Source organism: Rana temporaria, chromosome 7 (genome assembly GCF_905171775.1).
Source record: "Rana temporaria chromosome 7, aRanTem1.1, whole genome shotgun sequence".
Taxonomy (NCBI): Eukaryota; Metazoa; Chordata; class Amphibia; order Anura; family Ranidae; genus Rana; species Rana temporaria.
Window position 1 is genome coordinate 194,647,353 of NC_053495.1, and position 266,108 is coordinate 194,913,460.

The 266,108-nt window shown below is 46.2% G+C and overlaps 1 protein-coding gene across 3 annotated transcripts; it reads left to right on the forward strand.

Moving 5' to 3' along the window:
* Positions 1-59,437: 59,437 nt before the first annotated feature.
* On the forward strand, positions 59,438-243,571 carry GNG12 (G protein subunit gamma 12). 3 transcript variants are annotated; one of them, XM_040360734.1, is made up of 5 exons: positions 59,438-59,575; positions 94,403-94,483; positions 151,337-151,394; positions 241,255-241,359; positions 242,812-243,571. In XM_040360734.1, the coding sequence occupies exons 4-5, from the start codon at positions 241,267-241,269 to the stop codon at positions 242,935-242,937; spliced, it is 219 nt and encodes a 72-aa protein (XP_040216668.1). In that variant the 5' UTR covers positions 59,438-59,575; positions 94,403-94,483; positions 151,337-151,394; positions 241,255-241,266; the 3' UTR covers positions 242,938-243,571. The 3 variants fall into 3 exon arrangements, with proteins under 3 accessions (XP_040216668.1, XP_040216669.1, XP_040216670.1); XM_040360735.1 differs by lacking the exon at positions 94,403-94,483; XM_040360736.1 differs by lacking the exons at positions 59,438-59,575; positions 94,403-94,483; positions 151,337-151,394 and adding an exon at positions 224,543-224,625.
* Positions 243,572-266,108: the final 22,537 nt, after the last annotated feature.

Here is a 266,108-nt window from a genome sequence, read left to right on the forward strand (position 1 = left end):
TGCAGTATGGGGGCAGATGTGTATATTCGTGCAGTATGGGGGCAGATGTGTATAATCTTACAGCATGGGGGCAAATGTGTATATTCTTGCGTTAATTAATCAAAATTAGTCGATTAATCGATTAAAAAAAAAACGATTAATCGAACACAAAAATTTTAATCAGTAACAGCCCTAATAAAGACCCAATAATGTGGAAGATTTCAAATGGTATGAATACTTTTACAAGGCACGGTATGCAATAATAAAAAAAAAACCTCCTGCATGCAGTACCCCTCCCCAGCCCAATCTAAATACTTACCTGAGCCTGATTTTGATCCAGCAACGTACACATGAGCAACATCTCTCTCGTCTCTCTCCCTCTCCTCATTGGACAGAGAGACAGCAGGAGCCTTTGGCTGCTGCCACTGTCAATCACAGCTAGTGTAAAGAGGTAGAGGGATGGGGCCAAGCTGTTCTCTGTGTGTCAATAGACACGTAGAGCCGGTTCAGGAGCGAGCCCACACTAGTGCCCCCATACTAAGTGGCTTGCTATGGGACTGGGAGCACTCGGCAGGGGTGAGGGGCTAGAAAGAACAGGATCAAGGCTGCTCTGTGCAAAACTATTGACAAAAGTATGACATGTTTGTTGTTTAACCACTTAAGCCCAGGACCATTTTGTAGCTAAAGGACCTGGCCCCTTTTTGTGATTCTGCACTGCGTTGCTTAAACTAACAATTGCGCGGTCGTGCGACGTGGCTCCCAAACAAAATTGGCGTCCTTTTTTTCCCACAAATAGAGCTTTCTTTTGGTGGTATTTGATCACCTCTGTGGGTTTTATTTTTTGCGCTATAAACAAAAATAGAGCGGCAATTTTGAAAAAAATTCTATATTTTTTACTTTTTGCTATAATAAATATCACCAAAAAATATATACAGTAAAGATATTTTTTTTCCACAGTTTAGGCCGAAACGTATTCTTCTACATAGTTTTGGTAAAAAAATAAATCGCAATAAGCTTTAATTGATTGGTTTGGGCAAAAGTTATAGCGTCTACAAAATAGGGGATAGTTTTGTCATTTTTATTAATATTTTTTTTTTACTAGTAATGGCGGCGACCAGCGATTTTTATTGTGACTGTGACATTATGGCGGACACATCGGACACTTTCTGACACTATTTTGGGGCCATTGTCATTTATACAGCGATCAGTGCTATAAAAATGCACTGGTTACTGTGAAAATGACAATGACGGTGAAGGGGGTTAACCTGTAGGGGGTCAAAAAAGAAAAGACAAAGTGCGCCAATCTGAGTGCAGTAAGCCCAAATTTAATGACTGAAATAAAATCAAATGAATATACATATGAAAAATGCCTACTCACAAACTAGAAGTGGATTGTAGGCAAAAATGGAGAGATGTAGGCAATCAGGAGGTGCCTGGAGTCCTGCAGTGGTCTTGGCTGGCGGGCATCCAGAGTGTAGGCTGTGGCAGACTGTTGGAGATCAGTGTCGGGGGACAGGAGCACCGGAGAGCCACAGAGGATGCGGCGTGCGCTTCACCGTGGAGCGCAGCGTGCCATCGTCGCGCCGGAAGTGACGTGCAGGTCCGAGTCGGCCAATAGGATTACGCGTTTCACAGCGTCAGCTGTTTCGTCAGATCAGGCATTTTTCATATGTATATTCATTTGATTTTATTTCAGTCATTAAATTTGGGCTTACTGCACTCAGATTGGCGCACTTTGTCTTTTCTTTTTTGATCGTTTCAGAGCAATGCTTCTGCTTTAAGGTGCTGCCGCTAAGTGTTATCCACAGCCACTTGTACTACATTTTATTGATCCAGGACTTTCATGGACATTTTTATTGGACTTTAGTACTAGATTTTTATATACCTCAGTTTAATTTGTGCTCTGCTGGATCGTGCGCCACATATCCTCTTTTCTGCATACTAACCTGTAGGGGGCACTGAAGGGGTTAAGTATTTCCTAGGGAGTGATTACTACTGTGTGGGGGCGAGGCTTGGTGTGTGACGTCACTGATCGTTGTTCCCTATGACTGGGAATAGACGATCAGTGACACTCTCACTAGGAAGAACGGGGAGAGGTTTGTTTACACTTACCTCTCCCCGTTCTTCAGATCTGTGACCCGATCGTTCGACCCACGGCTGGGCTCTTAACCACTTAAGCCCCGGACCTTTAGGCAGCTAAATGCCCAGGCCAGGTTTTGCGATTCGGCACTGCGTCGCTTTAACAGACAATTGCGCGGTCGTGCGACGTTGCTCCCAAACAAAATTGGCTTCCTTTTTTCCCCACAAATAGAGCTTTCATTTGGTGGTATTTGATCACCTCTGCGGTTTTTATTTTTTGCGCTATAAACAAAAATAGAGCGACAATTTTGAACATGTTGGGTATCATTTTACTCGGCGTAACATTATCTTTCACAATATATAAAGAAATTGGGCCAAATTTATTGTTGTCTTATTTTTCTAATTAAAAAAAGTGTTTTTTTTCCGAAAAAATTGCGCTTGTAAGACCGCTGCGCAAATAAGGTGTGACAAAAAGTATTGCAATGACCGCCATTTTATTCTCTAGGGTGTTAGGAAGAAAATATATATAATGTTTGGGGGATTTAAGTAATTTTCTAGCAAAAAAAAAATGTTTCAGTCTTGTAAACACCAATTCTGAAAAACACCTTCTGTCCTTAAGTGGTTAAAAAAATATAAATTGTGCCTTTAGGATCACTTTAAAGCAGGGGTCACAAACTGGCGACCCTCCAGCTGTTGCAAAACTACAAGTCCCATGAAGCATTGCAAGGCTGACAGTTACAAGCATGACTCCCCCATGCATAGGCATGATGGAACAGTTTGAGATCCCTGCTTTGTGGTAACATGGAGGAAACTAGCTGGGTCTGAACTAACTAGCACTAAACAGGAGGGGAGGACAGAGGGACATGATAAGAAAACAAGTTGTAATGCCTGAAAACCACCACTGGATGTCAGCATATAATTGAACAATAATAACCTGATGCAATTGAGTATAACGCAAGGAAAATACATATAAGGGGCACAGAACAGCAAAGATGGAAGAACTTATCCACTATGCCCAGGATAGGCTGACCAAATATAATAAGACATAGGCATGCTGGATATACTACAAATACAGTCCAGAATTTCAGAATGTAATGTTACATCCCATGTAATTCTGCTGACCCTGGAGCTCACAGATTTTAAACCACATCCTGAATAACCACCTAAACCCCCCGGCTGACCCTGGGGGGCCACCATGGTCGTCTGCTCCAAAGGGCAAGGGGGGGCAATTGACCCCCCCCTGAAAAATTGAGAAGGTGTTGAAGAGTCTCGCAGCTGTCTGAGCAGTCCCGGGCCTGGTGTCACACAGGCACAGCATGCAGAGTGAAGCCGCCTCCCCCTCCAGTGTTTATGTGTACACAGGGGGAGGGAACCTGCTGCCTGTGCCGCGCTGATGGCTGATCTGAGGTACTGAATGGGAGGGGGGTCCGTCTGTGCTGAAGGGGTTTTTTTGCTCAATGGGGGGTCCATCTGTGCTGAGGGGGTTCTGTACTGAAGGAGGGGTATGTGCTGAAGGGGAGGTCCATCTGTGCTGAAGGTAGGGTGACCACATGTCCTGGATTGCCCAGGACAGTCCCACATATTGCAGGTCTGTCCCGGGCACATTCATTCCAGGACAATACAGTGTCCCGGAATGAAACTTATACAGCCACCCCTCAGGCAAATCTGATGCCCCCAAAAAAGGCCGCCACATCACCGCTTTACTCACTGACAGTACTTGTCCTGGCCGGGAATACCTGGAGGAGCACAATCCCCGCCCCCTGCTTGTGATTGGAGAAATCATAAATCATGCCTCTTATGTCCAGTCATTGTGCTGTGATTCGTTACAGCACAAGCTGATTTTTGGGAAGGGAGGGGTGTCCCTGAATTGTAGTTTGGAAATGTGGTCACCCTAGCTGAAGGGGGGTCTTTACTGAAGGAGGGGTATGTGCTGAAGGGGGGGGTCCATCTGTGCTGAAGGAGGGTCTGTACTGAAGGAGGGGTATGTGCTAAAGGGGGGGGTCCTTCTGTGCTGAAGGGGTGGTCTGTGCTTAAACAGGGTCCATCTGTGCTGAATGGAGGGGTCTGTGAGGAATGGGGGGGTCTGTGCTAAAGGAGGGGTCCATCTGTGCTGAATTGAGGAGTCTGTGCAGAATGGGGGGTCTGTGCTAAAGGGGGGTCCATCTGTGCTGAATGGAGGGGTATGTGAGGAATGGGGGGGTCCATCTGTGCTGAAGGGGGGTCTGTACATTCTCTAGGCTATAGTTATATGGGCATGGAGTGAAGCTGAATTATCTCAAGAGCTATTTCACACTGCCAGCTGGCCGCGTTATCGGTAAAGAGCCGCTAAAAAGCGGCGCTTTACCATCGTTTTAGCTGCGCTTTTAACCCCCGCTAGCGTTTGAAGAAATGCCCTCCCCTGAAAAAATTTCAGTGGATGAAAATGTTCGATAAAAATTATTATGGGAAAAAAAATCCTCTTTCTTTCTATCTAATACAAAAATGGTTTTGATCCGGAGCTCCGCTTTAAGCATATGGATCTGGTTTATGTATCACAAAATATTCAGAGGCTCACACAGCTGCTTTATAATCCCTATATACTTGTTGAAGGTATTCATTTAGTTTGTACCGATGTGCTGTCTGTTTATGATGAATTTATTTCTAAAAGTCTAATTTATGTCCATTATTGCAGGCCTATTCTGTATCTTTAGTGAGAAATTGTGCTCTTTACTGCCATCTGCTGTCACAATATCTTATTACCTCTCTCATTGATGACACTTATATTGTTTGAACTGAACATTAGCAATCCTTTTTTCAATTAAAGCGGGAGTTCACCCGAAAAGTAAATTTTTACCCTTAGATTGAGGCTCATTTTGTGAAGGGGAATCGGGTAGTTTTTTTAAAATAGAAGCCGTACTTACTGTTTTAGAGAGCGATCTTCTCCGCCGCTTCCGGGTATGGGCTGCGGGACTGGGCGTTCCTACTTGATTGACAGTCTTCCGACGGTCGCATACATCACGTCACGATTTTCTGAAAGTAGTTGAACATCGGTGCGCAGGCGCCGTATAGAGCCGCACCGACGTTCGGCTTCTTTCGGCTACTCGTGACGCGATGTATGCGACCGTCGGAAGCCTGTCGGAAGACTGTCAATCAAATAGGAACGCCCAGTCCCGAAGACCATACCCGGAAGCGGCGGAGAAGATCGTTCTCTAAAACGGTAAGTACGGCCTCGATTTAAAAAAAACTACCCGATTCCCCTAGACAAAATGAGCCTCAATCTAAGGGTAAAAAAAAAATTTCGGGTGAACTCCCGCTTTAAGGTAGGAATACCTTAGAAGAGTTATGCCGCGTACACACGATCATTTATCGGAATGAAAAAAACGTTGTTTTAAAAAAATGTAATTTAACCACTTAACCCCTGGACCATATTGCTGGTCAAAGACCAGAGCACTTTTTGCGATTCGGCACTGCGTTGCTTTAACTGACAATTGCGCGGTCGTGCAACGTGGCTCCCAAACAAAATTGACGTCCCTTTTTTTGAAAAAAATGAATATTGTTTACTTTTTGCTATAATAAATATCCCCCAAAAATATATAAAAAAAAATTTTTTTTACTCAGTTTTGGCCGATTCTTCTACACATTTTTCGTAAAAAAAAATCGCAATAAGCGTTTATTGATTGGTTTGCGCAAAAGTTATAGCGTTTACAAAATAGGGGGTATTTTTATGGCATTTTTATTAATATTTTTTTTTTTACTAGTAATGGCGGTGATCAGCGATTTTTTTTTCGGTACTTGCGACATTATTGGCGGACACTTCAGACACTTTTGACACATTTTGGACCATTGGCATTTTTATAGCGATCAGTGCTATAGAAGAATGCATTGATTACTATAAAAATTGCCAAGGGCAGGTGAAGGGGTTAACACTAGGGTACGGTCCTCGCGCTGTAACGAGCGATCGCGTGTGCCCGGCGGCGATCGCGCCCGCCGGGCATGCGCACAGTGGAGGCGTCGGGGAGCGACTAGTGGCCTGCGCGAGACCCCGACTTATAGCTTACGGGCTCTCGCCGCCAGGGGAGCTGACCTGCCGCCGTAAAAACGACGGCGTCTGGGTCGGCAACTAGTTAAAATGATGGTCATTTTTCGGCTTCTGAAAAACGACAAAAAAAAAATCCAACATGCTGCATTTTTTAACGACGTTTTAAATGATGTCGTTTTTCGGGTTCTAAAAAATGATCGTTTGTCGGCTAAAACGATGTTAAAAACCCGCGCATGCTCAGAAGCAAGTTATGAGACGGGAGCGCTCGTTTTTGGTAAAACTAGCGTTCGTAATGGAGTAAGCACATTCATCACGATGTAACAGACAGAAAAGCGCGAATCGTCTTTTACTAACAAGGATTCAGCTAAAGCAGCCCCAAGGGTGGCGTCATCCACATGGAACTTCCCCTTTATAGTGCCGTCGCACGTATTGTACGTCACCGCGCTTTGCTAGAGCATTTTTTAAAAATGATGGTGTGTGGGCAACGTCGTTTTAAGTTGGAAAAACTTGCCGAAAAACATTGGTTTTTTTTCATGCCGAAAAATTATCGTGTGTACGCGGCATAAGACCCCTTTCACACTGGTGCGCTTCTTATGCCGCGTACACACGACCATGTTTAATAGTCTTGAAAAAAAACGAAGTTTTTTTCAACACGATTCTTGTTAAACCTGCCTTGCCTACACACGATCGTGAAAAAAAAAAATGCTTGAGCAAAGCGCGGTGACGTACAACACATACAACGGCACTATAAAGGGGAAGTTCCATTCAGGTGGCGCCCCCTTTTGGGCTGCTTTTGCTGATTTTGTGTTAGTAAAAGTTTGGTGAGAGACGATTCGTGCTTTTCAGTCTGTTACAGCGTGATGAATGTGCTATCTCCATTACGAACGCTAGTTTTACCAGAACGAGCGCTCCGTCTCATAACTTGCTTCTGAGCATGCGCGTTTGTTTCACGTCATTAAAGCCTACACACGACCATTTTTTACAATGTTAAAAACGACGACGTGAAAAACGACGCGGAAATTTAGAGCATGTTCTAAATTTTTAATGGCCATTTTTAACGTTGCGAAAAATGCTCTGGAGCCCACACACGATCGTTTTTAATGACATTAAACACATAGGTTGGACTTGTGTCTTTTTTCAACCTCACCTACTAAGTAATAAGTGATGCAGAGGTCAGTAGTAAGTAAGGCCCCGTACACACGTCCGAGAAACTCGACATATGCACTGGGACCCCATCTCATGACTCCATTCTGGAACCCCCAAACCCCAGGAGAGGAAAGATACAATGCTGCACACATAAGTACCCGTGGAGTGGTGGAACGCACCTTTGGCCTCCTGAAGTTCCGTTTCCGATGCCTGGATAAGTCTGGGGGTACCCTGTTGTATTCCCCAGACTTTGTGTGCCAGATCATCGGTGCATGTTGCATTCTGTACAACTTCGCCGTGAGAAAGGGCCTGCAGATTGAGCTACGTGATGACCTGACCCCCCAACCAGACATTCCCCCCTGACCGAGGGTACCCCGTCTGCTGAGGGATCAGCAATCAGGAGATGCCTCGTTGAACGTCTCTTTGAACGTTAAACACACACCTTAATCATGGCACAATGAGAATGCATGCATGCACACCACTGTGGTCCCTAGCACACACACCCCACATGCACATCGAATTGGATTAGACCCAAGTAAACCACATGGTTTTAGGGAGCAGCAACGCCACGCCAAGGCTCCAATTATGTCACTGCACATTCATACACCTTTCACACGGCAGAGGGTGACACCCCTTTGCTGGCAGGAGTGTCACCCCCCCCCCCCCATTCACACACCAGTCACACTATTCTGCACGCCTCACCGTATGCTTTTTGAAACAAAAATAAATAAAAAAACTCTTTACCAGAGCAAGAACAAAAATAAATAAAAAGCTCTTTACCAGAGCAAGAACAAAAATAAATAAAACAAATTGCCCTGGCTGCTGCCCCCGGCCCCGGCTCCTCAACTGCCTGGTTGAGGGGGGGGGTTGCACCAGGCGGAGGAGCAACCACCGGGGCTGGAGGCCTGCCCTCTAATGCCACCACTATCCTCCTCAGGAGGTTATTGGTCTCTGTTTGTACACCGACAATGGCAGCTGTGTGCCCCTGGACGGACTCATTTAGGGTCCGCACCTCTTCCACAAGGCTTGCCGTGGTGTTTTGTAGATCCCATAAACATGTTATTGGTGCAGTAGTGTTGCCTGCAACGTCCTGAAGAACATCGGTGACATGTCCCCTCTCCCCAAGGCTGTCAGCCACTCGACTGATGTCCTGGGCCATCGCACCCATAAGGCGGGTCTGGTTTTCCTGCCCAGTGGTCAGGGTCACAGGCAGCAACTCGGAAACCCCACTGCTTTTCTTCGCTGCCTTCCTGGGTCCACGAGAGGCTTCAGGCCTGGCATAGGGGGAGGGATTAGATGGAGGGGGTGGGTTGGGGATGGATACAGAGGGAGTGGCTGGGTTGGAGATAGAGTCAGAGGAAATGGTGGATCGTGGGCTTGAGGTCCGGGATGGACCAGCCAAGGTCGACAAATCCTCCAGGAAAAGTGACAGGGACACCTCCTCCCCCAAATGCTCGGCATCCTGAAGAACCTCCTCAATGGAGGTGTGGGCACCACTCTCCTCCACCAATGCCGCTTGCCTTCCCTGGGGGTCAGGGGCATCTTCATCAGATGAAGAGGGTGTGTGACGGGCAGGGGCATCAGCATCAGGGGATGGTGTGGGACGGGCAGGGGCATCAGCATCAGGGGATGGTGTGGGACGGGCAGGGGCATCAGCATCAGGGGATGGTGTGGGACGGGCAGGGGCATCAGCATCAGGGGATGGTGTGGGACGGGCAGGGGCATCGGCATCAGGGGATGGTGTGGGACGGGCAGGGGCACGAGACGGCCCAGCTACATCCTGGACATCTGTGGATGACACAAAACATTAACATGTTGGTGAACCCACACACTTGTCACATATTCCCCCCCCCCACACACATGCTACACACCAGATAGTAGAAATAAACACTTACCTGTCCTCAAGGGCGGATGAACAGAATCATAGCCCGGCATTCCCTCAATTTGCACCCTGGTAAGGCACCGGGCAACAACCTCCTCATCAGGTGTCAGACGGACCCTTGAGGCAGGTCCCCCACCAGTGCCCCTGGCATGCCTCGCCATGAGGGCCATCTTGTCCTTGACCCTCCGGCGAAGATCATTTATCTTTTTGGCTATGTCTTTGGGCCTCCTTGCCTCATAGCCCACAGCATTCACCTGATCTGTGATCCTCTGCAGGATCTCGTCCCTTTTCCCCTTACTTGTGGTTTTGCTGCGGGACCCATGGAGGCGGTCATAGTGCCTCTCCATGCCAGCAAGAATGATGGCCCTCTCATCTGCAGAGACATTTTTTGAACGCTCAGCAGACATTTCTCAAAGCACAGCAAAAGTTAGATCACCAAACCAAAACTAGACAGGTGTACTTTTGCACTCGATGGGCGCATGTCTGGGCGTATTTATGCACTGGGCGTAATCAATTGGTCGGCGCTACTCACCAATCACGTTGTGCGCATGCGCATAGGGGCGGGGGACACCCGATCACGTGACGGCGCATGCGCCGTCCGTTCAGACCTTCATTTGCATAAGGTCACGGTTCATTTAAATGTATCACGCCCACTTCCTTCCTACTGTCACTTACGCCCACTTACGCCCACGAATTTGCGCTACGCCGGCGCAAAAATGTACGCCTGTGATTCGAGAATACGGAGCTTGCCTCTCTAAGTTATGACGGCGTAGCGCATCTTGGATGCGCTACGCCCGCATAAAGATGCGACAATGTACGAGAATCTGGGCCTATAACTTTTGCGCAAACCAATCAATATACGCTTATTGCTATTTTTATTAACAAAAATATGTAGAAGAATACGTACAGTATCGGCCTAAACTGAGGAACAAAATCGCTTTTTTGAAAAAAAATATGGATATTTATTATAGCAAAAAGTACAAATATTGTGTTTTTTTCAAAATTGTTGCTTTTTTTTTTTTTTTTGATTATAACCGCAAAGGTAATCAAATTGCAAGACAAAAGAAAGAATTCTTCTGGACAGCCACACTACCGGCAGAGCTGACGCGTTTCACACTACACTTAGGGCCAGATTCACAGAAGAGATACTACGGCGTATCTCTCATACAGACGACCGGATCTATCCGCTGGGATTGATCCCGGGATCAGTTCCAGCAGATAGATCCGGTCGTGTGTACGTCCGAGCGGACATTTCCCGGCGGATAAAAATCCAGCCGACGGATTCCCAGCGGATAAAAATTTCTTAGCATGCTAAGAAATCTATCCGCTGGAATCCAGTCCAGCAGACTGATCCGGTCGTCTGTACAGACTCACCGGATCAGTCCGTCCGCTCCCCTCCCTCGCATGCGTCGTAATGATTCAACGCATGCGTGGAAGTATTTACCTTCCAGCGTCGCGCACGTCGCCGCGTCATCATCGCGGCGACGGCGCGACACGTCACCGCGGATGTATTCCGCGCGGATTTCGATCTGATGGTGTGTACAGCCATCAGATCCAAATCCGGCAGAGGATTTATCCGCTGGAAATGGTCCGGCGGATCGTTTCCAGCGGATATCCTCTCATGTGTACGGGGCCTGAGAGTATCTATGCGGCGGATTCATAGAATCAGTTACGCATAGATAGCCCTAAGATCCGACAGGTGTAATTGACTTACACCGTCGGATCTTAGGATGCAATACTTCGGCCGCCGCTGGGTGGAGTTTGCGTCGTTTTCCAGCGTCGGGTATGCAAATGAGGTTTTACGGCGATCCACGAAGGTTTTCGCGTTCGTTACGTCGTCGCTAGTAATTTTTTCCCGACGCAAAGTTAAGCCTGCTTTAACATGGCTTAACCTTAGAGGAGCCATGTTAAAGTATGGCCGTCGTTCCCGGGTCGAATTTCACATTTTTTTTTTTTTGCGTAAGACGTCCGGGAATACGAAAGTAAGTTACGCACGTCGCCGTTCAAAAAAATGACGTCACTTCGCGCAAAGCACAACGGGAATTTCAAAACAGAGCATGCGCAGTACGTCCGGCGCGGGAGCGCGCCTAATTTAAATGGTACACGCCCCATTTGAATTAGGCGGGCTTGCGCCGGACGCCTTTACGTTACACAGCCGTAAGTTTACACGTTATATGTGAATCTGGCCCTTAGTGTTTAGTCAAAGGTAATCAAATACCGCCAAAAGAAAGCTCTATTTGTGGGGGGAAAAAGGACATCAATTTTGTTTGAGAGCCACGTCGCACGACCGCGCAAATTGTCACTTAAAGCGACACAGTGCCGAATCGCAAAAAAAATGGCCTGGTCATTGAGCAGCCAACTCTTCCGGGGCTGAAGTGGTTAAGCCCCACTTAACAATCAGCGCAATTAGGAATACAGCCACTGTTTGCTGGGGCACACTGCTTGGCCCGTATTATAATTTTGCACACCGGCCCACTGCTTTAAGAAAACGCTCCTTGTCCTTTTCCCATGTTAGGCTGCAAGCACATTTTGAATCGCAGGGATTCTGCCCAAGATTTCAAAATGCTTTGGTAAAATGACGAATCGCACAATGCGCATTTCAGATGCCGTTCATTTTAATGGCACATAAAAACGTGGTGCAGTTCTGCCGTGATTGTTGCTTGATAAATCATGCTGCAATCACGTGAAGCTTGTCGCCCCAAAAGAAGCTCCTGAACTTTTCCTGGGAAACAAGTTTCAAGCCGATGCGGTTTGCCACAGTTGTAGCACGATTTATAATGCGAAAAATCGTGGAAGAACTGCACTGCGTTTTTAGGTGCCATTAAAATGAATGACTAAGGACTAACGTCCGAAACGCATGGACTGTTTTACAGTTTTGTACATGCGTTTTAAAAAAAAAATACTATTTTGGATGTCATCCTGAGTGCCGACCATCACTTGCCATTAAAATGAAAGGCATCTGAAATGCGCGTTGTGCGATTTGTCATTTTACAAGAGAGTCCCACAAGCCCAGGTATGAATGCAGCCTTAGGGAGAGTCAGGACCGCTCTCTACGTTGCAGATAGAGAAAGGAGATGTGTGTTAGAGGGCGTCCTGAATCTCCTGTAGTCCAAGGGAGGGGGCGAGCAGGACACTCCACACCAGGGAGAAAGCCTCGCATTACTGTGTGGAGTTACAGACAGAAGTGAGGATTTCTCAGAAGAAATAAGGACATTTAAAAGCAAAATGGAAGGATGAGGTAAGTAAAGGAGGACTGCACTGAGGTAAAGGAAGCCATTTAGGAAAAACATTTTTTACCTTTACAACCCCTTTAAGAAGTAATGGCATCGCAAACACTTTTTGCGTTTTTCCACGATTTCGGATCACTCCGGATCACTGAGGTGTGAATGTAGCCGCAATTGCACCCCAATCACGATGCGACTTTGCCACGATTTTCGCACGAGTAATCACAGCGAAGTCGCTCAAACAAAAAAATTGTGAGACGCGTGTCGCACTGCGATTGGGGAGCCATTAAGAAGTAACCCGGGATGCGGATCACTCAGGTGTGAACGTAGCCTCAATGGCACCCCTATCGCAATGCAATTTTGCAGCGATTGTCACGCGAGTAATAACAGCGAAATCGCGCAAACAAAATTGTGGGGCCGTGTCTCACCGGGATTGGGGAGCCATTAATGGCATCGCAAACATGTCCAGCATTTTGCCACGATTTTTCAATGGTGGGCAGAATAGTGGCAATTCCGCACGCGATTGAAATTGCCTAGGTGTAAATGGAGCCAAAGGGCTGGCGGGAAGGGGTTAAGGTAAAAAAAAACAAAAAAAACAAGCCTTTTTATTACTACTTTAATAGCCACTTGTTTTTGTATTTTTTTTTTTCTTTTCATTTTTTTATATCTTTCACTATATAATGAATACAAGTCTGAACATTTTGATCAGTTTCCCTTACTTTCTCGTACAAAACAGCAAACAAAAATACCAGGACACCTGAAAATGACCCTTTACTTGGAGAATAGACTACCATTCGCATATATTGTATGAAAGGGTTCCGTGCTTAAGCAGTAAATTAAAAATATGGCGCTCTTTGTACTTTTCATCGCTGTACTGCGACATGCATGCGGTCATCCGTGGTACCCAGGTGGACAAGCCATCGTCTCCTCAATCCAGATCTCTGTGTCCCACGTCTAGCGTATCATTTCTTCGTATCTCAAGATGAATACAGAGTGCTGTAATCCACTTGTGCGGATGCTCATTTACTTTCAATTACGGAGATAATTGCCTGTTTTGTTCTGGAATAAAAAAAAAATTTCCTCCGCCACTCAATGATCTGACTACAGATGTGGCGTGTTCTGTCCACCCGCCCGGAGATCCGCTTGTCCGGGGGCTAGAAATACGGAGGAAGGAAAATAAAAAAATAAAATTGTCTGCCAAATGAATTCAGGGAGTTGGATAATAGAAAATGATTTTCACATTCTAAATTCTGAAGTTCTTTTTTTCCGGGTGGTCACGGTACGGCTAACATTGTTGCCAGATAAATTATGATGGACAAGCACATCCTAGGAAGGTGGCTGCTAGTTACATGTGACCTTGAAGGGTGTGCAAAGACACAGTTACTGGCTATAGAAGCCAGGCTTGGTTGGGTGACTCAGACGCATAACTACCGTGTTTCCCCGAAAATAAGACTGGGTCTTATATTAATTTTGGCTACAAAAATCACACTAGGGCTTATTTTCAGGGGATGTCTTATTTCTTTATGGTATGTACAATAATCTACATTTATTCAAATACAGTCATGTCATTGTGACGATCTTAGAGTGGTTGTAACCCCAAAAAGAAAAAAAAATATCCTGATCCTTTAAAAGCATGATAGCCAGCACAGTGACCCGCCGTAGCTCTTCTCCACTCTGAGCACTGCAGAGGAAGGGACCACTGACGTTGGAGAGGAGAAGATCTCCAACCGGTCACGTGAGCGCCCAGCGGCTCTGTAAGTAATGTATTTTCTAAAACAAAGTTACAAAAAGGAGACACACTGCACATTATATAATCTTTTTACAAAACGGATTATGTTTTTACAATGACTTTAACTAGGGTTTATTTTCGGGGTAGGGCTTATATTGCAGCCATCCCCCAAAATAACGCTAGGTCTTATTTTCGGGGTAGGGCTTATTTTCAGGGGAAACAGGGTAGAACCTTCAGGGTGCAAGAAACCTTGAAGGGCCCCCCTGACTGCTGAGACCGTCCATCGGTCTTGGGGCCCCTTCCATCAGTCTCGAGGCCCATTCTATTGGTCTTGGGCATATTCCAATGGTCTCTGGCCCTTTTAATCGGTCTTGAGGCCCATTCCATTGGTGTTGGGCACTTTCAATTGGTCTCTGGCCCTTTCCATTGGTCTCGGGCCATTCCATTGGTCTTGGGGCCCTTTCCATCAGTCTCTAGGCCAATTCCATTGGTCTTGGGCCCTTTCCATTGGTCTCTGACCCTTTCCATCGGTCTCAGGGCAATTTCTTCAGTCTTGGGGGCCCTTTCCATTGGTCTAGGGGCCCTTTCTATCGGTTCTGGGGTCCTTTTTCTCCGAGCCTGGGGCCCTTCCCTCCAAGCCCAGGGCCTTCTCCCTGATCCTGGGGCCCTTTCTCCCATTGTGGGACACAATGTGACTGAAGTTGCAATGTTAAAAGAGTGCAATGTTAAATCACAAAAGTCAGGAAATTACAAGCAAGTTGCACCACTTTGGGCTTGCAGCAGTGTGAGTCGAGCCCTTTCACATGTTCAGGACCCCTTCCTGCCTTCTCAGGGCCCTTTCCATTAACTAATGATTAATTTTTTTTTTGCTAATTCCCTTAGCATTCTTCAGCATTATGGCCATTAGATGGAGCTGAGGAGCATAATACATATCCATGTCTTAATAACTTTAACTAGAGATACAATGTAGCAATTTCATAGAATGCAACAGGAAATTAGCACATACATGTAGCCAATGGCTACATTTTATTTCACAAATTTCCTTAATGTTCTCTAGAATTGTTACATTGTATCTCTTTTTACAAAGATGTATGTATTTTCTATGTTGCTCAGCTCCCTCTAGTGGCCATAATGCAGTATTTCACTGCTGCCCATTCTAGACATTCATTCAGCAGAGAAAATAGCCCAATAACATTTGTTTTTGCCAAACTCTCACAGAATTAATGTACATACACCCAGTACTTAATAGGCCCCCTAAGTGAAAGGGCTCATATAGACTTGCAGTTGAGGTGAGGGGGTGTTTAAACCGTGTGGTTGAGCCGCATTTTGCCCCCCCAAATGCACCTCCTTAAGCTGTAAAAGCAGCAGACAGGGTGTTCACATACCACAATGTTGATGTTTTGTGCCTGCGGAAAAAAATATCGCTCCTGACGTGTTCGACGAGCAGTACCGCCTCCGAATGCGACCCATTTAGGCTTAAATGGGTACGCTCCACAAACGCATGGCAGTCAGGGGCAGTGCCGGGACAAGGTCATCTGGATCCCAGGGCTAACATGTCAAACTGAGCCCCCCCCCCCCCCCCCCCAAGATGTATGAGCATTATGCAACAGCAAGAATCTCCCTCCAAAAAACTGAGCACTAATCTCCATGCTTACCCCCTAAGCATAAATTCCCCCAAAATAAATCCGCCCCCTGCTAAAATCCCACCTCCCAGCACAAATCTTTGCCCCCCCATCCCCCCCGCACAAATACCTCTCGTCCAAAAAAGTCACCCCAAGTAACACAAATTCTCTACCCCTCCAATTTCCCCTCCGAGTACACATCCTCTCCCCTCCACTCCAAATCCCCCCTCCTAGCACAAACCCACCTCCTAAAATTTCCCCTCCTAGCACAAACCCTTCCCCCCCAACCAAAATTTCCCCTCCTAGCTCAAACTCCCCCCCCCCCCAAACAAAAACTTTACCTCATAGCAAAAATTCCCCCTAAACAAAAATGTCCCCTTCTAGCACAAATCCCCTTCCCCCAAACAAAAATGTCCCCATCCTAGCACAATTTTCCTCCCCCTTCGCAATATCACCTCTTTAAACCAAACCCCCGATATCCCCCCTCCTAGCACCAGGCCCGTCGGAACCCGACAGGCAAAGCAAGCAATTGCCTGGGGCCCCCGAGCTGGCCAGGGGCCCCAGCAGGGAGGGCCCTTGCCGCACCGCTGCATCCTCCTGCAGTCCGGTCGGCCATGTACCATAACCGCGCGGTACAGGAGATTCAGGTTCCTGTTCCCGGCCGGACTGACAGGAAGTGCACACACTGAGTGGGGTGTTCACTTCCTTTCAGTCCGGCCCCGGGAACAGCAAACTGAATCCCCTGTACCGCACGGTTATGGTACACGGCCGACCGGACTGCAGGAGGACGCAGCGATGCGGCAAGGGCCCTCCCTGCTGGGGCCGCTGTGCGGACACCAACATATACCGACGTGTGTGTAGTGTGAGGCGGAGGATAGAGGTAAGCCGCCAACACCAAGCCCCCCCCCCTTTTCTACTCTACTTGAAAAGTCACTTTTTTTTTTTTGCTTGGGGCCCCCCAAATGTCATCAAACGGCCCTGCCTAGCACCAATCCTCTTCACCCAGCCCAACACAAATACCCCACTCCTAGAAATTCTTACTCCATCCTGCCCCTCCCCTGCGGTGCCCCCCCCCCTCACCCACCTCACATGAAACCACAGTGCCCAGGGCAGCTTCTCCACCTGCCCGCCCCTTGTCCCGCTCCCTGGTCAAGGGGCACATCCAGAAAATGGAAAGGTTTTATTTAAAATCTACCTGGTGTGTTGATGAGGGGAACAGAAGGAACCAAGGAAGGCAAAATAGAAGCAGATTTAATTTCAAAGTTAAAGAAAAGCCAATAAATTCTTGGAAAATCCAGCCTTGTTCTTAGGAAGCTCATTGATAGCAGTGTCCAAATGACGCCCGGGGGTCCTTGACTTCACAGGCGGGAATCAGGCGGGAAGCATGTGGTTGGAAATGTCCGTTCTCGGGTAATAGTGGGATGAAGATGCTTTAATGACTGTGATTTGCAAACAAACTGTTTCCTTTCAGGATGTAGGATGAGCTCAAATTTCCTTAAACTGGCAACTTAGATTAAGACTGCGATGTTATTTCTGTTTTAGCCATTAAACAAGATCGCCAAGTAAATTTAGAAACTTCCATTAACCACTCAGCCCCGGAAGGATTTACCCCCTTTAATGACCAGGTCATTTTTGCGATACGGCAGCCATCGTTTTTAACTGACAATTGCACACATGGGGCTAGATTCAGAAAGAATTTAGATACGCAGCGTAAATTCAAATCTGCGGCCGGCGTATCTTCTTTCTGTATTCAGAAAGCAAGATACGCCGAAATTAGCTAAGATCCGACTGGCGTAAGGTCTCTTACGCCGTCGTATCTTAGGGTTGCATATTTACGCTGGCCGCTAGGTGGCGCTGCCGTCGATTTCAGCGTAGAATATGCAAATGAGCTGGATACGCCGGTTCAGAAACGTACGTGCGCCCGGCGTATTTTTTTACGTCGTTTGCGTAAGGCTTTTTTCGGGCGTAAAGTTACTCCTGCTATATGAGGCATAGCCTATGTTAAGTATGGACGTCGGGACAGCGTCGAATTTTGAAAATTTTACGTCGTTTGCGTAAGTCGTTCGCGAATAGGCTTTGCGATAAATTACGTTCACGTCGAAAGCATTGACTATTTGCGACGTGATTAGGAGCTATGCGCACTGGGATACGTTCATGGCCGGCGCATGCGCCGTTCGTGAGAGAAACATAATTTACGTGGGGGTCATGTTTTATTTACTTAAAACACGCCCACCTCTTGACAATTTGAATTCGGCGCGCTTACGCCGGCAGATTTACGCTACGCCGCCGCAACTTGCGGGAGCAAGTGCTTTGTGAATACTGCACTTGCCCGTCTAAGTTGTGGAGGCGTAGCGTAAATAGGATACGCTAACGCCCCGCACAAACTTGCGTCCCCTTACGTGAATCTAGCCCATTGTATCCAAACAAAATTGATGTCCCTTTTCCCACAAATAGAGCTTTCTTTTAGTGGTATTTGATCATCTCTGTGGGTTCTAATTTTTTTGTGCTCTAAACAAAAAAAGAGCGACAATTTTGAATTTTTTTTTTTTATACTTTTTGCTATAATAAATATAAAAAAAAGTAAAAAAAAAAAAAAGTCTTCATCAGGTTTAGGGCCAATATGTATTCTTCTACATATTTTTGGTAAAAAAAAAAAAAATCGCAATAAGTGTATATATGTGGTTTGCGCAAAAGTTATAGCCTCTTCAAAACAGGGAATAGATTTATAGCATTTTTTTTTTTTACTAGTAATGGCGGTGACCAGCGATTTTTGGGACCAGTGACATTATTACAGTGATCAGAGCTAAAAATAGCAACTGATTACTGTATAAATGACACTGGCAGGGAAGGCTTAATACAAAAGGGCAATCAAGGGGTTAAGTGTTCCCTAGGGAGGTGTTTCTAACTGTGGGGGCTCTGTACTGACTGGGAGTACAGAGAGATCAGGAACAGACGATCTCTCTCTCTACTCCCCTGTCAGAGCAGGGATATGTTTGTTTACATTGACAGATCCCCGTTCTGGCTCTCCGTGGAGCGATCGCGGGTGTCTGGCAGACACGCGTATCGACTCTGGCGACGCACTGCTGGCTATAGCCATTAAAGGAACCGACGTACACCTAAGGCGGTTTGCGCAGCCGAGCCAACCTGCCACAGTACAGTGTATAACTGCGGCGGCTGGTTGGCAATCGGTTAAAGTGGACCCAGCATTAGATATCTTTCTTTCTGTTAATAGATAAGTTCACCTTTTTAAAAAATAAATCCGCACACTTTTTGCAAGTTAAAATAATGTGCATTTAGTGGCCCAGATTCAAGTAGAATCGCGCAATATTTGCGTGGCAAAGAGCAAATTTTTTTCTCTGCGCCCACGCAAATATTGCGCTTTGCCCGCGATTCACGGAGCAGTTGCTCCGTAAATTGCGCGGGCAATATGCTAGCATGCCGGGCGCAAGGGCTGCCTAATTGAAATGATCCCGCCGGGGGGCGGGAAACATTTAAATTAGGCGCGCTCCGGCGCCGAGCGAACAGCGCATGCTCCGTCGGGAAACTTTCCGACGTGCATTGCTGGCAAATGACCTCGCAAGGACGTCATTTGCTTGTAAGTGAACGTGAAATGGCGTCCAGCGCCTTTCACGGTTCACTTACGTAAACGACGTGAAATTGGAACGTCGCGAGCGGGAGGCGCAGCTATACTTTTAGCATTGGCTGCGCCTGCTATTAGCAGGGAGGCAACCTATGCTAAAGGCGCCGTACGGAAACTCCGTACCTTGCGTACGCAGGGCCCGCGCAACTTTTGTGAATCGGTGGTAGTATGCAATTTTGCATACTACACGCGATCACAAAGGCCGCGCCCCCTAGCGGCCAACGCAAGAATGCAGCCTGGGATGTGAAGGCTTAAGGAGGCTTATGTTTGTCTCATCCTAGGCTTGCATTCGGTTGTAACGAGGTTTCCTGAATCAGGAGCACTCGTTTACACACGGAGCAAGTAAGCACTTGCGCCGCGCAACTATGGTTGTGCGGGGCGCAAGTGCTTCTTGAATTCTGGGCCATTTATGTTTTTTACTTCGAGATTGTAAAGCATTGGAACTGCGATAACAGATCATAAGTGCCATTCAGGTGTCCTGCAGAATTGTCAATGTATCTGCTTCTAATGATGTCATTGTGACGAAACGTGTAGAGGTGGAGCTTCCAGTATGTCACTTTCGGCTACGAATCTTACTGTATTTGGAATTCACACTGGCTCCTGGAGAGACGGTGCGAGTTCCTAGACAAAATGCTCTATCCATAAAATGCTGATTTTTTTTTATGAATCCAAAAACTAAAAAAAAAATTGAGAAAAAACCCAATAAACGTGAAAAACCGCTATGTGCAAAAATGAAAAATTGAAATTGAAAAACTTTCTTATAACATTATTTTAATGCCCAGTGTGCATGAGGCCTTAACTAGGGGTAGGCAACCTCGGCCCTCCAGTTGTGGTGAAACTACAAATCCCATCATGCCTCTGCCTCTAGGAGTCAGGTCTGTGAGGCCTCATACACACGACAGAGGAACTCGACGTGCCAAACACATCGAGTTCCTCGTCGAGTTCAGGGATGAAGCCGCCGAGGAGCTCGGCGGGCCGCCTTCTCCCATAGAACAACGAGAAAATAGAGAACATGTTCTCTATTTTCTCGACGTGTTCCTCGGCGGGCTCCATCGGGCCAAAAGTGTACAGACGACAGAGTTTCTCGGGCAGAATCCGGCTCTGACCGAGTTTCTCGCCGAATTCTGCGAGAAACTCTGTCGTGTGTACGAGGCCTAATTGTACTCCACACAGTAATGCAAGGCTTTCTTCCTGGTGTGGAGTGTCGTGCTCGCCCCCTGCCTTGGACAACAGGAGAGTCAGGGACGCCCACTAACACACAGCTCCTTCTCTATCTGCAACGTAGAGAGCGTCCTGACTCTCCGTAGTCCATGGGAGGGGGCGAGCACGACACTCCACACCAGGAGTTACAGACAGAAGAAACAGGAAGTGAGGATTTCTCAGAAGAAATAAGGACATTTAAAAGCAAAATGGAAGATGAGGTAAGTGAATGAGGACTGCACTGAGGTAAAGGAAGCTATTTAGGAAAAACATTTTTTTACCTTTACAACCCCTTTAACTCTGGTGACAGGGTCTCTTTAAAAAAATAATGGGGCATATTGCCAATTCAGATACAAAAAGAGCTCAGTTTGAATTCTTTGTAATAAGAAATAAAAAAATAGATAATGGTGGCTTTTACATCCAAACAATTTTTTATTTTTTTTCCATGCAGCCTTGAGAATCTTTTCTTTTATTTCGTTTGACGTGAACAGCTGCCGCAAGAGAGCCATCCTCCAAATTACGAATGCTGTGATGACTCCAACGTTGCCCTTAAGGGATACATGCAATTTGATTTTCTTTTCAATTGACCTCAACCCTGGCAGACGATGGAAAAATAAAACACTTTCAGCATTGAGCTTGGCATTTATGTTGTCGTAATCGGGACCCCCATGGCCATGTCTCTATTGAATAACACAATGAGGCGTCCCTTACCGTTCTGCGCTGCCACAAGTGTGTTCGGGATCACATGATGACGCTGATGTGAGTGGGACGTCTTGTGCCTATGTATCCAAAAGAGGCCATTTGTGTAGCCCGTAGCGCTCTGCGTTTCCATTACCAGCAAATACATTAGTCACTTATTCCTCCCAATACAACATTACAAATGATATATTTGTCCATTGCTTTGGGCAAGTGCATTTCCCTGGCCCAGATTTACAGCTGCCATCATCCGCCCTGTTGTAGACAGTGTCAGGAAAGAGGCCGAGGTAAGAGAAAAATTGAAGCTGGACTGGACATCTATGATCTTAGGGCCAGATTCTCGTACATCCGCGTATCTTTGCGCGGGCGTAACGTATCTGATTTACGTTACACCTCCGCAACTTTAGACGGGCAAGTGCTGTATTCTCAAAGCACTTGCTCCATAAGTTGCGGCGGTGTAGCGTAAATAGGCCGGCCCAAACCCGCCTAATTCGAATTTGGAACAGGGGGGCGTGTTTTATGTAAAATATCCATGACCCGACGTGATTGAAGTTTTTCACGAACGGCGCATGCGCCGTCCGTGGACATATCCCAGTGTGCATTGCTCCAAATACGCCGCAAGGACGTATTGGTTTTGACGTAAACGTAAATTACGTCCAGCCCCATTCACGGACGACTTACGCAAACGACGTAAAATATTCAAAATTCGACGCGGGAACGACGTCCATACTTAACATTGGTACGCCGCATGTACGCCACCATATAGCAGGGGTAACTTTACGCCGGGAAAAGCCTAACGTAAACGGCGGTTTCTGTACTGCGTCGCCGGGCGTACGTTCGTGAATTCGCGTATCTAGCTGATTTACTTATTTCTAGGCGTAAATCAGCGTACACGCCCCTAGCAGCCAGCGTAAATATGCAGTTACGATCCGACGGCGTAGAGACTTACGCCGTCAGATCTAATAGAAATCTATGCGTAACTGATTTCTATGAATCAGGCGCATAGATACGACGGCACAACTCAGAGATACGACGGCGTATCTGGAGATACGCCGTCGTATCTCCCTCTGTGAATCTGGGCCTTAGATTGCAAGCTCATTCGGATATGACCGTTTAAAACCCTTGGGACATTTGTGTCCCCATTTTTGCTAACAAAATTTATACCCCTCATATTATTTATCATAAAAAACATGATAATAAAGCATATCACTACTATCTAGTACCCTAACACCCAACCTGGGGCCTGCGTGTGACCCTTTGGCACTTTATGTGTTGCCCTCAGGGCCCTGCAGACTGTAATCTGTGTTTTTTCCTATTGCCCTGTTATAGTAATGATTTCTAGCTGTCTCATGCAATATATCTTCAGTCAATATATCCCCGCTGTCTCCTGAAGCATGTCCACAGTCTCCAACAACTTGTAATAACATATTCACAGTCTCTGAAATCTCCTGCAGCAAATCTGAAAGCTCTGACATTCACACAGTCTCTGACACTTTCTTTTATCACGTTTGCAGTCTCAGACCATCTCTTGTATGATGTCCTCAGTCTCTGACCATCTCTTGTATCATGTCTGCAATCTCTGACCATCTTATACATCATATCTGCAGTCTCTGACCATCTCTTGTATCATGTCTGCAATCTCTGACCATCTTATACATCATATCTGCAGTCTCAGACCATCTCTTGTATCATATCTGCAGTCTCTGAGCATCTCTTGTATCATATCTGCAATCTCTGACCCTCTCTCTGACCATCTATTGTATCATGTCTGCAGTCTCTGACCATCTCTTGTATCATGTCTGCAGTCTCTGTCCATCTCTTGTATCATGTCCTCAGTCTCTGACCATCTCTTGTATCATGTCCTCAGTCTCTGACCATCTCTTGTATCATGTCCTCAGTCTCTGACCATCTCTTGTATCATGTATGCAGTCTCTGACCATCTTATATATCATATCTGCAGTCTCTGACCATCTCTTGTATCATGTTCTCAGTCTCTGAACATCTCTTCTATCATATTTGCAGTCTCTGACCCTCTCCCTGACCATCTCTTGTATCATGTCTGCAGTCTCTGTTAATTTTTTTGTATCATGTGCTCAGTCTCTGACCATCTCTTTTGTCATGTCTGCAATCTTTGACCATCTCTTGTATCATGTCTGCAGTCTCTGTTCATCTATCATGTCTCCCAGTCTCTGACCATCTCTTGTGTCATGTCTGCAGTCTCTGTTCATCTCTTGTATCATGTCTCCAGTATCTGTCCATCTCTTGTATCATGTCTGCAGTCTCTGTTCATCTCCTGTATCATGTCTCTGACCATCTCTTGTATCATGTCTGCAGTCTCTGTTCATCTCTTGTATCATGTCTCCAGTCTCTGACTATCTCTTGTATCATGTCAGCAAAGTCTCTGACCATCTCTTGTATCATGTCTCCAGTCTCTGACTATCTCTTGTATCATGTCAGCAAGTCTCTGTCCATCTCTTGTATCATGTCTGCAGTCTTTGACCATCTCTTGTATCATGTCTCCAGTCTCTGTCCATCTCTTGTATCATGTCCGCAGTCTTTGACCATCTCTTGTATCATGTCTCCAGTCTCTGACCATCTCTTGTATCATGTCCACAGTCTCTGTCCATCTCTTGTATCCATGTCCGCAGTCTTTGACCATCTCTTGTATCATGTCCACAGTCTCTGTTCATCTCTTGTATCATGTCCGCAGTCTTTGACCATCTCTTGTATCATGTCTCCAGTCTCTGTCCATCTCTTGTATCATGTCTGCAGTCTCTGTCCATCTCTTGTATCATGTCTCCAGTCTCTGTCCATCTCTTGTATCATGTCTGCAGTCTTTGACCATCTCTTGTATCATGTCCACAGTCTCTGTTCATCTCTTGTATCATGTCCGCAGTCTTTGACCATCTCTTGTATCATGTCCACAGTCTCTGACCATCTCCTGTATCATGTCCACAGTCTCTGTCCATCTCTAATACCATGTCCGCAGTCTTTGAATATATGCTGTTGTATGTCCTCTGTATGACACCGAATATTCACTTTTTTTCCTTTCCTTTCATCCCATATTCCTTCTTTTCTTTTCTTCCCTTGCTATATTCCTTTCCATTTTCCCACCCTTACATTTTTTTATTTTCCTTCAAAATTCAATGCTGAAATTCCAGACAGCTTCTTCCAGTGACTGTACGGGTATGAACTCACTGCAATCCAGAAACAACACATAACACATCGATCACGGCTCTTGCTAAATGTGCTGTCGTTTTCTTGTCCCTCAATTCATCTCAGTTTACCTTTTCTTCTTTGACAAAGAACAGAGCCACCTAATGAGAGCAGAGGAAATGCATCTGTCAATGAATAAATCAATGAACTACAACATTGGTGGCAACACATGGGAGGACAATGGTAGTTCTTATGTTTACTTATTTTATTTTGCAGCCTTCCAGAAGGTCTTCTCTTATGAATTAAAATTAAGTTAAACCCTTTTTTTTTATTCTAGAAGATGGGGGTCCAAACTTGCCTATTATGTGTAATCATTGGCCCAGATTCAGGTAGCAATTGCGCTATATTTGCGGAGGCACAGGGCAACGATTTTGCCCTGCGCCCACGCAAATATTTTGCGCTGCCCTCGATTCACGGAGCAGTAGCTCCGTAAATTGCGAGGGCGCGCCGGCAAAATTGCCCGGCGTAAGCGCGCGCAATGTAAATGATCCCACCGGGGGCGGGAATCATTTAAATTAGGCGCGCTCCCGCGCCGAGCGTACAGCGCATGCTCCGTCGGGAAACTTTCCCGACGTGCATTGCGGCAAATGACGTCGCAAGGACGTCATTTGCTTCAAAGTGAACGTGAATGGCGTCCAGCGCCATTCACGATTCACTTACGCAAACAACGTAAAATTCGAACGTCGCGACGCGGGAACGCCGGGTATCCTTTAGCATTGGCTGCCCCTGCTTTTAGCATGGGCAGCCTTACGCTAAAGACGCCGTACGCAACCGGCGTAACTTGCGTACGCAGGGCCCGCGCAACATTGTGAATCGGCGTAAGTATGCAATTTGCATACTATACGCTGACCACAATGGGAGCGCCCCCTAGCGGTCAACGCAAGAATGCAGCCTAAAATCTGCGTGGCATAAGAGCCTTATGCCACGCAGATTTTAGGCTGCAGTCGGCGTAACGAGTTCTCTGAATCAGGAGCACTCGTTACGCCGGCGCAAGTCAGCAATTGCGCTGCGTAACTATGGTTACGCAGGCGCAATTGCTACCTGAATCTGGGCCATTGTCCTTAAAAATGCACCTTTTATCTTGTCCTGGGAGGTCCTAAAGCCACCTCTACTGCCTCATTCTTAGCAGTTGCCTCCTTTAGCTGGCTTAGTTCTAAGGAGACACTCCCATCCCGGACCTGTGCTGAACTGCGTGTGTTCATAGACACACACAGAGGTTTATTTCCTAAAACTGGAAATTGCCAAATCTGGTGCAGCTCTATACACAAACCAATCAGCTTCCAGTTTTTTTTTTGTCAAAGCTTGATTAAACAAGCTGAAGTTAGAAGCTGATTGGAGTAGGCATGCACATGGGGGTGTGCTGCGTGTGCCCGCATCCACGACCTCATCCCCACAGCACTGCTGCCTTCTCTCCTTTCCCACCAACTGCTGATGCAGGCACGGGATGTAATTTACCAGCCTCTTCCTTTCCTGAATAAACACAGTGAGTGATCAGTACCAATCACTCACTGTGTTCATTCATAACTAGTAAACTGTGTTTGTGAATGTACCTGAAGCTGCTCAGCACACAGCACTGCACATTCATTCGCTGTCCAGTGCAGCCAAGGCTGCAGAGAAAGAGACTGGGGGAAGCTCTGTCCTCAGTCCCTTTCTCTCTCTGTCTCAAACCTGAGACATCAGGGGTCTGTTTAGACTCATGAAATTTCACCAAAGCCCCCAAACAGAGCTTCTGAAATAAATATAAAAAAATATTAAAAAAAATATAACATATAAAAATTGTAAAAAACAATAAAATAAAAAATACCTACACCATCCACTGGCCTACTGACACCATCCACTGGCCTACTGACACCGTTCATCCGTGAATACATTTTAAAATGCTTTTTACGCCCCCTTTATTCCACCTGCTTCCACCCATAGTGTCAGGAGTATACAGCTCAGCATCACAGGTCAGAGTATACAGCTCAGCATTACAGATCATGGTATACAGCTCAGCATTACAGATCATGGTATACAGCTCAGCATTACAGATCATGGTATACAGCTCAGCATTACAGATCAGAGTATGCAGCTCAGCATTACCGAACAGGGTATATAGCTCAGCCTCACAGATCAGAGTATATAACTCAGCCTCACAGATCAGGGTATACAGCTCAGCCTCACAGATCAGGGTAAACAGCTTAGTATTACAGATCAAGGTGTATAGCTCAGCCTCACAGATTAGGGTATATAGCCCAGCCCCATAGATCAGGGTATGTAGCTCAGCATTACAGATCAGGGTATATAGCTCAGCATTACAGATCAAGGTATATAGCTCAGCATTACAGATCAAGGTATATAGCTCAGTCTCACATATTAGGGTATATAGCTCAGAATTACAAATCAGGGTATATAGCTCAGTCTCACAGATCAGGGTATACAGCTCAGTATAACAGATCAGGGTATAAAGCTCAGCCTCACAGATCAGGGTATACAGCTCAGTATCACAGATCAGGGTATACAGCTCAGTATCACAGATCAGGGTATACAGCTCAGTATCACAGATCAGGGTATATAGTTCAGCATTACAGATCAGGTTATATTCCTCAGCCTCACAGATCAGGGTAAACATCTTAGCATTACAGATCAAGGTATATAGCTCAGTCTCACAGATCAGGGTATATAGCTCAGCCCCATAGATCAGGCTATATAGTTCAGCCTCACAGATCAGGATATATAGCTCAGCATTACAGATCAGGGTATATAGCTCAGCATTACAGATCAGGGTATGTAGCTCAGCATTACAGATCAGGGTATATAGCTCAGCATTACAGAACAAGGTATACAGTGGGTGTATATAGCTGTATACACTACACAGGACAGATATATTCACAATGTGTGTATATTATGTAGTGTATACAGCTGACATGACACATGACATCCAGGAAGACTGACAAGTGACACCTCCTGAGTTGACATGGCAGAAATCCCCAAAAGGTCACCCTGATGCTCCAGTCCAGCCATGCGATCACTCAGTCACCGGCCTGGGCCTGGGCCCACTCTGAGTGGAGAATGATTGAGAAGCGCAGGGAAGTGTGTGCGGAGTGGAGGGGTGGCTATCAGTGTCAGAGACTCATCTAGAGAGAGAGACAGAGAATGAGTAAAGAAGTCTGAGCCTGAGGCTCGCGGCGCCGGCACTTACCATTAGCCAAAATCACAGGCGCTGCTCAGGCCCTCCTTAATCCAGTCGGCTCCACAGCACAGTAAGGCTCCATGCACACAGAAGCTAAAAAAAGCTATAAAAAAACGCCAGTAGCTTTGCAGGGAGCCTTTCAACGTTTTTTAGCGCTTTTGCAATAGATTTTATTAGCGTTTTTCAGTGTAGCATTTTTTACCTTTTTTTTTCTTCATTTTGTTTTCAATGGATAAAAAAACTCTAAAAAACGCTGGTGCAGTTTTTTAGCATTTTTTTTCGCTGAAAAACGGCACTTTGAACGCAAATTTCGGACGTTCAGAAAAAAGCCAATAGACTCCAAAGCTCATGTGTGCATGGGCACATAGGCTAACATAGAGTCCAGTTTATGGGCTTTTAAAAAAAAGCCCAAAACGCCAATACACTGCAGTTTATTAGCTTCAGTGTGCATGGAGCCTAAATGGTGGCCGGGAAACTGGAAGTGACGCTGCGGTGCCACAAAAAGCACCATCCACCGTCATCCGGTCCCCGCCAATCAAACACAGCAAAGGAGCCAAAGGGACAAATCATTGTAGAGTGGGAGTGTTTGCGGGCTCATTACTTGCGCTCCGAACACTTCCTAAACACAAACGAATCAGCTTCCCAGTTGCAATCAGCTGATTGAAAGGTGTAAAAGCGTCCCATAGACAGCTGTATGTCCAGAGCCTTTAAAGGAACACTTTTTTTTTAATGACTAGCTTGGGGGGCGGGCTCGTGCGCCCCCCTATTGATGGGCCGCCACTGGTACGCACACATGCACATATGAATGATTGAGCTTTGGCATGCACACCCTAAGGCCCCTTTCACACTTGGGCGGGAGCCGCAGTGGCGATATAGCGCCGCTAAAAATAGGGGCGCTATACCGTCGGATTTGCCGCAAGATTTGGCCGCTAGCGGTGCGGTATTAAACCCTGCTAGCAGCCGATAAAGGGTTAATATCGCCCGCAATGCACCTCTGCAGAGGCGCATTGCGGGCGGTATTCCTGCGGTTTCCCATTGTTTTAAATAGGAAGGATCGGTGAAGGAGCGGTATACATACCGCTCCTCTCACCGCTCCAAAGATGCTGCTTGTAGGAGATTTTTTAGGGGGTGGAAAACACTCTGGGCCAGATTCTCGTAGAACGGCGTATCTTTGCGGCGGCGTAACGTATCCGATTTACGTTACGCCTCCGCAACTTAGACAGGCAAGTGCTGTATTCTCAAAGCACTTGCTCCGTAAGTTGCGGCGGCGTATCGTAAATCGGCCGGCGTAAGCCCGCCTAATTCAAATGTTGAACAGGAGGGCGTGTTTTATGTTAATGTGCTGTGACCCAACGTGATTGACGTTTTGCACTTACGGCGCATGCACCGTCCGTGGAATATCCCAGTGTACTTTGCGTCAAAGTACGCCGCGAGGACGTATTGGTTTCGACGTGTAAGTAAATGACGTCCAGCCCCATTAACGGACGAGTTACGCAAACAACGTAAAATTTTCAAATTTCGACGCGGGAACGACGGCCATACTTAACCACTTCCCGACCCCCGCATGTACATATACGTCCACAATATGGCACGTACAGGCACATGGGCGTACACGTACGTCCTCGCCTATTAGCGGGTGGGGGGTCCGATCGGGACCCCCCCCCGCTACATGCGGAGGTCGGGTCCGCTCGGGGAGCGATCCGGGACCACGGCGCGGCTATTTGTTTATAGCCGCTCCGTCGCGATCGCTCCCCGGAGCTGAAGAACGAGGAGAGCCGTGTGTAAACACGGCTTCCCCGTCCTTCACTATGGCGGCGCATCGATCGCGTCATCCCTTTATAGGGAAGACACGATCGATGACGTCATTCCTACAGCCACACCCCCAAACAGTTGTAAACACATACTAGGTGCACCCTAACTCCTACAGCGCCACCTGTGGTTAACTCCCAAACTGCAACTGTCATTTTCACAATAAAGAATGCAATTTAAATGCATTTTTTGCTGTGAAAATGACAATGGTCCCAAAAATGTGTCAAAATTGTCCGAAGTGTCCGCCATAATGTCGCAGTCACGAAAAAAATTGCTGATCGCCGCCATTAGTAGTAAAAAAATAAAAAAAAATAAAAATGCAATAAAACTATCCCCTATTTTGTAAACACTATAAATTTTGCGCAAACCAATCGATAAACGCTTATTGCGATTTTTTTTACTAAAAATAGGTAGAAGAATACGTATCGGCCTAAACTGAGGAAAAAAAAATGTTTTTATATATGTTTTTGGGGGATATTTATTACAGCAAAAAGTAAAAAATATTGCTTTTTTTTCAAAATTGTCGCTCTATTTTTGTTTATAGCGCAAAAACTAAAAACCGCAGATGTGATCAAATACCACCAAAAGAAAGCTATATTTGTGGGGAAAAAAGGACGCCAATTTTGTTTGGGAGCCACGTCGCACGACCGCGCAATTGTCTGTTAAAGCGACGCAGTCCCGAACTGTAAAAACCCCTTGGGTCTTTAGGCTGCATATTGGTCCGGGGCTTAAGTGGTTAACATTGGTACGCCGCAGTTATGCCTCATATAGCAGGGGCAACTTTACGCCGGGAAAAGCCTAACGTAAACGGCGTATCTGTACTGCGTCGGCCCCGCGTACGTTCGTGAATTCGCATATCTAGCTAATTTACATATTTTGACGCGTAAATCTGTTTACACGCCCCTAGCGGCCAGCGTAAAAATGCAGTTAAGCTCCGGCGGCGTAAGACACTTACGCCGGTCGGATAGAATAGAAATCTATGCGTAACTGATTCTAAGAATCAGGCGCATAGATACGACGGCTCGGATTCGGACTTACGACGGCGTACATGGCGCTACGCCGTCGTAAGTCCTCTGAGAATCTGGGCCTCTGTGGTTTAGCCATGCTTCTACGCCCTCTAACCACGCCCCTCCTAGCTGCAGAGGCGCAGCCAGGAGTGTACACTACTGTGGTTGTGATACTTCGCTTTGCAGCTGCACCAGGAATTACACCTCTAGTTGCTTTAGGCCCACTGACCATGACCCATTTAAGTGAATGGGGCTGCTCTGCAATGCACAGGGTTGCAGTGCTCCAGTGTGGGGTCCAAAAGGTTAAAGCAGGCAGTTTGGAGGCAATACAACACTTAGGCCCCTTTTACACAGGCTTTCCGATCAGGTCCACCTGCATACCTCCCAACTTTTTGAGATGGGAATGAGGGACACCTATCAGCAAAAGTATGCAGGCATAGGACACACCCCTTGCCACGCCCCCTTAAAAGGAGAATTGTACAAAAAAACAAGATTGGTTAAACCCACAAGTGCTTTTTTTACAACTACTATTCCTATATATTGGCTTTTGGAATTTACAAATGCAGCAATTTAGAAACCATATGAAAGGTTTAACACTGGAAAACACTTTTTGATAGATAAAAAGTGCATTTTATATACATATATCCACATATATCTATATAGATCAGACCAAAATGAGGGACAAATGAGGAGGAATGAGAGACAGAGGGACATTGCTACAAATCAGGGACATTCTTTCGAAATCAGGGACAGTTGGGAGCTATGCACCCGTCAGTTTTTCAGGCGGATCTGATCGGATCCTCCTTTCCCTCCTGTGGAGCGGCGTATGTCAGCGGTGACATGTCCGCTGACACCCGCTGCTATCCGATCCTCTCTGTGAAATCCAATCGCATGTTGACCCTATTTTCCAGCCGTCTATTGGATCGGATGGGATCTCAGATGAAAACGGACAGGCGGTCTGTTTCCATCCATTCTCCCCATAGAGCAGAGCGGGGCTCTGACAGGTCCGTCTCAGCAAAGTGAGCGGAGATGGACCTGTCATCCGCCTGCTCAGCGGGGATCTGCGGAGCGATCCCCCGCTGAGCAAAGCAGAGTCCGCCAGGTGGACCACCTGTGTAAAAGGACCCTTCCTCACTGCCTATCAAATATCTTTGAAAAGCGATTTGAGCGCGGGTTTACTTTTCAGAGGAGTGGCAGTCCCTCCCACACATGTGAATATCCCCCTAGTGCATTGCGGTGCCATTCATTATACAGCTGGGGCCAGATCCACATACCTCGGCGCATATATAGGCCGGCGTAGCGTATCTCAGATACACTACGCCGCCGTAACTTAGAGCGGAGGTTCCTTATCCACAAAGAATTTGCGCCGTAAGTTACGGCGGCGTAGTGTAAATGTGTCGGCGTAAGGGCGCGAAATTCAAATGACTAAGATGTGGGCGTGTTTTATGTTAATTCAACTTGACCCCACGTAAATGACGTTTTTTTTTAACGGCGCATGTGCCGTCCGTGGGGGTATCCCAGTGTGCATGCTCGAAATCACGTCGCAAATAGTCAATGCTTTCAACGTGAACGTAATTTACGCAAAGCCTTATTCGCGAACGTTTTACGCAAACAACGGAAAATTTGATGCTGGCCCGACGTCCATACTTAACATTGCGTACGCCTCATAGAGCAGGGGTAACTATACGCCGGAAAAAGCCTTACGCAAACGACGTAAAAAAATGCGCCGGGCGGACGTACGTTCTGAGAATCGGCGTATCTAGCTAATTTGCATACTCTACGCGGAAATCAACGGAAGCGATACCTAGCGGCCAGCGTAAATATGCACCTAAGATCCGACGGCGTACTAAGACGTACGTCAGTCGGATCTAGCCCCCATTCAGGCGTATCTTGTTTTGTGAATACAAAACAAAGATACGCCGGCGCATCGTACAACTTACGTGGCGTATCAATAGATACGCCGCCGTAAGTTCTTTCGTGGATCTGGGCCCTGCTTTCCAGTTGATTTGGACAGATTGGGATACTGCTAACGAAACAAGATTGCCCAGTCTATACTTTGTATAGAGAGCTCCGGGGGTCAGAGTGTCTTCTCTTATTTCTAGTTTGACCTCCTTTTCTTCAGCCCAAGGCACAAGTGCATTTTTGTCCATCATTCTGCTTTATTGGCTGCACATTGCAGATCACCGTCAGGCAGCTCTTCCTCTAATGTGGCCGATATCAGTGGGCCAGATTCAGGTACCGCTGCGCACTTCTTACGGAGGCGCAGCGTCCCGTTTTTGCCCTGCGCCCCCGCAAATTATCTGCGCTACGCTTCATTCACGAAGCAGTAGCCACGTAATTTGCGTGGGCGCTCCTCAAAAATGCCCGGCGTAAGGGCGCGTAATTTAAATGATCCCGTAGGGGGCGTGGATCATTTAAATTAGGCGCGTTCCCGCGCCGAACGTAGTGCGCATGCTCCGTCGGGAAACTTTCCCGACGTGCATTGCGGCAAATGACGTCGCAAGGACGTCATTTGCTTCAAAGTGAACGTAAATGGCGTCCAGCTCCATTCACAATTCACTTACGCAAACGACGTAAAATTTAAACTTCGCGACGCGGGAACGACGGGTATACGTAGCATTGGCTGCCCCTGCTAATAGCAGGAGCAGCCTTACGCGAAACCCGACGAACGGAAACAACGTAAACTGCGTACGCAGGGCTCGCGCAGGGTAGTGAATCGGCGTTAGTATGCAATTTGCATACTATACCCTGACCACTATGGGAACGCCCCCTAGCGGCCATCGTAATAATGCAGCCTACGATATGACTGGCATAAGAGCCTTATGCTAGTCATATCTTAGGCTGCAGTCGGCGTAACGAGGTTCCTGAATCAGGAGCATTAGAAACGCCGGCGCAAGTAAGCAATTGCGCTGCGTAACTATGGTTACGCAGACGCAATTGCTTTTTGAATCTTGGCCACTGATATTACAGAGGAAAAAAGCTGTACATCTATCTCCCCTCATTACACAGGTAAGTTATGCCAAGCCTTTCATACCCAATTAGTTTCAGATATAATTAGCTTGTTGAGGCACTGAAGATGTCGGAGTTCCACAGTGTGGCTGAGAGTACCAGACGTTCATTTAAATATAATACATTCATAATGTAGTCACTTGTATAATTCATCTGCATGGAAGCTACTTCTCAATTCATTTAAAGTGTAACTAAGCTGTGTCTGAGCACCACAAACCTAAAGCACAATTGCATTCATCTTTATTATTCAAAAATCTTCCCGCCGCATGCATGTGCGAATGTGTGCGGGCTGGCGCACGGGCACATGTAGGCACACGCCCACGCACGCCAGTGAGACTGACGCCAACGACTCCTTATTTAAACCAGGGCTGATCCTAGGGTCACAGGCGCCTGGGTGCAGAAATATTTCTGCCGCCCCCCACATGGGCGTCGTCGTTATACTAACTCCTCCCCTTTACAAATGTTTCTATGGCAATAACTCAACCACAGAGATGCTCCTCCACGAAGTGTTCATTACCCTGTGATCCTTACATGATCTCTTAACAATAAACAAAATACAGCAAGAGAAGCAGAGCACTTTATTGGGACCTGGAGAAGGGCCTCTGTGATGGACACAGAGAGGGCTTCTGTCAGAGGGTCTGTTAGATGTTCGGCGCCCCCACCTCTGCAGGCGCCTGGGTGCAATGCACCCTGTGCACCCTGCCTAGGATCGGCCCTGATTTAAACACCTCAGCTGCACAGAGACTTTGCTGTCTGATCTTCAGCTTGTACCTGTTCCTGAGATCCTGATCTGATTCCAGTGTTGACCCGACTTATTCTGACTACTTTGCTCTCTGTTATCCTTAGGGTGGCCACATTTCCAAAGTGCCTTTCCCCAAAAAAAGATGGTGAGGGGGGGGGGCAGGGGGAAATGTAGTCTCGGGGTTGATGGGCGGGTTATTTGTCAGGTGAATGTGCCACTTGCTACCAGATGCAGTGCCGCTTGCCACCCATAGCCTGCCACCAGATGCAGTGCTGCTGTCACTCCCTCTGCATGAGTCGTGTGCACAGAAGGAAAGGAGTGGAGTCACTATCTGGATAGTAAAGATCACACCAGCCCCTGCTGCTTACTGCTGGGTGCCGGAGAAGGAGGTTCCGAGGTGGGTGGGGACAGTGTGCTGCACTAGGCGCAGGCCTCGCTCCCCCAGCCTCACTGTCTGAGAGTCAATTGTCACTGGTTGCAAGATGCCAGGCAGAGCCGGCCCTAGTAACCAGTTCCGCAAATGTAGTTAGTAGGGTGTGGCTGTGTCCTCTTTTTCATTCCGGGACACTGTATTGTCCCGGAATAAAGGTGCCCGGGACAGACATGTATATTGGGACAATGTGGGCACCCTGGTTATCCTGACCCTGACTTGCCTTGCTGACAACGCTTACCTCTCCACTGCTTGATATCCTGTTGCCGAACCTTGCCTGCATCCTGACCATTGTCTGCATGATCGTCTGTTACCAAACCTGGCTTGTTTGATTACGCATTCATTGTCTCCTCAGCTCTGCACATACCTGCTTCCTGCTCCTGTTTCCTGTCTGCATCAGCTGAACCGACTGCACCTGCCGTTAACCTGCTGGTCCACCCTGGTGACACATCCGCTGCACGGAAGACGATCCAGGCCCCCATACACCGCCAGGCTCTTGCGGCCGCTGGTACAACATTGGTGGCCCTCGAACCGGGGATGTACACCAGGCCACCCCACTGCACGTCAGGTTCAACCGTCAGCAGGGATGGACTGGCCATAGGGACTACAGAGATGCTGCTTGGCGGACTTTTTTTAACGCCCTGGCAGCGCCCCAGTGTGAAAGCACTCAGGCTTTCACTCTGGGACTGCAGCGGAAGCGTTTTTCAGTCGCTTTGCAGGCGCCCAAAAGCGCCTAAAAAACGCCTCAGTGTAAAAAGGGGTCCTACACTCACCCCCTCTCTTTTACACTCACTCTCTTTTTCTTACACTCACCCCTCCCTCCCTCTCTCTCTCTCTCTCTCTCTCTCATTCCCCTCTCTCTCACCCTCTCATGATATACAATAATGGATGTAGGGGCCTTTTGGTGGGCGTGATTTTTCGGGGGGGTGGGGGCAGCATTTTATTGAATTAAAGTGGGCCGGTCTGGATGAAGTCCAGGGCCGAATTCTTGGCCCAGTCCAGCCCTGACCGTCAGGTACGTGACATGCACAGTGTTCCAATCAACAGTGCTCAGGGGGAGTGTGAAACCATTGGAGACCTCCTGGACTACTGTGATCTGTGCGTGAGAGCAGCGGTCTGACCCTCCAGTGTGCTGCCAACACAGGGAAACTTTTTGCAATTCAAGCAGACACACTGAAAAAAAAAAAAAGAATAAGTTCTAACCACACACATTGTAAGATTAAAACAAAAAAAACGCCATCTTCTTAAACTTTTTTATACAATCTGATTGTATAATGCAAAAAACACACGATAATTTTTCGGGTTCTAAAATATTAAGTTTTTCAGGCTCTAGAAAAAACGAAGTTTTTTTAAATTTGATCATTAAAACGGCCTTGCCTACACACGAACGTGAAAAAAAAAATGCTCTAGCAAAGCGCGGTGACGTACAACACGTACGACGGCACTATAAAGGGGAAGTTCCATGCGGATGACGCCACCCTTGGGGCTGCTTTAGCTGATTTAGCTGATTTAAACCAATGATTAAACACTTCTTGCGATTTTTTTTACCAACAATATGTAGAAGTATACGTTTCGGCCTAAACTGAGATACAAAATCTTTTTTTAGTTATTTTTGGGGGATATTTATTACAGTAAAAAAATATTGCTTTTTTTTCAAAATTGTCGCTTTATTTTTCTTTACAGCACAAAAAATTAAAACCATAGAGGTGATCAAGTACCAACGAAAGAAAGACAAAGGACGTCAATTTTGTTCGGGTGCAACGTCGCACAACCGCACAATTATCAGTTAACCACTTAAGGACCCCTTCACGCCGATTTACGTCGGCAGAATTGCACGGCTGGGCACATCAACGTATATGTACGTTGCCCTTTAAGCCCAGCCGTGGGGTCGCGCGCACGCGACCCGGTCCGAAGCTTCGTGACTACGGCCGCGGGACTCGCGGACCCGATCGCCGCTGGAGTCTCGCGACCGGTCCCTGGAGCTGAAGAACGGGGAGAGCTGTGTGTAAACACAGCTTCCCCGTTCTTCACTGTGGCGCTGTGATCGATCGTGTGTTCCCTTATATAGGGAATCACAATCAATGACGTTACACCTACAGCCACACCCCCTACAGTTAGAAACAGACATGAGGTCACACATAACCCCATCAGCGCCCCCTAGTGGTTAACTCCCAAACTGCAATTGTCATTTTCACAGTAAACAATGCATTTTAAATGCATTTATTGCTGTGAAAATGACAATGGTCCCAAAAATGTGTCAAAATTGTCCAAAGTGTCCGCCATAATGTCGCAGTCACGAAAAAAATCGCTGATCGCCGCCATTAGTAGTAAAAAAAAAAAAAAATTATAAAAATGCAATAAAACTATCCCCTATTTTGTAAACGCTAAACATTTTGTGCAAACCAACCGATAAACGCTTATTGCGTTTTTTTTACCAAAAATAGGTAGAAGAATACGTATCGGCCTAAACTAAGGAAAACATTTTTTTTCGATATTTTTGGGGGATATTTATTATAGCAAAAAATATTGAATTTTTTTCAAAATTGTCGCTCTATTTTTGTTTATAGCGCAAAAAATAAAAACAGCAGAGGTGATCAAATACCACCAAAAGAAATCTCTATTTGTGGGAAAAAAAGGACACCAATTTAGTTTGGGAGCCACGTGGCACAACCGCGCAATTGTCAGTTAAAGCGACGCAGTGCCGAATCACAAAAACTGGTCGGGTCCTTTAGCTGCCTAAAGGTCCGGGTCTTAAGTGGTTAAAGCAACGCAGTGCCGAATCGCAAAAAGTGCTCTCTGGTGAGGAAGGGGGTAAATTCTTTCGGGGCTGAAGTGGTTAACTGATAACAAAGGGTTTATTACAGCGGTGTGTGCACTGCAGGAGAATTGGATTTTTTTTTAAGACATTTCTTTCTCTCCAGAATTCTCTGTTTAGAAAAGAAAAACACAGGACGGCCCAGAGCAGACGCATAGTTCTTCTTTAAGTAAACGATTGATAACATTTCTCAAACAAAGGAGCGGACGCAGGAACTCGCTTTGTATAGATAGATTAAACATAACGGACATTCTCTTAGCAACAGCATCTGAAACCCCCTTACAATCCCAGGTTTTTATGACAGTTCATGTGCGGGATTGATGATTGCTTGTGCCTTGCTTCCTCTCCCATTACGTCAGATGGTCAGCAGTCCTGTTAAGGCACTAGGCTAGTAATATGCACTTCCCACCTAAGTACATAGCTAAAACTGATATACGCCCCCCCCCCAAACATTCTCCCTCCTGTAATCCCATTGAAATACTTTCTACTCCTGCACATCAACATTGAGCTAAACTCCAGGCCGATATAATGGGCATTCGTTATCGTCCAAATTAGGGATGCACCGATATATATCGGTGCCGATACATATCGGCCAAAAACAGCTGTTTTGGCATCATGCCAAAACAGCTTAAAAATTGCCGATAATGGGCATCGGGTGCCCGTAAAAAAGATGTCCGCTGGGCTGTCACGGCTCCATCCTCTGCCTATGGCGAGTGCACTGCACGAGCCAACAAGTATCACTGCCAAAGTGCTCCTGAGTCCTCTTGACTCGATCGGCTATTCAAAAATAGCGCCGGATGGTGCCATTACGTTACTGCGCATTCGCCGCCCGGCCGAGCGGATACAAGCTTTCCCGAGCCCGGCTTCGGGCTCGGGAAAGCTCGTATCCGCTCGGCCGGGCGGCGAATGCGCAGTTACGTAGTTACGCAGTTACGTAATGGCGCCACCTGGCGCCATTTTTTAATAGTCGATCGAGTCAGGAGGACTCAGGAGTAACACTTTGGCAGTGACACTTGTTGGCTCGTGCAGTGCACTCGCCATAGGCAGAGGATGGAGCCGTGACAGCCCAGTCCTGTACAGCACAGCACAGCCCTGAGCCCAGCACAGCACAGCCCTGAGCCCAGCACAGCACAGCCATGTCCAGCTTTAAGGTAATAAAGAAGCTGGTGGTGGAAGTAGGTGATGGTGGCAGGAGGTGGTGGGGGCATGAGGTGATGGTGGAAGGTTATGCTGGCACTGTGGCAGGAGGTGGGTGAGGTGATGGTGGCAGAAGCTAATGCTGGCAGGACGTGGTGGGGGCATGAGGTGATGTGAAAAAGGTAATGGTGGCACCATGGCAGGGGGTGGGTGAGGTGATGGTGGCAGGAGGTGGTGGGAGCAGGAGGTGATGGCTGCAAGAGCTGGCAGGAGGTGGTGGGGGCAGGAGGTGATGGCGGCAAGAGCTGACAGGAGGTGATGGTGGCAGGGGGTGGTGGGGGCAGGAGGTGATTGTGGGGGTGGTGTTTTAACATACAATTATAAAAAAAAAATTAAAAAAAGTCATTTTCGGTTTCGGCCTGACATTTTTTTTTATTTCGGTTTCGTTTCGGTTCTGAAATTTCCATTTCGGTGAACCTTTAGTCCAAATGCATTTTCGGCCGAATTTCTGGGACTTTCCTGTTTTTTTAAACAAAACGATAACGAAAGCGCAGAATCCAAAATCCGAAAGATCCGAAATAAAAAAATGCTTTGTTTTCATATCCATTATATTTTCGTATGATTGCGACAACAGTTCGACATGACGGTAACAATAGCGATCTGTGTCTATCGAACCTGCGGTTGAATGTGCCCAACCTAACTCTATTAGTCCAAGATATATTCGACATCGAGAGAAAAGATTCAACATTATAGAGACATGAAGATTCGACAAAGCAGCTAAAAACATACGATCGCTGCGAGCGGATATTTACGGTCAAATGCTCCGCCCATAGGCTATAGAAGAATTCTAATGTTGTTTGACTAGTAATAATTAATAATTATAATTATTAATAGTCATACATTAGAATTCTACAATAGCTTGTGGGCGGAGCATTCAACCGGAAATGCACGATCGCGGCGTCCTACAGTTTAGCTGCTTCGTCGAATCTTCTTAGAACATCTGACAGACACCATAAGCCTTCAATTGACAGATTCGACCCTAATTCATTCAGATTTTCGTACGAATGCATTTTTAACTAAACAAATTGAATAAAAACGAATTCCGGGAGTAATCGGCAATAAAGCACCCCCCCACCGCAGCACCCACAAATCCCCTCATCCCACCCCACCCCCTCGGTGTCTGCCGGTCCACCGGTACCTACCCCATCTAGGCGGCGGGCACATTGGGCAGCGACAGGGATCAGGCAGTGGCAGGCACATTGGGCAGCGGCGGGGATTGGGCATAGGCAGGCACATCGGCAGCGGGGCGGGGATCAGGTAGCGGCAGGCACATCGGGCAGCGGCGGGGATCGGGCTTCGGCAGGCACATCGGGCAGCAGTGAAGATCAGGCATCGGCGGAAACATCGGGCAGCAATGGGGATCAGGGGACATCAGGCGGCCTCGGGCATCGGGCAGGGGCTCCTGTGTCTTCTCCTCCTCGCTTCCGCCATGCTTCTCCTCCCCTCCTCTTAGGCGTCCAATAGGATCGTCTGTCCTTTCAGTCAATCAGGTGATGGGTAAAAGACCCGCTTCCCGATTGGCCGGGAGGAGGATCAGTATTGCAACAAAGAATATTCACTAATGAATATTCGTAATTATTAAGCGCACCTGAAGTGTGTGAAACGCGTCTACCGGGCATTTTGTTCCTGTAGTGTCTTTTGGGATGTCCTAATAAAGGATTTTGGATCAATATAGTGCTGTGTGGCAATTCTAATGAGGAGGGAGAGTCCCCATACAGCCAAGGCTATCGTGAACATCGCTGGATTGGAGGGGACTCAGGTAAGGATTGGGGTGCTGGGGGGATGCTGCACACAGAAGGTTTTTTATCTTCAAGCATAGAATGTATGACGGTAAAAAACCTTAAGGGCCAGATCCACGTACCTTGGCGCATTGTTGTGTCCGGCGTAGCGTATCTCTAACTTACAGCGTATTTTCCTTATCCTGAAAGAATTTGTGCCGTAAGTTACGGCGGCGTAGTGTAACTTTGGCGGCGTAAGGGCGCACAATTCAAATGGATGTGATGGGGGCGTGTTTTATGTTAATACGTCTTGACCCGACGTAAATGACTTTTTTTTTAACGGCGCATGCGTTTTCATCGGACATGTCCGCTGCCGGATTTTGGTCTGATGGTTGTACACACCATCAAACCAAAATCCCCACGGACAGGATACGCGGTGACGTGGCCGCGCCGTCGCCGCGACGTGCGCGACCCTGGAAGGTCAATGCTTCCACGCATGCGTCGAATCACTTTGACGCATTCGAGGGCTTTCGGCCGAGCGGACATGTCCGGTAAGTCGTACAGACGACCGAACATGTCCGACGGACAGGCTTCCAGCGGACATGTTTCTTAGCATGCTAAGAAACATTTGTCCGCTGGAAACCTGTCCGACCCATCGGAAAATTGTCCGGTCGGACATACACACGACCGAACATGTTCGCTGAAACTGGTCCGCGGACCAGTTTTAACGGACATGTTCGGTCGTGTGTACGAGGCCTTAGTTTCACTTGTAAACTGGTTTCATGTTCCTGTGAACTAGAGAGACACACAGAACAAAAACAAACAAATCCAGGGCAGTGTTTTGTTTTTAAAATGAATCTGATTGGTTCTGTTAAGTTTTAGACACACAGTAATGACAGCTTAGACCACCGTGAAAAGCTCCCAGTACTGTGGTTATAAGGAAACAGACAACCAGGAAGTGTGGAGATCAGAGCAGAATTACAGCAACTTCAAAGCAAAAACGAGCAATGAGGACATGAAACCAGTACTGCAGTAAGGTAAAGGAAGCTATTTAGCTAAAAAAAAAAAAATTCCTTTAGTGATCCTTTAACATTGAGTACGCCTCATATAGCAGGGGTAACTATACGCCGAAAAAAGCCTTACGGAAACGACGTAAAAAAAGGCACCGGCCGGACGTAGGTTTGTGGATTTGCGTATCTAGCTAATTTGCATACTCGACGCGGAATTCGACGGAAGTGCCACCTAGCGGCCAGCGTAAATATGCAACTTAGATACGTACGCCAGTCGGATCTAGCCCAGCTTCAGTCGTATCTTGTTTTGTGGATACAAAACAAAGATACGCCGGAGCAAAATAGAAGTTACGCGGCGTATCAATAGATACGCCGTCGGAACTTCTTTGTGGATCTGGCCCTAAGTCTTTAGAACCACTTTAAGTCAGCATTCCCAGCTCCGAAATTTCATTATTCGCATGTTACCGTATTTATCGGCGTATATCACGCACTTTTTTGCCCTGAAAATCAGGGCAAAATCGTGGGTGCGCGATATACGCCGATACCCGCTTTCCCGCACCGAGTTTTGAATACTGCGCCGACATATACCGAGCGCAGTACACTCGGGTATAGTCGGCCAGTCTCGGCTTCTTCCGCGGTCACGTCCTGGACGTACAGGACTTGAGCGCGACAGTTGCCGAGCCTGCCCGAGTGTACTGCGCTCGGTATATATATAACTAAAATTTTTTTTTTTTTTAATAGTTACATTGCTCCAGTGTGGAACAGCCAGCATACCTGACCAATCCCTGAGGAAGCTGTGAACCACTGGAGTTACTGGAGTCTAGACATGTGCAGTTCGTTTCGAAAATTTGTATGTATCCGAATTAGAATAGTACCGAATTTAAACGAATCTGAAGCAAATGAAAAGAAATTTGGCAGAAATTAAAATAGTTTTTGAACACTTTTCAAATTCGAATCGTTTTCAAATTCCAATTCTAAAATTTACTCCAATAGACATGTGCGGAACAAAAAAATTTGTTTAGTTTCAATTCGTTATTTACATAAATTTGTTTAGTTAAATTTGTTTCATTTGGTTTCAGAATTCGTTTTGTTTATTCGTTTTCAAATCGATTAGAATTTTTCGATTTTGGATCGATTTAAAAAGTTTTCGAATCAATTTCAAATAGTTTTCGAATTCCAATAGTTTTCCAATTTCCAACGATAATACAATAAAATAGAAAATAAAGGAATAGAATAGAAAAAAAAAGTTCTATTCTATTCCTTTATATCTAGATCAGTCAGGATTGTGGAAATTTCTATGCATCACTGTATATACATGTTAACATAATAAAAACGTTTTATATTTTTCTATTCTCTTTTTTCTACTGTCCTTTTCTGTTGTTATGCAGATTCAGGTCGGGTATTCAGGAGTGAATACTCTCTTGGGACACTGAGGACAGTGTCTATTCAGGTGGGGGGAGTGTGTAGCGCCTATGTACTTTACAGTACTGGTGCTAGTTAAATTTAAGGGTAGATCAGAGTGTAGTTAAACTCTGATCCAGATTGTTAGTAGCAAAATGCGGTCTCTGTCTCAGCTTGGCTGTGCTGTGAGCCCATTCTGCTGTGCTGGGGTGCTCTTCCAGCCCCGGTGCTGCAGGTGGCAGCAGTGGAGTCAAGGTTTGGGTGGTCTTTCCCAGCAGCCAATCACGAGGGTTTGTCCTCGCTGTGCATGCTGGGAGGGGTATTTATGGGGCAAACGCCATTGGTTCTGGGTCTTTTTCGTTCTTTGTCCAGTGTGGCCACATCATGGCGCCCCAGCGTTATGGCCTACCTGGCCGGGGCGTGCGTGCCACGCAGTGTTCCTGGTTCTGGGGCCATACTGGCCCGGAGCATCTGAACAGCAACGGGGGCCCAGTGAGTGACTGGGTTCCGACTTTGAAGATCCCAAGCTGTACTGCTGTTCGGTGGGGAGTCAGTCTGATGAGCGCCATTGAGAGGCTGGCGGTCCAAAAGGGCCTGGACAAACCACCGGGGATCGAGGTAGCCGGACACCGATGGATTGATCACCTGACGGTCGGTACCTGGACGACAAGTTGAAGGAGATCCAGACGTAACTCATTTAAGGAGGATTATCTCCAATAATTCAACCCAGAGGGGACCTGTGGCAGAGGTATCTTCTGAGGCTCATTGAGAGGGGTCTGTGGCAGAGACTTTATCCTACAATTGTCCGAGTGATACTCCTGCTGCCAGGTCAGTGAGAGGGGCCTGTCCGGGTACACTAAACCCATTCCGCGATCGGTGTCCCGTGATCGGTCCCCGGAGCTGAAGAACGGGGAGAGCTGTGTGTAAACACAGCTTCCCTGTTCTTCACTGTGGCGCTGTCATCGATCGTGTGTTCCCTTTTATAGGGAACCACAATCGATGACGTCACACCTACAGCCACACCCCCCTACAGTTAGAAACACAAATGAGGTCATACATAACCCCATCAGCGCCCCCTTGTGGTTAACTCCCAAACTGCAACTGTTATTTTCACAGTAAACAGTGCATTTTAAATGCATTTTTTGCTGTGAAAATGACAATGGTCCCAAAAATTTGACAAAATTGTCCGAAGTGTCCGCCATAATGTCGCAGTCACGAAAAAAATCGCTGATCGCCCCATTAATAGTAAAAAAAAAAAATTTATAAAAATGTAATAAAACTATCCCCTTTTTTGTAAACGCTATACATTTTGCACAAACCAATCGATAAACGCTTATTGCAATTTTTTTTACCAAAAGTAGGTAGAAGAATACGTATCGGCCTAAACTGAGGGAAAAAAATAATGTTTTATATATTTTTGGGGGATATTTATTATAGAAAAAAGTAAAAAATATTGATTTTTTTTCAAAATTGTCGCTCTATTTTTGTTTATAGCGCAAAAAAATAAAAACCGCAGAGGTGATGAAATACCACCAAAAGAAAGCTCTATTTGTGGGGAAAAAAGGACGCCAATTTTGTTTGGGAGCCACGTCGCACGACCGCGCAATTGTCAGTTAAGGCGACGCAGTGCCGAATCGCAAAAACTGGCCGGGTCCTTTAGCTGCCTAAAGGTCCGGGTCTTATGTGGTTAAAAAGTTACCTTTGCTGTGTAAAACCCACATTCCCACTGGTATCAGCAGACTCTTAGCAGCACAGGTATTTTTCTTGCATAATAAAAATCCTCAGGGATTCACGTCACAGTGTATATCCTCCTGTGTACATAACATAACGAGGTCCCGTGACGTCCAAACTACTGCACAGCGTAGGAAGACAAACCTTTTAAGTGCAAATTTGCTGTCTTGTGTTTGGAAAATTATTACAAGTTTACAGCAACTAATTTTATTATCTCTCTTTATTTAAAAACAGATCTGCCTTCCTTTTGTCTGTGCAGCAGAAGAAAGAAATCTACAAATTTACAGAGCTTTGTTCTATCATCAAATGTTTGATGTGTGCTCACTAGGCGATATACTATCCACGTACATCGGCGCATTTTTGCGTCGGGCGTAGCGTATCTAAGATACACTACGCCGCTGTAACTTTTTTTTTTTGGAATCCTTAAAGAATTTGCGCCGTAAGTTATGGCGGCGTAGTGTATCTTTGGCGGCGTAAGGGCGCGCAATTCAAATGGATGTGATGGGGGCGTGTTTTATGTAAATACGTTGTGACCCGACGTAAACTACGTTTTTTTTTAACGGCGCATGCGCCGTCCGTGGGGGTATCCCAGTGCGTATGCTCGAAATTAAACCGGAACAAGCCAATGTTTACGACGGTGACGTCATTCTACGCAAATCCCTATTCGCGAACGACTTACGCAAACGACGTAAAAAATTCAAAATTCGACGCGGGAACGACGGCCATACCTAACATTAAGTACGCCTCATAATAGCAGGGGTAACTATACGCCGGAAAAAGCCGAATGCAAACGACGTAAAAAAATGAGCCGGCCGGACGTACGTTCGTGGATCGCCGTAACTAGCTAATTTGCATACTCAACGCGGAATTCAACGGAAACGCCACCTAGCGGCCGGCAGTAAAATGCACCTAAGATCCGACGGCGTACTAAGACGTACGCCTGTCGGATCAATCCCAGATGCCGTCGTATCTTGTTTTGTAGATACAAAACAAAGATACGACGCGGGAACTTTAAAATTACGCCGGTGTATCAATAGATACGCTGGCGTAATTCTTTTGTGGATCTGCCCCTATATATATATATATATATTTACTGTATATATACAGTGCCTTAAAGTAGATGTAAACCCACATCCTCATTGCCCGGTGCGCGTGCCCTGCAGCCGCGATGTCCACCGGACACCCATGATTGCCCGCAATCACGGCAGGATCATGGATCTGTGTGTGTTCTGTCAAAGGTGAGGAGACCGATGTGTGTTCCCAGTACAGAGGAACACAGATCTGTCTCTTCCCCTTGTGAGTCCCCTCCCCCCTACAGTTAGAATCACTTACTGTTTCACTTACACATATTTAACCCCTTTCCTCGCCCCCCAGTGTTAACCCCTTCCCTGCCACTCACATTTACACAGTAATCAGTGGAATTTTATAGCACCAATCGCTGTGTAAATGTGAATGGTCCCAAAAAAGTGTCAAAAGTGTCCGATGTGTCCGTCACAATGTCACGGTTACAATAAAAATCGCAGATCCCCGCCATTACTAGTAAAAAAATACAAATAAATAAAACTGACATAATTCTATCCCCTATGTTGTAGATGCTATAACTTTTGCGCAAACCGATCAAATATGCTTATTGCGATTTTTTTTTTTACCCCAAAAAACTATTAAGAAAACGTATCGGCCTAAACTGAGGAAAAACATTTTTTTTTTTTTAATAATATTTATTAAGTCAAAAAGTTAAAAATATTTGTGTTTCTTTCAAAATTGTCGCTCTTGTTTTATTTATAGCGCAAAAAATAAAAACCGCAGAGGTGATCAAATACCACCAAACGAAAGCTCTATTTGTGGGTGGAAAAAAAAAACATAAAGATTTTATTTGGGTACAGTGTTGCATGACCGCGCAATTGTCATTCAAAATGCGACAGCGCTGAAAACTAAAAATTGGTCTGGGCAGGAAGGAGGTGAAAATGCCCGGTATTGTGGTATAATATAAGTGGTTAAAGGAGAATTTTTTTTTTTTAGATGATTAGTTAAACTCACAAGTGATTTTTTTTTTTTTTTTTTACCACTACTATTCCTTTATTTTTGGCATTTGAAATGTAAACATTCAGCAATTTAGAAATCAGATGAAAGGTTTAGCACTGGGAAACACTTTTTGAAAGATAAAAAGTGCATTTTATATACATCTGTATAGAGATCAGACCAAACTGGGTGATACATGAGGAGGAAAGAGGGACAGAGGGACTTTGTTCCAAATCAGGGACCAGGGCCGCCACCAGGAATTATGGGGCCCCTTACACAGCTTCAGCCCCCTGGGAATTGAGAAGCGGGGGGGGGGGGGTGCCGCAGCTATTTGGGGGGTTGCCCTGGGGACTTCTGGGCCCCTTACAAAAAAAAATTAAAAAAAAAAAGCCATCAGGGGCCCTGGGGACCTCTGGGCCCTTTAATAAAAAGAAAAAAGAAAAAAAAAAGGAATAAAAAAATAACTAAAAATATTTTTTTTTATAAAAAAAAAGGGGGGTTTCCATCCGGGCACCTGGGGACCTCTGGAACCCTTTTTAAAAAAAAAAACAAAATAAATAAATACATAGAAAAAAATAAATAATAATAAAAAAAAATGATAAAACAAAATTAAAAAAAGGGGGGTTGCCATCCGGGGCTCTGGGGACCTCCGGGCCCTTTAATAAAAATAAAATAAAAATAAATATATAAAATATATATATATAAATACAGGGCTTTTTTTTCTCAGAGAATAGGTGCAGGAACTCATCCCATCCAAGTCAGCGCTTGACTCTACCCCCTACTCAACTCTGAGTACCGTTTCTTGGTTCCACCCCTTACCCACCACTCAGTACTGCCCCGTTTAGAGAATACAGAACCAAGTATAATTTTGTGGTACTAACAATTTTGTATGGAATTTATTGATCATAACAAAGGCATTAAAATAGATCTAGCAACGATGGACACCCCAGCGACAATAGATCCACCCCAGAAACAATGGACTCTAAACAGACAGCTTTAATAGACCATTCAGCAGTCAGCAACATTAGACCCCTCCCTCAACAGTAGATCCCTTCCAGCAACAATTGACCATCTGCAACATTAGATTGCCCACCAGCAACAATAGACCCCCCCAGCAACAATAGACCCCCATACAAAAATAGATCTCCTCCGTCAACAAAAGATTCCCCAGCAGCCAGCATCAATAGACCCTCCAGCAGCCAGCAACAGTAAATTATTTCCATTGATTGACCCACCCCAGCAACAATAGATTCCCCACCAGCAACAGAAAAAATCCCCAGCAACAACAGACCCCCTTCCTCTGCAAAACTAGATCCCCCCCAGCAACAATAAATTCCCCAGCAGCCTGAATCAGTAGCCCCCTCCATCACCCTTGCCATTACATACATTCAGTTCTGGAGGTGCCGAAACTGCGTTCCCCCGCGTTCCTGCTGAAAAAAAGCCCTATATAAATATATAAGAAAATGAGGGGTTGCCATCCGGGGTCCTGGGGACCTCTGATTCAGGGATAAGTCCACTTTAAGCAGACTTATTTTACTCCTTTTGTCTATTACAATATTTCATTTTTTATAAGAATTGGACCAGCCTGAAGAGATCTGAAGGGGAAAAATGGCATTACCTCTGTGACATTAATAATATACTTTTCTACTTCAATGAGCACAGTTCTATTGAAGTCAAATTCCTTTGATGCTACAAAGTCCCCAGACCTATGGCTTCAATATAGAGAGGAACTTTAATCAATGGACGGTTTAACCTTCTTGGTAGCTCCTGACTAGCCAAAGCAGTGAAATGCCCAATCTCTTAGCAGTGATAGTGATACGGAACCACTTTAAAATTATACAAGAATATTAATACTATACCAAGCATACATTTCTATTCTTTAGAGAACTTCAAGAAAATATAAAAGAAAAAAAAAAGAAAAAAAGAATTTTACTCCATATATGGGCAATCACCAAAGAATTCATTAACTGCTTCAACACCGGGCACTTTTATCCCCTTCCTGCCCAGGACAATTTTAAGCTTTCAGTGCTGTCGCATTTTGAATGCCGATTGCGCAGTTGTGCTACACTCTACCCAAACTACATTTTTATAATTTTGTTCCCACAAATAGAGCTTTCTTTTAAATGCAGTTATACGGCGGCAGGTCGGCTCCCCTGCGTGAGAGCCCGTAGCTATACGTCGGCTCTCGCGCAGGCCACGTGCGTGTGCCCGGCGGGCGCGATCGCCGCCGGGCACCCGCGATTGCTCGTTATGCAACACACAGCTCCCGGTCCTGTCAGGGAGAGAAATGCTGATCTTCTGTTCATACAATGTATGAACAGCGATCAGTCATTTCCCCTAGTGAGGCCACCCCCCCTACAGTTAGAACACACCCAGGGAACATACTTAACCCCTTCCCCGCCCCCTAGTGTTAACCCCTTCACTGCCAGTGGCATTTTTATAGTAATCCAATCAGGGGTCAAGTCCTGGGGAAAAAAGTGTGGGAACTCCCACCCAAGACCAAAAAATAAATAAATGATACGCTCATATGCATGATTACTAAACCGCATGTTTTTTTTAAGCAAGTTCTTTCTAAATCCCGCGACAACTCGCGCCAGACCTCCGCAATGTCTCCTGGGAACAATGATAACAGCTCCCAGGAGACATTGCGGCATCGAGGAAGTGACGGAATACCCGCACACTACCTGATAAATCCATATACAGGAAGCTGCCAGTAACATAAAGGATTACTAAGGTTCGCCTGCCCCTGACAGTGACTCCAGCTGGGCATCGCCGCTTAGTGAAGGATTGGCTCAGGTGGCTCGGCTTCTCTCGGCTGCTCCAGTCCTGCAAAGGGAACTGCGTTCCTGCTGTGAAAAAAGTGCAGGAACTCCGTTCCCACGCGTTCCCGCAGGACTTGAGCCCTGAATCCAATGCATTTTTATAGCACTGATCGCTATAAAAATGCCAATGTTCCCAAAAATGTGTCAAAAGTGTCCGAAGTGTCCGCCATAATGTCGCAGTACCGAAAAAAAAATCGCTTATTGCCGCCATTACTAGTAAAAAAAATAATATTAATAAAAATGCCATAAAAATACCCCCTATTTTGTAAACGCTATAACTTTTGCGCAAACCAATCAATAAACGCCTATTGCGATTTTTTTTTACGAAAAATATGTAGAAGAATACGTATCGGCCTAAACTGAGGGAAACATTTTTTTTTAATACTTTTGCACTGTACCTGCCATCGCTAATGAACACTCACTTCCACTTATTCCAGTAAGGGGACAGGGTGTTCTGTATGCACATTTTGACACCCTTTTCAAGTGAAAGATTTTGGCACCTGGTCCTCCACGTTTAACACTCTGATGTTCACCATTATAGGAGTCAGAAATTGTACCAGTGTTTTTACTTTTGTTTTATTGGGTATTTGCCATAGATCGTGATGAACACTTTTTGACCCTTTTCATTGGTGGGCCCATCCCAGAGCAAAAACACACATGCGTGTATTTCAGCAGAGCAGTGGATGGTGGCAGTAGGGCAGTGGATGGTGTCAGTAGTATTTATTTTTATTATTTTTTATTGTATTTACAATATTTTTTTTTACTATTTTTTTTAGGAGCCCCATTGGGCAAAACAGGGAGAAAGGAACTGAGAACACTGAGGACAGAGCTTCCCCGGTCCCTTTCTCTGCAGCCTCAGCTGCACTGGACAGTGAACCCTGTTTACTATGCTTCAGTTAAGAATGAACACAGGAGCGATCAGTACAGATCATTCACTTAGGTAGATTCACAAAGAGTTAGGCCGGCTTATCAGTAGATAAGTCGACCTAACTCAGAATCTACGCCGACCTAAGTTTAAGCGTATGCTCAAACAGAGATACGCTTAAACATATCTAAGATACGACGGCTTGCGCCGTCCTATCTTAGATTGCAATATTTTGGATGGCCACTAGGTGGCGCTTCCATTGCGGTCGGCGTAGAATATGTAAATGAGGGGATACGCCGATTCACGAACGTACGCCAGGCCGACGCAGTTTACGTAAGAGATAGGCCGCGTAAAGTTAGAGCTAGGCTCTAGTGGAATAGTAATGTCAAGTATGGCCGCCGTTCCCGCCGCGAAATTCGAAATTTTTACGTTGTTTGCGTAAGTCGTCCGCGAATCGGGATTTACGTAGTTTACGTCCACGTCGAAATCAATAGGCCCGTACGGCGTACTTAGTCGCAATGCGCACTGGGAAATGTAGGCGCCCGGCGCATGCGCAGTAGCAAAAAACGTGAGGTCAAGCCTCATTACCATTAAACACGCCCCCCTCCAACCCATTAGAATTAGGCGCCCTTACGCCCGCCGCGTTTACACTACGCCGCCCTAAGTAAGGAGGTAAGTGCCTTGAGAATCATGTACTTGCCTCTCTTACTTAAGGCGGCGTAGTGTAAACACGCTAGTCTACGCCACCGCAAATTAGCGCGCCCCTACCTGAATCTACCCAACTGTGTTTATTCATCCTGAAAAATCCCCCACAGCAGCCGGCAAGGGAGCAGGGAAGCTAGCAGCAATGCGGGAGGAGACAGGGGGCGTCAGAATTAGAATTAGTGGGAATGATAGCGCCCCATTATTGGTTTCAATGGGAGGAATAGTGCCTCCATCTTTGGTATCAAGGGAAGGCGTAATGCCCCATCATTAGAATTAGTGGGAATGATAGCGCCCCGTTATTGGTTTCAATGGGAGGAATAGTGCCCTCTTCATTGGTATTAGATAGCGGAATAGTTCCCCATCATTGGTATCAACAGGAGGAATAGTGCCTCATCATTGGTGTCAATAGAAGGAGTAGTGCCCCATCATTATTAGTTGGAGGGATGGTTCCCCATCATTGGTATCAACAGGAGGGATAGTGCCCCACTGTTGGTGTCTAGTGGGAGGAAAAGTGCCCTTAACCCCTTTGATAGGCCAATAGTAAGAGAGGGGGAGGGGTGGATCAGACATACTGACCACAGCAAATTGTCTCTATTTGCATAATAGCGCACCCCGCTATTCAGGGCTCCTATGACTCTGAACCAAGCATCACACTTCATACATGAGATACAGCTAGGGTTGCCACCTGTCCAGGATTCACCCGGACAGTTCGGGTTTTGAATCGGGTGTCCGGGTTTTAGTCTACCTGAAACCCGGACACATTATTCAGACCAGGCTCCCCAAGTAACCGAGATAGTCATACACAAAACTGTTGTCGCTGCAGGCGGCTGTTTGGGGGCAGGTTTGGCATCACTGAAGGGTGGGGTGGTGATGTCAGCCAGCAAAAGCAATTTGGCCACACCCACTGGCGCGCTCTGTGCCCTATGTTACTACTTTCCTTGGGGCACCCAAATGTCTCCCAGGTCTTTTATAATCCTATAGTGTTCAGGGGTCTTCAAACTACGGCCCTCCAGTTGTTCAGGAACTACAATTCCCATCATGCCTAGTCATGTCTGTGAATGTCAGAGTTTTACAAGGCCTCATGGGATGTGTAGTTCCGCAACAGCTGGAGGGCCGTAGTTTGATGATCCCTGATATAAGGAATGTCAAAATCAGGTAACCCATAAAAAAGGATTATAGTTCTGCTAATGGGGAAAGTACTCATGGCATTTCTATTAAATCACCAGTAGATGGCAGCATAGAGTAAAAAGCCTGAAAGACAGAAAGCACAGGAACCATTGCTAATAGCAGGGGGAACCAAAAGACTGACCTTTGTTTCTAGCAGTTTCTGTCCAGTCTATCATTCTGAAGGTAACGTGCTTGTGTCATTGCAGAAACTTTGGGCCAGATTCTCAAAAGAGTTACGACGATGTATCTCAGGAAACACCGTCGTATCTCTGTTTTTGGCCCTGGGTATCTATGCGAGTGATTCCTAGAATCATTTTCGCATAGATACGGCCAAGATCCGACAGGTGTAAGTCACTTACACCATCGGATCTTAGATGTAATTTGACGCCGGCCGCTAGGTGGCGTTTACGTTCAGTTCTCATTTGACTATGCAAATGAGCCTGATACGACGATTCCCGAACAAATTTGCGCCGCGTCGTCGTAGTTTACATCGTTTGCGTAAGCGTAAGGTTACCTTTGCTATATGAGGGGTAACCTTACGCCAGTCCGCCGTATGCCATGTTAAGTATGGCGTCGGGTCCGCGTCGTCTTTTTCCGTCGGTTACGTCGTTTTACTAAGTCGTCCGCGAATACGACTTTACGTCAATGACGCTCACGTCGGCGTCATTGACGTTTTCCGTCGTGAGCTGGAGCATGCGCACTGGGCTATTTTTCCGCCCGGCGCATGCGCAGTTCGATCGGTGCGGGGGCGCGCTTAATTTGAATACAAGCCGTCCCCTTTGAATTACGCGGCCATACGCCGGGCCATTTACTCTACGCCGCCGCAAATTACGGAGCAAGTGCTTGGAGAATACGGCACTTGCTCCAGTAAGTTGCGGTGGCGTGGTGTAAATGGCTTACACTACGCCAACGCCGATTCTTTGCGAATCTGGCCCTTTGTATTAAAAACACTTCTGGTTTCACCCGGCCCGCTCCCTTCGCACATTGGAATTATTGACCATACTTTCAGCATATATGCAACATATACTGCAAAAAAAAATAATAATGCGCCGCAAGTGTTCAGGTTTGGCTTGAAGAAATGGTGGCAACCCTAGATACAGCCTCTGGAGGGGTTTTCCCGTACAAAACAAGTGAAAGTTTTACATCCTTGGCCATTGGGTTGATTTAAAACAGGACATTGTTTTTGCTGCAAATTCACTTTCGCTCTTTGTGGAACTTTCTGTAAATGTCAGCCTATGACAACACACCATTATCACCGCAGATGATCGAGAATTATCTGATGTGTTGAAGGTCTGCCTTCTGGCCCGACTGGCAAAACCTGACTTTGTGATCTGCAGACTGCAGGATAAAGTCTCTTGTGATGTTATCATAATGTCTGAAGGCCAAAACAGGTTTTGTGTTCCGGAAATAATGAATGATGACATAGATCCTAGGTAGATCATCGCAGTCCAAGAATCACATCCAGGATCAATCATTCTTAACCCCTGTACACCACAAAGCCGTTCACCTCGAGGCGAGGTAAGTCGCATTTCACCGTTTAGTTTTGATGATATAAGGAAGATCTTCATGCTTCATCCTTGTCTATTTATATGCATAGGGTCAGATTCTCAGAGACTTACGTCAGCGTATCAGTAGACTTACGCCGTCGTAAGTCCGAATCTGCGCCGTCGTATATTTAAGCGTATTCTGGAAACCAGATACGCCTAAATTTGGCTAAGATACGAGCGGCGTAAGTCTCCTACGCCGTCGTATCTTAGGGTGCATATTTACGCTGGCCGCCAGGTGGCGCTTCCGTTGTTTTTCGCGTCTAATATGCAAATGAGCAAGATACGCCGATTCACGAACGTACAAACACCTGTCGCAATTAGTTACGCCGTTTAGGTAAAAAATACGCCGGCGTAAAGATAAAGCAGGTCTCTAGGTGGCGTAGCCCATGCAAAGTATGGACATCGGAACAAGCGTATCTTTTTATGTCGTTTGCGTAGGTCGTACGCGAATAGGGCTGTGCGTAAGTTACGTTCACGTCGTAGGCATTGTTCGACGTATCTTAGGCATTCTATCCGACACATGCGCACTGGGATACGTCCACGGACGGCGAATGCGCCGTACGTTCAAAACTTCAACTTTATTTGCATAAAACACGCCCACCTCTTCCCAATTTGAATTAGGTGCGCTTACGCCGGCCGATTTACGCTACGCCGCCGTAACTTAGGACGCAAGTGCTTTGTGAATACAGCACTTGCCTCTCTAAGTGGCGGCGGCGTAGCGTAAATAAGATACGCTACGCCCGCACAATGTAAAGCCGCCCTACGTGAATCTAGGCCATAGATTCCATCTTCTCCTCTACTTTTCATATAACTTTGCTGGATTTCGTTCAACGACATTCTTTGACTCCATATTCAATGAGAAACTATTCATATGAATGTTATATGGGAAAAAAATAACCGATTGTTTCTGTTCAGCCTGTAATGTGATCATAGGTGTGCACAGCCTATTGTATTAGCGTGTGCACCCCAAAGCCCAAACACACATGCATGCGTGCTAGTGGTGCAACGGATCGTCACCGATCCGTGATCTGAACGGGTCACCCTGTTCGGATCGGCACACCACGCGATCCGCAGCCTCGGCCATAGGAAAGTCCCCGGCTTTGGCCTAGCTCCGGAGCCGCGGCCATCTTGGTACACCCGGCGGCGGCTGTCTCATTAGGAAGTGACGTTTCGTCGCCGCCATCTTGCTCCACCCCACACTTTATGCTTTATTTCCAGGCCAGCATCAACATCAAATAGGAAGAAAAGGTTAATGAAGAAAAAGAAGAGAACCTTGCAGTATCAGGCCTGGATATGAACCGAGCAATCCTGCTCTCAGTAGTATCAGATTGTGATTCGTCGCCACTCTATCGTAAGCCTGGCAGCCGAGATGTCACTTTAGATTCGCTGGGAGGAACAGGTCTCTCTCACAGACCTGGCTCTAGGGCCTCTGCCACAGGCCTATTACTTTAAGCAAACTAGATGGATGCTTGAAGTGAATCCTCCCAGTAGGTTTTAGCGTAGGTCACCGGATGACAGCAAAGCATACCTGTCAGCATTCCGGTCACCAGATCCCCGATGGTTCGTTCAAGCCCTGTTGGACAACCTGCCTCCGGGTTCTCCTCAAGCCGACCCCCCAATCGAACGGCACACAGCCTGGGATCCTCTCAATAGAACTGGGGACCTAGTAAGTCACTGGAGTCCCCTTTTACCTCCGGATGAGGTTCTGTGTAGCCTGCAAATTTGGCCAGGTGGGCCACGCTGGCGGGGTCCATGGATGCGCGCACCCTAAAGGTGAATGCCGCACCTGGAACCGGGACCCCGCGAAGAAAAACACAAATCAATGGCGTCTGTCACAGATATACCCCTTCCCAGCATGCCCAGCGAGGGAAAACTCCTCTAATTGGCTGCTGGGGAAAAGTGGCTCTGCCAGAACCCCTCTAGCGCCAACTGTCGCCCAGGGGTGGGATCGCACCCCTGGAATGCAGACTGGCCCACAGGACAGTTCTGAAAGGACAGCAGCCCCAATTTAGCAAATTGCGAATGGGAGCAAAATAACTCTCCCATTCCCCACTAACTTTAGTGTAGTGCCAATACTGAAAGTAAGGGGGCGCTACATACTCCCCCCACCTGAAATGACACTGTCCCCAGTGTCCCAAAGCATTCGAGCCCGCATGCTGGCTTGACACCTGCTAACCAGACAGAAAAAAGAGGAAAAGAAGGAAGGACAGGATTCACACATTGTATTACAATTTTTTTAAATGGCATAAGACATACAACATACACAACCCTATCTATCTAGCTGCCCATTCTCCGCAGTGTTGATAGTAGGTGGGTCCAAAAAAAAAAACCTGTATAGGAAAGATAAAGAAGCATACAAATATATAATACACATTTCCAGATATCAAAATAACCTGTTAATATTTACAATCTCCAGGGTCAGGATTGAAGCTGTGCACTCGAGCCCGAGTGCAAAACTTCCTTCCCTCCAAAGAGTTTCAGTATAAGTGCTGTGGAAGGGAAAAAAATAAATATACTCTGATGCAAGACATATAAAAGCATAAAATTTAAAATTTTTGTCCTGCAAAATAACGGTGCAGAACACTGCCCCTAGCGGTCAGTGTGCTGGTACTGCGGCAGTCCAAAAATTCAAAAGTAAAGAAATAGCAGCAAAGGGAAGTAAAAAAAAGGGAAAATAGTTATTTTCCTTACTGAATTTTCCAAAGCTGCGATGGAGAAGTTGGCAAAGTCCCACTCTAACTGACTGAACCCAAACCCCTCCCAAGAGTTCTTCACAAAAGTCTATGTGGATCTGGAGGAGCAGGGGGGAAAAGGGAAACCGAGAGAAAAGTTCTAAATTGAGTGGGGAAATACTTGTCCGTAACTTCCTTCAGGTGAGTGCCTAGGGCAGGCAAAACTCACTCACAATAGAACTGGGGACCCAGTAAGTCACCTTTTACCTCCGGATGAGGTTCTGTGTAGCCTGCAAATTTGGCCAGGTGGGCCACGCCTGCGGGGTCCATGGATGCGCGCACCCTAAAGATGGATGCCGCACCTGGAACCGGGACCCCGCGAAGAAAAACACAAATCAATGGCGTCTGTCACAGATATACCCCTCCCCAGCATGCCCAGCGAGGGAAAACTCCTCTAATTGGCTGCTGGGGAAAAGTGGCTCTGCCAGAACCCCTCTAGCGCCAACTGTCGCCCAGGGGTGGGATCGCACCCCTGGAATGCAGACTGGCCCACAGGACAGTTCTGAAAGGACAGCAGCCCCAATTTAGCAAATTGCGAATGGGAGCAAAATAACTCTCCCATTCCCCACTAACTTTAGCGTAGTGCCCATACTGAAAGTAAGGGGGCGCTACATAAGGTCAGCAGATTTGCTGTGGCTTTTAAAATTTAACATGTAAACAGTCCGTCAGATTTACATATTCTGTATTTAAAGCGGTAGTCAAGCCGTTTTTTTTTTTTTTTTTTCATCCCTGAAAAGCAAAAGCCATAATGAGCTAGTATGCACCGCATACTAGCTCACTATGAAATACTTACCTTGGAACGAGGTTAGGGGAACTTCTTGGCCACCATTGCCACAGGAAGACTGGAGCATCTACTTACCCTCTGCTTCTCACCATTGATCACTGAAGGCTTTCAGGGAGAGACCAAGGAGGCCCCCCTTTCTACAGCGAGATGGCACCGCAGCATCCCAGAGACTGGGGAGAGGGCTATTTGCCCATTGCTGCTACTGCTGAGAGCAGGACACCAGGTGTACCCAATCCATACCACACCCATTCTAAACTTAGACTACATCTATACCAACCTTGTACAGCAGTATACTGAACCTTTACTGCATCTGAACCACATCTACCCTGTACTGAGACTATACCGTACCTATACTGCATGTATGTTACCTGGTACCGTTGTTAACCACTTCACACCCGGCCTATATCAAAATGACGGCCGGGCGGTGGTTCAGTTATCCTGATCACTACACTGACGGAGGCTCTTTACCATGTGATCAGCCGTGTCCAATCATGGCTGATCACGATGTAAACAGGAAGAGACGTTGATCGGCTTTTCCTCACTTGCGTCTGACAGACATGAGTAGAGGAGAGCCGATCGGCGGCTCTCCTGACAGGGGGGGTATGCGCTGATTGTTTATCAGTGCAGCCCCCCCGCGGATGCCCACATTGGACCACCAGGAAAGCCCCCAACATGTGGATAGCGAGGTACGTACCCCATGGCCATCCACATATGTAAAAATATGCCCAATATATGCCAATCAGTGCCCACAAATGCGCACTGACTGGCAACATTATGGACCAGATAAGTGATGCCCAGCAATGCCACCCATCAGTGTCCATCAGTGCCACCTCCAGTGCCCACCCATCAGTGCCTATCCGTGCCACCTATCAGTGCCACCCATAAGTACCCATCAGTGCCACCCATAAGTACCCATCAGTGCCGCCTATGAGTGCCCATCAGTGCCGCCTATGAGTGCCCATCAGTGCCACATACCAGTGCCACCTATCAGTTCCCATCAGTGCTGCCTATCAGTGCCCATCATCAGTGCCACCTCATTGGTGCCACCTCATTAGTGCCGCCTTATCAGTGCCCGTCATTGAAGAAGAAAACGTACTTATTTACAAAAAAAAATTAACAGAAACAAAGAAAAAAAAATTCTCAATATTTTCAGTCTTTTTTTATTTGTTGCGCAAAAAAATAAAATCACAGAGGTGATCAAATACCACCAAAAGAAATCTCTATTGGTGGGGAAAAAATGATAAAAAAATAGTTTGGGTACAGTGTAGCATGACCACGCAACTGTCATTCATTGTGACAGCGCTGAAAGCGGGTGACCCCGCCCCCTCTAACGCGTCATGGAAAACCCCCCATGGCGTGTTAGAGCGCTGTCACAATTTGAATGACAGTTGCGTGGCCATGCTACATTGTACCCAAACAAATTTTTTATCATTTTTTTTATCAAATTTAACACAACTGCTCCCCATTCACACCTGAGACCTTGTAACACTAATGAGTCACATGACACCGGGGAGGGAAAATGGCTAATTGGCCCAATTTGGAAATTTTCACTTAGGGGTGTACTCACTTTTGTTGCCAGCGGTTTAGACATTAATGGCTGTGTGTTGAGTTCTTTTGAGGGGACAGCAAATTGACACCGTTATACAAGCTGTACAGGCATTTAACCGCTTGCGGGCCGCCCCCATGTATATGTACTGCGGCAGGGCGGCCCTTCAGCACGAAATCACGTACCTGTACATGATTTCAATTTCACGAGTGTGATCGCACGACCGCACAATTGTCAGGTAAAGTAACGCCGTGCCGTATGGGGTTAAATATTCCAGAGCTGAAGTGGTTAATAAACAGCTGGGCACAAAAAAAAATTGCAACTGTCACCATTTTATTCTCCAGGGCCTCCGCTTTCTGAAGATGCATAATTATTAGGGGGGGGGGGGGGTTTGAGGTGATTTCCATAACAACATGATGTGTGCAATAAAGATATAATAATATAAGGATACGAGTACAATGAGTATTTGGAAAGAGCTTTATTTGGCAGGAACTTTTTTCTCCTCGGCAGACAAATCTTTTATTTATTACTTCAGTCTGTTTTATTTCTCTGTCAGTCATCTCCTCAGCTCCTCCTCCCGCCTTTTTTCCCCTCATCTCCACCAGTCTTAGCCCCTCCCTCCACTTCCTCACTTCCCGTCTCCTCCAATAGCTGCACCGCTTCCCTCAGCTCGCCCCCCCCCCTCCCGTCTCCGCCCCTTTGGTCGCTCCCAGCGAGGCTTCAAGACGGAGAAGGAGGGGTGATAGGCGTGGCCCCGGGAGGCTCAGTCTGACGTCACGATTCTTCCCAGCATTCCCGAGCATTCACTGCCTTAGCAACCGCGGAGTGAGAGCGAGGCGCGGCCGGGTGAGAGGTCAGCGGAGAGACACCGAGCCAGGCAGCAGGCGGCGGCTCGGAGTCACCGGGAGAAGCTGAGGTGAGGAGGGGAGTCCCGGGAACGGAGGGCACTTACCGGTGTTTAGTGTGCGGGGTGTCCGGATCACCCGTGTGTGTGTCAGTGGGTTTAATCCCCCCCACCCCCCCTCCTCCGTCTTCCCGTCACTGAGAGGATCACCTGTAGATCTCTTCTGAGTGTCACTGGAGAGACCCCTCCCCCCCATAGATCGCTCAATACCTGTCACTTCATAGATCACCTGTGGATCTTCTCTGTTTGTCACTCCATAGATCTCCCCCCTATATTCATGTCATTATACAGATCACTCCATAGATCCCCCTGTATGCATGTCACTATACAGATCACTCCATAGATCCCCCCCCTATATTCATGTCACTCCATAGATCCCCCCCTATATTCATGTCACTCCATAGATCCCCCCCTATATTCATGTCACTCCATAGATCCCCCCTATATTCATGTCACTCCATAGATCTCCCACCCTATATTCATGTCACTCCATAGATCTCCCCCCCTATATTCATGTCACTCCATAGATCCCCCCCTATATTCATGTCATTATACAGATCACTCCATAGATCCCCCTGTATGCATGTCACTATATAGATCCTCCATAGATCTCCCTATATTCATGTCACTATACAGATCACTCCATAGATCCCCCCCCTATATTCATGTCACTCCATAGATCTCCCCCTGTATTCATGTCACTCCATAGATCCCCCCTATATTCATGTCACTCCATAGATCTCCCCCCCTATATTCATGTCACTCCATAGATCCCCTCCTATATTCATGTCACTCCATAGATCCCCCCTATATTCATGTCACTCCATAGATCTCCCCCCTATATTCATGTCACTCCATAGATCTCCCCCCCTATATTCATGTCACTCCATAGATCTCCCCCCTATATTCATGTCACTCCATAGATCTCCCCCCTATATTCATGTCACTCCATAGATCTCCCCCCCTATATTCATGTCACTCCATAGATCCCCCCTATATTCATGTCACTCCATAGATCTCCCCCCCTATATTCATGTCACTCCATAGATCTCCCCCTTATTCATGTCACTCCATAGATCTCCCCCCTATATTCATGTCACTCCATAGATCTCCCCCCTATATTCATGTCACTCCATAGATCTCCCCCCCTATATTCATGTCACTCCATAGATCCCCCCCTATATTCATGTCACTCCATAGATCTCCCCCCCTATATTCATGTCACTCCATAGATCTCCCCCCCTATATTCATGTCACTCCATAGATCTCCCCCTTATTCATGTCACTCCATAGATCCCCCCCCTATATTCATGTCACTCCATAGATCTCCCCCCTATATTCATGTCACTCCATAGATCCCCCCCTGTATTCATGTCACTCCATAGATCTCCCCCCTATATTCATGTCACTCCATAGATCCCCCCCTGTATTCATGTCACTCCATAGATCTCCCCCCTATATTCATGTCACTCCATAGATCTCCCCCCCTATATTCATGTCACTCCATAGATCTCCCCTATATTCATGTCACTCCATAGATCTCCCCCCTATATTCATGTCACTCCATAGATCTCCCCCCCTATATTCATGTCACTCCATAGATCTCCCCCTTATTCATGTCACTCCATAGATCTCCCCCTTATTCATGTCACTATACAGATCACTCCATAGATCTCCCCCTGTATTATTGTCACTATATAGATACTCCATAGATCCCCCCCCCTATATTCATGTCACTCCATAGATCCCCCCCCTATATTCGTGTCACTCCATAGATCTCCCCCTATATTCATGTCACTCCATAGATCCCCCCTATATTCATGTCACTCCATAGATCCCCCCCTATATTCGTGTCACTCCATAGATCTCCCCCTATATTCATGTCACTCCATAGATCCCCCTATATTCATGTCACTCCATAGATCCCCCTATATTCATGTCACTCCATAGATCCCCTCTATATTCATGTCACTCCATAGATCCCCTCTATATTCATGTCACTCCATAGATCCCCCCCTATATTCATGTCACTCCATAGATCCCCCCTATATTCATGTCACTCCATAGATCCCCCCTATATTCATGTCACTCCATAGATCCCCCCTATATTCATGTCACTCCATAGATCCCCTCCTATATTCATGTCACTCCATAGATCTCCCCCCTATATTCATGTCACTCCATAGATCCCCCCTATATTCATGTCACTCCATAGATCCCCCCTATATTCATGTCACTCCATAGATCTCCCCCCTATATTCATGTCACTCCATAGATCTCCCCCCCCTATATTCATGTCACTCCATAGATCTCCCCCTATATTCATGTCACTCCATAGATCTCCCCCCTATATTCATGTCACTCCATAGATCTCCCCCCCTATATTCATGTCACTCCATAGATCCCCCCCCTATATTCATGTCACTCCATAGATCCCCCCTATATTCATGTCACTCCATAGATCCCCCCTATATTCATGTCACTCCATAGATCCCCCCCTGTATTCATGTCACTCCATAGATCTCCCCCCTATATTCATGTCACTCCATAGATCTCCCCCCTATATTCATGTCACTCCATAGATCTCCCCCCTATATTCATGTCACTCCATAGATCTCCCCTATATTCATGTCACTCCATAGATCTCCCCCCCTATATTCATGTCACTCCATAGATCTCCCCCCCTATATTCATGTCACTCCATAGATCTCCCCCCCTATATTCATGTCACTCCATAGATCCCCCCCCTATATTCATGTCACTCCATAGATCTCCCCCCCTATATTCATGTCACTCCATAGATCTCCCCCCCTATATTCATGTCACTCCATAGATCTCCCCCCCTATATTCATGTCACTCCATAGATCTCCCCCCCTATATTCATGTCACTCCATAGATCTCCCCCCCTATATTCATGTCACTCCATAGATCTCCCCCCCTATATTCATGTCACTCCATAGATCTCCCCCCCCTATATTCATGTCACTCCATAGACCCCCCCCCCTATATTCATGTCACTCCATAGATCTCCCCCCCCCTATATTCATGCCACTCCATAGATCCCCCCCTATATTCATGTCACTCCATAGACCCCCCCCCCTATATTCATGTCACTCCATAGACCCCCCCCCCTATATTCATGTCACTCCATAGACCCCCCCCCCTATATTCATGTCACTCCATAGATCCCCCCCTATATTCATGTCACTCCATAGATCCCCCCCTATATTCATGTCACTCCATAGATCCCCCCTATATTCATGTCACTCCATAGATCCCCCCTATATTCATGTCACTCCATAGATCCCCCCCTATATTCATGTCACTCCATAGATCTCCCCCCCCTATATTCATGTCACTCCATAGACCCCCCCCCCCCTATATTCATGTCACTCCATAGATCTCCCCCTATATTCATGTCACTCCATAGATCCCCCCTATATTCATGTCACTCCATAGATCCCCCCCTATATTCATGTCACTCCATAGACCCCCCCCCCCTATATTCATGTCACTCCATAGACCCCCCCCCCCCCTATATTCATGTCACTCCATAGACCCCCCCCCCCTATATTCATGTCACTCCATAGACCCCCCCCCCCCTATATTCATGTCACTCCATAGATCCCCCCCCTATATTCATGTCACTCCATAGATCCCCCCTATATTCATGTCACTCCATAGATCCCCCCTATATTCATGTCACTCCATAGACCCCCCCTATATTTATGTCACTCCATAGATCCCCCTATATTCATGTCACTCCATAGATCCCCCCTATATTCATGTCACTCCATAGATCCCCCTATATTCATGTCACTCCATAGACCCCCCCCTATATTCATGTCACTCCATCGTGCGACGTGGCTCCCAAACAAAATCGCCCTTTCTTTTTTTCCCCACAAATAGAGCTTTCTTTTGGTGGTATTTGATCACCTCTGCAGTTTTTATTTTTTGAGCTATAAACAAAAATAGAGCGACAATTTTGAAAAAAAACAATATTGTTTGCTATAATAAAAATTCCCCAAAAATATATAAAAAAACATATTTTTCCCTCAGTTTAGGCCGATACGTATTCTTCTACATGTTTTTGGTAAAAAAAAAAATCGCAATAATCGTTTATTGATTGGTTTGCACAAAAGTTATAGCGTCTACAAAATAGGGGATAGTTTTATGACTTTTTTTTAACTAGTAATGGCGGCAATATTGTGGCGGACACTTTTGACACATTTTTGTGACCATTGTCATTTATACAGCGATCAGTGCTATAAATGTGACTGGCAGGGAAGGGGTTAACCTGTAGGGGCGATCAAGGGGTTAATGTGTTCCCTGGGAGTGATTCTTACTGTGGGGGCTGACTGGGGGAGGGGACCGATCTGTGTCCCTATGTACAAGGGACACAGCATCAGTCTCCTCTCTCCCTGACAGGACGTGGATCTCTGTGTTTACACACACAGAGATCCACGTCCCTGCTCTGTGACTGCCGATCACGGGTACCTGACGGACATGGCGGCCGCCAGGGACGTGCATCGGCACCCACGTGACACAGCGGGCACAGCTCTTCCACAAAGCGCGCCGGCGGCGGCGCGCATCGCGGAGGTAAACAAGAGGACGTCCATGGACGTCCACCCGGCAAATGAGCGCTGCGATGTCTTTTGTCTATAGCGCGGGCGCGAAAAGGTTAATGATATATGTTTTTGTATAATAAATTTAATATTTTTGTAACCTTATAGCTAGATTCAGGTAGCTGGGCGCATCTTTGAGGCGGCGTAGCGTATCGTATTTACGCTACGCCGCCGTAAGTCAGAGAGGCAAGTGCTGTATTCACAAAGCACTTGCCTCCTAAGTTACGGCGGCGTAGCGTGAATGGGCCGGCGTAAGCGCGCCTAATTCAAATGAGAATGAGGGGGGCGTGTTTTATGTAAATTACTCGTGACCCAACGTGATTGATGTTTTTTACGACATTTGGACATATCCCAGTGTGCATTGCTCCAAAGTACGCCGCAAGGACGTATTGGTTCTGACGTGAACGTAAATTACGTCCAGCCCCATTCACGGACGACTTGAGCAAACAACGTAAATTTTTCAAATTTCGACGCGGGAACGACGGCCATACTTAACATTGACTAGTCCAGCTATTTGTTCGACTAACTTTACGCCGGGAAATCGCCTTACGTAAACTGCGTATCTTTACTGCGACGGGCAAGCGTACGTTCGTGAATCGGCGTATCTCGCTGATTTACGCATTCTAGGCGTAAATCAGCGTTCACGCCCCTAGCGGCCGGCGGAACTAGACAGCTAAGAAACTACGGCGCAGGCCGTCTTATCTTAGCTAGGTTTAAGTGTATGTCAGTTTTGAGAATACACTTAAATGTACGACGGCTTAGATTCCGAGTTACGACGGCGTATCTTCTGATACGCCGGCGTAACTCTTTGTGAATCTAGCCATTAGTGTGTAAGTCTATACGGTACCTTGAAAGTCCATATTGCCTCCATAACTTTCAAATTCTCTACGTCTTGGTATGTGTCACATGGTCACCTGTTTTATTCCTCCTGAATTACTTGTTACTTTCTTTTATTTTTGTCATATGAATATTTTATAGTGATATTAAAACATAATTATTTTTTTTAGGTATTTTACATGTTTATAAAACTCTTTACAATGGATGCCGCTTCTTTCTGTCATGGGGTGGCTCCTTTTTCCAGGGAGTCTTACTGGAGCCCCCCTTTCTTGCGCGCTCCCCTGATCGGCATACAGGGCGATCTGCTATGCTGACAGGCAGCCAGAGATGGGGAAACAAAATCCCCCCCAAAAAATTGCCTCTCCTCCAGAGGAAGCGGCTGACCGGCAGGGTCTTCAGATCGGCAAAACTTTCTGAAAAGCTGCGCGCCGGTACAAGGCACAATGAGAAATGTCATTTCCATGAATGTATTCCAGCGTTTAGAAATTATTGGTTTGCGCTACCCGACCAGAAGTTGGGGAACGCTGTGGACAGGACGACGAAGGATGCCGTTACCGAATGGCAAGAAATCTTTTACTTTACTGCACAGATTAATACAAATGTGTTTAAAAATGGGGCTTTAGTACTTTAGTGCAAGATAAAATGTGTTTCAGTGAGAGATCTGACATCTGTCACATTGATTAGCAGCTTGTGGCTCTCCTTCAGCCTCCACATCCATCATTGGCAGAATCATGCTATTAGATCCTGCTGTGTCTGTCACTAACTGGATTCCTGGTGTTTAGAACGAGGTCCTTCCATGTATGGCTTTCACTTGAGTAGGTTATTGGATTATTCTTGCGTCACACTAATTCCATTTTTTTTCTTTGGTACGTTTATTGTATTATGTTCCCACATTACCCGTATAACTGGACCTGTAAATCCTGGATCATCTCTCGGATTCATTTTAACAACTGACAGTCTGTCATTTTAGTGGTGACAGCTTTTACGGAGCTCTAGTGTTACTGGGATCCAGTTTATGCAGGGACGGCTTTATGAAGCTCTGGCGTTACTGGGATCTGGATGGAGCAGGGACGGCTTTACAGAGCTCTGGTGTTGCTCGGATCTTCAGCAGGGATGACTTTATGAAACCCTGGTGTTACTGGGATCTGGTTGTGGTAGGGATGGATTTACGAAGCTCTGGTGTTACTGGTATCCAGTTGTGGCAGGGGTGGCTTTATGAAACCCTGGTGTAACTTGGATCTGGTTGTGGCAGGGGTGCCTTTACGAAGCTCTGGTGTTACTCCCATCCGGTTGTGGCAGGAGTGGCTTTATGAAGCTCTAGTGTTTTTGGGATCTGGTTGTTGCAGGGACAGCTTTACAGAGCTCTGGTGTTACTGGGATCTGTTGCAGGGATGACTTTATGAAGCTCTGATGTAACTTGGATCTGGTTGTGGCAGGGGTGGTTTTACGAAGCTCTGGTGTTTCTAGGATCTGGTTGTGGCACGGGGGTGGCTTTACAAAGTTTTAGTTTTACTGGGATCCGGTTATGGCAGGGATGGCTTTACAAAGCTCTGGTTTTAATGATATCTGTGGCAGGAATGACTTGACAAAGCTCTGGTGGTGGTACTGGGATCTGGTTATGGTAGGGATGACTTTACAAAGCTCTGGTGTTACTGGGACCCGGATGTGGCAGAGGTGGCTTTACAAAGCTCTGTTACTGGGATCCGGTTATGGTAGGGATGGTTTTACGAAGCTCTGGTGGTGGTACTGGGATCCGGTTATGGTAGGGATGGTTTTACGAAGCTCTGGTGTTACTGGGACCCGGATGTGGCGGGGGTGGCTTTACAAAGCTCTGTTACTGGGATCTGGTTATGGTAGGGATGGTTTTACAAAGCTCTGGTGTTACTGGGATCCGGTTATGGCAGAGGTGGCTTTACGAAGCTCTGTTACTGGGATCTGGTTATGGTAGGGATGGTTTTACAAAGCTCTGGTGTTACTGGGATACGGTTATGGCAGAGGTGGCTTTACGAAGCTCTGTTACTGGGATCTGGTTATGGTAGGGATGGTTTTACAAAGCTCTGTTACTGGGATCTGGTTGTGGCAGGGCGCTAGGTATGAGGAAGCCTTGACTCTCTCCCTGGTGTGTTAGATCTAGTCCAATGCTTGTTAGGCCTCATTCACACTTGGCCGTTCGGGTCCGTCTGTTGGCGGACCTGAACGGCCGCTCCATGCATCGCTATGGAGCGTCGGATGTCAGCGGAGACATGTCCGCTGACATCCGACCCGCTAAAAACAGACGTATGGGGGCCACGTCCCCATCCGTCCATGCGGATCAGATCGCGTAAGATCTGATGAAAACGGACATGCTGTCCGTTTTCATCAGATCGCTCCATAGGAGGACAGCGGTGCCCGACAAGCCCCTCCCCGCTCAGTGAGCAGAGAGGAGCTTGTCATCGTCGGCTCAGCGGAGATCTGCGGACTGATCTCCCGCTGAGCCGACGGGAGCAGGCGGACTCCGTAGCGACGGAGTCCGCCAAGTGTGAATGAAGCCTTAGGGATTTATTGTCCTGGCAGCAGATCCAAGGTACCTGCCACCTGTGTAAGCCTGTAGCAGGCTGTGTTGTCATCGCTGTACTTGCCACTTGCTGGTTAGAACTGTTATTGTGTGCTTGCGGTTACATCCAGTGTTCAAGCCCAGGTGACTGGGGACATTTTTGGCCCTTGAAATTGCATTGGATGCCTTTTGCTATCCTATTGTTACTAGCAGAAACAATTGGAGATTTTGGAATCCTAAAGCCGCGTACACACACGGTTGGAATTTCCGACAACAAATGTTCGATGTAAGCTTGTCGTGGGAAAATCCGACCGTGTGTAGGCTCCATCGGACGTTTGCTGTCGGAATTCCCGACCACAAATGTTTGAGAGCTGGTTCTCAATTCTTCCGACAACAAATGTTTGAGAGCTGGTTCTCAATTCTTCCGACAACAAATGTTTGAGAGCTGGTTCTCAATTCTTTCGACAACAAAAGTTCTTGTCGGAAATTCCGATCGTCTGTATGCAATTCCGATGCACAATAATCCTATGCATGCTCGGAATCAATTTGACGCATGCTCGGAATCATTGAACTTAATTTTTCTTGGCTAGTCGTAGTGTTGTACGTGATCGCGTTCTTCGCATTCGGAATTTCCAACAATATTTGTGTGACCGTGTGTACGCAAGACAAGTTTGAGCCAACATTCCGTCGGAAAAAAAAATCCACGGTTTTGTTGTCGGAATGTCCGATCGTGTGTATGCGGCATAAGATGTGTGTGTGTTTTTTTTGTTTTTGCCATTCTTATTGGCTCAACCACATATGAACCTCTCAATTTGGCTGACCTCTACTACTGGTAGAGGGGCCTCGTTTTGTGGAGCTGATGTACCCAAGCCAAATAGTGATTTTTCTTTTTTATATTGGCTGATGATCTGTGTCTAGAGCCTCTCTTCTACCTTTCCCTAGTCACCTTTAGTTGAGGATTTATTGTCCTGGCAGCAGATCTAAGGTACCTGCCACCTGTGTAAGCCTCTAGCAGGCTGTGTTGTCATCGCTGTGCGTGCCTCTTGCTAGCTGGATCTGTCATTGTCTGTTATTGTCATCCAGTGTTTGTATACTGTGGGGGATATATTGGGGTATTTTGCAGGCTTGGGTTGTCTGGATCTAACGCGCATTGTACCTGAAACCTAAATGGCGTGATTGTCAGCTTTGCTTGGCTGGCACTGAAAGGGTGAACGCCTTCTTTGTGATAGACTGAACACAAGCAGATACTTGTTCGTCTAGGATCTCATCACTTGTAGTCTTTAATTAATTGGTACAATCTTTGGTCTGTCACCCAGCCCTTTCGGTTTGTTTTCTACATCTGCTGGCAAACCAAATTTGTATTTATTTTTTTCTGTTCGCCTTTATGTCTTGTGCATTTAGATGTTTTTAGAATATTATAGATATCTAACAATTATTATTAAAGCGGGGGTTCACCCTAAAAACAATTTTTTTGCCGTACATGCCTCGTAAAGCTATTTTCCTAGCCGGCTTCCGGGTAGTGAATCCCGCGGGTGTGGGCGCTCCTATGCAGCAGTTCGTGATTGACTTAAAGAGGGAGTTCACCCTATAAATTTTTTTTTTTCTAGCATTAAATTAAGCATAGTAGCGCGAGCTACAGTATGCCTTTATTTATTTTTGCCCCGTACTCACTGTGCAATCCTATAGTAAAGATTTCGACTCCCCGCGTGGAATGGGCGTTCCTATCCAGAGGGAAGATGATTGACGGCCGGCTCTGGCGCGTCACGCTTCTCCGGAAATAGCCGAAATAGGACTTGGCTCTTCAAGGCGCCTGTGCATAGTCTGTGCGCAGGCGCCGTGAAGAGCCGAGACCTACTCCGGCTATCTTCGGGGAGCGTGACGTGCCATAGCCGGCCATCAATCATCTTCCCTCTGGATAGGAACGCCCATTCCCCGCGGGGAGTCGGAATCTTCAATATACGATTGCACAGTGAGTACGGGGCAAAAAAAATAAATAAAGGCATACTGTAGCTTGCGCTACTTTGCTTAATTTAATGCTAAAATGTTGTTATTGTGGGTGAACCACCGCTTTAATGACAAAAACTACACCCCCCCCCGTCGCATAAGGAGCGGCACGAGTTGCCGAAAGAAGCCGAGCGTCGAGTCGGCGATATACGGCGCCTGCGCACCGACGTTCGGCTTCTTTAGGGAACTCGTGACGCTCGTTATGCGACCGGGGGGGGGGGGTTATTTTTTGTCATCACGTCAATCACTAACTGCTGCATAGGAACTAATAGGAAGCTAAGAAAATAGCTTTACGAAGTATGTACAGCAAAAAAAATAAAAATTTGGCATACTGTCAATGTCGAGACCTGAGCTCAATGTAATGTTAGAAAATTGTTTTTAGGGTGAACCCCCGCTTTAAAGGATCACTAAAGGAATATTTTTTTTTTTAGCTAAATAGCTTCCTTTACCTTACTGCAGTACTGGTTTCATGTCCTCATTGTTTGTTTTTGCTTTGAAGTAGCTGTAATTCTGCTGTGATCTCCACACTTCCTGGTTGTCTGGCTCCTTATAAGCATCATACTGGGAGCTTTTCACGGTGGTCTAAGCTGTCATTACTGTGTGTCTTAAACTTAACAGAACCAATCAGATTCATTTTAAAAACAAAACACTGCCCTGGATTTGTTTGTTTTTGTTCTGTGGGTCTCTTTACTTCACAGAAACATGAAACCAGTTTAAAACCGAAAGTGAAACTAGAGGCACATTATATGATTGAATTTAATCTATTTTTAATAATTTTTAAAAGGAATCCGTTAAAGCGGGGGTTCACCCTATATAAATTTTAATTTTTTTTTTTCCTCTAGCATTAAAATCGGCATAGTAGTGCGAGCTACAGTATGCCTGTCTGTATTTTTTTATCCCCGTACTCACTGTGCTATTGTAAATTGAAGATTCTGGGGAATGGGCGTTCCTATGGAGAGAGAAGGTGATTGATGGCCGGCCCTGGCACGTCACGCTTCTCCGGAAATAGCCGAAATAGGCTTGGCTCTTCACGGCGCCTGCGCATAGCCTGTGCGCAGGCGCCGTGAAGAGCCGAGACTTACTCCGGCTGTCTTCGGGGAGCGTGACGTGCCAGAGCCGGCCGTCAATCACCTTCTCTCTCTCCATAGGAACGCCCATTCCCCGCGGCAGACGGAATCTTCAATGTACAATAGCACTGTGAGTACGGGGATAAAAAAAATACAGACAGGCATACTGTAGCTCGCGCTACTATGCCAAATTTAATGCTATACTGTTGTTAAGGAGGGTGAACCACCGCTTTAACTTTTATGTCTCTATACCCTGTAAACAGTCATTTCAGCAAAAAAAATGTTTTCCTTTAGTGACCCTTTAAGCTTAGAGCCTAAAAAATCTAAATGTGCTTATATTCCCAGCTCTGGCGACATTCTGGCGAAGTCTTGTTCAACCATAGCGTCCTTTTTATTAATTTACCAATATGGTAACTGTACCAAAAGGAGTTGGATGCTTTGGCCTGGCTTTATAATGGCTGTGATTGGTGAGAAATAAGTAGGTAGGGAGGGCTCACATCTGGAACACACATGAGACAGAAGAAGCCCGAGGGTGATTCAGCTGACATCAACACCTAAGTGACATTAAGGGTACTTGCACACTGTACTGATGTATGAACTTTAGACATTCCTGGCAGAAAAAGTACATTCAAACTCTTCTAGCTTTATTTCAATCAAGGGACTATGGTATAAGCGCAAATGCATGCATACGCATGTTGCATATGAAGGGCCACTGTCACCTAAAGTTTGTGACCTTTCATCATGGATCTGCTGGGCACCTTTCCCTTGGAGAAACAGGGACTTGATTATGGTCCTATGCTCTTCCACATTGAATTTTTCTGGAGGTGCTGCCATGTTCACGTTGGACCTGAAAAATAAAGATAAGTTAAAACCATAGGTAGTTGATTTGTGCACCATTGAATATAGACAAATTGGCCAGTACACCCTGCAATTTACAGCTTCCTAGCTATTTTTCTGGGTAAGGCTCAATACTTATCAGCACCCCCTTTGTATATTGCTAAAAAATTTGGGTAGACTTGTTCTGGGGTCTTGACGGAGACACCTTGGTGCCCAACCTGCAGCCTGAGGACCATAACGTTTGATCCTGTAGTGCTGGGATATGCAATTAGCGGACCTCCAGCTGTTGCAGAACTACAAGTCCCATGAGCCATAGCAAGACTCTGACAGCCACAAGCATGACACTCGGAGACGGAGCATGATGGGACTTGTAGTTTTCCAACAGCTGGAGGTCCACTAATTGCATATCCCAGCTGTAGTGTTTAACCTCTTTGCGTCCATGCTATAGCCGAATGATGGCCACAGCGCGGACCTGAATTGCCAGGAGGCCGTCACTAGACGTCCTCCTGTTTTCGAGCGGCCTTCGCGCCCCCTGCAGGGCGCCCGCGGCTCGCTCTGTGATCAGCAAGTCTGAGACTTGTACCGACCCTTTACCACATGATCAGCTGTCGGACATTGACAGCTGATCATGTGATGTAAACAGAGCCGGTAATCTGATATATTTTTTTTCCGCACGCTGATAGCGCGAGGAGAAAAAAAAGCCGATCACCAGCGCAAGACAGAGGGACATTGGTCCCGATCAGAGAGAGCTGCCGCCAGCTCATCTGTGTCTACGAGTAGACACCTATCCGTGTCACCAATCTGTGCCTCACAAACAATGCTGCCCATCAGTGTCACCCATCAGCGCATATCAAGGAAGGAGAAAAATTGCCTGTTTGCAAAATTTTATAACAAAATTTTAATAACCATAATCTTTAGCAGTTTCATGTGACATGTCCCCTGTCTTTGTCCGTCTCCTACCGACTTCATTCTCCACTCACTCCCGTAGAATAACCAGTCTGACCATTTCCTATAGTAAGACTTCGGTCTTTGGCGGGGTGCAGTGTTCTTTGACAACCTGTATTGTCATGTAGGCTGCTAGTTCTTTGGGGACACCAGAGGATACTGTTATGTGGTCACAGTAAAGTTCATTTGCCTGCATCCCTTTATAGACACCCTTGCTGACTGATTTCAGTGGGAAGGAGCAGTAGGACAGGTTCTCTGTTTCTGCTTTGATGTCCAAGCCCGTAGTGTCTTTCTGCTCACCCCCCCCCCCCATCTCCATAGACATAAATATGTATGTTTTGCCAGACCAGTCTTGCATGTTTATGGAACACAAAGCTGAGAATCAAGCTTCAGGGTTTCAAGATTATCCGTGTATGACTGGCCGACTTGCAGATCCGTAGAAAGCTTAAGGCTCCATTCACATCTAGGTGTTTTCACGCCAGACGCCCGCCGCTATTGCAGCCTGCAATACGCTGGAGGGGTGATTTTACATTGTCGGCTATGGAGATGGTTCACATCTCCACGCCGAAACGCCTGAAGCTCAAAACAAGTCCCGGACCCTTTTTTTCGGGCGGCTTCGGCGTTCGGGCATAGCTGACAGTGTAAAATCGCCCCAAAAAAAAAAGTCTGAAAAACGACGCGTTTTGTCGCCGCAAATCGCGGGACAAAACGCCTATTTAATGTTGCCTCAATACGCCGCATATCGCCGACGCAAAGGTGTGAATGCAGCCTAAAGGGGTTGTAAAGGCTCAATTTTTTTTCTCCTAAATATCTTCCTTTCCCTTAGTGCAGTCCTCCTTCACTTACCTCATCCTTCCATTTTGCTTTTAAATGTCCTTATTTCTTCTGAGAAATCCTCACTTCCTGTTCTTCTGTCTGTAACTCCACACAGTAATGCAAGGCTTTCTCCCTGGTGTGGAGTGTTGTGCTCGCCCCCTCCCTTGGACTACAGGAGAGTCAGGACGCTCTCTACGTTGCAGATAGAGAAAGGAGCTGTGTGTTAGTGGGCGTCCTGACTCTCCTGTAGTCCGAGAGGGGGTGAGAACGACACTCCACACCAGGGAGAAAGCCTCGCATTACTGTGTGGAGTTACAGACAGAAGAACAGGAAGTGAGGATTTCTCAGAAGAAATAAGGACATTTAAAAGCAAAATGGAAGGATGAGGTAAGTGAAGGAGGACTGCACTAAGGTAAAGGAAGATATTTAGGAAAAAAAAAAATTCCCTTTAATATTACATCTATTGTTTTTGCATTTAATACCGCTTTAAAGTGAACGAGAGGAGCTGGAAATATGGGAGCCGTTTTTAAAGGTGTGTGCTCTGGGGGCGGAATTCTGATCCTTGCTCCAGTACTTTGTGTGTCACAAGCCTGCTACAATTATACAGCCACTAAACTCAAACTCCGGTGTGGCATGCTTGTTGCAGGTTTAGCAGGTAGTAGGCTGAGGATCGCATTGTCAGTCCTGTAAAGTAGCAGAAAAGGCAATGCAATAACTGTCACCCTAATCACTTCCTTATTAAATTGTTCTATGTGGTCATGTGACTGCAAAGCTCTGGCTCATTCCTCTCTCTCTGCAGTTGGTGGGAGGAAGCTCTTCTCCAGACCGACAATGCCTTGACAACCCTGGGAGCTATGGGTGCCGGCGGAAAGACAACATGACTACAGAGGATCCATTAACGTTGTCAGATCCTCCACATTGCAGAGAAGCGCCGGAGCTTTGTGACCGTATAGAAAAAAACTAGGTTTGAGAAGCGATTTATTAAAAAGTATACAGTGAGAATAAGGCTGGCTTCACACTGAAGCATCAGCCGCGGTGACGGTATAGCGCGGCTATACCATCGTGTTTACCGCGATATTCGGGCGCTAGCGGTGAGGTTTTAACCCCCCGCTAGCGGCCGAAAAAGGGTTAATACCGCCCGCGTTGCGGCGGTATTACCGCGGTATTAGAGGTATTACCGCGCTTTCCCATTGATTTCAATGGGAAGGCGCGGTATAGGAGCGGTGAACACACCGCTCCTATACCGCGGTAAAGATGCGGCTAGCAGGACTTTTGGAGCGTTTCTGCTAGCACACCGCTTCAGGGCATGATTTTTCATGCGGTATAGCAGCGCTATTTTTAGCGCAGTACCGCATGAAAAACGTCCCAATGTGAAAGGGGCCTTAGAGCAGAATAAAACTGGTCAGTTAGACCCCTTTCACACTGGGGCACTTTTCAGGCATTTTAGTGTTAAAAATAGCGCCTCTCAAGCCATCCCAGTGTGAAAGCCCGAGTGCTTACACAATGGGGCGGAGCGCCTGCAGGACGGGAAAATCGGCCTCCCTTTGGGGGGGCGGTGCGGGAGTGGTGTATACACATCGATCCTCCACAGCCCCTGCCCATTGAAATTAATGGGCAGCACTGCTAAAGCGCCTGTAAAGCGATTCGGCAGCGCCGCAACAAGGGTGCTATTCACGACGTCTAGTGGGGGTTAAAAAGCGCCCCGCTAGCGGCCAAAAAGTGTCGTTAAAACATCGGTAAAATGCCGCTAAAACTACCAGTGCTTTACCGCTTATGCCCGCACTGCCCCAGTGTGAAACGGGTCTTATATAGCAATATGAGGTCGGCAAAGTGGTTTAGTTATCCTGATCGGACGTCATATGACGTGATCAGAAAAACAAGCCGGCTGGCGTCGGAGGTGCTGTGCATCAGTCTGACACACCATCTTACCATGTGATCAGCTGCGACAAAATCACCGCTGATCATCGCATGAACCAGGAAGTGCCGGTAAACAGCTTTCCTTGGTTCACGCTGACAGAGAGAGACGATCAACGGCTCTCCCTGTCGGGGGGGGCGGGGTGATTTGTGCTGATAATCAACACATTGATAATCGGCACAGCCCCATCAACTGCCAATCGCTGCTCATCAGCGGCCAACCTGTGCCCCATAAAGAACGCCAGTCAGTGCCCATAAAAGCGCCAATTGGTGCCCCATCAGTAATGCCTGTCAATGCCCTTCAGATGCCACTCAGTAATGCCTGTCAGTAGCTTCTCAGAGTCATCAGTGGTGCCTAGTATCCAGTGGCACCTATCGGTGCCCATCAGTTTTTTTTATTTTATTTTTTTCAAACATTGTTTTTTTTTATTTTTTTTTGCTTGGTTAGCAAAAATAAAAACCCCTGTGGTGATCGATGATCAGGTTTGGGCACAGTGTTGCATGACAGCGCTGAAAATTGTCCTGGGCAGGAAGGGGCTAAAGTGCCCGGTTTGAAGTAGTTAAAGTAGAAGTAATGTCAGCTTCTATATTTCTGAGTGTACAGGTTTACTTTTTGGAAGAGTTTGCTTCCTCTTTAAAGTAAATAAAAAAGTTTTCCCCCCTTCCCTGCGAAGTAAAGGCATAATGTGCTAGTATGCATCGCACATTATGAGCACTTACCTGCAAACGAAGCCCGCTGCAGACCGCATCTATCTTCCCTGGTCTTACTTTTAGGGTCGCAGACTCCGGCTGTGTGACTGGCCGGAGCTGCGTGATGTCATTTCTGCGCGGGAGACTGGCCAGTTACGGTGATCTGCCAAGCTGGTTCCGGCTATCGTGAAAGTTCCTGCGCAGACGCATTCTGATCTGCCGAGATGGTTCCTGCTAACGGGAAAGTTTCTTCAAGGACTGCGCAGGCGTAAACTTGCCGACGGAAATCTCCAAACCTCGGCCGGCATCCAGGGCGACGTGGATTTCGAGGAAAGTGGCCAGTCAGCCTCACGTCCTCGCTCCGCTCGCTCGGCCTCCTGGCTCTTTTTTTAACATCCTCCAATCCACGGGGATGTTAAAGAATGAGCCTGGATGCCGGGCAAGGTTTGGAGATTTCCGTCGGCAAGTTTGCGCCTGTGCAGTCCTTGAAGGAACTTCCCCGTTAGGGGAACCTTAAGGACAAGTCACCGGGACTCGCTCCTGAAGAAATGGCATGGGCGCCCGATCCTTCAGAGCGCATGCGCCGATCATCAGTGCAGTATACACTAAATATCTCCTAAACGGCGCACGTTTAGGAGATATTTACAGTACCTATAGGTAAGCCGTATTCTAGGCCTACCTATAGGTAGAAATACTGTATGCAGTGTAACAACAATTCTATGTAAGGCTGAGATATGACCGTCATCTATTGATCATGCTGAGATTTTACACTGGTGGCATCAAGTCTTTGCTTATAACCTTGGCATTGGAGGTTTCTGCCATGTGGTTTATGCTGAGATTTGCTTCCTTTATCCTGTCTTGAATTGAAGGTTGCTGCTTACATAGTGAAATTTTAACCTTGAGTAGTACTGTGGCACGCTGGCTCGTCCCTGTGTTTGCAGACAGGAGGCTTTCACTTTTGACATAATGTTGTTAAAAGTCCTTGCAGGAGAGTTACTGTGGGGGAGTTTGTCGTTATTTGCTGTTTGGAGATTTTCCTGCATTGCTCGTTTATTTTGACCCTCTGTGGCACCTTCCTATTAATCACTGAGGCCGCAATTACAGTAAAAGGCTAATTGGCAGGTATAGGAGGAGACTGGCCTGCATGTGGCATTGCTAGAAAGAGTTTATCTGAAAGGTCCTTTCACATAGACCAGTGGTCTCCAAACTGCGGCCCGAGGGCCGGATGTGGCCCTCTGCTTGCCCTTTGGGCACTATTCCTCCCACTGATACAAGACACTATTCTGCCACCAACAATGGGGCATAGATTCTTCCACTGACACCAAAAATGGGGTACTATTCCTCGCTATGATAAAAAGGACTGGGCACTGTAACTCCCCCCCAATACCAAATGTGGCAATGCTTACTCCCACTGATGACAGGAAAATTTCCAATCCTGCTAGCCATAGTCCGGCCCTCCTAGATTCTGAAGGACAATAAACCGGCCCTTTGTTTAGAATGTTTGGAGACCCCTGACATAGACGATCCGATCAGGTCCGCCTGCCAGTTTTTAATGCGGACCTGTTCGGAAAGGTCCATGCATTCCTAGGGACCAGAGAGTGTAAATGGACTTGTGTCCCTTTACACCCGCCTACCTCCTGGTTCGATGAGGCCCGCAAAAAAAAAATGGAGGGACTGCGTCCTCTTCTGTTTGGGCGGACCGAATCCGAGGCAGCCGGGTGTAAACAAACAACGCAGTCTGTTTACGCCTGGCCGCCCATAGAGCAGAGTAGGGTCTGTCTGTATCTACTCTGCATAAACTGAGCGGACATAGAAAGTTATTTAGCAGTTTATATTTACAAAAATTATTGCATTTCCATGTTCTGTGTCCTGTGGGAGATCAGATTTAGTGAATGCAGAGTCCTGGGTTTAGTAACACTATAAAAGGCCCATTCCACACCTTTTTCAGTTGGGCTCTAATGCTTACCATGGGCACAATGACGGGCTGAAGTCTATTATTACATTAAGCCCAAATAACAGCAATGTCCTGCGTTGATGTGCGCTGGGCAAAAATGGAACATGCTGCATTTAAATGCAGCGCAACACATTACAATGTGTCCCAGCGCAGTGCCGTGCATGCTAGACAAACAAAATAAAGTGTTTTTGGCTTCTGCTATGGAGGAAAAAATTCACACCAGTGCAACTCAAAAAAAAAAATAAAGTTTTTATGAAAGCAGCCATTTGCAAGTCAGTGTGTGGTTTTGATGTTGGGCTTTAGCTGCTTTGTAGATGAATCTTTATATGTCATGAAGCAGCTTTTCCCTGACTCATGGCCTCATACTAGTTCTAGGGTGGTGAAGATAAACCTATTCTCTGAGTCGCTTCCCTGGATCTCGTATGCAGTGCAATAATTTGAGAACGACTGCTTCCATCCTTCTCATTGCCTCTTGAGTTTGGCACTTGCCGTATTTTCCGGCGTATACGACGACCTTTTTTTGTTTAAAAATTTGCCTCAAAAATCGGGGGTCGTCTTATACGTCTGATGCAGAAAGGCCAGACTGAGGGCTTCCATTGTTCAAAAGCCGCGCCTCCTCCGCGTGCTGTTCCGTTATAGGCGGAACACTCGGTTTCCCAGCAGAGCCTGTGTTCAGTGTTCCGTCTATCATGGACGTTGTCTCGTCCTCGGGGGCGGCTGCACCAAAAATACAAATTTTAATCATTTGACTTTATTTCTCAAACTTAGCCTTGTTCTGAAATCTCAGAGATGATTGGAAATCCACTTAAATACATTTCACAAATAAACGGTAACTTTCCCATCTGTCCCGATTATTGAATCAGTATGGATCATCTGCAGTATCAGGTGCATTGTGGGTATTTTACATCATTAGAGACTGTTCTCAGTAAGACTTCATCAGTGTGATAATTAAATCAACAAGAGTCTGTTCATATAATGAGCCCCTGCCCTTCTATGTACCACAACATATAGACATTTGGTGTTGTGCTCCTATAGCCAGAAATATTGCAGGTGCGCTGTCATGTGTTGTGAGTTGTTAAAAGAAAAGTATTGTATTATAAAAAAAAAGGAACAATCATACTTGCCTAGGTGGCTGCAGCACCGATTCAGCTGCAGCTGTCCCCTGCCGCCTCTTAGCCCTGGTTCACACTGCTGCGTTTTGACATTCGATTTCACATGTCAAATCTGCGGCATTTGCCGGCAATGACACCATCCTAATTGGTGCAACCATCGCATCTGCGGCGCTGCACTGATTTCAAAAAGTAGTTTCTGTACTTTTTGCGATTTTGGCCCGCGATTTACATTGACATCTATGCAGAAACCTGCACAGATGTCTTTGTAATCGCGGCCGAAATCGGGACTGACAGGCGGGAGTCAAATCGTGCGAGTTCAGCCGAACTTGAACGGCTTCACTCCCACAGCCCAGTGTGAACCTGGGCTAATGCCGACGGGAAAACAGGAAAACTGCGAGCAAAAAAATGAGAACTTGTTCTTTACGCCATGATTTTCTGAGTTTTCGGAAACACTGCAGTGGAGCATACACACGGCCGGTTTTCCCGACCAAAGCTGTCATGGCTGTTTTCCTGTCGGGGAAAACCATGGGGGAGCAACCGAGCAGGTTCTCGGTTTTCCCGGCGCACTTTTGACCGCCGGGAAAACCAATCGTGTGTACGAGACATAAGACTGAGACTCTGCTTTCGGTCCTCGTCCTGCAGAGAGCTGTGACGGTCAGTTACTGTCTCTTTGTTCTGCACCTCCAGCGCTCACTGGAGCGCTGGGCTGTGGAAGGGGTGGGAGCAGCTGGTGTGAATACCAACCTTATGGTTGGCATCTTTTCCGAGCCAGGTATGTGATGTCAGCCTACAGCGGGTTAAAAACGGGTTACAGGAGTACAGAACGAAATGCACTCCTTTGATCCGCAGGAGAAGCGCAGACAAAGCTTTGGCTATACTTCACCTTTTTAAGTGTCCAACAATGCATGTGAAGGAACACAGTCATAGGTGTAAATAGGCCCTATGTCTTTGACACAAGCTTCAGCCTGTATAAGGGCTCATTGACAGAGGTAGCTGCCAGCAGATTCTTGCCAGCGGAGGAACAGCTGCATGCACACAATGTATGACAACCGCAGCGGCACCTTTCAGATTTGTACTCTGTACGAATCAATGGCTGGCGCTGCTGCTGTTATCATGTAACTGCTGATCCTTGCGATTACATGCGAATAGGGACTGTAGGTTGCCAATCTTTATGCACCCGTAGCACAAAGTGTTGCTGCGTCCACAGGTTTCATTTAGGTGCCTTTTGAATTTGGCAGCCTATCCTATCATTCGCTTGTCTGATTAAATCCTAAACCAGTTTGTACATAAAGCTTTTACAAATCATTTGCAGAGCTTTCAGCAAGCTTAAAGAGACACACTGTCCTATTACCAACGCAGGGCAAAGTGTGTGTTTCTGCAAAGCCTCACCATCCCCCCCCAGGACCCACCTATACCCTAAAAATATCTTCTGTTTTTGGGTATAAAGACATGCTGTGCATGTGCCCGGGCATCACCACTCACCTGGGTCACCAACACAACTGGATGTGGAAGAGCAAGCAGCGTGGAGTGGATGTTTTTCATTTAGTTACCGTATATACTCGAGTATAAGCCGAGTTTTTCAGCACATTTTTTTTTTTTTTTTTGCTGAAAAATGCCCCCCTCGGCTTATACTCGTCACCTTTTTGCGCCTGATCTCCTGGACTTTGGGGACCCGGAGCTTGGCACACATGCAGCCCCATTTCTCCTCTACAAGTGTGCAAAGTTTGTTGTCTGGGGGACCTACAGCTGGGGGGCGCCGATTTATTTTAGTGGTGCACCGAAATGGAAATTTCAGAACCGAAAAAAAAAACCGAAATAAAAAAAAATGTCAGGCCGAAACCGAAAATTACTTTTCTTTTCTTTTTTTTTTCTTTTTATAATTACTATTTTTTTTATGGTGATATTTATTTATTTTTTGAGTGGGGGGTAGTGGATTGTCAGTGTGGTTTTTTTTTTTTTTTTATTATTATTATTTTTTACATTTTATTTTTTATTATTTACATTTTATTTTTTACATTTATTGCAATTTTTTTTTTTTTTTTTTAGTCAGCCCTGTTGGGGGGGGGGGGGGGCTTTGGTGAGATATCAGGGGTCTTAACAGATCTCTGACATCTCCCCTCTGAGACAGAGAAAGGGACTAGGGACACAGATTCCCCAATCCCTTTTTCTGCAGCTTCAGCTGCGCTGAAAATGAATGGACAGAAGACAGCCGCTTCTCTTCATTCATAAACTGAAACATTGTAAACACAGTTTACGATGTTTCAGTTATGTGAATGGACTGTCGGTCATCACTGACTGTCCATTCGGAACAGTAAGGAGCCGGATTTACGGGCTCCTACACGCTCTCCATCCTGACAGTTCCAGGGGGTGGAGGAGGAGCACGGAGAGAGAGAGAAACACGGCGGGGGACACGGAGGGAGAGAGAAACACGGCGGGATACACAAAGGAAGAGAGAAACACAGCGGGATACACAAAGGGAGAGAGAAACACGGGGGGGACAAGGAAAAACCGAGGGGGACAAGGAGGGAGAGAGACTGCAGCAAAACGGAGGGGGGCTGGAGGAGGACACGGGACAGGCATCGGTGATCGTGCGGGCAGTCATTATGGACAATTTTTAAGCTGTTTCGGCATGTCCCCAAAACGGCTGTTTTCGGCCGATATGTATCGGCCACCGATATATTGGTGCATCCCTACCGATTTTTTTTTTTTTTTTTCAAAGCCGGGCACCCCTTCCATAGACTCCCATGTTAAACTAGTCTAGTCATGGGCACAGTGATGCATGGGCACAGTGAGGCATGCACATGGACACAGTGAGGCACAGTGAAGCATGCAGATGGACACCCTAGGCTTATACTTGAATCAATACATTTTCCCATTTTTTTGTGGTAAAATTGGGTGCCTTGGCTTATACTTGAGTATATACAGTAGTTACATCTGCTGTACACATTTTGTGTGTGTGTTTTTATATATTCTGCTTTTATTTTTTTTTCCAATGCAAGATTAATTAACATCTGCACACCAGCACATCTGTCGCCTTTTCATAATTAATCCACTTTTCAGAATCATTCATGTGAATTCTCCAGGATTTAAAGGGGGATTAGTATGCAGTTAACATGACTTTTTAAATCCACGCTGCACATATTAAACCAATTACAGATAGCTTTAATCAAATGTTGAGCTGTCAAAACATATTTATTTATCTCCATGTCCTGCCAAGCATGTTTTTAAATGCCAAACTAAAAAAAAAAAAATCTGTAAAAGGAATTAAACCCACGCACACTATCCAGATGATGGCGGCAGTTTAAAGAGAAACTGTCACAATGACTGCTGTGTGTCACAGGGAAAGGATCCTGTGCAGTGCCGGAAGCTGCCTTTGCCAGATTTCCAGGAGCAGCGCCTGTCACAGGACTAGTGTTGCTCTCTGGGATAAGGACATTCAGCCCTAGGTGGGAACTTTGGGCCAAATCCACAAAAAACCTGCCTAACTTAACTTTTAGCAGTTAAGTTACACTGGCAGAAAATTTCTACCTAAGTGCCCGATCCACAAAGCACTTACCTAGAAATTTTCGGCTGTGTAACTTACAGTTGTGTTCAAAATTATTCAACCCCCCACTGAAATTGATTGTTTTGGCCAGTTTGACATTGATTTTGATCATTCAGTCATCCTGCTTACAATTAAATCAAAGAGGCACGTGTAGGTCAGATAAATATAACATAACATTTATAATAAAATAACCACAAATGTCTTTTCTGTGCTTACATCATTATCAGTTTTATTCAACCCCCAAGTGACATTCAATCTTAGTACTTAGTACAACATCCTTTTACAGTTAGAACAGCTTTTAAACTTGAAGCATAGCTTGAGACAAGTGTCTTGCAGCGATCTACGGGTATCTTCGCCCGTTCGTCATGGGCAAAAGCCTCCAGTTCAGTCACATTCTTAGGCTTGCGCACTGCAACTGCTTTCTTTAAGTCCCACCAGAGGTTCTCAATCGGATTTAAGTCTGGTGACTGCGATGGCCACTCCAAAATGTTCCAGCCTTTAATCTGCAACCATGCTCTAGTGGACTTGGAGGTATGCTTGGGATCATTGTCCTGTTGAAAGGTCCAACGTCTCCCAAGCCATAGGTTTGTGACGGACTGCATCACATTGTTATCCACTATCTCCTGGTACTGAAGAGAATTCATGGTACCTTGCACACGCTGAAGCTTCCCTGTACCAGCAGAAGCAAAACAGCCACAAAGCATGATTGAACCCCTGCCATGCTTCACAGTAGGCAAGGTGTTCTTTTCATCATAGGCCTTGTTCTTCCTCCTCCAAACATAGCGTTGATCCATGGGCCCAAACAGTTTCATCAGTCCACAGAACACAATCCCAAAACTTCTGTGGTTTGTCCACATGACTTTTGGCATACTGCAGTCGACTCTTCTTATTCTTTAGAGACAGCAAGGGGGTGCGCCTGGGAGTTCTGGCATGGAGGCCTTCATTACGCAGTGTGCGCCGTATTGTCTGAGCAGAAACTTCAGTACCCACATCTGACAAATATTTTCTCAGTTCCTCAGCAGTCACACGGGGACTTTTCTCCACTCTACGCTTCAGGTAGCGCACAGCAGTCGAAGTCAGCATCTTCTTTCTGCCACGACCAGGTAGCGTTTCAACAGTGCCCTTTGCCTTGAATTTGTGAATGATGCTTCCTATGGTGTCTTTTGGTATGTTTAACATCTTTGCAATCTTCTTATAGCCATTGCCCTTCCTGTGAAGAGTAATCACCTCTTCTCTTGTCTTCCTGGACCATTCCCTTGACCTCACCATGTTTGTAACCACACCAGTAAATGTCTAGAAGGAGCTGAGTATCACAGTCATTTTAAAGCTGCCTAATTAATGCTTATTAGGCTTTATTGCTGCTCCCTGACATCCACAGGTGTTTTCAATACCTGATTGAAATTGAACTTCAATGAACCTCTGTTCCTCAGAGTGGTAGTCTTTAAGGGGTTGAATAATTGTGTAAATGAAGAATTCACAAAATAAATATTTACTACTGTATTACAAAACCGATTGATGTCATTTTAGTTGCATATGCTTCTTTAAGAAGTCCTTGTAGGATTTCATTCTGAATACAATTACAAATGTACACTAAATTCCCTAAAACCCTTTACAGCATTGGGGGGTTGAATAATTTTGAACACAACTGTAAGTGCCTCCGTCGCAAGGCGGTCTTCTCATCCAGGGGGCGATGACAATTTAAATGAGGCGCGCTCCCGCGCCGGACGTTCTGCGCATGCGTGTGACGTCATTTTTCCCGACGGGCAGCGCGCGAAATTACGTTACGTCGGGCTTTGTGGATTGCGACGGGACAATAAAGTTGTGTCGGGTAAAAAAAAAGTTACGCGGCGAAAAATAAAATTTGAAATTTAAAAAAAATAGCAGCGATCGAAAAAAAGGTATGTTTTTACAAGGTGTAAACAGTTTACACCTTGTAAAAGCATCCCTAATTTTACGTATGCAAAACGTAACTTACGCAGAAAACACAAAGCTAAAAAGCTTTGTGGATCTGCCTAAGTACTCATTTGCATACGCAAAGCGGCATTTCGTCTCGAAATGCCCCCAGCGGCGGATGCGGTACTGCATCTTAAGATCTGACAGTGTAAGTGTCTTACAGATGTCAGATCTTATGCCTATCTTTGGAAAAATCCTTCTGAGGATCAGTTCCAAAGATAGGCACAGGGATACGCAGGCTGAACAGCAGTTCCGCCTGCGTATCTCTTTTGAGGATTTGGCCCTTTGGCTTTAGCAGGTAACAGATGGACTTTTTATTAGTAGTAAAATGTGGATGGTATAGTCTGTGTTTGTTTTTTTGTGTCTTGTTGCTGAACCTGGAAATGAAAGCTGTTCTGGCCAAAGGTTCTTTATCTTCCTTGATGTTTATTTTTGTAGAGCACTGTTACTTCAGGAAAGATTCTGTCTTTTCTTGGCAGGGTAGCTTGTTTGTGGTAAGAGAAACAAATCTGTTTTCCGTGAATGCATTTTTTTTCCCCCTTAAAGCGGCGTTCCACCCGTGTTTTAATAAACCAACACTTGTCTGCACCACGGTCCAGCGATACGGCTGGCCGGAAGGCTCACTCCTCTCCCCCTCCTCTCTTCAGTGCTGTCATCGTAACTCTGGGCACCCGGCCGTGACGGCTTCACGTCCGGGCGCGCACTGTGCATGCGCGAGTCGCGCTACGCTCTCCTATTGGCAAGCCAATCTTCTGGGACCTGATTGATTGATTTAATAGATTTATAATGCGCCAAATACTGACCCATCAGGGCAGTGTCTAAGCGCAGACCTGAGTTGTGTCCCAGAAGGGAGGGGGCCGTCTAGGGTGAGAGGAGTCTCCGCCTAGGCGGCCAAAAAAAGGAAGCAGGACAGTAAGTCCCACTAAAAGTAATGTAAACACCCCCCCCCAAAAAAAATGACATGCCAAATGTGGCATGTCAGGGCGAGGAGTGCTTAAAGGGGGAAAGTTCCACTTTTACTATCGGGTTTCCCCCGAAAATAAACCGGGTCTTATATTAGTTTTGGCAACAAAGTAGGGCTTATTTTCGGGTAGGTCTTATGTGCGGTCTTCTCTCCCCATCTCCCTCCCTGCCTGTCAGGAATCCCCAGTGGAACAGTAAAAGTGGCTGAAAAACTCCAGCATGCACTGTATCACACAATGAAAACTGTACCTTTCATGTGTGATGAGCACCGCTCCCATGACCCGCCGGAGCACTGCAGGGGGGGGGGGCCGAGATCCCCCACTCGCAGAAGAGAAGAGCAGAGGGAGATCAGCTGAGCGCCGCTAGGCGCTTCCATGCTTTGCCAGGCGCTTCCATGGTTTGCCGGGGATTTCCTCCCCTATGCGGACCAAGGCCACCCCAGAACTGTATGAACCGGCTCCATTGAGAGCCGGGCGCACTCCCCTGTCATGCGAATTGGAATGCAGGGAATCCTGCATCCAATTTGCAGATGTGTGAGCCCAGCCTCGCACAAAGAGGGTGCAGACCAAGACATTGTACCGTATTTATCGCGGTATAACGCGCTCCCACATATACCGCGCACCCCTAAAGTTGCCCCGAATCCTGTGGAAAAAGTTTTTTTTGTACTTACAGTTTTGGTGTCTTGCGCGGCGTCCATCGGCGGCCTCGTCGGGTCCGGTGTCCTCTTCGTCGGGTCCGGCGTCCTTCTGCGGCTTCGGGTGTCCTCTTCGTCGGGTCCGGCGTCCTTCTGCGGCTTTGGGTGTCCTCTTCGTCGGGTCCGGCGTCCTCGCTTCCTCCCCACTCATTTCCCGCGCCGAGTTTGAATACTGCGCCGACATATACAGAGCGCAGTACACTCGTGTATTGTCGGCAATGCTCGGCAACTCTCGCGCTGACGTCCTGTACGTCCAGGACGTGAGCGCGGAAGGAGCCGAGACTGCCTGACTATACCCGAGTGTACTGCGCTCGGTATATGTCGTCGCAGTATTCAAAACTTGGCGCGGGTATTGGCGTATACCGCGCACCCATGATTTTGCCCTGATTTTCAGGGCAAAAAAGTGCGTGGTATACGCCGATTAAATACGGTAATTTAAATGGGGAGAAGATCAGATGCATGGAGACCACGGGCAATACTGGTGACTAGTTCTTTGCCGCTTGCTTGTCTTTTTTTTTTTGGCCATTGCTTACAGAGTTCAGGTCCCCTTTAAAGTCTGTCATAGCCTAAAACGTGAGGACTGAGGTAACGGTTCTACTGAAGAACCTTTTGCTGGTCATGTCATTTCCAATTACCCCTTGGGTCTTGACTCTCAGTTCAACCATTATCCATTATGCCCTCCTCAGCTTTGCCATTTTACAGCCTGGGCCAGAATCCAAGAAGCTCTGTGGTGACAAAGGGATCGATTGCAAGTCTAATTCAGGTAATAAATGTTACAACACTTCAACTGCATCTAATGTGTGTGTGTGTTTTTTTTTTTTGGTTTTGTTTTTTTAAACCTTGAAGGATATCGTCATGTTCCTTTAAGATCTTTAGAAAAGCGTTCCCCAATTGAGTCTTGGCTGTGGATTCCTTTTTGTTGGAGTAATGCTCTTTCGCTGGAAGTTGAAAGCTAGCCACAGGCTGTCAGGATGGGAGATGAAAAGTGAAAAAGTATTATTGTGCTCTTTGCAAGAAGATTCAGGTCCAGACTGTGGAATATCTACCATATTTATCGGCGTATACCGCGCACTTTTTTGCCCTGAAAATCAGGGCAAAATCGTGTGTGCGCGATATACGCCGATACACGCTTCCCGCGATGAGTTTGAACCACCGCGCCGGCATATACCGAGCGCAGTACACTCGGGTTTTGTCGGGCAGGCTCGGCTCCTCTCGCGGTCACGTCCTGTGCGTCCTGTACGTCCTTTACGTGAGAGGAGCCGAGCCTGCCCGACTATACCAGAGTGTACTGCGCTCGGTATATGCCGGCGCAGTGGTTCAAACTCAGAGCGGGGAGGACACCACGATGGCCGCCGATGGACGACGGGCAAGACACCGACGAGGGGCATCCAAACTGTAAGTATTTTTTTTTTTTTTTCAGGAATTTTTCTTCAAGTTCGGGGGTGCTATACGCCGGGGCGCGCAATAGGCCGATAAATACGGTACTAATAAATCCAAGTAGTCCATACAATTATTATTTTTTTCTGACGTAGAGTATTTGTGGGACTTTGCGGATAGACTTTTAACCAAGTGTTGCAGCTCATATTTTGTAAAATGGGGCGCCATAGGTTTACTTTAACCTAGAGCTGCACAATAAATCGTTCAAAAAATCGTGATCTTGATTTAACTCCCCTCACAATCTCTATTGCAGAGTTTGCTGATTTCTTTCATGTAACAAGTGTAGAGACTTCTCTGCTCACTCAAGAAAAAAATCAGGGCAGTCTGCCAAGTTTTTAACAACATGAAACATTGTAACAGCTTCCTTCTTAGATCAAAGGGATAAACTTCTGTGTGTAAATGCAGGAAGTTTAACCACTTAGTGGCAATTCACCCTACTGCGACGTGGGTTCCGACTTGTGTCACCCCCAATTCGCGCGACATGAGAAATTCAATTGAAGTGAATGAGAGCCGTCTTAATGTACACTACTGAAGTTGCTACGACTTCAGAAAAGGTTCCTGTACTACTTCAAGGCGACTTCTAAGCAACTTGTACCCATTGATTTCAATAGAAGTTGCCTCCAAGTCAGATCTCTGTCTTAACTGAAGCAAATTTACAGGAAGAGAAAATGGTTTACTCAGGCAAACCCCTCCCTCCCACAGAGCTGATTATTCTGTGATTGGCCACAGCCAAAGTCGCCTGTCCTGGAGGCAATTTTAGGTCGTATTGACTCGAGTATAAGCCTAGGGTGTGCATTTGTATGCCTCACTGTGTCTATGCCCATGCCTCACTGTGCCCATGCCTCACTGTGCCCATGACTAGACTTGTGTTTAACATGGGAGTATATAGAAGGGGTGCCCGGCTTTGAAAAATAGGTGCTCCCCCGCCGTAGGTCCCATAGACAGCAAACTGTGCACACTTGTAGGGCTACATGTGTGACAAGTTCCGGGTCCAGGGGATCTACGGCGGGCCGGTACCGGGTCCCCAAAGTTACAGGAGAAATGACAGTTTAACATGGGAGTCTATGGAAGGGGTGCCCGACTTTGAAATATCGGTGGTCCCCCGGACAACAAACTTTGCACGCTTGTAAAGGAAGAGTAGGGCTATATGTGTGCCAAGTTTGGGGTCCCCAAAGTCCGGGAGATCAGGCTCAAAAAGGTGACTCGAGTATAAGCCGAGGGGGCATTTTCAGCACCAAAAAATGTGCTGAAAAACTCGGCTTATACTCGAGTATATACGGTATGTATTTTTTAGCAGAGACCCTAGGAATTAAAATGGCATTTGTTGCAATATTTTATGTCGCACTGTATTTGCCCAGTGGTCTTTCAAATGCAATTTTTAGGGGGAAAAATACACTTTAATGAATACAAAAAAAAAAAAACAGTAAAGTTAGCCCAATTTTTTTGGTTTAATGTAAATGCTGATGTTTCACCACGAGAATCGTGAGTGAATCGTGATCTATCTTATAAGCAAAAAAAAATCGTGATTCTCATTTTAGCCAGCATAGTGCAGCTCTACTTTAACCCTCCTGCGAGATATACACAGTAAATGGATATGGTAATAAATAGAGCTGTGCTACTCTCAAACAAACATTGTGACAAAATATATATAGTTATGATATAATCCAAAATGTAAATTGCTTATCAAGCGGGTGAAGTCCGCTTGTGTGAAACGTGACGGGAGGAGTGACGTGCTGACGTCATCACGCTACATGTGTTCCCGGAAGGATGGGCATTCTTGCTAGAGCCAGCTTGTTTTATACATGCTTCTTTTAACTACCTTGATGTTGGTGCATTACTTGATTGGTTTTTTAAAGTTTGAGGTTTTACACTATGGAGAGGTTATCTTTTTGAGCATCAATGAGTAATAATACTCTTGAGACCTAGTCTCCAACAGCCGTGCCCTGGTCTATGGATTACAGACTTGGTGAGAGGTGCCATTTGGATATCCCCTTCACTGGATATTGGCCCTTGCTGGGTATTGGCCACAAGCGATTGTGACCTTCCGTAATGGGAGGCCCCCATCAGCTGGTAAGCGAGCATTTCTTGCGGTGGAGGTTGCACTTTTATCCTGTGGTGGTGGAACTAATATTTTGGAAGGACATTTTATTTAACTTGGATTTTGTCCCACTGTTCATGCTGTGGATATATTTGCTTATTATCTTAAAGCAGAGATCCACCCAGAAATGGAACTTCCGCTGATCCGGTTCCTCCCCACCACCTCCGGTACCACATTTGGCACCTTTCGGGGGGTGGGGGGCAGATACCTGTCAAAACCAGGTATCTGCTACCACTTCCGGGGAAAAGGATCGCCCCAATCTGTGCGGCGAACTACGCAATGTCCGCACCCCCCCCCCTTTTTTTTTTTCAGGCGGAACTCCGCTTTAATATGATAAACAATTCACATTTTGTATTATTTTCTAATTTTCACAATTATATTTATTTTGTCACAATGTTTGTTTGAGAGTAGCGCAGCTCTATTTATTACCATAACTGTGAAGACCTGGTGACTCCTAAGTTCTCACGCCTGGAGATCCCTGGAGAGGTGAATCTTTAGGTGGCTCAATAACCAAATCAGTAATGCTAAGAACAAAAAATGTACATATTGGATTTGGGTTGACTTGATCCTTTAATGCAGGGGTGCCCAATCTTTTGAAGAGCGAGGGCCACTTAAGCGACTTGGTAACCGGTTGCGTGCCACAGTGAGCGGAGCGGGTGGATGACAGGCTCGTGTTCACTCTGCATATGGAAAGAGGTCAGACACAGCCCACTCTCCTCTATGGGCCCTCTGATCCAATCAGCCCAGATGGAAGGGACACAAGACCATTCACATCTGACATCAGAATGGAGGGTCAGACTAATCGTGTGAAAGGGGCCTAAGGCTGCTTTCACACTGATGTGCTGTGGTTTGCCCGCACCACACCTGTGGCTTTCCTGTGGGTAAGCTGCACTTTGCCATAGAATTCTATTACATCCTCCAGGTGTGGTGCACTTTCTGAAACTGGACCAAACCCACAGGTAAAAAACCAAAGTCTAAGGCCGGGTACACACGGACAAACATGTATGGTGAAAGCGGTCCGTCGGACCGTTTTCACCATACATGTCTGCCAGAGGGCTTCTGTACGATGGTTGTACACACCATCGTACAGAAGTCCGCGCGTAAACAATACGCGGGGCGTGTCCGCGGTGTCGCCGCGTCGATGACGCGGTGTCGCCGCGACAATGACGCGGCGACGTGGGCGGCCCGCCTTTAAAATGCTTCCACGCATGCGTCGAAGTCATTCGACGCATGCGAGGGACGGCGGGCGCCTGGACATGTACGGTAGGTCTGTACTGACGACCGTACATGTCCGAGCGGGCTGAATTCCAGCGGGCTGTTTTAAAACAAGTCCAGGAATATTTGTCTGCTGGGAAAAGGCCCGGCGGGCAAATGTTTGCTGGAATTCGGCCCGCTCGCGCCCACACACGACCAAACATGTCTGCTGAAACTGGCCTGCGGGCCAGTTTCAGCAGACATGTTTGGTCGTGAGTATGGGGCCGACGGCTCAATGCAGGTAACCCACAGACGCACCAAGCTGCACCTGCGGATCAGTTTGAAAGCAGCCCAGAAACCACTGCAGAACAGATATATGCCCAAATATACTCTGTGATTTTAGTAATAAACGTACCTTTAAAGAGGAAGTAAACCCTTGGATAATTATTTAATTTTTTTAAATACACCGGCAAGAGAAATGCACAGCATACTAGCTTATTATGTGTCACTTACCTGTGATCGAAGCCCTCGAAGTCTACCTCGGTCCCGTACACCGCCGCCGCCATGTCCCCTGGAGCTTCTTCCTTGTTTTCACCGATTCGGCGCTGTGATTGGCTGGAGCGGCAATGACCTCACTCCTGCGTGTGCGCGAAAACACGCCATTAACCGTGTTGATGCCATTCACAAAAACGGCACCGCTCAGTGCGCCTGCGCCGTTGTCCATTTTTGTGAAAATATCTCCTTAAAGTGGAGGTTCACCCTAAAAAAAAATTCTAACATTACATCCAGCATACTAACGACATGTAAAGTATGCTGGTATTTTTTTTTCTCCGTACATACCGTTTAATTGTTATTTTCGCCCAGGCTTCCGGGTTCTGATTCCCGCGGGACTGGGCGTTCCTATTGAAAGCTTAGCTGATTGACGTCTGGTGAAAATCTTCCCATGGCGCATAAAGCGCGTCACCATTTTTCCGTAAATAGCCGACCTGCGAGTCGGCTCTATATGGCGCCTGCGCAGTCAGCTCTACACGGCGGGCGCAGGTGCCGTATAGCGCCGACTCGCATGTCTGCTATTTACGGAAAACTGGTGACGCACCCCTGCTTTAATGTATATTCTAGATCTAGTATGAAAATGAAAGCAGACAGCCGATTGGTGGCTATGCGAAGAATGCTTTTATCATTAGTTCTTAAACAGCCTTTCCCCTCGGTGTAGTTCCTGTATTAATACTGTTGGATACGGCTCCTTTCTATTATCTGTCCTGAAAGTAAATATTCAATTATTAACTTGCCTTAGCTGTACTTCAGTGCAGATATGGAGCGTTTCCTGCCTTTTTCCAGTTTGATGTCTCATATTGCTGTCACTTCCTTGATCTTAGAATAACACCCTGGAAGTTTTAGTTTGTGTGTTTTGGCAGCTCGGTTGCTTTTGATTGCTTCACGAAATGCTTCCTACACCCCATCTGTGTGTTTATGGCTTTTTGTGTTGCAGAGTCAGTCTAAACAGTGATACATTGTGTATGAGTCAGCAGTGCCAGGCCTATTGGATTCAGTATTTGCATATTATGTTATATCTCAAACAGGATGTTTACATTAACTATTTTCAAGGTGAACTTGTGTTTTATGTAGGTCAGAGTAATGTGTAAGGCCCCTTTCACACGGTCGGACCGTTCAAGTCCGCCTGTCAGTTTTGTCGGCGGACCTGAACGGCCGCTCCATACATCTCTATGGAGCATCGGATGTCAGCAGTGAAATGTCCGCTGACATCCGACCCGATCTGCTGAAATCGGACGTATGGTGAAACGTTGCCATCCGTCCTTGGTGGATCGGTTCGGGTGAGATCTGATGAAAATGGACATGCAGGAAAGTAGGAGACTGCGGCGCTGGACAAGTCCCTCCCCGCTCAGTGAGCAGAGAGGGACCTGTCATCCACCGGCTCAGCGGAGAGATCTCCCGCTGAACTGGAAGACTGCTGAAAGCGGATCCGTCCCCAAGTGGAAGGGGCCTTAAAGTGGTTGTAAACCCCCCCCCCCCCCAAAAAAAAACTGCAAGTCATAATGAGTTAGTGTGCATAGCTTACTAGCTCATTATGAAATACTCCCCTTAGATCAAAGCCCCTGCAGTGGTTTCCGTATACAACTCCGGCCGGGACATCGCTCCTGGAGTTACTTCCGGGTATCGCGGGCTCTGGCGCTGTGATTGGCCAGAGCTGCGATGATGGGCCTCACGCATGTGCACGGGAGCCAACGGTAACAGCACACTAGCTAAAGCAATGGCACAAATCTAGTTCTTGTGTGCTATGTGAAGAAGGGGGGAGGGGGGGTTGTCCCTTCCCCTGTCCCTGTCCTTGTCCCTTCCCCTGTCCTTGTCCCTTCCCCTGTCCTTGTCCCTTCCCCTGTCCTTGTCCCTTCCCCTGTCCTTGTCCCTTCCCCTGTCCTTGTCCTTGTCCCTTCCCCTGTCCTTGTCCCTTCCCCTGTCCTTGTCCCTTCCATGTCCCTCCCCTCCAATCGACTCTGAAGCACGCTCTGTTTACTCGGCAAGAACCAGCAAGAAAACTGCTGGCAGAGCTTTCTTTCCGAATATACTGAGCGTGTGTACGAGGCTTTCAGGTTCCTTGTCAAGAAAACTTCCTACAATCTCGACGATAAAAATGGAGAACCTGCTTTCTATTTTCTCGTCGTGATTCTTGGCAGTGTTTTCCTGCCAAGAATCCCGAGCATCTGCCGTGGAAACCAGCGCATGCTCGAAATGACTTTGACGCATGCGCGGTAGCTTCCACGGCATAGGTAGGGTGCAGATGACGTCACCGCGTTCTTGCCTTTCAAAAGAGCCGCGGTTCTTTTGAATGGAGTGTCTGTACACTCGGGCGGCAAGAGATTTTTACCAAGAATGTCGTCAGGAAAAACTTTTATTTTCCTGACAAGATTCTGGCCCGTGTGTACAGGGCTTTAGAGATCTCCTCACTGAGCTCTGCAGAGTCCAGTCGCTTCACTGGGTATATGTGAGGATTTATTTTCCAACCACTTTAAGCAAGGATCGGGATGACGGACCCAAAGCCTGCGTGTTGTCGGTGGCGGCGGCTCGTATTTCTGTTCCTTTTATGGAGGATCTCCACTTTCTCATGTAGTGTTCTTACACTGTGCCTGTCATGTCTCGGTGTCGGGTCTTTTGTTTGTCAGTCTGTCTGTGTGCTGAGTGAGGCCCGTCCTGCCTCTTTTGTAGTTTGACAGATTTATATCTTGCCCTTCAGGTTGTCATGTAGTGTTTGCCTTCATCCAGGTATTATCGGATTACTCCCAGGGCTCATCCTCCCCTTTCAGCAATCGGCGGCGGCGGCACAGTTCTCTCCCAGGACTCGCACACGCCCTGCTGTTTACATACACCAGCACCAGACAATGCTCACTTTTTTCTTTATGACCCGGGTGGTAATAAAGCACTTGCATTTAATGGCCATCTTTGGTCTGGGATGATTGCAGCAGTTGGCTGTCTTCTAAGAATGTTTATAATGAGTGTCTGTGCTTGCTGTGTGCAGAGGGATGAATGTTCCCCACTTTGTATGATTTCTTGTGTTTGAATTGTTATATTTCTCGCTGAAGTGGTCATGTTTTTTGTTTTGTTTTATAGGGATCATCCTAAAGTGCGTTTAACATTTTGGAGTCACTATTGACCTGAAAGTAATTTTTATTGAGACGTTCACAATTACAGGTACATGTTTACTGTCCCATCTATTGATTGTCATATACACATTTGTAATTGTTCTCTGTTTTGGCTGTCTATTTAAAGTGATTGTATAGATTTCCTGTTTTTTTTTTTTTTTTTTCCTTCATTAAAAATAACAAACATGTTATACTTGCCTACTCTGTTGCAGTTGGTTTTGCACGGAGCATCCCCGATCCTCTTCTTCTCGGGTCCCTCTTCTGTGATCATGGACCCCCCCGTTGATTGCCCCCACAGCAAGCAGCTTGCTATGGGGGCTCCCGAGTCGAGGCACAGCTCCATGTATCCATTTAGACACTGAGCTGAGGTTTGGCCCTGCCCTCTCTCTCTCTCCTCATTGGCTAATTGACTTTGACAACAGCAGGAGCCAATGGCGCCGCTGCTGTGCCTCAGGGGGGGAGTTTCGGACGGCTGAGGTAGTCATGGACATCGCTGGATCTAGATAGGGCTCACAGTGCACACATCCCCATTGAGAACGTCTGTTAATGACGAAACGTCGTCTGGGAAGGCGCACACTGACGTCACCGCGTTCCATCTGAAGGAGGAAGGGCTCCGGTACGTCCTGTGCTAGTACCCAGCCGTGGGTCGCCCGCGACCCGGTCCGAAGCTCCGGGACCCGTGAACCCGATCGCCGTTGGAGTCCCGCGATCGGTCCCCGGAGCTGAAGAACGGGGAGAGCTGTATGTAAACATAGCTTCAAGGAAAAATATAGACACAAGGAGCGTCTATGCGGTAATGCGCTGCCAAAATAATCCTAAACTAAGTGGCCAACACAACAAAAAATAGATCACTTTTTGTCACAAATAGAACATAGAAAAAACAAAAGTGTGGCGCTGATGAAAATTGTAAAACAAAGTCCATATGATGGGACAATTGCAAGTAGTAAAAAGCCAAAGTCCACAGTAGAACCAGATATCTGAAGCGGGTGAGGGACAACAAAGTATAGATTCTTTAAACCATGAAGATGGATATAGATGTCTGCTTACCAGATGTAGAGACTTGAATAGGTGTACACCTATCAAGTCATGCAGGCTTTTAGGTAATGCCGGTGACACGCATATTATCTTCACTGCGCTCCATGGTTAGAATGCGAGCCGCGTCACGTTGCCCACGCTTTTGTTTAACGTGATCACGTTCCGTTCCTTGCCTTGAGCGTGCCGTTCCGCATATTGTGCGTCCCATTCCTCTTCAAGCCTCGTTTTTAGATCGAGGCTTGAAGCGCACGCTAGCGACTCCATCTTGTTCCAACCCGGAAGTGGAGATCCTTCTAGACGCGACGGGACCTGTCCCCATACGGATCACGGAATCAAGGTAGGGGACATCTAATGTTATATATTTGGCTCATTTGGCAGAAGGTCAGTGCCCCAAGACGATGTTCTATTGAACGAAACGCGTCGGGAGAAGACACTGACCTTTTCTGCCTTTTATTGTACAAGCGCTTATATTACCTCCGGTCACACGTGAGTGTAAATTTTATTCCTTTAAAATAAATTTCACCCATATGCAGTATCACGCTATGTGTGTTTTAATTTCCTTTTGGTCAATCATCGATTCTCGTGTCTGAGACTTCTACATGGTTATCGGCTAATCAACAACACCTAGGAGGAAGGACCATTGGATTCTACATCCCTTTCCACCAGCAGAACACATCAGGTTCTCAGTTACCTAAAAGCCTGCATGACTTGATAGGTGTACACCTATTCAAGTCTCTACATCTGGTAAGCAGACATCTATATCCATCTTCATGGTTTAAAGAATCTATACTTTGTTGTCCCTCACCCGCTTCAGATATCTGGTTCTACTGTGGACTTTGGCTTTTTACTACTTGCAATTGTCCCATCATATGGACTTTGTTTTACAATTTTCATCAGCGCCACACTTTTGTTTTTTCTATGTAAACATAGCTTCCCCGTTCTTCACTGTGGCGGCACATCGATCGTGTGATCCTTTTTATAGGGAAACACAATCGATGACGTCAGACCTACAGCCACACCCCCTACAGTTGTAAACACACATGAGGTCACACATAACCCCATAATCAGCGCCCCCTTGTGGTTAACTCCCAAACTGCAATTGTCATTTTCACAGTAATCAGTGCATTTTAAATGCATTTTTTGCTGTGAAAATGACAATGGTCCCAAAAATGTGTCAAAATTGTCCGAAGTGTCCGCCATAATGTCGCAGTCACGAAAAAAATCGCTGATTGCCGGCATTAGTAGTAAAAAAAAAAAAAAAATGCAATAAAACTATCCCCTATTTTGTAAACGCTATAAATTTTGCGCAAACCAACCGATAAACGCTTATTGCGATTTTTTTTTTTTACCAAAAATAGGTAGAAGAATACGTATCGGCCTAAACCTGAGGAAAAAAATGTTTTTTTATATATTTTTGGGGGATATTTATTATAGCAAAAAGTAAAAAATATTGCATTTTTTTTCAAAATTGTCGCTCTATTTTTATTTATAGCGCAAAAAATAAAAACCGCAGAGGTGATCAAATACCACCAAAAGAAAGCTCTATTTGTGGGGAAAAAAGGGCGCCAATTTTGTTTTGGAGCCACGTCGCACGACCGCGCAATTGTCTGTTAAAGCGACGCAGTGCCGAATCGCAAAACCTGGCTTGGACATTTAGCTGCCTAAAGGTCCGGGTCTTAACCGGTTAAAGCGACGCAGTGCCGAATCGCAAAACCTGGCCGGATCCTTTAGCTGCCTAAAGGTCCGGGTCTTAAGTGGTTAAATGGCTGCAGAGATTAACATTGGCCAAGAAATTAGAAAACTGAAATAGTAGTGGACCACTTTCTAAATTCTTGCTAATTGCTTCAATTATGCTGAATGGGAACAGAGTGAGTGCAAGCTCTTCTTCTAATCTGCCGAGGTCCACTTTAGGAGGCACCATTGTGACCTCCTAAAATTCCCCAATTGTTTTAAGTGTGCCTGATCTTTTAATGACGTGCATTAACTAGAGAGAGAAGCAGTACATTATAATCTCTGGGTAGCATTACAAAGCAGGAAGCAAAGCCTTCATATGTAATAAACCTGTCTCTACCCAATGTACACCTGTAACTATTTCTCAGCACTCCATCCAAACAAAGCATCATGAGAGCGTGTAGAAGGGTTACGTCTCACAAAAAAAAAAACGTTTTAGTCCGTTTTAAATACACTGTTATATCATTGTGTGTCTTTTTTTTTTTAAATAGATTTTTGATAAACTATTGATCTTGTCAGTGACTTACTCTTACTTTAGCGGTGGCAATGTTCTGCATGCTCCAAAAAAGCTGTGTCCGTGGCTGACTGTGTCCTGCTGTTTTCAAATCCCAACAGCCTGGGCAGTGGGCAGGACCAGTTTACCCCGCTGTGAATGGCAATGACCACTATTAATCAAATACTTTTACCCACCCTTTCAGGCAGCGCTGCTGGTGAATTGGGCAGTGATTGCTTGTTGGGGTTGGTAAGAATGATTGACTGATTCTGTCCACTGCTGGGGCCACTCGGATCCAAAAAGAGCTATGCGGTCATGTGACCTAGAATTGAAAGTAGAACTATAGAGTAAGGGAGAGTAGTAATCCCTGTCAGATTTATTTTTTTGCCATTCGTGTCCCATTGCATAGATTTCCCTTACCTTCACTTCCTGTCCCATAGCCAGATAGGAAGTGAGAGGAAATCCATGCAAATTAAGGGAATTCCTTAGGGACCCCCAGTTCACCAGATCTAATGTCCCCATTGGAAGATTTTGCCCCATCTCTGGTGTCAGAGCAAGAAATACACTCCCAAGGGTCAGATAAAGGAAAACGGAGGGCCACATCCGGCCCGTGCCCACAGTTTGGAGACCCCTGCTATAGAGCGATATGGCGTGTTCATATTTCATGTCTGAGGATTACAACTACTTTAACTGCTACCTGCCCGCCATGTAGTAAAATTACACAGCGGGGCGAGAGCACTTTTTTTCTGGAAGGATGTCATATAATGTGGGCGCGCATCGATCGGTGGTGCGACATATCCCTGGGACAAAGGGCATCGCCAATCATTTTAAAGAGCCTATGACGTAGCCTCTTTACCATGTGATCAGCTGTGTCCAATCACAGCTGATCACAGTGTAAACAGGAAACGCCAGTTATCAGCGTTCCTCTCCTCACGCTGACAGCATGTGAGGAGAACTGAGCTGGTAAAGGGTATTCTTCAGCGGGGACATCTGCACTGACAATAAGGCACAAATCATCAGTGTCCTGATTATCACTGAAAACTAGAGCTGTATGATTAATCCTTAAAAAACACAAAAAAAACACAATCTCGATTCAGTCTCTCCCCCCCCCCCCCCCCCTCGGACTTAGACAGGTATTTACACCCACTTCCGGCCACACATTCTCGGGCAGACTGCGGGCATGATGTCACCACCTGTCTGTCCCCCTGTTGTGTTATGGGAACAGCAGGGGCCAATCGGCAGGCGTAGCACGACTCGCACATGCGCCGTAGGGAACCGGGCAGTGAAGCCGGAGCACTTCATTGCCTGGTTTCCTCACCGAGGATGGCGTGGGGGCAGCAGAGTGACGAGTGATCGCTCGTCCTCTGCTGCGGGCGGCGCTGGACTCCAGGACAGGTAAGTGTCCTAATATTAAAAGTCAGCAGCTGCAGTATTTGTAGCTGCTGGCTTTTAATATTTTTTTTTTTCAGCAGAGCTCCGCTTTAATCCGACATTTCCACAATTCCTTCATGTAAATGCAGAGTCGTTCTTCGCTCATTCACAGCTGTCAAAAAAAATCCAGCAAATGTTTACCAACATTTCTCAGTGCTGGGAGATAAAAGGTAACATTTAGTTCCTTATCAAAGAGATTAACTTTGTCTGTCATTCAGTTTAAAGCGGAGTTCCACCCAGAAGTGGAACTTTTGCTTTAATGGCGGTCGTTGCAATATTTTATGTCGCACTGTATCTGCTCAGCGGTCTTTTAAGTGCATTATGCTCCGTACACACCATCACTTTATGTGATGAAAAAAAACGACATTTTCTGTGAAGTAAAAAACAAAGTTTTTGAAACTTCAATTTTCAAAGACGAAGTTGCCTACACACCATCGTTTTTCTCACAATGTTCTAGCAAAGCGAGGTTACGTTCTCACCACTTTTTTCCATTGAAGCTCACTTCTGGGCATGCGCGGGTGTAAAAACGTATTTTTAAACGACGTTTTTTGCTACACACAGTCAATTTCTGTGAAGTAAAAAACGACGTTTTGAAAAATGACACATAAAATTGAAGCATGCTTCAATTTTTTTTGGTCGTTTTTTACAAGACATAAAACAACGTTTTCCCCCACACACGGTCAATCGTTTTTAAAAACGTCGTTTTTTTTCATCACATAAAGTGATGGTGTGTACGGGGCATAACTTTGGGAAAAAATACACTTCAATCAATAAAAAAAAAAACTAAACGGTGAAGTTAGCCCATTTTTTTTTTTTGTTTTAATGTGAAAGATGATGTTACTCGATGTTAATCGTGATCTATCTTCTAAGCAAAAAAAATTGTGATTCTCATTTTAGCCAGAATCGTGCAGCTCTAAGCCTGTATTGTTTGAGGCCCCCGATCAAATTGTGGTATATCTGATCACACAGCACAGATCGATGGTGACACTGTAGCCACTAAGTGAATGCAGATATCGATTTAATGATGTCAGTGAATATGTTACCGTCCCATGACTTCTCCCGTATTGTGTTCTCATGCTGGTAGTATAGGATTCTTGTTTCCATGTATTTTGTTGCTGATGAAGCTTTCATTACATAAGAAAATGCTGAACTATGAAATATAAGCCATACAGTTAGGATGTTGCATTGCACTGAAACTCTAGTTTGGGGGGGATCCAGGTCTGGATTATAGATTCTCTTTATCATTTAAAGTCCTCCTTGTTTGCGGGGCTTGTTTATTTTATATCTAGATCTTCTTTGAAGCCGGTTTTCTCCAGCTGATCTAACCTCTCTGATCCAGTATGTGCCTGTCACCCATTGTGTTCAGGGAGCGTTCTGTCCCTGCGCCTTGCAGGGGGATGTGGGAGGACGTCACACTTCGGATGGTTTCCAAGTACCCCCTGGAACGTGCCATCTCATGCAAAATGTTCTCCCGTTTGAGACTTTATTGATTTATAACTGATGATAATTAGCCACCTGGATTAGGCGTCGTAATAGATATCTATATACTGTATATACTCGAGTATAAGCCAAGTTTTTCAGCAAATTTTTTGGTGCTGAAAATGCCCCCCTCGGCTTATACTCGAGTCACCTTTTTGCGCCTGATCTCCCGGACTTTGGGGACCCCGTACCAGGAGGTCCTAGGTCCCTTGGACCCCAAACTTGGCACACATATAGCCCCTCTTCCTCTACAAGTTTGCAAAGTTTGTTGTCTGGGGGACCTACGGCTGGGGAGCACCATTTTTTTTATTTATTTTTTCTCAATGTCAGTCAACCCTTCCATAGACTCCTATGTTAAGCAGTATTTTCTCTGGTAACTTTGAGAACCCAGTACCGGCCGCCTGTAGGTCCCCTGGACCCGAATCTTGGCACACATGTAGCCCCAGTTCTCCTCTACAAGTGTGCAACGTTTTCTGTCTGGGGGACCTACGGCCGGGGAGCACCCATTTTTCAAAGCCGGGAACCCCTTCTATATACTCCCATGTTAAACGTAAGTCTAGGCATGGGCACAGTGAGGCATGCAGATGGACACCCTAGGCTTATACTCAAGCCAATACGTTTTCCCAGTTTTTTGTGGTAAAATTAGGTGCCTCGGCTTAAATTTGGGTTGGCTTATACTCGAGTATGTCTGTATGTGTATGTATATGTGTGTATGTACCGTGTATAACGCGCTCCCGCGTATACCGCGCACCCCTAAAGTTGCCCCCGAAATTCCTGTAAAAAAAAATGTTATATGATTTTATTACTTAGTTTTAGTGTCTTCCCAGCGTCCATCGTCCGGACCGGCGTCCGTCTGCGGCCTCGATGGTGTCCTCCCGGCTTCTCCAGCGCGCGCCTGAAGTCGAGTCACCGCTTCCCGCGCTCAGTTCGAATGCCTCCGCCGACATATACCGAGTGCAGTACACTCAAGTACATTCGGCAAGGCTCGGCTTATTTCGCGCTCACACTCTGACGTTTATGCGTGAGCACGAGCGAAGCCGAGCCTAGCCGAATGTACCCGAGTGTACTGCACTCGGTATATGTCGGCGCAGGATTTCAAACTGAGCGCGGGAAGCGGCTATCGGCGTATATCGCACACCCACGATTTTGCCCTTATTTTAAGGGGAAGATAGTGCACGATATACGCCGATAAATACGGTGTGTGTGTGTGTGTGTGTGTGTGTGTGTGTGTATATATGTGTGTGTGTGTGTGTGTGTGTGTGTGTGTGTGTGTGTGTGTATGTATATATATATATATATATATATATATATATATATATATATATATATATATATATATATATATATATATATATATATATATATATATAAAAAAACATTTTTTGTTACTTGCACTTTAAATGATAATTTTGGGGGTCATTTTAAACCCACCAGCAATAAACCTTATACTGTAGTCATCTCGGAGGGTACATGTACTGCCTATTGAGAAACTGTGTTCTGGGGAAGTCATGTGTGGTTGAAAGGAGAAGTTGTGACCATCTCTCTCTAGTTTGTCTTTTTTTTTTTCTAGCTAACTGTTAATGAATCCTTTTGTACTGTCTGATGTGACACAAGTTCAGCAAGACTTCTAACGGATTCTATTGAACATCTTGATAATTAGGAAATGCTGATACTATGACCTAAGCAATGCAGGTTTTCATGTCGTTGCTCACTTTAATTACAGAAGGCTCACCATTTTTTTGGGCCATTTGGCTTTGTGCTACTTTAACAGGTAATTGTGCGGTCATGCAATGCTGTAGTCAAACAAAATGTATATCTTCTTTTTTTTTTTTTTTTTAACAAAAATTGAACTTTCTTTATGGTGGTATTCGATCACCACTGGATTGTTTTCTTAAATTTTTGCTTTCTAAACTGAAAAAAAAAATCTTTTTTTTTATGTATTCTACTTTCTGCTATAAAACATATCCAATTAAAAAAATACATATTTTTTCTTTAAATTTGGGCCAAAATGTATTCTGCTACATTTATAGGGAAACCATTTTTTTTTTTTTTAGGCTATCATGGACTTTAACCACTTAAGCCCCGGACCATATTGCTGGTCAAAGACCAGAGCACTTTTTGCAATTCGGCACTGCGTCGCTTTAACTGACAATTGCGCGGTCGTGCCATGTGGCTCCCAAACAAAATTGACGTCCTTATTTCCCCACAAACAGAGCTTTCTTTTGGTGGTATTTGATCACCTCTGTGGTTTTTAGTTTTTGCGCTATAAACAAATATAAAGCGACAATTTTGAAAAAAATGAACATTTTTGACTTTTTACCATAATAAATATCCCCCAAAAATATATAATAAAACATTTTTTTCCTCAGTTTAGGCCGATACGTATTCTACATATTTTTTGTAAAAAACAAAATCGCAATAAGCGTTTGGTTTGCGCAAAAGTTATAGCGTTTACAAAATAGGGGGTAGATTTATGGCATTTTTTTAAATATTTTCTTTTTACTAGTAATGGCGGCGATCAGCGTTTTTTTTTTTTTTTTTCAGTACTGCGACATTATGGCGGACACTACGGACACTTTTGACACATTTTGGGACCATTGGCATTTTTATAGCGATCGGTGCTATAAAAATGCATTGATTACTATAAAAATGCCACTGGCAGGGAAGGGGTTAAAACTAGGGGGCGAGGAAGGGGTTAAGTATGTTCCCTGGGTGTGTTCTAACTGTAGGGGGGGTGGAGTGGCCGAGGTGACTTATAGCTACGTGCTCTCGCCCAGCAGAGCCGACCTGCCGCCGTAAAACTGCGGTGGCTGGTCGGCAAGCAGTTAAAGCGGCTGTAAACCCTCCTGTTTTTTCACCTTCATGCATCCTATGGGAGAGGAGGGAGCAAAGACAACGTATGAGCCAAAGCAGCCTATGGGTGAAGTCGTTGCTCTCTGGTATTACCAGACATTGCTGAGCACGCTCCCCTGCAGCCAAGTTGACACAGGGGGTCACGTGACTGCAGTGGCCTGAAAATGGGTAAGTACCCAGATCTTTCTTACACAGGTTACTCAGAGTGTAGGTGTTATGGGGGGGGGGGGGGCATTTTTAAGAGTAGTTGGGTTTTACTTTAAAGAGTATCTGCAGTCGGCTCACATAATTTGTAATAAAAACATCTTTGATATTCTGAAGCTTCCCTCCAACCACTTTGCATATTTTATATATACTGGGATTCTGTACTTGGTCAAATATGCTGCAGAAATCTCCCTCCACTGAGTCTGGCTGCAGCCATTTTAGCTGTGGGCAGCTGAAGCTGGTGCCTTTTCACTTCCTGGATTTACACAGATACACGCCTCTAGCTCTGCAGCTCTCATTGGCCCTCTTATGACTTGCCCCCCCCCCCCCCTTCTGGCAAACACTCACGAGAGTGAAAGAGAGCTGTGCTTGATGTCATAAGCCTAGGCTAATGACCAGACGAGAAACAGGAAGTAGCCTGTATAAGGTATTTTTGGCAGGAATAAAAGTTTTACCATCCGAAGTTAAAACAACAACAAGGGCAGAAGATTTAATAGATGGAAAGATGAAAAAACGTTTGAAGTTCCGCTTTAACTCTTCAGAGGTTGCTGGGATACTCTGATACATTTCTCCCTAGCGTTCTGCTCTGGTTGGTATAATGGCACGATTCATCTCCATGGCAGTTAGCGACTGACACGCATGAGATTTCCGCAGAAATGGGGAAAGATCCAGGATGGAGCGGGTGTCCTGAGCCGACATGGAATGTGTCTTCTCCAGAAAAGCTGTAATAGTCTGCAGATGACCCCAGAGGTTGTCTCGCTGTAACATGAACCTGACATGGCGGATGCAGTTATATAAATAAGAACAATGTTTGGGCAGAGCGGGGAGGGGGCAGGAAGTGGGCTCTTGGTTTTAGTTTTCCCTGGCGTGGTCGTGGAACTTGCGGTTGTGTACAGCGATCCGCCTTCTTACTGTTATGGAAATGTTTGTGTAAAAGTCCCAAAGACCGGCAGAAAGAACTGAAATGCTGGATTGTATCACATGGGCTGTGCGTTTTTATAGGATGTATACAGGACACTCGTCTGTCGTCCTGCTTTATTCTGTAGTTTTGTGAATCTGCAAATCGCTGGTGCGCTTAAAGCGGTAGTAAACTGCTGAAAACAAAACCTGCAAGACAATGGCATAATGTGCTAGTATGCATCGCATACTAGCACATTATGAAATGCTTACCTTAAAACGAAGCCCCCGCATCGGGGCCTGGTCACCGCTGAGATGTTCCCTGCAGTGTTTCTTCTGGGTTTTGCGGGCTCCGGCGCTGTGAGTGCCCAGAGCCGCAATGAAGTCGCTCCCACACATGCCTGTTGGAGCCCTTGATTCCAGGAAGAAGCTCTGAAGTTCTGGCACGAAACTCTGGACCATCAGAGCGCATGCAAGGTATGCATCTCCTAAACCAGGGGTAGGCAACCTCGGCCATCCAGCTGTGGTGATACTACAAATCCCATCATGCCTCTGCCTCTAGGAGTCATGCCTGTGATTGTCAGGGTCTTGCAATGTCTCATGGGACTTGTAGTTTCACCACAGATGGAGGGCCGAGGTTGCCTACCCCTGGTCTAAACGGTGTATGGTTTAGGAGATATTTTATCTACAGGTAAGCCTTATTATAGGCTTACCTTGTAGGTAAAAATCACAAAGCAGGGTATACAACCGCTTTAAAAAGAAGGTATGCATTTTGCAAAAACGCATATTGCATTTTCCATGCGTTTTCTGGATTCCTGAATGGATGAATGAATGAATGACTTGTATAGCGCAACTCATGCGAACTGAATCGCCTGGCTGGTGCTGTCATTTTACCCCGTAGGATCGTGACACGCTTGGGACACAGTCATACACACATATATATACATATATACTGGGCCAATTTGGACAAGATCCAATTTACCTACCAGCATGTCTTTGGAGTGTGGGAGGTAACCGGAGTACCCGGAGGAAACCCACACATGCACAGGGAGAACATGCAAACTCCAGGCAGATGGTGTCGTGGTTGGGATTCGAACCAGCGACCCTTTTGCTGCTAGGCGAAAGTGCTACTCACTACACCACTGTGCTGTCCTGTGTCTCGGCATGCTCCTATGACCCAAAAAGGCACCTCAAGTGCATTTTTAATGCATTCATTTTTTTCTTTATAAGAGAAGTGCGTTTTGATGCACTTTTTAAACATGCACCAAAAATATAGCATGCAGGACTTTTAAAAACGCACTGTACCCACTGTGCATTGGACTGAAGGGTTCCACAGGACACATTTTTTATGCATTTTTGTTTTGCTTTATAACCACTTGACCTTTGGAAGATTTACCCCCCCCACTCCCTTCATGACCAGGCCATTTTTGAGATTTGGCACTGCGTTACTTTTCCCCACAAATGGCTTTCTTTTTGATCAACTTTTTTTTCTGTGCTATAAACAAAAAAAGACAGACCATTAAAAAAAAAAAAAAAAAAAAAAGGCTTTTTACTTTCAGCTATAAAACATCCAAAATAAAATGAAGAAATTCGATTGTTTTACATCAATTTAAGCCAATATGTATTCTACTACATATTTTTGTTAAACAAAAATCCCAATAAGTGTACAGGTGATACTTGAAAAATTTGCAAATCGTGCAAAAGTTCATTTATTTCACTAATGTAACTTAAAAGGTGAAGGTAATATGTGAGAGAGACTCATTGGCCCAGATTCACAGACAGTGGCGCACATTTATGCCGCCGTAGCGTATCTCCTGTACGCTACGCAGCGCAGAGAGGCAAGCACTGAATTCACAAAGCCAGTGCTGCCAAAACTGCGCTGGGTTTCCTAGGCGTAAGCCAGCGAAGGTGGAAGTGGGCGTGAGCCATGCAAATGAGGCTTGACCCCATGCAAATGATGGGCTGAGCGCCAGACAGATACGTATAACGAACGGCGCATGCGCCATCCCTTGGACACATCCCAGTGCGCATGCTCAGAATCACATCGGAACTACTCCCTAAGATATGCCGGATCACTGCCTACGGCGTGAACGTAACCTACGCCTAGTCATGTTCACGTCCTACGTAAAATACGACGGCTTGTGTTCCCTTTGCATGGATGCTGCTGAGTTACACCTCCTTTATGGGGCATAACTTTACGCCGGACGTAGAACTTTACGCGCACTGCGTCGGGCACACGTACGTTTGTGAATCGCTGTATCTCCCTCATTTGCATATTTGAATAGAAAATCAATGGGAGTGCCAAATGTGTCTAGCGTAAATATGCGCCCACTCTACGCCGGCGTAGGCAAGTTACGTCGGTGGAATGAAGCCTGTTTTTAGACGTATCTTAGTTTGTGGGCCCGGCGCATAGATACGACGGCGCATATTTGCACTTACGCGGCGTATCTAGAGATACGTCAGCGCAAGTGCTTTGTTAATCCGGGCCATTACATGCAAAGCAAGATAGTTCAGGCCGTGATTTGTCATAATTGTGATGATTATGGCTTACAGCTCATGAAAATCCCAAATCTCAGAAAATTTGAATATTGTGAAAAGGTATATTCTAGGCTCAAAGTGTCCCAGTCTAATCAGCTAATTAAGCCATAACACCTGCAAAGGGTTCCTGAGCCTTTAAATGGTCTCTCGGTCTGGTTCAGTAGGAATCACAATCATGGGAAAGACTGTTGACCTGACGGTTGTGCAGAAAACCATCATTGACATCCTCCATAAGGAGGAACAGCCTCAAAAATGTAATTGCAAAAGAAGTTGGATGTTCCCAAAGTGCCGTATCAAAGCCCATTAATAGACAGTTATGTGGAAGGGAAAAGTGTGGAAGTAAAAGGTGCACAAACAGCAGGGATGACCGCAGCCTGGAGAGGATTGTCAGGAAAAAGCCATTCAAAAGTGTTGGGGACTTTCACAAGGAGTGGACTGAGGCTGGAGTCAGAGCATCAAGAGCACCACACACAGACGGGTCCTGGACATGGGCTTCAAATGTCGTATTCCTCTTGTCAAGACTCCTGAACAACAAACAACGTCAGAAGCGTCTTCCCTGGGCTAAAGAAAAACAGACCTGGTCTGGTGCTCAGGGGTCCAAAGTCTTCTTTTCTGATGTAACCAAATTTTCCATCCAGTGTGAAGTCTCCACAGTCAGTGATGATTTGGGGAGCCGTGTCATCTGCTGGTGTTGGTCCACTGTGCTTCATTAAGTCCGGGGTCACCGCAGCCGTCTACCAGGAGATTTGGGGTCTCTTCATGCTTCCTTCCACAGACGAGCTCTATAGGGATGCCGACTTCATTTTCCAGCAGGACTTGGCACCTCCCCCACACTGTCAAAAGCACAAAAACCTGGTTCAATGACTGTGGGATTACTGTGCTTGATTGGCCAGCAAACTCTCCTGACCTGAACCCCATAGAGAATCTGTGGGGCATTGCCAAGAGAAAGATGAGACATGAGACCCAACAATGCAGAAGAGCTGAAGGCCGCTATTGAAGCATCCTGGTCTTCCATCACACCTCAGCAGTGCCACAGGCTGATCGCTTCCATGCCACGCCGCATTGAGGGGCCCAAACCAAGTACTGAGTACATTGCATGCTTCTACTTTTCAGAGGTCCGATATTGTTCTATGTACAATCCTTGTTTTATTGATTGCATGTAATATTCTAATTTTCGGAGATTGTGAATTTGGGGTTTTCATGAGCTGTAAGCCATAATCATCACAATTCTGACAAATCACGGCTTGAACGATCTTTCTTTACATGTAATGAGTCTCTCTCATATATTAGTTTCACCTTTTAAGTTGCATCAGTGAAATGAACTTTTGTGCGATATTCAGATTTTTCAAGTATCGCCTGTATATTGATTGGTTTGCACAAAAGTTATCGGGGTAGATTCAGATTAGCAGATCTTTAGATCCGCGTAATCTATCTGATTTACGATCCGCCGGCGCAAGTTTTTGAGGCTAGTTCTGTATTCAGAAAGCACTTGCCTCAAAACTTGCGGCGGCGTATCGTAAATCCCCCGGCGGAATTCAAATTCCGCAGCTAGGGGGCGTCTACAATTTAAATCAGGCGCGTCCCCGCGTCGATCCAACAGCATATGCGCCGTCCCCGATTTTTCCCAGCGTGCATTGCTCCAAATGACGTTGCTAGGACGTCATTGGTTTCGGCGTGAGCGTAACTTGCGTCCAGCCGTATTCTGAATCGACTTACGCAAACAACGTAAAAATTCAAAATTCGACGCGGGAACGACGGCCATACTTAACATAGGATACCCCTCACATAGCAGGGGTAACTATACGCCGGAAAAAGCCGATCACAAGCGACGTAAAAAAAAAGCGGCGGGCGTTCGTTTCTGAATCGGCGGAACTCCTCATTTGCATATTCATTGCGTACAAAAAACGAAACGCCACCTAGCGGCCAGCGGGAGATTGCAGCCTAAGATCCGACGGTGTAAGTCACTTACACCTGTCGGATCTTAGGGAGATCTATGCGGAACCTGATTCTATGAATCGGCCGCATAGATCCGACCGTCGGATCTCAGAGATACGACGGCGTATCAGGAGATACGCCGTTGTATCTCTATCTGAATCCGGGCCATCATGTCTACAAACTATGAGATTATATATATATATATATATATATATATATATATATATATATATATATATATATATATATATATATATATATATATATATATATATATATATATATATATATATATTATATATATTGAAATCTTTTCTTTTTTTTTTTTTTTATACTAGTAATGGCGGCGATTAGCGACTTATAGCGAGACTGAGATATTGCGGCAGACATTCTGACACTAATTGACACTTTGTGGGAACCAGTGACACTAATCAGTGCTAAAAACAAAAATGCAGATTTTTCCTTGAAAACACCAAGTGTCAGAAAAAAGACTGGTCTTAAAGTGGTTAAAAAACCTCGGGAGGGGGGAAGGGCCAAGATAAACTTTTTACAAGAAAAGAAAAGCTTTTTTTTATAGGATTTCAGCTGCCTGTATCTCCGGATCTCCCGGGTGTGCTGACATGTGACTTTTACTGCAGGTGACCTCTGTGCATTTTCCTACCATATGTTTAGTTTGAGTTAGATAGGTTTGTATTAGGATTACTGTAAGGTGTAAAAAATGTTTTCAGTTGTGTTTATGAATGTCTGATCATTGCTTAGCGTCCCCCCAACACACAGAGGACTTTGTCTCTGCCATAATAAGCAGTTGCTTTGCTTCTATAAAGTTTCTTGGGTGGCCTTGGCGTTTGCAGATCTGCTGTGCGCTCGTAGCGCTGTGTGCCAGGCTGATACATTTCTGTTCCTTTGTAAACAGGTGTGAACCTTTGTGCTGCAAGAGAATTATTTGGCCACGCTGTGTATACAAAGGAGAGTCGGAGCCTGTGTCCTGCATATAAACACGCCAAGATTTTCTGTTCTAGCAGGAGAAAAACCGGCTAACCTGCACCACCAAGACCTCGAGTGAGATACTTCTACTAACTTACTTATAGGGGTTGTAAAGGTTTGTTCTTTATTTTCTAAATACAGTATTTATCGGCGTATACCGCGCACTTTTTTGCCCTGAAAATCAGGGCAAAATCGTGGGTGCGCGATATACGCCGATACCCGCACCAAGTTTGAACCACTGCGCCGGCATATGCCGAGCGCAGTACATTCGGGTATAGTCGGGCAGGCTCGGCTCCTCTCGCGGTCACATCCTGGACGCACAGGACGTGACCGCGAGAGGAGCCGAGCCTGCCCGACTATACCCGAGTCTACTGCGCTCGGTATATGCCGGCGCAGTAGTTAAAACTCGGCGCGGGGATCGAGCGTGGAGGACACCACGATGGCCGCAGAAGGACGCCGGACCCGACGAGGAGGACACCACCGAAGCCGCAGACGGAAGCCGGACCCGACGAGGCCGCCGATGGACGCCGCGAAAGACACCAAAACTGTAACTACTAAAATGTTTTTTTTTCACAGGAATGTGGGTCCACATTAGGGGTGCGCGCTATACGCCGGAGCGCGCAATACCCCGATAAAACCGGTAGGTTCCTTTAAGCTAGTGCATTGCTGGTTCACTTACCTTTTCCTTCGATTTCCCTTCTAAATGTTTTTTTTTCTTTGTCTGAATTTCTCACTTCCTGTTCCTCCTCAGTAAGCTTGCCCCCATCATCCGAGCTGTTTTGGCTGGGGGTTAGTCGGCGTGCGCGCCCCCTCCCTTGGGACTACATTCCTGCGGGAAGACGCTGCGAACACAGTGCCTCCCCACAGGAATATAGTCCCAAGGGAGGGGGCGAGCACGCTGACTAACCCCCAGCCAGAACGGCTCACAGCGTCTCCCTGTAGGAATGTAGTCCCAAGGGAGGGCGCGAGTACGCTAACTAACCCCCAGCCAGAACGGCTCACAACGTCTCCCTGTAGGAATGTAGTCCCAAGGGAGGGGGCGAGCACGCTGACTAACCCCCAGCCAGAACGGCTCACAGCGTCTCCCCGCAGGAATGTAGTCCCAAGGGAGGGGGCGAGCACGCTGACTAACCCCCAGCCAGAACGGCTCGGGCGATGGGGGGCAAGCCTACTGAGGAGGAACAGGAAGTGATAAATTCAGACAAAGGAAAAAAACATTTAGAAAGGAAATGGAAGGAAAAGGTAAGTGAACCAACAATGCACTAGCTTAAAGGAACCAATTTAGAAAATAAAAAACAAACCTTTACAGCCCCTCTAAAGTGGAGTTCCATCCATTTAAAAGTCAGCAGCTACAAAAAGTGTGACTTTTTTAATAAACAGACACTCACCTGTCCCACGGTGCAGCGATGTGGCCACACGAAGCCCCACTTCTCTCCCCCTTTCTCTCTGCGGGGTCGGAATTATGAGAAAATCTTGTCATACTGAAGCGGTCTGCCTAATAACCAGATAACCTATACCAACACTGTTTTAATGCTATTGGTTAGCAACCCCAGTAGGACGACCTTGGGGTCCAGCTCTACCTATCCACTTTCATAAATATTAGAAATGTTTCCTGCCGGCCAAAGGTTTAAGGCCCATGTCACACTAGCTAACCCTTTGCTTGTGCGTATTCTCTAGCTAGAGGTTCACTAGAAAACACAGGAAGGGAACACACCTACTTTGTAAGTGTCACTCCTTCGCCAGTGACTCAGGTTTTGCAGTGTTTTGGCCATCAAGGGAGTGATGCCTTGTTGATGAACGTACTGCTGAACTAAAGTACCTCTTTCCTCCAACCAGTGAGAGACCCACATATACAAGCAGCATTTTCACTCTCTACTATCCTGCTTCTTCTAGTAAGTTTTCAAATAATTATTTGGGCATATTGATGGGTGATTGTTGGCACTACATCCCTACACATATTCAAGAAATAATACGAAACAATAAAACAAACTTTTTGGTGCAGTCTACCTGACGGTGGTGTAGAGGGGTAAAGAACTGGACAACTTGGCACAGGACCACCTCTTCCCTCCCTTCTTGATTTATACCAAGCGACAGAATAGTGGGTTCCTGTGGCAGATAACTGAAAATTCAGGATGCACTTAGCCAAAACCGAAATTGACGTATTTAAAAAAAATTATATATATTTTTGTAAATTGTATTATATTGGACTTTTTAACCACTTCCCGACCGCCGCATGTAAATGTACGTCCACAGTATGGCACGTACAGGCACATGGGCGTTCATGTACGTCCTTGCCTTCTAGCGGGTGGGGGGTCCGATCGGGACCTCCCCCCCCCCCCCGCTACATGCGGCGGTTGGATTCCCTCGGGGAGCGATCCGGGACGACGGCGCGGCTATTCGTTAATAGCCGCTCCGTCGCGATCGCACCCCGGAGCTGAAGAACGGGGAGAGACCTGTGTAAACACGGCTTCCCCATGCTTCACTGTGGTGGCGCATCGATCGTGTCATCCCCTTTATAGGGGAGACACAATCGATGACGTCAGTCCTACAGCCACACCCCCCTACAGTTGTAAACACACACTAGGTGCACCCTAACTTCTACAGCGCCCCCTGTGGTTAACTCCCAAACTGCAACTGTCATTTTCACAATAAACAATGCAATTTAAATGCATTTTTTGCTGTGAAAATGACAATGGTCCCAAAAATGTGTGAAAATTGTCCGAAGTGTCCGCCATAATGTCGCAGTCACGAAAAAAATCGCTGATCGCTGCCATTAGTAGTAAAAAAAAAAAATTTAATAAAAATGCAATAAAACTATCCCCTATTTTGTAAACGCTATAAATTTTGCGCAAACCAATCGATAAACGCTTATTGCGATTTTTTTTTTTTTTATAAAAAATAGGTCGAAGAATACATATCGGCCTAAACTGAGGGAAAAAAATGTTTTTATATATATTTTTGGGGGATATTTATTATAACAAAAAGTAAAAAATATTGCATTTTTTTCAAAATTGTCGCTTTATTTTTGTTTATAGCGCAAAAAAATAAAAACTGCAGAGGTGATCAAATACCACCAAAAGAAAGCTCTATTTGTGGGGAAAAAAAGGACGCCAATTTTGTTTGGGGGCCACGTCGCATGACCGCGCAATTGTCTGTTAAAGCGACGCAGTCCCGAACTGTAAAAACACCTTGGGTCTTTAGGCAGCATTTTGGTCCGGGGCTTAAGTGGTTAATTTAATATCCTGAACTCAAATGAATAGGAGTTTATTGTCGGCCATTATCGGGACCTTTTTAGTCTGCTCTCTGATGAAAACAGGCCACAGGAATGGAGAAAGAATTACACTCCTGTGATCCATAGGAGAAGTACAACCAAATGAGCTTTGTCTGGACTTCTCCTTTAGATACAGTATGTTCCACATCGGCCTTTTAGTCACACAAATATGTGATGTTTCGGAGCCTCCAGACAGCAATGACCTTCTCGCTTGAGTTTATGGACCGCTGCCTTGTAGGAATCAGTATTTTTTGTTTTTCTGCTGAAAGCATGTTTTTTTTCTAGAACCTAGGGGTGCCTTCAGGTTTCTTCAGGGGTGCCTTGGCAAAATGCCCCAAAATTGTATACAAGCCAGCAGATGGATGAGGCCTGACTTTTAGTTGCACAAAGCCACAGGTTCTGATTGCACACCATTACAACCTTTCACCTACCAGCGTTCTGCTACCGGTGACAGTTGATGAGAAGGACATTGGGCGCCTGCACAGCATCCTTGCTTGTCCCTCTCCTGCCCCTTTTCATCAGTATTCGGGTGACATTAGCTGAGTGAAGGAGAGAAACTGAGGGAGAAGAGAAACATTAGCATACTAGTCGGTACCAGTGTGCAAAGGAAGACGGACTCTCCTCCAATGTTGGGTGTCCTGCGTGTGTGGATGTTTCTGCATTATGTAAAACTATTACCGTATATACTCGAGTATGAACCAAGTTTTTCAGCACATTTTTTTTTTTTTTTTGTGCTGAAAAAAGCCCCCCTCGGCTTATACTCAAGTCTTCCTGCCTCACTGTGCCCATCTGCAGCCATGAGTCATGTACCTGATCTCCCGTCACTGTGACATGGAGTCTTAACCACTTAAGCCCCGGACCTTTAGGCAGCTAAATGCCCAGGCCAGGTTTTGCGATTCGGCACTGCGTCACTTTAACAGACGATTGCGCGGTCGTGCGACGTGGCTCCCAAACAAAATTGACGTCCTTTTTTCCCCACAAATAGAGCTTTCTTTTGGTGGTATTTGATCACCTCTGCGGTTTTTAGTTTTTGCGCTATAAACAAAAATAGAGCGACAATTTTGAAAAAAATGCAATATTTTGTGCTATAATAAATATCCCCCAAAAACATATATAACATTTTTTTTCCCTCAGTTTAGGCCGATACGTATTCTACCTATTTTTGGTAAAAAAAATCGCAATAAGCGTTTATCGATTGGTTTGCGCAAAATTTATAGCATTTACAAAATAGGGGATAGTTTTTTTTATTTTTTTGGCAGCGATCAGCGATTTTTTTCGTGACTGCGACATTATGGTGGACACTTCGGACAATTTTGACACATTTTTGGGACCATTGTCATTTTCACAGCAAAAAATGCATTTAAATTGCTTTCTTTATTGTGAAAATGACAGTTGCAGTTTGGGAGTTAACCACAGGGGGCGCTGAAGGAGTTGGGGTTCACCTAGTGTGTGTTTACAACAGTAGGGGGGTGTGGCTGTAGGTGTGACGTCATCGATCGAGTCTCCCTATAAAAGGGATGACTCGATCGATGCAGCCGCCACAGTGAAGCACGGGGAAGCCGTGTTTACATACGGCTCTCCCCGTTCTTCAGCTCCGGGGAGCGATGGCGACGGGGCGGCTAGAAACGAATAGCCGCACCCTCGTCCCGGAACGCTCCCCGTGTGTTTCCGACCACCACATGTACCGGGGGGGGGGGGGGGGGAAGGCAGGGACATACATGTACGCCCATATGCCTGTACGTGCCATTCTGTGGACGTACATATACATGCGGCGGGCGTTAACTGCAGTCGGCGGCTGTCCAGTGTAACAAAGCCTGCCTCCTCCTCATCCGCGGTAGGAGGCGGAACACTGACTCACTGCTGGAAACTGAATCGGTGTTCCATCTATCACGGACAAGGAAGAGGAGGCAGGGTTTTGTTACACTGGACGGATGCCGACTGCAGTTAAGACTGTGCGACACAGCGGGAGATCAGGCATGCAGATGGGCACAGTGAGGCATGCAGATGGGCACAGTGAGGCATGCAGATGGGCATTGTTGACCCTCTTTTCCACTTACAGTAGCTGCTGCATTTCTCACCCTAGGATTATACCCGAGTCAATACGTTTTCCCATTTTTTTGTGGTAAAACTGGGTACCTCGGCTTATATTCAGGTCGGCTATTACTTGAGTAGTTTTTGTTTTTTACATTTTAGAATGGGGTGCCTTGAGATTTTAAAGTGCGCCTTGATTGAAAAAAGGTTGAAGAAAAACAGTTGGCGTTTTTAAATGAAAAATGTTTTGTGTTGGTCTGCAGTGTGCCTTTGATAATACTACATGCTAGAACGGAAAGTCATGCCTGAAAGGGTCCCATTGAGCCTACTGCAGAGCAGATAAAAGCCCAAGACTTTGGAGATGGAATAATTGTCTATACTGAACTGCTCGCTTCCGGCAGGAATGGACGTACTGGTTCTCATAACTTTCTAAAAGCCAGCATCCTGGGGCATGGATATTATTAAACTGGATTAAGTGTATAAGATGTGTGTACAATTTCCTGTGGAAAGGCTTCCTGTGATATCGCACTGAGTGTCATTGCTGGGCTCGCTATCAGGCCGGACCTGGAAATGTAAACAGCGGCAGAATGTTTGTGCGGCTCCACAGACTCGCAGCTGCTTTGCTCTCACACCTGATTTATGTTCCCTGACCAGGACTAATCAATGAATGGCTTAACGGGAACCTGTATCCAAAGAAATATGTGGCCTGCCATCTCCTGAGATTTAGTAGTTTTAGTACTGAAAGTCCTTGTCTTATTCTGCATACTGCTTCTGTGTCTGTGATTTGTGCTGCACAAACATTGTGTTCCAGTTGACTGTAATTTCAGTAAAAATGGCAGTCGCACTTTATAGGGTTTAACAAATCGAGAGAAATCGAGACGACCCTTGTGTGCTTGGCAATATATTGGGTAAAGAATAAATTACTTTTGGGTGTCATTCTTTTTAGTCCAACCTTATCAACTAGGGTTCAACTAAGGAGTTACTAGGGGGTTCTTTGAGCGGAGAGCAGTATCAGGTTGATTTCCTGTCTTACATGGTTCCAGCACCAATACTACTCATCAGAACATTGGCCCAGATTCAGTAAGCAATTGCGCCTGCGTAACCATAGTTACGCAGCGCAATTGCTGACTTGCACCGGGGTAACGAGTTCTCCTGATTCAGAGAACTCGTTACGCCGACTGCAGCCTAAAATCTGCGTGGCATAAGGCTCTTATGCCACGCAGATTTTAGGCTGCATTCTTGCGATGACCGCTAGGGGGCGTTCCCATTGTGGTCAGCGTATAGTATGCAAATTGCATACTTACGCCGATTCACAATGTTGCGCGCCCCTGCGTACGCAAGTTACGTCGTTTCCGTACGGCGTGTTTAGCGTAAGGCTGCCCCTTCTAATAGCAGGGGCAGCCAATGCTAAACTATACCCGGCGTTCCCGCGTTGCGACGTTCGAATTTTACGTCGTTTGCGTAAGTGAATCGTGAATGGCGCCGGACGCCATTCACGTTCACTTTGAAGCAAATGACGTCCTTGCGACGTCATTTGCCGCAATGCACGTCGGGAAAGTTTCCCGACGGAGCATGTGCTCTACGCTCGGTGCGGGAGCGCGCCTAATTTAAATGATTCCCATTTACATTGCGCGCGCTTACGCTGGGCAATTTTGCCGGCGCGCCCTCGCAATTTACGGAGCTGCTGCTCCGTGAATCGAGGGCAGCGCAAAATATTTGCGGGGGCGCAGGGCAAAATCGTTGCCCTGCGCCTCCGCAAATAGAGCACAATTCTTTCTGAATCCGGGCCATTGTTCGTACTGACCATCAGTGTAAAGCCTCGTACACACAGTTTTATTGTTGACAGACTGTCCTAAAATCTTACCGTTGGTACGCTCCTTTTGACAATTGTTGTCCAACTTTCGGCCAACAAATGTTGGTTGACATGCTAGTAGACAACGGTCAGAGGTCAGATTTTCGTATGGTCAGTACACAAACCCATCGCACAAAAGTACAAACACACATGCTTGTAATCGATGCTCACCAAACATGAAATTAGCAGAAGGGATCCAAAGGGTGGCGCTCAAGAGCTGAAATTCCTCGTAGTACGTCACTACGTTCATGATTGAGACACGACAATTGTGTAACGTTGGTATGCAAGACGAGATCCTGGCACACGCCCTTTTACAAAAATCAGACGCTCGGTTGGCCAACAATCGTATCGTGTGTATGAGGCTTTAGGGGCATCCCCGCTGATGACCCATGTAATGGCGCATTCTTCCCCCGATGACCCATTTAATGGCGCATTCTTCCCACTAGTGGCCAATGTAGTGGAGCATTCTCCCGCCAATGACCAATGCAGAATTCTCCCCACCCAATGGCCAATGTAATGGAGCATTCTCCCCCCGATGACCCATGCAGCCCCCCCCCCCCGCCCCCCCGTTGACCACTAATGGAGTTCCCCCCCCCCCCAATGTGCAATGTAATGAAGCATTCCCCCCCCCCCACCGATGACCAATGTAGCATTCTTCCCGCAGATGGCCAGTGTAGTGGAGCGTTCTCCCCGGCGATGGCCAGAAATAAGAGTCCTCCTTTCATTGAACAGCAATCCAAGGGTGTCCCCCCTCTCTAATTGCCACCAATGTAAGCAGACAACTCTCCATTAACTACCAATGTCAAGGAGTGCTCAGATATTCTGTCTGTATTTTTTCTTTGGCCATTAATATTACTATTACTCAAAATAATTGTCTTGTAGAGCAGGTCGTGTTAAAAAATTTGCTACATTATTTATTATTTTATTTAAATATTTTATTTTCCGTTTTCTTGATCATGCTAATCATGTCATGAAATGTAGATCTCATTTTTTGCTGGGGGAAGGTGAATTTGAGGTCTTCGATGGCCTAAAAAGGATCTCGAGGGTTCCTTGGTGTGAATCGGGTTGAGAGGCTGCTTTAGTCATAGTTGTGTGAAAGGACAGTGAAGAAGGGTCCATTCACGCTTATGCAGTTTGGTTGTAGTGAAATTTCTGAGCAACTGCTTGCAAAATGCACGATTCATTCCCTATAGCATGTTGCACCACTTACATTTCTGCATTTCCGTGCGACTGACTATAATGGCTCATGTTACTAACCATCTAAGCAAAGGTGGAATGGTCTCTGGCTAGGCTTGTGTTTCAGTCAATCTTATCTACGTATATAATTACAAACTAAAATAGGATTTGAAATTAATATTTGAATATAGCTGGGCTTTTTTTTTTTTTTTTTTTTCACACAAGCATATTTTTAACTGGAAAGTTTTACTCCTTCATGACCAGACCGTTTGTTGCTATTCAGCACTGTGCTACTTTAACTGCTTGCCGACCTGCCGCCGTCGTTCTACGGCGGCAGGTTGGCTCTCCTGCGCGAGAGCCCGTAGCTCTAAGTCGGCTCTCTCGCAGGCTACCAGGGGCGCGTGCCCGGCGGGCGCGATCGCTCGTTACAGAGCGGGGACCGAGAGCTGTGTGTAAACACACAGCTACCGGTCCTGTCAGGGGGGAAATGCTAATCTTCTGTTCATACAATGTATGAACAGAAGATCAGTGATTTCCCCATGTCAGTCCACCCCCCCTACAGTTAGAACACACCCAGGGAACATACTTAACCCCTTCCACGCCCCCTAGTGTTAACCCCTTCACTGCCAGTGGCATTTTTATAGCACTGATCGCTATAAAAATGCCAATGGTCCCAAAAATGTGTCCGAAGTGTCCGCCATAATGTCGCAGTACCGAAAAAAATCGCTGATCGCCGCCATTACTAGTAAAAAAAATATATTAATAAAAATACCCCATATTTTGTAAACGCTATAACTTTTGCGCAAACCAATCAATAAACGCTTATTGCAAAAAAGAATTTAACGAAAAATAGGTAGAAGAATACGTATCGGCCTAAACTGAGGAAAAAAAAAGTTTTTTTTATATATATTTTTGGGGGATATTTATTATAGCAAAAAGTAAAAAAATATTCATTTTTTTTCAAAATTCACAATTGTTTATAGCGCAAAAACTAAAAACAGCAGAGGTGATCAAATACCACCAAAAGAAAGCTCTATTTGTGGGGAAAAAAGGATGCCAATTTTGTTTGGGAGCCACGTCGTACGACCGCGAAATTGTCAGTTAAAGCGACGCAGTGCCGAATCGCAAAAAGTACTCTGGTCTTTGACCAGCAATATGGCCCCCCCCATTAAGTGGTTAATAGGCAATTGCAAAACTGTACGGAAATAACATTTACAGTATATCATTTTTTCAAACAGAGCTTTCTTTTGGTGGTATTTGACCTCCATTATTTTTTATTTTTATTGTATAAATAAAAAAAAAAATTTATACTTTGTTATAAAACGTATCCAACAAAAATCAAATTTCATACATTTAGGCCAAAATGTATTCTGCTACACTATTCCGCTACACGTCACAAGTGCTGGCAGTGATCAAGGCTGTTCCTGCTAACACTGCGTTTTGCAGACGCTTGTGTGGGGAACCACTGGCCAGTAGTAAAATTGGTACTGGGCTGTTGGCAGGTGGTTAGAAAAACAATCACAAAGGGGTTCTCTTTATTGTGATCTGAGCCACATTTCCAGGATCAGCACAGTCGTCAAGCTCCCAGGTTAGTGGCTGTTTGCTTTTTTCCTGTTTGCCAGCGTTTGCAAATGGCTCCCGCTGCCTCGGCAAACCGGTGAGACCAGGAAGTTAGGGGAGAGAAGCGCTGCAGGCGGGAACAGCTTTGAATCCAATGAGGGTTCAGTTCAGGTAAGTAAAACAGGAAATGCTTATAAGGTAGTTGGTACTTGCCAAAAAAGCGGAGGGGGGCTGTTTAGAGACGTATGCCACGTACACATGACCGTTATTCATGTCATGAAACAAACACAATTTTTCTCGATGTGATTTGTCGTGATTCCTCTCAAGCCTGCATTGCATACACACGTTCGTAAAAAAAATGCTCGAGCAAAGCGCGTTGACGTACCGCACTATAAAGGGGAAGTTCCATTCGAATGGCGCCACCCTTTGGGCTGCTTTTGCTAATTTTCCCGTCTCATAACTTGCTTCTGAGCATGCGCGTTTTTTCCCTCCCTCGTTAAAGCGTAGACACGACCGTTTTTCAGGACATAAAAACGGTGAGAAAAATTGTCGTCGAGAAAAATGCTCTGGCGCCTACACACGACCGTTTTTCACGACCAATTAAAAAAATAGCATTTTTCTCGTCATGGAAAACAGTGGCGTGTACGCCGCATTAGTTTCTCCTGGCTCCAAGCTTACCAATGCACTCCGCAGCCCATGGTGGCCAAAAAGGGGATCTGTATAGGCCGTATTTCTTTCAGAATGGGTGTAGAGATCTTTCAAAGTGCAGGTCCACTTTATGGAGTGAAAAAACACAATTGCCTCTGGGTGTACATTGCTTGTATTTAAAAGGGAGAGCCCCAGTAATATTCCTCCTCTTAAATTGCTTTTTGGGGAACCCCGGTAACCTTTCTGTTACATTAGTGGTCAGTGAGACCTCCATTATCCTGCTCCCTACAATAGCACTGTTCATATTATAATATTAGTAAGTACCCAAAGTGTCCTCATCATGTCTGTCGGAAGTGCTTTGCCATTTTCTCCCCCCCTACTATGCGGCGCACCTAGGGTGGACATCAGAGGAGGATCGCGGGGACCAGTGCAGCAGAACAGGCAGCTATATACTATTTGCTAGGGCTGTGGAAATTAACTATTAATTCATCTTTAAAGCGGGAGTTCACCGGAAAAAACAATTTTTAACATTAGATTGAGGCTCATTTTGTGAAGGGGAATCGGGTGTTTTGTTCAAAATCGAAGCAGTACTTACCGTTTTTTAGAGAGCAATCTTCTTCTCTGCCGCTTCCGGGTATGGGCTGCGGGACTGGGCATTCCTATTTGATTGACAGGCTTCCGATGGTCGCATACATCGCGTCACGAGTAGCCGAAAGAAGCCGAACGTCGGTGCGGCTCTATACGGCGCCTGCGCACCGACGTTCGGCTACTTTCGGAAAATTGTGACGCGCTGTATGCGACCGTCGGAAGCCTGTCAATCAAATAGGAACGCCCAGTCCCGCAGCCCATACCCGGAAGCGCGCGAGAAGATCGATCTCTAAAACGGTAAGTACGGCTTTGATTTAAAAAAAAAACACCCGATTCCCCTTCACAAAATGAGCCTCAATCTAATGTTAAAAATTGAGTTTTTGGGTGAACCTCCACTTTAATTTTTTTGATCAATCAAAATTCTTTTGATCGATACTCGCCTCTCCGCCGGCTTCCGGGCCTTCAGGGAGATCCGGTGACGTCACGGACACCGGCGGGGCTTGACGTGTCCATCTGAAGAGCTCCTTTGCTGTGCCTTCATATCTGCATGCCGGCGGGACCTTACTATCTGCCACACGCAAGGGCAGTTAAACTTCCCTCTATCAACCTGGGATTCTACAGCCATCCACTGGCAGTTGTGATAGTTTACTTCACGGGACATCTACATGCCGACGGACTGATGTTAACCCCTCCTCATCTGGATTCAGCAGTGGCATCGTTGTACACATTTTTATACCAGTATCATACTTGGCTACATGTTTTTATGACTGCTTTTGCTACCGTTTGGTATTACTCGCACCATTTTTACAGTTTATGTAGCTACATCGATTTCATCTCCAGTGCAATATTTATTTTGTTACCTACTTGAAGACTATAAAAGTTTTAATGCTATTCCCATTGAGCGCTGCCTTTGTGTGTTTTTTGTATCCTGCTATCCATTTTTCCAGTGGTTGGTAGCTGCACTGGGAATCGGCCTGCAAGGAGATCCGCTAAAAGTAGTTGGATCTGTATGTGCGTTATAACTAATCGAAATTAGTCGATTAATCGAACACAAACATTTTGATCAGTAACAGCCCTATTATTTACATCTTCCCTGTGCCACTCTGCCTATGGGGGGAGCACTTCTGATGGAGGTTTGCCATCGCAGGGACGCGATTGGCCAGTTGATGACCTCCCACCTTAATGAATTTCTCACTAAAAATGTAATCCCTATTGTTGGGGGATGCCTAAAATTGGACTTCTGTCTTAGTGCAGACTTCTGAAAGAGATCAATGGGCCAATCGCATAAGCAGAAAACTAATTTTCTAGGGGCACCAGGTTGTCATACTGCAGACGGTATGGAAAGATCATTTTAAATAAAAATTTAATTATAAAATGGCTTATGTAAAAAATTGTATATACTGATGTTTTTGTTCATTTCCTTTTTAACGGACCACTTTTTTTTTTTAATGCAAATAATCATGAAGATCTGTGTTGAGTAGGGTTGAAAAGTCCAGCAGGGACCAAGCGTGATCAATAAGGCCATTGTCTCACTAATTGATTGTTGCTGTTCCTGTGAGTCATATACTCCTGTTGTACCAACAGAGGAGAATGAAGATCTCTCCTTCTACAGAAATTGATTGCTTTTCCCAAAGAGACTCTTGGCTGCAGTGCCAGGGGAATTTTTGTTACTAGAGACAGGAAGTAATCAAATCTTTGCCCTGTATTTACACTGAAAGCAAACGTGTCGCTTGTCCTGAATATAGCACAAGACGTTAAGATGAATGCCGGCTTTCCCTTCCGTTGTACCGGCTCCTCTCCTGGACTGAAATAGTTTGCTCTGATTTCACTGCACAATGTGAGGTTCTCACAATATACATTCGAAGCTTCAGCAATTCAGACAGAGCTTGTCTGGTTCCCTGGCTGGAGGATGGCCATCATTTAGTCCTTTCCTCCCAAGCCTGACTGGCCGGCCCATTTCATTCTTTGGATTTCAGCATTTTTAACCATAGAGGCTCCACATCATGTAGACTTTACTTGAGATGGGCAAATACAGTCTGCCTTGGAATGCCCGCTCCTCCAGACTGGCATCTCCCATTGAAGCGGAGTTCCAGTCATTTTGTGTGTTTATTAAAAGGCAGCAGGTACAAAAACTGTAGCTGCTGACTTTTAATAAGCACACACTTACCCTTTCCCACGGTCCAGCGGTGCACCCACCCCAGCAGTTATCTTCTCTCCTTCCTTGGTGGCGCAGACTTCCTTTCCCACTTCCTCCTTCCGCCGAGGGGCTGGAAAGGCGATTAGCTTAATCGCCTTTTTGCAGCCCCTCCCTGTAGGCGAGCGCCTGTTCAATCGGACGGCGCTGCGCCGCTCGCGCATGCGCAGTGGGTGCCCGGCCGTAAAGCCGAAAGCTGTCACTGCCGGGTGCCCACACTAGGAATGAAGACACCGGCCGGCGAGGAGGGGAGCCCCGGCCAGCGCGTCGCTGGAGCAGGTAAGTGTCTGTTTATTAAAAGCCAGCAGCTACACTTCTTGTAGCTGCTGACTTTTAATAAGCTTAAAAAAAGGCTGGAACACCCCTTTTAAAGCGGAGGTTCACCCGTACAATATACTTTTTCCCCTTAGCTTCATGCTCGTTTTGTCTAGGGGAATCGGCTAGTTGTTTTAAAATATGAGCCGTACTTACAGTTTACGAGATGCATCTTCTCCGCCGCTTCCGGGTATGGGCTGCGGGACTGGGCGTTCCTATTTTGATTGACGGTCTTCCGAGAGGCTTCCGACGGTCGCATCCATCGCGGCACGATTTTCCGAAAGAAGCCGAACGTCGGTGCGCAGTATAGAGCCGCACCGACGTTCGGCTACTAGTGACGCGATGGATGCGACCGTCAGAAGCCTCTCGGAAGACTGTCAATCGAGAAGGAACGCCCGCTCCCGAAGACCCATACCCGGAAGCGACGGAGAAGATGCATCTCGTAAACCGTAAGTACAGCTCATATTTTAAAACAACTAGCCGATTCCCCTAGACAAAACGAGCATTAATCTAGGGGGATTGTTTAAAAAAATAGATTAATGGGTGAACTCCCGCTTTAAGTCGATCGATGGATTGACTTTAGTACAACTAGCCCTGCCTATAGATGGATCAAATCTCAGCTGGTCCCTGCTAAACTGGCCAAGATTTGATCCATCTATGGCTGGCTTTACCACGGACAGGCTAGATGCAAACAGCCTCAGAGCAATAAAATGTAGTAGATGTGCTAAGCCTGGCCATTGAGAACAATGGCTGCTCCTAGTGCATGCACAGCATTTGACAGGACATGGAGCTCCAGGCAAGGTTAGACTGTAAAAATGCTGACTGGTCTGCGTCCAAGGGTCTGTATGTTTTTGCTTTGATGAGCAAAGTGCAATTTTCTTTTTTATTTCTACGTGTGTATATATAGATAGATAAATACCTTTTATTTATATGTGTGTGTGTGTGTATGTGTATGTGTGTGTATATATATATATGTATATATAATATTAGTGCTGTCAGTTAAACGTGTTATTAACGGCGTTAACACAAACCTCTTAACCCTTTCATGCCGACAGGACGCATATATGCGTCCTCGGCGTTCGGGGGTTATACCGGGATGATGCCTGCAGCCGCAGGCATCATCCCGGTACCGTTGTTTAGAGCGGGCGATCGGCTATCCAAACATAACAACCGATGCGGCTAAAAGCCGCTCGGTTGTTATGCCGGAGGAGCGGGAGGGGACATCCCCCCCCCCTCCCGCTCCTTTCGCCGCTCTGACCGGGCCTCCCGTCCCACCGGGAGACCCGATCCTCCATCCGCCGCGTTCTGTGTTCAGGCGTAGACTGACACTAAGCCGTGAACGGCTTTGATTCAGTCTCCGCATTGAAACCACGGAAGCGGCGTCATGACGTCACTTCCGGGTTTCTCGGCTGCCAATGGCGCCGGATTTAAAAAAGTACACAGTATTCAGAATCGCCGTTTTCGGGCTCGGAGGTCTTTTAGACCCCGATCCCTCCATAAAGAGTACCTCTCACCACCTATTGCTGTCACAAGGGATGTTTACATTCCTTGTGACAGCAATAAAAGTGATCAAAATGTAAAAAAATAAAAAAACACAATTTAATATTATAAAAAAAAAAAAAAAAAAAAATAAGAAAACACAAAAATTTTTTTTTAAAGGGTGAACCTCCTTAATCGCGCGATTAATCGTGAGTTAACTATGACATTAATGCGATCAATCGCGATTAGAAATTTTAATCGCTTGACAGCACTAATATATATATATATATATATATATATATAATTATAGTGCGTTCCCATTTAAGTGCAGGGTGGAGGGGGCTTCAAAAGCTGCATGTATAGTGTTGTTTTTTTTTTTTTATTACCGTTGCGCTGAAAGCCCTGGTTGAGCAATCACTCCCGTTACGGGGATGGGTCTGATTTATGAACTCGGGAGCGCTTTGTTTTAGACAAGGACTTCTCAAACCTTCGAAAAGCTGGCCACATACACAAGTCCTTTTTTATTTTTTTCGTTTAGCCATCCATGATGCTGAGAAGGTGTGGAGGCTCCTGACTGACGGGCACAATCTTAGAAACTTCTGGGCTTAGAATGTGATCTGTAAATCCCTTTAATGTTTCAGACCCGATGGATACCTGACTCCGGGGATTTGTCCTGATTATACGTTTTGTCAGCTACAGGGAATTCTGTATTCAAGAGCTTGTTAAAATCAAGAGAGAATGTTTATCATGTTGATAAGATGCCCTACTTTGGCTGTTTTTTGACACTTTCTCAGATATAATTGTGTTATTTACACACCGACTAGAAAAGAACATTGTCGGCTCAACTTTCATAGATCCTTCAGATACGTGGTGCCCCTGTCTCCTGGCTGATCCCTCGATCCCTCTGGTATTAATTAGCTGGAGTTGTATTTGGTACATTGCTGTGGGAGAAGGAAGCACATGGTAGATGAGGGACTGGACCATGTGAAACGGCTTTGTGTTATCCATGTTCTTTTAATTCCAGAAATGAAGCTGTCAGTGCTGGGGGCTTGTTTGCAGTGGAATCTGTTTTCTGTCAGCTGTCCTCAAAATATAACATTTGCAGCTTAGATGTGCGCAATGTTCGCATGTAAACTCATTTCAGGCTTCGTGTCAAAGTGATACTTTGGGTGCGAAAGAAGGGATTTGTTTTAGATAGAGTGGGAAAGGGGTACGCTGACCAATTCACTGCTCGAATTTTGACTGATTTCTGCTGAGTTGGCTGAAATTCAAGCTTGAACAGTGTTCAACTTTAAATGAAACAATTGCCTAAAAAAAACACGTTCAATACCAAACCTGGTATATACTTACCTGCTCTGTGCAGTGGTTTTGCACAGGGCAGCTCCAATCCTCTTCTCTGGTCCCCCTTCCGACGCTCCTGGCTTCTCTCTCCTGCCTAGTGCGCCCTTTGTCTTGCCCTTGCGTGTATGCTCACTTCTGAGCCAGCTCTTTGTGAATGGACATGCAGAGCAGTGGCTGCGGAGCGAGCCTGCTTGGGTGCCCCCATTGCAATCTGCTTGCTCTAGAGCAGGGGTGGGCAATTATTTTTTCGATGGGGCCACATGAGAAACTAAAAATATTTTGGAGGGCCGGGCCAAAAGGCTAAACTCAATACTGCATAAAATCAATTGTATTTCTTTATAAAAAGCAGTAAATATCATTGTTGGACAACTGGTACAGAGGCTGGGGACATGACACAGGAGGGGGACAGAGGCTGGGGACATGACACAGGAGGGGGACAGAGGCTGGGGACATGACACAGGAGGGGGACAGAGGCTGGGGACATGACACAGGAGGGGGACAGAGGCTGGGGACATGACACAGGAGGGGGACAGAGGCTGGGGACATGACACAGGAGGGGGACAGAGGCTGGGGACATGACACAGGAGGGGGACAGAGGCTGGGGACATGACACAGGAGGGGGACAGAGGCTGGGGACATGACACAGGAGGGGGACAGAGGCTGGGGACATGACACAGGAGGGGGACAGAGGCTGGGGACATGACACAGGAGGGGGACAGACGCCGGGGACATGACACAGGAGGGGGACAGACGCTGGGGACATGACACAGGAGGGGGACAGACGCTGGGGACATGACACAGGAGAGGGACAGACGCTGGGGACATGACACAGGAGGGGGACAGACGCTGGGGACATGACACAGGAGAGGGACAGACGCTGGGGACATGACACAGGAGAGGGACAGACGCTGGGGACATGACACAGGAGGGGGACAGACGCTGGGGACATGACACAGGAGGGGGACAGACGCTGGGGACATGGCACAGGAGGGGGACAGACGCTGGGGACATGACACAGGAGGGGGACAGACGCTGGGGACATGACACAGGAGGGGGACAGAGGCTGGGGACATGGCACAGAGGCTGCAAATAAATTATCATATCACTTCTTCACATCATCAGTATGCTGTGTCTTCCTCCTGTGCCCCTTTCACCTCTCCACAGATCTGACCTGTGGAGAGGTGAAAGGGGCACAGGAGGAGGACACAGCATACTGATGATGTCTAGGTAGGATAGCACTTCACACTCTGCTGCTGGACTGAGGAGGACTCACCAGACAAGGCAAGGGCAGTGGCACTGAGGGCAGGCAGCAGGCGTCGCGAGGAGTCCTACTCCAACGAAGAGAGTGGAGACCAGGGTCCACTCCAGGTCCGGGCACCAGCATGGCGGCTGGCCGACTGCTACAGTCAGTCAGTCGGGCGGGCAGAGCAGGCAGGCAGGCGCACTGGTCGGTCTCCGTCTGCCTTCACTTAGTCCACTCCGTCACAGTGGGGGTGCGTCTGCAGTGTGTCCACTACATCTGCTGCTGTGTGCTATCCCGCCGGTGCCGCTCTCCACAGAGTCCACACATTCTACGATGTTCCTCAGTTTCCCCGCGCTGCTCTTTTGAATAGGCTGGCAGCAGTGTTGTTAGCGCGAAAATGCGCTTTGATAATTGGCTGCGCGGCAGGTGGTGGTGGGCTGGGCGGTCAGAGAGGGCGAGGCTATGCATAATGTAGGAGGACTAGACGCTGCCTGCGCTGCGGCTCACATTCGGATCTTTTTACGGGCACATTTCCCTTATTACAGACTTTTACTAACAGGGAAAAAGTGCCTTTTATTTACGTACTGTCCGTAATTCTACGGACGGTTGGCAAATGGCAACACTGCCCGGGGGCCGGATTAAAAGGTCCGCCGGGCCGTATACGGCCCGCGGGCCGTAGTTTGCCCAGGTCTGCTCTAGAGGCACTCTGCAGTAAGGAGGGCCCAGGAGTGCCATCAGGGGGACCTGACAAGGGGAGGATTTGGGGCTACTCTGCAAAACCGCTGCCCTGAGCAGGTGAGTATAAAATGTTTGTTATTTACCAAATACATTTAAATAATTGCCTTTAACAACTTCCAGACTGCCCCATAGCAGATTTACTGCTACAGGGTGGCCCTCCTGTACAGAATCGCTTTGTGTGTGTGTTTGTGTGTGTGTGCCCATGCCTCACGGTGTCCATGACTAGACTTGCGTTTAACATTGGAGTATATAGAAGGGGTGCCCGGCTTTGAAAAATCGTTGATCCCCGGTCGTAGGTCCCCTAAACAGGGAACTTTGAACACTTATAGATGAGAAATGGGGCTACATATGTACCAGGTTTTGGGTTCAGGGGACCTACGGCCGGCCATTACCGGGACCCCAAATTTACCAGAGAAATTACCATTTAACATGGGAGTCTATGGACGGGGTGCCTGAGTTTGAAAAATCGGTGCTCCCCGGCCTTAGGGCCCCCTGGACAACAAACGTTGCACACTCGTAGAGGAAGAGTTGGGCTATATGTGTGCCAAGTTTGGGGCGCTACAGCCGCCGGTACCGGTTCCCCAAAGTCCGGGAGATCAGGGGCAAAAAGGTGACTTGAGTATAAGCCGAGGGGGGCATTTTCAGCACAAAAAAAGTGCTGAAAAACTCGGCTTATACTCGTGTGTATGTGTGTGTGTAATATATATATATATATATATATATATATATATATATATATAATATTATTAGGGGTGGCTTTTTAATTATTAAATGTGGAGGTTTTTTTTGTCCTATGATGTTTGGGATCTCCCCTTCCAGACCTTGCTCTCACTTCGTGAACACCTCGTACAATTCAAAGTAGTACATAGAGCCTACTTCACCCCCTACAGACTCCACAAGATGAACCCATCCAGTTCCTCAGAGTGTTGGAGGTGCGGTAACTCTCCCGGGGAATTTTTCCTACATTTTTTTTATCTTGCCCTAGTGTTGCAAGTTACTGGGAAGAGGTGCTGGCCATAGTTAACCTGGTTACATCTTCCTCTATACAGCCCTCCATGGGAGTTTGCTTGTTAGGCCTAGTTGAAACTCTAGTACCAGCTGTAGCGTTAGCCTACCTCTGTACAAAGATAAATACATGAATAGGGGTTGCCCCAAAAAATAGGATAAGGTGTGTGTGTGTGTGTGTGTGTGTGTGTGGTGTAAATGGATAGCAGAGCCCTCCACCGCCTCGGTTATGCTGTAAAGACACTTCACTCTAATGGTCTGATTAGTTTTCCTGACATCTTTTATTTGTGTTCATTGTCTTTTATTTTACTTTGACTATTGTTTTTTCAGGTACAGTAAAACCTTGGTTTGAGAGTAACTTGGTTTGAGAACATTTTTGCAAGAGGTGCAACATTTTTTTGATACATTTGGACTTGATATACAAGCGATGTCTTGATATAAGAGTAGCGTCATTTCACAACTGAGTATAAAAGAGAAGAGAGGCGCCTCTAAGTGTAGCAACATGGTTACATTTTAATGAAGGTACAACATTTAGAAACTCATATGGCTGATGATTAAGAGGCACATCCAAGTATGCAGGCATCCGGGGTAAAGCTGTCCACATAGACCATTCTCTGCACCACCATTGATGTTGTCCCTTCCACGATCGGTTCAAGCCTTGCTTTCAGATCACTCTACTGCAGGGTAGTCTTCCTGGTCCTGCTTACAGACTGACTGCGGTGAGAGCCGGCGGTGAGGATGGTTTATGTGGACAGCTTTACCCCAGATCCCTGCAGACTGAGGCCTCGTACACACGACCGGATCTATCCGCTGGGATTGATCCGCGGGTCAGTTCCGGCGGACAAATCCGGTCGTCTGTACGGCCTAGCGGATATTTATCCGCGGAGATTCGTCCGGCCGATCGATTTCAAGCGGATAGAAATTTCTTAGCATGCTAAGAAATCTATCCGCTTGAATCGTGTCCAGCGGATTGATCCGGTCGTCTGTACAGACTCACCGGATCAATCCGTCCGCTCCCATCCCTCGCATGCGTCGTAATGATTCGACGCATGCGTGGAAGTACTTACCTTCCAGCGTCGCGCACGTCGCCGCGTCATCGTCGCGGCGACGGCGCGACACGTCACCGCGGATGTATTCCACGCGGATTTTGATCCGATGGTGTGTACAAGCCATCGGATCCAAATCCGGAGGAGGAATCTCCGCTGGAAACGGTCCGGCGGACCGTTTCCAGCGGAGATCCCCTCGTCTGTACGAGGCCTTAGATGTGCCTCTTTTAATCATCAACCATGTTATATGGACTATAAACGGAAGGACTTATGAATAAATGGTTGTGGAAAGAATCATTTGAGTTTCCATTATTTCCTATGGGAAAATTTGCTTTGATATACAAGTGCTTTGGATTACAAGCAGAGAAAAATTAATACCTCAAAGAAATGTGGATTACAAGCATGCTTCCGGAACGAATTAGGCCTCATCCACACTACAGGCCGTTCGGGTCCGTCTGTCAGAGAGGAGCTTGTCATCCGTCGGCTCAGCGGAGATCTGCGGACTGATCTCCCGCTGAGCTGACGGGAGCAGGCGGACTCCGTAGCGACGGAGTCCGCCTGTGCCTTATGCTCTCAATCCAAGGCTTTACTGTATTATTGTCATTATGAGCAGCACCCCCTCATTACAGGGTGTAACCTTTTGTCTCCCTGATCTCATTTTTGTATTCATTCAAATGTTTTCCCGTATGGGTTACACCGCCAAGACATGCATTGGTTTTGTCTTGTTTGTCTAATTGTTGTTTTGGTATATGTATTACCTTAATGTAGAAGTCCAGCCTGAGCTTGTTGGGCTGGAGTTTGCCTAAGGGTCACAGGAGTGCAATTAGTTTTGCACTCCTGTGACCCGTTTTCAGCAGAGAGTGGTCTGATGTCCGCTCTCTGACGTCACTGGAATCAGTCCAGGCACCCCTGTTTGTAAGCCACGTCGCACGACCGCGCAATTGTCAGTTAAAGCGACGCAGTGCCGGATCACAAAAAGGGGCCTTTACCTGCATAATGGTCCGGGGCTTAAGTGGTTAAAGGTGGAGGTTGTTATTTTTGTTATACTGTGACATGTCAGAAGGTTATTCATACATAGTTGCATACTTACTTATAAAGATTCTTAAAATCTATAATTCCACTTTTTATTTTCCTTTAATTCTGTAAAACGTGGGACCTCTAAGTTTAATGAGTCCAGTGAGGTTTCTTTAGTAGACGATCGGCTCCCCCCCCCCCCCCCAGGTTTACTTATGTAAGTAAAGGGAAAATTGTCTCTTTCTGTGACTTTGGAAGTAATGATTGTGGTCAGACTGGTACGTTCTGAGAACAACCTTTAGATAATGTCATCCATCCAGGTCTGTGACTCTTCTTATACGTAGAGGAGTCATGGGCCATGCCCACTTTTTCTGTGTCTTAGCAGGAAAAACAAGTATTTTTGGTAGATTGCGGCTGTAGGTTGGCGTTTCCTAGTGGGTGTCTTGTTTTGGTCCTGGCTTCACACTACTGGAGTTAATAACTGCCTGTGCATTCTTTAACCTTCTGTTTAAAATTCTGTTTTCCACCTCGTCGCCCCTTTTCTCGCTGGAAGAATTTGCACTGTACAGTTCACAAGCCTCTGTAGGTAAATATATGTCGTTGTGATGGTAATTAGAATTTGTGTTTTTGTGGATGTGTGTGAAACCTTGACACTGGAGGTTGAAATTTCGAATGAACGACTGTTATGCATTACTGGTGTGTTTGGAGAATTGGGTGTTAACATAGCAGTTGGGGCATGTGCAGATGGGCACAAAAGAGGCCACTTTCAGGTGTGGGGTGCTACAGATCATTCTTGCCTAGGTGAGAAAGATAGAAGTGTGGGGCCCGGGCCCACTGAACAGTTGGGCCTCGTACACACGACCGAACATGTCCGCTGAAACTGGTCCGCGGACCAGTTTCCGCGGACCAGTTTCCGCGGACATGTTCGGTCGTGTGTAGGGCCGACCGGACAATTTTCCGGCCTAGCGGACAGGTTTCCAGCGGACAAAAGTTTCTTGGCATGCTAAGAAACTTGTCCGCTGGAAGCCTGTCCGTCGAACATGTCCGATGGTCAGTACGACTCATCGGACATGTCCGCTGGCCCGAGAACCCGCACATGGCGTCGACGTGATTTGACGCATGCGTGGAAGCATTGAACTTCCGGGTTTGCGGACGTGGCGGCGTCAACGTCACCGCCACGTCACCGCGCTCTCTGTCCGCGGGGATTTTGGTTTGATGGTGTGTACAACCATCAGACCAAAATCTCCGAGCGGACATGTCCGATGAAAACGGTCCGCGGACCGTTTTCATCGGACATGTTTGCTCGTCTGTACAAGGCCTTACTTGCCCCACAATTCCCCAAATCCACCCCCAAAAAACCTAAACAAATCTAATATCCAGTTGTGTAACTTTGGGGTAGGGGGGAATCGTGGAAAGTGACGGATGGGGGGGGGGGGGGAGTCTGCTTTTTAATTCAAAGCGGAGTTTCACCCTATTTTTTCACTTTGGCCCCAGGCATTGCTTACCGCTATGCCATCAATGTTTGGGATTTTTTTTCTTCCGATTTCTACCTCTTGACCCCTTTACACTGAAGCGTTTTTGCAGCGTTTTAGCGTTAAAAATAGCGCTCTTAAAACGCTCTCCATGCATCTCAATGGACCCTTTCACACTGAGACCCCTTTCACATTGAGGCGTTTTTCATGCGGTACAGCGCTAAAAATAGCGCTGCTATACCGCATGAAAAAATCATGCCCTGCAGGCTTCAATGTGAAAGCCCGAAGGCTTTCACACTGAAGCGGTGCGTTTGCAGGACCGCTCCAAAAGTCCTGCTAGCCGCATCTTTGGAGCGGTATAGGAGTGGGGTGTTAACCGCTCCTATACCGCGCCTTCCCATTGAAATCAATGGGAAACCGCGGTAATACCGCCCGCAATGCGGGCGGTATTAACCCTTTTTCGGCCGCTAGTGGGGGTTAAAACTTCACAGCCAGCGCCCGAATTTCGCGGTAAATACGACAGTATAGCAGCGCTAAAAATATCGCGGCTATACCGTCACCGCACCTCCGCTGCCCAATGTGAAGGCAGCCGGAGCCCTGCAAGCAGCATCTTTGGAGCGCTGAAAAAAACGCTCCAAAAACGCCCCTCTCCATTAAAATTAATTGAAAAGCGCTGTAAAAACGCCTTACCCTTTCACACCAAGGCACTGCAAAAACACCCTAAAACGTTAGGGTCTTAGTGGTGCTTTACCAGCACATTGGGATTGTAGATGAGGCTTCGCTGGAATAACGCTCAGAAAACGCCCCAGTGTGAAAGGTGCCTTTGGGCTTCCTAAAGCGCTGCACTATTCTGAAGGCGAAATAAAGTAGGAAATGGATACCAAGCACCTTGAGGCGATTCAGTTTGCATGTGTTGCGCTATACAAGTTTTTCACTCACTCACTTCCATATTACCTCGCCGCGGCGAGGTATGTCATATCCTCCCACCCGTTACAGTGAGGGGAGGGGGATCTGTGTGGGCTCCATTAGGAGGGGATTGGTTCTCTTCTGTTTTGGTGACAAATGCATGTACATAGATGCTGTCTTTTCCTGATGAAGACATTAGTGTAAACTCACAAAGTCGAAACGCGTTGGTTCAGCTATCTGTACATCCTTTTGAACCCTTTATTGCAGGTTCTAGAGGTCAAAATGCAAACACTGCTTATTCTTTGTACACATGTATTGTCATCTATTATATGTACTGTTTTTAATGTACCACTTTGTGGTTTGTATGTATATTGTGTTTTTGATACATTTTTTGTAACTTTTTTCATATTAAATTTATTTTTTCATTTTTTGAATTCTTCTTTTCATTACCCACAAAATTCCATTTTTAAGAGGTAATTTCCTTTTTGATATATAAGGGATGGTGGCAATGTTCATGCCAGATTGTTGGGAGTACATTTTTTTTTCTACAGCCAGACTCAAGCCACGTACACACGATCGGTTCATCCGATGAAAATGGACCGATGGATTTTTTCATCAGATTTCCGATGAAGCTGACTTTCATCAGTCTTTCCTACACACCATCAGTTAAAAATCCGTTCGTGTCAGACCGCGGTGACGTAAAACACAACGACGTGCTGAGAAAAATGAAGTTCAATGCTTCCGAGCATGCGTCGACTTGATTCTGAGCATGCGTGGATTTTTAACCGATGGACTTCCACACAGACGATCGTTTTTTTTAACCATCAGATAATTTTAAAACGGGTTCTACGTTTTTTACACCGATGGGGAAAAACAACGATGGGGCCCACACACAATCGGTTCGTCTGATGAAAACGGTCCATCGGACGAACTGATCGTGTGTACAGCGCATTAGTTGTTGATCACGTTGCAAACTATAGAAATTTATAATGACGGCCGTTCCTGTGATTGCTATTCCAGCATAGATCGATCGGACATGGGCGCTGTTTACATTCGGATGATGTCAGAGAAGTGTCTTTGTTCATCTGCCTGTGTATTGTCAGCGGCAGCTTCACTTGACCACAGCTGTGAATTAGATCCTTTTTTTACAATATATGAATCACAATGAAAATGATATCAGGTTTGAGTTGGCTATTTATTATGTCCTTTATGTATTCTAGCAGTGATAGAATAGCGGCAGCAAGCAGCTGTTTGCTTGTAGTGATTATTTCCTTCCTAGTAACAAGGCTGTTTTTATACCGGCCTTTGTCCAATGTCCTCCTTTCTGTATGGCTCCAGGCAGATATCTCTGTTGCTTTAGGGGCTAATTGTTGAGCAGGTCATTGCTTCTATAAGGGGACAATCAGAGGCTCAAGGGAGAGCGCTTATTATGATCGAGGACCCAGTTATTGGTAAAGCAGCCTGTAGTCCTTTTACTTTATCTACATTATATTTTTGGAATGTCATAAATTGAATGTGTTACTAAAACCAGGATCCTGCATTCACTATATCTGATCTCCCACAGTACACATGGAAATGCAATAGTTTTAGTTGGGGCCGTTACTAATTTAGATTAAAGCGGTGGTTCACCCTCCATAGCAACATTTTAGCATAAATTAAGGCATAGTAGTGTGAGCTACAGTATGCCTGTCTTGATTTTTTTAGCGCGGTACTCACAGTGCAATCGTACATTGAAGATTCAGTTTTCAAGCGGGGAATGGGCGTTCCTATCCAGACGGAGAATGATTGACGGCCGGCTCTGGCACGTCACGCTCCCCGAAGACAGCCAGAGTAGGTCTCGGCTCTTCACGGCGCTATACGGCGCCTGCGCATAGTCTGTGAAGAGCCAAGCCTATTTCGGCTATTTCCGGAGAAGCGTGACGTGCCAGAGCCGGCTGTCAATCATCCTCCGTCTGGATAGGAACGCCCATTCCCCGCGGGGAGTCGGTATCTTCAATGTACGATTGCACTGTGAGTACCGAGCTAAAAAAAATCATGACAGGCATACTGTAGCTCGCGCTACTATGCCTAATTTTATGCTAGAAGAAATTTTTTTTTTTTTTTTTTATAGGATGAACCCCCGCTTTAATTATAACGCACATACAGATCCAACTACTTTTAGCTGATCTCCTCCTTGCAGGCTGATTCCCAGTGCAGCTACCAAGCACTGGAAAAATGGATAGCAGGATACAAAAAACACACAAAGGCCGCGCTCGATGGGAATAGCATTAAAACTTTTATAGTCTCCAAGTAGGTAACAAAATAAATATTGCACTGGAGATAAAATCGATGTAGCTACATAAACTGTAAAAATGGTGCGAGTAATACCAAACGGTACCAAAAGCAGTCATAAAAACATGTAGCCAAGTATGATACTGGTATAAAAATGTGTACAACGATACCACTGCTGAATCCAGATGAGGAGAGGTTAACATCAGTCCGTCGGCATGTAGATATCCCATGAAGGGAACTATCACAACTCCCAGTGGATGGTTGTAGAATCCCAGGTTGATAGAGGGAAGTGATAGAGGGAAGTGTAACAGCCCTTGCGTGTGGCAGATAGTGAGGTCCCGCCGGCATGCAGATATGAAGGCACAGCAAAGGAGCCCTTCAGATGGACATGGCAAGCCCCGCCGGTGTCCGTGACATCACCGGATCTCCGACGGAACTCCCCTGAAGACCCGGAAGCTTGGGGAGAGGAGTACCGATCAAAATAATTAACGATTAATGGGGAATTAATAGTTAATTTCCACGGGCCTAGTTTTTAGTAAATATAAACTACTAAATACCTTTTCTCATCAGCAGTATGTAGCAGTATTGTGACTTCTAGCAGTGTCTGGTTTAAGCTCGTAGGAGGAGTTTTCTTTCTCCTCTGACCTATGAGTCTACAGAATCCCTGACCCTCTGTCTGGACAGTGCTGATTGGCCCTCTGCTGATCACATGCACTCGTCCAAAAGAAAACAAACCTCTCTAGGAATACACACCAAACTGAGCATGTGCAGCTTGTCCCCTAGCCTCTGTTCTATTAGGAGATGGATTGGGGACAGAAAAAGAGGAGGAACCGAGAAGACAGGATCAAAAAACCTTTTTACATAATACAGAGGATTAACCCCTTAGGTTCCACAATGAGTGTAACGAACATGCTTTACTGCAAATACAGACTGATTTTACTGTTTTGGGGGGGGGGGGGGGGTGGTGTTCGGCAGGGCTTCCATCTTACACTGCTGTGGCGAGGTATGTCTTCTCCGGATTAGATCGGCTCCTCCTCCTGCCCCCTGGGACTAACTGTGCCCCAGAAGACCACAGGGCCATTCATAAGGTGCAGCGTTGCATGCGCAGTAGGAAACCGGATGTGAAGGCTTCACTGCTGGTTTCCGTTGGTTGCAATGCCGGCGCCTGCACCCGAGGCAATGGATGAATCTGCTTCGGGGGGGGGGGGGGGGCGACATCGTGGGATCCCTGGAAAGGTAAGTGTCCTTATATTAAAAGTCAGCAGCTAAGGTATTTGTAGCTGCTGACTTTTACATTTTTATTAAGAGGCTGGAACTCTGCTTTAATGCGCACACACACACCGACAACCGATGAATTTCCTGTGGTGCAAGTTTACTGTCCAGTGATGCAGAAGACAAAGACTAGTTAACCCAGGGCTCGACAAATCCTGGTCGCCATGGCGACTAGAAATAGCGTCCTGGCGAGTGGGGTCTTGGCTTGGAGGGTGGGCAAAAAAAATAAAACAATTTGTTCCATCGGACGACGCTCCGCGGACTAGGCCGAAGCCGCGGCCTCGCCTAAAACATCCTGCCCGCCGCGATCCTGGGAAAAGGCCGCTCGCGCCCTTTTCCCAGGATCGCGGCGGGCAGGATGTTTTAGGCGAGGCTTCGGCCTAGTCCGCGGAGCGCCTTTTCCCCAGGATCGCGGCGGACCAGGCCCCCACCTCCCCCGCCGCTCGATTGCGGGGGGCCCGTGATGTCCGGTAATTGAGGCCGCGGCTTTGCGGCCTTGTGAAGTCCCCAGCTCTTCCTTCTGTGAGCTGGCGCCATCTGGTGGTGGCCGTTGGTATTACAAGTTAAGCATTACAAGTTAAACAGCAATTCTAATGTCATTTTTCACTATTTTCACTGCCATCTTCTTCCCTCTAATTAGAACCCACAAACATTATATATATTTTTTATCCCAACACCCTAGAGAATAAAATGGCGATCGTTGCAATACTTTCTGTCACGCCGTATTTGCGCAGCGGTCTTACAAGCGCACTTTTATGGGAAAAAAATACACTTTTTTTAATAAAAAAAATAAGACAACAGTAAAGTTATCCCCATTTTTTTAATATTGTGAAAGATAATGTTACGCCGAGTAAATTCATACCCAACATGTCACGCTTCAAAATTGCGTCTGCGCGCGGAATGCCGACAAACTTTTACCCTTTAAAATCTCCATAGGCGACGTTTAAAAAAATCTACAGGTTGCATGTTTTGAGTTAGAGGAGGTCTAGGGCTAGAATTATTGCTCTCGCTCTACCAATCGCGGCGATACCTCGTGTGGTTTGAACACCGTTTACATATGTGGGCGCAGCTCACGTATGTGTTCGCTTCTGCGCGCGAGCTCGTCGGGACGGGGCGCGTTTTCTGGCTCCTAACTTTTTTAGCTGGCTCCTAGATTCCAAGCAAATTTGTCAAACCCTGAGTTAACCGTATTACCTGTAGTCTCCCTGCAGGACCGGCTGGAGGCACAGGAAGAAATACTGCTGGTTTTCAGGAAGAATAAAAGACAACAGCAGTGTTTTTTTGAGGTAGAGCGCATTCACAATTCACATTTCTAGACGTTCTTTACAATAGAGCAAATCTTCACTTTTTGCGTTCAAGTCCACCTTCAGTGGTCATGCTATAGGGCCTCTTGCCCATTGGGCCCTGGCCCGTTTAGGGTGCCTTTTTTTTTTTTTTCTGTGTCAGTTCTGTATATAAGGGAGTAACACCCAAAGTTAAAAAATAGAGGGCCAGATTCAGGTAGACTCGCCTATCTTTAGGCGGGCGTAGCGTATCTCAGATACACTACGCCGCCGTAAATTTGAGCAGCAAGTTGTGTATTCACATAAAACTTGCGCCTAAACTTACAGCGGCGCAGTGTAACTGGGCCGGCGTAAGCCCGCCTAATTCAAAATAGGCTGGTTGGGGGCGTGTACTATGTAAAATAGTAGTGACCCCACAGAAAGAGGGGGGTATACCGCGCTATTACACAGAGGGACTACAGGCAGCAGCTAGCGTGCGATATACACAATAAGCAATGGAAAATAAAAAGCCGCGCCCAAACAATAAAATAAAAATAAAATAACTCAATGCAACCAAAATTTTAGGATTGAGCCCAAAAAGTCTATAGAAACCAACGAATGCATTAAGTGTTGGTAAAGCTGATTGACACTGTTCCTTGAACTGCAGGTGAAGACTCCATAGAGGCTAGCACATTAAAATTAAAGTGACCCCACGTTTTTGACGTTTTTAACGAACGGCGCATGCGCCGTCTGTGGACATATCCCAGTGCGCATGCTCCAAATGACGTCGGCAAATCGTCATGCTTTCGACGTGAACGTAAATTACGTCCAGCCCTATTCGCGAACGACTTGCGCAAACGACGTAAAAAATTAAAATTTTGTCGTGGGAACGACGGCCATACTTGACATTGGCTGCGCCTCATAGACCCAGGGGTAACTTCACCCCAGAAAAAGCCTAACGTAAACGACGTAAAAAAATGCGTCGGGTGGACGTACGTTTGTGAATCGGCGGATCTACCTAATTTGCATATTCCTCGCTGAAATCGACGGAAGCGCCATCTAGCGGCCAGCGTAAATATGCAGCCTAAGATACGATGGTGTAAGAGACTTACGCCGGTCGGATCTTCGGGAAATCTATGCGTAACTGATTCTAAGAATCAGGTGCATAGATACGACGGCGCCCAAACGGACTTACGCCGGTCTGATCTTAGGGAAATCAATGCGTAACTGATTCTAAGAATCAGGCGCATAGATACGACGGCGCCCAAACGGACTTACGACGGCGTATCTGGAGATGCGCCGTCATAAGTCTCTGTGAATCTGGCCCAAAGTCTTTGTTCACCGTGAGGCTCTGCGCGTGGATTTGGTATAAATACAGAATTGAACGTAGCGCTGTTATTTTTGCCCATCTCTTGCCATGTGATTGAGGCTGAAATCTGTAGAGCCATTCACTGTCATGTGTGCCCAGGCTTGCACTTCAATAGCCCTCTGCTTATTCATATTGTCCGCAGACAGAACATGTGCCCAGTGTTGTGCTCGAGGCTCTGCTATACCAGATCAGCTTATAAGATGGTTGAATAAAGCCGGGATCATTATTAGTAGATTAGATTGTAAGGCATCTGCAGAAATTCAGCTCTCATACACAATATCATTCTTGGATTCAGTACTGACTATAGGAAAAGGGGGGGTTTGCTTGTAGCTACCAGTTAGATTTTTAGGGGCAGAACGAAGAGTAGACTGCAGGCTTTACGTATAAACCACTATATTTTGTAATTGTGAAGTAAAATGCTTGAAGTTGAGTAACTTGCAGAAGCTTACAGCAACCCATAAGCAAGGCCAGTGAGGGCAAAACCTGGACTGCTTTGCAAAAAAAAAAGATTAAAGCTAAATTGTAATGTACACATATAATACCTTCCCTCGTTCCGAAGTAAGTTTGACTTTGGTGGGAGGGGCTGGGGGCTCCTGTAAAGGTCACAGCACTCGGCCATGAGGGTCATATGAAACAAAACGCATGCCCTGCATTTGTTTAGACGTGCGTCCTTGCTAGCCACTGGGTGCTTCATAGCAGTGCAATCTGCTGATCAGTTGGTTGATTTAAAGAATAAGTTCACCTTTAAAAAAATAATTTTTTTCCCTCACTGTAACTGCCTGCCCATATTGGCGGTACGGGCAGACAGCTACACTGACAGTCTGCAGGAGCCCGACATTGCACCTGCAATTTGCTGATTGTGGGTGCAATTTAGGCTCCTAAGGGCTCTTTCACACGTCCGTTCCGTTCGTCCGTTTTTGGACGTCCGTTAACGGACCGCAATGCTTCCCTATGGGCTAGCGTCCGTTAGCGGATGAGCATCCGCTAACGTCCGTTAGCATCCGTCTGCGTTCAGTTCCGTTTTTTTGGACGGAAGAAAACCCTATTTTTCTTCCGTCTAAAAAACGGAACGGACGAAAAACGGACGTTAACGGATGATCCGTTTATCATCCGTTCCGCTAACATCCGTTTTTCTATGTAAAAAGCCCCAAAAAAAAAAAAAAAAACGGATGAAAAAACGGATGAAAAAACGGATGAAAAAACGGATGCAAAAACGGATGAAAAAACGGATGCAAAAACGGATGCAAAAACTGATGCAAAAACTGATGCAAAAACTGATGCAAAAACTGATGCAAAAACTGATGCAAAAACTGACGAAAAACTGATGGAAAAACGGATCAACTGATGAAAAAAAACTGATCTGAAAAACTGAACGGACGTGTGAAAGAGCCCTAAGAAAAAATTGTAATTGTAAACGCACATTTTTTACCTACAAAAACAATTAAAAATAATGTACATTTTTATATATATATATATATATATATATATATATATATATATATACACACATACATACATACATACATACATACATACATACATACATACATACATACATACATACATACATACATACATACATACAGAGAGCTATAGAGAGATAGCTAGAGATAGAGAGATAGCTAGAGATAGAGAGATAGCTAGAGATAGAGAGATAGCTAGAGATAGAGAGATAGCTAGAGATAGAGAGATAGATAGAGATAGAGAGATAGATAGAGAGATAGATAGAGATAGATAGATAGATAGATATAGATAGATAGATAGATAGATAGATAGATAGATAGATAGATAGATAGATAGATAGATAGATAGATATAGAGAGATAGATAGATAGATAGATATAGAGAGATAGATAGATAGATATAGAGAGATAGATATAGAGAGATAGATAGAGAGATATAGAGAGATGGATATAGATAGATATAGAGAGATAGATATAGAGAGATAGATATAGAGAGATAGATATAGAGAGATAGATATAGAGAGATAGATATAGAGAGATAGATATAGAGAGATAGATATAGAGAGATAGATATAGAGAGATAGATATAGAGAGATAGATATAGAGAGATAGATATAGAGAGATAGATATAGAGAGATAGATATAGAGAGATAGATATAGAGAGATAGATATAGAGAGATAGATATAGATAGATAGATATAGATAGATATAGAGAGATAGATATATAATCTCTATCAGGGGTCGACAATATCCGGGCGCCAGGTCGCAATTGCGACAAGAAATTGTGACCTGGCACCCGCCGGTAATTGAGGCCGCGCCTTTGAGGTCTACAAAGCCGCGGCCTCAATTACAGGCCGCTGGGATCGCACGATGGAGGGAGGTGGGGCCGCACGGAGGCACAGGATCCTGTGTCTCCGTGCGCCCCCACCGCGCGATCGCGGCAGGCCCGTGATGGCCGGTAATTGAGGCCGTGTCTTTGCGGCCTTGTAAAGTCCCAAGCTCTTCCTTCTGTCAGCTGGGGCCATCTGGTGGTGGCCGTTGGCATTACAAGTTAAACAGCAATTCTAATATGTCATTTTTCACTGCCATCTCCTTCCCTCTAATTAGAACCCCCAAACATTATATATATTTTTTTATTCTAACACCCTAGAGAATAAAATGGCGATCGATGCAATACTTTCTGTCACGCCGTATTTGCGCACTTTTTTGGGAAAAAAATTACACTTTTTTTAATTAAAAAATAGGACAACAGTAAAGTTATCCCAATTTTTTTTAATATTGTAAAAGATAATGTCACGCCGAGTAAATTTGATACCCAACATGTCACGCTTCAAAATTGCGTCCGCTCGTGGAATGCCGACAAACTTTTACCCTTTAAAATCTCCATAGGCGACGTTTCAAAAAAATCTACAGGTTGCATGTTTTGAGTTAGAGGAGGTCTAGGGATAGAATTATTGCTCTCGCTCGAACGATCGCGGCGATACCTCACATGTGTGGTTTGAACACCGTTTACATATGCGGGCGCTACTCACGTATCTGTTCGCTTCTGTGCGCGAGCTCGTCGGGATGCGGCGTGTTTTCTGGCTCCTAGATTCCAAGCAAATTTGTCAAAACCTGATAGATATATATATATTATAGCAAAAAATGGAGTGGCACTAAAAAAAGAGGTTGAATATGCCTTGGTGAAAAGTCATGTGCAAAATTATATAGAAAAACAGGTGTTGAATATCTGTGAATAATAAACTAGAGCAGATTTTCCAAATGAAGAAAAAAGTAAAAAGTCTTTCTTGCAAAGTCTTTGATATAAGAAAGGTCCAAAATAAATATTATGAACGTGTTCAGTCTATATAATGTTGAAAATATCACACCGCTGAAATGGATGGAAAATTGTGGAAACCACCACCAAAACAAAAATGCTGACCCTTACCAGAGTCTAAGATCCTAACGGATCAGATGGTGCAGAAAGTATCACAATCCAATGGATAAATCGTAACGTGCCTCCTGACGGGGTCCTCAGTAGTTACCGATAGTGACACGGAACATCCAAAGAAAAAGATACTGACCTAGTGTAAATCCGTAATAAAACAATCCAAACACAAAGGACATCACCCAGTGGTTGATTGACAAACAGTTGTTTGATAATAACAGCTTAAAAACGTATACAGCCGGCCGGCGTAGCAGAACGAGGATTCGTCCTGAACATGCGGTGACGTCAGAACGTCGCCTCCCGACGTTTCGTTCTGACGTCACCGCATGTTGAGGACGAATCCTCGTTCTGCTACGCCGGCCCGCTGTATACGTTTTTAAGCTGTTATTATCTTCATGATTGTAAGTGCATCCGTTTATTCTTTTATTACATTTTATTGCGGTAATACACTATGTGAGTCTCTCCTTGTTTATGGACACTCTGCCACTCCTTTGGTGACCCTCGAGGACCATAACATCAAGGACGCTCTGGTTCCCCATGCTGGATTACATTTTTCACCGCTCTGTCTGATACCCACTGGGATCATAGGCTCTGGTAAGGGTCAGCATTTTTGTTTTGGTGGTGGTTTCCACAATTTTCCATCCATTGCAGCGATGTGATATTTTCAACATTATATAGACTGAACACGTTCATAATATTTATTTTGGACCTTTCTTATATCAAAGACTTGAAAGACTTTTTACTTTTTTCTTCATTTGGAAAATCTGCTCTAGTTTATTATTCACAGATATTCAACACCTGTTTTTCTATATAATTTTGCACATGACTTTTCACTAAGGCATATTCAACCTCCTTTTTTTTTAGCGCGACTCCATTTTTTGCGTTGTAATATTTATGTTGTATAACATTTTTGAGTCGCTGCTTCATATATATTCTATATATTATATATCTATATCTATATATCTATATATATATATATATATATATATATATATATATATATATATATATATATATATATATACACATTATTTAAAAAAAATTTTTTTTTTCCTTATGAGCTTACATTGCACCCACGATCAGCAAATTGCAGGTGCAATGTCGGGCTCCTGCAGACTGTCAGTGTAGCTGTCTGCCCGTACCTCCAATATAGGCAGGCAGTTAGTGAGGGAAAAATTTTTGTTTGATCCCCCTATTGATTTTGTACGTTTGCCTACTGACAAAGAAATGATCAGTCTATAATTTAAAGGTTGGTTTATTTTAACAGTGAGAGACAGAATAACAACAAAAATATCGGGAAAAAAAAACACTTTTCAAAAAAGTTATAAATTAATTTGCATCTTAATGAGTGAAATAAGTATTTGGCCCCTTCGCAAAACATGACTTGGTGCCAAAACCCAATCGGAGGTCAGACATTTCTTGTAGTTGGCCACCAGGTTTCCACACATCTCAGGAGGGATTTTGTCCCACTCCTTTTTGTAGATCCTCTCCAAGTTATTAAAGGGTTGTTCTGGGCAAAAAATAAAAAAATAAAAGCCAGCAGCTACACATACTGCAGCTGCTGGTTTTTAATAAATGGATACTTACCTGTCCTGTTGTCCCTCGATGTCGGCATCGCAGCTGATGTTTCCCATCAGCTGTGGGGTGCTGCCGTCGAGGTCCGCCCTCTCTCCTATTAGCCCGGTGGCCAGGGGACGAGGAGGAGGGAGCCCCGCGGTGACATCACGGCCAGACTCCCAGAAGTGGGGAAGGATACCTGTCCTTGACAGGTATCCTGTCCCCACTCCCTCCCGAAAGGTGCCAATTGTGGCACCGGAGGGGGGGAGGAATCCGATGAGCGGAAGTTCCACTTGAGGATTGGAGGCTGACCTATGGTAACTCGAACCTTCCACTCCCTCCACATATTTTCTATGGGATTAAGGTCTGGAAACTGGCTAGGCCACTCTATAAAAGCACCTCTTCATTCGTGGCCATGTTTATTCACAAGTTTTGAACCTTTCAAAAGATCTTGAAAATCAGCTGATCTTTTTTAGAGACATTTTGAGGGAAAAGCATTTCTGCCCCAAGACATTAGATGCTTGAAGTGGGTCAGATGCAGCCTCAGAGCTGTCAAATGGGAATCTGCTGAGCTGCGGTAGACTTGCATTTCTTTTTGAACACACACAAACAATTCCTATGCGAAGCCTTACAAATATATATTTCTTTCAGGTTAAAGGTTCATATCCCTGTAGGCTATATGGCCAAATGTTTGTGGACACCTGACCATTACACCTTCACTGTATGACCAAAAGTATGTCCACACCCCTTCAAACTACTGAGGTCAGGCGTTCCCAGTGAAGGGTCCATTGCCACCTCATCCCTTTAAAACAGAAAACATAATAATTACAGGGGTTCTGAGGCCAATTTAATGCATATAAGGCACTAAAGTGAGTTTAATTACCACCTTGAATCAGTCACAGAACCTGTGTAATATGTGTTTGGTCTTAAAAGGATGAGGTGGCAACTTTCAGATCTGTGCTTTGTGGTAACAGTGCTATTCATTTTAAATGGCACCTGAAAGTACAAATTCAGGACACCCACCCTCAACTCTCCTGTGTTGCAGCACACTGCACATAATGGGGTTGATTTACGAAGGCCCCTTTCACACTGGGGTGGGAGTTGCGGTGCTATACCGTCGGAATGGCGGCGGTATTCGGCCACTAGTGGTGCGGTTTGAACCCCCGCTAGCGGCAGAAAAAGGGGTTAATACTGCCCGCAATGCGCCTCTGCAGAGGTGCATTGCAGGCGGTATTACCACGGTGTCCCATTGTTTTCAATGGTAAGGAGCGGTGGAGAGTGGTGGCTCCAAAGATGCTGCTGGCTTTCACATTGAGACTGCAGAGCAGGAGTTTTTCAGGCGGTATTTAGGAAGGGCAATCTGAACAGCAGGCCTTTGTCGATCAGGCATGCTGGAAACCGAGCATCTGATCGGAATTTGATCAGTGCTGGCAGCCAGTGGCTGTGAGCACTGATCGGTGTGTTCCTGTCAGAGCACAATAGCTCAGCTGGGAAATTGCTGTACTGACATCGGATAGTTAGTGGAGCATTCCATCTCAAGCTCCTCCCCCTTTTTTTTTTTTTTTTTTTCATTCAGTCCGCTGGATTGAATAAAAGTAAACAAATAGTGTGTTCTCGGCTTTAGGTGGAACTAAATGAGTTAATACTCACCTTTGCAAAGGTCCCTCGCCAGCGTCGGCCTCCTCTCCTGTGTGCCAGTCTTTGGCCGTCTTTATTGGCTGGTAAGGGATGACCTCACTCATGTGCGTGCCCGGGGAGCCATCATTCAGGCACACAGAGACCAGCCTGGCACTGTAAACGAAGCTGTGCACATGCAACTCCGTTTACAGCACTGGGGAAGATGACGAAGAGGCAGGTAGAGGCATCTGATTGCATCTCATTGAGATGTTGCACGTCTATTCTACAATAAAATCTTGCCTGCTCATTGTTACAGAAAAACTTCAGTTCTGTTTTAATATTAAATAAAGAAGTGAGATGAGCGCTACACACTGTGGTAATAATAATAAATAATAATACCACCACAACTGCCTAGGCACTTCTTTATTTCATTTTATATCTGTGTTCAGTGACCACTATTAGATATAGCAGCTTCCACGTTTTGTTATATTCACTTTATTCACTTTTCATTTCAATAACTCCCAGTAGCGAATTAGTTTATCACTTTTTTACTGTTTTAATATTCGTTTACTTTAAATGGATGCTAGGTCTTGCATATACAGGCATGGATTTATAAGTCTTGTCTATACCAAGTTCTTGCTGGCATTTTACTGTAACACATAACTGTATATCTAATGCAGCCCCTTTCTTCTCTATTCCATCTGTTATTGAGCCCTTCCCAATCGGTGAACAGAAATATCTCCAATGTTTCCACAGCAGCAGACTTCATTTTCTCTAATTGTGTCCATTTATGGAAACTGTACAATTCATAGTCTATATCTGTATCTTCCTTGCTAGTGATAGCATCTGAACATATAGAAATGATTGAAGAGGAGATTTTTGTTCAATGTACAATAACCTATCACTGTATTCTTTGCTTTTTTTTTTTTTTTTTTTTTTTAACTTAAGTAGTTATTTAAAGGGGTTGTAAAGGTTCTTTTTTTATTTTAATTTTTTTTCTAAATAGGTTCCTTTAAGTTGGTGCATTGTTGGTTCACCTTTTCCTTCGATTTATCTTCTAAATTTTTTTTTTCTTTGTCTGTCTGAATTTCCCACTTCCTGTTCCTCCTCAGTAAGTTTGGCCCCCATCATCTGCACCGTTCTGGCTGGGGGTTAGTCGGCATACTCGCCCTCTCCCTTTGGACTACATCCCTGCGGGGAGACGCTGTGATCCGACTTTAATGCGAGCTGAGGTCCATAGACCTCACGTTTTACATGGGCATTCCCCGAAATCGAGGCACAATCACGGCTGCGAAATTGCGGTAAAATTGTGCGACTTTGAAGTCACGAAAGTGTGAAAGGGGCCTAAAGGAGAAGCTCGTTTTGGCTGTACTTTTCCTATGGATCACAGGAGTGCAGTTTGTTCTGCACTCTTGTGACCCTTTTTCAGCAGTCAGCGGGTTAAAGCCTGCTGACAGCGCACATCAGAGGCGGTCCAGGCTTGGGCAAGATTGCGACCATATGGTCGGGATCCGCCCACATTCCTGGACCGGCACCGGGCTCCGCCTCTCAGTGAGTTTCCAAGATCCTTAGCTGCTCCTGTCCACAGCCCAGCGCTTCAGTGAGTGAGGAGGGGGCAGAGCAGAGAGCCGGTGACTGACAGTCAACAGCTCTCTGCTCAGGGAGCCCAGAGAACCGAGTGATCGGCGGTGTTTGATCGCTCAGTTCTTAGTGTTAGAGCTGGCGGGGGACAGATGCAGCTTCAAACCAATTCTGCATCCACCTAGATAAGTATAATTCTGAAAAAAAAACTGATTCCCATACTTTTTAATATTTCCATTTGAAAGGTGTAGCTAGGTCTTTAAAGGGCAATTTATATCCATTGCTTAAATTTCTTCCTCCATGACCCTCATTTATCGCACTGCTGAGTGTGGTGCCGCAGGAAATTGAAAGTTAGCAGTCTCCGATTTATTTGGCAGATTCCCCCCCTGTGTACGCTCCATACAGTATACTATAAACTGGCATTTCCATAAAGAGCTCCGGGCTCACACAATGACTGTCTGGCCATGCCAGTAATTTGCAGACAGCAGGAAACAAGCTTTTCATTCTGCAGCTCTCACTATTTAGCAGGATGCAGTTAAGCAATCCCAAAGTCCTTTTAACCACTTAACCCCCGGACCATATTGCTGCACAAAGACCAGAGCACTTTTTGCGATTCGGCACTGCGTCGCTTTAACTGACAATTGCGCGGTCGTGCGACGTGGCTCCCAAACAAAATTGGTGTCCTTTTTTCCCCACAAATAGAGCTTTCTTTTGGTGGTAATTAATCACCTCTGCGGTTTTTAGTTTTTGTTCTATAAACAAAAATAGAGCAACAATTTTGAAAAAAAATATTTTTTTTTTGCTATAATAAATATCCCCCAAAAATATATAAAAAAAATGTTTTTCCTCAGTTTAGGCCGATACGTATTCTTGTTGTTAAAAAAACGCTATAAGCGTTTATTGATTGGGTTGCACTAAAGTTATAGCATTTACAAAATAGGGGGTATTTTTATGGCATTTATATATATATATATATATATATATATATATATATATATACTGTGAAAATGACACTGGCAGTGAAGGGGTTAACCGCTAGGGTTCGCTAAGGGGTTAAGTGTGCCCTAAGGGAATGATTCTTACTGTAGGGGGCGTGGCTGAACGTGTGACATCACTGATCATCGTTCCCTATGACAGGAAACAGACAATCAGTGAAAAGCCACAGAGAAGAACGGGGAAGGTTTGTTTACACTCGCCTCTCCCCGTTCTTCAGCTCCTGTGACCCGATCGCGGGACACCAGCGGCGATTGGGTCCGCGGGCCCCGCTGGCTCGGTCATGGAGCTTTGGACCAGGTTGCAGGTGCGGCGGCGTGCTCGTGACCCACGGCTGGGTTCTTAAAGGGGACGCACATGTACGCCCTTGTGCCATTCTTTCAACGTATATCATCGTGCGGCGGTTCTTTAAGTGGTTAAAAGTCAGCAGCTACAGTGTTTGTAGCTGCTGACTTTAAAAAAAATAAAAATCGTGGGTGGAACTCCGCTTTAAGACAGCTCTCATTCACTTCCATGGAATTTCTCATGTCGTGAGACTTGGGGCGGCACAAGTCGGATCCCAAGTTGCAGTAGTGTGAACCGGCACTTGGTATTTCTTTTGGATTGTGTATCTTTCTGTTTGTTATATATAACACACACACTATATATATTTAAAGTTTAAACAAGTAGACAACAAGGGGCTCACATTGACAGTTATAACGAAAATTAGCTTACAAATAGGGTTGCCACCTGTCCAGGATTCACCCGGACAGTTCGGGTTTTGAATCGGGTGTCCGGGTTTTAGTCTACCTGAAACCTGGACACATTATTCAGACCAGGCTGTGGCTCCCCAAGTAACCGAGATAGGCATACACAAAACTGTTGCCGCTGCAGGCGGCTGTTTGGGGGCAGGTTTGGCATCACTGAAGGGTGGGGTGGTGATGTCAGCCAGCAAGAGCAATTCGGCCACACCCACTGGCGCGCTCTGTGCACTATGTTACTACTTTCCTTGGGGTACCCAAATGTCTCCCAGGTCTTTTATAATCCTATAGTGTTCAGGGGGTCTTCAAACTATGGCCCTCCAGTTGTTCATTAACTACAATTCCCATCATGCCTAGTCATGTCTGTGAATGTCAGAGTTTTACAATGCCTCATGGGATGTGTAGTTCCGCAACAGCTGGAGGGCCGTAGTTTGATGATCCCTGATATAAGGAATGTCAAAATCAGGTAACCCATAAAAAAGGATTATAGTTCTGCTAATGGGGAAAGTAAAACTCATGGCATTTCTATTAAATCACCAGTAGATGGCAGCATAGAGTAAAAAGCCTGAATGACAGAAAGCACATTGTAAAGGAACCATTGCTAATAGCAGGGGGAACCAAAAGACTGACCTTTGCTTCTAGCAGTTGCTGCCCAGTCTATCATTCTGAAGGTCACGTGTTTGTGTCATTGCAGAAACTTTTTTAATAAAAACACTTCTGGTTTCACCCGGCCCGCTCCCTTTGCACATTGGAATTATTGACCATACTTTCAGCATGTATGCAACATTTACTGCAAAAAAAATAATAATAATGCGCCGCAAGTGTTCGGGTTTGGCTTAAAGAAAAGGTGGCAACCCTACTTACAAAGGTAGACAAAAAAAATGAAGCAGTATAAATATGAAAGAAAAAACAGAAGATCTACCTTTTTATAAAGCCATGAGGGCCAAACAGTCCCCTGGGAGGTTCCCTACAACAACGGGGCATCCCCTGGGCCCACCAACATCCCTGCAGTTTATTTTATCAGTCGGTACAGATTTGTGAGTTGGACCTTATTTGATTCCTAACCAAAGATGAATACATTGGCTCCCTATTTATGTAGAATGTGGCCACTTTCATATTTAGACAGCTCTACTTGAAATTACTTTTGAAGGCTGCACTTTAGTCTTGCGCCCCCTACTGGTCCATGTTTTGTTGGAGACCGATTTATTTTCTGCTTGCTGTTTGAACAGTTACCAGGACGATCTTTCCAGAGTGTGGTCAAGCCTATCTTCTTCATACCCCTCGTATTGTGTATTCTTCTTTTCTGATTCTTTCAGAGCACGCTCTGGAGTTACAATGCTGTGTTTTTGTTTTTTTTTGCTTACGATCTAACAATGGTATTTTCTTTTGCAGATTTATAAGAAGACAACGAAGGCTTTAAACGGGTACGAGCGACTGTAACCCCTTCTAGGTAAGTGCTGTCATTCATTCATTCATCAGTGCGTTGACAACGTTGCAAACTGTGCTGAATTTGTTTGTAACTTCATTGGGTGCTTTTTTGAAATCATAAAGCCCTCACAGTTCATTTGTAAATGGACAGCCAAGGAACGGCGGTGTGGGCAGAGCTGCTTTGTGTGAGAACACCCCATCATTACACACACAGATCCATGGTCCTGCCGTGATTGCGGGCAATCGCGGGTGCCCGGCGGACATCGCAGGCACGCGCACCGGCCCCCTAGCGGCCGGGAATGCAAGGACGTCATATGACGTCCAGTCTGAAGGACGAAAGGTCCCTGCCGACGTCATTTTAGTATGACTCGGTAGGGAGGAGCACCACAATTAAGATTGGGGACAATGTAGTCCTAAAAGCTGTGAAGAAGTCATTTTAGATGTCGCCCTGCATGCTTGTTTCTTTTCACCCTCTAGAGGGCAGACCAATCACAAGATATTTTATTTGTATGGAGAACATGCACCTAATTACCAGAGCAGTTTTATTTTAGTACTGCGTTATTTTAACTTTCTTTTTTAAATCGCAACAGCCACCTAAATTTACATTTTTCATAAAAAATTCCCTGAATTGATATTTGTATATATATTTTTTTCTATGGGAGAAAATACAGTGGCTGTTTCATCCCCTAATTGGACCACAGGTTCATGTTCATTTTGGAGCACTTGGTTTTAGCACCATCCCCCCACTACACATGCCTCCCATTTATTTATTTTTTTGTTTGTTCTAGTAAGTTATACTTGCCCACAATCGATCCCTCTGTCTGCCATGGCACAACATGCCCATGCTAGGAATATAGTTTCTTTTTTTATTCTGCAGCCCTTGTTGTTGGAGGTTTCATAGAGTTTAATGTAAAGTCCATCTGCCACTTATCAACCTTGCAGCTTTTCCCATTAAACTTCGTAACCTCAGAGCACATAATCTTTTCCTTCCAAGCATACGCACGTATGAAGCCTCTCAGAAGTGGGCCGTTTCTGGTGCGGCCGCTCGATCGCAGGAAACTAACAAAAAGTCTGAGGTGTTGCCAGCAGCTCACTGTCTCATACTAATGACTGGGAGCCGAGAGGACCGGCTCCCGGTCACTGTGATAGCCGGTGATTTCCTCTGACAATGTATTGGGTAAGGTCCTTTCACACGAGGCGGACTCACATTTGGATCAGCAGGGGATCTGTCTGCTCATCCTCTACTGATCAGAGCAGGAGAATGACAGGTCCATGTCCGCTCCGTTTATGTAGAGCGGACACAGACCAAGCTCGCTCTACTCTATGGGTGGCCGGGTGTAAACGGACTCGGCTGCCTCCAATCTGATCCACCTAGACCAGGGGTCTTCAATTGAAAAGGGGTCCCGATTTGTAAATGTACTTCTGCCAGAGGTCCGAATCTCATGTTTGTGCTATAACACATCACAGCCCCCTTTTACATCGCAGTCCCCAACTCCACAGCTCCCCCTTGACATCAATGTCCACAGTCCCCCCTTGCATCACAGTCCCCCCTTACATCACAGTCCCCCCTTGCATCACAGTCCCCCCTTGCATCACAGTCCCCCCTTGCATCACAGTCCCCCCTTGCATCACAGTCCCCCCTTGCATCACAGTCCCCCCTTGCATCACAGTCCCCCCTTGCATCACAGTCCCCCCTTGCATCACAGTCCCCCCTTGCATCACAGTCCCCCCTTGCATCACAGTCCCCCCTTGCATCACAGTCCCCCCTTGCATCACAGTCCCCCCTTGCATCACAGTCCCCCCTTGCATCACAGTCCCCCCTTGCATCACAGTCCCCCCTTGCATCACAGTCCCCCCTTGCATCACAGTCCCCCCTTGCATCACAGTCCCCCCTTGCCATCACTGTCCCCCCTTGCCATCACTGTCCCCCTTGCCATCACTGTCCCCCTTGCCATCACTGTCCCCCTTGCCATCACTGTCCCCCTTTACATCACTGTCCCCCTTTACATCACTGTCCCCCTTTACATCACTGTCCCCCTTTACATCACTGTCCCCCTTTACATCACTGTCCCCCTTTACATCACTGTCCTCACTGTACATCACTGTCCTCACTGTACATCACTGTCCTCACTGTACATCACTGTCCTCACTGTACATCACTGTCCTCGGGCCCACCCCCTTAACATTACGCTGCCCCTTTACATCCGTGTCCACGGTCCCCCTTTACACTTCACCGTGCCCCTTGCAGTTTTTGCCCCCTCTCCTCCTTTATATCATTGTCCCAGATTCATCATTCAGCTTCACCTGCACAGTCCTACCAAGACAGTGGCTCTCTCGCTCTCGCGCTCTCTCTCGCTCTCGTGCTCTTTCTCTCGCTCGCTCTCGCCGATCATGTTTTCAGGCTTTCCATTATTTTGCACAGGCGATTTGATCAGTTTTCACTGCCTTAGTAATTACCACAGCCCTTTCGTCTGAGGGAAATCCTGAAAACATGACTTTTTGAGGTGCTTTGAGCACTGGAGTTTGAGAAACACTGGTGTAGACAGACTTGTGTCCCTCGGAGGGGGTTCATCTAGGTCAGGGCTCACTAAATGACAGATCAGGGTCTGGACCTGGACCGAGCGACAGTCCTGTCCAGGCTGCATCTATGCCGCTTTTAAGCCTGGATGTTGTTTCTCTGGTCTTCCGCTCGACCAACTGCTGCTATCATCTTCACAGCGGACGGGGCGAGAGGTGCCCTCTGTCCTGATATGCAGCATCTCCCGCCCCCCATTTGCTGTGAGGATGATGACGGCGGCCGGGCAGACAATCGGAGAAAGAACATCCAGGCTAAAAAGTGTACATTGAGGAATTGGAAGTGTCCTGTGCCCCCACCCTACATATCTAGAATCCAAAACTGTGGAAGAAAATCCCTTAAAAAGATCCCTTTGGAAAGGACATTGCAGTGTCTTTTATCGCCACCAGGTGGCAGATTATTCTGAATAGTATGTAATATACTACTTTATTTTTTATACCATGATGCGTGTAATGACATTTCTTACCGTATGTTTCATGTCAGTGACTTGGCTATGATTCATGTTGTCTGTTTGCATGACGATTTTAGAAATATTTTTGAGACTGCATTTACTCTGTCACTTGTTGGCTAACCGCATTTACCTCACTTAAATTCCTGAGGCAATTTTTTTTTTTTTTTTTTTTGTATTTTTAATTTATTTTGCTATATCTGTTCGATAAGTGTGAGGAAAAAAAAAAAAGTTTGTTCATGAAATTTGGAGGTGTCCTATGCATTCTGCAGGCTCATGGGCTCGTTCACACATGAAAGAAGGTCTAGGACTCATAGACAACAATAGTTTTCTATGTGCTTTGTTCTCCCTGCAAGTCAGGTGTGGTATTAAAATGCAGACATGCTGAATTTTATTGCAGCTCCCAGGAAGGCACCTCCTGTTATCGTACAGCAGAGCAATGCACCGTGCTGTGCGGTTACCTGAACTGTCACTTTGTGCACTTCAAATAAAGTTGAAAAAAAAAAAAAGAGGAAACTGTGATGCACTAAAATGCTCATCATGCCGCCCCCTGCTGCACCTCACTGCAGCCCACAACTGACAGCTGCCTGCATACTAATATGGAGTGTTTAGCATGAGGGGAATGTGATTGGGGCAGATCTCAAACATTGTTATCAGGAAGTATGTTAGGACTACAGAACACTTTCCTAGGTATTATGGAGATTTGGAGTGGTAAATGGTTTCTGTAGTCCAAACACATTTCCTGTCCTACGGTGACACCACATCTCCTCTAGGTACAGTACAGTGAGCGAGCGTTGTCACCCAAGCACAGGAAGTGTTTACTGGCAGGATCACCAGGTGAAAATAAAATATCGCGCATACCCGCATGCAGCTGCACACAAAACATGGTGCTGCACATATAGGGCCAGATCCACGAAGCGGTTACGCTGGCGTATCTATTGATACGCCGCGTAACTTCTAGGTTGCTCCGGCGTATTTTTGTTTTGTATCCACAAAACAAGATACGCCTGAAGCTGGGCTAGATCCGACTGGCGTACGTCTTAGTACGCCGTCGGATCTAAGGTGCATATTTACGCTGGCCGCTAGGTGGCGCTTCCGTAGATTTCCGCGTCGAGTATGCAAATTAGCTAGATACGCCAATCCACAAACGTACATCCGCCCGGCGCATTTTTTTACGTCGTTTCCGTAAGGCTTTTCTCGGCGTAACGTTACCCCTGGGTCTATGAGGCGTACACAATGTTAAGTATGGACGTCGGGCCAGCGTCGAATTTTCCGTCGTTTGCGTAAAACGTTTGCGAATAGGGCTTTGCGTAGAATTACGTTCACGTCGAAAGCATTGGCTTGTTGCGGGTTAATTTGGAGAATGCGCACTGGGATACCCCCAAGGACGGCGCATGCGCCGTTAAAAAAAAAAAAAAAAGTAATTTATGTGAGGTCAAGACGTATTAACATAAAACGCCCACAACTTAGTGATTTGAATTGCGCGTCCTTACACATTTACACTACGCCGCCGTAACTTACGGCGCAAATTCTTTGTGGATACGGGAAATACGCTGTAAGTTACGGCGGCGTAGTGTATCTGAGATGCGCTACGCCGGACGTAAAAAAGGGCCGCGCTACGTGGATCTGGCCCATATTGTGCAGGAGTGCTATTATTAACCCCCCCCCCCACACGCACTGAAAAACGTGGCACTGTGTGATTTCTGTGTGGCTGCATTTTAAAAATGAGTGCATGCGCTACTTTTTGTGTAATTTCAGGCCATTCACATTGACGCTGCAGAGGAATGCACACTGCGATTCTGGTGTAAACCGGCCTTCAAATTACATTTTTCTACATTTTGAGTCACCAGAATCTGTAATGTTGCAGCTTCATTTACCTTCATTGATCAGAATGCTTGCTTCTGTACTTTTTTTTCTTCTTTGTGCAGGCTCTTGGGAATTTCTTCCTTTTTTTCAGACTGGTGTAAAATCTTTAAAAGGCCGTATCTGAGCTACTGAAATTTTCCAGAGTTGGCTATATTTCTGTAGTCCACTAGGTGGAGCCATTGCTTTATAAATGTACTTTGTGTTCTATGACCTTTTTATCCTTTCTGTAATTTCCTCTTATGTCTCTTATTTTTCCTTTGTGCATTTCTATGACAAAACTCAACTCAACCTTCCATGTTGTTGAATTTGAAGAGCCAAACACATAAGTTGTTGTTGACATTGTATGCTTTACAGAGCGAATCCTGTAAACAAATAAAACCTGTCACTGAGTTGCAATCTAAGAAACGCTGCAACTGTGCTCAAGTTAGGACGTCTATTTTATTTTTTTTAAAGTGTATTGCCTTAATTTGCAGGGATTTCCTCTCACTTCCTGTTTGGCTATGGGGCAGGACGTGAAGTGAAATCTCTGCAATGGGACAGGGATGGTAAAAAAAAACTGACAGGGGCTATAACCCTCCCTTACTCTATCCAAAATGAAAAAAAAAAGTGTTGCCTATAGTTCTACTTTAAACACAAATTCCTGATAATTTTATGGAGAGGACTAAGAAGATATAACCATGCCAATGGTGCAGCAAGAAACACATAGCACAGTGAGGAAGGTTTGTGGTCCAGGATGATAGGACAGTCAAAATTAGAAGCAGCTTGCGTTACACTAACAGTCGACAGGGACTCTTTCCCTGCAAAGTGCTGCCCTAGGCCTAGGCCAGGATACAGCCTTGCCACTATGTGCCAGGAGTGGAGCTTTTCCTTGTCCAGGATGATGCTCTTTGGTCTTCCATGACACGGTTGGTAGGGATGGTACCAGAATAGACTGCGGATGTACTCCATGTAAAAGGTCACTGATCCGCTCGCCAAATGTCCTGTTATTTGTTTAGAGGGATGTGTGAAATTCTACACACTCCCTATTTGTTTTACTCTTTACAACTCAGAAGTTTTACGTGTTTTCATTAAATCATTGGGCCACAAAATGTATTAAAGGTCATTTCTACCCAAAACTTTTAGGCTTCATGTACACGGAACGTTTTACAAACTCTTCTGAAGGATTTAACTTGACTGATAGTAACCGACATTTAAAAACGTCCGTTTTGCAGCGTTTACGTGCTGCGTTAAGAAGCATTTTTTTTTTCTCAAATAGTCAATAATAAAAAATGCCTATAAACAAATGTAGTTAAATGCGAGTTTCTGCGTTTACAGACTGTTGCAGGTGTTTTCAAATGCCTCTGAACATTCGTTCTGAACACATTTCTTTTGTTTTCCAGAAAACGCTTCTGAACTCCAATGCCTATAAACGACCCTGTGTACCTGTACTGATAAGATAACATAGAGGAGAGTTCAGGGACAGATAATAACCCATGTTTAACCACTTCAGCCCCAGAGGATTCGGCTGCCCAATGACTCAATGCTTTATTTTGTTAAAAAATGCTGCCATCTTGAGTAAGGGCAGATGATTCATGTATCGTTTACTTCCAGGAGGTAGATGGTCCCCAACACCTGCCCAGGAGGTACTTGGTCCCCAATACCTGCCAGGCAGGTGCTGGGGACTATGTACCTCCTGGGCAGGTGTATAGTCTCTGGCACCTGCCTGGGGAGGTATACAGTCCCCCAGCACCTGTGCGGGGAAGTTATATACAGTCCCCCAGCACCTGTGCGGGGAAGGTATATACAGTCCCCCAGCACCTTTGCGGGGAAGGTATACAGTCCCCCAGCACCTGTCTGGAGAAGGTATACAGTCCCCCAGCACCTGTCTGGAGAAGGTATACAGTCCCCCAGCACCTGTCTGGGGAAGGTATACAGTCCCCCAGCACCTGTCTGGGGAAGGTATACAGTCCCCCAGCACCTGTCTGGAGAAGGTATACAGTCCCCCAGCACCTGTCTGGGGAAGGTATACAGTCCCCCAGCACCTGTCTGGGGAAGGTATACAGTCCCCCAGCACCTGTCTGGGGAAGGTATACAGTCCCACAGCACCTGTCCGGGGAAGGTATACAGTCCCCCAGCACCTGTCTGGGGAAGGTATACAGTCCCCCAGCACCTGTCTGGGGAAGGTATACAGTCCCCCAGCACCTGTCTGGGGAAGGTATACAGTCCCCCAGCACCTGTCTGGAGAAGGTATACAGTCCCCCAGCACCTGTCTGGAGAAGGTATACAGTCCCCCAGCACCTGTCTGGAGAAGGTATACAGTCCCCCAGCACCTGTCTGGAGAAGGTATACAGTCCCCCAGCACCTGTCTGGAGAAGGTATACAGTCCCCCAGCACCTGTCTGGAGAAGGTATACAGTCCCCCAGCACCTGTCTGGGGAAGGTATACAGTCCCCCAGCACCTGTCTGGGGAAGGTATACAGTCCCCCAGCACCTGTCTGGGGAAGGTATACAGTCCCTAGCACCTGTCTGGGGAAGGTATACAGTCCCTAGCACCTGTCTGGAGAAGGTATACAGTCCCTAGCACCTGTCTGGGGAAGGTATACAGTCCCCCAGCACCTGTCTGGGGAAGGTATACAGTCCCCCAGCACCTGTCTGGGGAAGGTATACAGTCCCCCAGCACCTGTCTGGGGAAGGTATACAGTCCCCCAGCACCTGTCTGGGGAAGGTATACAGTCCCCCAGCACCTGTCCGGGGAAGATATACAGTCCCTAGCACCTGTCCGGGGAAGGTATACAGTCCCCCAGCACCTGTCCGGGGAAGGTATATACAGTCCCCCAGCACCTGTCCGGGGAAGGTATATACAGTCCCCCAGCACCTGTCCGGGGAAGGTATATACAGTCCCCCAGCACCGTATACATTGTGCCCGGGGGGGTATATGGTCCCCTAGCACCTTCCTGGCAGGTATGTGGTCCCCCCAGCACCTGGCCTATTCCTGGCATCTTGCAGAAGGTGGGAAGGAGCCCAGGGGGCACTGTTAAAGGGTTCTGTATAGAAATATATAATTACATATATAGATACACCTGGTAACAACATTTTTGAGTTGTTAATAGCAATTGGTGACATTCTGCTGATCACTTTCACAAGAATATCAGAAATAAGTGATAAAGGGCATTTCCCCGGTGTGCACTTTACAATGCTAGCAGAGAGGAGTGTTTGTTATTGTGAGCTGTGGCCCCGTAACCAGAGGCTTAGGTAAGGGAGCGCACAATGTGTGTAATGTAGGTCAGTGTCGCTCCACACCTCTCAGCTAAACTGCCAGCATCTGCTCCAGATTGTGCATGTGATGACCTTGTGTAAGAAAGTAGATCTCCGAGGCCTGGCAGCAGCGACCCAAGGCTGGCGCTGCGATCAAATGTCAGCTCTTAAACGTGACACGTGCTCCAAATTGCTAGTAATTACCCGGCACGAGGCAGGGCCTGATTCTATTGTACACATAATTCTGGGTGTAAAGGAATGTCTTAAATATTACATCTTGCATATTATTATTTTGAAAAAATGCTATGAATGTGCAGATATTAATTAGCACAGAGATCCTTAACTATTTGTTTTGTAACCATTGTCAGGATAATTGGTGGTTTTGCACATTTATACACAAATTTAAAAACCGTCCTCTCTGCCCAGCATTCCAGCAGTACAATGCCCACTGTGCCCAGCACTCCAGCCTGTACAATGTCCTCTGTGCCCAGCGCTCCAGCCTGTACAATGTCCTCTGTGCCCAGCGTTCCAGCCTGTACAATGCCCTCTGTGCCCAGCGTTCCAGTGCCCAGCGCTCCAGCGGTACAATGCCCTCTGTGCCCAGCACTCCAGCGGTACCATGCCCTCTGTGCCCAGCACTCCAGCGGTACAATACCCTCTGTGCCCAGCACTCCAGCGGTACAATACCCTCTGTTCCCAACCTTTCAGCGGTACAATACCCTCTGTTCCCAACCTTTCAGCAGTACATTGAGTGGCATAGCTTGGGAATTGTAAATTTGCCTTGTCACTTTACATCTATACCCAATCAGTGAGTCTTATTTTATTTTTTTTCCCCGGTTCACGCTAGTGCAGATTCATATATAAATACTTAATATTATGAAAGATAATGTTTCGCCGAGTAAATTGATACCCAACATGTCACGCTTCGAAATTGCGACCGCTCGTGGTATGCCAACAAACTTTTACCCTTTAAAATCTTCATAGGCGACGTTTAAAAAATTCTACAGGTTGCATGTTTTGCGTTAGAGGAGGTCTAGAGCTAGAATTATTGCTCTCGCTCTAACGATCGCGGCGATACCTCACGTGTGTGGTTTGAACACCGTTTACATATGCGGGCGCTGCTCACGTATGTGTTCGCTTCTGCGCGCAAGCTCGTCGGGACGGGGTGCGTTTTCTGGCTCCTAACTTTTTTAGCTGGCTCCTAGATTCCAAGCAAATTTGTCAAACCCTGTAGATGGGGATATATATTGTATATATATTGTGTGTGTGTGTGTGTGTGTGTGTGTGTGTGTATGTATGTATGCATGTATATGTGTGTGTGTGTGTGTGTGTATATATAATATATATATATATATATATATATATATATATATATATATATATATATGTATATATATGTATATATATATATACTCTATGTATAGCTACAAACACACACAATGCACTTTTTTTTATGAATGTATTGTTCCTCCTGCCGTCCCGGAATAGGCAGATCTCTGCAGAGCTCCCCATCTGTCAGTACACAGCAGTGAAGCGGCGGCACCAGTTCGGCAGACACGTCCAGTCGTGGAAATTGAGGTTAACATGAAATGTTTGAGATTCTTTCATTGCTAGTCATCACACGTGTCTGTATTTATTTGTTTGGTGCTCTGATCAGATCCAACCCAATCACATGCAGCTCTAGCATTCCCCATACCTCGGGTGCCACGTCCTGTCTATTTGTCCTCGGCTTTCTGTTAAAGGGCACCTGTCCTGTGTACACAGTGGAGGTAACAGTTTGGAGGGGGATTGGACTCGTTTCCAGCCGGTACATTCATTACCTGCTGACATCGCTGTAGGTTGAGTCATATAGTGTCTGCTCTTGCAGAAGTTTTGGTTCCTTGCATTTCCTTGAAATACAAATTGAGGCAACAGAGTGGTCGCTTCATAGAAATACGGGCTTAAGGGGAAGTTTGGGGTTTGTAAAAAAAATAAAACCCCTGATACATACTCGCCGTTTTGCTGCAGCTGTCTCACGTCTGTTCCATTCTCCATGCTTTGCAGGGAAGAGAAACTGACAGATCGCTCCCTCTGTACAGAGCTCTGTGTTGTTTTACCAACACAGAGCTCTGAGCCTTGATTGCACACAGCCAATCAGCAGGTCCCAGCTGTGATTTATTGACCGGGACTTGCTGACAGGCTCCTGCTGTGTACAATTAGAGGGAGCCGGGCAGGAAGCGCACATGTGTGCACCCTAAACCCAGAAGTAGGCAGCACCATACCAGTACGTCGCTTTGCCTACAGCGGCCCCTCACCTGCAGTACATTGCGGATGGCAAGTACCGTATTTACCGGGGTATAGCGCGCTCCCGCGTATAGCGCTCACCCCTAAACTCGACCCGGATTCCTGTGAAAAAAAGATTTTTTGTACTTACAGTTTTGGCGTCTTCCGCGGCGTCCATCGTCGGGTCCGGCGTCCGTCTGCGGCTTCGGGTGTCTTCTTCGTCGGGTCCGAGTTTGAATACTGCGCCGACATATACCGAGCGCAGTACACTCGTGTATCGTCGGGCAGGCTCGGCTACTCTCGTGGTGATGTCCTGTACGTCCAGGACGTCAGCGCGAGAGGCGCCGAAACTGCCCGAAGATACAAGAGTGTACTGCGCTTGGTATATGCCGGCGCAGTATTCAAATTCAGCGCGGGAAAGCAGGTATCGGCGTATACCACGCACCCACGATTTTGCCCTGATTTTCAGGGCAAAATAGTGCGCGGTATACGCCGATAAATACGGTAGTTAAAGTGGTTGTAAACCCTTCCATATACTCAGTGAAGTGACTGGCCTCAGGTGATACACAGAGATTAAACAAATCTCCCTATCTTATCTGCGGTCTTCACTTCGCTACATCCGTTCAAAGTGCAGAATTTTTATAAAGCTTTTTTGAGAGTTCAGAAAACAAGGGGGTCAAAGATCTGAAATTACACACTGCAGAGCTCAGTGAAGAGAGCTCTGATTGGTGGGAAGGGACAGCACATAGGAACGTAGCTGAGGCTGTCAATCACAGGCTGTGTGCTGGAGATCCCTCACTTGTCAGAAGTGATTCATGCTGATAGCAGAGGAAGGAGGCAGCAGACAGAAATGACACTTGGTGCTCTGGATTGAGACAAGTACACGCTCTAGAGGGATATGCTTTGTTCATATCTGAGGTTTACCTCCACTTTAAGGCTTGTCTGCCAATGGTCTGTTTAATGATTTTCTTTTCCTTCTTTGTGCCAGCTACACCAGATCCTGGAGGGATTGATTACTTCCGCCATGTATTGTAGTGCAGAGTGTCTGATGACGTCACTGGAGAGGGGGACACGTGGGACTTTGTAGCGATTTGTTTAGATAACCGCTATCCATAGAGTTGTAGCGCTTCTATAAATATGACCTATAACTTTTCTACTTTTCACTTTGAAATGATTTATCTTCACAGCAGACAGAACTGTTCTTTCCTGGCTGCTCTCTGGGAAGTTTTCGGTTCACTGCGTTCCAAACTGCTCCAGCTACGGAGACTCCCGATTAGTGACCGACCTATTGGGGGAGATTTACTAAACACAGAACCTGGTGCAGCTGTGCATAGTAACCAATCGGCTTTGAAGGTCGGCTTGTTCAGATAAGCTTTGACAATAAAAGCTGGAAGCTGATTGGTTACTATGCAGAGCTGTCACCAGATTCTGTGTGCACCAGGTTTAACCCCTTCCATACCGGGCCTATTCTGGCACTTCTCTCCTACATGTACAAATCATCTTTTTTTTTTTTTTTTTTTGCTAGAAAATTACTCAGAACCCCCAAACACGATATATGTGTTTTTTTAGCAGACATCATAGGAATAAAATGGCGGTCGTTGCAACTTTTTATCTCGTCCAGTATTTGCGCAATCATTTTTCAAAAACGCTTTTTTTTATTTTTTTTTAAAAACTCTTATGAATTAAAAAATAACAAAACAGTTAAAGCGGATGTTCCGCCAAAAAAAAAAATATTAAAAGCCAGCAGCTACAAATACTGCAGCTGCTGACTTTTAATAATAGGACACTTACCTGTCCTGGAGTCCAGCGCCGTCTGCAGCAGATGACGAGCGATCGCTCGTCACCCTGCTGCTCCCCCGTCCATCCACGCTGAGGGAACCAGGAAGTGAAGCGCTGTGGCTTCACTGCCCGGTTCCCTACGGCGCATGCGCGAGCCGCGCCCGCCAATTGGCTCCCGTTGTGTGCTGGGAGCCGAGTGTTCCCAGCACACAACGGGGGGGGGGGGCGACGGGATGTGACGCAATGCCCGTCTTTTGCCCGTGAATGCCGGGCCGGAAGTGGGTTTAAATACCTGTCTTTAGACCCCCCTCCCCCCTGAAAGGTGTCAAATGTGACACCGGAGGGGGGGAGGGTTCCGATCAGCGGGACTTCACTTTAGGGTGGAGAACCGCTTTAAGGTAGCCCAATTGTTTTGCATGATGTGAATGATGTTACGCTGAGTAAATAGATACCCAACATTACAGTTACGTCGTTCCATGGTGTGCTGGCAAATATTTCTACTGTAACGTGCACCAGTATCCAGCTGGTTGTTGCTACGAGCACCCAAACCCAAGAGCGGATCCAGGAATGTGTGCGATGGGAATATGAAGTATGACGTACATACCCAACATGTCACGCTTTAAAATTGCCCACACTTGTGGAATAGCGCCAAACTTCTGTACTTAACCACTTCCATACCGGGCCTATTCTGGCACTCCTCTCCTACATGCAAAAATCTTCATTTTTTTATTTTTTTTGCTAGAAAATTACTCCGAACCCCCAACCACTATATACCATATTTATCGGCGTATACCGCGCACTATTTTGCCCTGAAAATTAGGGCAAAATCGTGGGTGCGCGGTATACGCCGATACCCGATTTCCCGCGCCAAATTTGAATACTGCGGCGGCATATACCGAGCGCAGTACACTCGTGTATCTTCGGGCAATCTCGGCGCCTCTCGTGCTGACGTCCTGGACGTACAGGATGTCAGCGCGAGAGTAGCCGAGCCTGCCCGACGATACACGAGTGTACTGCGCTCGGTATATGTCGGCGCAGTATTCAAACTCGGCGAGGGAAACGAGCGGGGAGGACGCCGCAGAAGGACGCCGGACCCGACGAAGAGGACACCCGAAGCCGCAGATGGACGCCGGACCCGACGAGGCCGCCGCGCAAGACCCCAAAACTGTAAGTACAAAAAAACTTTTTTTCCACAAGATTGGGGGCAACTTTAGGGGTGCGCGCTATACGCGGGAGCGCGCTATACCCCGATAAATACGGTATGTTTTTAACAGATGCCCTAGGGAATAAAATGGCGGTCATTGCAAAATGTTTACCTCGCACTGTATTTGCACAATAATTTTTCAAACCCGTTTTATTTTTTATTTTTCATGAATTAAATAACAAAACAGTAAAGTTAGCCCAATTGTTTTGTATAATGTGAAAGATGATGTTATGCCGAGTAAATAGATACCCAACATGTGACACTTTAAAATGGTGCACATTTGTGGTATGGTGCCAAACTTCGGTACTTTAAAAATCTCCATAGGCAACGCTTTAGTACTTATTTTTTTACAGGTTACCAGTTTAGCGTTACAGAGGAGGTCTAGTGCTAGATTTGTCCCAGTGTATGTGCTTTTTAAAAAATATGCCGCTGTATACCTTTATTTCATAGCGGCGCTCACATGACTGCCCGTCGCTCTACTCCCCCATTCTGAGGGGCTGAGAATTCCCCACTGATGTCAGCCAGGAGGAGAGTGGCGGATGCTATTAAAGGGATACAGCGGCATTTTTAAAAAAAAAACACATATACTGGGCACATCATTTAATGTAACACATGGGATTGTAGCAATATCGAGACCGAGAGGGAGACTGAGAGACCCGAGAGGGAGACTGAGAGACCCGAGAGGGAGACTGAGAGACCCGAGAGGGAGACTGAGAGACCCGAGAGGGAGACTGAGAGACCCGAGAGGGAGACTGAGAGACCCGAGAGGGAGACTGAGAGACCCGAGAGGGAGACTGAGAGACCCGAGAGGGAGACTGAGAGACCCGAGAGGGAGACTGAGAGACCCGAGAGGGAGACTGAGAGACCCGAGAGGGAGACTGAGAGACCCGAGAGGGAGACTGAGAGACCCGAGAGGGAGACTGAGAGACCCGAGAGGGAGACTGAGAGACCCGAGGGGGAGACCCGAGGGGGAGACCCGAGGGGGAGACCCGAGGGGGAGACCCGAGGGGGAGACCCGAGGGGGAGACCCGAGGGGGAGACCGGAGAGGGAGACCGAGAGACCAGGTATATTAGATGATATAAAGGGCCCAATTTTTTGGCCACTTTAAGGCCCCGTTCACACCTGAGCATATTGGAATCGCGGGAAGAATCGCAAAACAAAACGTGCAACGCATTTTCAGTGCCAATACTTACCAATGACACCCCAAACGCTGTTGCTTTTTCACCACAATTGTCATTCCACAAAAATCACAGCAAAACTTAACGCCAAATGCATCTGGCTCGGTGCCAAAATTGATACATAAGCTTCTTTGGCGAGTTTTTGGAGCGGAGGGAGGCTCATTTAAAACGAATGATGCCGCTCTAAAAAAGACGCCACAAAAAACGCCACGGGACCGCATTTCTTGGCGTCGCTCAGGTGTGAATGGGGCCTAATGCTCCATGCATTCACTGTGCTCTTATATGATCACATGTGATTCTAGGACACGTAATAAGATGGCCTAATTCTTCAACCGGGAGGAGGTGAGTTTTACAGCTCAGGCAGCAGCTGCACAAGCGAGAGAACTTGGGATGTAGAAAAAAATAGAAATCTCCCGTCATAAATAACTTGTAAGGCGGTAGGGGGGAATGTAGGGGGCAGGAGGGGGGTTCAGAGGTGAGCTGCTGGGCAGCTGCACTACTAGAAGGGCTTTCCAGTGATGATCGCATTGATAAAACTGGGCTTGTCCAAAAGAATTCTGCATTCAGAGATTGTCCTGACTTCCTCCTCTAACAATGCTATTTTTCTGGCTGTCATGCTTATCCTGTGGGTGTATATGAAGTCTCAGACCCAGAGCAAGCATACAGATGGGGCGTTCTCTCTTCACTGCCTGATCTGCCCCGGTCAGTAGGTGAGACAGCCAGGAAAATAGCATTTTTCAAAGGAGGTCAGAAATGGCGGCCTGTATGTGTCTCTTGCTACAGATTTCCCCCAGTTTGCTAATAGGAAAAAAAAAAACATAAATGTGATTTAATTGAATATGTATACGGCTATCCAGAGGCAAGGGACAAACACTTAGCTTATTGCATCTGCTGGAAAAGGACTTTCTAGGATCAGCTGATGGTGAAGACTGAAGATTTTACCGTCTGTAGAGCTGATTACGGTAAGGCTGGTTAAGCTGTACAATACTGTGCCATGTGGGATAATAATGACAAATCAATAACTGGATATAAAGCTCAACTCCGAGAATGAACTGTTTATCCTTGTATTGGGTCCTCCTCCCCACTGACCGGGTTAAAGAATGTTACCCCATTTTTTTTCCTGATATGTGGCTACTGTGCCATGTACTTGTTATGAGAAAGTCTCCTGTTCTCTTTGTATTGCTTCTTTGTATGAAATCCCCGGTGTTCCTGCCAGTCCCTCTGCTTTCCTATTAAAAACTGACCATACTAGACATGAAAGCACAACATGGCTAGTTTTCTGGCTGTGTTGGAATTCACCCTGCTCTCCTCCAATGATCAGACTTGTCCTGACACCCCCCGCACAGCCATTTTTTTCAAAATTGTCGCTCTATTTTTTTTTATAGCGCAAAAACTAAAAACCGCAGAGGTGATCAAATACCACCAAAAGAAAGCTCTATTTGTGGGGAAAAAAAGACGCCAATTTTGTTTGGGAGCCACGTCGCACGACCGCGCAATTGTCCGTTAAAGCGACGCAGTGCCAAATCGCAAAAAGTGCTCTGGTCTTTGACCAGCAATATGGTCCGGGGGTTAAGTGGTTAAAGTGTCGCCTATAAAGGTTAAGTACTGAAGTTTGGCGCCATTCCACAAGTGTGCGTAATTTTAACATGTGACATGTTGGTTATCTATTTACCCGGCGTAACATCATCTTTCATATTATACCGAAAAAAAATATGCCAACTTTACTGTTTTAAATTTTTGTTTTTCTTATTCATGAAAGGTTACCCCCCCCCCCCCCCAAAAAAAACAAAAATCTCACTATACACCGCCCCCGCACTGCCCCAAAGATGCGGCTTGCAGGACTTTTTTTCCCGTAATGAAAGTGCACCACCCCTAGTGTAATAGCGCACCACCCCTAGTGTAATAGCGCACCACCCCCAGTGTGATAGCGCACCACCCCCAGTGTGATAGCGCTCGGGCTTTCACACCAAGGAGGTTTGAGAGTCGCTTTACAGGCACTATTTTTAGCGCTAAAACACCTGAAAAGCGCCTCAGTGTGAAAAGGGTTTTGGTGTTTTTAGTGTCTGTTCACAGCTAGGTGTTTTTGGGCGTTTTTTTTCTGTTGTAAGCCTCGGCTCTAAAAAACGCCCAACAAGACAAATTCCATTCATTTCAATGGCCCTTGTTCACATCTGAACGTTCTGTTGCCTGAAGCAAAACGCTTGTTGCTGGGGAAAAAAATAAGTACAGGAGCTTTTTTTTTTTTTTTTTTTGGCAGTTTTAAGACGTTTTACTGCTTTTACATTGGTGACCTTTCAACCTTCAAACCGCCTGTACAAAAACGCTGCAAAAACACTGGAAAAAATCACCTGTAAAATAGCAATGCCTAGATGTGAACAGAGCCAAGAGATCATTTATGCACTATGGACGTCCTCAAACTATGGCCCTCCAGTTGTTCAGGAACTACTATTCCCATCATGCCTATTCATGTCAGTGAATGTCTTTCAATGCCTCATGGGATGTGTAGTTCCGCAACAGCTGGAGGGCCGTAGTTTGAAGATCCATGCACTATGGTATCAAGCCAGCATTCCATGTATGGAATATTGTCCCCCCAAAGCTCAGATGGGTGTGTGGGCAAGTCTCCCAATCGTCATATAATCTGCAGAGTGTGGTGTGTGCAGAGCAGAGTGACATTGCGTGCGGTTGGCAGGGTGTGCCACTGCTGGGATGTCGGGTAAACATTGCTGGCCTCCGAGTGCCAATAACCAGATTTGCGCTGCCAAGTTTCACAGTCCACCTACTCTTAGTACGGAGTTACCTGCTGCCGAAATCTGGTGTGTGGTTTGTTGGTAACAATAAAAGGTTTCTGTATAGTGACGATGGAGCCAGGCTCTGCATTGCACCCACACCTGTGTGCGTGTCATTCACATTGCTCACCCCTCCTTGTTTGTCCCTTGTCTTTTCTTTATATGGACATACATTTAAAATGTACACAGGAAGCAGTGGGGTAAAGGTCAAGATTACCAAATTAGACCTCTTCCTTGTCATTAAAGTGGAAGTAAATCCTTTTTAGGCACTTCTACCTACAGGTAAGTCTATAATAAAACTTACCTGTAGGTATAGTGAATATCTCCTACACTTGTTGGCCCAGATTCACAAAGCACTTACGCCGATGTATAACACGTTACGCCGACGTAAGTGCAAATGCGCGCCGTCGTATCTGTGCGCCAGACCCACAAACAGATATGCGCCTAAAACCAGGCTACACCACGCCTTAGTAGCTTGCTTACGCCGGCGTAGGGTGGGCGCACATTTAGGCTGGGTGCATGGTGCCGCTCCCATTGATTAGCCATTCAAACATGCAAATGAGGGAAATACGGCGATTCACGAACCTGCGTGCGCCCGACGCGAGGTGCGCGTAAGTTGTACGTCCGGCGTAAAGTTATTCCCCATAAAGGAGGTGCAACCCAGCAGCAGACATGCAAAGGTCTGCACCAGGGAACACAAGCCGGCGTATTTTACGTTGGACGTGTCTGGCTGGGCGTACGTTACGTTCACGCCGTACGCAGTGATCCGGTGTAGTTTAGGCAGTTGTTCCGACGTGGTTGTGAGCAGGCGCAGGGGGATGCGTCCACGTCACGGCGCATGCGCAGTTCGTAATGCGTATCTGTCTGGTGCTCGGACCATCATTTGCATGGGGTCACACCTCATTTGCATGGGTCATGCCCACTTCTACCTACGCCGGCGTATGCCTTTGAATCCCACGCTGGCGCAGCTTTGGGAGCACTGGCTTGCTGAATGCATTGCTTACCTCTCTGCGCTGCGTTGGCATAGCTTACATTGGTTACTCTACGGCGGCGTAATGTGTGTCCACACTCTGTGAATCTGGGCCGTTCTGTTTAGGAGATATTTACATTGCACACAGTCGGTGAAGTCACCGGAACATGCTCTCTGAAAGGACTGCCTGTCGTGCCACAGTCCGTGACATCATCGCGACATGGCCAGTCGGAGAGCTGGAAGGTGCCAACCCGGGAAGAAGACCGGAATAAAGATGGACGCGCCTGGCAGTGGTGACAGCACGGCACTGGGGGGGGGGGGGCTCTTCGGTCTAAGGTAAGGATTTCATAATGTGCTAGTATGCGATGCACACATTATGCCTTTTCCTGCAGGTTAAAAAAAAAAACACATTGGTGCGGTTTAGTATCGCTTTAATAAGAGAATTGCTCTCAACTCCATCATATCATTTACATCCCAAATAAAGTTTAAAGCAAACCTTCACTCCAAAATACCCCCTTTTGCTGGCAGCAGATGGTTCGAATCTTGGCCGGTTCAGTAGGGACCAGCTGAGATTTCATCCTTCTATGGGCAGGCTGGTTGTACTGAAGTCGATCCAGCAATCGGCATCAGTACAACCAGCCTGTTGGATTTTTTTTCCATGCACCGCCATTTCTAGTAAGAAAAAAAATAATTTAAAAAAATGAGGGGGTAGATTTAAAAATAATTTAAATCTACCCCCTCCCCCCTATTTTGTAGACGCTATAACTTTTGAGCAAACCAAGCAATAATATACGCTTATTGCGATTTTAGAAGAATACATATTGGCCCTAAACTAAGGAAGACATTTTGTATTTTTTTTTTTTTTTCAAAATTGTCGTTTTTTTTTCTTTCTTTATAGCGCAAAAAAAAAAAAAAAATGCAGAGGTGATCAAATACCACCAAAAGAAATCTCTATTTGTGGTAAAAAAGACGTATCCATTTTGTTTGGGTGCAAAGTCGCACAACCGCACAGTTAAAGCGACGCAGTGCCGTAATGCAAAAAATAGCCCGGTCATTAAGGCTCTGTTTCCACTACTGCGAGTTGTTGTGCGACTTGACACATGTGAAGTTGCATGACAAGTCAAAACTCATGTATTTCAATGGTCCCCGTTCTGATTGGTGCGACTGGAAAAAAGTTTTTTGGACTACTTTGTTCCGACTTCAGTGCGACTTGTTCTCGCCAACCGCATGACATTGCATCAAAAAATCGAACTGCAAAGTCACACTGTAAATGGCGCGATGTGGTGGTTAAGCCATGATAATATAAAACCTGGAAGCTGATTGGTTTCTATGCAGAGCTGCACCAAGCTTTGCACTCTCCAATTTTCGTAAATCTCCCCATTGTCTGTAGATTGCTTGGAACACACAGTATTCATATATTCAGTGCTATATTCATCGTTGGTTGCAGGTGAATTGCATGGCCGTGTGTGTAACTGATTCCAGCGTTGGGTGTAGACACGTGGATGTTTTGCTATAAACAAGTTTCCGGATTTCATCTTCCTCTGTTGATATACAGATGTATGAAGAGCGCTGTCAGCGCTGAGCAATGTAGGAATGTCATTGAGCCGGCTTTGTTGGCTCCTTATGGTGGGTTGTACTAGAGATCCAATGTGACGGGGTGTCGGGAGACAGCCGGGGGAAATTTCAGCAGTCATGTGACCGATCTGCTGCAATATGAAGAAATCTGATCTTTGTGCCGGTGACCTGGGAGGGGGAATCTTAGAAATGATGTGTAACCGATCATAAAATCCCTTACTGGGACATTACACCAGATTACTGCTGATTTCTATCTGGATTACTAACTCTGGCCTACAATAGAGATCGGAGTTCAGAAACGGTGAAAGCTGAACTCCAAGACCACTCTTCTTCTTTTTTTTTTTTTTGTGCCATAAAATTTACTTTGCACTGTACAAATGATGATCGAAAAATTAAAATGATTGTAAATGATCACCTTGTAAAACAACCCACTTAGTTTAAAGCGGAGTTCCTCCGATTTTTTTTTTAAAATGTAATTTAAAACAAATACTTGCAGCTGCTGACTTTTAATATATGGACACTTACCTGTCCAGGGAGCCTGAGATGTCGGCACCCGAAGCTGATCTGTCCCTTGGCTTTCGGGTGGAGGCGCCGCCATCTTCGGTAAGGCCCCTTTCACACTGAGGAGTTTTTCAGGCATTTTAGCGCTAAAAATGGAACCTAAATACCGCCTGACAAGTCGCGTCCCGTTCTGTACAATGGAACCGTTCTAATAGGAGCGACTCAAGTCACTCCGACTTAGAAAAAGGTTCCTGTAAGTTCTTTTGCAAGTCGCCTCCGAAGTCGTCTGCAGATCGCCTTGCCGAGTCGCGCCGCCCCAGTGTGAACCGGCACTGAATCAATTTTGGAATAAGGCTGCAACAAGAAAAAATACAGTACAGAAAAAGTGAAGCGCTCTGAATACTTTTCGGATGCACGGTAATGTGTTCACACATTAAGCAATTGGAAAGCAATGGAAAACGCAGGTTTAAAAAAACGTGGCAAAATGTTCTTTGGAAACTGCACCACAGTAAAATTATTATTATTTAAAGTGGAGTTCCACCCTGGAAAAAAAAAATCCTCCAAAAATTGGAAAAAAAATAAAATGAAAAAAGAAAATCTTTTTTGCTTACCCTAAATAGCTGTTGCTATGCTGAAGTCCCAAATCTGCCTCTTCATCTTTCGAGGTGGATTCTCTTCCTCCTCCTACACTCGGTTTCCTCTTGTGAATGGGGCGCGCTGCATTCTGGGAACTGTGTGTGTCCCAGAAAGCAGCCGGCCCATTCACAAAGCGCTGCGCTGCTCGCACATGCGCAGTAGAAAACGGGCAGTGAAGCCGCATGGCTTCACTGCCTGTTTCCCTTACTGTGGATGGCGGCGCCTGGAGCTGCGAGGATCGGCCTCGGCGGGGGCTGACATCGCTGGCGACTAGGACAGGTAAGTGACCTTATTAAAAGTCAGCAGCTACAGTGTTGGCAGCTGCTGACTTTTAATATATATATATTTTTTTTTTTTTACCGGACCTCCGCTTTAAGGTACTTGTATAGCGTCGTCAATCTACCGTATATACTCGAGTATAAGCCGACTCGAGTATAAGCCGACTCGAGTATAAGCCGAGGCACCTAATTTTACCACAAAAAAATGGGAAAACTGATTGACTCGAGTATAAGCCTAGGATGTCCATCTGCATGCCTCACTTTGCCTCGCTGTGCCCATGCCTCGCTGTGCCCATGACTAGACCGACGTTTAACATGGGAGTCTATGGAAGGGGTGCCTGGATTTGAAGAATCAGTGCTCCCCAGCCATAGGTCCCCAAGACAACAAACTTTGCAAACTTGTAGAGGAGAAATATGGCTACATGTGTGCCAAGTTCCGGGTCCAGAGAACCTACGGCCGTCCGGTACTGGAGCCCCCAAAATCACTGGCGAAATTACCGTTTAACATGGGAGTCTATGGAAGGGGTGCCCGGCTTTGAAAGATCTGTGCTCCCAGCCGTAGGTTCCCCGGACAACAAACTTTGCACACTTGTATAGGAAGAGTGGCGCTATATGTGTGCCAAGATTGGGATCCAGGGGACCTACGGCTGGCCGGTACCGGGTCCCCAAATCCGGGAGATCAGGCGCAAAAAGGTGACTCGAGTATAAGCCGAGGGGAGCACTTTCAGCACCAAAAGAAATGTGCTGAAGAACTCGGCTTATACTCGAGTATATACGGTATATTATTTTAAGGTACTTGTATAGCACGTCAATTTACGCAGCACTTTACATATACATTGTACATTCACATCAGTTCCTACCCTCAAGGAGCTTACAATCTAAGGTCCCTAACTCACATCCATCTACTAGGGTCAATCTATTGTGGCAAAAACATATTTTTGCAGCCGATCACTGTGTCCGGTGTTTGCTGGTCGCCTGTAAAATGTAAACAGTGCGTCTGCAGTGACGTAGTCGAGTCGGATTGTCTGTGCACAGCATTCAGGCAGCTTGTAGGGGAGGAAATCGCATATCGTGCCGTTTCACATGGCTCCCCTGCTCAGGAACTGTGGGAAAGAGAAGCTTGCCAGGGAATGACAATAACCCGGAGAACACACACCGCCTCTGCCAGGCAACTCTCCGGAGCCCCAGACATATGAACAGCCTTGGATGCCATATCTCAGCGGCTGATGACGCAGTCGCAGTGTAATATAGCAGGACTGATGGCTTGGCCTCGGATGAAATATAGTGTTTTCTGCTACACATCTTCCTTGTAGCGTATGTGAGTCATGTAGAGTGACGGAGGGGATTTCTCGGCCCCCTTTATCAGACAGGAATATTATGTCAGTGACTGAGTCAGATGTTCCCATTGTACTGTGTGCTGCCACACCATCTCTGCAGACTTTCTCCTTTTACGGGAAAGTCTCTCAGCGCTCCGACTTCCCTGCAGCTTTAGATTGTCTTATGATAGTGTGTTTTTTTTTTTTTTTTTTTTTACATGGATTTCCCACAATCACAAAGCACTGGCATATTTAGAAGAAGGAAAGTTCATTACTCAGGCCAACTAAATGGTGCATGTGCCCATTATAATGGGTTAGGCGTCAACAAAAAGGCATGTGCATGCTGCTATTACTAAACTTTTAAGAGCCTTTGTGCTAGAAAAGCTCAAGAAAAATGCTTCCCTTTAAATTCGAAGTATGTGTTCAGACTGGGGTGTTGCGTTTTTGTTGCAGTGTTAATAAAATCCTGCTTGACACATTTATGGTGCATGTTTAGTACTGTAAACAAAAAAAAGTGCACCAGAAATGCACCTCCCTATTGAAATGCATTGAAAACGTGAAAAAACGCCGGGAATCCCGGTGGGAAAAAAGAGAGCTGGTTCTCTTTTCTTGTCTGGAAAACTGCGATGGAGCATACACACGGCCGGTTTTCCCGGCCAAAAACTCTCATGGCAGTTTTCCCGATGGAAAAACTGGTTGTGTGTACGAGGCTTGAGCCTATATGTAAGTAGGGGGATGGATATTCTCTTTTCTCCTGGCTCTTCTTGCTCTCTTTTCTCCTTTTTTATTTTCCCCATTATTGGGGTTCAACATACAGGCCTTTATATGTTTTTCTACAGATACACTTTATGCATCCTCTCCCGATGAAGTGGAACATATCTACGAAACGCGTTGAGCTCCTCAAGATCCATATATGTTTTTTAAAATATGATCATGTAATTTTTGCCTTTTTTAATGATCTTTTATATGGAGCAATATTGGCTCACGATATCACATTCTGAATAGTGGCATGATGATACCCTGACATATAGATGTACTGTATGGGTGTGTATAATAATACATTTAGTCACATTGATTTATGTACAAATTGGATGTGCTATGCCATGTGTACTTGTTTAAATTAATACGATTTTTGATCCATTAAAAAAAAAAAAATGCATTGAAAACACGACCGTAACGTTTCAAAAACGCACCTGTGTTGCGTTTTTGATGCAGTGTTCGAGTCACATGTCCTGTGAAAAACGCACCGCAAACGCGTAAAATTGTGGCAAAAATGCATGTGCTATTTTGCTGCGGATCAATGTAAAAAAGAGCCTCATGGCCCATACACACAATCCGACAATCGCACAAAAAATACCGCCTTCGGAGTGATCTTACGATTATCGGATCGTTGTTACAGAGCTTTCGAGATCCCATCACGACAGTTCATCCGATTATTATGCAATTGGACAAGCACAAAAATTATTGTCGTATGATATAAAAGCAAGACGTGCAATCGGCGCACAAATACTTTGAAAATATTAACCCCCCACTAATGCAAGCTGAACACTCAAGGATAATCACAAAAATCCAATAAGTATACAAAATAGGTTGTAAGTGCAGCTCAAAAAATATTTAAAATTCATAATAAATAGTAAAAAAGTCCAAATGGTGCAAAAAATTATGACGTCCTGGGCTTTGTGCAGTGATATCTGAATGATGCCTGCAGCTAGAGGGCATCATTCAGATATCATTCCGTCTGCGATTCTGTGCACCATAAGAACAATCATAGCGGCGGTTCTGTTGCTTGATCGTTCTTATAGGTGGTGGGAGGGGACATCCCCCTCCCGCCGCCATCCGGTGCTTCTCCGGGCTCTCCCGTGCCATCGGGGGCCCGGAGAAAGAATCTTTCGGGGCAGGCTATGAAGCATAGAGATGGTCACCAGTCATCTCTATGACCGTCGGAAGCCCGGGCGCGATGTGATGACGTCACGCCCGGGTACCCGGAAGTAAACAAAGCTGCGATTGCGGCTAGTAAGCAATACTAAGCATGAGATCGGTGAAATATTTTTTACGATCTCATGCTTTCCAGCCTGGAGGAGAGATGCAGGGTCTTATTGACCCCGCATCTCTCTATAAAGAGGACCTGTCGCACACATTTCCTATTACAAGGGTTGTTTACATTCCTTGTAATGCCGCGTACACACGGTCGTTTTTGGGATGAAATAAAACGACGCTTTTGAAACTTCATTTTAAAAAACGACGTTGCCTACACACCATCGTTTTTTCAAAATGCTCTAGCAAAGCGTGGTTACGTTCAGCACTCTTTTTTTCCATTGAAGCTCGCTTCATAACTTGCTTCTGAGCATGCGCGGGTTTAAAAACGTCGTTTTAGCTACACACAGTGTTTTTTTATGACACAAAAAACAACGTTTTGAAAAACTACATAAAAAATTGAAGCATGCTCAATTTTTTTTTTTTGTCGTTTTTCAGAAGACATAAAACGACGTTTTCCCCACACACGGTCATTTTAAATGACGTTTTTAAAAACAACGTTTTTTTTTTCATCACAAAAAACGACCGTCTGTACGCGACATAATAGGAATAAAAGTGATAAAAAAAATAGGAAAAAAAATATAATAAAAAAAAATTTAAACGCCCCTGTCCCCGGTAGCGAATGCACGCGCAAGTCTCACCCACATATGTAAACGCCGTTCAAACCACATATGTGAGGTATAGAGTTAGAGTGCCGGCAACAATTCTCACACTAGATCTCCTCTGTAACTCTAAACTGGTAACCTGTAAAAAATGTTCAAAGTGTCGCCTATGGAGGTTTTTAAGTACCGAAGTTTAGCGCCATTCCATGAGTGTGCGCAATTTTAAAACGTGACATGTTGGGTATCTATTTACTCAGTGTAACATCATCTTTCATATTTTATCCAAAAATTGGGCTAACTTTACTGTTATTTTTTTATTTTTTAAACCATTTGAAACCATTTTTTTTCCCAAAATTCAATCCAAATTATCCAATTTTTTAAAAAAATGATTGTGCAAATACCGTGCAAGCTAAAACATTGCAATGACCGTCATTTTATTTCCTAGGGTGTCTGCTAAAAGAACATATATAATGTTGGGGGGTTCTGAGTCAAAAGAATGATGATTTGTACATGTAGGAGAGAAGTGCCAGAATTGGCCCGATATTGAGGTGGTTAAAGACCGCATCCTATGTTCATTTCAGATTCCTCAGAACTCAACAGAAATATCGGACCATAAACAGAAAAGGAGATCTAAGTGCTCACTGTTATACCGATATAACATTTATTTGTGTCATAACACAAACTACTGACATGTAAAACACTTGAATGGCAGCATATAATGCAAACATGTCTCTTCCGAAAGATGGCAGCGGGCGACGTGATTTCACTGTGGGAGAATCTCGCCAAAAATTACCTTTTTGTTGCAGGGGATGCCTGAAATTTGACTTGCATCTTAGTTCGGACTTCTGGGAAAATCAGTAAGCCAATCAAACAAGTAGGAAAGACATATCTGGGCGGGGGAGGGAAGGGGGGGGGGGTTCCTTAAACAGTCTGTGTACAGGTTTGCATTTTACAGAAAATTACAGAGCTGCAGGTTGAAAAGGAAAGGTCATTTTTAATGACATTCAATTACAACCTGACTTGTCGCAATTGTCTACGCTATATTATTTATTTTTATTTGCTATTTCTTTATTTTTTTTCAACGAAAATGGAGTTACCCTTTAACCACTTCCCGCCCGGTCAATAGCAGATTGACGTCCGGGAAGTGGTTCTGAAATCCTGACTGGACGTCTATTGACGTCCTGCAGGATTTCATGCCGGCGCGCGCCCGTGGGGGCCCGCGCAGCGATCGGTGATGCGGGGTGTCAGTCTGACACCCTGCATCTCCGATCTCGGTAAAGAGCCTCCGGCGGAGGCTCTTTACCACGTGATCAGCCGTGTCCAACCACGGCTGATCACGATGTAAACAGGAAGAGACGTTTATGGCTCTTCCTCACTCGCGTCTGACAGACACGAGTACAGGAGAGCCGATCGGCTGTTCTCCTGACTGGGGGGTTCGCGCTGATTGTTTATCAGCGCAGCCCCCCCTCGGATCACCACACTGGACCACCAGGAACGCCCACCCTGGACCACCAGGGAAGGGCAAAAAAAAAGGGGGGCAATAAAAAAAAAAGCGGTAATAAATAAAAAAAAAGGGCAGTAAAAAATAAAAAGATGCCAATCAGTGCCCACAAATGGGCACTGACTGGCTACATGGATCCATCAGTGCCACCCCTCAGTGCCCATCCATACCCAGTGCCCATCTGTGCCACCCATAAATACCCATCAGTGCCGCCTATGAGTGCTCATCAGTGCCGCATACCAGCACCGCCTATCAGTGCCCCCTCATTGGTGCCCATCAGTACTACCCCATCTGTGCCCATCAGTGCCCGTAATTGAAAGAGAAAACATACTTGTTTACAAAAAAATTTACAGAAAAAAATAATTTAATTTTTTTCAAAATTTTCAGTCTTTTTTTTAGTTGTTGCGCAAAATATAAAAATCGCAGAGGTGATCAAATACCACCAAAAGAAAGCTCTATTTGTGGGGGGAAAAAGGACGCCAATTTTGTTTGGGTACAGTGTAGCATGACCGCGCAATTGTCATTCAAAGTGCGACAGTGCTGAAAGCTGAAAATTGGCTTGGGCGGGAAGGTGCGTAAGTGCCTGGTATGGAAGTGGTTAAGGTTACCATAGTCCTGATGTGGCCAGATCAGTAAACAATCCGATGTCAGTGGGGGGCACCAGGAGACCATGTCGGCTGAAGCTTGTGGGGGGTGGGGGGGAACCGCTGTGAATGACGCACTCTGTTGTCGGTAATCACATTTAGGCCATGCTCTGCAGACTGTCCTGCAGGAAAGTGGTGGCGCTGTGCCTGCATGAAGTGGATGAGGGTGGTTTTAGGTGGTAATGAATGATCGGATCTGATTTTGTAGGGCATTTCACATGGTATATAGTCTTACATTGGTGCAGGGCAATGAGCCTTCGCCCCCCATCCCCCTCCCCCCTATTGGCAGCTTCTCCTCCTGCCCTGAAGCTGTGTTTGTAGGATTTCGGTTCCTGGGAAGTGTCACATTCTGGGTTCTGTTTGCTGTTAGCGGGAGGGGTGGTGTGACACTTGAGTTCCCAGCAAGGTTACAACCCCACATGTGTTTGTATAGCTGCACCGACTGAATGTGCCTTCACAGGTGATCGACTCAGGGGGGCGCCGCCGTGTCCTTCTGACCTTTTTTTACCCACACCTTAACCCATTCACTGCTGCAAAACCCGTGTGAAATAGAAAAGCGTCTTAACATAGTCTGTCTGGGAAGGTTATAATCTCACAATATAAGCCATTGAGAGGTGTTTGTGGGTATGGCTCTGGTACAGCATTGGAAGCAAATGAGATGATTGGAACTTTGCATACAATTTTCTGGCAGGGAAGCCGATTGTCACTTTTGCCTATAGGTAGTGGAAATATCTCCTAAACGTGCGCTATTTAGGAGATATTTTACTTGTAGTGCGCCGAAGATGTCATCGGCACATGAGCTGTGAAGAAACGGACCTCCATGTCGTTTCTTCCTGAGCGTGTGCCCTGACTTGGCGGCTCTGGCACGCATGCGTGGGAGTGATATCACGCAGCTCCGGCCAGTCACACAGCCCGAGTCCGCAGCCCCCCGAAGGAAGAAAAGCGTGAAGATGGATGCTTCCTGCAGCGGGGACAGCACAGGCTTCTTTTGCAGGTAAGTGCCACATAATGGGCTAGTTGGCGATGCTTTCTCGCCCATTATGCTTTGCAGGGTTTGCCGGTGTCCTGTCGAGAAGTGCCCCTATCGAGAAATGCCAGGGTGGAAATGCGCATGTGCAGTACAAAGCCGCAGAACAGCTGAGTTTATGATCGTTGGCGAGGTGAGGGGCAGATTTTTCAATGATGGGCAGTGCTGGAGGCTGATTTTTTTTCAATGGTCAAACAAATCTGTAAAATCTTTATCTGCTATTCTTTCTGAACGCTTGCGGGGCGTGTTTAGTCAATTGAAGGGCGGCTTTTTCTATATTGCATAAAGATTTCTTTGGCAGATTTGTTTGGGCCCAGCACTGCCCATCAATGAAAAATCCGCCCCCTTCATCTAAATTTCTGCCCCTCTATCTAACCCCCCCCCCCCCCCCCAACCTACATGAACGTGCCTCGGCAACGCGAGACAACAGCTGATCGTAAACTCAGCTGTTATGCGGCACATGCGCAGTTCCACCCAGGCATTATTTGATAGCCAGGCACTTCTCGACAGAACACCGGAAGCAAAAGAGGAAGTAAAACCCATCAAGGTTTACTTCCTCTGTAAGCTAAGATGGCAGCTTCATGTCTGTAAAGGCTCATACAATACAGTGTAGCGCAATACTTTTCATGTGAAAAAAAATAACAAAGTCCATACAAAATTAGAATTCAAATCAATAAAACAAAATTAACAGTCCAGCACCCAGTGCTCTGTGTATCCAGATATACACTATTCAGATCTTCTTGTGACAAGTGCTGATCTACCACTAAATGCAATGCCTGCTCACCTCCCACAGAATAATCACAAGCTTAACACTGCTATCCGGCTGATGTCAATCTCTCCAGGAAGAGACTTCACTCCCTTCTTTGACTCTAGGAACCGGGTCAGTCTCTTCTTGCAAATTTCAAGGGCCAAAAATGCAACACTCTCCTAGATGCGTTGCACACTACTATTGGGCTTCTTCAGTAGGCCTACTGAAGAAGCCCAACAGGAGAGCGCAAGGCCTACTGAAGAAGCCCAACAGGAGGGCGCAAGGCCTACTGAAGAAGCCCAACAGGAGAGCGCAAGGCCTACTGAAGAAGCCCAACAGGAGAGCGCAAGGCCTACTAAAGAAGCCCAACAGGAGAGCGCAAGGCCTACTGAAGAAGCCCAACAGGAGAGCGCAAGGCCTACTGAAGAAGCCCAACAGGAGAGCGCAAGGCCTACTGAAGAAGCCCAACAGGAGAGCGCAAGGCCTACTGAAGAAGCCCAACAGGAGAGCGCAAGGCCTACTGAAGAAGCCCAACAGGAGAGCGCAAGGCCTACTGAAGAAGCCCAACAGGAGAGCGCAAGGCCTACTGAAGAAGCCCAACAGGAGAGCGCAAGGCCTACTGAAGAAGCCCAACAGGAGAGTGTGCAAGGCCTACTGAAGAAGCCCAACAGGGGAGGGTGCAAGGCCTACTGAAGAAGCCCAACAGGGGAGGGTGCAAGGCCTACTGAAGAAGCCCAACAGGGGAGGGTGCAAGGCCTACTGAAGAAGCCCAACAGGGAGGGTGCAAGGCCTACTGAAGAAGCCCAACAGGGAGGGTGCAAGGCCTACTGAAGAAGCCCAACAGGGAGGGTGCAAGGCCTACTGAAGAAGCCCAACGGGGAGGGTGCAAGGCCTACTGAAGAAGCCCAGTAGGAGGGTACAACGCGTCTGTGAGGGAGGAGCCGAGCCTTGGACGTCGCACCACCATCGAGATTGTAGTGGTGAGCTGGATGATGAGTTGTTTCAAAGAGAATTGTTATAAAAATTCCTGTAAGTGTTTTTAATTGTGGGGGGAAAATAAACCTGTTTTAAATGGAGAGCACTATAGTGTTGCCCCTTTTGTCCCTTGTAATATATGGGGGAATTTGCAAGAGGAGACAGACCCCCCCCCCCACCCCCTATACTCACCTGAGCCTGATCTCAGTTTGTTGATGTGCATGAGAATAGAAGCTCTCCCGGGTCTCTGCCTCCTCATTGGCAGCGGGAGAAGAGAGGAAAGATCCCTGGTGCCGCACATCCACGGAGTCCTATGGTGGTATGAGAGGCCACCTCAGCCTGGGCTCAACGCCATGCCACGCCCAGAACGCATTTCACTCCACCCCCGGAGCTTAGACATGGGGATCCTGCAGCGGGAGCCATTGGCAATCACAGCCGGTAAGGAGAGAGCAGGGCGCAAGGCCCAGTCATGCTCTGTTTCTCTCATAGACAGATGCGGCTTGGGAGCGAGGACGCGCAAGTGCCCCCAGTGCAAGCGGCTTGCTGCAGGGGCACTTGGCGGGGGGGCAGGCACTCTGGTGGGAGATCCAAGAAAAGGAGGATCGGGGCTGCTCTGTGCAAAACCACTGCACAGAGCAGGTAAGTATAACATGTTTGTTAATAGAAAAAAAAATGGGAACCTTTACAATCACTTTAATGCAGAGAATTTATTATGGTGGAAAACCTTCTGCCTTTAGAACCACTTTACATGTAAAAACTTATGAGATTTAATATTTATGTTTACATGTATATCTTCAGAACTAACCTAGATTATGGTGCGATGGAAAAAGGGTCCTGCACAAGTTTAGTGAAAATAAGTTGTAATTCCAGCCATACAAATCCCTGGCTCAAATCGCACCCCAGAGACACCATTTGTAATGTGCTGCGATTCCTGTGCGAATCACATGCGGTGTCCCGCACTCTATCAGTGTGAACCCGAGCTGAAGTATCCGCCGTGCCCATTGACCCTGCTGTTGATCTATAAACTTGGGCGGTTCTTGCTGGCTGTTTCTCATTAGTTTCTCTGTGTCCCTCTCACTTTCCTCAGCCCTGGAATGTTTGTTACGTAAGATCGCCCCTGAGAATCCACAGTGAAACCTTCCCATACAATAAACCCAGCGGCCCCCGGCCTAATTGTTGCCTAACCGGCTGACCGCTCCTTCTTTTTATGATTCTACTTCTATAGGGAGCAACTGGGAACTAAGGCAGCTATATTTAGAAGCTGGATAATTGAGGCATTTTAGAACGAAGCCATCGCATTCCTGTAGGAAGGGCCTGGCAGAGCCCTGTGTTAGGAGCTAATGATGGTGGCACAGGGCTTTGCCAGTCTGTTCTTCTACCAATTAGTTCCTTGCTCGTTACGGACGAAGGCCTGGTTCACCCGGGCTTCAGTTTGTATAAGAGCGGTGGGTACAGCAAGCTTTGACAAAGCATTTGTAGAGCTTTCGACAAGCTTTGTTGCAGCTTTTAAAGTACCATTCAGCGCCAGTTTGTAAATATTGAACACCGATCCTAATAGGAGTGCTGATTGTTACTTTAACCACTTAAGACCCGGACCAATATGCAAGTTAAGGACCTTGCCCCTTTTTGCGATTCGGCACTGCGTCGCTTTCACTGACAATTGCGCGGTCGTGCGACGTGGCTCCCAAACAAAATTGGCGTCCTTTTTTTCCCACAAATAGAGCTTTCTTTTGGTGGTATTTGATCACCTCTGCGGTTTTTATTTTTTGCGCTATAAACAAAAATAGAGCGACAATTTTGAAAAAAAAAATCTATTTTTTACTTTTTGCTATAATAAATATCCCCAAAAAAGATATAAAAAAACTTTTTTTTTCCTCAGTTTAGGCCGATACATATTCTTCTTCTACCTATTTTTGGTAAAATAAATCGCATTGGTTTGCGCAAAATGTATAACGTTTACAAAATGGGGGATAGTTTTATGGCATTTTTATTAATATTTTTTTTACTACTAATGGCGGCGATCAGCGTTTTTTTTTTTTTTTTTGTGACTGCGACATTATGGCGGACACATTTTTGGGACCATTGTCATTTTCACAGCAAAAAATTCTATAAAAATTTACTGATTACTGTGAAAATGACAATTGCCGTTTAGGAGTTAACCACTAGGGGTCGCTGTAGGGGTTAAGTGTAAACTCATATGTGTTTCTAACTGTAGGGGGGCGGGGCTGGACATGTGACGTCATTGATCGCCTTTCCGTATATCAGGGAACAGACGATCAATGACACTGCCACAGTGAAGAACGGGGAAGGTGTGTTTACACTCGCCTCTCCCCGTTCTTCAGCTCCTAGGACCGATCGCGGGACACCGGCGGCGATCGGGTCCCGCGGTCACGGAACTTCGGACTGGGTCACGTAAGCACGCACTACCCACGGCTGGCCCCTTACAGGCGACGTACATGTACGTGCCTGTGCCCAGCCATGCCATTCTGCCAATGTATATCGGCGTAAGGCGGTCCTTAAGTGGTTAAATCAGCTGCTAGCAGGCTTCAACTAGCTTTTAACAAGCTTCAAGTAGTGCCTTAAGCCTTTTTGTTTACAGTGGCAATGAGCCCCCCTTGGGATCTGTGTTCAATAATAAAAAATTGGAGCTGAAGGTACTTTAAAAGCTTCAATAAAACTTGCTGAAGTTCTGCAAAACGCTTTGTCAAAGCTTGCTGTACACAATGCTCCTATATAAGCTGAAGTCCGTGTGAAACCGGCCTTAGAGCAACATTAAACCCTCCTTCTTTTTTTTTTTTTTTTTTTTTTTTTTTTATCTTTAAAATGTAAAACATCAAAACTTTATTTTTGCAACTGTATTCCAAATCTTACTTTTTGCTGACACTCACTTCTTATGAATCACTTTTTTCTTTTTATATATATATAATATATGTATGTATGTATATACTGTCACTAGTGTAGTACACCATTGTCATGTGGTAGTGATCAGGGATACTGGCTGGTGACAGTAAGTGTAGAAAAATGTAATACAAAATTATCATTATTTAACATTTTATTCTTTTTACTTTTTTTTAACATTCATTGGAGTAGTTCAGTGTCACCTTGGTGACACTGTACTACTCTGGGCGAGAGAGCTGATCAGGGATCAAAGGAAAGATGAAACGCCGGAAAGGAAAGATGAAACCGCCCAAGAAAAGATGAAAGCGGCTTCAGGCTGACGTGTTTTGCCCCGCCCACAGGGCTTAGTCAAAGGGGACCCCTCTTCAGAGTGCAGCGTTCCATCTTTCCTCCTTCATTGTTGGCATCAGAGATATTGTGCCCCATCAGTGGTGACCGTAGGGAGGAATTGTACTCGTCATCGGTGTCGGTGGAAAGAATAGTGCCCTATTATTGGTGTCAGTGGAAGGAATAATGCCCCATTATTGGTGTCAGTAGGAGCTGCCCCCACATCTATGCATCCGACCCCCTAATCTACCATGCTGGATGCATGAATTTCAATGGGGGGGGGGGGGGTTTAAGCACATAATTGGAGCCAGAGGCTCTAATAGGTTTCAAAAAAGGATGGTCTCTCTACTCCCTGAGCCCACCCAGTTGTGTGACAATAGTGAATGAATATTCACGATTATCACACTGTTCCTCCTCAAGGCCAATCAGAAAGCTGGTCACCTGTTTGGCTAAAAAGGTCAGGCGATTCTATTGGACGCCCAGGAGGAGGAAGGGAGGAGATGCATGGCGGAAACAGCCGTGATACAGAGAAGGAGATGTGATGGCAGCCACCGCCCATTGCCCACAGGAGCGCTGCCCACCCGCAACTTAGATGGGTAAATTGCGGGGCTGGATGACAAACCAACCATGACATTCCCGGGGGTGTAAGGGGGGAAAAAACAGCCACCACTGTTGGTATTATTGGAAGGAATAGTGCTCCCCATTGGTTTTAGTGGGAGGGTGGGAATTGGAGTTGGAGGGAGGAATAATGCCCCATCATTGGAGTTGGAGGGAGGAATAGTGCCCCATTGTTAGTGTCAGTGGGAGGAATAATGCTTCATTATTGGTGTCAGTGGAAGGAATAGTGCCCCATCATTGGAGTTGGAGGGAGGACTAGTGCCCCATTGTTAGTGTCAGTGGGAGGAATAATGCTTCATTATTTGTGTCAGTGGTAGGAATAGTGCCCCATCATTGGAGTTGGAGGAAGGAATAGTGCCCTTTCATTGGTGTCGGTGGAGGAGGAGTTGCCCATTATTGGTGTTGGTGGAGGAGGAGTTCCCCATTATTGGTGTCGGTGGAGGAGGAGTTCCCCATTATTGGTGTCGGTGGAGGAGGAGTTCCCCATTATTGGTGTCGGTGGAGGAGGAGTTCCCCATTATTGGTGTCGGTGGAGGAGGAGTTCCCCATTATTGGTGTCGGTGGAGGAGGAGTTCCCCATTATTGGTGTCGGTGGAGGAGTTCCCCATTATTGGTGTCGGTGGAGGAGGAGTTCCCCATTATTGGTGGGAGGAGGAGGAGGAGTTCCCCATTATTGGTGTCGGTGGAGGAGTAGGTCCCCATTATTGGTGGGAGGAGGAGGAGGAGTTCCCCATTATTGGTGTCGGTGGAGGAGGAGTTGCCCATTATTGGTGTCGGTGGAGGAGGAGTTGCCCATTATTGGTGTCGGTGGAGGAGGAGTTGCTCATTATTGGTGTCGGTGGAGGAGGAGTTGCCCATTATTGGTGTCGGTGGAGGAGGAGTTGCCCATTATTGGTGTCGGTGGAGGAGGAGTTGCCCATTATTGGTGTCGGTGGAGGAGGAGTTGCTCATTATTGGTGTCGGTGGAGGAGGAGTTGCCCATTATTGGTGTCGGTGGAGGAGGAGTTGCCCATTATTGGTGTCGGTGGAGGAGGAGTTGCCCATTATTGGTGTCGGTGGAGGAGGAGTTGCCCATTATTGGTGTCGGTGGAGGAGGAGTTGCCCATTATTGGTGTCGGTGGAGGAGGAGTTGCTCATTATTGGTGTCGGTGGAGGAGGAGTTGCCCATTATTGGTGTCGGTGGAGGAGGAGTTGCCCATTATTGGTGTCGGTGGAGGAGGAGTTGCTCATTATTGGTGTCGGTGGAGGAGGAGTTGCCCATTATTGGTGTCGGTGGAGGAGGAGTTGCCCATTATTGGTGTCGGTGGAGGAGGAGTTGCTCATTATTGGTGTCGGTGGAGGAGGAGTTGCCCATTATTGGTGTTGGTGGAGGAGTTCCCCATTATTGGTGTCGGTGGAGGAGGAGTTGCTCATTATTGGTGTCGGTGGAGGAGGAGTTGCCCATTATTGGTGTCGGTGGAGGAGGAGTTGCCCATTATTGGTGTCGGTGGAGGAGGAGTTGCCCATTATTGGTGTCGGTGGAGGAGGAGTTGCTCATTATTGGTGTCGGTGGAGGAGGAGTTGCCCATTATTGGTGTTGGTGGAGGAGTTCCCCATTATTGGTGTCGGTGGAGGAGGAGTTGCTCATTATTGGTGTCGGTGGAGGAGGAGTTGCCCATTATTGGTGTCGGTGGAGGAGGAGTTGCCCATTATTGGTGTCGGTGGAGGAGGAGTTGCTCATTATTGGTGTCGGTGGAGGAGGAGTTGCCCATTATTGGTGTTGGTGGAGGAGTTCCCCATTATTGGTGTCGGTGGAGGAGGAGTTGCTCATTATTGGTGTCGGTGGAGGAGGAGTTGCCCATTATTGGTGTTGGTGGAGGAGGAGTTCCCCATTATTGGTGGAGGAGGAGTTCCTCATTATTGGTGTCGGTGGAGGAGGAGTTCCCCATTATTGGTGGAGGAGGAGTTGCCCATTATTGGTGGAGGAGGAGTTGCCCATTATTGGTGGAGGAGGAGTTGCCCATTATTGGTGGAGGAGGAGTTGCCCATTATTGGTGGAGGAGGAGTTGCCCATTATTGGTGGAGGAGGAGGAGGAGTTCCCCATTATTGGTGTCGGTGGAGGAGTTCCCCATTATTGGTGGAGGAGGAGTTCCCCATTATTGGTGTTGGTGGAGGAGTAGTTCCCCATTATTGGTGTCGGTGGAGGAGGAGTTCCCCATTATTGGTGTCGGTGGAGGAGTTCCCCATTATTGGTGGAGGAGGAGTTCCCCATTATTGGTGTCGGTGGAGGAGTTCCCCATTATTGGTGGAGGAGGAGTTCCCCATTATTGGTGTTGGTGGAGGAGTAGTTCCCCATTATTGGTGTGGGTAGGTCCCCTGAGGACTGCATTGTCTGTAGTTTGCAGTCAGTGCTCTATCATATATAGTATGGGTTACAAGGTGCATTGCAGGTTATAAATGTCGGGTGTGAATCGCCTTGTGAAGTGTTCTGTAATTCTGCTGTAACGGTGCACAGGTCACATTCATTGGAATTAGGTGTGCCGTATAAATGAGATCTGTCAGTCTCTTGCCTCGGCTCAGGGGAGTGAAATGTCAGGTGGTGTGGGAAGAATTATCAGGAAACGAGAAGCTGACTGTTCCAGTAATATACCTGAACTCTTATCACTTCTCATTTGCATAGACCAACATCCTGGACTTGTAGCCTGTGGGGTTTACAGGGAAAAATCAACACTTTCTACATTATCCGACACGAACAAAGTGCGCCTGTTGGCTGAACAGGAAAAAAGTGTATTGGTCTCAGAAGATGTGAACTAAATCCGATCAATGCATTGCAGGTGCATGATAACAAAGCATGGTCAATGTTAGTTTGCTTTTTTCTAAAGAAGCCACAGCCTTGGTAGATAAGCCTGTCCCCTGCCAGCATGCTGCAGAATGGTGTCATTGCACTCTTCAGTGTTTTTGCTTTGCTGATGGCAGATCTCTTTAGAGCAGGGGTGTCAAACTGGCGGCCCTCCAGCTGTTGCAAAACTACAAGTCCCATGAGGCATTGCAAGGCTAACCGTTACAAGCATGACTCTCACAGGCAGAGGCATGATGGGACTTGTAGTTTCGGAACAGTTGGAGAGCTGCCAGTTTGACACCCCTGCTTTAGAGAGACCACCGTTGCTACTTACCTCTGTGGGCCGCTGGGGTAGGACAGCAGAAACGGGGCTACCTAGCAGCAAACATGGTTGCTTCTTGGGTTCAATTACAGAAAAGTCAAATTACAGCGAACCTAGGGATTGAAAAGGCCGCAGTGCGGGTATTTAAATACCTTAAAGTGGATGTAAAGCCGCTCTCATCATTTCTAAACTACTGCCATAGTGCTGATCTATAAGGATATAGATGCCTCCTGCATGTATCCTTACCTGTCAAATGTCTCCCCTCTGTCTGTTATGAGACCCGAAAAACTGCAGATTCTGTGGGCGGGTCTGTTGTCTGGAGCTCGGTGGGTGGAGTCGTGATGTCAGTAGACTCCCCGCCCACCTCTACACTCCCCTTGTCAACATGCATTTTCTCCTGTGTATTTCTTACACTGAATTCTGCTATGATCCCTAACATCCAGTCAAAATCCAGAAAAGTAACCACATGACTTCAGAAAAGGAGTGGGAATTAAAAAAAAATAATGCCTGTCGCAGGCTAGTGCATGAGATATGTAAATAACCTGTCACTCACAGCAAGGGGGGCGGAACGGACTGAGGTTTTCTCCTGTTTGTCTGTTTATCTCACTGAAAAAAGAAAAGAGGATTGCTCAGAGCTGGATTAACTTTGTGGCAAGACTGGGCACAGATGATAGGAAATCTTATACTGAACATTGTGACTTCATAAAAAAAAAAAAAAAATTGGGGGTTTACATCCACTTTAACTTTTCCCATTAAAGCGGGAGTTCACCCGAAATTTTTTTTAACATTAGATTGATGCTCATTTTGTGAAGGGGAATCGGGGAGTTTTTTTTTAAATCAAAGCAGTACATACCGTTGTAGAGAGCGATCTTCTCCGCCGCTTCCGGGTATAGGCTGCAGGACTGGGCGTTCCTATTTGATTGACAGGCTTCCGATGGTCGCATACATCGCGTCACGAGTAGCCGAAAGAAGCTGAACGTCGGTGCGGCTCTATACGGCGCCTGCGCACTGACGATCGGCTACTTTCGGAAAATCGTGACGCGATAGATGCGACCGTCGGAAGCCTGTCAATCAAATAGGAACGCCCAGTCCCGCAGCCCATACCCGGAAGCGGCGGAGAAGATCGCTCTCTAAGCCCCTGTTCACACCTAGGCGTATATACGCCTGTAGTGCGACGCCGCAGCAGCCCCCGAGACGCTGGAGGGATGATTTCACATTGCCCTCTATGGAGATGGTTCACATCTCCACGCCGAACGCCGTACGCCTGCCGCCTGAAAACAAGTCCCGGACCTTTTTTTCAGGCGGCTTTCGGCGTTCGGCATAGGAGATGTGAACCATCTCCATAGAGGGGGTAAGGCTGCATTCACAATCGCGGCATTTTGTCGCCGCAAATCGTGGTACAAAACGCCGCAATTCGTGGGACAAAACGCCGCGATTTTGGTGTGAATGCAGCCTAAAATGCTAAGTACTGCTTTGTTTTTAAAAAAACTGCCCGATTCCCTTAGACAAAATGAGCTTCAATCTAATGTTAAAAATTAACATTTCCGGGTGAACCTCCACTTTAACAAGCTGGTGATTGGTTGCTAGGTGGTCCAATCACCAGCTTGTTAATGGGAAAAGTAAACTTGGGCAGCTCTTCAGTGACAAGGGTGCTTGGTTCTGGCTGCTTTTTTTTATCACATCCAATTAGAGTCTAGGAATGCCCCTCCCCCACTTTTTTTTATCATGCACCCTCATATTGGCCAATAGGGGGGGACATGCAGAGTGGTCAGGACTGATCACAGCACTGGCACGTAAGTTGAAATGTGGGGTACCCAGGGCCCTGTATATAAATGTCATCCACAAGTGTGTGTGTGTGTATATATATATATATATATATATATATTTTATTATTATTATTATTATTATTATTTATTTATTTTTTTTGTGGTTGAACTGGATGGACTTGTGTCTTTTTTCAACCTGACTAACTATGTAACTATTTGCAGCCTGTTTAGTCTTTTTTGGTTACTTCTAGCTTTCAGATTTAAAGAAAAAGAAATGGCGTCGGCTTCTCTGACTTTAGCACAGGTTTGTGTTGCCTGGGCAGCATTGGCAGTGCACTCGGATTTCTCTTGCCAGCAGGTAGAACTTGTGCCACGTTCTACCTGCTGATTCCTTCTTTGATACCCGGCTCGGATCTCGGAGTTCTGGGTCGGGCTCCTGCTCTGGAAGGGTGCCAGGAAACAGACACCTGGGGGTAAGACGTCAGAGTTTTATAGGGAAATGTATTCTGCGGTTCTACTGAACCTTGCCCAATCTACACACATATCTACGCACAACGCTTTGTTGGTATTTGTTGTACTTGTTATAAAGGATTTAACCCAATGCAATGGCAGGACTTCTATAAATAGAACTTTTATTTGTCAAGGGGAAGGAGCTTCATTTTATTCAGTCTCCTCTTCTGTTTTTTTCATGCTTGCTGACGGCACAGCTTATGTGTAGCAAGGTGCTACAGCTCCGCTCAGTGTGACCTTCTGAGAAGGTGGAGGTGCTGCAGGACAGGGTCCCAAAATAATGTCCAATACAGTACTTTACCCCCCTGTTCTTGATGTGCGTTCTGGCTGCTCTTAAAAGATGTATTTTTATTTTATTTTTTTAACCACTTCCATTTTCACCCCCTTCCTGCCCAGACTAATTTTTAGTTTTCAGCGCTGTTGCACTTTGAATGACAATTGCGCGGTCGTGCAACCCTGTACACATATGAAATCTTTGTATTTTTTTCCCCCACAAATGGAGCTTTCTTTTGGTGGTATTTGATCACCTCTGCGGTTTTTATTTTTTGTGCTATAAACAAAAGAGCGACAATTTTGAAAAAAACACAATATTTTTAACTTTTTGATAAATATCACAATTTTTTTATTTATTTTTTAACGTACGCCTGGATAGAAAACACAATGGTTGTTGTTAATGAGGATGAACTCCGCTGCTAGACTGTTCATCGACTAAACTGGAAGTGCCTCCGAATCTCTCACAAGTCTCCCATCGGATGGATAGTCTTGGTGGATAAGTTGTATGTGGTTTGTACATTGCGGGGGGAAGTTGCACCACCTGCAGCGATCAGACTGCACAACACTGTGATTGCTGAAACTGTCAGTCTTCTGTGGTCGGTAATTATGGGAAAGTAGCAGAACATTGGGGAGTGCTGGAAGGTATTGCACAAAATACAACTATTTCTAAACAGCCTCTTATTACAGCGACACCTGAAAATCGCTGCAGATGCTCGGAGCTGAACAAGCAGATTTCAGGCAGACAGATGTTCAGGAGAACGTTCTCAGGATTCTGTCGTGTGCAGCTGTTGTAGACATTGCAGTTTAAAGATATTAAAGTCTCTTTTTTTTTCTATTATTATTAAATAAGAAACATGTTATACTTACCTGCTCTGTGTCCCCTTCTGGTGCTTCTGGCCCCTCCTTCCCTCCCGAAAGCCCCAAAAGCAAAGTCCCAATCCCCCCTTCTATTTCACTGGACCAGGGATGGAGGCTTGTGTACACACAGGCTTCGTTTATAGCAGTGGTCTCCAAACTGTGGCCCACGGGGGCCAGATGAGGCCCTTTGCATGCTTTGATCCGGCCCTTGGGGCACTATTTTCATCCACCGTAACAAATGATGAGACACGATTCTCCCCACCGACACTAATGAAGGGGCAAAAGTCTTTCCAATGACACCAAAGATGGGGCACAATTCCTCCCAATGATAACAAAGATGGGGCGCAATGATGCGGCACAATTCCTCCCAATAACACCAATGATGCGGCACAATTCCTCCCAATAACACCAATGATGGGGCACAATTCCTCCCAATGATACCAACAATGGGGCCCATTGACACCAGAGATGGGGCACAATTCCTCCCAATGACACCAAAGATGGGACACAGTTCCCCCCAATGATACCATCAATGGGGTCCAATGCCACCAATGATGGGGTGCAATTCCTCCCAATGATACCAACAATGGGGCCCAATGCCACCAATGATGGGGCACAATTCTTCCCAATGATAAAAACAACGGTGCCCAATGATACCAAAGATGGGGCAAAGTTCCTCCCCATGATGCCAACAATGGGACCCCATGATGCCAACAATGGGACCCAATGACGCCAAAGATGGGGCACAGTTCCTCCCAATGACACCAAAGATGGGGCACAGTTCCTCCCAATGATACCAACAATGAGGCCCAATGATACCAACAATGAGGCCCAATGATACCAACAATGGGGCCCTATGATACCAACAATGGGGCCCAATGCCACCAATGATGGGGCACAATTCTTCCCAATGATGCCAAAGATGGGGCACAATTCTTCCCAATGATGCCAAAGATGGGGCACAATTCTTCCCAATGATGCCAAAGATGGGGCACAATTCTTCCCAATGATGCCAAAGATGGGGCACAATTCTTCCCAATGATGCCAAAGATGGGGCACAATTCTTCCCAATGATGCCAAAGATGGGGCACAATTCTTCCCAATGATGCCAAAGATGGGGCACAATTCTTCCCAATGATGCCAAAGATGGGGCACAATTCTTCCCAATAATACCAACAATGCAGTCCAATGACACCAATGATGGGGCACTGTTCCTCCCAATTATACAAACAATGGGGCACAATTCCTCCCACTGACACTGGTGATGGGGCAGTACTCCTCCCACTGATACTAAAGATCTGGCATTGTTTTTCCCCACTGATGTCGGGATCTTTTCTACTCCCACAGGCCACAGTCCGGCTCCCCTAAATTCTGAAGGACAGTAAACGGGCCCTTTGTTTAGAAAGTTTGGGGACCCCTAATTTTAAAGTTCCAAAACATTCTCTTTTATACCTGTTAACCTCTTTTGACGTCGTCCTGGTGTATATGGGGATTGGGGATGGTGACAGACTGGCGCAGGGTTTGTCTTGGTTAATGGGTACTGAACCATCCTCTTCTATAGGTTTGTCATAAATGTGAGGAATGTAGAGAGCAGAGGGGGGAACGCGCCGCTCTCCAGCTGTTGTGCCATTCAGACTTGCAGTGACTTATTCTGCGACAGCTGGAGAATCACCGGCTGCCTGTCGGCTACAAGGTAACCATTACGTTGTCGGTTGTCTGCTGCTTCCCATCCCTGTGAGAACCTTCCCAGCGACCATCACTCTGTATAATGGGGGGGGAGCGTTCTTGTGCGCTGGTCTCTGGCTAACATTTTATTAGTCTTCTTAAAAGACAACTTCACTTTTAGTGACATTGACCTTTCCAGCCCACCTTGGATTTAAAGCTGAACTCCAGGCCAATTTTTTTTCTCCCATGCAGTGGAGAGATTTACTGGCTTTATCCTCCAAACCTCCCGGCTGACCCAAGACCAGTTCCTGCGGCTCCCGATTTCCCCCTCCCTCCCTGGGGGCTTGTGGTCTTGTACGGTGTACTATTCCTGACGTCATCGCGCCCATAGACCAACTCTGGTTGTGAATATGTCAGGAACAGTCCACCGTTGGATGGGGGGGTGGGCGGGGGCAACGTTTTCTAGAGGATCAAAGTCTAGGTTCACCTCTAGAGAACATGAGCAGCATAACCCATGCAGTGCTGGTACATGCATGGGGGAATTTTTTTTTTTTTTTACAGGAGTTGGGCTTTAACTACTTAACCCCCGGACCATATTGCTGGTCAAAGACCAGAGCACTTTTTGCGATTCGGCACTGCATCGCTTTAACTGACAATTGCGCGGTCGTGCGACGTGGCTCCCAAACAAAATTGGCGTCCTTTTTTCCCCAAAAATAGAGCTTTCTTTTGGTGGTATTTGATCACCTCTGCGGTTTTTAGTTTTTGCGCTATAAACAAAAATAGAGCGAAAATTTAGAAAAAAATGCAATATTTTTTACTTTTTACTATAATAAATATCCCCCAAAAATATATATATAAAAAGATTTTTTTCCTCAGTTTAGGCCGATACGTATTCTTCTACATATTTTTTGTAAAAAAATATCGCAATAAGCATTTGATTGGTTTGCGCAAAAGTTATAGCATTTACAAAATAGGGGACAGTTTTATGGCATTTTTATTAATATTTTTTTTTACTAGTAATGGCGACGATCAGCGATTTTTTTTTTTTTTTTTTTTTTAATTTTTTTTTTTTTTCTGCACATTATGGCGGACACTTGGGACACTTTTGACACATTTTTGGGACCATTGGCATTTGTATAGTGATCAGTGCTATAAAAATGCATTGATTACTATAAAAATGCCACTGGCAGGTGAAGGGGTTAACGCTAGGGGGCGGGGAAGGGGTTAAGTATGTTCCCTGGGTTTGTTCTAACTGAAGGGGGGGTGGCCTCACTAGGGGAAATGACTGATCGCTGTTCATACATTGTATGAACAGACGGTCAGGCATTTCTCCCCTGACAGGACCAGGAGCTGTGTGTTTACACACACAGCTCTCGGTTCTCGCTCTGTAACGAGCGATCGCGGGTGCCCGGCGGTGATTGCGACCGCCGGGCACGCGCGCGGGATTCAGGAGCGAGCGCATCTGCCCCTAGTGGCCGCTTCAACTGCCGATGTAGAGCTACGGGCTCTCGCGCAGGAGAGCCGACCTGCCGCCGTAGAACTGCGGCAGCTGGTCGACAACCAGTTAAAGAATAACTCCAGGCATGGCTATATTATTTTACGTAGTGACGTTGGCCTAGGCTGGACCAGTGTAACTAAGTAAACTAATGCCATACCTGGCTGATCCCCCTGGAAACTGTAAATCACTCCTGTAGACACTGCTACAACAGTGACTTCCATTTGCTTCTGGGACCTGTGCCAAGTGCATTGCACTCCACCTTGTCCAATCGGAGAATGCTTTGCATTCATTCAGAGAATGAAAAGTATTCTGTGAATGTGCTCACGTTGAATGGGAAACCCCCGTGCACCATAATGCATCAGGACGGCCACTCAGCACAGGACCTGGAAGCAAGTGGAGATCACTGGAATACTTTCCTTCATCCATACTCTAGAGCAGTGGTCTCCAAACTGTGGCCTGGGGGGCAGGATGTGGCCCTTTGCTTCCTTTTATCCGGGCCTTGGGGCACTAGTTCATCCACTGAAACCAATAATGGGGCACAATTCCTCCTAATAACACCAATAATTGGGCACTATTCTTCCCTTGGTTGGAACCAAAGATCTCAAGTTTGGACTCATCAGACCAAAGCACAGATTTCCACTGGTCTAATGTCCATTCCTTGTGTTCTTTAGCCCAAAACAAGTCTCTTCTGCTTGTTGCCTTTCTTTAGCAGTGGTTTCCTAGCAGATATTCTACCATGAAGGCCTGATTCACACAGTCTCCTCTTACCAGTTCTAGAGATGTGTCTGCTGCAAAAGGTGGAAGAACCTAGAATATGAAATCTATTTTCAGTTGTTTCACACTTTTTTGTTATGTATAATTCCACATGTGTTACTTCATAGTTTTCATGCCTTCGGTGTGAATCTACAATTTTCATAGTCATGAAAATAAAGAAAACTCTTTGAATGAGAAGGTGTGTCCAAACTTTTGGTCTGTACTGTATATATATGACTACCATTTAATCTACACCAGCTTAGCACATCTGCTACTGGTTAACGTGCAGAAGAGGACCGACCAATCATAAAGTCATTCGAGTCACAAGATTTGCAGTTGCAATCATTTTCACTAAAGAATATTTGTCTGTTGTGAAATCTTCCCGGGATCCCCCCAATATAGGGGGGTCCTCTTCATTTCTTCCCCATTTCTCCTGTCTTGCTGATAAGAAGTCCCTCTGGGCTTCCATTGTGATGGATGTGGAGTCTTCTCCCAGAGACAGGGTCTCTTTCCCAAGACGCTTTTAGTATCCTAGTGCTAATTGAGTCTTATCTGGCCGTGTGCAGGAGGTGTAACTGGCCCAGCGAGGGGCGAATTATCTCAGCAGGTGGTTGTCTGGTGAGAATGTCGCACACTGAGCGATCCCCCATGTGTTGGCAGCACTGATAGCACAGAGCCTGTAAGTGACACACAGTGACCACACAGTGTATTGTGACATCCAGCCCTGGCGACTGGAACCAAGAGCGCCTTGTTTCCAGGCGGAAAATGTTTAGTGCTAAATAATCCTTCATCTGCCCTTCAGCAGAGATTGCACAAGGACAGGAGAATTCACATCGTGTACAGAATAGTGAAACCACTGCATGAGCGTTACATAGGATTTCATTGAATGGCAATTCTTTTTTTTTTTTTTTTTTAAAGCTGATCTCCAGACAGATATAAAAGACTATCATTGCTACATAATTACAGGCCCATTTTACATTTTTGCAGTGCTTTTATATTGAGCTATTGAAATTATTGGGCTGCCATCGCACCCAAACGTGTCAAAAGTTGTAGTTGGCAGCGTGTGTTACTGCAACACAGAAGCCTTAAAGCGGAGGTTCACCCTAAAAACATGTATATAACATTACATTCTGCATACTTCCAACATTTACAGTATGTTTGTTTTTTGCTGTACATACCGTATTATTGCTATTTTCCACCCGGCTCCCGGGTGCTCGCTCCCGCAGGAGTAGGCGTTCCTATGCAGAGGCGCAATGTCATGTGGGACTTCGTCCAGATGATTGACGTCTTGAGAAAAAATTCCCCCCGGCGGATAAGGCGCGTCACGAGTTTCCAAAAGTAGCCGAACTGCGAGTCGGCTCTATACGGCGCCTGCGCAGTCAGCTCTACACGGCTCCTAGTCGGTGCGCAGGCGCCGTATAGAGCCGACTCGCAGTTCGGGGGGGTTTGTTGGACAAAGAACATACATAGGTAAAGCAGAAAAAAGACTTTACCCGCCGTCTCCTCCTCCTCCTCAGCTTCACGGTGCCTCCTCCTCCTCCTCCTCCGCCTTACCCGGTGTCTCCTCCTCCTCCGCTTCACCCGGTGTCTCCTCCCTCCTCCTCCTTCACCTTCACCCGGCTCCTCCTCCTCCCTCCTCCTCCTTCACCCGGCTCCTCCTCCTCCCTCCTCCCTCCTCCTCCTTCACCCGGCGTCTCCTCCTCTTCTTTCTCTTCCTCCTCCTCCTCCTCCTCCTCCTCCCCCGACGTCGTCTCCTCCTCCTCCTCCTCCTCCCCCGACGTCGTCTCCTCCTCCTCCTCCTCCTCCTCCTCCTCCTCCTCCTCCCCCGACGTCGTCTCCTCCTCCTCCTCCTCCTCCCCCAACGTCGTCTCCTCCTCCTCCTCCTCCTCCTCCTCCTCCCCCGACGTCGTCTCCTCCTCCTCCTCCCCCGACGTCGTCTCCTCCTCCTCCTCCCCCGACGTCGTCTCCTCCTCCTCCTCCTCCTCCTCCTCCTCCTCCTCCTCCTCCTCCTCGACGTCGTCTTCTCCTCCTCCCCCGACGTCTCCTCGGCTTCGCCGGACGTCGTCTCCTCCTCCTCCTCCTCGGCTTCGCCCGACGTCGTCTCCTCCTCCTCCTCCTCCTCCTCCTCCTCCTCCTCGGCTTCGCCCGACGTCGTCTCCTCCTCCTCCTCCTCCTCCTCGGCTTCGCCCGACGTCGTCTCCTCCTCCTCCTCCTCCTCCGCTTCGCCCGACGTCGTCTCCTCCTCCTCCTCCTCCTCCTCCTCCTCCTCGGCTTCGCCCGACGTCGTCTTCTCCTCCTCCTCCTCCGCTTCGCCCGACGTCGTCTCCTCCTCCTCCTCCTCCTCCTCCTCCTCCTCCTCCTCCTCCTCCTCCTCCTCCTCGGCTTCGCCCGACGTCGTCTCCTCCTCCTCCTCCTCCTCGGCTTCGCCCGACGTCGTCTCCTCCTCCTCGGCTTCGCCCGACGTCGTCTCCTCCTCCTCGGCTTCGCCCGACGTCGTCTCCTCCTCCTCCTCCTCGGCTTCGCCCGACGTCGTCTCCTCCTCCTCCTCCTCCTCGGCTTCGCCCGACGTCGTCTCCTTCTCCTCCTCCTCCTCCTCCTCCTCCTCCTCGGCTTCGCCCGACGTCGTCTCCTCCTCCTCCTCCTCGGCTTCGCCCGACGTCGTCTCCTCCTCCTCCTCCTCCTCGGCTTCGCCCGACGTCTCCTCCTCTGCGCCCCAAGCCCATCCTTTTTTGGAGCTTCTGACTTAAAGGGGTTGTAAAGGAAATAATTTTTTTTCATAATAAGCATCTTTTACCTGCAGACATTCCTCTTTTCACTTCCCCATTGTTCGTTTTTGCTCAGAAGTTGCTCTATTTCTTCTCTGTTCTGTTCACTTCCTGCTTGTCTGATTGTTACTGACCACCGTGACGGAGGGTTTACTGCGGTGGTCAGTGACATGCTCACCCCCTCCTGGGAACTACATCTGTGCGGCAGGACGCTCTCTACGTGTTAGAGACTTCATGGAGGTGTGAATTACTGGGCGTGCCGCAATTCATACTGGGAAATGTAGTTCTTGCATGAACGAGCGCCGCAAACCAGGAAGTGAATGAGAGAACAGAAACTAGAATGCCGGAGGTGATATAGATGAAGGAATTTAATAGGTATTTACTCGTTTTTTTAACAGAATCATTACACTATTCTGTCTGTCTACCTTGCAGACATTCATTTTAGGCAACTTTTTTTTTTCCTTTAGTGACCCTTTAAATCGTGCTGCTAAAAAAAAAAACACCCCAATGGAATCCATGCGTCCGGTGCCCCTCATGTAAATTAAGGGGGTGGCATCCCCTATGGACGGGCCGCCACTGGGTGCAATCCTACTGAAGAGAATGCATCTTTAGCAACAAAAGGCTGGATTCACACCTATGGCATTTTTAGTGCTTTTTGCAGATTTGAACTACAGAACGTGTTCCATAGGAAATCATGCTAAATGGACTGTAGTGCAAATCTGCAAAATGCAAAAAGCACTAAAAATGCATAGGTGTGAATACAGCCTAAGATAGAATAGTATTCAGGCAGTACTTGTGTCATGGTCAGCCTATTCCTTGGTTGCTCAACCTGCGGCCCTCCAGCTGTTGCGGGACTACATGTCCCATCATGCCTCTGCCTTTAGAAGTCATGCTTGTAACTTGTCAGCCTTGCAATGCCTCATGGGACTTGTAGTTTTGCAACAGCTGGAGGGCCACATGGTATTGGCAATCAGACTAAAGCTGTCATTCACGTTTAGATTTCTCATGTTCAGACCTGCACTCTGAGGCCTAGATTTACGTAGGGCGGCGTATGTTTGAGCAGGCGTATTGTATTTACGCTACACCGCCGCAAGTTAGAGAGGCAAGTGCTGTATTCACAAAGCACTTGCGTCCTAAGTTACGGCAGCGTAGCGTAAATGTGCCGGTGTAAGCGCGCCTGATTCAAATTGGGAAGAGGTGGGCGTGTTTTATGCTAATAAATTATGACCCCACGTATTTGACGTTTTGAACGTACGGCGCATGCGCCGTCTGTGGACGTATCCCAGTGCGCATGCGTCTGATAGAATGCCTAAGATACTTCGAACACTGCCTACGACGTGAACGTAACTTACGCACAGCCCTATTCGCAAACAACATAAAAAGATACGCCTGTTCCGACGTCTATACCTTGCATGGGCTGCGCCACCTAGAGACCTGCTTTATCTTTACGCCGGCGTATGTCTTGCGTAAACGGCGTAACTAATTGCGACTGGCGTACGTACGTTCTTGAATCGGCGTATCTTGCTCATTTGCATATTCAACGTGGAAAACAACGGAAGCGCCACCTAGCCGCCAGCGTAAATAAGCACCCTAAGATACGGCGGTGTAGGAGACTTACGCCGCTCGTATCTTAGCCTAATTTAAGCGTATCTGGTTTCCAGAATACGCTTAAACATACGACGGCGCAGATTCTGACTTACGACGGCGTATCTACTGATACGCCAACGTAACTCTCTGTGAATCTGGCCCTGAGCGATCAATTGATTCCTTGTCCACTCTAAACATCGTCGATCAAGTTATCTCCCCCACCAGCTATTTTATTCAGACAGTCGCAGCACCCGTGGCTGTCTGATTACCTTGCATCTGACTGTTCAGCTGACCGTTTCCTATCCAGCACTTTTGATATTTGTAATTGACTTCTGGTGCTGACGGGGCCAATCACGGCCTGGATTTTGGCTGATCTAGCAGGAATTGGCCAAGTGTAGACGACTTTTGAAAAGCTGTGACCATCGTAGGAAATGTCAGTTCCTGTGGACAGGTTGATCTGGGAAAGGTTGTGACACTTGTCCTTTGCTAATGATAATAAAGGTGATTGTGTAACCTTCTTAGCACACAGTACTAGGCCAGGAACAAGAAGCGTTGATGTAAAAGCACAGAGGTGTCAATCTGCATACTAAGTTTAATTTGTGTTAAGCGTTCACATGGTGTGAAAACGGCTTCCTCTTTATCTCTTCTCCCCCGTCTGCTCAGGTCGTGATTTCCTCTAATTAGAGCTTCCCAGAATCCCCGCAGAGTAAAGATCATTGATCGGTTGGCCGCAGCAAACCTGAGGGATATGCCAAGTCCCTTCTTAATGCTCATTAGCCAGCCTTGTTTGAGTTGGGGGGGTCGTGTGTCCGGGAGGTATTGACTGTCACCAGCGATGGTTATATAACTGTCTGGGCCTCCAGTACAGACACACCGGGTCACACTTGTCATTTGATTCTGTTTATCTTCCTAGAAGCTGCAAGTGAAAGTAGTAATTCACTCTGGGGGTCAGACTGTGTCGTGACTGTCACCTATAGATCTGTCCCCATGTCTCCATCTCTGAGCGCCTTCCTTTCCTTCTAATGTGCTTTTATTAAATGGGAACAGCATGGGGTGCAGCATTCAGGAAACCTGCCATGAAATGCTGATGGGCAAATTGCTCATTAAATTTACAACTGCAGATTTTGATGCTTTACATCTGTATTTTACTACCTGTCGTTATATTACATAAGGTGCTGCTTGATATTTGGGCCACGAGACAATACAATCCGATTACTGCTTCCTTTTGGATGGCAACGGTTGAAAATGCTGCAGGTGTCCGATCCTCCCCCTGGCCTATTATCAGGTGTGCTAGCCACAATCGGTGACTCCCTGTAAGTTGCATGTGACCATCCATTTATTGGGGGGCGACCTGGTTTTGGGGTGTGGAGAGGTCGGGACACCAGCCTATGGATCCTTTTGGGCTCTCGTTACTTTGATGGATGAGTTCAGTGCAGATTATTCCATTCCCAACCATACATATTGACTTGTTACAACAAAATCTCTGAAGAAGACCTGTATAAAGGTCGAAACGCGTCAGGATTGTTTTATGCTTGTATATATGCATGTCAAGCTGTTCGACAGTTGTTGTTTTTTGTCATTTACTTACATGTGTGGGAATTTTAACTACTTTTGTACCTCTAACTCCGATCTTAACCATTTGACTATCCCCCTTGTATGTGTCATCACATCATAAATACTTCCTTCTTTTTACATACGTTGTCTACAATCCATTAATTGAGCTGCCCAAAAACCCCACTGGGGAAATATCCTTGACAATAATTTGGGGGTGAGCAGCATTTTCTCTCTGAAAAATTCGTTTTTTCTTTTTCTCGAACTGTGAATGGAAAGGCCACTGCCGTCTTCCTTCATATCCAATGATTCAAGTTATGAAACCAAAGCATCCCCGTGACAGCCAGGGAACTATCATTTCTCAAAGGGAATGTTTCCTATTGTAGGGCTGTCCTTAAATGCGGAGCTCCACCCTAAAGTGGAACTTCCGCTCATCATCGGAACCCCCCCCCCCTTTTCCGGTGTCACATTTGACACCTTTCAGGGGGGAGGGGTGTGCAGATACCTGTCTGGTATTTGCACCCACTTCCGGGAGTCCTCTCTGCAGGTATTCTGCATGTAGTGCGTCACTTCCCGCCTCCCCCCCCCCCCCCCCCCGCCCGTTGTGTTCTGGGAAACACGGCTCCCAAAAAACAGCGGGGACCAGTGAGGACGGCGCTGCGCGACTCGCGCATGCGCCGTAGGGAATCGGGCAGTGAAGCCAGAGCGCTTCACTTCCTGATTTCCTCACCGAGGATGGCGGTGGGGGCAGCAGATAGACGAGCGATTGTGCGTCTTCTGCTGCAGACGTCGCTGGACTCCAGGACAGGTAAGTGTCCTAATATTGAAAGCCAGCAGTTGCAGTATTTGTAGCTGCTGGCTTTTAATATTTTTTTTAACGGCGGAGCTCCGCTTTAAAGTGGTGATAAACCACAGCTGATAAGGCCTTGGTTATGACTAAGGCCTTACAGGCTGAAACGCGTCAATTGTTTTTACTTGCGTTTGTTCACTGTGGTTTGTCAAAAGCGTATCCCCCCCCCCCCCACATGTAAGGCAATTGTTTAATGTGCTAGTATGCATCTTCCCCCTGGTCTTTCTTCCGGGTTTGCGCTCTCCGGCTTTGTGATCGACCAAAGCCGCAATGATGTCCCGCGCATTTGTGGGAGCCCTCGGTTTCGGCACAAAGCTCTGATGTTCCGGAATGGTATGCCGGACCTTCAGAGCACATGCGTCAGCGATGTCAATGGCTGCGTGCAGGATGAATATCTCCTAAACCAGGGGTCTCCAAACTTTCTAAACAAAGGGCCAGTTTACTGTCCTTCAGACTTTACAAGGACCGGACAGTAGTCAGCGGGAGTTGAAAAGTTCCCGACACCAGTGGGAAAAAAAATCCCTGTTCAGTGGGAGTAATTGTGTCCCATCATTGGTGTCATTGAGAGAAAACGTGCTCCATTCTTGGTGTCATTGGGAGGAATTGTGCCCCATCACTGATGTCATTGGTCCCCATCGTTGGTATCGTTGAGAGAAACTGTGCCCCATTGTTGGTGTCATTGGAAGAAACTGCTCCACCATTGTTGTCATTGAGAGGAATTATTCCCCATTGTTGGTGTGAGTAGGAGAAATCATGCCCCATTGTTGGTGTGAGTAGGAGAAATCATGCCCCATTGTTGGTGTCAGTAGGAGAAATCATGCCCCATTGTTGCCATTAGTGGATGAAATAGTGCCGTATTTGGCACCTGGGCCGCAGTTTGGAGACCATTATCCTAAACGATGCAAGTTTAGGAGATGTTCATTTTACCTACAGGTGTGCCTTATTATAGGCGTACCTGTAGGTAAAAATCATAAAGTGGGCTTTAAAGTGTTACTAAACCCAGGACTCTGCATTCACTATATCTGATCTCCCACAGTACACAGAACATGGAAATGCAATATTTTTTTTTGTAAATATAACTGCTAAATACCTTTTCTCACCAGCAGTATATAGCAGTCTTGTGACTTCTATCAGTGTCTGGTTAAAGCTTGTAGGAGGAGTTTTTATTCTACTCTAAATGTCCTATGAGGCTGCAGGACTCCCGGCCCTGTGCTGAACACACGCACCCTCCCAAGAAAGAAAAAAAAAAAACTCTCCAGCAATACACACCAAACTGAGCATGTGCAGAGGTGCCTCCAAGGCTCCCTACTATCAGTAGATGGATTGAGGACAGTAAAAGAAGGGGAGGATCAGAGAAGACAAATTCAAACGGCCTTTTTACACAATGCAGAGGATTAACCCATTAGATTCCACAGTGAGTATAACAAGCATGCTTTACTGCATATACAGACTGATTTTCATCTCCAAAATACGCCCCTTTCTAACCAATAACGCCACAAAGCTCTTAATTCACTCCCTGGTCATCTCTCGCCTTGATTACTGCAATTCCCTTCTCATTGGCTTACCGCTGCATACTCTAACCCCCCTTCAATCCATCATGAATGCTGCGGCCAGACTTATCCACCTTACCAACCGCTCTGTCTCTGCTACTCCTCTGTCAATCCCTCCACTGGCTTCCACTCGCCCAACAAATTAAATTCAAAATACTAACTACAACCTACAAAGCCATCCACAATTCTGCCCCCTGCTACATCACTGACCTTGTCTCCAAATACCAACCTAATCGCTCTCTTCGTTCTTCTCAAGACCTCCTGCTCTCTAGCTCTCTCATCACCTCTTCTCATGCTCGTCTACAGGACTTTTCCAGAGCCTCTCCAAGCCTATGGAACTCCTTACCCCAAACTATCCGTCTATCTCCTTCTCTTTCAGCTTTTCGAGGATCCCTGAAAACCCTCCTCTTCAGAGAAGCCTATCCTACCCACATCTAACAACTGTATTTTAACTTTGCCCACCTGATCACCCCCCACATCTACTACCCTCTGTTCCACTTCACCCTCCCCTCTGGATTGTAAGCTCTAACGAGCAGGGCCCTCTGATCATTCCTGTATTAAATTGTACTGTAACTAAATGTCTTCCCTGATGTTGTAAAGCGCTGCGTAAACTGTTGGCGCTATATAAATCCTGTATAATAATAATAATAATAATAATAATAATTTTACTCTTGTGGGTTTAGTAACACTTCAAGCTTGCATGGACATCCAGTTGATCCTGGAGGTTGGGGGGGGGGGGGACAGTTAGCTGATCACTTTTCCCCTGAGATAACGGTATCGGCAGGGGGGGGGGGGTGTCTGTCCTCTATTCAGAGCCTTGTCCCACTATTGTGACAAGAAACATTTTCAGCATTCTTCTCCTCTGTGTGACTTGCTTGGAACATCCACTCCAGTCTCCAGGGACCCGCCGCTGGTTAGCAGACTGGAGATAGGGACAGATGATGGATCGCCGTGGGCTGACAATGAGATGTGGAACATGCCGGGGAGATAATATTCCCTGGAACTCATCTACAACATTTCTGTAAATATCTTGCTTCCTGAGAAGTATGTGTCCTGATCTCCACTTATCTCCTATGTCTGTAGCATGTAGAGCCAAACCTCCCAACATTTTCAGATGGGAATGAGGGACACCTACTAGCAACCGTATGTTGGCATAGGAAACGCCGCCCCTTAAAGGGGACATTGGCAGACAAAAAAATCCACAGTGGCTTTTTTTTACTACCAATATTCCTTTTATATTGGCTTTTAAAATTGAAAAATGCAGCAATTTTGAATTTGGATGAAAGGTTTAGCACTGGAAAACATTTTTTGAAAGTTAAAAAATGCATTTTATATACAACTATAGAGATCAGACCAAAATGAGGGACAATGAGGAGGAAAGAGGGACATTGCTCCAAATCAGGGACAGTCCCTCGAAATATTTTCCTATAGACATCTCCCAGAAGAGGACAGGTGGAAAGACCACTAGGATGTCTTCAAACCTGCTGCAACATGCATGTTCTGTTAAAGTAGAACTTTACTCTCCCAGTCAAGTTTGGTTATTTTTTTATCCTCATGCTGCTTGCATTAGTACAGTTAGGCTGCATTCACACCTGAGCGTTTTGTCGCCTGAAGCGCGACGCTCCAAAACGCTAGAGGGGAAAAAAATACATTATTCTCTATGGAGATGGTTCACATCGCCACTCCAAAACGCCTGAAGCTCAAACAAGTTCCGGACCCTTTTTTGCCACGCGGATTTGGGCGTTTTAGAACGTTTTGTATTCCCATAGAAAGTAATGGAAACGCTCGATTCAAGCGTATAGCGCGACAATGAGCGTTTCTACAGGCGTTTTGTCGCTTTAATGTGTTCTGTGAAATAGAACATTTCACCCAGGAAGAAGATAAAAAAATCTACAAACATAGCAACAAGTGATAAAAGAGATGATCATTTTTCCTATTGGCTAAAATAAAAAACGTCGAAGTTCAAAAACGTCGGACAACGCTGTATGCAAACGCGCGAATACGCACGACAAAACGTTGTAAAAAAAAACAACCAAAAACGCTACGCTCAGGTGTGAATGCAGCCTAAATGGATAGGAAAGTATATTATATTTACTTGATTTAAACTTGTTTTTATTTATTTTTTTACATTTCTTCAGTTTCTTCCTGGTTTCTAGCCTAGGCAAATTATGTCATACATCCCAGGAGTCTTGAGTAGAGGGGGAGGGATTTTCTCAGCTAAGCACACTTTCCTGCATGCATGCTTGACCTAAGGGCTGATGGATTCCAGGAAGTAAATGCTACATGAATCATCTGCCCTTACTAGGGTGACTACATGTCCCGGATTGCCCGGGACAGTCCCGCATTTTGCAGGTCTGTCCCGGGCACCTTCATTCCAGGACAATACAGTGTCCCGGGATGAAACGGACACAGCCACCCCCCAAGTCAAATGAATGCCCCCCCAAAAAAGGCCGCCACATCACCGCTTTACTCACTGACAGTACAGTACTTGTCCTGGCCGGGAATGCCTGGAGGAGCACAGTCCCCGCCCCCTGCTTGTGATTGGAGAAATCATAAATCCCGCCTCTTGTGTCCAATCACTGTGCTGTGATTCATTACAGCACAAGCTGATTATTGGGAATGGGGGTGTCCCTGAATGGCAGTTTGGAAATGTGGTCACCCTAGCCCTTACTCAAGTTGGCCATGGATAGAAATGCTAGGGGTTTGTTTATTTTTCAAAGTCATTTCTCAACAAAATAAATCAGAGACATGGATGGATGGGGATGTTTGCTTTGAATATTAAAAATGAATTAAATGGTATTTTTGGTTTGTAGTACTCGGATACAGTGAAGATCTGTAAAACTGAAGGCAAAACATTTTTTATTTTATTTTTTTCATTTTAGGTAGTAGGAGAGGCCCCTGACTTCTTTTTTTTTTTTTTTTTTTTTTGCCACCTGTGTGCCATTTGGGAGATTTTTCTTTCACTTCCTGTCCCATAACCACAACAGGAAGTGAGGGGAAACCCCTGGTAGTCCCAAGAACGAATGTCCCTACTGGAAGATTTCCCCTCTTTTGCTGTTCTAGTGACCGCTCAAATGTTGGGATTTTCTATTGCTTTCAGTGATAAAAGTTACCAGGACAAATAGAGGTTGATACAAACCTGATAGGTTTTCTAATCCCTAAAAATAAAAAATAAAATAAAAAAGTTGTTGCCTCCAGTTAAACGTTAAAGGAGAGGTTTGGGGTCATTAAAAAAAAAAGTATGTATATATATATATATGTATATATATATATATATATATATATATATATATATATATATATATATATATATATATATATATATATATATATATATATATTATAAAATATCTCGCCCCTTAAATTTTGCGAGTGGAAAATTAGGTCGCTGTCTGCCTGGGAGAGCACTATCGGCTGGGTTGATCGTGAGCATGGAGGAAGAGGAGAGCCGTGGGATAGCACGCTGTTACGGCGCTTACATGATGTCTCCGCTCTGCTCGACACAGCCCCGCCTCCTGACCTGCGGCTGTGATAGATAGAACGCATCGCAGCAGTGGACCGACGTTGGGGCTGCAACGGTCACACAGTGGGGCTGCAACGTTGGGTGCACACAGTGGGGCTGCAATGTTGGGTGCACACAGTGGGGCTGCAACGTTGGGTGCGCACAGTGGGGCTGCAATGGTGGGCACAGGTGAGGCTGCACTGATAAAGTTGTTGTTAATATTTATTTTTGTAACTTAATATTGCATAAAACATTTAAGTGTCATTTCATGAGATAATTTATGAGGGCCTGTCTAGGGGCGGAATTAGGGGTGGGGCAGGGTAGGGATTGAGTGGGGCACTGGTGGCGAGTAACCTTGTGTATATATACGTGTGTGTGTGTGTGTGTGTGTGTGTGTGTGTGTGTACACAGATATACATATCTATGTGTGTGTGTGTGTGTGTGTGTGTGTGTGTGTGTATATATATATATATACACACACACACACACTATATATCAAAAGTATTGGGGCGCCCGCCTTTACACGCATGTGAACTTTAATGGCTTCCCACAAGGTTTAGGATATTGTATAAAGATATAATCTTTAGTAAGGGCTCCCTGAAAATTGTTTCAAGGGTTCCTCCGGGGTAAAAAAGTTGAAAAGGCTGCTGCGGGCAGAGGCACAACGTGAACCTTCATTAACCATGAAGAGCCCCCCTGACCCCCCGCCGGGGCTCTTCCTCCTGGGCCCTAATGCCCTTTACTCCAGTCATGGGGCCCTTTTATTAGAGTCCTGCAGTGGGCCCCTTTCCTGCCGGTTTGTTCCCCCTCGCCCCACGGTGGCAGAATGCCAGGGCCCAGTCACAGATGTGACCCTGGTAGCTCTGCTTCTCGCGTAGGAAAGTCTTATATGATCAGATCCAGAATTTTGAGCCAGGGAAGAAGACCTGTATGACATGCAAAGCTCATTTCTCTATGTAAGTTGCAGCACTTTACATTGAGTTAATGAATTACACAGGCTCTAGCTTTAGGTGGATTCATGACATTCTTGCTTGAAGAGGTCATTGAGTTTATAGGTCTTGTTGTGTATCCAGATTGCACCGTCTGTCATCTGCTCAGGTGTGGACTGTGCTATATAGGAGGGACTGAGCTGTAGGTCTTTGGCTTTATACATTAAAATTAATTTCTTTATCGTACATCACGGGACACAGAGCAGCATAGCCATTACATATGGGTTATATAGTGCACCTTCAGGTGATGGACACTGGCACTCTCCGACAGGAAGTTCCCTCCCTATATAACCCCCACCCATAGTGGGAGTACCTCAGTTTTTTCGCCAGTGTCTTAGGTGTTGGTGCATTGAAGAGCTCTGCCTATAGTTGTCCTCTGGACCAGGGCAAGCTGACCGGATCCGTCCAAGGTGCTTCATAGCCAAAGTGGACGGTACCCGGGCCCCCAGGTCCTGGAGGGGGTTTTGCCTATAACGCTTCTCCTTTGCGAGAGCTGGACTCTGGGTTCCAGGACTGGTTTCCTGCAACCAAGTAATTCCTGTTGCCAGCAGTGCTATATAGGTCCAGGAGTGTGGTGTTCCTAATCTGGACCCCGGTACCTGAAGGTCTATGACGTTACCCACGTTTTAGGGGGAAGATTGGGCCTCTTGCAGTTGGCAATACCCTGCGGCGTGGAGAAGGTAAGAGGGGGCCTGCGGAACTTGGTTTGTCAGCAGGCCCCCACAGGGGACTCTGGGTTTAGCCCGCTTTATGCCTCTGTGCATGGGCGCCTCATTCCACAAAGTCTGAATGACAGGATGGTTTCTATGTACCCATTAATGTTTCCCCTGGCTGGTTCTGGTAGACGGCTGCATACCATAAGGTTTACAATAAGAGCTGCTATTGCGCTAGGGGGGGTCACTTGTGTAGCATGGAGGTCTTACCATCCGCGCAGCTACATAGCTCCCCCGTAAGCCTGTTCGGGCGTCTCACTCCCCTGCAGCCCACGTGTGTCTCTGCTCCTCCAGCAGCGTCCGGAACGGGCGCGCGCGCGCGCGCACGGTGTAAATAGACGCGGCGACGCTGCGTGAGGAGGCGGAGTTTTTTCGGGGCGGTCCCTCTTCCTGCTCTGAGAGCCTATATTAGGCTGGCAGTCGATCTGGGTCGCCGTGGGACACGGAGCAGCGGCAGGTTAACTGCGTGAGAGCAGTACCTTGCAAAGGGAGAGTGACACCCGGTGGTGGATCTGGTGAAGTACACGTTTTCTTAAAGAGCCTGCGGCTCGTTTCTTGTTTAAAAGGCCGGTGTACTTGCAGCAGTCTGAGCCTTGCTACCCACGGCTCTATCCCAGATCAGCATAAAGGTGGCTTTACTTAGCTCATTTTGTGTGAGTTGCAAGCCCTTGGGGCGTTGTATTGTCCATCTTTATTAGGTTATGGGAAGTTTAATAATCTAACAGCACCCTAACCTATTAATTTTTTTGACACTTTCAAAGAGGTGTTTTTGTGTCTCTGCTGATTAAAACAGTCAGTGGTGTTTAGCGGAGTACCTTGGGTTTGTATAGATGGCTCCTAAGGGCGCGGGAAGCTCCAAAAATGCTAAGGCTACAAAAAAGCAGAAGGGTTCCCCATCAGGTTCGGAGGATCTTGGCCAGACCTCTGCAGTGCCTTCCTCCCCGGACAGACCAGAGGTCGTTAGCCCAGTTGAGCCTTTGGGGTTGCTAGGTGCTACGGCTGGCCCTACCCAACCAACTCCCTCCTTTGTTACGGAGGAGATGTTAGCCGCCACCTTAGGCGGATTTGAGCAAAGGATGACTGCTTTATTAGCCGCATCATTTCCCGGGAAGAAACGGACCAGGTCCCCTTCCCCTAGGGTCGACTCTCCAGATGAGGAGGTCCTTTCCCAAGAAGAAATTGATTTCTTGGCGGAGCAGGGGGATGACCCCCTGGAACAGGGTTCGGAAGAATCCACAATAGAGGAACCGTTCTCAGCCTCTCAGGCAGAGAGACTATGGATACAGTCCTTAGCGGACATGGTGCGGACGGCATTTAAATTACCCTTGCCTGAACCTCAGGCTACCGTATCCTCCCTTGGTTCCTTAAAAGCTCCCCAAACCAGTGCGGTTTTTCCGGTCCATCCCTTGCTGAGGGACCTAATCTTTCAGGATTGGGCCAAACCAGATAGGATCTTTCTTCCTCCTAAGAGGTTTTCAGTTTTATATCCTTTAGAAGAAGGGTTTTCAAAAAAATGGACTGTCCCTACTGTGGACGCAGCCATTTCATGTGTCAATAAGTCCTTGACGTGTCCGGTAGACAACATTCACATGTTTAAGGATCCTGTCGATAAAAGGCTTGAAACTCTGCTAAAATCTTCCTTTGCCACCGCAGGGGCTGTAGTGCAACCAGCGGTAGCCGCCATTGGAGTATGCCAGGCATTGAAGGACCAGGCCAAACAGGTTCTAAGAGACCTTCCGGCGCAACAGGCACAGGACTTGGCTGATCTGCCTAGGGCATTATGCTTTGCCGTAGATGCCATTAAGGATTCCATCCAGCAAGCTTCTCGGTTATCCTTATTCCTGGTTCACATGAGAAGACTTTTATGGCTAAAAAATTGGTCGGCAGAGACTCCCTGTAAGAAACTCTTAACTGGGTTTTCGTTCCAGGGGGAGAGGTTGTTTGGAGATGATCTGGACAAGTATATCCAGAAGATTTCCAGTGGCAAGAGCACTCTCCTGCCTGTTAAAAAGAGGTTTCGAGGGCCAACCTTTAAGCGCCCAAACTCTCCAGGTCCAGGTCCCTCACCCTCCCGGCAGTATCGACGGCCTGCTGGCCGTTCACCCGCAAACAGACCGCAAGGGCAAGCTTCAGGTATCAAGAAACCGTGGTTTCGCAAACCAGTTAAAGCTGCCCCTAAAGCGAATCTGTGAAGGGACGCCCCCACTCTCTCGGGTGGGGGGAAGACTCCGCTTTTTCTCGGAGCTTTGGGAGGCCAGAATCTCCGACGAATGGGTTCTGTCCTCAGTGGCTCAGGGATACAAGCTGGAGTTTTTGGGGTTTCCCCCTCCTCACTTCCAGGAGTCCAGGCTCCCAAGCGATCCAAAGAAAAGGGTCTCGCTTCTAGCAGCCCTAGATCGCCTCTTAGATCAACAAGTGATTATGGAAGTACCATCTCAGGAGCGCGGACAAGGATTTTATTCAAATCTATTTATAGTCCCAAAGCCCAACGGCGATGTAAGACCAATATTGGATCTAAAAACCCTGAACCGTTATTTAAGGGTTCGCTCCTTCCGTATGGAGTCCATTCATTCAGTGATGGCCGCCCTACAGGGAAAAGAATTTCTCGCATCCATCGACATCAAGGATGCATACCTGCACGTGCCAATCTACCCCGGCCATTTCAGGTACCTCCGGTTTGCCTTAGGCCATCGGCATTTTCAGTTCACGGCCTTGCCCTTCGGGCTAGCCACGGCTCCCCGGGTCTTCACCAAAATCTTGGCCCCGGTGTTGGCCAACCTAAGATCCCAGGGGATCCTGGTTATGGCTTATCTAGACGATCTATTAGTCGTCGATCTTTCAGTAGCCAGCCTAAAACAGGCAGTTTGCTTAGTGGTAAATTATCTAGAATCCCTGGGTTGGGTTCTAAATCAGGACAAGTCGGCCTTGCAGCCCACAAGAAGGTTGGAGTATCTTGGGTTAATTCTAGATACTATGCAGCAGAAGGTCTTTCTTCCCCAGTCCAAGGTGGATTCTATAAAGGAATTGATCCAGGTGGTTCTAAGCCGCGCAAGGCCAACAGTTCGCCTGTGTATGCGCCTCTTGGGCAAGCTAGTGGCCACCTTCGAGGCAGTGCCCTACGCCCAGATCCACTCCCGAAAATTGCAGAAAGCAATTCTCGCAGCTTGGAACAAGAGAATCCAGGCCTTGGATCTTCCCATATCCCTGTCCCAGGCAGCCCGTCAGAGTCTGTGCTGGTGGCTGGTCCCACAGAACCTTTTGAAGGGAAGGTCGTTCTGTCCAGTTTCATGGAGGATTGTGACTACAGACGCGAGTCTTTTGGGGTGGGGCGCAGTCCTGGACGGATTGACCCAGCAAGGGAAGTGGTCAAGAGCAGAATCGATCCTGTCGATAAATGTTCTGGAGATACGAGCAATCCGGTTAGCTCTAGTTGCATGGACAGATGTATTACAGGACTCCCCTGTGAGGATACAGTCCGACAACGCCACGGCTGTGGCCTACATAAACCACCAGGGCGGCACCAGAAGTCAAGCAGCCCAGAAGGAGGTGGACCGGATCTTTGCTTGGGCAGAGTCCCATGTTCCCTGCATTTCAGCAGTGTTTATCCCCGGGGTGGACAATTGGCAGGCGGATTTCCTCAGCCGCCATCAGATGTCTCCGGGAGAATGGTCCCTCCATCCCGAGGTATTTCAGGCCATCTGCCAAAGATGGGGAGTCCCGGAGGTGGACATAATGGCCTCCAGATTCAATACGAAATTGACCAGGTTCGTGTCACGGACAAGGGATCCATTGGCCTACGGGACGGACGCCCTAGTATGTCCTTGGCATCAGTTTGCACTGATCTACGCCTTCCCTCCGTTACGGATGCTACCCCGTCTTCTTCTCAGAATTCAGGTGGAGCACAAACCAACGATTCTAGTAGCCCCCGCGTGGCCCCGGAGGCCTTGGTACTCCTTAATAATAAGGATGGCAGTGGAAGAACCTTGGGTCCTCCCGTTAAGGCCGGACCTCCTCTCACAAGGACCGTTCTTCCATCCTGCCTTACAGGCCCTAAATTTGACGGCCTGGCGGCTGAATCCCTAATTCTTAGAAACAGGGGCCTCTCTGGCTGGGTCATTCCCACCCTGATTAATGCAAGAAAGCCAGTCTCTAGGCTTATATACTATAGGGTGTGGAAGGCTTACATTACATGGTGTGAGGCTAAGAGATGGCATCCCCGCAAGTATGTCATTGGGAGAATCCTGGAATTCCTACAATTAGGAGTAGAAAAGGGACTGGCTATTAGCACAGTCAAAGGACAGGTCTCGGCCCTATCCATTTTCTTTCAGAGACCTCTGGCCTCTCACTCCTTAATGAAGTCTTTTTTGCAGGGGGTCATTCGGATTAACCCTCCGATTAAAGCTCCCCTATATCCTTGGGATCTAAACTTGGTTCTCTCGGCTTTGCAAAGCCAGCCCTTTGAACCGCTGTCTGAAATCCCGCTGGTCTTGTTGACTAGGAAACTAGTTTTTTTGGTCGCTATGGCTTCCGCCAGAAGGGTATCAGAACTGGCAGCCTTGTCATGCAAGACACCGTACTTGATTGTACATAAGAACAGGGTTGTTCTTCGACCACATCCGTCCTTCCTACCAAAGGTGGTATCTAGCTTTCATTTGAATCAGGACTTAATTCTTCCGTCCTTTTTTCCTGAACCTTCTTCTAAGAAGGAGAGACTCCTACATTCCTTAGATGTGGTTAGGGCTGTTAAGATTTATCTAAAGGCCACAGCCCAGATTCGCAAGACTGAAGTCTTATTTATTCTGCCGGAGGGACCTAAAAAAGGTCAGGCAGCGTCTAAAGCCACCATTTCCAGGTGGATTAGACAAGTGATTGTACAGGCCTACGGCCTGAAAGGTAAGAGCCCGCCCTTGTCGATCAAGGCTCATTCCACAAGAGCCGTGAGCGCCTCTTGGGCAGCGTATCACCAGGTCTCCATGGCCCAAGTCTGCAAGGCAGCGACCTGGTCGTCGGTTCATACGTTCGCTAAATTTTATCAAATGGACGTTAGGAGGAACGCTGATTCAGCCTTCGGGCAGGCGGTTCTGCAGGCCGCAGTATAAGATCCTCTTGTCCTATGGCACCCGCTGTTTTTTTCTGTGCATGGTTGTTTTCCCTCCCCTCATTTGCATTGCTTGGGGACATCCCATATGTAATGGCTATGCTGCTCTGTGTCCCGTGATGTACGATAAAGAAAAAGGGATTTTTAATAACAGCTTACCTGTAAAATCCTTTTCTTGTAGTACATCACGGGACACAGAGCTCCCACCCCTCTTTTGGGGAATTTTGGGATGCATATTGCTTGCTACAAAACTGAGGTACTCCCACTATGGGTGGGGGTTATATAGGGAGGGAACTTCCTGTCGGAGAGTGCCAGTGTCCATCACCTGAAGGTGCACTATATAACCCATATGTAATGGCTATGCTGCTCTGTGTCCCGTGATGTACTACAAGAAAAGGATTTTACAGGTAAGCTGTTATTAAAAATCCCTTTTTCCAGTCAACCATTAAAAGTTTGCATTTAAAATCAGTCTGGCTACCTAGATAGTCTGGAATTTATTTAGGCGTTCACCTTCTGCAGATGTCTGCACCCTAAAGCCTGCCATAGACGGTTCAAATCTCGGCCGGCTCAGAACCGTCCTGAGATTAGATCCATGTATGGGCAGGCTGGCGGGGGAATCCATCCCTACCGGGAAAACATGGTGATTGAATCGCATGTAAAATCCGGCAAGCTGTTTGTACCCGATTTTAAAGGGGTTGTAAAGGTACAATATTTTTCCCCCTAAATAGCTTCCTTTACCTTAGTGCAGTCCTCCTTCACTTACCTCATCCTTCCATTTTGCTTTTAAATGTCCTTATTTCTTCTGAGAAATCCTCACTTCCTGTTCTTCTGTCTGTAACTCCACACAGTAATGCAAGGCTTTCTCCCTGGTGTGGAGTGTCGTGCTCGCCCCCTCACTTGGACTACAGGAGAGTCAGAACGCTCTCTACGTTGCAGATAAAGGAGCTGTGTGTTAGTGGGCGTCCTGACTCTCCCGTAGTCCAAGGGAGGGGGCGAGCTCGACACTCCGGGATTTTGGGGACCCGGTACTGGCTGTAGGTCCTCTGGACCCGAAACTTGGCACACACGTAGCCCCATGCTTCCTCTACAAGTCATCAAAGTTTGTTGTCCAGGGGACCTATGGCCCGGGGAGCACCGATTTTTCAACCTGGGCACCCCTTCTATAGACTCCCATGTTAAATGGTAATTTCTATGATGACTTTGGGGACCCGGTACCGGCCGGTCGTAGGTCCCCTGGACCCGGAACTTGGCACACATGTAGCCCCATTCCTCCAGAAGTGTGAAAAGTTTGTTGTCTGGGGGACCTACGGCTGGGGAGCACCGATTTATTTTCAAAGCTGGTCACCCCTTCCATAGACTCCCATGTTAAACGCCAGTCTAGTCATGGGCACAGTGAGGCATGCACATGGACACCCTAGGCTTATATTCGAGTCAATACTTTTTCCCAGTTTTTTGTGGTAAAATGAGGTGCCTCGGCTTACATTTGGGTCGGCTTATACTCGAGTATATACGGTACTTTTGCACCATGCCATCCGATGCAGGCAAATGCGCTTCTGGTGTCATTAACGTAACATTGACACCTATTGCAGATTGCAATTTCAGTGTGTTGTGAACGTGGTGTGGAAAACTCGCATGGATCATCGGTTTCGCTCACCGCGGTCCAGAATGAACCTTGCCTTCCCCAGCACTGGGTGCAGCAGATGACATTGGATATCACAGCTCCATTGACTTTCATTTTCCCCTACAGGAAAGTGTGTGAAAACCCTCGAAGTACATATACGGGACAATGGGGACCCTCTGCCCCGGCCATCTGCCCGATGACAATATGTATAGAAGGAAGCACACAATCTGATGGAAGATTTTATACGCTTCCTCCTTTTCTTGCTGTAATAAAGAGAGACCTCTCCTCAGGTCACACCGCCATTCACATGCTGACAAATATAGAAGGTTTCATCATCTATGGTGTTTTCACATCATTGTCACACAGCAGCCTCCTGTCTCCTGTCTACCCTCCACACATGGAAGGTCACGGTCAGGCACATTGTGCAGTGCAGGTGGAGCATCTATGCATTAGAATTTGGGACTTCATTGGTTACAAAGTGCTTGCAGTGCACAGTGTAGCATTGTGTCATGGGGCACAGTGAGGCTTTGTTCACACCAGTGCATTGTGGGAATGTGTGGAAAACTGCACTTTCCTGGAAAAAGTTTGCCCGTTTTCAGACGTGTGGCGGTGTCATTTAATTCCTAATGGCACCCTCACAACTCTTGCTAATGTGCACTCCAAAATGCATGGTGCAGCATGATTTTTTAAATGTGTCGGGCCTTTCTTTGGGGCAGCCCCTTTAAATTAATGCCTTATTAAGGAGAAATGATGCCCCATTGTTGCTATCAGTATATGAAATAGTGCCAAAAGGGCCGGATAGAAGCAAATTAAGGGCCGTATTTGGCACCCGGGCAGCAGTTTGGTGACCACTGCAAGTTTAGGAGATATATTCATTTTATCTACAGGTGTGCCTTACTATAGGCGTACCTGTAGGTAAAAATCATAAAGTGGGCTTTAAAGTGTTACTAAACCCAGGACTCTGCATTCACTATATCTGGTCTCCCACAGTACATGGAAATGCAATGATTTTTTTTTTTTTTTTTTTTGTTTAAGTAAATATCATCTGCGAAATACCCTTTTCTCCTCAGTAGGTATGAGCTCCGGCGTGTTCGCACAGTGCACGTGCAGAGCCTGCCAGGAAGTCTGCACGGCACTGCGCTAACCACAGGCAGGGAGACATTTCCCGATGCTCAGCTGCAGAGATCGGGAAATGTGGTTAGTGCAGCGCCGTGCAGACTTCCTGGCGGGCTCTGCACGTGCACTGTGCGAACATGCCGGAGCTCATACCTACTCTTCGGCAGTATATAGCAGTCTTGTGACTTCTATCAGTGTCTGGTGAAGCTTGTAGGAGGAGTTTTTATACTGCACTGAGCTGTCCTATCAGGATGCAGGGCTCCAGAACCTCTGTCTTCCCATGTCTGGACAGTGCTGATTGGCCCTGTGCTGATCACATGCACCCTCCCCAAGGGAAAAAAAACTCTAGCAATACACACCAAACTGAGTATGTGCAGCTCGACTCCAAAGGCTCTGTCTTAACCGGACTTGTCCAGGGGAACAGTGGAAGAAGGGGAGGATCAGACAAGACAGGCTCAAGCAGTTTTTTTACACAATGTGGAGGATTAACCCCTCGAAACTGAGTATAACACGCATGCTTTACTGCATATGCAGACTGATTTTACTGTTGTGGGTTTAATAACACTTTAAAGTGTTGCTAAACCCAGGACTTTGCAGTCACTATATATTGTCTCCCACAGAATTGTTTTAGTAAATATAAACTGCTGAATACCTTTTTCTCATTTTTCTCAGTATAGAACAGTCTTGTGACTTCTATCAGTCTCCGGTTAAAGCTTGTAGGAGGAGTTTTCATACTTCACTGACTGTCCTATCAGGATGCAGGACCCCTGACCCTCTGCCTGGACAGTGCTGATTGGCCGGGTGCTGATCACACGCACCCTTCCAAGAAAAAAAAAGGAAATGGCTCTAGCAATAGACACCAAACTGAGCATGTGTAGCATGACTCCAGTAACTGAATGAATGAATGAATGAATGAATGAATGAATGAAAACTTAAATAGCGCAGCACATGCGAATTTAATCGCCTCTGGGCGCTTGTTGTTCCTGTCTCCTTTGGTATCAAAAGAGATGAGTCTTGATCTTTCTCCTGAATGCTAAGTGGTTCTCCTCCAACCGAATGCTGGTTGGTAAAGCGTTCCATAGTCTAGGCCAGGGGTCTCCAAACTGCGGCCCGAGGGCCAGAGGTGGCCCTTTGCTAGCCTGAATCTGGCCCTTGGGGCACAATTCTTTCCACTGATATGAGGCACTATTCCTCCCACTGACATCAACAATGGGGCACTATATCTTCCACAGATACCAATGATGGGATACTATCCCACCTACTAATAGGGGGAATACTCCTTCTCCTATTGACCACCAACCCTGAGGCCATATTTATTCCCACTGATGCTGGGCCTGTGACATTTTCTGCCCCTGCTGGCCACAATCCGGCCCTCCTAAAGTCTGAAGGACAATAAAGTGGCCCTTTGCATGAAACGTATGGAGACCCCTGGTCTAGGCCCTTGGACCGCGAATCTCCTTTCTCCTTTGGACTTGTATCTGGCTTTGGGTATCTGGAGGAAATTTTGATTGGTGGAACGCAGAACGCGATTGGGTTTATGAGCTTTTATTTTTTCGCATAGATAATGGGGAGCATTCCCATAGATACATCTATGCGTTAGACAGAGTGCTTTAAAAGTGATTCTGTCTTTTACTGGTAACCAGTGAAGGGCTCTCAGTGAAGGTGAGATTGATTCCCAAGGTTTTTTCCCAGTCACAAGTCTAGCGGCCGTATTTTGAACGACTTGTAGACGAGCGATTTGGTACTTGGGGAGTCCGAGGTAAAGGGCATTTGCATAGTCCAATCTTGAGTTTACAATAGCTCCCACCACGACCGCTATGTCTTCCTTGGGAATAAAAGGAGTAAGTCTGCGTAGTAGGCGCAGCAGATGGTGAGATCCGCTGACTACTGACCCTATTTGTGCGTCCAATGTCATGTGAGAGTCAAAGATGACCCCGAGACTTTTGACTTTGGCGCTAGGGGTGATGATTTTGCCCAGAATGGGCGGGGGGGTCCAAGTTGTTGTAGGTTGATTCATACGCTTGGCGTGAACCAGGAGAAGTTCTGTTTTCGCGCCGTTGAGTTTAAGATAACTCTTTGTCATCCAGTCCTCTATCAAAGAGAGGCATGTCTCTAGATTGAGGTGATGACCCTTTTATTGCAAATGCGGAAATATAGTTGCGTGTCGTCTGCATATGAGTGGTAGAGCAGTTTTTGACTGCTAATAATCTCAAAAAGAGGGCGAAGATAGATGTTGAATAACACCGGCTACAGGGGGGATCCTTGAGGGACTCCGCACGATACCGTGCGTTTCTCAGAAGTGAAAGGTCCTAACTTCACTATTTGCGATCGGTTTTCCAAAAAAGAGGAGAACCAAGATAAATCGCCTTCTGCGACTCTGGCTACTTCAGCTAGCCGAGTCAATAAAAGCTTGTGGTCTACTGTGTCGAAGGCTGCGCTCAGGTCCAACAGAACCAGAAGACAAGATTCTCCTTCATCTGCGGCCTCGAGAGCATCGTCCCATATTTTGAGCAATGCGGTTTCTGTCCCGTGTCCAGGCCGGAATCCCGATTGAAATGGGTCAAGTAGGTTGTGGGTATCTAGATGATGTTGCAGCTGTTGTACCACTCTGTCTAAAGCCCCATACACTTGAGCAGAATGTCAGGAGACATTTGTTGGTACAAAAAATACCGGGCGACATTCTGCCCGAGTGCATGTCGGTCTGTCCGACAGAAGCTAGCTGGCTTCTTTTGGACGTGCATGCTGGAAAACCAGCAGCCACCTGAGAGCGCTCAGCACACAGGAACAGATCTGAGGCTGTCAATTGCAGGCTGTGTTCTGTAGCTCCCCTCTCCTGTCACCATTTTTCTCTTGGTGTCAGGAAAACTTGACAAAAGTGTAAAAGCAGAGGTCTCTAGGTTCTGACATTCTGCTCATGTGTATGGGGCTTTAGAGAGAGTTACTGGAGTCAGGCTGCACATGCTCAGTTTGGTGTGTATTGCTAGAGTTCTTTTCTTTTTTTCTTGGTGATCAGCACCCGGCCAATCGGCACTGTCCAGGCAGAGGGTCAGGGGTCCTGCATCCTGATAGGACAGCCAGTGCAGTATGAAAACTCCTCTCATAACAGATGGGAGAAATCCACCCAGGGGGGACACAGACAGAAGTAAACATGTGAAAGGGGGTTCTTATCCCTCCACATTCCATAAATATTGCAGTAGATACGCTTGAACTTCTTTTCTTTTTTTTTAATAGACACGACTTTGATTTTTCGAAAGAGATTGAGTTTTAAGACACAGGTGTCCCATCTAGCCCCGCTGCCAGCAGCCTGTGAAACCCTTATGAGAGGCTGACAGCTGCTGTGGCTGGATGGAGGAGGACAGCGCACTAAGCTATGAATGTGAAGAGCAGTGTGTGCCGAGGAATGAATTCCTGGAACGCAAGAAGTCTGCATACCAGGCACCTGTCCCTGGGCACACGCTGCCCTACACTTCCATCCACCAGTTCGTTTGACGGGCTGCCAGCAGCAGGACTGGACACCTGTGCCCTCCACCTGCACCTAAGCGCCGGAGCCCCGTGCAGCCGGGTTACACGACCCGTATACACAAGGTCCTAACTGTGTATACATATAGTAAAAAATAACATGCACTCAAGGCCAATCATTGTTTCTTTTTTCTGTGTCTGATTGGCTGTCTAGAAGGTGGATGGAGGTTTGCTCAGTCACTTGAGGTCGCAGTGTGCTGATCAGACCCTGCAGGAGGAGAAGTGGATTCAGGTCAGATGATGAAAGTGCAGGAAAGAGCCGCTCTGATCAGGCTTGTGCTGCTAGCGAGACGCTGTGTTTTGGTTTGAAACTCCTTTATTTATTTATTTTTAACTAAGCTGAACTCCCTATACCTCTTTTACGGGGCGTTTACAGTACCAGCTGTACTAGGAGAGGATCACCCGTGGCCACGTTTAGGCCTTGTGTTGATGGGTTTTATGTGTCGCAACTGCTTCTTTCTCCATACAAGTGGATTGGAATGAAAAAGCAGGTTGATGCAGTTTAGGAGGACAAATGCAATTCAAATGCACCCGTCATAATCGCTGGAGGATCTCAAGTGTCTCAAACTGATGTAGAATGTAGCCCAATGCATTTCTAAAGGAAAATAATATAGATGTGTGTATGTATATATATATATTACACACACACACACACAAAGAAAAATATATATATATATATACACACACACACACACACACAAAATATATATATATATATATATATATATATATATATATATATATATATATATATATATATATATATATATATATATATATATATATATATATATATACACACACACACACAATTTGTGGTGTGTGTGTGTGTGTGTGTGTGTGTAATATATACATATACATACATACATACATACATATACATACACACACACGAACACACACACACGAACACACATACATACACACACCACACGAACACACACACATATACATATATACACACCACACGAACACATATACATACATACATACATACATACATACACACACACACACACACACACACACACACACACACATACACACACATATACATACATATATACACACACACACACACACACACACACACACATATATACATACACATACATACACACATATATACACTAGGGCCGAAAAAAACTAATCGATTAATCGACAACTAATCGATTATGAAAATAGTTGTCAACTATTTTCATAATCGATTAATCGGCCAGTTGATTAGTTGGCCTGCATATAGTATGCATTTTTTGTTTACATAACAGGAAATACAGTGCAGTACACATACAGCTCAGTACACCGTCCATACATGTCACTAAGTGCCTGAGAATTTGTGCATGTGAAAGTGTGAGGAGCAATGCCTCATGGGACATGTAGTCCTGGGCAGGAAGTGAGTGGTTCTAAAGGCAGAAGTTTTTTTTTTACCTTGCTATAGCGGGCGCTCTTTAATACACTTTGCAGCTTGCTATTGAGGCACTCTGAAGGCAGGAGGAGCCAGAAGCATCGGTAAGGGACCCCAGAAGTGGAGGATCAGGGCTGCTCTGTGCAAAACCATTACACAGAGCAGGTAAGTATGACAAGTTTGTTTTAAAAAAAAAAATAATCACTTTAAAGACTCTGTGCAGGGAGGATCAGCATCTAAACCCAGAGAAAGTGGAGGTAATAGAAGGCATTACAATTACTGCAGTTTGTTATTTATATTTACCACTGCGTATGGATATTTAAGATTAAATTGCCTTTTTCTTTTATTTACATATTAACTAAAAATTGTACACCATACTTTTTTTTACGATTATCCGATTAGTCGATTAATCGAAACAATAAATCGGCCAACTAATCGATTATGAAAATAATCGTTAGTTGCAGCCCTAATATACACACACATATACATACACATACATACACATGTGCATACATCTTTCTCTCACTCTCACACACACTCACACACAGTGATGAGTTCTTGCGGGCGCGCTCCTGTGATACAGCCAGCGGGTATAGCCCCTCACTGTATCACTCGGCCCTGGCGCGCCACGTCATTGGATATGATTGACAGCAGTGCCAGCCAATGGCTGCACTGCTATCAATCAATGAATGAGCCGAGAAGCAAGAACCTTCACGGCGTGGGACTTTCGAGGGGTCAGGTGAGTAAACGGGGGGGGGGGGGCGCTAATCCGCAGATGTTATTTCACCTTAGTGCATAGAATGCATAAAGGTGAAAACACTTTTACCTTTACAACCCCTTTACAATAAAAAGTCGATGCTCAAAAAAAAGTAGATGCTCAAACAGCAGGAGTATTGTGTGCAAGAGGCCTAAGAATCCAATGATACCACAAGTTCATTTCTTGGGTAACATAGAGTGGTAAAGCGTTACTATGCGGGTTATTTATGAAAGGCAAATCCACTTTGCACTACAAGTGCAAAGTGCGCTTGAAATTGCACTGAAAGTGCACTTGGAAGTGCAGTTGCTGTAGATCCGAGGGGGACATGCAAGGAAAATAAAAAAACAGCATTTTATCTTGCACATGATTGGATGATCAAATCAGCAGAGCTTCCCCTCATTTCAGATCTACCCCCTCAGATTTACAGCAACTGCACTTCCAAGTGTACTTTCAGTGCACTTTGCATTTGTAGTTTGCACAAAGTGGATTTGCCTTTTGTAAATCACCCCCATTGTGTCACATATAGTCGTCTTCATGAATTAGTGTAGAACTGTAAGGCTGCATTCACACCTAGGCGTTTTGTCGCCTGAAGCGCGACGCTACAATACGCCGGAGGGGAAAAATAACATTATACCCTATGGAGATAGTTCACATCTGTACGCCGAACGCCTGAAGCTCAAACAAGTTCCGGACCCTTTTTTGTCGCGCGTATCGGGCGGTTTGGGAGTATTTGAGCGTTTCCATTTCCCATAGAAAGTAATGGAAACGCTCGATTCAAGCGACTTGCGCGACAACCAGCGTTTGCTACGGGCGTTTAGTTGCTTTAATCAATAGAACATTTCACCCAGGCAGGAGACTAAACAAATCTACCAACATAGCAACAAGTGATGAAAAGATGATCATTTTTCCTATTGGCTAAAATAAAAAACGTTGAAGTACAAAAACGTCGGACGACGCTGTATGCAAACTCGCAAATAAGCATTGATAATGCTGACAAAGTGCCGGAAAAAGACGCCCAAAAAAATGACTGAACGACCGACGCTCAGGTGTGAATGCAGCCTTATGAATGGGTGGAGTTCAGTCACATGGAAAAAAAATTGCAACAATGACAGACCTGCAGTTTTGCATTGGCCCCAATGTGTACGATGAGCACGGCTCCCCCCTTAGAACTCTCTCGGGTTCTGATCCCTCTGCTCGCCGGTCTTTCTGTGTATGTGGAAAGCCTCTTTAAATATGACTAGGCATTATTCAAGTGTGACTGTAACAGAGAGAACTCCTTGTACAAGCTTGGCTGTCTGCCTGGTCAACTTCCCGGCATCTACAAACTCTTATGACTCTTCCTTATGGCTGAGGCCGCTCCGCCAGTCTTCGGAATAATTGCACAACAGGAAACAGGAGGAATCTGATTTATAAACGGTTTCAGCTTTAGCTGTTTTGCTGAGATCTTGCTTCAGAGCCCCCTGGCAAAAACATCTCAGTGTTCTTGTATGGAGGTGTTTGGCCCAAATGCAGCTGAACTTTCCCTACCTCTCCTGGCGGGGGGCCTGTGTTATGTTCACAGGATATTTCAAGGGACAAAAACTTCCACGCTCTGTATATGAAAGATTTAACGTGTAAAGTCTAAAACAACAAAAAAAAAAACATTCAGTATATCTCTGCAATAAACATACATTTCACTGTGTATTTGTCTCTGCAAGAAACGAAAAAATTCCTCTTGATTCTTCTAGAAATACAGCATGCTGTTGCTTCTCCTCCCCCAGCTCTTATGCCGCTGAGAACAGAGGGTATGTAAGGGAATTTATAATGTTGTTGTTTGTATTTATTTATTTATTTATATATATATATACGTTTTGCCTTTCATTTCTATGATAAACTGAATGGGTTGTTTTACAGGGTGACCATTTACTATCACTTTTAGGCTAGGTTCACACTGCTGCGAATTCCAAATCGCGGTAAAAATCGTGATTTTACCGCGATTTCGCGGCTGCGATTTTGCCGTGATTTTGGCCGCGATTTAAGAGACATCTGTGCAGGGTTCAATGTAAATCGCGGCCCGAAATCGCAAAAAGTAGTACAGGAACTGCTTTTTGAAATCGGTGCAGCGCCGCAGATGCGTCATCGCACAGATTAAAACAGTGCCATTGCCGGCAAATGTCGCTGATTTCATGTCAAATCGCATCTCAATTCGTACCAAATCGTACCCTGTGTGAACCAGGGCTTAAAGTGGTTGTAAACTCATTACAACCACTTTTACCTACATGTAAGCCTAGATTAAGTCTTACCTGTAGGTGCTCAAAATATCTCCTAAACCTCCACGGTTTAGGAGATATTTACAAAAGATACGGGCGCCGATGTCTACGGCGCATGCGCCATAGACAACGGCGCAGCCGCACTTTAGAAACGGCGAGCGTGCCGTTTCGAAAGGAGATCGTGCCGTGACTGGCGGCTCCCGCGCGCAATCACAGTGCCGGACCTGCGATACCAGGAAGGAAGATGGGACGCTTCGTGGAAGAGGGGACAGCAGTGACATCGCAGGCTTCGGTTTCAGGTAAGTGACACACAATGGGCTACTATGTGATGCATACTAGCCCATTACGCTTTACCTTTGCAGGGAAACAAAGAGGAAGTAAAACCCATCAGGGTTTACTTCCTCTTTAAGGCTAGTTAGGATAAAATTCCGCTTTTTAAGGCAACTCAAAGGCCGTGCTGAGAACACGATTTGGAATTTTGGTGCAGCAGAGAGGAAGAGTTGTCGGCTCATTACATGAAGTTGTGACCTCACTGGATTTCCTGCAGGATCTCTGAGTATATTTCTGTACTTTACAGCAATTTAAAGAGACAAAACATGGGGAAATGTGCATGTATTGCAGAGATGTACAGAATGTGCTTTTGCTTTGTTTGCCAGGCATATGCTTTTATAAAAAAAAAGTATATAGGTATATATAGTGTGTGTGTGTGTGTGTGTGTGTGTGTGTGTGTGTGTGTGTGTGTGTATATATGTGTGTGTGTGTGTATTAGGGGTGCAACGGATCACAGTTGATCAGTGATCCGAACGGGTCACCCCCATTCGGAACACACTGTGATCCGCGGATTGCTGCAGCTCCGGAGCTAGGCCGAAGCCGCAGCCTTTCCCAACGTTATGGCCGCGGCTTCGGCCTACCTCCGGAGCCACGGCCATAACGCTAGGAAAGGCCGCTGCTTCGGCCTAGCTCCGAAGCCACAGGAATAACATTAGGAAAGGCCGCAGCTTCGGCCTAGCTCCGGAGCCGCGGCCATCTTGGTACACCCGGCGGCGGCCCTCCTCTGTTTACACCCACAGTGGAGGAGCCCGCACTCGTGGGACACACGCTGGGAGTGTCTGTACTGCCCGAGGGGGGGGTCTCTTGCCCTGAGAGGAGGGGGGGTCTCTTGTACTGAGAGGAGGGGGGGTGTCTGCACCGAGGGGGTACTATAGTTGGTGGGGGGGTGAACAGTGGGGGGGAGATGTGTATATTACAGTGGGGGGGGGGGAGATGTGTATATTACAGTGGGGGAGAATCCGAAAAATGATCCGTTCCGTGACTCCTGATCCGAGGAACGATCCGAACCGTGAGTTTTTCAGCCCATTTTTTAGGTTGAAAAACTCCCCCTCGGGTTATACTCGAGTAAACCGCAAAACAGCGTGCGTGTAATGCAGTTTATTCGGCCGTCCATTAACAAAGCCCCGCCTCCTCCTCGTCTGTGATAGGCGGAACACTGATCGTTTCTCAGCATCATATCAGTGTTCCTCTATCACGGACAGATGAGGAGGCGGCGGGGCTGGGCTTTCTTACAGTGAACGGCCGAACAGACTGCATTACACAGGCGACACACGCTGTTTTACTAATGAAAGGTACGGCTGCAAATGGGCACAGTGAGGCTGCAGATGGGCATTGTTTACCCAGTAGTTGCTGCATTTTCCCACCCTAGGCTTATACTCGAGTCGATATGTTTTCCCATTTTTTTGTGGTAAAATTAGGTGCCTCGGCTTATATTCCGGTCGGCTTATACTCGAGTATATACAGTGTGTGTGTGTGTGTGTGTGTGTGTGTGTGTGTGTGTATATATATATATATATATATATATATATATATATATATATTTATATATATACATATATATAGTACATTTTACAGCATAATTCTGTTTCCTTTAGGCAGTAGTATCTTTTAATAAAGCAGGGAACCATATGGAAGCCTAAAGCAACCAATGAAAATTCCCCGTTTCTTCATACAGAGAATTTGAATAATGATTTGTGGTTTCTTGCTCTCTTCCTGAGAAATCATCTGCAGAGCGTTACTCACACTGTGGAGGGATCTCTGCTTCCCATTTCCCATCCGCTTTCCCCAGTGCCTGTGAGAGTGGCTGAGTTTGATTTCCCAGTCCTCGCTCACATGCCTGCAAGCGGTAAAATCTGGGGAAAGAGACGTTCTGTCAAATAAAGGTTTTTCTTGCTGAGACACGCAGTTAATAAAATTTTCTCACTTTGCGTTCCCACCAGAACATATGAATATAAGGAATGTATGCAGAACATGCTGGATGTGTAGGCATCGGGGGGTTGTTGTGTGTTTGGGGAAACGTAGGGCATGCTTCCAAACCTGCATTAATGCTTTATTTGTCCAATAGTGTTTTTTTTTTGTTTTTTGTCTGTGTAAACCGCTAAATGCACAGTGAAAATCCAAACATTGGAGCTGCTGCCTGCCAAAAAGTTTATAACTTTGTCCAGCCAATGGTGTGAATTACACAGACAGACAGCAAGGTTGGTGACTTCACCTTCCAATCCAAGCGGTCAGCAGAAGGAATGCACGGTTCCTTACTCCCAGTCTATGTCTGGATAATTAAAATTCCCCATTATAATGACACTTCCCATCCTTCCCGCTAATCCAAATTGTGATAGGAGGTCCACCACCCCTCCTCCCTCTGGTTAGGGGGCCTATAGCATACTCCCAGTATTATTTTCCCCTTGGTTCCCTCCCATAAGGATTCCACCTTCTCCCTTGCTCCCTAAGGAGCACACTGAGGCGTATTTCAGGCGTTTTAGCGCTAAAAATACCGCATAAATAACGCCCGAAATAATCCTGCCCCAGCATTCTGCAAGCAGCATCTTTGGAGCGGTGTGTATACTGCTCCTTCCCATTGAAATCAATGGGACAGCGTGGCTATACCGCCCGCAAACCACCGCTGTAGCCGAGGCTTGTGGGCGGTATTAACCCTTTTTCGGCCGCTAGCGGGGGTTAAAACCGCACCGCTAGCAGCCGAATATCGCGGTAAATACGACGGTATAGCGGCGCTAAAAATCAAGCCGATATACCGCCACTGCACCTCCTGCGCCCAGTGTGAAAGGGGCATTAGTGATGTCGTCTCTCACATTCACTTGTACAGTGGAACCTCGGATTGCAAGTAACGCGGTTAACGAGCGTTTGCAATACGAGCAATATATTTTTAAATCCTGAAAGGAGCAGGATTCAAGCCTGTGCGGTGAACAGTTACGCATTTTGCCAGAGCTGCGGGGGCGTTGGAGCCTTTCAGAAATATTTGGAAATGCTCAAGAGTTTCCGAGCCTTTTCCGGGGGTTTCCGAGGGCAGCCGAACGATCTGAGTATTTCCGAGGCTCTCCGGCGCCCCCAACTCTGGCCACATGCGGTATTGCATGCCATAGAAGTCAACGTGGAAAGAATTATTTTGGTTTCCATTGACTTCTATGGGGAAACTCGCTTTGATATGCAAGTGCTTTGGATTACAAGCATTCTCCTGGAATGGATTATGCTCATAATCCAAGGTTCCACTGCACATCATTTTTGATATACAGGCATACCTTTCCCCCTTTTTTACCCTCTATCCCTGCGATATAGGGAATTCCCTTGAATGGTTGCCGGAAAAAGGAAGGGTTCTCCCTTACAGGTCTTTAAAGGACCGGGTGATTGTATGTACAGTCACCACAAATACTACATAATCATAGTAAAGCGTAGAAAAGTAGAGAAATTTTTTATTATACAAGAATAAAAAGTATTATAATACATGTACACATAGATATGTCGCAGTGCAAATGCACAACAAAAAAGACACAAGAAGACTGTATATTACTAAAGGGTTCCAGACCACCGTGATGGAAAAACTGAGTCCTTGAACCACACCCGTAAGGAGGAACCCTTCCTTTTCCTTCTACCATTTGGGATGTTGGCCCACCTATAGTTAGACCTATCTCAACTTTCTGGTCCCTTGAATGGTTGCCAGCCAATCATGAGAGCTGTTGAACCAGGTCTCTGAAATTCCTACAAAATGGAAATCCTCCTCGTACAACAGTATCTGTACTTCTCCCATCTTGGCATTGGTGAACATGCCACGTAGTTTAGACCAGTCGCATACTGTCTCTTTATTGGGTGTTCTGAGGTTGCAAGTAGGACTTCTTACTGTACTTACCTCGGGTTTAGTCAACCTACTACTAATGCCCCCAATACTACCCTCTGGAATTTGTTCCGCGTTGTAATACACCAATAGGCCTCCAGGCATGATACGGATTTAATTTCAAACAATACAAATAAATCGGGGATTATAAACGCCTCTAAAGCCTCATAAACACGATCGAATTTCCATCTGATAAATCTGTGGATTTTTGTCCGAAGGGCGTTGGCCGTGAACTTGTTCTGCATACAGACTGCAGAACTTTTTCAGCCAACATACACAAAACTATGTGGTTTTTCAGCTCTTTAGTGCCACCGTTTGGGCAACTTCTGCTAATGTTGTCTTAGGCCTCGTACACACGACCGGACATGTCCGTGGACCAGTTTCAGGGGACAGATCCGATCGTGTGTACAGGCTAGCGGACAGATTTTCAGCGGACAAAATGTTTCTTAGCATGCTAAGAAACATGTCCGCTGGAAAGCTGTCCGGCGGACAGTACACCTAACCAGCGGACAGATATCTCCCGCATGCGTCAAATGGATTCGACGCATGCGTGGAAGTATTTTACTTCCTGGTTTGGTGACGTGGCGGTGTCAACGTCACCGCGCTGTCTGTCTGCGGGGATTTCGGTTTGATGGTGTGTACAGCCATCAGACCGAAATCTCCGAGCAGACATGTCCGATGGTGTGTACGAGGCCTTATGGGTAGCATTGGTTCGGAGCATGCGTGTTTGTACTTTGGATTTTTTTGCGTACACAGGATCAGAAAATTCAACAAGACACATTTGTTGTCGGACAATTTTAAAGCATGCTATCCAACCTTTGTTGGCGGAAATTCCGACAACAATTGTCCAATGGAGTGTACAAACGGTCAGATTATCCGACAAAACCCTGCCATCACACATTTGTTGTCGGAGAATCCGATTGTATGTACGAGGCTTAAGGCTGCATTCACACTACAACGTGGCGTATTTTGCCGCGATTTGCCGCGACAAAACGGGTCGTTTTAACCTATTTTTTATTTTATTTTTTAACAACACATTGTTGTCTATGCCCGACGCCGACAGCCGCCTGAAAAAAAGGGTCCGGGACTTGTTTTCAGGCGGCAGGCGTTTCAGCGTTCGGCGTGAGATGTGAACCATCTCCATAGACAACAATGTCAAATCACCCCTCCAGCGGCACGAGCGTCGGGCGTAAATACGCCAAGGTGTGAATGGGCTCTTAGTATTGATGCCAGGTGATCTCTATTCTAGGTATAGTCCTATTTTGTTCTTATAAGACCCCCATAGACCTAATACAATAGTCACCTGGCGTGATCATCATTACAATACCCAAGTATCTTAGGTTTGGTAGAGCTGTTGGAACTTTTTGTACTCCTGATGGGTATTGTACATCACAGTGCAGAGTGTTACGTAGAATATACATGTGAGCAGGTGCATTTCCAGCCAGATAACAATACCTCCCATCCACACAGAGGAGAAGTGACGCCACTTGTCATTGTACATTTTATTAGACCGATACGTGTTTTTTTGTTTATTTGAAGTTTGGGTTGAGTCACAAGGTTTGTGTATATCTTGGCAATCCAGAGAAATGTTGTTACAAACAGTACGTTGCTATTCGGCCGGTGTCATTCCTGTGCTCTAAGCCAGACTTGTGTTTGTCATGCCTGGAGGCCTATTGGTGTATTTCATGTGCCGGTATTTGTGTCTTGTTTTGCCTTTTTTGCAGTGTCCCGTCTACAATATCCTACCTAGCTGTATTTATTAGGAGTAATGCCATACACGGGTCTAAGTCCCAATGAATTTTCTTTCAAAAATCTGAAATTTGGTGTATTTGTGATCCGATGGTGCCAGTGGAGTTGCCCTTTAACCACTTCAGCCTCGGAAGAATTGGCTGCTCAATGACCAGAGCATGTTTTGCAATTCAGGACTGCGTCGCTTTAACTGACAATTATGCTGTCGTGCGACGTTGTACCCAAATAGAGATTTATTTTGGTGGTATTTGATCACCTCTGCGGTTTTAATTTTTTGCGCTATAAACAAAAGAGCGCCAATTTTGAAAAAAAAAAACACAATGAGCTAGATTCAGGAAGCCTTTACGTTGGCGTATCTATTGATACGCCGCGTAAGTTAGAAGATGTGCCGTCATATCTATGCGTGCTATTCTGGGAGCTAGGTGATAATTAACACCTGCTTGGTATAATTGGTTAATCGTACACCTGACTCCAATCCTGCAAAATCCCTGACTTTGTGCAAAAATTGATGCTAATTTTGAAGCGCTCACACCAAATATTGATTTGATTTCAATTTTTCTTCTGTTCGCTCACTTTTGAGCTCACTGCTCGCATTTTGTAAATTGATAGAAATAAACAATAAAGCATATATTTTTGAAGGTATTCTTACTTTGCAGCATATATATATATGTGTGTGTGTGTGTGTGTGTGTATATATATATATATATATATATATATATATATATATATATATATATATAATGTCTTGCATAACATACATCAGGCATTGCAAGGACCCTGGTGCGATTATCCCTTGCAGACACTCTTTGACGTGCATTCTGGAGATGTTGACAATGTTTAAACTTTAAGTAGCAGGCCGGGTCACAACTTGCGTCAAACAAGTGGAACAACTTTTGTTAATAAGGTTTTCATCCAGTCATACAGTGTTGTGATCTACGCACAAAGTCATTTCTAAAGTATTAAGTAAGGAGAGTATCTCTGGATTAGGATTTTTCAAAGTTCGGTTAGAAACTGGACTCTGACTACAGAAGAACAAACACAATAAAGAAAAAATAAAGATCTGTGCGTCCCATCTATGTCTGTGCGTCTCATCTATGTCTGTGCGTCCCATCTATGTCTGTGCGTCCCATCTATGTCTGTGCGTCCCATCTATGTCTGTGCGTCCCATCTATGTCTGTGCGTCCCATCTATGTCTGTGCGTCCCATCTATGTCTGTGCGTCCCATCTATGTCTGTGCGTCCCATCTATGTCTGTGCGTCCCATCTATGTCTGTGCGTCCCATCTATGTCTGTGCGTCCCATCTATGTCTGTGCGTCCCATCTATGTCTGTGCGTCCCATCTATGTCTGTGCGTCCCATCTATGTCTGTGCGTCCCATCTATGTCTGTGCGTCCCATCTAGATCTGTGCGTCCCATCTATGTCTGTGCGTCCCATCTATGTCTGTGCGTCCCATCTATGTCTGTGCGTCCCATCTATGTCTGTGCGTCCCATCTATGTCTGTGCGTCCCATCTAGATCTGTGCGTCCCATCTATGTCTGTGCGTCCCATCTATGTCTGTGCGTCCCATCTATGTCTGTGCGTCCCATCTATGTCTGTGCGTCCCATCTATGTCTGTGCGTCCCATCTATGTCTGTGCGTCCCATCTATGTCTGTGCGTCCCATCTATGTCTGTGCGTCCCATCTATGTCTGTGCGTCCCATCTATGTCTGTGCGTCCCATCTATGTCTGTGCGTCCCATCTATGTCTGTGCGTCCCATCTATGTCTGTGCGTCCCATCTATGTCTGTGCGTCCCATCTATGTCTGTGCGTCCCATCTAGATCTGTGCGTCCCATCTAGATCTGTGCGTCCCATCTATGTCTGTGCGTCCCATCTATGTCTGTGCGTCCCATCTATGTCTGTGCGTCCCATCTATGTCTGTGCGTCCCATCTATGTCTGTGCGTCCCATCTATGTCTGTGCGTCTCATCTAGATCTGTGCGTCTCATCTAGGTCTGTGCGTCCATCTATGTCTGTGCGTCCCATCTAGATCTGTGTGTCCGTCTATATCTGTGCGTCCCGTCTATGTCTGTGCGTCTCATTTATATCTGCCCACTTCCCATCCGGTCTGTACCATCAGACCTGGACATGAACTTTTTGTATCCAGTCCAACAAACCTGAATGTGCCGCGATGTAAATGGAAGCACGCCTGCTTACATCTAGCTGCCCCATAGCGATACATTGCAGCCTATTTTTTTTATCCTTCTAATCGCAGATCAGATATGGACGGATAAAACACCCGCCTGAAAGGGGACTGAACATGCTACATATTGCAGTTTTTTGTGAAAATTTTGTTCTTTTTTTAAATTGGGGGCTAGCAGTCCCAGAAGCCAATAGCCGTATAAGAAGAAAGCAGTAAGTGATTCCCTCTGTACCCAGGTAGTTTATACTCCTGGAGTTCCAGTGACGCGCTCTCTGGACAGGTGTGGTGGGTTCTGCTAGGATTGGGTTTCATCTTTTTTTTTTTTGTCTGGTGTTTGGCTCTTTGTTCCTAAATCTGCTCTGAGTTTCATCCAGTGTAACAAAGCTGTAACCCCGAGTATCGATGTCACAGTATCTGCAAGAAGACTTTACGTGTATGTGGTGCCCATAACAATTAACCACCATGCAATTTCATGTTTCTATAAGGAAAAACGGCATTCAGGACTATACACTCACCGGACACTTTATTAGGTACACCTTGCTAGTAGCCGGTTGGACCCCCTTTTGCCTTCGTTCTTCGTGGCATAGATACAACAAGGTGTTGGATACATTCCTGAGATTTTGGTCCATAGTGACGCAGTTGCTGCAGATTTGTCAGACGCACATCCATGATGCCAGTCTCCATTGGAGGCCATTGGAGTACAGTGACCTCATTGTCCAGTGGTGAGATGATTGGAGCTTTGTGACATGGTGCATTATCCTGCTGGAAGGAGCCATCAGAAGATGGGGACACTGTAGTCATAAAGGGATGGACATGGTCAGCAACAATACTCAGGTAGGCCATGGTGATGCTCAATTGGTACCAAGGGGCCCATAGTGTGCCAAGAATATATCCCCCCTACACCATTACACCACCACCAGCCTAAACCGGTGATACAAGGAAGGATGGATCCATGTTTTCATGTTTACATACAATTCTGACCCTACCATCTGAATGTCTCAGCTGAAATCGAGACTCATCAGACCAGGCAACGTTTTTCCAATCTACCATTGTCTGATTTTGGTGATCCTGTGTGAATTGTAGCCTCAGTTTCCTGTTAGCTGACAGGAGTAGCACCCGGTGTCCTCTGCTTCTGTAGCCCATGTGCGTCAAGGTTCAATGTGTTGTGAGTTCAGAGATGGTATTCTGTATACCTTGGATGTTACGAGGGGTTATTTGAGTTACTGTTGCCTTTCTATCATCTCCAACCAGTCTGCCCATTCTCCTCTGACATGAACAAATCATTTTCCTCCACACAACTGCCGCTCACTGGATATTTTCTCTTTTTCAGGCCATTCTCTGTAAACCAGAGAGATGGTTGTGCTTGGAAATCCCAGTAGATCAGCAGTTTTTGAAACACACCTGAAAGACCAGGGTTGTCCCGATGCCACTTTTTTAGGACAGGGTACAAGTACCGATACTTTTTTCCATGTACTCGCCGATGCCGATACTTTTTTTTTAAATGCAGCCATGTATCACCAAATGCAGCCATGTATCACCAAATGCGTCGCCAAATGCAGCCATGCGTCGCCAAATGCAGCCATGCGTCGCCAAATGCAGCCTTGTCCTCAAATGCAGCCTTGTCCCCAAAGAGAAAGCCAAGAACCCCCCCCCCCCCCCCCCCCGCTGCCGTCTAGTTGATCGCGCGGGGAACATTACAGCTTTCATTTGAATAGCTGTGTGTTCCCCGCCGCGCCATAGCCCCTCCCCCTTGTCCGGGCACTTTGATAGACAGATCTGGATGGGTGATCTGTCTATGAAAATGCCCGGAGAAGGGGGAGGGGCTATATATGACGAGGCACGGCGGGGAACACACAGCTATTCAAATGAAAGCTGTAATGTTCCCCGTGCTGATCAACTAGACGGCAGCGGGGGGGGGGGGGGCTTGGCTTTCTCTTTGGGGACTAGACAGTGGCAGCAGCTCTCTCCGCCCCCTCTCCACCCGCCCTCCGAAAAAAAAGTAGCATCGGGAGCATACTCGCGCAAATGCTCAGTATCGGTATCGGGACAACCCTAACTCAGACCAGCCCGTCTGGCACCAACAACCATGCCACGTCCAAAGTCACTTAAATCCACTTTCTTCCCCATTCTGATGCTCGGTTTGAACTTCAGCAAGTCGTCTTCACCACGTCCAGATGCCTAAATGCATTGAGTTGCTGCTATGTGATTGGCTGATTAGCAACTTGTGTTTACCAAGCAATTGAACAGGTGTACCTAATAATAAAGTGAGTGTATGACTTATAGATGTTTACAGTCATGAACGTTTGTATCCCACGGGTATATGACTGGATGGTGACTCTGCCCGTGTTTTCACCCAACACAGTTCAGAGCGGTTTGCTCGGCTCAGTGACTGGCAAGGTGCCACAGATCACTTCTTTTGTGTGTGATTTGCTGAATGCTGATGCTGGCACTTTACAAATCCTGTTTATTGCTCTGTGGACATTCCCCTGTACAGTACAATATGCCTCGGACACCGCAATCAATGGGAAAATATCATCTCTAATAGTTTGTAGGATGTTTTGGTCCCTCTGTAGTTGTTTCGAGGTTTGCCATGCATGCCTCCCAGACAGATTTAGTGACTCTGCACTGGCGAGGATGTGGAAGGATGCCGGGAATTCTAGTTCCTGAGCAGCTAGAGCAGGGGTGGGCAAACTTTTTGACTCAAGGGCCGCAATGGGTTCATATATTGGACCCGGGGGCCGGACCAAGGGTAGATGGACGGTGTGTATGTGTGAATAAATATAAATTACATTTTAAATTTGCAACATTAAAAGTTTAGATTAATTTAAGGTAGAAAAGCATAAAAATTGTTATTTTACAAAACTACAATTGATGGCACAGTGGCTTCATTTGATGGCCTGGCACAGTGGTGACAATTGATGGCACAGTGGCTGCGTATGATGGCATGGCTCAGTGGCTGCATTTGGCATGGCACAGTGGTGACAATTGATGGCACAGTGATTGCTTTTGATGGCATGGCACAGTGGTGACAATTGATGGGCACAGTGGCTGCGTTTGATGGCATGGCACAGTGGCTGCATTTGGCATGGCACAGTGGTGACAATTGATGGCACAGTGGCTGCGTATGATGGCATGGCTCAGTGGCTGCATTTGGCATGGCACAGTGGTGACAATTGATGGCACAGTGATTGCTTTTGATGGCATGGCACAGTGGTGACAATTGATGGCACAGTGATTGCTTTTGATGGCATGGCACAGTGGTGACAATTGATGGGCACGGTGGCTGCGTTTTATGGCATGGCACAGTGGCTGCATTTGGCATGGCACAGTGGTGACAATTGATGGCACAGTGATTTTAAATTATTCTTTTTGGCCTCTCTTACCATATCCTGCTGTTCGCACGCTTGGCGTTTTGCCCGTGTGCATCAAATGCTGGCAGTTTAGTGTGCCTGGGAGGCACATGTGCAGCATGCAAACTGCGCTTACAGCCTGTCAATATACCTGTGTTGCAGGCATATGTCTCTGTAAAAATATTTAGCCCTGTCCAGCCGCAGCATATTCTATAGACTTTGACAGGCTGCAGGCAGAGGGGCTGGACGCTGCTCCTGTGCCTCCCAGGCACATTAACTGCTGAAACTGAATGCACACAAGCTAAACGCCAAATGTCCAAGTAGCCTTAAGCCCTGGTTCACATTGATGCGATTTGAAATGTCAAATCGCATGCCAAATCGGCGGTAATGGCACCGTCCGACTCGGTGCCGCGCCAATTTCCTAAAGTATTTTCTGTACTACTTTTGGTGATTTGGGAGTGCGACTTCCATTGGCAGAAACCTGCACAGATGTCTCTGAAATCGCCCCCAAAGTCGGGACTGACATGCAGGAATGAGCGATTTTTTTATTTTTTTTCCCCGCAGTCAGTGTGAACCTGGGCTAAAGGTGGAAAATACGTATAGTATTTACTTTGCACCCCAGAGTTGTTACTTAGTAGAAGCATTTTGGCTGCAATTACAGCTGTCAATCTTTTGGGGTAAATCTCTGCGGTCTCTTCATACCAAGTTCCTGTCATTTCTGCCCATTTTTCTGCAAGATTGAATCCGGACCCTTTCTGAACAGCAATTTTCAAGTACGTCAAGGATGCTTGCTTTGAGATGTGGACTTTTACTGAGTCATTCTAAGACAATGGGGTTGATTTGCTAAAATTGGAGTGTGCAACGTCTGGTGCAAGCTCTGCATAGAAATTAATCCGCCTCCAGGTTTTTTTTTGTTTTTTTTGGTCAAAGCTTAAAGCGGAGTTCCAGCCGCAAAAATGTTATTTGAAATCAGCAGCTACATGTATTGTAGCTGCTGACTTTTAAAAAGGACACCTTCCTATACAGGGAGCACGCGATGTCGGCCCCCCGAGGAAGTTTCGTCCACCAGCTCGGGTGCAGGTGCCACCATTCCAACTAAGGGAAGCCGGCAGGGGAGCCTTCAGGCTCCACATCCAGTTTCCTACTGTGCATGGACGAATCACGGAGTGCTTTGTGTATGGCCAGGTTGTCTTCTGAAAGACACATGGGTTCCAGAAGGCAGCGGAGGAGGGCTCGCCGCAGAAGAGGACATGACGTACTGCGCCATGGTTGGGCTAGCACAGAAGTAAATTTATTATTTTTAAAAAGGTAGGCAAGAAAAAATAATCCAAAAACGAGGGGTAGTCTTTAGTTTAAGACCACCTTGTAAAAGTGGGTGGAACTCCACTTTAATTGAACAAGCTGAAGTTAGAAGCTGATTGGCTACCATGCATAGCTGTACCAGATTTTGCTCTCTCCATTTATAGTAAATCAACCCCTTAAGCCACGTACAAACGACCATTTTTCATCTCATGGGAAAAAAGCAAAGTTTTTCTCGTTGTGATTCCTCTCAAGCCTGCCTTGCCTACACACGATCATAAAAAAAAATGCTTGAGCAAAGCGCGGTGACGTACAACATGTACGACGGCACTATAAAGGGAAAGTTCCATTTGATTGGCGCCGCCCTTTGGGCTTATTATGCAAATTTCCTTTCTCATAACTTGCTTCTGAGCATGCACGTTTTTTCCCCGCCGTTAAAGCCTACACAAGACCGTTTTTCACAACGAGAAAAAATAAAGCAGGTTCTAAATTTTTAATGGCCATTTTTCACATTGAGGAAAAATGCTCTGGAGCCCACACACGATCGTTTTTAATAACTAATTGAAAAAATTTAATTTTTCTCGTCATGAAAAACGGTCGTGTGTACACGGCATAAGTGTTTTTGGGGTTGTTGTCTTGCTTAAAAGATGATCTTCATCTTGGATCTCCTCCTGCAACTTGAACCAGGTTTTCTACCAGTGTTACTCTCCATCTTTCCCTCGGTTCTGACCAGTTTCTCTCCCTCGTCAATGAAAAGCACCACCACATGTTGCCACCACTGGGCTTCACAATAGGGATGGCGTTTCCTTTACAACAAACTTTATAAACAAAGGGCCGGTTTACTATGCTTCAGTCTTTAAGGGAGGCTTGGCTGTGGCCAGTGGGAGTAGAAAATGCTTCATCATTGGTTTCAATGGGTGGGGAAGCATCTCGTTGTGTGGTATGAGTGGGAAGAATCAATGGTGGCAACGGGAGGAATGGTTCCCCATCATTGGTGTTCGCTGGAGGAAAAGTGTCCCAAGGGCCAGATAAAGGCAGGCAAAGGGCCACAGTCTGGAAACCACTGCTCCATAATGAGACATTTTCCATGAGGCCAAACAGTTTTTTGTTTCATCGGTCCAGAAATCTGCTGCCTCTCCTGCATGCCTTTTGGTAACTCCACAGGAGATTTTTTTTTTTTAAGCAAGTTTCTTAAAACTTTGCTTTTTGTAGCCTCCAGCTTAGAATTGTCCCTTTGACTGTTCTTGTATCAAAGCTGTGGATGTCCGCAGACTCTTTAGATTTACCATTGGCCTTTTGGTTGCATCTCCAACAAATTCCATCCCTGCCCAGTAACTGGATGATGTTCCCGAGACAGAGAGTATTTATTTTAGTGTGCTCTGGACATGATGGTATAGGACTTTCGATGGCTCCTTGGACCCTAGTGATGATGTTTGTTACGAGATGTTCTCTAGTATTAAACTATGGGACCTTCCAGTAGCCGATCTATTTGGGATCACGTGACACTTCTGTTGCACACAGGTGGACTCCATCATTACTTATCTCTATGTGAAGACAGTTTGCAGCTTATTTAAAGTGGATGTCACAATGTAGAGAATGAAAGGAGGGTGAATGGCAAGTGTATGCTTGTGCCACATCCAGTAAATATGAGAAAATAAAAAGGGGGGGTTCCCCTGGGTGGACTTTTAAGGCACTAATAATATTTCAAAATATACAGGATATTGAGAGTAAAAAAGGTTTTAGGCCCCTTTCAGACGTCCGCTCCGCCTGTCCGTTATTACAAGTCCGTTAACGGACTTGTAATACATCCCTATGGGATCGCGTCCGTTAGCGGATGGAGCATCCGCTAACGTCCGCGTCCGTCGGGATCCGGTTTTCGGACGGAAGAAAACCCTATTTTTCTTCCGTCCGGCGGAACGGAACTGATGCAGACGGACAGACGGTCCGTCTGTATCCGGTTCCCCATAGGGCAGAGCGGAGCTGAGACAGGGCGGTCCCCATAGGGCAGAGCGGAGCTGAGACAGGGCGGTCTCTGCACTGTGTGCGGGGACCGCCCTATCCGCCGACAGCTCAGTGGGGATCCCCGCTGAGCCGACGGAGACACACGGAGCGGACCCAGAAACGGTCCGCTCCGTGTGAAAGAGCCCTTATTCACATTGTACATATTCATCAAAAAAAAATTAAATATTCAATTAAATTACAGAGTTCCAAAGATTGTCACCATATAGGTAAATACAAGAAGAACCTTCTTTACACCCAACGCGTTTCGGGATAACCTTCTTCAGGGGTGTGTAGAGAAGGACAATTAGTTCATGTATTATAAAGGATGGTGAATATTTCATTGGATACGTTTTAAAAGAATTGAAAATATACAGCACGCTGGGTTCAAGCAATGTACAATTAATGCAAGTTTTGGATGTTTATCCCGTTAGGGAGAAATTATTTCAAAGATCAAGATGCAGGTGGATCAGCCAGAAGGGATAAACTGGGACTGGATTGGAGGTCCCTGATTTTATGAGATATGGGGAGAGCGGAGAAAAGACAGGCCGGTACCTGCTTATCATATAATCAGGGACCTCCAATCCAGTCTATCCCTTCTGGCTGATCCACCTGCACCTTGATGCAGGTGGATCAGCTGGACCACACTGCAACTACGTTCCGAATCCTTGGCTTGTGGTTGTAGCACATTAACCCCCCATTATAAACTGCTGTTCGGCAGGCGGTAGGGTGCTCTTGAATGCCCGACAGCAGATGCTTGGCTGCGCTCTGAAAAATGCTTTGCCACAGATTGCGTTTCAGCACTGTTGAACCTAGCTTGTATCTTTCCTGAATGGATAGGTTGACCATTTCTTTTCAAGCTAATATATAAGTAGACTTGATCGACCGTTTGGATTCCAGTGGTGTACCAGTGATTGAAGAAGATGCACCTAGAATGGAAAGCCCATTTATGAGTATTAACTATTTTGCCATCAAACTGTTCCTATTATTTGACTTGGTGTTTGTCCTCCATCCCAGAAATAAAATGCTGGCGTTTTAGGAGTTTTCATTGTTATGGAATTTCAATACATTTCTCGTATTCATTAATACACCAAGCATGTTCTGGCACGTTCTCTAGATGTCATGGATTTGTGTGACATTTGCTAAAATTAAAACTAAAATTCAACCTTCCACATTGTGAAACCCAATCCATTGTTTGTAAGGTGTGTATGTCGCATCAGCACGAGCCATGTGTGTCACATACATGACGGAGGAATTTTTAGTACATTCCTTTCCCAGGCGTCTCAATTTTCCTCTGCCAAGAGCCTGGGTGTGTGCATGCGTGTGGCCTACATCAAGCTTGTATCTGTGGAATGTTGGGATTACCCAGAATGTTTTTAGATAACCTGCAACTTTCCCTTCTATCTCTTCCTCAGACTTCACCAAAGATGTCCACCAAAACTACCAGCACCAATAACATAGCACAAGCAAGGAGAACTGTCCAGCAACTCCGAGTGGAGGCGTCTATAGAGAGAATAAAGGTAACGCTCGGCTCCAATATTTTGTCATATTTGCAGCTTCATCAGTCCTTGTCCTCAAGGAGGTTACAATCTAAGGTCCCTAACTCATGTTTATACATATATATACACTGTGGCCCAGATTCACAGAGAGCAGGCGCACATTACGCCGCCGTAGAGTAACCAATGTACGCTACGCCAACGCAGCGCAGAGAGGCAAGCAATGCATTCAGCAAGCTATTGCTCCCAACGCTGCGCCAGCGTGGCGTGGGATTCAAAGGCGTATACCGGCGTAGGTGGAAGTGGGCGTGACCCCATGAAAATGATGGGCTGAGCGCCAGACAGATACCTAACACGAACTGCGCCGCGACGTGCACGCATCCCCCTGCGCATGCTCACAACCACGTAGGAACAACTGCCTAAACTACGCCGGATCACTGCGTACGGCGTGAACGTAACCTACGCCCAGCCAGACACACGTCCAACGTAAAATACGCCGGCTTGTGTTACCTGGTGCAGACCTTTGCATGTCTGCTGCTGGGTTGCACCTCCTTTATGGGGAATAACTTTACGCCTGACGTACAACTTGCGCGCACCTCGCGTCGGGCGCACACGCAGGTTTGTGAATCGCCGGATTTCCCTCATTTGCATGTTTGAATGGCTAATCAATGGGAGCGGCACCATGAATGTGCGCCCCCATAGGGCTAGATTCAGCAAGAATTTACGCCAGCGTATCTATAGATACGCCGCATAAATTCAAAGCTGTGCCGGCGTATCTTCTTTCTGTATTCAGAAAGCTAGATACGCCGACATTAGGCTAAGATCCGACTGGCGTAAGTCTCTTACGCCGTCGTATCTTAGGGTGCATATTTACGCTGGCCGCTAGGTAGGGCTTCCGTCGTTTTCGGCGTAGAATATGCAAATGACCTAGATACGCCGATTCACAAACGTACGTGCGCCCGGCGGAATTTTTTACGTCGTTTGCGTAAGGCTTTTTCCGGGGTAACGTTGCTCCTGCTTCTATGAGGCGTACGCAATGTTAAGTATGGACGTCGTTCCCGCAACGATTTTTTAATTTTTTACATCCTTTGCGTAAGTCGTTCGCGAATAGGGCTGGACGTAATTTACGTTCACGTCGAAAGCAATGACGATTTGCGGCGGAATTTCGAGCATGCGCACTGGGATTCTTTCACCAACGGCGCATGCGCCGTTCGTAAAAAAAAACGTATAATACGCGGGGTCAACAATAATTTCCATAAAACACGCCGAGATCATCCCCATTTGAATTAGGCGGGCTTACGCCGGCCCAAATACGTTACGCCGCTGTAACTTAGGGCGCAAGTTCTTTATGAATACGGAACTTGCGCCCTAATTTACGGCGGCGTAACGTATCGGAGATTCGTTACGCCCGCACAATGTTACGCAGGGCTACATGAATCTAGCCCATAGTTTTCATCTTTTTTTATTTCTTTCCAGATTTCCAAAGCATCGGCTGATCTCATGCGCTACTGTGACGAACATGCCAAGAACGACCCTTTGCTTATGGGCATTCCAGCATCAGAAAACCCCTTCAAGGATAAGAAGCCTTGCATTATATTGTAGTGTCCTCGTCGCTAGCAAACATCTGTCTCTCTCTTTTCACTTACAACACCAAGCAGATCCTTGCTAAAATTAGACTAAGGATTCTGTAATCCACTTAAAAAAAAAAAAGGAAAAAAAAATGTACTTTAATCTATACCAATGATTTTTTTCTATTTGTTTTTTTTTTTTTCTTTAATTTTTTTTTTTTTTTTTTTTAGATTTCGTATTCATGGGAACAGTTTCTTAAAAAACGAATTGTTATTACTTATTAGGGACGTGTTAGGGGTGGTAAATATTTTGGTTGGGTTGTATTTTATTATGTTTTTTTTTTTTTTTTAAATGTGCAGTGTCTACTCGTCTTAGTCGAAGTATTGCTAGAACTCTAACCAAGACCAACGTTGCCTCCGCTTTCTGCGCAAATTTTGCGTTGCAGATCATGAATGGTGTAGCGCAACTAAAGGTCCATTGCCATGTAGAATTCGTAGGTCTGAATCTGCCATTCCAGGGCCTTGTCCAATGTCCTCAATATGTTCTAAATTCAGGGTAACGAGTTTTTTTTGTGACGGAAAAGTGTGCTTGTCTTGTAAAGCACCAGCAGCCATATTTTTTTTGTTTTTTGTGAGCTGGACCAACCAAATTTAATGGTTTGAATTAAGCCAACCTTGTCACTTGAATCTTAGTGTTATTTCTTACTGCATGTTGGGAAAGACTTTGGCAGAGGGAAATGCATAAGGCATGGCTGTCTTTGAGACATTTCAGAGCTTTACTGTGTAATTCCAGCTGCTTCGTCTGGTGCTTGAGGCTTGGTTCACACTGGTTTCCCTGCATCCAATTCATATGACAGGAGACTGTGGCCGTTTCTCAATGAATGCCGCTTCAGACACCTCCAGGGCGGCAGTGCATTGCATTGCACAAGGGTCCTGTGCGACTTAGGCTCAGTTTCAGGTCCGAATTCAGGCCTGAAACAGAGAACGGGGATGCACCGGACCCCCTGCTGTAAGCCGCGTGCGCACACAGTGTGAACCCGGGCCTGAAGAAAACTCCCAGAGAATCTTGAGTATTTAATTTTACTCCTCCTAGCCCTCGAATTCTCCAATTAACACTGCTTATCTAAGCAGAGGTAGGCTAGTTGTAACTTCTTGCCAAACACAGAGCCAAGCAGCTCATGAGCAGCTCCATGCAGAAGTTTAATACCACTACATGCCAAGGAATGAGCCATATATTTGGCCAGGTGAGAGAATGGAATCTCACTGTAAGCAAGGGCTGGAATGAGAGCACCACGTTAACCTCGTCGTATTGCTGGCTTTAGACCAGGGGTCTCAAACTGGTGGCCCTCCAGCTGTTGTGAAACTACAAGTCCAATAAGGCATTGCAAAGCTGACCATTACAAACATGACTCCCATAGGCTGAGGCATGATGGGACTTGTAGTTTCGCAAACAGCTGGAGGGCCGCCAGTTTGAGACCCCTGCTTTAGGCTGCATTCACACCTAGGCGTTTTTACGCCCGACGCCCCACGCTATTGCAGCCTGCAATACGCTGGAGGGGTGATTTAACATTGTCGGCTATGGAGATGGTTCACATCTCCACGCCGTACGCCTGAAGCTCAAAACAAGTCCCGGACCCTTTTTTCAGGCGGCTTTCGGCGTTCGGCATAGCCGACAATGTTAAATCACCCCTCCGGCGTATTGTAGGCTAAAAAACGCCGCGGCAAATCGCGGGACAATACGCCGCGTTCAGGTGTGACTGCAGCCTAAGATGATGATGGCAGCATGTTCACAAGACTATGGCCTCAATTTTGGCTTTTGCGCCAAACCAGCATGGTGCAGCATTTCGTCTCTGCTCTGTTCGGATGCCTCTCAACATTTGGTCAATAAGTATTCACTACTTTACATAGTGTTCCCATTCAGTATAGGATTCTTGTCCAACAGGTCTAAGCCTACGGATGCAGTCCAACCAGGTAGTTGGCCTACCATATCTGCTTTAACCAGTTAAAAATGATCGTAGTGGCAAGACTAAGGCCTCTTTCACACGTCCGCTCCGTTCGTCCGTCCATTACAAGTCCGTCCGGCGGAATGGATCGGATGCAGACAGACAGACGGTCCATCTGCATCCGATTCCCCATAGGGGAGAGCGGAGCAGAGACAGGGCGGTCTCTGCACTGTGTGCGGGGACCGCCCTATCCGCCAACAGCTCAGCGGGGATTACGGATGATCCCCGCTGAGCTTTTGCGGACACACGGAGCGGACACAAAAACGGTCCGCTCCGTGTGAAAGAGGCCTTATAGTGATTGTAAACTCTCTTACACCACTTTTACCTGCAGGTAAGCCAATAATGAGGCTTACCTGTAGGTACCGTGAATATCTTCTAAACTATCTGCATGTGCCGACGTCATCGGCACATGCGCACTGAAGAAACGGACAGCTCGTGCCGTTTCTTCAGGAGCCGTGCCCGGTGGCTCTCGTGCGAAAGCGCGGGAGTGACGTCATCGCGGCTCCGGACAATGACAGCACCGGAGCCCACAAACCCGGAAACAACTCCAGGAGACATGTCACCTGTCACATCGGTGTGCGGGGACTGCTACAACAGCTTCGATCTAAGGGAAGTATTTTATAATGAGCTAGAATACTAGCTTATTATGCCTTTGTCTTGCAGGTTTTTATTTTGGAGTTTCAGAGTTTACAACCACTTTAAAGAGGAACTAAACCCATCAATTTAACAGTTTCAAAAAACAGTTGCATTCCTGGCACATGCCAGGAATGTAACTACATCACATTGTTTGTGCTGTCAACCAAACTGTCAAACCATCCAATGGCTGGTGTCATAACTGATCACATGTGCAGCACCATGGCAGTTGATTAAACAGAGGACAAGATGGCAGCTTCCCTGGCTGAAAACGATAGGAGGATTTACTTCCACTTTAAAGTCGAACTAAACCCATCAATTTAACAGTTTCCAAAAACAGTTACTTTTATTGGCATGCCATGAATTTGTAAGCATTACATTTGCTTGTGTTCCTAATGGAATGGTCAAACAATCAATTGGCTGGTGCCATAACTGATCACATGTCGAGCACTATGGCAACTGCAGATTAAACCAAGGCCCAGATGGCAGTTTCCTTGAATGTAAAGCAGTGATCTCCAAACTGTGGCCCTTTGCTTTCCTTTACCTGGCCCTTGGGGCATTATTCCTCTGAATCACACCAACCATGGGGCAGTATTCCCCCCAACGGTGGTGGCGGAATTCCTCCATTGATGTCCACAATGGGGCACTATTCCTCACATTGAAACCAATGATGATGGCATTGCATTTTCTACTCCCACCAGCTACAGTCTGGCCCCCTGAAGCCTGAAGGACCGTAAACTGCGCCTTTGAAAAGTTTGGAGACCCCTGCTGTAAAGGATTGGAGGGTTTAGTTCAGCTTTAACTAGGCTTCGGGCTCATTCTTGTTGGCTCTCCAGAGTCTTGTTTTTAATCGATTGAACTTGAATCAAGATCTTCACCCAGGCCATGCTAAGATAAAGCTGTAGGCATGATTAAAGGTACATATAGGGGGAAAAAAAAGCAGACCAAAAAGACATTACCGGCCCTGCTGTCTGGCTGAGTCTAGACTTGTTCTGTATCATGTTTTTCGGGTGAATTTTATTTCACATACAAACATTCAGTGACGGGGACCAATTTTTTTTTTTAGTGTCACATTGTATAAAAGTGCCTTTGTTACCCGTAGCAACCAGTCCGCTTCTCTTTTTCATATTCCAACCTGCTCAGCCATCTTGAAGAGGGGCAGCGGGCTTGTTGCTCCGGGCAACACTGACAGTTTTTGTACGGGTGTGCGAAGCTCATTGACTGTAAGGAAAGGCACTGGCTGGCGACTTGCTGTTTTTGGCACCAAAGAAATCAAATGCAGCCATTGTTTTTATAGTTTCATTTTTGCACAGTTATATTTTGGTGAGTAGGAGCTTACGGTCACAGGGTTGTGTCCATTGTCTGCTGGGGAGGGAGGGGGGGGGGGGGAATTTGGAACAAGACGTAAATATAAAACTATGGGTGTTTTAATAACGCCCATCATGGATCCCTAATGTCTGTTCCACATTGCGGGTAACTTGCACAGAATGTATTATCCTAGGTATGCTGGAAGACCTGCCGGGGGTTCCCTCTTGCAGTAACTTTAAGGCCATTACAACCTCTTGCTTCATTTTGTGCTTTTAAGGCAATGTACTTCTGTGATCCGGCAAATAAGTTTCTTTTACCTTGCCTGTGATATGACACAATGCTGTCTGGTTACACTCTAACCAACTTAAGATAAAGCAATGCATTTAAAGTGTTACTAAACCCAGGACTCTGCAGTCACAATATCTGGTCTCCCCGCAGTACACAGGACATGGAAATGCAATTATTTTTGTAATTATCAACTGCTAATTACCTTTTCTCATCAGCAGTATATAGCAGTCTTGTGACTTCTATCTGTGTCTGGTTAAAGCTTGGATGAGTTTTCGGTCTCCCCTAAATTGTTCTACGAGGCTGCAATGACCACTGACACTCTGTCTGGATAGTGCTGATTGGTCATGTGCCGATCACATGCACTCTTCCATGGAAAAAAAAAAACTGTCTAGCAATACACACCAAACTGAGCATGTGCAGCCTGTCCCCAAGGCTTTATTCTATCAGCAGATGGATTGGGGACTGTTGAAGGGGAGGATGTGAGAAGACAGGATCAAACAGCCTTTTTACACAATGCAGAGGATTAATCCCCTTAGGTTTCACAGCGAATATAACAAGCATGCTTTACTGCAGGGGTACCCAACCTTTTGAAGAGCGAGGGCCACGTAAGCCACAATGAGCAGGTGGATGACAGGTCACGGCTACTCTATAGGCCAGTGATGCTAGATTTTGATTGCTATGCCCTTGGGTGGAAATCAACACCCTAGATATATATATAGGCCAGTGATGGCGAGCCTTGGCACCCCAGATGTTTTTGAACTACATTTCCCATAATGCTTATGCACTCTGCAGTGTGGTGGAGCATCATGGGAAATGTTCCAAAACTTCTGGGGTGCCAACGTTTGCCATCACTGCTATAGGCTCTCCGATCCGCCCAGATGGAAGGGGATGAATAGCCTTCTATTTTTCTAATTTTTTTTTTAGATGATCAGATTGAAGGTAGGCGGGCGTAAATGGACAAAAGTCTGTTTACATCTGCCGCTCTGTAGAGGTGAATTGAGGGTCCGATTGGTCAGGGCCGATCGTGTGAAAAAGCCCAAGACTGCTTTCACACTGATGTGCTGCGGTTTACCCAAACCGCGGGTGCAGCGTAGTGCACCTGTGTCTATTCTGCAGGTTAGCTGAACTTAGCCATAGACTCCGCCCTTTGGCAAAAACTGGCGCTGTACAGGAAGCATCGGCTTATGGGGCTCTACTCCGCAGCCGTTTTCTTTCTCTACCACCAGCTTCATTCACAACACTGATGCTGTGGTATGACAGGTCGGCAACCTGTGATCTGGGCTTGCCAACCCGCCATTCCAGAACGGGAGGTCAGGGGCCAAATCAGAGGGCCCTGTAGGCTGCATGTGGCCCCCAGGCCCCTAGTTGGCCAACCCTTTACTGCATATACAGACCGATTTTACTGTTGTGCGTTTAGTAACACTTTAATGAGGTGCAGGAGGGTTTGTACTAGCAAATCGAAAAGTCATGTCAAGATGGGAAATCCCTTTCAATGTGCCACCTCGCTGTGAGGTTTCCCCCGTTCACAGGCCAAATGTATGAAGTGTTGTTCTTTTTTTTTTGTGTTTTCCCCTTGCTTTGCTTTATTTCGGTAGCGCTGGTGGTCAGGTTGACATCCCTTTTTTGTCAAGTTTTTTTTATTTTTTCACATCCAGGATCCTGACTATAGTAGCATATCTGGAGCTCACGGGATTCATGTATTCTCTGCTCACATTCTAGGCTTGCAGTGTTTGTTGAATTAAACAAATGTATAGATTTCACTGACTGCACTTTTTTTTAAAAAATTTTTATCCCTTTTTAAAAATGTTGTATTTTGTGCTTGCGTGCACCTAAAATCAGCCAAGTAAAGTGTTAGAAACTCCGTATTGGCAATAAATGTCCCAAAAGCTGTTAGGAATCCACTAAAACATACTGGTGCTCTGTCGTAACGCCATACTGGAAATTTTCCCACACAGGTGATGAAATTTCAGTATAAATATATATATATCTATTTTTAATACAACTTCTTTCTTGATATGTGTGTGTGTTTTAATTGGTTACTGAGGCAAAGTATTTTATTAAATCGCAAATAATTAAAAGTTTAATGGGGGGGTTAAAGTGTCATTCCGATTTACGGTTTGGGTTCAGGTTATATTGTGGGGGGGGGGGGGGGGGGGTGTCATGTATTTTATTGGATTAGTACACTCCTAATGTGCCATAGTGGACAGTGTGTGTATATGTGTGTTTTTAACAAATTCTCTGGGATTGAGAGGGGTGAGCGTCTCCCACATCGGTGGGTGGATGGCCAGTTGGCGTTTAGCTACAAGCGACTCTTTTGCAAGATTAGTAGTTGACCAGTCAGAGCCACAGATGATCTCTGTATGAGTGGCTGGAGCTTAGACTGGTCTGTAGAGCTTTCTTTACATGTTTCCAGAATCATTCTGTTTAGGCTTTTTTTTTTATCTATCGATTACATTCATTGGAAGTCAAGGTTTTTAAGAGCGTGGCCAGGAGGAGAAACAGTCTTCTGGGCACTGGTGACATCACTGTGGTACAATGGAACCTCAGATTACGAGCATAATCCGTTCCAGGAGAATGCTCGTAGTCAAGAGTACTCGCATATCAAAGCGAGTTTCCCCATTGACGTCAATGGAAACTAAAATAATCTTTTACGCATTGACTTCAATGGCATGCAATGCCACATGCGGGCAGAGGTGGGGGGGCGCTGGAGAGCCTCGGAAACGGGCAGAAGGCCTGGGGACACCTCGGCTGACCTCGCGAACTGAATATTTCCATGTCTTTCTGAGCATTCCCGAATCCCCCGGCGACCCCCACCTCCGGCCAAACGCGGTACTGCACACGGCCTGAATCCTACTCGTTTTGCGAGACAACACTAGCAAACCGAGTTAGGATTTTTTTAAATACAGTGCTCGTATTTCAAAATGCTCGTTAACCGCGTTACTCGCAATCTGAGGTTCCACTGTAATTGTTTCTAGTGGATTAAAAATGTGGCCACCTACACCTACTTTTTCCCCATAAAGACCAGTTTCCACCAACACGTTGGTGTTTTGCATTCAAGTCCGAGTCCCTCGAAAATGCAACACTTGGCAAGCGTAGGTTGGTGTATTTAAAAGGATGACGGTTGTGGGGTCGGCAGCCTCAAAACGTTAAAGTAGCAATGGCAGCTGCCTTAATGCTATCCTTTCAAGGTTCCCTTTAAGGTTGGTCCAGCCAATGTTAATAGGCAGTGTTTGGCTTATCTGTCCAGCAGTCAGTTTTAATATGCTGTTAAGCATAGTGTGTTATGTTGCCAAATGATTAGTATACGTATTATGTAAAGGTCTGTACACACTAACCGGTTTTGTTGGATGCTCGTCAATGGATTCCAGCAACCATTGAAAGGCATTGACAGGAACCATTTTGAAGTACCTACACGTATTGGCTTGATCGTATAGTTTTTTGCAGCGTGTGAGAAAAGGGATAAGAACCACTAGTTGTAGCCGCTAACAATATATATGTTCAAAAGTGTTTTCACATTTTGGGTTTTTCTTTAAAAGTTTTCACTTTTTATGAGTCATTGGCGTCTAGAGCAACCTTTCTCAACTAGGGTTCCATCTGAACTTAGGGTTTCTCCTTGGTTGTGAGAGGTCCTTGGAGCATTGAGCACTTTGTGACTTTCAGACAAGTAACCACTGGCACAGTGAGCTTTCTGTACGAAGAGCTTTGCTGGTTACCTATGTATGGAGGAATTCTTCCCACTGGCCACCAGTGTAAGGGACATTTTCCTTGCTGACCACCAAAGGAATGGACCAAACACAAAGGCAAACCGTGCGCTGGATGAAGATTTTCTAAGGGTCACATAAATTGTCACTGGGCCACTGGCTTCAGTTTGGCAGCACTCCACCAAATGGGGACCACCCTCAGGAAAAGGACCCAGAATTGATCAATGATAGAATCGATTCATAGCAGAATAAATCCAATGCATTTCAGGGTTTTTCATCACAGTGAAAATATTCACTTCTTTTCTTTTAAACGTGAACCCCCTTGCATAGTACCATATAGGATTATCCTTCTCCAGAGTAATGGGGCCCTTGTCCTCAATGACCACCAGAGTAACGAGCGCCTTTCTCCCCAATGACCACCAGGGTAACGAGAGCCTTTCTCCCCAATGACCACCAGAGTAATGGTGCCCTCCTCGCTGACCACCAGAGTAATGGTGCCCTCCTCGCTGACCACCAGAGTAATGGTGCCCTCCTCGCTGACCACCAGAGTAATGGTGCCCTCCTCGCTGACCACCAGAGTAATGGTGCCCTCCTCGCTGACCACCAGAGTAATGGTGCCCTTCTCGCTGGCCACCAGAGTAATGGTGCCCTCTTCGCTGACCACCAGAGTAATGAGCGTCTTTCTCCTCGCTGACCACCAGAGTAATGGGGCCACTCTCCCCACTAGCCACCAGGATAATGTGGCCTTTCTCCTCATTGGACCCCAGAGTCATGGGGTCCTTCTCACTGACCACGAGTATTGGGACCCTTCTCCCAATTATCACCAATGGTCCTTATTCCGCTGACTACCAATCTAAGGGAGTCTGTCACCACTGAATATATATGTAAGTGTTTCACTGACCACCAATGAAAGGGGGGCAAGTCTTAATTGACGTACTCTTCATGCTAATGTCCTGTGACATTACAGTAATTATAAGCCGGATTTCCTGAGACCTGAAAGTTATTTCAAGGGTTCCTCCATGTCGGAAAGGTTGAGAAAGGCTGATCTAGAGATCCAAGATAGATGGGTTTTATTTTTATATAATTTTTATGGGGTTTTACCTCTATGTGAAGATTCCTTCATTTTAGACCAACTTTTTTTTTAATTCTGGAAGCTGATGCATTTGTCTAATCTCTTCTCCCCCCTGTTTTCTGATTGGCTAGCCTCACAGGGCATATTAACAAGCCAAATAGCTTGACTTTGCACATTGGGGACTGCTTCCTATCACTGGTACTCTTTTTAGAACTGAAATCAAATAGTCGTTGTGTTTTCGGTGTAGTAATGATAAGGTTTCTTCTGTGACACATCACCAAATATGGAATTGGCTGAGCGATGGGAAGGGGAGTTTGTTGGATCTGAGCTCGGCGTCGGTCGATGTGGGAAAAAAAAATAAGTGTAGTTTTCTCTCGTATTTGCAGCAATCAGCAGTGAAATTTCCCCCTCGAGTATCTAGTGTAAACATCCTTCACTGCCTACAAGTCCCGGATCCAGTGTTTGTACTAATGTGTGACTGCGGTTTGTATCTTAGCTGAGATTTCTGAATGAATCGCTCTCCCACTCGGAGAGAAGAGGAGTAAGCAGTATTCAGACCCTGCGTGGTTTCACTTTTCCTGAGGATTCTGCTGAATTCTTTTTTTTTCGTTCACCAGCCGATTCAAACGGACCAGCGTGTGAACGTTGGGAAGATTTGCCATTGTGCAGATGGTTAGATATTTCAGGACTAGCAACATGCAAGGAAACGTGAGAGGAAGACCACTTCTTCATGTCTGTCGTGGATTGTAATTGGGGACAGAGTTTTTTTAAAGGATGGATGGGGACATAAATTATTTTTTTTGTTTCATGGACGATCATTGTCTGTCGCCCATCTGTCCCTCTTGTTTCCAAAAACACGAATAGCAGAGATGGAGCCTTGCAGGGATGTGTGCCTAGGCTAACTTATAATTGTCCCGTAGCAAAACTACCAGCTTGTGGATGGTACCTTCTACCCATATGATTAAAATACACTATATGGCCAAAACAACGTCAACACTCCACCAAATGATTGGGCTCAGGCAGAGCTTTTTTTCTTAGAAAATAGGTGCAGGAAGTCAACTACGAGCCAGTTCAGATTTCAAAAACAGTACAAGGGTCTTAAGGGGCATTAAATACCAGGATTGCATTACATACAGACTGCAGAGTTCAGGGGGGCTTACACACAGAGTGCAGAGCTGTCACTTGTAAGCACAGAAACCCGACTTTGGTGTTTACAAGTGATTGTGGTGAGCAGGCACCAAAGGGTCTGAGCCAGAGGTGGTGGAACTGAGTTCCCCCAAGTTCCCCCTGAAAAAAAGCCCTGGGCTCAGGTGTTTCCACTGAAGGGTACTGTTCATGCCAAGTGTTTGGGAGCAGTTTAGGGACAAAGCCAGCTCCATAGAGACCTGGTTTGATGAGCTTGGTGTGTAGAAAATTGAGTCGCCCGCACAGAGGCCTGACCTCACCCCTATCGAATACCTTTGGAATAAGTTGGATTGCTGATAATTAGCTGGGTCTTCTCATCCAAAATCAGTTCCTGAACTGATTACCTGTCAAAATTGCTTTTTCGGCTAAAATACTGTTCTCGAGACCCTTTTTATTTGTTTGTTTGCATTTAAGGATAAGTTCACCTTTTTTTATTTTTTATTTTTTTAAAACAAAAAAATAAATGCACATCTTTTTGCGGTAAAAAAAAAAGTGTATTTTTTTTTTTTTACTTGCCTGGAAAGCATTGCACCCGCGATCAGCAGATTGTGGCAGCCATGCAGGACTCCTGCAGGCTTCTCAGTGTATGCCCATACCTTGTACAGGCAAGCAGATACATTGTGACAGGAAGAATAAATGGGCTACCGGAGCGCTCAACAGCGCATGGTAGTTCATTGAAACTACAAGCTGACGGCCTTAAAGGCTGTTGGGACTTGTAGTTTCCCTTTCACAGAGGACTTTGCAGGGCTCAGCCTGCCCATGTTTTTTTCATACAGTGAGAGTGGGCACCCTAAGAAGATGCCTGCCCGCTGTCACTAGGGGGGGTAGAGGCTGCAGCTGCACATGTTATATGTTCCGCAGGGGACTATGCGGGGCTCCTCCTGCCCATGTTGTTTTCATACAGTGAGAGTGGGCACCCTAAGAAGATGCCTGCCCGCTGTCACTAGGGGGGAAAGAGGCTGCAGCTGCTCATTTTCTATGTTCCACAGAGGACTATGCAGGGCTCCGCCTGCCCACGTTGTTTTCAGACTGTGATGGTGGGCACCCTGAGAAGGAGGCTGCAGCTGCTGGAACATATTGCATGTTCCACCCTAAATATGGGGGGTGGGGGGTGAACTTATCCTTTCAAGGCTTTCTTTACAATTGTGGTGCACTCTGAATGTGGAAACAAGGCATTTGACATTGCCTCCCCACCCCTTGTGTTAATCCCCTAAATAATGGACTACTGCATGCATTGCACTTGGTTGCAATGTGGCCCCATTCACTTCAGTGTGTCACGTTTGGTAGGCTGTAATGCCCGTCGAGCCCAAAAAAGGATATAATTCCTGCAGCGGCCACAAAGCAAAGTTTTCTGGCCGCGGTATGTGTGCACCACCGTCTGCTGCCTTTTTGGCTAAAAGGGGTAGCGGTAGAGAGAGGCGGTTAAAACGCGGCTCAACGCAGCTTCTAGTGTAAACTGACTCTAAAGCCTCGTACACACGATCGGATTTCCATCGGACAAAGCGTAGGATTTTTCTCTGAAGAGCGTTGGCCATGACCTTGTCTTGCATACAAACGGCAAAAAATTGTCAGCCAACAAAAGCGAAACTACATGGTTTTTAAGCTCTTTAGCACCACCCTTTGGGCAACTAATGCAACTACAATCCCCTTGAGGCTGAATAGATTCAAATCCCCACTTCTTGTGTAAAGCCCACTCAAGAAAGAGCTCCAACTCCATATTAACCACTTCCCGACCGCCGCATGTAGATGTACGTCGGCAGAATGGCACGTACAGGCACATTGGCGTACCTGTACGTGCCTGCCTAGACGTGGGTCGGGGGTCCGATCGGGACCCCCCCCCCCCCCGCTACATGCGGCGGTCGGATTCCCTCGGGGAGCGATCCGGGACGACGGCGCGGCTTTTCGTTTATAGCCGCTCCGTCGTGATCGCTCCCCGGAGCTGAAGAGCGGGGAGAGCCGTATGTAAACACGGCTTCCCCGTGCTTCACTGTGGTGGCGTATCGATCGAGTGATCCCTTTTATAGGGAGACTCGATCGATGACGTCAGTCCTACAGCCACACCCCCCTACAGTTGTAAACACACACTAGGTGAAGCCTAACACGTTCAGCGCCCCCTGTGGTTAACTCCCAAACTGCAACTGTCATTTTCACAATAAAGAATGCAATTTAAATGCATGTTTTGCTGTGAAATGACAATGGTCCCAAAAATGTGTCAAAAATGTCCGAAGTGTCCGCCAAAATTGTCGCAGTCACGAAAAAAATCGCTGATCGCCGCCATTAGTAGTAAAAAAAAAAAAAATGCAATAAAACTATCCCCTATTTTGTAAACGCTATAAATTTTGCGCAAACCAATCAATAGACGCTTATTGCGATATTTTTTTTACCAAAAATAGGTAGAAGAATACGTATCGGCCTAAACTGAGGGGAAAAAAATGATATATGTTTTTGGGGGATATTTATTATAGCAAAAAGTAAAAAATATTGCATTTTTTTTCAAAATTGTCGCTCTATTTTTGTTTATAGCGCAAAAAATAAAAACCGCAGAGGTGATCAAATACCACCAAAAGAAAGCTCTATCTGTGGGGGAAAAAGGACGCCAATTTTATTTGGGAGCCACGTTGCACGACCGCGCAATTGTCTGTTAAAGCGACGCAGTGCCGAATTGTAAAAACCCCTTGGGTCATGTAGCAGCATATTGGTCCGGTCCTTAAGTGGTTAATCCCCATGGTTTTGGAATGGGATGTCCAACAAGTTCATATAGGTGTGATGGTCAGGTGTCCACAGTTGTTTGGCCATATAGTGTATTTGTGGTTTTTATATATATATATTTGTAGTTCTTTAATGCAAACCAACTTGTCTTAGTGGTCCTTTGCCATCGGTACAGTGCTCTTGTTTTCTTTCACTCATACGGATGAAATGGATTCATTCTCATAGGCCATGGTCGGTCTTCATAGCAGATCACATTCGGACATCACATGGGTGTAATCCACGTAAGAGCCCAGGTCGTCTTCTTCTTTTTTTTTTTTTTCATCATGGTTAACAATTCCTACTGCAGAGCTTCAGTGCTGTGCTTCATACATAAGGATATTTTGTATCATTTGGAGATAAAAATCAAAAAAACCTTGCAGAATAAAATCTTTGGTTTTGCTATCATGTAAAAAAATGCCGCTTCCTTTGAAAAGTGTACTAGTGGCAATTATTTTTATTTTTTTAATAATCCATTTGTAAATTATGTTCCACTCGACTTCATTCATTTCTGATCCAACACTAAATGCCAAGGATAATCCATCAAGACACTCGTATAATTCCAGTCCTCTGATTGTATATGTATGTTTTAATGTGTGTGTATAAAACGCTTAATAAAGGTACAGACTACAGCCATCTCTTACCAAAATTGGACTAGCACCTTTTTTTTTTTGTTTTTAAATATAATTACCACCGTTCTTTTGTAATGTTCCTTTTTTGTAGTCGACGACAGTGTAATGTTATAAACATATAACACTATTGCCATTTTTCAAGAAGATTCTTGGTCCATGTTATAAACCTATTAAAATGTTGAATGTTGATTTTCTAAATCCATTTGTGTCATTGTGTTCTATTTTTTTTATTTTTTTTTTCTCTCAGATCATTGGTCAGTATTTTATCAAAATATATTAGTTTTGTTTGCTATTTTTTTGAGTTTTCAGCCAATTTTACAAATATCCATCTAAAAAGGGGGGAGGGGAGAAAATGAAAATAGAGGAGTTTTGTCTCGCTGGGGTTGGATCGGGGTATTTCAAGTTGAAAATATTATTTTTTTATTTTATTTTTTGGACTTATTTTTTTGTTGGAGGCTCAAAGAAGTTGGATCAGGGTATCTCCAGTTCAAATGAAAAAAATAAAACATATTTTTTTTTTTATTGGGGCACCCACAGTTGATCCAGAGGAAGGTGAAAAACCCCAGCAGAGCATGATCCAACTTGCTCCAGCAGGGAAAAAAAATTCCTTCCTGATCCTCCGAGAGGCAATTGGATTTTCCCCGGATCAACTTTACCTATAAATGTCAGTACTCAGTTATATTCTGTACATTTAGGAAAGTATCCAGACCTTTCTTAAAGAAATCTACTGAGCTGGCCAGAACCACCTCTGGAGGGAGTCTGTTCCACATTTTCACGGCTCTTACTGTGAAGAATCCTTTCCGTATTTGGAGGTGAAATCTCTTTTCCTCTAGAAGTAAAGAGTGCCCCCTTGTCCTCAGTGTTGACTGTAAAGTGAATAACTCAACACCAAGTTCACTGTATGGACCTCTCATATATTTGTACATGTTGATCATATCCCCCCTTATTCTCCTCTTCTCAAGAGAGAATAAATTCAGTTCCTCTAATCTTTCCTCATAGCTGAGCTCCTCCATGCCTCTTATCAGTTTGGTTGCTCTTCTCTGCACTTTCTCCAGTTCTCCGATATCCTTTTGAGAACTGGGGCCCAAAACTAAACTGCATATTTCAGATGAGGTCTTACTAATGATTTGTACAGGGGCAAAATTATATCTCTGTCTCTGGAGTCCATACCTCTCCTAATACAAGAAAGGACTTTGCTCGCTTTGGAAACCGCAGCTTGGCATTGCATGCCATTATTGAGCTTATGATCTACCAAAACCCCCAGATCCTTCTCCACTACGGATTTCCAAACTGTTCCCACAAAGCATGGGAGCATGAAAATGTCTGACAAAGAGTCAGGATGCTCTCTACGTTGCAGATGGAGAAAGGAGCTGTGTGTTAGTGGGCGTCCTGACTCTCATGTAGTCCAAGGGAGGGGGCGAGCACGACACTCCACACCAGGGAGAAAGCCTTGCATTACTGTGTGGATTTACAGACAGAAGAACAGGAAGTGAGGATTTCTCAGAAGAAATAAGGACATTTAAAAGCAAAATGGAAGGATGAGGTAAGTGAAGGAGGACTGCACTAAGGTAAAGGAAGATATTTAGGAAAAAAATTGTACCTTTACAACCCCCTTTAAGAGTGCCCTTCACTCTTAGACCCCTTTCATTTCACACTGACATGTTTTTCAGGCGGTTCAACGCTAAAAATAGCGCTGCTATACCGCATGAAAAAATCGTGCCCTGCAGGCTTCAATGTGAAAGCCCGAAGGCTTTCACACTGAAGCGGTGAGCTAGCAGGACCGCTCCAAAAGTCCTGCTAGCCGCATCTTTGGAGCGGTGAGAGGAGCGGGGTGTTTACCGCTCCTTCCCATTGAAATCAATGGGGAAACCGCGGTAATACCGCCAGCAATGCGCCTCTACAGAGGCGCATTGCAGGCGGTATTAACCCTTTTTTGGCCGCGAGCGGGGGTTAAAACCGCACCGCTAGCGGCCGAATATCGCGGTAAATCCGACGGTATAGCAGCGCTAAAAATCGCGCCGCTATACCGTCACCGCACCTCCACTGCCCCGTGTGAAAGGGGCCTTAGTGGTGCCTCTTGCTTAGGCGTTGCCGCCTCTGGGGCCTTTCAGAAAGGTGTGTATGTAATGACAGATCATGTGACACTTAGATTGCACACAGGTGGACATCATTTCACTAATTATGTGACTTCTGAAGATAATTGGTGGCACCAGAGCTTTTTATGGGCTTCATAACAAAGGGGGTGAATACTTACGCACATGCCAATTATCAGTTTTTTATTTCTAAAAAATAGTTTTATGTATCTATTTTTACATTTTACTTCACCAACTTTGACTATTGTGTTCTGATACATCACATAGAATTCAGATTAAATAAACATTGAGCCAAAGGCTGTAATGTATTATGTAACAAAAGAAAACAGAAAAAAGTGTAGCGCTAAAAATATGTAAAAAAAATACAACTGTGTAAAGAGTCATATAAATATAGCACCAAGTGTTCAAAAGTTCATAACTGATGATAAAGTGCAAAAATAAATTCATAAATAAGGGATAAGTCTCAATAATGATTTCAAATCCAGAAAATCCAAACAAAACGTGACAAAATGTGGAAAAAATATTGATAGCGGATCCACCACCAAAGTAAGGATGGGAGGCTTACCGGAAAACGTGGACTCAACTAAGCGTATGCTTATTGAGTCACATAAGCTTATAAGATGACAGTATCCGGACTCCGACTGTTCAGATGGTAGGCAGAGGCAGAAATTCAATAGGGATCCACTCCTTATATGATAGATGGTAGATCATAGATAATGATGCCAGGACCAGCCTATGAAGACCGTGGGCTCTTACAGGGAATCCGGGAGCTCAGAGTGCAACAGATAGGAGAGGAAAAACGAATGTGTACATAGTGTAATACCGTTTAAAAAAAATCTTTACTTTGACATCAAGAGATAAAATATTACACTCACATTTCAGCAGACATAACAAAGCGTGTAAAGGTCAAGCAGTGGAGTCAGCATGGATTCTGACGCGTTTCGATCAATCGATCGTCATCTGGGGCGCCCCTTGCTTCGAGTGACATACATTACCTCTCACAATGAACTGTGGATCACCCCCCATATTATGATAAACATCCAGGAATGTGCATGTGTCCAAGCTAGTGCACGAAATATGTAAAAACCCTGTCACTCGAAGCAAGGGGACGGAAAGGACTTTTTATTTAGACAGGTTTTTATCTGGAAGTCTGTTACTTTTCACTGAACAATAAAAGAGGATTGCTCAGAGCTGGATTAAAGTGGCGTTCCACCCATAAATATAACATTACATCAGTAGTTTTAAAAAAAATTCATTAGTCCTTTAAAGCCGTGGTTCACCCTAAAAACTACATTTTCTTATTCTACTGCCCCCCCACATTACAATCCGATTAAGGCTCTTATTATTTTTTTCATGCTGTACATACCTTAGTACAGCATATTCATCCGGGTTGCGAGTCCCGCGGGAGTGGGCGTTCCTCACATGCTGGTGATTGACGTTTTGCCCAAAAACGAGCTCCCCCCCCCGTCGCGCAAGCCGCGTCACGATTGGCGAAAGGAGCCGAACGGCGATGCGCAGTATAGCGCCGACTCGCCGTTCGGCTCCTTTCGCCAACTGTGACGCGGCTTACGCGATGGGGGGGGGAGCTCGTTTTTGGGCAAAACGTCAATCACCAGCATGTGAGGAACGCCCACTCCCGCGGGACTCGCAACCCGGATGCACGGGTGAATATGCTGTACTAAGGTATGTACAGCAGGAAAAAAAAAAATAAGAGCCTTAATCGGATTGTAATGTGGGGGGGCAGTGGAATAAGAAAAAGTAGTTTTTAGGGTGAACCACCCCTTTAAGAAAAAACATTTTTTTTTTTAGATGCCTTCAAAGTGTTGTTGCTAGGCAGAATAGTTAATCTTCCCACTTCCTGCACCTAGGTGCTTAAGCTTCCTAACCTACACCGCACAGACTCCTGGGAATGTAGTGGGTGTAACTTTCCAGGAGTCTGTGCACTCCCCAGTCTCGAAGAATCATGTAACTTGGACAGTACAGGTGCTGAAACCTGATCTGAAACCTATTACACTGCTTGTGCAGCACTGAGCATGTGCGAGATCTGCAAGGCTGAAATCCAGGAAGTCATACAGTCTGGCTTCATGATGCCCACACTTAAGATGGCCCCAGTCAATTTCTATTTTATAAAGTGTCTAAATGCTGTAACAACCTAACAAAACGGACCTTAGTTTACAGACTAACTTTACTAGAATACATTAAGCTTGTGTATTACAGGGGTATTTATATTTAAAAAGTGAAATTGTGTCTGGAACTCCGCTTTAACTCTGCGTGGCAAGACTGGGCACAGATGATAGGAAATCTTATTCTCTACATTGTGACATAAAAAAAAAAGAAAAAAAAATTTGGTTTTACATCCACTTTAAAGTGGATGTAAACCTGAACATTTTTTTATTAATTTTTGATGTCCCAATGTACAGTATAAGATTTCCTATCATCTGTGCCCAGTCTTGCCACACAGTGTTAATCCAGCTCTGAGCAATCCTCTTTTATTGTTCAGTGAAATAAAACAGACTTACAGAGAAGAACCTTAGTCCGTTCCGCCCCCTTGCTGTGAGTGACAGGTTATTTACATATCTCATGCACTAGCCTGGAGACAGGCATTATTTTTTTAATTCCCACCCCCCCACTCCTTTTCTGAAATCATGTGGTTACTTTTCTGGATTTTGACTGGATGTTGGGGATCATAGCAGAATTTAGTGGAAGGAATACACAGGAAAAAATGCATGTTGACAAGGGGAGTGTAGAGGTGAGCGGGGAGTCTACTGACATCACGACTCCACCCACCGAGCTCCGGACAACAGACCCACCCACCGAATCTGCAGTTTTTCAGTTCTTATAACAGACAGAGGGGAGACATTTGACAGGTAAGGATACATGCAGGAGGCGTCTATATCCTTATACATCAGCACTATGGCAGTAGTTTAGAAAGGATGAGAGCGGCTTTACATCCACTTTAACTGCCTAAAAACCTGATAATGTTCAATTCTGGCGCATCCTATTTTACAACTGTATGGAAATCTCTTGGATTTTCTGATGAAATAGATGGCAGTGGCTTTGCATCCCGCATTCGCAGGTCCCCAGTTGTCCCTTTAAATGGTGGTTGATTTTTCCCTTTCATGCCTGGCACTGGAAGTGGGAGGGCAGGAAATAGATGACATTTCTGGAATCTCTGGACTGGGGACGGGTCGGGGATGAAAGAGAGGAAAACGCCATGTGCTTTCTTGTGTGGAATGGAGGCGAGCGGAACATGAACAGGTGTGATGAGGAATGAGCACTTCGGGGATTCAGAAAAGTTCATCCAAGGTAAAGACATGACCACAAACATAGCCGAGGGGATTTCAGGGCTTGTGTCTGATCCTCATTCTCTGCTCAGTGAGAAATGTGGGCACTGTGCCCTGGACCTACAAAGGAGAGAAAACGCCACATCTACCAACACCCTTCTTTTCTGTCACTTGGGAGAAGACCGCCCTGTCCTTCCAAAAGGGGGCGCTGCCAGTAGCCTGCAATCACAGATACATTGTGGTGCAGATTGCTGTGTCCTTGCACAATCACTGGATCTGGGCAAACAATTGCATCTCATCAAGACACAGGCTTCCCCAAAATGGCTGCTGGAGCCCATCCACGTTGTAGGGACATTATGGTACCACATGGGTGCTGTTTTGCCTAACTACAAGCGACGTGTATTTCTTCCAGATCTGTGCAGTAATTCAGTGTGAGACTTTCCCTCTGTGCAGGAGCTTCCTGTAATAAAGACCGCTCACTGTTGCTCTCTCTCCTTGTGCAGGATGACTGGTCTTGTCTTCGCCCCCTCCTGTTTGTTTTTTGCAGCCAGCCTGCGGTGGGTGGAGCCTGTTGGGTCCCTCCCACCACTCACTTCTGCTCTCTCTCTCCTTGTGCAGGATGACTGGTCTTGTCTCCGCCCCTCCTGTAGTTTTCTGCATGCAGCCTGCAGTGGGTGGAGCCTGCTAGGTCCCTCCCACCACTCACTGTTGCTCTCTCTCCTTGTGCAAGGTGACTGGTCTTGTCTTTGCCCCCTCCTGTTTGTTTGTTTTTCTGCATGCAGCCTGCAGTGGGTGGAGCCTGTTGGGCCCCTCCCACCAGTCACTGTTGCTCTCTCTCTCCTTGTGCAGGATGACTGGTCTTGTCTCCGCCTCCTCCTGTAGTTTTCTGCAGGCAGCCTGTAGTGGGTGGAGCCTGTTGGGTCCCTCCCACCACTCACTGCTGCTCTCTCTCCATATGCAGGACGACTGGTCTTGTCTCCGCCCCCTCCTGTTTTTTTTATTCAGCCAGCCTGCAGTGGGTGGAGCCTGCTGGGTCCCTCCCACCACTCACTGCTGCTCTCTCTCCTTATGCAGGACGACTGGTCTTGTCTCCGCCCCCTCCTTTTCTGCAGCCAACCTGTAGTGGGTGGAGCCTGCTGAGCCCCTCCGCTCTTCTCTCTACACAGGTTATATCCAGCACAGTGAGGATGTCACTGCTACTTTTACAAGGTAATCACAGGGTTTGCAAAGGCATTTGGAGCTCATATGAGCCTCTATCCTTTGTGGCTATTGAACACATCTAAAATGAAAGTTTTTGTGCCCAGAGTTTAGCTTTCAACTTTCTCCAACTTAAAGTAAATCTCCATTTTTTTTATATCCACTGCTCAAAAAAATGAAAGGAACACTTTGAAAAGATATCAGATCTCAATGGGGGAAATCTCGTGCTGGATATCTATACTAGTATGGACGGGGTAATGTGTTGGGATCTATACTAGTATGGACGGGGTAATGTGTTAGGAATGAAAGGATGGCACATCATTTGATGGAAATTAAAATTATCCACCTACAGAGGGCTGAATTCAAAGAAACCCCAAAAATACTAATCTTTTCTGACTGTTTTGCATTTGGCTAGGGTCAGTGTCACTACTGGTAGCACGAGGCGATACTTGGACCCTATAAAGGTTTCACAGGCAGTCCAACTCCTCCAGGATGGCACATCAATACGTGTCATTGCCAGAAGGTTTGCTGTGTCTCCCAGCACAGTCTCAGGAGCATGGAGGAGATTCCAGGAGACAGGCAGTTACTCTAGGAGAGCTGGACAGAGCCATAGAAGGTCCTTAACCCATCAGCAGGACCGGCATCTGCTTCTTTGTGCAAGGACCAACAGGATGAGCACTGCCAGAGCCCTACAAAATGACCTCCAGCAGGCCACTGGTGTGAATGTCTCTGACCAAACAATCAGAAACAGACTTCATGGGGGTGGCCTGAGGGCCCGACGTCCTCTAGTGTGCTCTGTGCTCACTGCCGGACACTGTGGAGCTCGATTGGCATTTTCCATTGAACACCAGAATTGTCAGGTCCGCCACTGCGGCCCCATGCTTTTCACAGATGAGAGCAGGTTCCCCCCGAGCACATGTGACAGACGTGAAAGGGTCTGGAGAAGCCGCAGAGAACTTTATGCTGCTTGTAACATCGTTCAGCATGACCAGTTTGGTGGTGGGTCAGTGATGGTCTGGGGAGGCATATCCATGGAGGGACACACAGACCTCTACAGGCTACACAATGGCACCCTGACTGCCATTAGGTATCGGGATGAAATCTTTGGACCCATTGTCAGACCCTACGCTGGTGCAGTGGGTCCTGGGTTCCTCCTGGTGCACGACAATGGCCGGCCTCATGTGGCGAGAGCATGCAGCCAGTTCCTGGATGAAGAAATTGATACCATTGACTGGCCCCCACGCTCACCTGACCTACATCCAAAAGAACACCTCTGGGACATTATGTTTCGGCCCATCCGGTGCCGCCAGGTTGCACCTCAGTCTGTTCAGGAGCTCAGTGATGCTCTGGTCCATATCTGGTAGGAAATACCCCAGGACGCCATCCGTCGTCTCATTAGGAGCATGCCCCGATGTTGTCAGGCATGCATACAAGCACTTGGGGGGGCCACACAAACTATTGAGGACCATTTTGAGTTGCTGCAATGAAATTTCAGCAAAATGGACTAGCTTGCTGCATAATTTTTTCACTTTGATTTTCGGGGTGTCTTTGAATTCAGCCCTCTGTAGGTGGATGATTTTCATTTCCATCAAATGATGTGCCATCCTTTCATTCCTAACACATTACCCCGTCCATACCAGTATAGATCCCAACACATTACCCCGTCCATATCAGTATAGATCCCAACACATTACCCAGTCCATATCAGTATAGATCCCAACACATTACCCCGTCCATATCAGTATAGATCCCAACACATTACCCCGTCCATATCAGTATAGATCCCAACACATTACCCAGTCCATATCAGTATAGATCCCAACACATTACCCCGTCCATATCAGTATAGATCCCAACACATTACCCAGTCCATATCAGTATAGATCCCAACACATTACCCCGTCCATATCAGTATAGATCCCAACACATTACCCCGTCCATATCAGTATAGATCCCAACACATTACCCCCTCCATATCAGTATAGATCCCAACACATTACCCCGTCCATATCAGTATAGATCCCAACACATTACCTCGTCCATAACAGTATAGATCCCAACACATTCCCCCGTCCATATCAGTATAGATCCCAACACATTACCCCGTCCATATCAGTATAGATCCCAACACATTACCCCGTCCATATCAGTATAGATCCCAACACATTACCCCGTCCATATCAGTATAGATCCCAACACATTAACCCGTCCATATCAGTATAGATCCCAACACATTACCCCGTCCATATCAGTATAGATCCCAACACATTACCCCGTCCATATCAGTATAGATCCCAACACATTACCCCGTCCATATCAGTATAGATCCCAACACATTACCCCGTCCATATCAGTATAGATCCCAACACATTACCCCGTCCATATCAGTATAGATCCCAACACATTAACCCGTCCATATCAGTATAGATCCCAACACGTTACCCAGTCCATATCAGTATAGATCCCAACACATTACCCCGTCCATATCAGTATAGATCCCAACACATTACCCCGTCCATATCAGTATAGATCCCAACACATTACCCAGTCCATATCAGTATAGATCCCAACACATTACCCCGTCCATATCAGTATAGATCCCAACACATTACCCCCTTCATATCAGTATAGATCCCAACACATTACCCCGTCCATATCAGTATAGATCCCAACACATTACCTCGTCCATATCAGTATAGATCCCAACACATTAACCCGTCCATATCAGTATAGATCCCAACACGTTACCCAGTCCATATCAGTATAGATCCCAACACATTACCCCGTCCATATCAGTATAGATCCCAACACATTACCTCGTCCATATCAGTATAGATCCCAACACATTCCCCCGTCCATATCAGTATAGATCCCAACACATTACCCCGTCCATATCAGTATAGATCCCAACACATTACCCCGTCCATATCAGTATTGATATCCAGCATGAGAGTTTTGCCCATTGAGATCCGATGTGTTTTCAAAGCGTTCCTTTAATTTTTGTGAGCAGTGTAGTTTTGAATAGAGTGCAGAAAAGTTGGAACATTGATGTTTGAGTTCAATG

Coding starts and splice junctions, on each gene's coding strand:
- GNG12 (XM_040360734.1), top strand. CDS start 241,267: ATGTCCACCAAAACTACCAGCACCAATAACATAGCACAAGCAAGGAGA. Junction 241,360..242,811: donor CGTCTATAGAGAGAATAAAG/GTAACGCTCGGC, acceptor ATTTCTTTCCAG/ATTTCCAAAGCATCGGCTGA.